The sequence below is a fragment of the Thunnus albacares genome, chromosome 8 (genome assembly GCF_914725855.1).
Source record: "Thunnus albacares chromosome 8, fThuAlb1.1, whole genome shotgun sequence".
Taxonomy (NCBI): Eukaryota; Metazoa; Chordata; class Actinopteri; order Scombriformes; family Scombridae; genus Thunnus; species Thunnus albacares.
The window spans coordinates 31,419,236-31,707,593 of record NC_058113.1 but is presented as its reverse complement, the minus strand read 5'-3'; the positions used below and the strand labels follow the sequence as shown (position 1 = coordinate 31,707,593).

General features: G+C 38.5%; 15 protein-coding genes and 1 long non-coding RNA gene across 28 annotated transcripts in view; 7 read left to right on the top strand and 9 right to left on the bottom strand.

Moving 5' to 3' along the window:
- LOC122987149 (C-type lectin domain family 4 member G-like) overlaps window positions 1-41,741 on the top strand; it is a 45,440-nt gene extending 3,699 nt beyond the window's left edge. For 2 of the 3 annotated variants that reach the window (XM_044358849.1, XM_044358850.1), the window contains 7 exons: window positions 1,902-1,979; window positions 5,095-5,172; window positions 7,552-7,677; window positions 8,504-8,908; window positions 9,003-9,166; window positions 41,367-41,479; window positions 41,556-41,741. In XM_044358849.1, the coding sequence (XP_044214784.1) occupies window positions 1,902-1,979; window positions 5,095-5,172; window positions 7,552-7,677; window positions 8,504-8,908; window positions 9,003-9,166; window positions 41,367-41,479; window positions 41,556-41,679 (1,088 nt within the window). In that variant the 3' untranslated portion in view covers window positions 41,680-41,741. The remainder of the gene's footprint in view (window positions 1-1,901; window positions 1,980-5,094; window positions 5,173-7,551; window positions 7,678-8,503; window positions 8,909-9,002; window positions 9,167-41,366; window positions 41,480-41,555) is intronic. The other variant, XM_044358851.1, reaches the window with a different exon arrangement.
- nes (nestin) overlaps window positions 1-78,844 on the bottom strand; it is a 94,253-nt gene extending 15,409 nt beyond the window's left edge. For both annotated transcript variants that reach the window (XM_044358845.1, XM_044358846.1), the window contains exons 1-2: window positions 78,739-78,844; window positions 78,492-78,601 (exon numbers count right to left, since the gene is read on the bottom strand). The gene's annotated coding sequence lies outside the window, so the exon portion shown is untranslated. The remainder of the gene's footprint in view (window positions 1-78,491; window positions 78,602-78,738) is intronic.
- Window positions 42,214-56,033, top strand: LOC122987153 (CD209 antigen-like protein C). The gene is made up of 7 exons (XM_044358854.1): window positions 42,214-42,361; window positions 54,459-54,512; window positions 54,735-54,824; window positions 55,059-55,232; window positions 55,327-55,490; window positions 55,597-55,709; window positions 55,786-56,033. The coding sequence occupies exons 2-7, from the start codon at window positions 54,497-54,499 to the stop codon at window positions 55,907-55,909; spliced, it is 681 nt and encodes a 226-aa protein (XP_044214789.1). The 5' UTR covers window positions 42,214-42,361; window positions 54,459-54,496; the 3' UTR covers window positions 55,910-56,033.
- Window positions 44,881-51,661, top strand: LOC122987151 (asialoglycoprotein receptor 1-like). Its single transcript, XM_044358852.1, has 7 exons — window positions 44,881-45,165; window positions 46,668-46,745; window positions 49,141-49,266; window positions 50,450-50,836; window positions 50,928-51,091; window positions 51,245-51,357; window positions 51,434-51,661. Exons 1-7 carry the CDS (start codon window positions 45,099-45,101, stop codon window positions 51,555-51,557), a joined length of 1,059 nt encoding a protein of 352 aa, XP_044214787.1. The 5' UTR covers window positions 44,881-45,098; the 3' UTR covers window positions 51,558-51,661.
- On the top strand, window positions 59,165-63,253 carry LOC122988120 (CD209 antigen-like protein C). The gene is made up of 7 exons (XM_044360280.1): window positions 59,165-60,007; window positions 60,259-60,348; window positions 61,017-61,178; window positions 61,334-61,497; window positions 61,651-61,763; window positions 61,840-62,020; window positions 62,236-63,253. The coding sequence occupies exons 1-6, from the start codon at window positions 59,992-59,994 to the stop codon at window positions 61,961-61,963; spliced, it is 669 nt and encodes a 222-aa protein (XP_044216215.1). The 5' UTR covers window positions 59,165-59,991; the 3' UTR covers window positions 61,964-62,020; window positions 62,236-63,253.
- On the top strand, window positions 63,979-66,553 carry LOC122987152 (asialoglycoprotein receptor 1-like). The gene is made up of 7 exons (XM_044358853.1): window positions 63,979-64,740; window positions 64,969-65,040; window positions 65,264-65,353; window positions 65,588-65,761; window positions 65,856-66,019; window positions 66,126-66,238; window positions 66,315-66,553. The coding sequence occupies exons 1-7, from the start codon at window positions 64,677-64,679 to the stop codon at window positions 66,436-66,438; spliced, it is 801 nt and encodes a 266-aa protein (XP_044214788.1). The 5' UTR covers window positions 63,979-64,676; the 3' UTR covers window positions 66,439-66,553.
- Window positions 78,492-101,161, top strand: capn7 (calpain 7). 2 transcript variants are annotated; one of them, XM_044358848.1, is made up of 21 exons: window positions 78,492-78,615; window positions 79,838-79,946; window positions 82,767-82,924; window positions 83,017-83,084; window positions 83,466-83,699; window positions 84,613-84,699; window positions 85,123-85,249; window positions 86,386-86,471; window positions 86,980-87,073; window positions 87,413-87,559; window positions 87,966-88,072; window positions 88,257-88,377; window positions 89,057-89,201; window positions 89,418-89,517; window positions 89,668-89,803; window positions 89,935-90,010; window positions 90,308-90,453; window positions 91,992-92,054; window positions 92,750-92,880; window positions 95,087-95,179; window positions 97,168-101,161. In XM_044358848.1, the coding sequence occupies exons 1-21, from the start codon at window positions 78,553-78,555 to the stop codon at window positions 97,310-97,312; spliced, it is 2,436 nt and encodes an 811-aa protein (XP_044214783.1). In that variant the 5' UTR covers window positions 78,492-78,552; the 3' UTR covers window positions 97,313-101,161. The 2 variants fall into 2 exon arrangements, with proteins under 2 accessions (XP_044214783.1, XP_044214782.1); XM_044358847.1 differs by lacking the exon at window positions 78,492-78,615 and adding an exon at window positions 78,980-79,551.
- Window positions 101,162-107,202: 6,041 nt separating this feature from the next.
- On the bottom strand, window positions 107,203-154,520 carry sh3bp5b (SH3-domain binding protein 5b (BTK-associated)). Its single transcript, XM_044358096.1, has 9 exons — window positions 154,164-154,520; window positions 152,198-152,260; window positions 142,744-142,872; window positions 119,245-119,409; window positions 118,968-119,098; window positions 114,487-114,529; window positions 112,780-112,999; window positions 110,283-110,651; window positions 107,203-107,970 (listed from the first exon to the last, which is right to left on the bottom strand). The coding sequence occupies exons 1-9, from the start codon at window positions 154,239-154,241 to the stop codon at window positions 107,741-107,743; spliced, it is 1,428 nt and encodes a 475-aa protein (XP_044214031.1). The 5' UTR covers window positions 154,242-154,520; the 3' UTR covers window positions 107,203-107,740.
- Window positions 154,521-160,895: 6,375 nt separating this feature from the next.
- On the bottom strand, window positions 160,896-165,228 carry LOC122986754 (nuclear factor 7, ovary-like). Its single transcript, XM_044358095.1, has 2 exons — window positions 164,674-165,228; window positions 160,896-162,207 (listed from the first exon to the last, which is right to left on the bottom strand). The coding sequence occupies exons 1-2, from the start codon at window positions 164,938-164,940 to the stop codon at window positions 160,960-160,962; spliced, it is 1,515 nt and encodes a 504-aa protein (XP_044214030.1). The 5' UTR covers window positions 164,941-165,228; the 3' UTR covers window positions 160,896-160,959.
- Window positions 165,229-166,109: 881 nt separating this feature from the next.
- LOC122988119 lies at window positions 166,110-178,175 on the bottom strand. Its single transcript, XM_044360279.1, has 5 exons — window positions 177,791-178,175; window positions 173,828-174,975; window positions 172,194-172,530; window positions 168,763-169,902; window positions 166,110-167,346 (listed from the first exon to the last, which is right to left on the bottom strand). The coding sequence occupies exons 1-5, from the start codon at window positions 178,055-178,057 to the stop codon at window positions 166,669-166,671; spliced, it is 3,570 nt and encodes a 1,189-aa protein (XP_044216214.1). The 5' UTR covers window positions 178,058-178,175; the 3' UTR covers window positions 166,110-166,668.
- A 5,541-nt stretch (window positions 178,176-183,716) lies between these two features.
- On the bottom strand, window positions 183,717-187,366 carry LOC122987693. Its single transcript, XR_006404560.1, has 3 exons — window positions 186,822-187,366; window positions 186,476-186,588; window positions 183,717-184,736 (listed from the first exon to the last, which is right to left on the bottom strand). It is a non-coding gene; the product is annotated as an uncharacterized LOC122987693 (long non-coding RNA).
- Window positions 187,367-194,516: 7,150 nt separating this feature from the next.
- On the bottom strand, window positions 194,517-207,774 carry LOC122987881 (asialoglycoprotein receptor 1-like). Of its 6 annotated transcripts, none has more exons than XM_044359916.1 (6): window positions 206,535-207,774; window positions 205,760-205,849; window positions 205,134-205,364; window positions 204,723-204,874; window positions 204,429-204,529; window positions 194,517-194,753 (listed from the first exon to the last, which is right to left on the bottom strand). In XM_044359916.1, the coding sequence occupies exons 1-6, from the start codon at window positions 206,746-206,748 to the stop codon at window positions 194,618-194,620; spliced, it is 924 nt and encodes a 307-aa protein (XP_044215851.1). In that variant the 5' UTR covers window positions 206,749-207,774; the 3' UTR covers window positions 194,517-194,617. The 6 variants fall into 6 exon arrangements, with proteins under 6 accessions (XP_044215851.1, XP_044215853.1, XP_044215856.1 ...); XM_044359917.1 differs by lacking the exon at window positions 194,517-194,753 and adding an exon at window positions 202,988-203,376; XM_044359918.1 differs by lacking the exons at window positions 204,429-204,529; window positions 204,723-204,874; window positions 205,134-205,364; window positions 205,760-205,849; window positions 206,535-207,774 and adding exons at window positions 195,298-195,407; window positions 195,527-195,675; window positions 196,578-196,820; window positions 198,765-199,967.
- Window positions 207,775-214,285: 6,511 nt separating this feature from the next.
- Window positions 214,286-219,892, bottom strand: mettl6 (methyltransferase 6, methylcytidine). Its single transcript, XM_044359716.1, has 5 exons — window positions 219,284-219,892; window positions 218,147-218,281; window positions 217,825-217,995; window positions 217,474-217,615; window positions 214,286-217,083 (listed from the first exon to the last, which is right to left on the bottom strand). The coding sequence occupies exons 1-5, from the start codon at window positions 219,596-219,598 to the stop codon at window positions 216,929-216,931; spliced, it is 918 nt and encodes a 305-aa protein (XP_044215651.1). The 5' UTR covers window positions 219,599-219,892; the 3' UTR covers window positions 214,286-216,928.
- A 147-nt stretch (window positions 219,893-220,039) lies between these two features.
- On the top strand, window positions 220,040-226,822 carry eaf1 (ELL associated factor 1). Of its 3 annotated transcripts, none has more exons than XR_006404564.1 (7): window positions 220,040-220,309; window positions 222,361-222,455; window positions 223,373-223,509; window positions 224,225-224,397; window positions 224,612-224,836; window positions 225,803-226,170; window positions 226,261-226,822. XR_006404564.1 is itself a non-coding variant. In XM_044359718.1 (7 exons), the coding sequence occupies exons 1-6, from the start codon at window positions 220,207-220,209 to the stop codon at window positions 225,850-225,852; spliced, it is 783 nt and encodes a 260-aa protein (XP_044215653.1). In that variant the 5' UTR covers window positions 220,040-220,206; the 3' UTR covers window positions 225,853-225,863; window positions 226,125-226,822. The 3 variants fall into 3 exon arrangements, 2 of the variants coding, with proteins under 2 accessions (XP_044215653.1, XP_044215652.1); XM_044359718.1 differs by having other exon boundaries at window positions 225,803-225,863; window positions 226,125-226,822; XM_044359717.1 differs by having other exon boundaries at window positions 225,803-226,822.
- A 2,225-nt stretch (window positions 226,823-229,047) lies between these two features.
- Window positions 229,048-271,236, bottom strand: bmper (BMP binding endothelial regulator). Of its 2 annotated transcripts, none has more exons than XM_044358110.1 (16): window positions 268,564-271,236; window positions 260,276-260,361; window positions 249,363-249,462; window positions 247,245-247,327; window positions 245,359-245,449; window positions 244,577-244,659; window positions 243,997-244,096; window positions 243,160-243,269; window positions 242,895-243,029; window positions 242,016-242,120; window positions 237,081-237,126; window positions 236,196-236,365; window positions 235,819-236,020; window positions 234,646-234,988; window positions 233,832-233,962; window positions 229,048-232,410 (listed from the first exon to the last, which is right to left on the bottom strand). In XM_044358110.1, the coding sequence occupies exons 1-16, from the start codon at window positions 268,667-268,669 to the stop codon at window positions 232,229-232,231; spliced, it is 2,073 nt and encodes a 690-aa protein (XP_044214045.1). In that variant the 5' UTR covers window positions 268,670-271,236; the 3' UTR covers window positions 229,048-232,228. The 2 variants fall into 2 exon arrangements, with proteins under 2 accessions (XP_044214045.1, XP_044214046.1); XM_044358111.1 differs by lacking the exon at window positions 268,564-271,236 and adding an exon at window positions 264,299-265,198.
- Window positions 271,237-283,618: 12,382 nt separating this feature from the next.
- bbs9 (Bardet-Biedl syndrome 9) overlaps window positions 283,619-288,358 on the bottom strand; it is a 205,347-nt gene continuing 200,607 nt past the window's right edge. Inside the window, exon 22 of the mRNA XM_044358108.1 lies at window positions 283,619-285,366. Coding sequence (XP_044214043.1) covers window positions 285,002-285,366 — 365 coding nt within the window. The 3' untranslated portion in view covers window positions 283,619-285,001. The remainder of the gene's footprint in view (window positions 285,367-288,358) is intronic.

The window sequence follows — 288,358 nt, the reverse complement described above, 5'->3', positions numbered from 1 at the left end:
AAACTGGGGGTGTTTCAAAGATGTAGACATTTCCCCAGACATGGAGGTTCAAATTGAAATATGCTATCAAACTTATCAAACTAGGAAGTGAAGAATGCAGTGTTTTTGGAGTTTTTGTTTAGGGATGTCATATCTCTAGTTGGGTTAGTTGCTAGGTCTTTTACGAGACAAAGTGTCAGACGAGTGCTTCAACTGCAACTACAGCCACTACTACTACCAAAATACTACTGTTACTACCACCAGTACTTCTACTACTACTACTTTTACTGCTATTGCTACTATTAGCACAATGGCAAAAATCATCTGTCTTTTTACTTCAACAGTAAACTAAACACAGAACTATTTAATTGCGAATGGTTTCTAATTAAGAAAACTGTCCCATCCTTTCCAGCCTTGATTCTTTCTCAGTGCAGCAATTTCAGCCTAATAATTATAATTTACAATACATTCAGCAGACACTTTTATCCAAAGTGACGTACATCTGTAAGCTGATACAATACAAGCAGGGGTCTAGTCAGGAGAGAACATGAGCAAGTGCCATAAAGCTGAGTTTGAGTCTGATGGGACGTAGGTGCCAACAGGAAGTGCACAGAGGCAATACATAGAATGCATAGAAGTAGATTTTTTTCTTCTCTTTTTTCCTTCAGTCCATTAAGTGCAGAGGTGTTCGTGAGACCTGATGTGCCGCTGCATTTTGGATCATTTGCAGAGGTTTGAATGTATATGCGGAGAGGCCTGTCAGTAAGGAGTTGCAGTAGTCAATGTGTGATATTACAAGAGTCTGTACCAGGAGTTGTGCTGCATGCTCAGACAGGATGTTCCTGATGTTGTACAGGGCAAACTGACACGATCAAGCAATTGAGGCCACGTGAACCTTAAATAATCCAGTTGGTCAAGAAAAAATTATGGACTTCAAAGTAAGTTACTTGGTCATATTTTATCAGAAATACTAGTGAGGCAGGATTAGCCAGTAACTAATATTCAACAGGGCTGAGAAGGTTTGTGCTTTGGCACTGTTGTTACTGACTGTAGAATTGTTAGATGCTATACAAAATCAATGAATAGTTCAAAATACAAAATTATATTGACATCATAAAATAAATAAAATTGGGTTAAATGTTTCAGTACAGCTCATAATGTTCTCCTGTCAATAATGAAGATATTCAAGCAGTAAGATATAACTCACTCTGTTGCCGTAGAGTGATCACGCTGTATCTGAGGCATTCATAGCAGCCAGCATGTATAACTGCACTTCCATGAGTTCACCTATCAAACATTGTGGGTTGTTCTGTGATGTATTTTTCCTTGGATTTACTGTTAATGCAGTTTCAGTTCCTGCAGGTGTGATTCTTGTTTTTCTCTGTTTAGATATAGGGTAAATATCACTGCTCATAATAACTACCTTGTTTTTGTCTCTGGACATGGAAAATATCTCTATAAGAGCAACACCAGATTTCTTTCTCTAAGATGGAGACAAAAGGGCAATAAATTGTTTTAGCCAGGGTAGCAGCACGGCTCTATGGGTGGTAATGTTGGTCTGTCAGTCCACCAGACTGAATTAACTGTTAAATGGAACAAACATTCATGATGACCAGCAGATAAAACTGACTGGTGATCTTCTGACTTTTCCTGTTGCACCACCATGAGGTTGTTATTTTTGGCTTTTAGTAAAATCTCCATAAAACTCCTGCATGGATTCTCATGAAAGAATACAGACATCCATGGTCCCCAAAGAATGAATCCTTATGACTTTGGTGTCCTTAATTGCCACAAGCAGGTCAAAATTTTCACTTATCAAGTGTAACATCACAACATCGACTTGATAGATTTAGGTTTTTTTGTTAATCTCAATGTTGAGATTCTAAAAACAAATATATTCACTATGTCCTTCAACCTTTCAGCTCAAAAGGAGGAGGACACTGTGTATGCTGAGGTGAAGGTGCCACACAGAACACCCAAACAAGCTGCTCATTTAAATGGTAAGTTGAAAAGGAACGTACACAACATTCAGGTATTACTGCTACTGGGAACATTTCTAGTAATGCTGCTAGTACTTCTACAACTACTATCACTACTTCACCATTAGCACTGCCGTCTATAACACTGAAGGTAATCTCAGTTCAAGCTTGGAGACTACAATGTTTTTAACAAAGCCTGGCTTATAAACTGGGGGTGTTTCAAAGATGTAGACATTTCCCCAGACATGGAGGTTCAAATTGAAATATGCTATCAAACTTATCAAACTAGGAAGTGAAGAATGCAGTGTTTTTGGAGTTTTTGTTTAGGGATGTCATATCTCTAGTTGGGTTAGTTGCTAGGTCTTTTCCGAGACACAGTGTCAGACGAGTGCTTCAACTGCAACTACAGCCACTACTACTACCAAAATACTACTGTTACTACCACCAGTACTTCTACTACTACTACTTTTACTGCTATTGCTACTATTAGCACAATGGCAAAAATCTTCTTTCTTTTTACTTCAACAGTAAACTAAACACAGAACTATTTAATGGCGAATGGTTTCTAATTGAGAAAACTGTCCCATCCTTTCCAGCCGTGATTCTTTCTCAGTGCAGCAATTTCAGCATAATAATTACAATTTACAATACATTTAGCAGACGCTTTTATCCAAAGTGATGTACATCTGTAAGTTGATACAATACAAGCAGGGGTCTAGTCAGGAGAGAACATGAGCAAGTGCCATAAAGCTGAGTTTGAGTCTGATGGGACGTAGGTGCCAACAGGAAGTGCACAGAGGCAATACATAGAATGCATAGACGTAGATTTTTTTTCCTCTCTTTTTTCCTTCAGTCCATTAAGTGCAGAGGTGTTCGTGAGAGAGCTAGGTCTTTAGTCTTTAGTCTAGAGTGTAGACCTGAATGAGGGAGTTCAGGTAGGCGGGAGCTGTTTTAGTTGCTGTTTGGTAATCAAGTGTCAGGGTTTTGAATTTGATGCGGGCAGCAACTGGGAGCCAGTGGTGGGACATGAACAGCGGGGTGACGTGCTGTTTTGGGCTGGTTGAAGACCAGATGTGCCGCCGCATTTTGGATCATTTGCAGAGGTTTTGAATGTATATGCGGAGAGGCCTGTCAGTAAGGAGTTGCAGTAGTCAATGTGTGATATTACGAGAGCCTGTACCCGGAGTTGTGCTGCATGCTCAGACAGGATCTTCCTGATGTTGTACAGGGCAAACTGACACGACCAAGCAATTGAGGCCACGTGAACCTTAAATAATCCAGTTGGTAAAGAAAAAATTATGGACTTCTAAGTAAGTTACTTGGTCATATTTTATCAGAAATACTAGTGCAGCAGGATTAGCCAGTAACTAATATTCAACAGGGCTGAGAAGGTTTGTGCTTTGGCACTGTTGTTACTGACTGTAGAATTGTTAGATGCTATACAAAATCAATGAATAGTTCAAAATACAAAATTATATTGACATCATAAAATAAATAAAATTGGGTTAAATGTTTCAGTACAGCTCATAAAGTTCTCCTGTCAATAATGAAGATATTCAAGCAGTAAGATATAACTCACTCTGTTGCCGTAGAGTGATCACGCTGTATCTGAGGCATTCATAGCAGCCAGCATGTATAACTGCACTTCCATGAGTTCACCTATCAAACATTGTGGGTTGTTCTGTGATGTATTTTTCCTTGGATTTACTGTTAATGCAGTTTCAGTTCCTGCAGGTGTGATTCTTGTTTTTCTGCGTTTAGCTATAGGGTAAATATTACTGCTCATAATAACTACCTTGTTTTTGTCTCTGGACATGGAAAATATCTCTTAAAGAGCGACACCAGATTTTTTTCTCCAAGATGGAGACAAAAGGGCAATAAATTGTTTTAGCCAGGGTAGCAGCACGGCTCTATGGGTGGTAATGTTGGTCTGTCAGTCCACCAGACTAAATTAACTGTTAAATGGAACAAACATTCATGATGACCAGCAGATAAAACTGACTGGTGATCTTCTGACTTTTCCTGTTGCACCACCATGAGGTTGTTATTTTTGGCTTTTAGTAAAATCTCCATAAAACTCCTGGATGGATTCTCATGAAAGAAAACAGACATCCTTGGTCCCCAAAGAATGAATCCTTATGACTTTGGTGTCCTTAATTGCCACAAGCAGGTCAAAATTTTCACTTATCAAGTGTAACATCTCAACATCGACTTGATAGATTAGGTTTTTTTGTTAATCTCAATGTTGAGATTCTAAAAACAAATATATTCATTTAAGTCAAGGTACAATAGGCTAAATTTAAGTTAAAAATGTTACTATATGTTTGAGTTCACTTACTTATCGTCCAGAGGAACTTCGCAGCTACAGTTTCCTAAATACACACTGTGATGTCTATCGAAACACCTTCTTCCTTTCAACTGGTGACAGAAAACAATCGTAATGTGTTAATTAGAGTTTCATCCCAACATATCAGTATAAACTGTTTGTCCCCTTACACTCTAAAATGTGTTTTGCTTGTTGTTACTTCATTTGGATGTTTGAGCTTCAATGTGCAGAACGATGTATGTGCAGAGTTTAACATTTAGCTGTTTTCTCTCCCCTAAAATCTCAGTTTAAGATGTGAATACCATCAGGATGAAGAATGAAAAATACAAATAGATAATATTTGCATATTCATAGATTCTGGATTTTTCAATGAGGGAGAGGAAGTAATTTTTTAGATTTCTTAGATTGTGGAAAAAACATATCAGACAAATTATTAGTCAAAGCAGATAACTGTATGTGTTAAAACATGTATGGAGAGTCGACCCTAGCCACAACTGCCTAAACCTGTCAGAAAAATATATAATGAAAAAGTTTTTTGAAAAGTATTTCCCCATGAAAGGCAGTCTCCCCTTTTATATGTGATCCACTCACTGTGAGAGTTTGATTTCATCATCTTGGGTTTTATCAGGTAGTTTTAAAGCCCTATGAGGGTTAACAAAATACTATTCTGTATTCTATTTTGGGATACAGCAATCACAAACAAAAAGCAAAAATTGTTAATTTCTAGGAATGGAATAAGCTTTTAAAAGAGCTTGTCATTTGAACACTATACAGTAATTAATCATGAGATTATGTCCTTCAACCTTTCAGCTCAAAAGGAGGAGGACACTGTGTATGATGAGGTGAAGGTGCCACACAAAACACCCAAACAAGCTGCTGACATGAACGGTAAGTTGAAAAGGAATGTGCACAACATTCAGGTATTACTGCTACTGGGAACATTTCTAGTAAAATCATCTGTCTTTTTATTTCAACAGTAAACTAAACACAGAACTATTTAATGGCGAATGGTTTCTAATTAAGAAAACTGTCCCATCCTTTCCAGTCTTGATTCTTTCTCAGTGCAGCAATTTCAGCCTAATAATTACAATTTACAATACATTTAGCAGACGCTTTTATCCAAAGTGACGTACATCTGTAAGCTGATACAATACAAGCAGGGGTCTAGTCAGGAGAGAACATGAGCAAGTGCCATAAAGCTAAGTTTGAGTCTGATGGGACGTAGGAGCCAACAGGAAGTGCACAGAGGCAATACATAGAATGCATAGAAGTAGATTTTTTTCTTCTCTTTTTTCCTTCAGTCCATTAAGTGCAGAGGTGTTTGTTAAAGAGCTAGGTCTTTAGTCTGGAGTAAAGACCTGAATGAGGGAGTTCAGGTAGGCGGGAGCTGTTTTAGTTGCCGTTTGGTAATCAAGTGTCAGGGTTTTGAATTTGATGCGGGCAGCAACTGGGAGCCAGTGGTGGGTCATGAACAGCGGGGTGACGTGCTGTTTTGGGCTGGTTGAAGACCAGACGTGCCGCCACGTTTTGAATCATTTGCAGAGGTTTGAATGTATATGCAGGGAGGCCTGCCAATACGGAGTTGCAGTAGTCAATGTGTGATATTACGAGAGCCTGTACCAGGAGTTGTGCTGCATGCTCAGACAGGATCTTCCTGATGTTGTACAGGGCAAACTGACACGACCAAGCGATTGAGGCCACGTGAACCTTAAATAATCTAAATCGGTCAAGAAAAAATTATGGACTTCAAAGTAAGTTACTTGGTCATATTTTATCAGAAATACTAGTGCAGCAGGATTAGCCAGTAACTAATATTCAACAGGGCTGAGAAGGTTTGTGCTTTGGCACTGTTGTTACTGACTGTAGAATTGTTAGATGCTATACAAAATCAATGAATAGTTCAAAATACAAACTTGTGTTGACATTATAATTTTATATTTAAATAGACCTTCATGTGTTTGAACTATTCTGTCTAATTAAATTTGGGTTAAATGTTTCAGTACAGCTCATAATGTTCTCCTGACAATAATGAAGATATTCAAGCAGTAAGATATAACTCACTCTGTTGCGGTAGAGTGATCGCGCTGTATCTGAGGCATTCATAGCAGCCAGGATGTATAACTGCACTTCCATGAGTTCACCTATCAAACATTGTGTTCTGTGATGTATTTTTCCTTGGATTTAATGTTAATGCAGTTTCAGTTCCTGCAGGTGTGATTCTTGTTTTTCTGCGTTTAGCTATAGGGTTAATATCACTGCTCATAATAACTACCTTGTTTTTGTCTCTGGACATGGAAAATATCTCTTAAAGAGCGACACCAGATTTTTTTTCTCCAAGACGGAGACAAAAGGGCAATAAATTGTTTTAGCCAGGGTAGCAGCACGGCTCTGTGTGGTAATGTTGGTCTGTCAGTCCACCAGACTGAATTAACTGTTAAATGGAACAAACATTCATGATGACCAGCAGATAAAACTGACTGGTGATCTTATGACTTTTCCTGTTGCACCACCATGAGGTTGTTATTTTTGGCTTTCAGTAAAATCTCCATAAAACTATTGGATGGATTCTCTTGAAAGAAAACAGACATCCATGGCCCCCAAAGAATGAATCCTTATGACTTTGGTGTCCTTAATTTCCACAAGCAGGTCAAAATTTTCACTTATCAAGTGTAACATCTCAACAACGACTTGATAGATTAGCACAAAATTTTGCACAGACATTCATGGTTTCCAGAGGATAATTTGGTGATTCCCCTGATTTGTCCTCTATCATCACCATTAAGTTGACATTTGTGGTTTTGAGGAAAATATCAACTGGATGGATTTCCATCAAATTTGGTTACAGACATTTGATAGTGGTGAGCTGGTGATCTCCTGACTTTTTTCTAGCAGCATCATCAGGACAAAATGTTAATTTGTACAATACTTTGGTTTATGACCAAATACCTCAACACTAGTAACGTTCCCATCAGCCTCAGCTGTACTTTGTGCTAATGATCAAATGCTTGCATGCTAACATGCTGATTTGAAATGATGAACATGGTTAACATTCTGTGGAAACCCACATCAATCGATCTGTATAGTGTGTGCATAAAACTTGTGGGGTCTGGCCGTGCAGAAAGACCCATTAAAATGTGTCGAGTAACTGTGACAGATCTGACCTCACACCTTTGTCGCCCGTCACCCTGCATATTCCTCATCACTCTCTGTTGTAAACTAGGATATAAATCTGAACTATGGATAAAATGATTTTAATTTCTTGTTTAGTCTCAGCAGGATTCTTGTCAGACAAGAAAGCCACCAACAGACGTCACCACTATCAGCTGTTGGCTTGTTGTTTGGGGACTTTTTGTGTCATTTTGCTGTTGGGCATCATAGCACTCAGTATCTTCCGTAAGTATACACAACAGGCAGTCATGCATGAACTCAGACTTAGACACGAGACAGACATTTAAATAAATAGTACCAGTTTTCTTCTGTAACCATTATTCGTTGGTATATATGATCAGTCATATATTTGACACAGTCAGAAGCTCCAATCATCTATTGGCAGTTTGTTTTACCAAATATAAGTGTATGCCTCTAATTGTTTTCTAAATCTGTGACAAACAAAGAACAAATTAATTTCTGGACACAACAAGTAATGTATGTTCTTCTCCAGCCACACAGTCACACTGGGTGACATTTTCTCTCATAACAATGAACATGAACGCTTCAGTTTCTGGATCTATGAAGGGTTGCTAGTGCATAAAATCCATGACTGTCACTAACAAATACACCATTAAACTTCTGTTTGAGTGATGTTTACTTTAAACTACAGTGCCCACCTGTTTAAGAAAATTAAGATTTACAACTTCAATAGGAACCAGTGGGCTTGGATTAAGTGCCACAGACAGGCAGGACTGACATGTTGTTGGATTTGTTAACAACAATAACAACAAAAAATACAGAATATCATCACAGTAAAGTTACACAGTCACACAGTAAAGTGTCCTAATATCAAAATACATTAGATGCTACTCAACAGCTACTCAACACATCAGACAAGCAGCTCCATGTCTGTCAGCAGCTTTAAAAATTTAGAAACACAGCCTATAACTTCCAAAAGACTGGAAAACATGAAGTAAAACAGACAGGAAGTAGCTTCCAACTGTGGCAACATGACAAAATCAAAACTGCATCATTACTATCAATTAAAAGGCAATTTTTCCTTTTGCAGTTCTTATGAATAATGATGAGCTGAAACAGTTAAAAAACAACCAAACGACTCTGCTGCTGATCAAGCACAATCTGACAGAGGACAACAACAAACTCAGATCAGAAAATGAAAACTTGAGGAGAAACAACAATAATCTGACAGTCACCATTGGAAACTTGGGTAGAAACAACAGTAATCTGATAGTCATCAATGGAAACCTGACAGAGGCCTATGCTGTCATAGCAAGCAAGATCACAAACCTGACTGCAGAAAACCAGAAGCTGACAGCAGAAAACAACAAGCTGAACACACAAAACCAGGAACTGGAGGCACAGAACAACAAGTTAACAGAACAGATAGGAAGAGAGAGAGAGAACAGTGTCCAGAAGATCATTGATGCCTACTGCCCCATAGACAATAATAACAGTAAGTTCAGATCTTATAACTCAAGTCCAAAAATAACCAATAAAAATGTCACAATGCAGTAATGTTGTTTATTTGTTGGTCTCTGTTATTTCAGACAGACAGTGTAAAGCTTGTGAGAGGGGCTGGCTGCACTACCAGCCCAGCTGCTATGCCATCAATAATGCTGAACCTCCTGGTCAGAAAACCTGGGAGGAAGCTCAACACGACTGCAGAGAAAAGATTTCATTTTTGGCTGTAATAGTTAATGAAGATGAAAAGGTAATGAGAAAACTGTGTTATTTAATTTCAGTGTTTATTTAATTTCAGTGTTTAAATATCTCACATAACTGTCTTTCTGTTGTCCTCAGAAATTCATCAATGAAAAGAGTTGGGACAGTAAAGGAGTCAAAGGCTACTGGATTGGGCTGAGAGTTGAAGACGGGAAATGGAAGTGGACCGATGGAAGTAATCTGACTGAAAGGTAAAAGACACATTCCTAAATATTTTGAATCATAAAATCTATCTGCTTTGTTCTGAACATTATGTTCTTCCATCAGCTCCTGGACATATCCTCCTACCAACGGTCAATGTGCAATTTCTGTCCAAAATGAAGTATGGAAATCAGTGAACTGTGGTGACAAAAACCGATGGATCTGCAAAAAGAAGGCTTTATCTGTTTAAACACTGAGAGGCCACACTTGAGAAGGTTACTGGATACTCTGTAAAGATTAATAACATGTAAAATCATATCAACAGGCTTATAAATATCAATACAAAGACTTTTAATACAGTTTGGGATTTTTCCCAAAACTATTCATGTATGTGCTCTGTGTGTGTGTGTGTGTGTGTGTGTGTGTGTGTGTGAGCATGCTAAAGTGAGCTAACTAATACTTTGAATATGCTGTTCTTCTACTTTGTTAGATATGAGATGTTGTTTCCTGTTTCCTGTAACGGTTGAATTATTACTGCTGATTATTATTACTACTACTGAGTTGTTTTGTTAAGTATTGTATTCTGATGAAAAGAATATATGTAGTGTTATTCTATTTATTTAGAAGCAAATTCATATTTCAGTCTTGTATCTCCAGTGAATAAATGTGCTGCAACACCTTGTTGTTATTGTCTTTTTCTTACAAATTGCTCCCTGAAAATGTCAGAAGGCTTTCATCAAGTCAGAGAGAATGACATTATTCAGGATGCTGTAACATGTTTAATCAAGATTAGACAGAAGCAGACCTGATCTCACTGTGTCTTGTCATGTTGGCTCCATTTCAGCCTCATTAATCAGTTACATACACCGACAACATCAGCACCAACAGAGCTCCAGAGAGGGTCAAGAAGTCTTATATTAGGGAAGTATCATATTGTGTGGTTTTCCTGCCTTTCAACCAGTGCATGCTGGGATAACCTCCACTTCCACCAGGACTCTACAGACTTACAGCAAGTACACAATGTGACACAATTGCTGGCAGTGTTGTTAACCATCAGACATCATTCATTTTGTAAAATACAAACATAAACAATCTACTGCTACACAAAACCATGAGAAAGCATCTTACCTGCATATAAAGAAACAGTCAGCCTCTGTGTATTTCTGTTCTGTTCAAAGCATAAAGTTCACCAGCATCCTATATGAAGGCTGTAGGGGAAAGTTAAAAGTGTACAAACTTTCATAGAGAGGTTGATGGTTTTAGTTCTGCTTTGAAGTTGTGAAAGGTGTTTGTTTAGTAGTTAAAGCTAAGTTCTTCTGTTACGAAATCTCCTTTAATGGTTTTAACCCACTGTGTCTGCAGCATATTCTCACACTATTGCAGTTTGCCTTTAATCAGCAACTTTTATCATTATCAAATACATTTGACTATTTCTTTTCTGCAGAGACTGAAAACTCATCTGACAAACATGACATTCTACCTTCAAATACACACAACTTCCTATTTCATTAAGTTGAAACTTGAGCAATGACATGATTGTTGTTTTGTGACATAAGATGAAAAAAGATTTTCTCAAACACAAAATGACCGAATGTAGGAGAGATCCAAGAAAAATGTGGAAATCCAGCAAAGAGCTATATGGTGTAGTCATAAAGTGAAAGCAAAATCAAACAACACTTCTCTGGATATTAATGGGGATGTCACAAATAAGCAATTAACAGTTGCCCACTATTTTAATTCTTATTTTACATCGGTTGCTAGCAGTGTGCGAAATTCTGGGGGTCTGGGACCCCTTAATTGACCACTATGACCCCATGAAAATCTCAAAATAAAATTTTAGGGGGGTCTCAACAATGGGCCTGATTGTTTTCTCTTAATATACACTGTAAGGTTTATTTTTCTGAAACTAATGAAATATTTAATCATTTTTATAATAACACAATATATTGCAGTCAAAGCAGTTACAGCATTTTCATGCAATTTGCTCCATGTTTGCATGTTTAAAATGTACAATAAAAAATGTGAAATTTGAATATGAACTAATTCATACTGTATATAAATTCCTTTATTTATCTTGAAGAAAAACGTTAAGTCTTTCAACAGTCCTTCTATCACAGAACACACAAATTAATAGACCAATAAAAAAACACAACTGCGCTTGTGCTCGTGTAGCTATTTGGATCTATTGGCTGATATCTGCCTAGTCTGTTTTGGAAGTACCGCTCCCAGTACCGAGACCCCCCCAGTTATCTCACAGTATTTTGCACACTGGTTGATTGGACTCTGGTTAATAAACTTCCTCAGTACTCAGGGAGATACAGTGAAAGCCACATTCAAAATGTACTTAAAAGAAGGAATCAAATCTTTTATGTTCTCTCATGTTAAGGTGTAAGCAGTTTTACAGAAACTTCATCTCTTAAACCCACAAAAGCAACTGGACCTGATGGGTTACCAGCTAGATTCATAAGGGATGCTGCAGAAGTTATACAGTAGATTCACATGTCAGGCATATAATGAATCTTCATATTATATCAGGTAACATTCCAGATGGGCTTTAGTTAGGTAGAGTTATTCCAGTACACAAGAGGGGAAGTAAGCTAGACCCAGAGAATTATAAACTGGTCTCTACCTTGAGGTCAACAAAAGGATTCAATTTTAGCTAGAAAAACCAGACTGTGAAATAGATCAACTCTACATATCCAGGCAGGAACTCTGGTTCAGGGTTACTTTGATTATGCTGCCACCTGTTGGTACAAAGGATTATTGCAGCTTCTGAAAAACAAACTCCAGAAGACACAAAACAAACTAGTTAGGGTAATTTTAAAACTTCATCCTTAACACATGTTGAGTCAGATCACTTAAAACTACAACTACAACTAACTTGCCTGTGTATTTATGTAATTACATTCATTCATTAAAGACACTCATAACTATCTAAAAAGGGACATTTCAACTAATTTGATTTTGTTTTGCTTTCAGACTTTAATGGGTAAAAATATTTATTCTGCAGCTGTACTATAGAACAACCTTCCTTTCAGTCTAAATCTCATCGCATCAGAGCACATATTCAAAGTGGCCTTGAAAAGATGGTTTCTCATTTATAACCTGATATACATAATGAAGGCAGCTTAGAGCATGCAGACTATGATACCTCACCATTTAATGTTGCTATGCTGTCATTGTCATGCTGTGTGTTATACTGTATGTAGAGGACAACAAAGGAAATAAGCCTTTTTGGCCTTTTTGTGATTTAATTCATGATTGTAACAATTTTAAATCTGCATGTTTTAGGGGATCAAATGAATTCAATCAATCAATCATCTCTAAAAACAACATCAAACTGACTGCAGAAAATCGGCAGATGAAGACGGCAAATCAGTAACCACACGACTCTACTGATGGTCAGTTGCAACCTGACAAACCACAACAACAAACACTTAGAAAGCAAGATCACAAAGCTGCCTATGAAAAACCAGAACCTGACAACACAAAACAAGCAGCTCAACACTGGAAATCAGGAGCTGGACACACAGAGAAACAACTAAACACAGCAAATATGAAGTGAGCTCAGTGGAGCATTGATACCTACTGCCTCAAAGAAAACAAGGACCAAAAATAACCAATAATAATAATATTATTATTACTGCTGATTGGTTCTTTTTTATGTATTTGTATTCTCATGTAAAGGATATTTATATGTAGACGTGACTGGTTATGTGTATGTTATGTGCTGTATGTCTATGCAGAAGCAAATGTTTAAGTTAATTATGTATCACCAGTAAGAATGTTTTTTTTTATTGATGTTTCCTGTGTAAATGACCTTGCCGCACATCACCTCCTAGGTACTTCCTGTTTACTGCTTCCGTAGTCACACCTTACACCCCCCCACCTCGACCCTCCACCCTCACACACACACACACACACACACGCACACACACCATCCCTTCACAGTGCCGTTTTGCATTGATGATGGTAAGTTGTTGTTGCACTATTTTACTGTTTTCTTTGGAAACTGAACTGTTTATGTTGTAACCTTGGATGCACATTGTCTACTGATAATATTATTACATTCCTCAGGTGTTTTCTGTTGTTTTGACTGTTAATATAAGTTTTGTAGATGTTTTCATTTCACTTTTTTTAAGTTCGCAAAGTGCCATTTGCAGTATGACAATTCAGGTTAAATGTTTTTTATGCAAATTTTTATTAGCTCTCGACTGGTAATATGTCCACTGAGCTGTGTACATATACCAGCGGCGCCGGAATAAGTTTTGAAGTGGGGGGACATCCAGCTTTGGAGGACGTAGGCTAATAGTCATGATCGGACCGATCAGCCATAACTCTAATGTAGCCTATATCACCTCGTTAACGTTCACATAGTTTAGCAGATGTTACGCAACAATTTGCAGCACAATGTGGCTCAAGAATAAAACATGCTAAAAAGAAAGTTGGAAAAGAGGCTGATGAGCCCTGAACACGACGTCTCCTTCATAAAAAGCAGAATATCGCAGAATAACTGACCAAGTCTGATGTGTGTAGAAGTGTGTGTGTTTATACTGTAGCAGCTTGGTGTCGTTTTCAGGTGGTTTAATGAAGGTAACGCTCTGACGCAACACTTCTGAGTCTGCGGATTTATCAACATTTTAGTCCTGCTGCCTTCAGATTCAGCTGCAGATTCAATGAACTGAAGGAGAAGTTTCTCATACAGTATAAACAGCTGTGGACAGCAGATAGTGTAAGTATCACACACATTCATTTCCAAATCAATACAGATGCTTGGTTGGATAAATAACTTATTTATATTTCAAGCATTAATTCTTTATTGCAGCACATTTTCAGCAAGTATTTAGTTTGCTCTTGTTGATAAAATCACCAAGTGGCAGCGGAGTTACTTTGCTCCAGAAACAGACTTGGTTCTGAGACGTACAAGACCCATTTTCCACAAAAACACCAACAATTCGCTTTGCGCTGCCCATTTGCGTGTCTCCTCCTGGCAGTTCACCGCATGCAGTCAAGAAAATACGAAGTTGTCCATGTGCTGCTTGTGCTGGTCGTTGCACTATCATGAAAAATAGCGCCCAATGTTGTATTGGGTGGTCAAATTATTTAAACTAGTCTGAACTGGAAGCCATAATACTCACTGTCCTCTGTGTTCTGATTATGATGATCATGTTAGAGTAGGGTTAGACATCATCTCTGTGATCTTAATGCCTGGCTACCACTTTATTATCATAAAGTTACTCATTGTACCCCCTATTCTTTTAAGAGAAAAGATTAAAATCTACACTGCACCCTACCCACATCCGTTACAGTGTTCTTACCCTTCCCTCTCCCCTCTGTTATCTCCTTTCTGCTAACTTTATGATTAAACATGCTCTAAGTGTAATATGTTTAACAGGCTTTTCAGACTGCTCATCAGCTACTGTTGGCTTAAAACGTAAAATGTCAAGTGTTATGTTCATTAAAGTATATAACCTGCTGCTACACCCTGAATATGCAATCTGAGCAGCAGAAAATATGAAATACTTTTGACATGAGGGGTGCTCATATTTTAGAAAACCTCACCGCATGTTTTACTGCATTTGACAATAATCACTTGCAATGCTGTTTTGTGTGAATTGTAACTTTGCAGCCCTATCACTACACAAGACTGTTGGTATCAGATGATTGTTCAAAACCTAATGCTAATATAAATGTTCAGCGCCAAGATTTTAAAAATTCTTTATTTTCCCCAACATCTGTAAGCCACATGTACGGTTAACGTTAGAGAGATAAAAAGTTGTGATGGGACTTTAACTCTACAATTTACAAAGAATGAAAATGTGACATAATCATGATAGTTGATTTTAAAAAATGGACCTGCTTTCACTCGTTACTATAAACCGCTGCCTCTGCAGTTACATACACCTGAACTGTGAGACTCGTCTTCGACTTCATCTCATCATTGCTGTGAGTAAGACTTTCATCTGTACAAGCTTTTAATTAATTTTAGTTTTTATATTTTTAACCTATATCTGGTTCTTTCTTGCTGCTTCTTCAGTTTACTAAATATTCAAATTGTTCACTGAAAACATGATTCCAGCAGTGGAAAGTAACTAGTACATTTATTCAAGTTCAGGTTCAAGTTTCTTTTATTATCACACGTCTAAGCTGGTGGAATTTATTTCAGTACAGCTGAAATAGCTATAACAATACATCACATACAACACCAGTGTAAACATAAAGGACATAAGTGCAAAAGAAAAGACAGAGTAGCCTACACAGCTCTACATACCATACAATACAACTTTTGTGTATTCATCAACTATACAGATTTGGGGAAGAAGCTCTGGTTAAGGCGTTCTGTCCTGCCTACTGGTGACCTGTACCTTCTGCCAGAAGGGAGACACTGAAAACAAAGGTGAGCTGGGTGGAGAGGGTCGTCTGTAATTGCTCGTGAGATGGTACGTAGTGTGTGTATGGAGTCCAGTGTGGGGAGATTACAGCCTAGGATCTTTGATGCTCTGGTGATAATTCTGTCCATTTTCTTTATGTGTGCTTAGATGTGTTTCAGTACCAGACACTAATTGATAGTGACAGGAGGAAGTAGAGCCTCTTTTGGGCTTTTTGCATTTGATGATTAGCGTTGAGGTGCCATTTCAGGTAATTGCTGATGTGTGTGCCAAGGAACTTGTTGAAGGAGTTATTGTAATTGGTTGGCTGTTGATGAGGATAGGTGCTTTTATTGATTGTTTTGTTCTGAAGTTGATGATCATTTCAGTGGTCTTTTTGCCATTCAGGACCAGGTCATTTTCCCTGCACCAGTTAACTGACTTCTCGACCTTCTGCCTGCAAGCGTCTTCATTGTCTTTAGAGATCAGTCCTACGATTGTGGCGTCGTCCCATAGACTGTAAAAAAAATAATGGACATAGTCATTGTGACATCACCTTTTGGTTTGTGGACTCTCATTCCCGAAGCCTCAAGTTGGTATTTTGACTGTCGCCATCTTAGATTTTTGGAGCCAGAAGTGTAGAACGTGTGAACGGGTAGAGCTGACCCTAACGCTAGCTGCTAGCATGGTTAGCACAGTGCATTAACAGTCTATGGCTAACAGTGATAATGCTAATGCTAATTTCTGCTAGCGAAAAACAGGCTTAAAACCATTAAAACAAAATGTACTTACTGGTAAAACTGAACATCTGACTCCTTAGAGTGTCTTTTAGTTCAACCAAATGCTTATCACTACTTTTTTAAGTCAACAAAGTGTTACAATTAACTTTCATCAACTGAAAACACACTGAAATAGCTACAGCTATGGCTACACCTATACTCTGTGAAGCTGGGGTTATGCCATGGTTACGTTACCTAACCAACATTGTGGCCATGATAACTACTTGTCAATCACAAGGTATCAACACCCTAAAGCATACACTGCTTCATCATCTATTTTACTCTAAAAAGGGACCATAACTTACAAATCAAACATCATGCTGTGAAATAAGGCCATAAACTCATTAGGAAAGTGTTTACTGAGGTAATAAATCAAGTGAGAAGTAGGGTCATTTTCTCATAGACTTCTATACAATCTGACTTCTTTGGAACCAGTGGAGTGTCCCCCTGCTGGCCATTAGAGAGAATGCAGGTTTAAGTCACTTCCACATTGGAGCTTCAGACTCGGAGCTAACTGTTTCAACTGTACACACATTTCAGAATCCTGATGGAGTTTGATGTTGACCTGAAATCATTGGTGAGGAGGAAGAAGAGTAATGGTGATAGAATGCATCCCTGTGGCACCCCATTTTGGTGGTCAGGGGGAGGGAAGTGATGTTGTTGACTTTGACAACTTGGCTCCTGTCCTTTTAAAATTCCAGGATCCAGAGGCACAGTGAGGTGTTAATATTCATGTTCTGGAGTTTTCTGAATAGCTCGAGAGAATTGATATTATTGAAAGCAGAACTGAAATCGATGAACAGAATTCTTGCATAAGTATTTTTGGACTCCAGATGTTGGAGGGTGAAGTGCAGTGCCAGGTTGAATGCATCATCTGTGGACTGGTTTTGGCGATATGCAAATTGTAGCTGGTCCATCAGCTCCATCCTCCAAATTAAACTCCAGATACGTGGTTTGACCATGTGACTCCAGAACGACACATAAGAGCGTTTTCTAATCTGGCGCACTATCGGCAGTGATTGGTGGGACAACATTATTTGTCTGTGCTTTCCAAAACCGTTACACATCACTGTTAAAAAAAAAAAAAGATGTTTTATGATATGACAACGCTGTGGTTAAGGTCTGGTTAGGTTTAGGCATAAAAACCACTCAGTTATATTTAGGGAAAGGTCATGGTTTGGGTTAAAATGATCACTTTGTTAAGGTTAGAGTAATACAGACAATTGGGTTGAGATCTGGTGACCGCGAAGGCCAAAGCATTCATCATTTTCATACTCATCAAAGCATTCAGTGACCGCTCATGCCCTGTGAATTGGGGCATTATCATGGAAGAGACCACTCCCATAAAGCTGATCACTCAGAACAACTTTGTATTGATTTGCAGTGACCCTTCCCTTTAAGGGGACAAGTGGACCCAAACCATGCCAGCAAAATGCCCCCCACAGCATAACAGAGCCCCCAGATCCCCTCACTGTAGGGGTCAAGCATTCAGACCTGTACCAGTTTTTCCTCTAACTTGTCTGGTCTGTATGTGCTGTAGGTTAATGTTACTAGGTAACACTTTATTTTACAAGTCCTTTAATTTTATGCTAATTTTCTGAGTAATTTGCAGGTATTTAATGGTTAATTTTTTAGGACATTTTACAGAAAATGTGGTACGATTTGGTACAAATTATAAGAAACAACTCAAAAAACTGTTGATTTAATTGGAAATTTTCCTTCAACTGACAGAAAATGCTTAATTTTCAGTGTGTAGTTTTGTGTGTCAAACTACATATTAGCATATTAGGTTTCTTCTTAAAAACTCTATAACAAGCACATTTCCCCTTATACCAAATGACATAACCCTTTCAAAGAAATGTCGTAAGAATGAACCATTACAGAGCAGCTACTTGGGGAAATAATAGACAAAAATTAATATGCTAATATACTGTTTATCACTCACAACTACACACTGAAAACTAAGCACTGTGTCAGTTAAAGAAGTCAAGTCTACTTTATTAAGAAATTTCGCATCTACATATGAACCCAAATAGCCTACAATAAGTTCTTACCACCTAAACCAACTTAACACTTTTTTTCAGTTTTTCTTATAGTTTGTACCAAATGTCCTAAAAATCTGCCATTATATACATGCAAATTACTCCAAACATTTCCAGGAAATCAATATAAAATTAGAAGATATGTTTTGGGACATTTTTTGTCTTCAACAGAGAGCTGACAGGGAACAAGGGGAGAGAGAGAGGGATATGACATCAAACAAGGGTCCCAAGCCATAACATTGTGGTTATGTGGCATGTGCTGTGACCATTCAGCTACCAGGGCACTCCATGAAATCAATATAAAATTAGGGGACCTGTAAAATAAATCATTACTAGTTACTGCTTCCTAAAAGTTAGGCCACCTTCGTTATCATGCCTAAAATAATAACCATGGGGTTAAGGTTAGGGGGCGATCATAGTTATGCTATGTTATCCATAGTGCTTTATAATTGACCTCATTCATCCATTCACACACACTGACTGACTCAGTCTGGTGAATCCTCACATTAGCTTCAGCTAAGGTTTATTTTTGCAGACAACAAGGTTTGTGGATCTCTTACATGTCTTACATTGGAAGTTCATCAGGAAGGAATATTTCATTGACCAGTATGAACAACAGGAATATTTACAGGATGCAAAACATGTTGTAATGTTTGTATAGACACCAGTGTTGTTTTAATACAGACTTTTAAAAAATGTTAACCTATCATTTGTGTTTTTTATGACATTAATGTAATGTTTTAAAATTCTGTTTTGTACAAAATTGCTAAATAAATAAACTTGCCTTGCAACAAATTCTCACAGCTCAACCCCTTCCTCTGTCTGTCGCTGTAGTTACATCTGTCATCTCTGGAAACAATGCCAAGCTGACTGCAGAAAACCAAAACCTGACTGCAGAAAACCAAAACCTGACTGCAGAAAACAACAAGCTGAACACACTAAACCAGGAACTGGAGGCACAGAACAACAACTTAGCAGAACAGAAACGAAAGTGGGGTGAGAACAGTGTTGCTCGAGTCCAGCAGATCATTAATGCCTACTGCCCCATAGACAAAAATAACATAATGTCACAATGCAGTAATGTTGTTTATTTGTTGGTCTCTGTTATTTCAGACAGACAGTGTAAAGCTTGTGAGGATGGCTGGCTGCATGACCAGTCCAGCTGCTATGCCATCAATAACGCTAAATCTCCTGATCAGAAAACCTGGGAGGAAGCTCAAGACAACTGCAGAGGAAAGATTTCAGATTTGGCTGCAATAGTTAATAAAGATGAAAAGGTAATGATAAAACTGTGGGAATTTTATGATAGCCTATATGAAATGAAACTGTATTTTCTGTAGGTCTGAACACACTGAGTCTGTGGGCCACAGTGTGTTTATTTAAGTTCAGTGTTTAAATATCTCACATAACTGTCTTTCTGTTGTCCTCAGAAATTCATCAATTACATCAGTTGGCGCAGTAAAGGAGTCAAAGGCTACTGGATTGGGCTGAGAGTTGAAGATGGGAGATGGAAATGGATCGATGGAAGTAATTTGACTGAAAGGTAAAAGACACATTCCTAAATATTTAGAATCATAAAATCTATCTGCTTTGTTCTGAACATTATGTTCTTCCATCAGCTCCTGGACACAACCTCCTACCAACAGTCACTGTGCAATTTCTGTCCATAATGAAGGATGGAAATCAGTGAACTGTGGTGACAAAAACAGATGGATCTGCAAAAAGAAGGCTTTATCTGTTTAAACACTGAGAGGCCACACTTGAGAAGGTTACTGGATAATCTGTAAAGATTAATAACATGTAAAATCATATTAACTGGCTTATAAATATCAATACAAAGACTTTTAATACAGAGTTTGGATTTCTTCCCAAAGCTATTCATGTATGTGTTGTGTGTGCGTTTGTGTGTGTGTGTGTGTGAGGGCGCGAAAGTGAGTACTAACCAGATATCTAATACTTTGAATGTGCTGTTCTTCTACTTTGTAAGAGATGAGATGTTGTTTCCTGTTTTATTGTCATGAAATAGTTGAATTATTACTGCTGATTGGCCAACAGGGGAGCTGTTTTCTTCTCAACAAAATGTTCACACAGTTGTTTTCTTAAGTAATGTATTCTGATGAAAAGAATATATGTAAAGGTGACTGGTTGTTATTCTGTTTATTTAGAAGCAAATTTATATTTCAGTCTTGTATCTCCAGTGAATAAATGTGCTTCCACACCTTGTTGTTATTGTCTTTTTCTTACAAATTGCTCCCTGAAAAAGTCAGAAAGCTTTCATCAAGTCAGAGAGAATGGCATTATTCAGGATGCTGTAACATGTTTAATCAAGATAAGACAGAAGCAGACCTGACCTCACTGTGTCTTGTCATGTTGCATTTGATTTCTCCAGTCTGCTCAATATAGTGGAGGTCCAGATGTTTAAACTGTGTTTGATCTGTGCTGTTTCAGAGGGACTTGAAAAAGAAGGTGACAACTTTAATGCCGCATTATGCACCGAGAACGAGATGTCAGCCACCTCAGGTATGTTATGAACACAATTTACCTCGCAAAATAATTCTAATAATTATCATTATTACTGCTGATTGGCCAACATGGGGAGCTGCGTTACTGGTTCCTTTTTTAAGTATTTGTATTCTCATGTAAAGGATATTTATATATAGATGTGACTGGTTATGTGTATGTTATGTGTTGTATGTCTATGCAGAAGCAAATCCATGTTTAAGTGTATTATGTATCACCAGTGAATAAATGTGCTGCAATGCACTGTTGTTATTATCTTTTTCTTACATGTTGCTCATTCAAAATGTCAGTAAGCTTTCATCAATTGAAAAGAACAACATCATTCAGGATGCTGTAACATGTTTTATCAAGACAGAAGCAGATCTGGCCTCAGTATGTTTGCTCCATTTGGGCCTCATGCAGTTACACAAACTGTCAACATCAGCACAAACAGAGCTCCAGAGAGGAACAGAAAGTCTTATTTATTACTGTGTTTTCCATGCATATTTACACCATCTTAGGTCACAAAAGAAAATACAGCACAATCATATTATTTTTAAAGTTATGACTGAATGAAATTGTGCATTTTAAAATGGTAGATTTTGTGGTCGTCACACGGGTCATTCAGTCTCAGCAGCAGCTTTGACAGTAGCTAAAACTGGCTGCGCCTGTAGTTGGTTAATCTTGAAGTTGAGTCTGAGATGAGAGGCGAGAAGAGCAGAGCGTACAGGAAACCAGAGGCAGGGAGGGAGGGAGGAAGTGGACAAACACCTACATACATACTGCAACCACAAATTATATTTTTGATGCGATAGGAGTTTTAAAAAGATTAAAAAGAACTTAAATAGGAATGTAGATAGAGAGAGAAATATCAAGAAGACAAAACATAGAGTACAGCTGTAGCCTGTAGTGTATTTCTGGAGTAAGTATCTGGATGTCAAGTTCAAATTCAAGTTTATCAAAACTACCGCTCTCTGTTAAATACTTTATTCATTTTCAGTTAACACTGAGCTCTCTGGATGTGTGCGGTGCACTCACTTTATGTCTGATGTAATTAAGATTTCTATATATTGGGAGATATTTGAGGAAAAATGTGATGCTTCTGCAGTTTGGCATCTAGAAGTATCATATTTAAAGATACTGAATATAAAAACTATAAGCTTATATGAAGTTTAAGTACCAACATATTGGATGCATTTACATTTACATTTTTCATTTAGCAGATGCTTTTATCCAAAGCGACGTACATATGAGACTGATACAACACAAGCAGGGATCTAGTCAGGAGACAACAACACCAGTAAGTGCCATAAAGCTTAAGTTTGGGCCCGATAGGACGTAGATGCCAACAAGAAGTGCAACAAGGCAATGATTAGAGTCCACAGAGTGCATAGAAGGTTTTTTTTTTTCTCTCCCTACAGTTCATCAAGTGCAGAGGTGTTCACGAAAGAGCTTGGTCTTTAGTCTTTTCTTGAAGATTGAGAGGGACTCTGCGGATCGAACAGAGTTTGGTAACTCATTCCACCACCGGAGAACTACAGAGGAGAAGAGTCTAGATAGTGACTTAGGGCCTTGTTGTGGTGGTGGTACCAGGCACCTTTCGTTGGCAGAGCGTAGTGGGCGGGAGGGAGTGTAGACCTGAATGAGGGAGTTCAGGTAGGCAGGAGCTACTTAAGTTGCTATTTTGTAAGCAAGTGTCAGGGTTCTGAATTTGATGCGGGCAGCAACTGGGAGCCAATGGAGGGATATGAACAGCGGGGTGACGTGTTGTTTTGGGCTGATTGAAGACCAGATTCTATATATAGAATAGCAGATTCTATTAAATATATATATATATACACACATATACTGGTGGTTCTGTGCTTCAGTGAAAACTCATAAAAATTAGTGATTAAAACCCATCTGATGGTCTGCACTGGGTCAAATAGCATGATTGAACTGTGTAAATGTGATGAGTGTGAATATTTCATTTTCAGTTTGGTTGGAGTAACAATAGAGCAGATTCTATTAAATGAATACAAAGATAAGATGTATTCAGTGCTAGAGTAGTTATCAGAGTGCAGTATGTCATTGCATAGATTGTACTGCAAGTAGATAAAGTAAAGTTCAGAGGAGTGTTACCATAACATTAGAATTCATAAATCCAAACTGAAAATACAGCCAAGAGGTTTTGAGATATGTTTTCATTATTGGTACATTTTGAACTAAAAGTGGTGCAATAGATGAAAATCAACAAGGTCACCAAAATCATCAGGAATCATTACCTGGAGACCGTGACTATTCATTTTAAAAGTGCAGTGCATTGCCAAGATGTCTTGCTCTTTATTCTTATTCATTTTGATTCAAGCTTTAATTAGAAAAGTCAAACTAACTAAATCTCTCTCACAGAGTACTTACAGAAATATTGCCAAAGTCCAAAGTTAAATCCTCTTCCTGCACATAGTGTTTGTAATATTGCCTTTTTTAAAAAAAAGATTATCTTTCCATAATGCAAGAACACGGTCATGCATGCAAATTACTTACAACTAAAAGCAGAAGTTCATTTTAAAACTGTGGGTGATGAATAGAGGAAACAGACACTTCTGCTATTAGGTTGCTCTATGGTTTAATTACAGCGGCAGTCTTCTGTCTACAAGTCAGACCGAACTCAACAGACAGACTGTAGCGATGGCGGAGGAGGAGATAAACTACGCTTCAGTTGAATTTAAAACTAAGACACAGCCCCGACCTGAAGGTAGGCTTCAATTTTCTTTTTGTTTAATACATAACATCAAGAATAAATATTACATTAAATGGATCGGACCCTTTATTTTTGTTTCTGTGATCATCCTTGTATGCATTGTTGATTTAAATACCGTATTTTGTTCAGTAATACTGGAAGGAAAATTAAGTTGGAATTTCTACAGATTAAAAGGTTACAATCAAGTCAGTTTAAATCTTTATTGTCCTGTAAGTGAAATTTGCAACCAGGACTCAACATAAAAAATTCATTTCTCATGTGGCTTGAGTACAGAGGAAGAAAGCAGCACAACACTGTGGAATCGTTGTTTTAAAATCTAGAGGTGAAAATTATTAGTTTTTTTTTTAAATCTCAATGTTGAGATTCTAAAAACAAATATATTCATTTAAATCAAGGTACAATAGGCTAAATTTAAGTTAGAAATGTTACTAAACTCAGCACATAAAGTAAGATTTGGCAAATTTTTCATAGGTGCAACCCACATACTCAGCTCTGCTGCTCATCCCACAAATGCATGTTCCTTACAAATGTTGCACCATTTAAAAGGAAAATAAACAGGCTTTCCAACGGTATAAGATTTATTGCCAAGAAGCATTGTTACAACAAAGAAATAATCTACCAAACACAAATTCCCTTAATTTTTGTGTTTATATGTTTGAGTTCATTTACTTATCGTCCAGAGGAACTGTCAAACTTCATGTTTACCTGCAGCTACAGTTTCCTAAATACATGCTGTGATGTCTATCGAAACACCTTCCCTTCAACTGGTGACAGAAAACGGAAAACAATCGTAATGTGTTAATTAGAGTTTCATCCCAACATATCAGTATAAACAGTTTGTCCCCTTACACTCTAAAATGTGTTTTGCTTGTTGTTACTTCATTTGGATGTTTGAGCTTCAATGTGCAGAACGATGTATGTGCAGAGTTTGACATTTAGCTGTTTTCTCTCCCCTAAAATCACAGTTTAAGATGTGAATACCAGCAGGATGAAGAATGAAAAATACAAATAGATAATATTTGCATATTCATAGATTCTGGATTTTTCAATGAGGGAGAGGAAGTAATTTTTTAGATTTCTTAGATTGTGGAAAAAACATATCGGACAAATTACTAGTCAAAGCAGATAACTGTATGTGTTAAAACATGTATGGAGAGTCGACCCTAGCCACAACTGCCTAAACCTGTCAGAAAAATATATAATGAAAAAGTTTTTTGAAAAGTATTTCCCCATGAAAGGCAGTCTCCCCTTTTATATGTGATCCACTCACTGTGAGAGTTTGATTTCATCATCTTGGGTTTTAGCAGGTAGTTTTAAAGCCCTATGAGGGTTAACAAAATACTATTCTGTATTCTATTTTGGGATACAGCAATCACAAACAAAAAGGCAAAATTGTTAATTTCTAGGAATGGAATAAGCTTTTAAAAGAGCTTGTCATTTGAACACTATACAGTAAATAATCATGAGATTATGTCCTTCAACCTTTCAGCTCAAAAGAAGGAGGACACTGTGTATGATGAGGTGAAGGTGCCACACAAAACACCCAAACAAGCTGCTGACATGAACGGTAAGTTGAAAAGGAATGTACACAACATTCAGTTATTACTGCTACTGGGAACATTTCTAGTAAAATCATCTGTCTTTTTATTTCAACAGTAAACTAAACACAGAAATATTTAATGGCGAATGGTTTCTAATTGAGAAAACTGTCCCATCCTTTCCAGCCGTGATTCTTTCTCAGCGCAGCAATTTCAGCCTAATAATTACAATTTACAATACATTCAGCAGACGCTTTTATCCAAAGTGACGTACATCTGTAAGCTGATACAATACAAGCAGGGGTCTAGTCAGGAGAGAACATGAGCAAGTGCCATAAAGCTAAGTTTGAGTCTGATGGGACGTAGGTGCCAACAGGAAGTGCACAGAGGCAATACATAGAATGCATAGACGTAGATTTTTTTCTTCTCTTTTTTCCTTCAGTCCATTAAGTGCAGAGGTGTTTGTTAAAGAGCTAGGTCTTTAGTCTGGAGTAAAGACCTGAATGAGGGAGTTCAGGTAGGCGGGAGCTGTTTTAGTTGCTGTTTGGTAGTCAAGTGTCAGAGTTTTGAATTTGATGCGGGCAGCAACTGGGAGCCAGTGGTGGGACATGAACAGCGGGGTGACATGTGCTGTTTTGGGCTGGTTGAAGACCAGACGTGCCGCCACGTTTTGAATCATTTGCAGAGGTTTGAATGTATATGCAGGGAGGCCTGCCAATACGGAGTTGCAATAGTCAATGCGTGATATTACGAGAGCCTGTACCCGGAGTTGTGCTGCATGCTCAGACAGGATGTTCCTGATGTTGTACAGGGCAAACTGACACGACCAAGCAATTGAGGCCACGTGAACCTTAAATAATCTAAATCGGTCATGAAAAAATAATGGACTTCAAAGTAAGTTACTTGGTCGTATTTTATCAGAAATACTAGTGCAGCAGGATTAGCCAGTAACTAATATTCAACAGGGCTGAGAAGGTTTGTGCTTTGGCACTGTTGTTACTGACTGTAGAATTGTTAGATGCTATACAAAATCAATGAATAGGTCAAAATACAAACTTGTGTCGACTTTATAATTTTATATTTAAATAGACCTTCATGTGTTTGAACTATTCTGTCTAATTAAATTTGGGTTAAATGTTTCAGTACAGCTCATAATGTTCTCCTGTCAATAATGAAGATATTCAAGCAGTAAGATATAACTCACTCTGTTGCAGTAGAGTGATCACGCTGTATCTGAGGCATTCATAGCAGTGAGGATGTATAACTGCACTTCCATGAGTTCACCTATCAAACATTGTGGGTTGTTCTGTGATGTATTTTTCCTTGGATTTACTGTTAATGCAGTTTCAGTTCCTGCAGGTGTGATTCTTGTTTTTCTGCGTTTAGCTATAGGGTTAATATCACTGCTCATAATAACTACCTTGTTTTTGTCTCTGGACATGGAAAATATCTCTTAAAGAGCGACACCAGATTTTTTTTCTCCAAGACGCAGACAAAAGGGCAATAAATTGTTTTAGGCAGGGTAGCAGCACGACTCTATGGGTGGTAATGTTGGTCTGTCAGTCCACCAGACTGAATTAACTGTTAAATGGAACAAACATTCGTGATGACCAGCAGAAAAAACTGACTGGTGATCTTCTGACTTTTCCTGTTGCACCACCATGAGGTTGTTATTTTTGGCTTTTAGTATAATCTCCATAAAACTATTGGATGGATTCTCTTGAAAGAAAACAGACATCCATGGCCCCCAAAGAATGAATCCTTATGACTTTGGTGTCCTTAATTTCCACAAGCAGGTCAAAATTTTCACTTATCAAGTGTAACATCTCAACATCGACTTGATAGATTAGCACAAAATTTTGCACAGACATTCATGGTTTCCAGAGGATAATTTGGTGATTCCCCTGGTTTGTCCTCTATCATCACCATTAAGTTGACATTTGTGGTTTTGAGGAAAATATCAACTGGATGGATTTCCATCAAATTTGATTACAGACATTTTATAGTGGTGAGCTGGTGATCTCCGGACTTTTTTCTAGCAGCATCATCAGGACAAAATGTTAATTTGTACAATACTTTGGTTTATGACCAAATACCTCAACACTAGTAACGTTCCCATCAGCCTCAGCTGTACTTTGTGCTAATGATCAAATGCTCACATGCTAACATGCTGATTTGAAATGATGAACATGGTTAACATTCTGTGGAAACCCACATCAATCGATCTGTATAGTGTGTGCATAAAACTTGCAGGGTCTGGCCGTGCAGAAAGACCCATTAAAATGTGTCGAGTAACTGTGACAGATCTGACCTCACACCTTTGTCGCCCGTCACCCTGCATCATCCTCATCACTCTCTGTTGTAAACCGGGATATAAATCTGAACTATGAATAAAATGATTTTAATTTCTTGTTTAGTCTCAGCAGGATTCTTGTCAGACAAGAAAGCCACCAACAGACGTCACCACTATCAGCTGTTGGCTTGTTGTTTGGGGACTTTTTGTGTCATTTTGCTGTTGGGCATCATAGCACTCAGTGTCTTCCATAAGTATACAAAAACAAGCAGTCATGCATGAACTCAGACTTAGACACGAGACAGACATTTAAATAAATAGTACCAGTTTTCTTCTGTAACCATTATTCGTTGGTATATATGATCAGTCATATATTTGACACAGTCAGAAGCTCCAATCATCTATTGGCAGTTTGTTTTACCAAATATAAGTGTATGCCTCTAATTGTTTTCTAAATCTGTGACAAACAAAGAACAAATTAATTTCTGGACACAACAAGTAATGTATGCTCTTCTCCAGCCACACAGTCACACTGGGTGACATTTTCTCTCATAACAATGAACATGAACGCTTCAGTTTCTGGATCTATGAAGGGTTGCTAGTGCACCAAATCCATGACTGTCACTAACAAGTACACCATTAAACTTCTGTTTGAGTGATGTTTACTTTAAACTACAGTGCCCACCTGTTTAAGAAAATTAAGATTTACAACTTCAAAAGGAACCAGTGGGCTTGGATTAAGTGCCACAGACAGGCAGGGGAAGTCAGAAAATGATGACAGAGGGACTGACATGTTGTTGGATTTGTTAACAACAATAACAACAAAAAATACAGAATATCATCACAGTAAAGTTACACAGTCACACAGTAAAGTGTCCTAATATCAAAATACATTAGATGCTACTCAACATGTCAGACAAGCAGCTCTATGTCTGTCAGCAGCTTTAAAAATTTAGAAACACAGCCTATAACTTCCAAAAGACTGGAAAACATGAAGTAAAACAGACAGGAAGTAGCTTCCAACTGTGGCAACATGACAAAACCAAAACTGCATCATTACTATCAATTAAAAGGCAATTTTTCCTTTTGCAGTTCTTATGAATAATGATGAGCTGAAACAGTTAAAAAACAACCAAACGACTCTGCTGCTGATCAAGCACAACCTGACAGAGGACAACAACAAACTCAGATCAGAAAATGAAAACTTGAGGAGAAACAACAATAATCTGACAGTCACCATTGGAAACTTGGGTAGAAACAACAGTAATCTGATAGTCATCAATGGAAACCTGACAGAGGCCTATGCTGTCGTAGCAAGCAAGATCAGAAACCTGACTGCAGAAAACAACAAGCTGAACACACAAAACCAGGAACTGGAGGCACAGAACAACAAGTTAACAGAACAGATACAAAGAGAGAGAGAGAACAGTGTCCAGCAGATCATTGATGCCTACTGCCCCATAGACAATAATAACAGTAGGTTCAGATCTTATAATTGAATTTCAAAAATAATCAATAATAATTTCACAATGCAGTAATGTTGTTAATTTGTTGGTCTCTGTTATTTCAGACAGACAGTGTAAACGTTGTATGAAAGACTGGCTGGACTACCAGTCCAGCTGCTATGTAATCCATAACTCTAAACCTCCTGATCAGAAAACCTGGGAGGAAGCTCGACACGACTGCAGAGGAAAGATTTCAGATTTGGCTGTAATAGTTAATGAAGATGAAAAGGTAATGAGAAAACTGTGTTATTTAATTTCAGTGTTTATTTAATTTCAGTGTTTAAATATCTCACATAACTGTCTTTCTGTTGTCCTCAGACATTCATCAATGACAACAGTTGGCGCAGCCCAGGAGTCAATGGCTACTGGATTGGGCTGAGAGTTGAAGACGGGAAATGGAAGTGGACCGACGGAAGTAATCTGACTGAAAGGTAAAAGACACATTCCTAAATATTTTGAATCATAAAATCTATCAGGCTGGTTCTAAACATTATGTTCTTCCATCAGCTCCTGGATACAACCTCCTATCAACGGTCAATGTGCAATTTCTGTCCAAAATGAAGGATGGAAATCAGTGAACTGTGGTGAGAAAAACGGATGGATCTGCGAAAACAAGGCTTTATCTGTTTAAACACTGAGAAGCCACACTTGAGAAGGTTACTGGATCCTCTGTAAAGATTAATAACATGTAAAATCATATTAACTGGCTTATAAATATCAATACAAAGATTTTTAATACAGAGTTTGGATTTCTTCCCAAAACTATTCATGTATGTGCTCTGTGTGTGTGTGTGTGTGTGTGTGTGTGTGTGTGTGTGTGTGTGTGTGTGTGTGTGTGTGTGTGTGAGCATGCTAAAGTGAGCTAACTAGTACTTTGAATATGCTGTTCTTCTACTTTGTTAGATATGAGATGTTTTTTCCTGTTTCCTGTAACAGTTGAATTATTACTGCTGATTATTATTACTACTACTGAGTTGTTTTGTTAAATATTGTATTATGATGAAAAGAATATATGTAGTGTTATTCTATTTATTTAGAAGCAAATTTATATTTCAGTCTTGTATCTCCAGTGAATAAATATGCTGCCACACCTTGTTGTTATTGTCTTTTTCTTACAAATTGCTCCCTGAAAATGTCAGAAAGCTTTCATCAAGTCAGAGAGAATGACATTATTCAGGATGCTGTAACATGTTTAATCAAGATAAGACAGAAGCAGACCTGACCTCACTGTGTCTTGTCATGTTGGCTCCATTTCAGCCTCATTAATCAGTTACATACACTGACAACATCAGCACCAATAGAGCTCCAGAGAGGGTCAAGAAGTCTTATGTTAAGAAAGTATCATATTGTGTGGTTTTCCTGCCTTTCAACCAGTGCATTCTGGGATAACCTCCACTTCCACCAGGACTCTACAGACATACAGCAAGTGCGTAATGTGGCGCAATTGCTGGCAGTGTTGTTAACCATCAGACATCATTCATTTTGTAAAATACAAACATAAACAATCTACTGCTACACAAAACCATGAGAAAGCATCTTACTTGCATATAAAGAAACATTTGAGTTTTTAAAAGTAACAGTCAGCCTCTGTGTATTTCTGTTAATCAAAGCATAAAGTTCACCAGCATCCTATATGAAGGCTGTAGGGGAAAGTTAAAAGTGTACAAACTTTCATAGAGAGGTTTATGGTTTTAGTTCTGCTTTGAAGTTGTGAAAGGTGTTTGTTTAGTAGTTAAAGCTAGGTTCTTCTGTTACGAAATCTCCTTTAATGGTTTTAACCCGCTGTGTCTGCAGCATATTCTCACATTATTGCAGTTTGCCTTTAATCAGCAACTTTTATCATTATCAAATACATTTGACTATTTCTTTTCTGCAGAGACCGAAAACTCATCTGACAAACACGACATTCTACCTTCAAATACACACAACTTCCTATTTCATTAAGTTGAAACTTGAGCAATGACATGATTGTTGTTTTGTGACATAAGATGAAAAAAGATTTTCTCAAACACAAAATGACCGAATGTAGGAGAGATCCAAGAAAAATGTGGAAATCCAGCAAAGAGCTATATGGTGTAGTCATAAAGTGAAAGCAATATCAAACAACACTTCTCTGGATATTAATGGGGACATCACAAATAAGCAATTAACAGTTGCCCACTATTTTAATTTTTATTTTACATCGGTTGCTAGCAGTGTGCGAAATTCTGGGGGTCTGGGACCCCTTAATTTACCACTTTGACCCCCTGAAAATCTCATAATAAAATTTTAGGGGGGTCTCAACAATGGGCCTGATTGTTTTCTCTTAATATACACTGTAAGGTTTATTTTTCTGAAACTAATGAAATATTTAATCATTTTTATAATAACACAATATATTGCAGTCAAAGCAGTTGTGGCATTTTCATGCAATTTGCTCCATGTTTGCATGTTTAAAATGTACAATAAAAAATGTGAAATTTGAATATGAACTAATTCATACTGTATATAAATTCCTTTATTTATCTTGAAGAAAAACGTTAAGTCTTTCAACAGTCCTTCTATCACAGAACACACAAATTAATAGACCAATAAAAAAACACAACTGCGCTTGTGCTTGTGTAGCTATTTGGATCTATTGGCTGATATCTGCCTAGTCTGTTTTGGAAGTACCGCTCCCAGTACCGAGACCCCCCCCCCCCCAGTTATCTCACAGTATTTTGCACACTGGTTGATTGGACTCTGGTTAATAAACTCCCTCAGTACCCAGGGAGATGCAGTGAAAGCCACATTCAAAATGTACTTAAAAGAAGGAATCAAATCTTTTATGTTCTCTCATGTTAAGGTGGAAGCAGTTTTACAGAAACTTCATCTCTTAAACCCACAAAAGCAACTGGACCTGATGGGTTACCAGCTAGATTCATAAGGGATGCTGCAGAAGTTATACAGTAGATTCACATGTCAGGCATATAATGAATCTTCATATTATATCAGGTAACATTCCAGATGGGCTTCAGTTAGGTAGAGTTATTCCAGTACACAAGAGGGGAAGTAAGCTAGACCCAGAGAATTATAAACTGGTCTCTACCTTGAGGTCAACAAAAGGATTCAATTTTAGCTAGAAAAACCAGACTGTGAAATAGATCAACTCTACATATCCAGGCAGGAACTCTGGTTCAGGGTTACCTTGATTATGCTGCCACCTGTTGGTACAAAGGATTATTGCAGCTTCTGAAAAACAAACTCCAGAAGACACAAAACAAACTAGTTAGGGTCATTTTAAAACTTCATCCTTAACACATGTTGAGTCAGATCACTTAAAACTACAACTACAACTAACTTGCCTGTGTATTTATGTAATTACATTCATTCATTAAAGACACTCATAACTATCCAAAAAGGGACATTTCAACTAATTTGATTTTGTTTTGCTTTCAGACTTTAATGGGTAAAAATATATTCCTTTATTCTGCAGCTGTACTATAGAACAACCTTCCTTTCAGTCTAAAACTCATCACATCAGAGCACATATTCACAGTGGCCTTGAAAAGATGGTTTCTCATTTATAACCTGATATACATGATGAAGGCAGCTTAGAGCATGCAGACTATGATACCTCACCATTTAATGTTGCTATGCTGTCATTGTCATGCTGTGTGTTATACTGTATGTAGAGGACAACAAAGGAAATAAGCCTTTTTGGCCTTTTTGTGATTTAATTCATGATTGTAACAATTTTAAATCTGCATGTTTTAGGGGATCAAATGAATTCAATCAATCAATCATCTCTAAAAACAACATCAAACTGACTGCAGAAAATCAGCAGATGAAGACGGCAAATCAGTAACTACACGACTCTACTGATGGTCAGTTGCAACCTGACAAACCACAACAACAAACACTTAGAAAGCAAGATCACAAAGCTGCCTATGAAAAACCAGAACCTGACAACACAAAACAAGCAGCTCAACACTGGAAATCAGGAGCTGGACACACAGAGAAACAACTAAACACAGCAAATATGAAGTGAGCTCAGTGGAGCATTGATACCTACTGCCTCAAAGAAAACAAGGACCAAAAATAACCAATAATAATAATATTATTATTACTGCTGATTGGTTCTTTTTTATGTATTTGTATTCTCATGTAAAGGATATTTATATGTAGACGTGACTGGTTATGTGTATGTTATGTGCTGTATGTCTATGCAGAAGCAAATGTTTAAGTTAATTATGTATCACCAGTAAGAATGTTTTTTTTTATTGATGTTTCCTGTGTAAATGACCTTGCCGCACATCACCTCCTAGGTACTTCCTGTTTACTGCTTCCGTAGTCACACCTTACACCCCCCCACCTCGACCCTCCACCCTCACACACACACACACACACACACACGCACACACACCATCCCTTCACAGTGCCGTTTTGCATTGATGATGGTAAGTTGTTGTTGCACTATTTTACTGTTTTCTTTGGAAACTGAACTGTTTATGTTGTAACCTTGGATGCACATTGTCTACTGATAATATTATTACATTCCTCAGCTGTTTTGTTGTTTTGACTGTTAATATAAGTTTTGTAGATGTTTTCATTTCACTTTTTTTAAGTTTGCAAAGTGCCATTTGCAGTATGACAATTCAGGTTAAATGTTTTTTATGCAAATTTTTATTAGCTCTCGACTGGTAATATGTCCACTGAGCTGTGTACATATACCAGCGGCACCGGAATAAGTTTTGAAGTGGGGGGACATCCAGCTTTGGATGACGTAGGCTAATAGTCATGATCGGACCGATCAGCCATAACTCTAATGTAGCCTATATCACCTCGTTAATGTTCACATAGTTTAGCAGATGTTACGCAACAATTTGCAGCACAATGTGGCTCAAGAATAAAACATGCTAAAAAGAAAGTTGGAAAAGAGGCTGATGAGCCCTGAACACGACGTCTCCTTCATAAAAAGCAGAATATCGCAGAATAACTGACCAAGTCTGATGTGTGTAGAAGTGTGTGTGTTTATACTGTAGCAGCTTGGTGTCGTTTTCAGGTGGTTTAATGAAGGTAACGCTCTGACGCAACACTTCTGAGTCTGCGGATTTATCAACATTTTAGTCCTGCTGCCTTCAGATTCAGATTCAGCTGCAGATTCAATGAACTGAAGGAGAAGTTTCTCATACAGTATAAACAGCTGTGGACAGCAGATAGTGTAAGTATCACACACATTCATTTCCAAATCAATACAGATGCTTGGTTGGATAAATAACTTATTTATATTTCAAGCATTAATTCTTTATTGCAGCACATTTTCAGCAAGTATTTAGTTTGCTCTTGTTGATAAAATCACCAAGTGGCAGCGGAGTTACTTTGCTCCAGAAACAGACTTGGTTCTGAGACGTACAAGACCCATTTTCCACAAAAACACCAACAATTCGCTTTGCGCTGCCCATTTGCGTGTCTCCTCCTGGCAGTTCACCGCATGCAGTCAAGAAAATACGAAGTTGTCCATGTGCTGCTTGTGCTGGTCGTTGCACTATCATGAAAAATAGCGCCCAATGTTGTATTGGGTGGTCAAATTATTTAAACTAGTCTGAACTGGAAGCCATAATACTCACTGTCCTCTGTGTTCTGATTATGATGATCATGTTAGTGTAGGGTTAGACATCATCTCTGTGATCTTAATGCCTGGCTACCACTTTATTATCATAAAGTTACTCATTGTACCCCCTATTCTTTTAAGAGAAAAGATTAAAATCTACACTGCACCCTACCCACATCCGTTACAGTGTTCTTACCCTTCCCTCTCCCCTCTGTTATCTCCTTTCTGCTAACTTTATGATTAAACATGCTCTAAGTGTAATATGTTTAACAGGCTTTTCAGACTGCTCATCAGCTACTGTTGGCTTAAAACGTAAAATGTCAAGTGTTATGTTCATTAAAGTATATAACCTGCTGCTACACCCTGAATATGCAATCTGAGCAGCAGAAAATATGAAATACTTTTGACATGAGGGGTGCTCATATTTTAGAAAACCTCACCGCATGTTTTACTGCATTTGACAATAATCACTTGCAATGCTGTTTTGTGTGAATTGTAACTTTGCGGCCCTATCACTACACAAGACTGTTGGGATCAGATGATTGTTCAAAACCTAATGCTAATATAAATGTTCAGCGCCAAGATTTTAAAAATTCTTTATTTTCCCCAACATCTGTAAGCCACATGTATGGTTAACGTTAGAGGGATAAAAAGTTGTGATGGGACTTTAACTCTACAATTTACAAAGAATGAAAATGTGACATAATCATGATAGTTGATTTTAAAAAATGGACCTGCTTTCACTCTCGTTACTATAAACCGCTGCCTCTGCAGTTACATACACCTGAACTGTGAGACTCGTCTTCGACTTCATCTCATCATTGCTGTGAGTAAGACTTTCATCTGTACATGCTTTTAATTAATTTTAGTTTTTATATTTTTAACCTATATCTGGTTCTTTCTTGCTGCTTCTTCAGTTTACTAAATATTCAAATTGTTCACTGAAAACATGATTCCAGCAGTGGAAAGTAACTAGTACATTTATTCAAGTTCAGGTTCAAGTTTCTTTTATTATCACACGTCTAAGCTGGTGGAATTTATTTCAGTACAGCTGAAATAGCTGTAACAATACATCACATACAACACCAGTGTAAACATAAAGGAAGTGCAAAAGAAAAGACAGAGTAGCCTACACAGCTCTACATACCATACAATACAACTTTTGTGTATTCATCAACTATACAAATTTGGGGAAGAAGCTCTGGTTAAGGCGTTCTGTCCTGCCTACTGGTGACCTGTACCTTCTGCCAGAAGGGAGACACTGAAAACAAAGGTGAGCTGGGTGGAAAGGGTCCTCTGTAATTGCTCATGAGATGGTACGTAGTGTGTGTATGGAGTCCAGTGTGGGGAGATTACAGCCTAGGATCTTTGATGTTCTGGTGATAATTCTGTCCATTTTCTTTATGTGTGCTTAGATGTGTTTCAGTACCAGACACTAATTGATAGTGACAGGAGGAAGTAGAGCCTGTTTTGGGCTTTTTGCATTTGATGATTAGCGTTGAGGTGCCATTTCAGGTTATTGCTGATGTGTGTGCCAAGGAACTTGTTGACGGAGTTATTGTAATTTTTTGGCTGTTGATGAGGATAGGTGCTTTTATTGATTGTTTTGTTCTGAAGTTGATGATCATTTCAGTGGTCTTTTTGCCATTCAGGACCAGGTAATTTTCCCTGCACCAGTTAACTGACTTCTCGACCTTCTGCCTGCAAGCGTCTTCATTGTCTTTAGAGATCAGTCCTACGATTGTGGCGTCGTCCCATAGACTGTAAAAAAAAAAAAATGGATATAGTCATTGTGACGTCACCTTTTGGTTTGCGGACTCTCATTCCCAAAGCCTCAAGTTGGCATTTTGACTGTCGCCATCTTAGATTTTTGGAGCCAAAAGTGTAGAACGTGTGAACGGGTAGAGCTGACCCTAACGCTAGCTGCTAGCATGGTTAGCACAGTGCATTAACAGTCTATGGCTAACAGTGATAATGCTAATGCTAATTTCTGCTAGCGAAAAACAGGCTTAAAACCATTAAAACAAAATGTACTTACTGGTAAAACTGAACATCTGACTCCTTAGAGTGTCTTTTAGTTCAACCAAATGCTTATCACTACTTTTTTAGGTCAACAAAGTGTTACAATTAACTTTCATCAACTGAAAACACACTGAAATAGCTACAGCTATGGCTACACCTATACTCTGTGAAGCTGGGGTTATGCCATGGTTACGTTACCTAACCAACATTGTGGCCATGATAACTACTTGTCAATCACAAGGTATCAACACCCTAAAGCATACACTGCTTCATCATCTATTTTACTCTAAAAAGGGACCATAACTTACAAATCAAACATCATGCTGTGAAATAAGGCCATAAACTCATTAGGAAAGTGTTTACTGAGGTAATAAATCAAGTGAGAAGTAGGGTCATTTTCTCATAGACTTCTATACAATCTGACTTCATTGGAACCAGTGGAGTGTCCCCCTGCTGGCCATTAAAGAGAATGCAGGTTTAAGTCACTTCCACATTGGAGCTTCAGACTCGGAGCTAACTGTTTCAACTGTACACACATTTCAGAATCCTGATGGAGTTTGATGTTGATCTGAAATCATTGGTGAGGAGGAAGAAGAGTAATGGTGATAGAATGCATCCCTGTGGCACCCCATTTTGGTGGTCAGGGGGAGGGAGGTGATGTTGTTGACTTTGACAACTTGGCTCCTGTCCTTTTAAAATTCCAGGATCCAGAGGCACAGTGAGGTGTTAATATTCATGTTCTGGAGTTTTCTGAATAGCTCGAGAGAATTGATATTATTGAAAGCAGAACTGAAATCGATGAACAGAATTCTTGCATAAGTATTTTTGGACTCCAGATGTTGGAGGGTGAAGTGCAGTGCCAGGTTGAATGCATCATCTGTGGACTGGTTTTGGCGATATGCAAATTGTAGCTGGTCCATCAGCTCCATCCTCCAAATTAAACTCCAGATACGTGGTTTGACCATGTGACTCCAGAACGACACATAAGAGCGTTTTCTAATCTGGCACACTATCGGCAGTGATTGGTGGGACAACATTATTTGTCTGTGCTTTCCAAAACCGTTACACATCACTGTTAAAAAAAAAAAAGATGTTTTATGATATGACAACGCTGTGGTTAAGGTCTGGTTAGGTTTAGGCATAAAAACCACTCAGTTATATTTAGGGAAAGGTCATGGTTAAAATGATCACTTTGTTAAGGTTAGAGTAATACAGACAATTGGGTTGAGATCTGGTGACTGCGAAGGCCAAAGCATTCATCATTTTCATACTCATCAAAGCATTCAGTGACCGCTCATGCCCTGTGAATTGGGGCATTATCATGGAGGAGACCACTCCCATAAAGCTGATCACTCAGAACAACTTTGTATTGATTTGCAGTGACCCTTCCCTTTAAGGGGACAAGTGGACCCAAACCATGCCAGCAAAATGCCCCCCACAGCATAACAGAGCCCCCAGATCCCCTCACTGTAGGGGTCAAGCATTCAGACCTGTACCGGTTTTTCCTCTAACTTGTCTGGTCTGTATGTGCTGTAGGTTAATGTTACTAGATAACACTTTATTTTACAAGTCCTTTAATTTTATGCTAATTTTCTGAGTAATTTGCAGGTATTTAATGGTTAATTTTTTAGGACATTTTACAGAAAATGTGGTACGATTTGGTACAAATTATAAGAAACAACTCAAAAAACTGTTGATTTAATTGGAAATTTTCCTTCAACTGACAGAAAATGCTTAATTTTCAGTGTGTAGTTTTGTGTGTCAAACTACATATTAGCATATTAGGTTTCTTCTTAAAAACTCTATAACAAGCACATTTCCCCTTATACCAAATGACATAACCCTTTCAAAGAAATGTCGTAAGAATGAACCATTACAGAGCAGCTACTTGGGGAAATAATAGACAAAAATTAATATGCTAATATACTGTTTATCACACAACTACACACTGAAAACTAAGCACTGTGTCAGTTAAAGAAGTCAAGTCTACTTTATTAAGAAATTTCGCATCTACATATGAACCCAAATAGCCTACAATAAGTTCTTACCACCTAAACCAACTTAACACTTTTTTTCAGTTTTTCTTATAGTTTGTACCAAATGTCCTAAAAATCTGCCATTATATACATGCAAATTACTCCAAACATTTCCAGGAAATCAATATAAAATTAGAAGATATGTTTTGGGACATTTTTTGTCTTCAACAGAGAGCTGACAGGGAACAAGGGGAGAGAGAGGGATAGGACATCAAACAAGGGTCCCAAGCCAGGGACCCTTGTTGGGTCCAGGGAATGTCAAACCAGGGACATTGTGGTTATGTGGCATGTGCTGTGACCATTCAGCTACCAGGGCACTCCATGAAATCAATATAAAATTAGGGGACCTGTAAAATAAAATTACTAGTTACTGCTTCCTAAAGGTTAGGCCACCTTCGTTATCATGCCTAAAATAATAACCATGGGGTTAAGGTTAGGGGGCGATCATAGTTATGCTTTTTAAAAAACTGTCTGGACTCACTGTTGGAAACAGGAAGAAAACAGTGGTCTCCGGTGGCAAAATCCACTGTTGCATTAATGCTTCCATCCACCCTGTCACTACTCTTGTCTGTATATGTATCTTTCCCTATAGGACTGCTGACTGTCTCTTTTGTTCAGGATGAACAGAAAGACAAAGAAACTTACTGTTGCTTCTGAAAATCCAAATGTCTCTTTTTCTGGAGGTAAGATACTTTCTAATACATAAAAACTTCATCTGATTCTAGTCTTTTTATGAAGCAGTATGTTACTTTATTCTTTTTTCATAATGCATGGTGCTTTGGATACATGAGAATGCTTTGGCAGCAAAAGCTTTTGAAATGTCAACTTGTATTTGATTTCTCCAGTCTGCTCAACATATTGGATGTCATTCTGCAAATAAAGGCCAATTTACTGCTGATATTTAACCATTAGTGTTTGATCTGTACTGTTTCAGGGAAAATTGAGGAAGAAAGTGTCTATGTTAATGTAGCAGCATTTACTGCGGACAAAATGTCAGCCACCTCAGGTATGTTATTAACACAATTTACTTGACAAAATTTCATTTTGTTAACATTCAATTTTTTTTTATTAAAATGTTGAATAAACTAGTAATTATGATGACTGAAAGTGTGAAAATGAGAGCTGAAGACTGTATATGTGGTGTTATTAAATAAAGGTGTGTTCATTTTTTCAATATCAAAAGTCTATAAAAAGACAGTTTGAGTTGAAGCAAATTGTTGACATAACTCTGCTGAATCCTTATTTTTCCTTAGATAAGAAGTCTCCTTCCTTCCTCCTTCCTCAGTGTTTTCTACCAATAGCAGTGTGCTGGGTGATACTGTTGGTAATCATGGCCCTTTGTATCTACTGTGAGTATCTTCTATATGAATATCACATCAAATGAAATGTTTTTCTTTTTCTGTAGCTTGTTCTTGTTGTTGTTAGTTCTTATTTAAAGGACAGGTTGACATTTTTTAAGTCTGTCTTAAAACAATATGTCAGATGACCAAATGTACATTGTTACAGTTTTTTCTTGGTGCAATCATTCCTCCTGTTCATAATGGCCTTCAAATGGAGAAGATCCTCATTCTGTGCAAAAGTGCTAAATGGCTACATTTATGTAGCACTTTTATCCATAGTGCTTTATAATTGACCTCATTCATCCATTCACACACACACTGACTGACTCAGTCTGCTGAATCCTCACATTAGCTTCAGCTAAGGTTTATTTTTGCAGACAACAAGGTTTGTGGATCTCTTACATATCTTACATTGGAAGTTCATTAGGAAGGAATCGTTTATTGACCAGTATGAACAACAGGAATATTTACAGGATGCAAAACATGTTGTAATGTTTGTATAGACACCAGTGTTGTTTTAATACAGACTTTTAAAAAATGTTAACCTATCATTTGTGTTTTTATGACATTCATGTAATGTTTTAAAATTCTGTTTTGTACAAAATTGCTAAATAAATAAACTTGCCTTGCAACAAATTCTCACAGCTCAACCCCTTCCTCTGTCTGTCGCTGTAGTTACATCTGTCATCTCTGGAAACAATGCCAAGCTGACTGCAGAAAACCAAAACCTGACTGCAGAAAACCAAAACCTGACTGCAGAAAACAACAAGCTGAACACACTAAACCAGGAACTGGAGACACAGAACAACAACTTAGCAGAACAGAAACGAAAGTGGAGTGAGAACAGTGTTGCTCGAGTCCAGCAGATCATTAATGCCTACTGCCCCATAGACAAAAATAACAGTACGTTCATATCTTATAACTCAGGTCCAAAAATAACCAATAATAATGTCACAATGCAGTAATGTTGTTTATTTGTTGGTCTCTGTTATTTCAGACAGACAGTGTAAAGCTTGTGAGGATGGCTGGCTGCATGACCAGTCCAGCTGCTATGCCATCAATAACGCTAAATCTCCTGATCAGAAAACCTGGGAGGAAGCTCGAGACAACTGCACAGGAAAGATTTCAGATTTGGCTGCAATAGTTAATGAAGATGAAAAGGTAATGAGAAAACTGTGGGAATTTTATGATAGCCTATATGAAATGAAACTGTATTTTCTGTAGGTCTGAACACACTGAGTCTGTGGGCCACAGTGTGTTTATTTAAGTTCAGTGTTTAAATATCTCACATAACTGTCTTTCTGTTGTCCTCAGAAATTCATCAATGACAACAGTTGGCGCAGTAAAGGAGTCAAAGGCTACTGGATTGGGCTGAGAGTTGAAGATGGGAGATGGAAATGGATCGATGGAAGTAATCTGACTGAAAGGTAAAAGATACATTCCTAAATATTTAGAATCATAAAATCTATCTGCTTTGTTCTGAACATTATGTTCTTCCATCAGCTCCTGGACACAACCTCCTACCAACGGTCACTGTGCAATTTCTGTCCATAATGAAGGATGGAAATCAGTGAACTGTGGTGAGAAAAACGGATGGATCTGCAAAAAGAAGGCTTTATCTGTTTAAACACTGAGAGGCCACACTTGAGAAGGTTACTGGATAATCTGTAGAGATTAATAACATGTAAAATCATATCAATATCAATACAAAGATTTTTAATACAGAGTTTGGATTTCTTCCCAAAGCTATTCATGTATGTGTTGTGTGTGCGTTTGTGTGTGTGTGTGTGAGGGCGCGAAAGTGAGTACTAACCAGATATCTAATACTTTGAATGTGCTGTTCTTCTACTTTGTAAGAGATGAGATGTTGTTTCCTGTTTTATTGTCATGTAATAGTTGAATTATTACTGCTGATTGGCCAACAGGGGAGCTGTTTTCTTCTCAACAAAATGTTCACACAGTTGTTTTCTTAAGTAATGTATTCTGATGAAAAGAATATATGTAGAGGTGACTGGTTGTTATTCTGTTTATTTAGAAGCAAATCTATATTTCAGTCTTGTATCTCCAGTGAATAAATGTGCTGCCACACCTTGTTGTTATTGTCTTTTTCTTACAAATTGCTCCCTGAAAAAGTCAAAGCTTTCATCAAGTCAGAGAGAATGGCATTATTCAGGATGCTGTAACATGTTTAATCAAGATAAGACAGAAGCAGACCTGACCTCACTGTGTCTTGTCATGTTGCATTTGATTTCTCCAGTCTGCTCAATATAGTGGAGGTCCAGATGTTTAAACTGTGTTTGATCTGTGCTGTTTCAGAGGGACTTGAAAAAGAAGGTGACAACTTTAATGCCGCATTATGCACCGAGAACGAGATGTCAGCCACCTCAGGTATGTTATGAACACAATTTACCTCGCAAAATAATTCTAATAATTATCATTATTACTGCTGATTGGCCAACATGGGGAGCTGCGTTACTGGTTCCTTTTTTAAGTATTTGTATTCTCATGTAAAGGATATCTATATATAGATGTGACTGGTTATGTGTATGTTATGTGTTGTATGTCTATGCAGAAGCAAATCCATGTTTAAGTGTATTATGTATCACCAGTGAATAAATGTGCTGCAATGCACTGTTGTTATTATCTTTTTCTTACATGTTGCTCATTCAAAATGTCAGTAAGCTTTCATCAATTGAAAAGAACAACATCATTCAGGATGCTGTAACATGTTTTATCAAGACATAAGCAGATCTGGCCTCAGTATGTTTGCTCCATTTGGGCCTCATGCAGTTACACAAACTGTCAACATCAGCACAAACAGAGCTCCAGAGAGGAACAGAAAGTCTTATTTATTACTGTGTTTTCCATGTTTGAATGCATATTTACACCATCTTAGGTCACAAAAGAAAATACAGCACAATCATATTATTTTTAAAGTTATGACTGAATGAAATTGTGCATTTTAAAATGGTAGATTTTGTGGTCGTCACACGGGTCATTCAGTCTCAGCAGCAGCTTTGACAGTAGCTAAAACTGGCTGCGCCTGTAGTTGGTTAATCTTGAAGTTGAGTCTGAGATGAGAGGCGAGAAGAGCAGAGCGTACAGGAAACCAGAGGCAGGGAGGGAGGGAGGAAGTGGACAAACACCTACATACATACTGCAACCACAAATTATATTTTTGATGCGATAGGAGTTTTAAAAAGATTAAAAAGAACTTAAATAGGAATGTAGATAGAGAGAGAAATATCAAGAAGACAAAACATAGAGTACAGCTGTAGCCTGTAGTGTTTTTCTGGAGTAAGTATCTGGATGTCAAGTTCAAATTCAAGTTTATCAAAACTACCGCTCTCTGTTAAATACTTTATTCATTTTCAGTTAACACTGAGCTCTCTGGATGTGTGCGGTGCACTCACTTTATGTCTGATGTAATTAAGATTTCTATATATTGGGAGATATTTGAGGAAAAATGTGATGCTTCTGCAGTTTGGCATCTAGAAGTATCATATTTAAAGATACTGAATATAAAAACTATAAGCTTATATGAAGTTTAAGTACCAACATATTGGATGCATTTACATTTACATTTTTCATTTAGCAGATGCTTTTATCCAAAGCGACGTACATATGAGACTGATACAACACAAGCAGGGATCTAGTCAGGAGACAACAACACCAGTAAGTGCCATAAAGCTTAAGTTTGGGCCCGATAGGACGTAGATGCCAACAAGAAGTGCAACAAGGCAATGATTAGAGTCCACAGAGTGCATAGAAGTTTTTTTTTTTTCTCTCCCTACAGTTCATCAAGTGCAGAGGTGTTCACGAAAGAGCTTGGTCTTTAGTCTTTTCTTGAAGATTGAGAGGGACTCTGCGGATCGAACAGTTTGAGTTTGGTAACTCATTCCACCACCGGAGAACTACAGAGGAGAAGAGTCTAGATAGTGACTTAGGGCCTTGTTGTGGTGGTGGTACCAGGCACCTTTCGTTGGCAGAGCGTAGTGGGCGGGAGGGAGTGTAGACCTGAATGAGGGAGTTCAGGTAGGCAGGAGCTACTTAAGTTGCTATTTTGTAAGCAAGTGTCAGGGTTCTGAATTTGATGCGGGCAGCAACTGGGAGCCAATGGAGGGATATGAACAGCGGGGTGACGTGTTGTTTTGGGCTGATTGAAGACCAGATTCTATATATAGAATAGCAGATTCTATTAAATATATATATATATATACACATATACTGGTGGTTCTGTGCTTCAGTGAAAACTCATAAAAATTAGTGATTAAAACCCATCTGATGGTCTGCACTGGGTCAAATAGCATGATTGAACTGTGTAAATGTGATGAGTGTGAATATTTCATTTTCAGTTTGGTTGGAGTAACAATAGAGCAGATTCTATTAAATGAATACAAAGATAAGATGTATTCAGTGCTAGAGTAGTTATCAGAGTGCAGTATGTCATTGCATAGATTGTACTGCAAGTAGATAAAGTAAAGTTCAGAGGAGTGTTACCATAACATTAGAATTCATAAATCCAAACTGGAAATACAGCCAAGAGGTTTTGAGATATGTTTTCATTATTGGTACATTTTGAACTAAAAGTGGTGCAATAGATGAAAATCAACAAGGTCACCAAAATCATCAGGAATCATTACCTGGAGACTGTGACTATTCATTTTAAAAGTGCAGTGCATTGCCAAGATGTCTTGCTCTTTATTCTTATTCATTTTGATTCAAGCTTTAATTAGAAAAGTCAAACTAACTAAATCTCTCTCACAGAGTACTTACAGAAATATTGCCAAAGTCCGAAGTTAAATCCTCTTCCTGCACATAGTGTTTGTAATATTGCCTTTTTTAAAAAAAAGATTATCTTTCCATAATGCAAGAACACGGTCATGCATGCAAATTACTTACAACTAAAAGCAGAAGTTCATTTTAAAACTGTGGGTGATGAATAGAGGAAACAGACACTTCTGCTATTAGGTTGCTCTATGGTTTAATTACAGCGGCAGTCTTCTGTCTACAAGTCAGACCGAACTCAACAGACAGACTGTAGCGATGGCGGAGGAGGAGATAAACTACGCTTCAGTTGTATTTAAAACTAAGACACAGCCCCAAACTGAAGGTAGGCTTCAATTTTCTTTTTGTTTAATACATAACATCAAGAATAAATATTACATTAAATGGATCGGACCCTTTATTTTTGTTTCTGTGATCATCCTTGTATGCATTGTTGATTTAAATACCGTATTTTGTTCAGTAATACTGGAAGGAAAATTAAGTTGGAATTTCTACAGATTAAAAGGTTACAATCAAGTCAGTTTAAATCTTTATTGTCCTGTAAGTGAAATTTGCAACCAGGACTCAAAAAACATAAAAAATTCATTTCTCATGTGGCTTGAGTACAGAGGAAGAAAGCAGCACAACACTGTGGAATCGTTGTTTTAAAATCTAGAGGTGAAAATTATTAGTTTTTTTTTTTAAATCTCAATGTTGAGATTCTAAAAACAAATATATTCATTTAAATCAAGGTACAATAGGCTAAATTTAAGTTAGAAATGTTACTAAACTCAGCACATAAAGTAAGATTTGGCAAATTTTTCATAGGCGCAACCCACATACTCAGCTCTGCTGCTCATCCCACAAATGCATGTTCCTTACAAATGTTGCACCATTTAAAAGGAAAATAAACAGGCTTTCCAACGGTATAAGATTTATTGCGAAGAAGCATTGTTACAACAAAGAAATAATCTACCAAACACAAATTCCCTTAATTTTTGTGTTTATATGTTTGAGTTCATTTACTTATCGTCCAGAGGAACTGTCAAATTTCATGTTTACCTGCAGCTACAGTTTCCTAAATACATGCTGTGATGTCTATCGAAACACCTTCTTCCCTTCAGCTGGTGACAGAAAACGGAAAACAATCGTAATGTGTTAATTAGAGTTTCATCCCAACATATCAGTATAAACTGTTTGTCCCCTTACACTCTAAAATGTGTTTTGCTTGTTGTTACTTCATTTGGATGTTTGAGCTTCAATGTGCAGAACGATGTATGTGCAGAGTTTGACATTTAGCTGTTTTCTCTCCCCTAAAATCACAGTTTAAGATGTGAATACCAGCAGGATGAAGAATGAAAAATACAAATAGATAATATTTGCATATTCATAGATTCTGGATTTTTCAATGAGGGAGAGGAAGTAATTTTTAGATTTCTTAGATTGTGGAAAAAACATATCGGACAAATTACTAGTCAAAGCAGATAACTGTATGTGTTAAAACATGTATGGAGAGTCGACCCTAGCCACAACTGCCTAAACCTGTCAGAAAAATATATAATGAAAAAAATTTTTGAAAAGTATTTCCCCATGAAAGGCAGTCTCCCCTTTTATATGTGATCCACTCACTGTGAGAGTTTGATTTCATCATCTTGGGTTTTAGCAGGTAGTTTTAAAGCCCTATGAGGGTTAACAAAATACTATTCTGTATTCTATTTTGGGATACAGCAATCACAAACAAAAAGCAAAAATTGTTAATTTCTAGGAATGGAATAAGCTTTTAAAAGAGCTTGTCATTTGAACATTATACAGTAAATAATCATGCGATTATGTCCTTCAACCTTTCAGCTCAAAAGAAGGAGGACACTGTGTATGATGAGGTGAAGGTGCCACACAAAACACCCAAACAAGCTGCTGACATGAACGGTAAGTTGAAAAGGAATGTGCACAACATTCAGGTATTACTGCTACTGGGAACATTTCTAGTAAAATCATCTGTCTTTTTATTTCAACAGTAAACTAAACACAGAACTATTTCATGGCGAATGGTTTCTAATTAAGAAAACTGTCCCATCCTTTCCAGCCTTGATTCTTTCTCAGCGCAGCAATTTCAGCCTAATAATTACAATTTACAATACATTTAGCAGACGCTTTTATCCAAAGTGACGTACATCTGTAAGCTGATACAACACAAGCAGGGGTCTAGTCAGGAGAGAACATGAGCAAGTGCCATAAAGCTAAGTTTGAGTCTGATGGGACGTAGGTGCCAACAGGAAGTGCAAAGAGGCAATACATAGAGTGCATAGAAGTAGATTTTTTTCTTCTCTTTTTTCCTTCAGTCCATTAAGTGCAGAGGTGTTTGTTAAAGAGCAAGGTCTTTAGTCTTTAGTCTGGAGTTTAGACCTGAATGAGGGAGTTCAGGTAGGTGGGAGTTGTTTTAGTTGCTGTTTGGTAGTCAAGTGTCAGGGTTTTGAATTTGATGCGGGCAGCAACTGGGAGCCAGTGGTGGGACATGAACAGCGGGGTGACATGTGCTGTTTTGGGCTGGTTGAAGACCAGACGTGCCGCCACGTTTTGAATCATTTGCAGATGTTTGAATGTATATGCGGGGAGGCCTGCCAATAAGGAGTTGCAATAGTCAATGCGTGATATTACGAGAGCCTGTACCCGGAGTTGTGCTGCATGCTCAGACAGGATCTTCCTGATGTTGTACAGGGAAAACTGACACGACCAAGCAATTGAGGCCACGTGAACCTTAAATAATCTAAATCGGTCAAGAAAAAATAATGGACTTCAAAGTAAGTTACTTGGTCGTATTTTATCAGAAATACTAGTGCAGCAGGATTAGCCAGTAACTAATATTCAACAGGGCTGAGAATGTTTGTGCTTTGGCACTGTTGTTACTGACTGTAGAATTGTTAGATGCTATACAAAATCAATGGATAGGTCAAAATACAAACTTGTGTCGACTTTATAATTTTATATTTAAATAGACCTTCATGTGTTTGAACTATTCTGTCTAATTAAATTTGGGTTAAATGTTTCAGTACAGCTCATAATGTTCTCCTGACAATAATGAAGATATTCAAGCAGTAAGATATAACTCACTCTGTTGCGGTAGAGTGATCACGCTGTATCTGAGGCATTCATAGCAGCCAGCATGTATAACTGCACTTCCATGAGTTCACCTATCAAACATTGTGGGTTGTTCTGTGATGTATTTTTCCTTGGATTTACTGTTAATGCAGTTTCAGTTCCTGCAGGTGTGATTCTTGTTTTTCTGCGTTTAGCTATAGGGTTAATATCACTGCTCATAATAACTACCTTGTTTTTGTCTCTGGACATGGAAAATATCTCTTAAAGAGCGACACCAGATTTTTTTTCTCCAAGACGGAGACAAAAGGGCAATAAATTGTTTTAGCCAGGGTAGCAGCACGGCTCTATGGGTGGTAATGTTGGTCTGTCAGTCCACCAGACTGAATTAACTGTTAAATGGAACAAACATTCATGATGACCAGCAGATAAAACTGACTGGTGATCTTCTGACTTTTCCTGTTGCACCACCATGAGGTTGTTATTTTTGGCTTTTAGTAAAATCTCCATAAAACTCCTGCATGGATTCTCTTGAAAGAAAACAGACATCCATGGTCCCCAAAGAATGAATCCTTATGACTTTGGTGTCCTTAATTTCCACAAGCAGGTCAAAATTTTCACTTATCAAGTGTAACATCACAACATCGACTTGATAGATTAGCACAAAATTTTGCACAGACATTCATGGTTCCCAGAGGATAATTTGGTGATTCCCCTGATTTGTCCTCTATCATCACCATTAAGTTGACATTTGTGGTTTTGAGGAAAATATCAACTGGATGGATTTCCATCAAATTTGGTTACAGACATTTGATAGTGGTGAGCTGGTGATCTCCTGACTTTTTTGTAGCAGCATCATCAGGACAAAATGTTAATTTGTACAATACTTTGGTTTATGACCAAATACCTCAACACTAGTAACGTTCCCATCAGCCTCAGCTGTACTTTGTGCTAATGATCAAATGCTCGCATGCTAACATGCTGATTTGAAATGATGAACATGGTTAACATTCTGTGGAAACCCACATCAATCGATCTGTATAGTGTGTGCATAAAACTTGCAGGGTCTGGCCGTGCAGAAAGACCCATTAAAATGTGTCGAGTAACTGTGACAGATCTGACCTAACACCTTTGTCGCCCGTCACCCTGCATCATCCTCATCACTCTCTGTTGTAAACTAGGATATAAATCTGAACTCTGGATAAAATGATTTTAATTTCTTGTTTAGTCTCAGCAGGATTCTTGTCAGACAAGAAAGCCACCAACAGACGTCACCACTATCAGCTGTTGGCTTGTTGTTTGGGGACTTTTTGTGTCATTTTGCTGTTGGGCATCATAGCACTCAGTGTCTTCCGTAAGTATACAAAAACAAGCAGTCATGCATGAACTCAGACTTAGACACGAGACAGACATTTAAATAAATAGTACCAGTTTTCTTCTGTAACCATTATTCGTTGGTATATATGATCAGTCATATATTTGACACAGTCAGAAGCTCCAATCATCTATTGGCAGTTTGTTTTACCAAATTTAAGTGTATGCCTCTAATTGTTTTCTAAATCTGTAACAAACGAATTAATTTCTGGACACAACAAGTAATGTATGTTCTTCTCCAGTTTAATTTTATTTCAGAAAAAAAAACCCTCGAATGGTAGTCGAATTAATATTTCAGTTCATAGGGGACTTGCATATACAAAACATAAGCCACAACAGAGCAGAGGTTGGCAACCAAATAAGTGGAAAACAAAGACATGTATGCTTAGAGAGGATTTAAAGGATAAGGATGAGAAGATATTCTATATTTTTTTTGTTGTCAGCTAATCTCATGAAAAGACCAAAACCAACAATGAATTGATCCTACCAACAAGTATTACCTTTGTATTTATACCTATATATTTAAGTCTGTCAAATACGATTAAAAACAGATAATTGAGCCACACAGTCACACTGGGTGACATTTTCTCTCATAAAAATGAACATGGACATTTCAGTTTCTGGTTCTATGAAGGGTTGCTAGTGCACCAAATCCATGATTGAAAAAAGTCACTGACAAATACACCATTTACTTCTGTTTGAGTAATGTTTACTTGAAACTACAGTGCCCACCTGTTTAAGGAAATTAAGATTTACAACTATAATAGGAACCAGTGGGCCTGGATTAAGTGCCACAGACAGGCAGGGGAAGTCAGAAAATGATGACAGATAGACTAACACGTTGTTAGATTTGTTAACAACAATAACAACAACAACAACAACAACAGAAAATAGAGAATATCATCACAGTAAAGTTACACAGTCACACAGTAAAGTGTCCTAATATCAAAATACATTAGATGCTACTCAACAGCTACTCAACATCAGACAAGCAGCTCCATGTCTGTCAGCAGCTTTAAAAATTTAGAAACATAGCCTATAACTTCCAAAAGGCTGGAAAACCTAAAGTAAAACAGACAGGAAGTAGCTTCCAACAGTGGCAACATGACAAAACCAAAACTGCATCATTACTATCAATTAAGAGGCATTTTTTTCTTTTGCAGTTTCTATGTATACTGGTAAGAGTCATGTAAGTGAGCTGAATCAGTTAAAAGACAACCAAACGACTCTACTGCTGATCAGTCGCAACCTGACAGACAACAACAACAAACTCAGATCAGAAAATGAAAACATGAGGAGAGACAACAATAATCTGACAGTCATGAATGGAAACCTGACACAGGCCTGTACTGTCTCAGAGAGCAGGATCACAACCCTGACTGCAGAAATCCAGAACCTGACTGCAAAAAACAACGAGCTGAACACACAAAACCAGGAACTGAAGACACAGAAGAACAACTTAACAGAACAAATAAGAAAGATGAGTGAGAACAGCGTTGATCAAGAACACCAGAAGATTGATGCCTACTGCCCCAAAGACAATAATAACAGTAGGTTCAGATCTTATAATTGAAGTTCAAAAATAATCAATAATTTCACAATGCAGTAATGTTGTTAATTTGTTGGTCTCTGTTATTTCAGAGAGACAGTGTAAAGCTTGTATGAAAGGCTGGCTGCAGCACCAGTCCAGCTGCTATGCCATCAATAACGCTGAATCTCCTGATCAGAAAACCTGGGAGGAAGCTCGAGACAACTGCACAGGAAAGTTTTCAGATTTGGCTGTAATAGTTAATAAAGATGAAAAGGTAATGACAAAACTGTAGGAATTTTATAACAGCCTATATGAAATGAAACTGTATTTTCTGTAGGTCTGAACACACTGAGTCTGTGGGCCACAGTGTGTTTATTTAAGTTCAGTGTTTAAATATCTCACATAACTGTCTTTCTGTTGTCCTCAGAAATTCATCAATGAAAAGAGTTGGCGCAGTAAAGAAGTCAAAGGCTACTGGATTGGCCTGAGAGTTGAAGATGGGAGATGGAAGTGGATCGATGGAAGTGATCTGACTGAAAGGTAAAAGACACATTCCTAAATATTTAGAATCATAAAATCTATCTGCCTTGTTCTGAACATTATATTCTTCCATCAGCTCCTGGACACAACCTCCTACCAACAGTCACTGTGCAATTTCTGTCCAAAATGAAGTATGGAAATCAGTGAACTGTGGTGAGAAAAATGGATGGATCTGCAAAAACAAGGCTTTATCTGTTTAAACACTGAGAGGCCACACTTGAGAAGGTTACTGGATACTCTGTAAAGATTAATAACATGTAAGATCATATTAACTGGCTTATAAATATCAATACAAAGACTTTTAATACAGAGTTTGAGATTTTCCCCAAAGCTATTCATGTATGTGCTCTGTGTGTGTGTGTATGTGCTGTGTGTGTGTGTGTGTGTGTGTGTGTGTGTGTGTGTGTGTGTGTGTGTGTGTGTGTGTGTGTGTGTGTGTGTGTGTGTGTGAGCATGCTAAAGTGAGCTAACTAATACTTTGAATATGCTGTTCTTCTACTTTGTTAGAGATGAGATGTTGTTTCCTGTTTTATTGTCATGTAACATTTGAATTATTATTGCTGATTGGCCAACAGGGGGAGCTGTTTTCTTCTCAACAAAATGTTCACACAGTTGTTTTCTTAAGTAATGTATTCTGATAAAAAGAATATATGCAGAGGTGTCTGGTTAAGTGTTATTCTGTTCATTTAGAAGCAAATTCATATTTCAGTCTTGTATCTCCAGTGAATAAATGTGCTGCCACACCTTGTTGTTATTGTCTTTTTCTTACAAATTGCTCCATGAAAATGTCAGAAAGCTTTCATCAAGTCAGAGAGAATGGCATTATTCAGGATGCTGTAACATGTTTAATCAAGATAAGACAGAAGCAGACCTGACCTCACTGTGTTTTGTCATGTTGGCTCCATTTCAGCCTCATTAATCAGTTACATACACCGACAACATCAGCACCAACAAAGCTCCAGAGAGGGTCAAGAAGTCTTATATTAGGGAAGTATCATATTGTGTGGTTTTCCTGCCTTTCAACCAGTGCATTCTGGGATAACCTTCACTTCCACCAGGACTCTACAGACTTACAGCAAGTACACAATGTGATAAAATTGCTGGCAGTCTTGTTAACCATCAGACATCATTCATTTTGTAAAATACAAATATAAACAATCTACTGCTACACAAAACCATGAGAAAGCATCTTACCTGCATATAAAGAAACATTTAAGTTTTTAAAAGTAACAGTCAGCCTCTGTGTATTTCTGTTCATCAAAGCATAAAGTTCACCAGCATCCTATATGAAGGCTGTAGGGGAAAGTTAAAAGTATACAAACTTTCATAGAGAGGTTGATGGTTTTAGTTCTGCTTTGAAGTTGTGAAAGGTGTTTGGTTAGCGGCTAATGCTAAGTTCTTGTATTAGAAAATCTCCTTTAATGGTTTTAACCCGCTGTGTCTGCAGCATATTCTCACACTATTGCAGTTTGCCTTTAATCAGCAACTTTTATCATTATCAAATACATTTGCCTATTTCTTTTCTGCAGAGACCGAAAACTCATCTGACAAACACAACATTCTACCTTTAAATACACACAACTTCCTATTTCATTAAGTCGAAACTTGAGTAACATGATTGTGGTTAAATGTTGTTTTGTGACCTGAGATGGTGAAAATAAATATCTGCATTCAGACAGACTGAGCAACATTAATGGACAGACAGATGGATGGATGGATGAGCTCTCAAACATTCATATTTCAACATTCTCAATTATCACATATGCCTCATTAAAAGCTGTATGATTTATGAACAAACCAACACATAATAAGTTCATTGTTTATTAGTCATACTGGGAACAAAACTCTATCCACTCATCCATCCTTCCATTCATTCATCACCCATCCCCTACACTCTACCTGCTCACTGTATGTAAGTTTAGAGTCCTGGTGGAAGTGGAGGTTATCCCAGCATGCACTGGGTGAAAGGTAGGAAAAGAGTCTGGAGAAATATCCAGTCTAAAACAGGGCTAACACACAGATTAACACACACACACCTGACATGCATGTGTTTGCACTGCGGGAGGAGACTGATGACCCAGAGGAAGGTCATGTGACCACGAGGGAACATGTAAACTCCACACAGAAAGGCTAAAAAGCAGGACCTTCATCATGTGAAGTGGCAGTGTAATCACTGAGCCTCTTTGCTGCCCAGGAACAAAATTCGGCACAATAAGTAACAACACCATTAAAGACTAAAGCCCCATCTGACAAACATGGAGTTCCTCTTTATAAAACACTCTAATAAGCAAGACTTCCTGTTACAATCTAAATGTTTCTTTATCTGCACACAAGACACTTAATAATTACACTTTGGCACCAAATGCTTTCAAAATGTTGAAATTTTTTAAACTTCATCTTTTGCATTCAATTTCTCCACTTTGCTCAACTTATTTCTGCAAATAAAGGCTAATTTACTGCAGATATCGACACCTTTGTGTTTGATCTGTTCTGTTTCAGAGGAACATGAGAAAGAAGGTGACAATGTTAATGCAGCTGCATGCACTGAGCAAAATTTCAGCCACCTCATCTTTGGTCACAAAATAACATATACCACAAATAATGTTATTGATCAATTTTTGAATTAATGAAAAAGAGATTTCATAACACAAGAACTCAAGAAGCATTGGCCGCTGACCAAACAACTGTCGCGGTTACAAAGCAGAACTAAACCATAAACTTCTCCAAACTTTACCATTTCCCTATAACCTTCATATAGAACTGCTGACTAACTGCCTCTTTTGTTCAGGATGAACAGAAAAACACAGAAGCTTATCTTTACTCCTAAGAATCCAAATGTCTCTTTTTCTAGAGGTAAGATACTTTCTGATGCATAATACAGGTTCTCATCTTTTTCTGAGGCAGTATGTTATTTTATTCTTTTTATAATGCATGATGCTTTTGATACATGACAACACATTGGCAGCAAATGCTTCCGAAATGTCAAAATTGATTTCAGACTTCATCTTTTGCATTTGATTTCTCCAGTTTGCTTAATATAGAGGTCCAGATGTTTAAACAGTGTTTGATCTGTGCCGTTTCAGAGGAACTCGAGAAAGAAGGTGACTACGTTAATGCCGCATTATGCACCGAGAACAAGATGTCAGCCACCTCAGGTATGTTATGAACACGATTTACCTCACAAAATTTTAGAATTAAAATGTTGAATAAACTAGTAATTATAATGACGGAAAGTGTGAATATGAGAGCTGAAGACTGTATATGTGGTGTTATTAAATAAGGGTGTGTTCATTTTTCAATATCAAAAGTCTATAAAAAGCCAATTTGAGCTAAAGCAAATTGTTAACATAATTCTGCTGAATCCATATTTTTCTCAGATAAGAAGTCTCCCTCCTTCACTCAGTCTTTTCTACCAATAGCAGTGATTTGGGTGATTCTGTTAGTAATCATGGCCCTTCGTATCCACTGTGAGTATTTACTCATCAGTCACTCTGTGCCTTCTGTAAGCAATATTTGTATTTGTCTCTATTAATACTCAGCTGCAATGATTCCTGTCCCAGGTTTGTTCTATGAAAATTAATGAAGGGTGACTGAAAATATGATTTATGTGACTGTTAGCTTAAGTCAAACTTTTATCTTGTTAACTTGTAACACAATGACTAAACTGCTCACAGCCCCACACCCTTACTGTTTGACTGTAGTTACCTCCGTCCTGACTGCTGGACACGAAAACCTGATGAAACAAACTAAGCAGCTGGAGACACAAAGGAACAACTTAAGAGAACAAATACAAAACATGGAGACAAAGTGGAGTGAGAAAAGCGTTGCTCAAGCCCAGTGGAGCATTGATGCCTACTGCCCCAAAGAAAATAACAGTACATTCAGATCTCATAAATGAAGTCCAAACATAATGAATAATAATGCCACAATGTAGTAATGCTGTTTATTTGTTGGTCTCTGTTATTTCAGACAGACAGTGTAAAGCTTGTGAGAGGGGCTGGCTGCATGGCCAGTCCAGCTGCTATTTAATCAATAACCCTCCTCCTCCTGAGCAGAGAACCTGGGAGGAAGCTCAGGACAACTGCAGAGGAAGGAATTCAGATTTGGCTGTAATAGTTAATGAAGATGAAAAGGTAATGAGAAAACTGTGGGAATTTTATAACAGCCTATATAAAATGAAACTGTATTTACTGTAGGTCTGAACACACTGAGTCATAACTGTCTTTCTGTTGTCCTCAGAGATTCATCAATGATTACAGTTTTGGCAATTCAGGAGTCAATGGCTACTGGATTGGCCTGAGAGTTGAAGATGGGAGATGGAAGTGGATCAATGGAAGTGATCTGACTGAAAGGTAAAAGACACATTCCCAAATATTTTGAATCATAAAATCTATCAGGCTTGATCTAAACATTATGTTCTTCCATCAGTTCCTCAACAGATACTCCTACCAACGGTCACTGTGCAAGTTTTGTCCATAATGAAGAGTGGAAATCAGTGAACTGTGGTGACAAAAAACAATGGATCTGCAAAAAGAAGGCTTTAACTGTTTAAACACTGAGAAGCCACACTTGAGAAGGTTACTGGGTACTCTGTAAAGAATAACAACATGTAAGATCAATTGGCTTATAACTATCAGTACAAAGATTTTTACTTCAGCATTTACAGTTTGTTTCACTCCATATACTATATATATATATATATATATATATATATAGATATAGATATAGATATAGATACATAATGTGTGTATATATATATGTGTGTGTGTATGTATATGTAAAAATAACGGAGGAGCTGTTTTGTTTTCAACAGAATGTTCACAGAGTTGTTTTCTTAATGGGAAACTTTGGGATTTTTCAGGTGAAGTCTTGTTCTGAAATCTCATGGGAGTTGAGCTATTGTTGAAATCAGCTAAATATTCAGCCATGACAGAGTTGGAGAGAGGAGTGACGGGAAGAGTTTGTTGTGTTGGGAGTACAGAAAGCATAGATTTTCAAAATCATGACAGAATATTTAGCTGATTTTGATAACAACTTAATTCTCGTGGGATTTCAGAAAAAGATTTCTCCTTGAGATCGAGACTTGCTTAGGGTCCAGGTTGAAAAATACCAAAGTTTCCTTTTAAGTATTGTATTCTGATGAAAAGAATATTTATATGTAGAGGTGACTGGTTAAGTGTTATTCTACTTATTTAGAAGCAAATTCATATTTCAGTCTTGTATCTCCAGTGAATAAATATGCTGCAACACCTTGTTGTTATTGTCTTTTTCTTACAAATTGCTCCCTGAAAAAGTCAGAAAGCTTTCATCAAGTCAGAGAGAATAGCATTATTCAGGATGCTGTAACATGTTTAATCGAGATGAGACAGAAGCAGACCTGACCTCAGTATAGTTGCACCCGAGTATTGCTTTAAGAAATATTTTAAAATGTCAATATTTTCAAATCACAGTTCTTAGGGGTCCTGGATAAATTAGTTCCAATTAAAACATCAGAACATAGTTTTCAGAAGTTTAAGATATTGACAAATTGGGTAAATAGACTGCTCTCTAAAACTAAGAAAGATTTTCTCAAATACAAAATGACTGAATGCAGGAAGAGCCAAGAAAATTGTGGAAATCCAGCAAAGAACTATATGTGAAGTTAAAGGTCAACTATGACTGTTTTAAATTTTTATTTTACATCGGTTGCTAAGGATCTGGCTAATAACTCCCTCAGCACTCAAACTTAACTTTTTAAACCACACAAAAGCGACTAGACCTGATGGGTTACCAGCTAGATTCACAAGGGATGCTGCAGAAGTTACACAGTAGTTCCATATGTCAGGCATATAATAAATCTTTCTATTATGTCAGGTAACATTCCAGATGGGCTTCAGTTAGGTAGAGTTATTCCAGTACACAAGAAGGGAAGTCATCTTGACCCAGGGAATGAGGCCGGTCTCAACTTTATCTGTATGGTCAAAAATTCTGGAAACAAATGGTGCAAGATCAAATATATGACTACATCTCTAGAAAAACTCCTCTGTATGAAATTCAATCTGGATTTAGGAAATCATATTCAACAGATACCTGACTGATCATATTAAGAAACAAGTAGATGAAGGTTATGTTGTATGGTTGGATACACAGAATACATTTGACACTGTGGACCATAGCATTTTATTGATTAAGCTCAAGGCTATGGGATCTAATAAGCAGGCTGTTGACAGGCTGTGTCAGTCCTTTTTAATAAAGCAAACAAAAGTTGTGGCTGTTAATGGGACATTATCTGATTTTAGAACTATTGAATGTGGAGTTCTACAAGGCAGTGTTTTAGGTCCACTTCTTTTTGTTGTACGTTAATGATATGAAGTCAGCCGGTTTTAGGAATGTTTTTAAACACTGATGAGTCTACTCTACTAGTGGCTCAAAGATAAAGTTGAGCAGTCTCTCAATACAGCTCTTCAGAATGTGAGCATCAGGTTATCTGTTAACATGTTATCCCTCTATCTTGAAAAGACTAAAGTAATTTAGATCTAAAATATCACTTAAACACACCCAAGAGTTTAAAGTTAAAGTGGGAGAAACTCCAATTATTAGAAATTGTGTTACATATTCAGGATGTGAACTATCAGGTGAATCAATGGTTTTAAAAGTTATGTTTAAGTCAACCAAAGGATTAAATTTTAGCTAGAAAAACCAGACTGTGAAATAAATCAACTCTACATATCCAGGCAGGAGCTCTGGTTCAGGGTCAGTTTGACTATACTACCACCTGTTGGTACAAAGGATTATTGCAGCTTCTGAAAAACAAACTCCTGATGACACAAAACAAACTAGTTAGGGTCATTTTAAAACTTCTACGTTGAGTCAGATCATTTTAAAAAACTAAACGGGCTAACAGTTGAGAAAATGGTTAACTTTATTAAGTTATATCTTACTTATAGAATTATTTTTAAACATTAATATAAGTGTTTAAAGACACCCATAACCATCTAAAGAGGGGCAATTCAATTTATTTTATTTAGTTTTGCTTTAAGACTTTAATGGGTAAAAATATATTCCTTTATTCTGCAGCTGTACTATAGAACAACCTTCCTTTCAGTCTAAAACTCATCACATCAGAGCACATATTCACAGTGGCCTTGAAAAGATGGTTTCTCAGTCATTTATAACCTGATATACATGATGAAGGGAGCTTAGAGCATGCAGACTGTGATACCTCACCATTGTATGTATTGTATATAATTGTTGGCATACATGTATTTGTCCTATGTTGTAATTGTCATGCTGTTTGTTATACTGTGTGTAGAGGACAACAAAGGAAATAAGCCTTTTTGTGATTTAATTCATGATCGTAACAATTTTAAATCTGTACGTTTTAGGGGATCAAATGAATTCAATCAGTCAATCATCTCTAAAAACAACATCAAACTGACTGCAGTAAACCAGCAGATGAAGACGGCAAATTAACAACCACACGACTCTACTGATGGTCAGTTGCAACCTGACAAACCTCAACAACAAACACTTAGAAAGCAAGATCACAAACCTGCCTGTGGAAAACCAGAACCTGACAACACAAAACAAGCAGCTCAACACTGGAAACCAGGAGCTGGACACACAGAGGAACAACTAAACACAGCAAATACGAAGTGAGCTCAGTGGGGCATTGATATCTACTGCCTCAAAGAAAATGACACTATGTTCAGATATCATTAACCCTGTAACATCCACCCTTTTTGTAGAATTTTCACCTATTTGGCACACCCACATGGAAAAGCTTATAACAGGAGAACTGTAAGGCCAAGATGCATGTATGCACTCAGTCTTTTCCACCAATAGCAGTGAGTTGGGTTATCCTGTTTTAATCACAACCTTTCATATTTACTGTGAGTATTAACTCAGACACTCTAAAAAGTAACATATACCACAAATAATGTTATTGATAAAGTTTTGAATTCATGAAAAAGCAAGATGAGTGTATTAAAAGGTAGAATTTCATTTTATCAGATAGGTCTTCAGTCTCAGCAGAAAGAAATGGACGAATGTGTTTATGATAAAAGTCACTTCCTGTTCATGAAATGCAAATTGCAACAGCGTGACAATATGTTGCAGACACACTGAATTACAAGCATTACAGGAGAAGATTTCATAATATTCATGAGAACTCATCATTAATCAAACAACTGTTCAAAGCAGAACTAAAAACCATAAACTTCTATGCACTTTATCATTTCTCTGTAGCCTTCATATAGAACTGCTGACTGTCTCTTTTGTTCAGGATGAACAGAAAAACACAAAAACTTACTGTTACTTCTAAGAATCCAAATGTCTCTTTTTCTGGAGGTAAGATACTTTCTGATACATAAAAACTTCATCTGATTCTAGTCTTTTATGAAGCAGTATGTTACTTTATTCTTTTTTCATAATGCATGGTGCTTTGGATACATGAAAATGCTTTGGCAGCAAATAGTTTTGAAATGTCATATTGTATTTGATTTCTCCAGTCTGCTCAACATATCGGATGTCATTCTGCAAATAAAGGCCAATTTACTGCTGATATTTAAACATTAGTGTTTGATCTGTACTGTTTCAGAGAAAATTGAGGAAGAAAGTGACTATGTTAATACAGCAGCATTTCCTGTCGACAACATGTCAGCCACCTCAGGTATGTTATTAGCACAATTTACCTGACAAAATTTCATTTTGTTAAGCATTCATTTTGTTTTTTAATTAAAATGTTGAATAAACTAGTAATTATGATGACTGGAAGTGTGAATATGAGAGCTGAAGACTGTATATGTGGTATTGTTAAATAAAGGTGTGTTCATTTTTTCAACATCAAAAGTCTATAAAAAGACAGTTTGAGTTGAAGCAAATTGTTGACATAACTCTGCTGAATCCTTATTTTTTCCTTAGATAAGAAGTCTCCTTCCTTCACTCAGTCTTTTCTACCAATAGCAGTGTGCTGGGTGATACTGTTGGTAATCATGGCCCATCGTATCTACTGTGAGTATCTTCTATGTGAATATCACATCAAATTAAATGTTTTTCTTTTTCTGTAGCTTGTTATTGTTGTTGTTAGTTCTTAGTTAAAGGATGTTGACATTTTTTAAGTCTGTCTTAAAACAATAGTCAGATACCCAAATGTACATTGTTACAGTTTTTTCTTGGTGCAATCATTCCTCCTGTTCATAATGGCCTTCAAATGGAGAAGATCCTTGTTCTGTGCAAAAGTGCTAAATGGCTGCATTTATGTAGTGCTTTTATCCATAGTGCTTTATAATTGACCTCTCATTCATCCATTCACACACACACTGACTGACTCAGTCTGCTGAATCCTCACATTAGCTTTAGCTACGGTTTGGGATCTATTTTTGCAGACAACAAGGTTTGTGGATTTTGTCCACCATCTCTTACACTGGAAGTTCATTAGGAAGGAATCTTTTATTGACCAGTATGAACAACAGGAATATTTACAGGACGCAAAACCTGTTGTAATGTTTGTATAGACACCAGTGTTATTTTATTAAAAAAATGTTAACCTATCATTTGTGTTTTTTATGAATGTAAAACATTTTTTTTAAATTGTGTTTTTGTACAAAATTGCTAAATAAATAAACTGGCCTTGCAACAAATTCTCACAGCTCAACCCCTTCCTCTGTCTGTCGCTGTAGTTACATCTGTCATCTCTGGAAACAATGCCAAGCTGACTGCAGAAAACCAAAACCTGACTGCAGAAAACCAGATCCTGAATGCAGAAAACAACAAGCTGAACACACGAAACCAGGAACTGGAGGCACAGAACAACAACTTAACAGAACAGAAACGAAGAGAGAGTGAGAACAGTGTTGCTCGAGTCCAGCAGATCATTAATGCCTACTGACCCAAAGACAATAATAACGTTCAGATCTTATAATCGAAGTTCAAAAATAATCAATAAAAATGTCACAATGCAGTAGTGTTGTTTATTTGTTGGTCTCTGTTATTTCAGACAGACAGTGTAAAGCTTGTGAGGATGGCTGGCTGCAGCACCAGTCCAGCTGCTATGAGATCAATAACGCTAAACCTCCTGATCAGAAAACCTGGGAGGAAGCTCGAGACAACTGCAGAGGAAAGTTTTCAGATTTGGCTGTAATAGTTAATGAAGATGAAAAGGTAATGAGAAAACTGTAGGAATTTTATGACAGCCTATATGAAATGAAACTGTATTTTCTGTGGGTCTGAACACACTGAGTCTGTGGGCCACAGTGTGTTTATTTAAGTTCAGTGTTTAAATATCTCACATAACTGTCTTTCTGTTGTCCTCAGAAATTCATCAATGACAACAGTTGGCGCAGTAAAGAAGTCAAAGGCTACTGGATTGGGCTGAGAGTTGAAGATGGGAGATGGAAGTGGATCGATGGAAGTAATCTGACTGAAAGGTAAAAGACACATTCCTAAATATTTTGAATCATAAAATCTATCAGGCTTGTTCTGAACATTATGTTCTTCCATCAGCTCCTGGACACAACCTCCTACCAACGGTCACTGTGCAATTTCTGTCCAAAAGGAAGGATGGAAATCAGTGAGCTGCGGTGAGAAAAACGGATGGATCTGCAAAAACAAGGCTTTATCTGTTTAAACACTGAGAGGCCACACTTGAGAAGGTTACTGGATACTCTGTAAAGATTAATAACATGTAAGATCATATCAACAGGCCTATATAAATATAAATATATATATATATATATATATATATATATATATATATATATCAATACAAAGATTTTTAATACAGAGTTTGGGATTTTTCCCAAAGCTATTCATGTATGTGCTCTGTGTCTGTCTGTGTGTGTGAGCATGCTAAAGTGAGCTAACTAATACTTTGAATGTGCTGTTCTTCTATTTTCTTAGAGATGAGATGTTGTTTCCTGTTACAGTTGAATTATTACTGCTGATTGGCCAACAGGAGAGCTGTTTTCTTCTCAACAAAATGTTCACACAGTTGTTTTCTTAAGTATTGTATTCTGATGAAAAGAATATACGTAGAGGTGACTGGTTAAGTGTTATTCTGTTTATTTAGAAGCAAATTTATATTTCAGTCTTGTATCTCCAGTGAATAAATGTGCTACCACACCTTGTTGTTATTGTCTTTTTCTTACAAATTGCTCCCTGAAAATGTCAGAAAGCTTTCATCAAGTCAGAGAGAATGGCATTATTCAGGATGCTGTAACATGTTTAATCAAGATGAGACAGAAGCAGACCTGACCTCACTGTGTCTTGTCATGTTGGCTCCATTTCAGCCTTATTAATCAGTTACATACACCGACAACATCAGCACCAACAGAGCTCCAGAGAGGGTCAAGAAGTCTTATATTAGGAAAGTATCATATTGTGTGGTTTTCCTGCCTTTCAACCAGTGCATTCTGGGATAACCTCCACTTCCACCAGGACTCTACAGACTTACAGCAAGTATGTAATGTGACACAATTGTTGGCAGTGTTGTTAACCATCAGACATCATTCATTTTGTAAAATACAAACATAAACAATCTACTGCTACACAAAACCATGAGAAAGCATCTTACCTGCATATAAAGAAACATTTAACTTTTTAAAAGTATTTCTGTATATTTCTGTTCATCAAAGCATAAAGTTCACCAGCATCCTATATGAAGGCTGTAGGGGAAAGTTAAAAGTGTACAAACTTTCATAGAGAGGTTGATGGTTTTAATTCTGCTTTGAAGTTGTGAAAGGTGTTTGGTTAGCGGCTAATGCTAAGTTCTTGTGTTAGAAAATCTCCTTTAATGGTTTTAACCCGCTGTGTCTGCAGCATATTCTCACACTATTGCAGTTTGCCTTTAATCAGCAACTTTTATCATTATCAAATACATTTGCCTATTTCTTTTCTGCAGAGACCGAAAACTCATCTGACAAACATGACATTCTACCTTTAAATACACACAACTTCCTATTTCATTAAGTCGAAACTTGAGTAATACGATTGTGGTTAAATGTTGTTTTGTGACCTGAGATGGTGAAAATAAATATCTGCATTCAGACAGACTGAACAACATTAATGGACAGACAGATAGATGGATGCATGAGCTCTCAAACATTCATATTTCAACATTCCTGATTATCATATATGCCTCATTAAAAATTGTATGATTTATGAACAAACCAACACATAAGTTCATTGTTTATTAGTCATACTGGGAGCAAAACTCTATCCACTCATCCATCCTTCCATTCATTCATCACCCATCCCCTACACTCTACCTGCTCACTGTATGTAAGTTTAGAGTCCTGGTGGAAGTGGAGGTTATCCCAGCATGCACTGGGTGAAAGGTAGGAAAAGAGTCTGTGTTAGCCCTGTTTTAGACTGGATATTTCTCCACAGATTAGCACACACACACACACACCTGACATGCATGTGTTTGCACTGCGGGAGGAGACTGATGACCCAGAGGAAGGTCATGTGACCACGAGGGAACATGTAAACTCCACACAGAAAGGCTAAAAACCAGGACCTTCATCATGTGAAGTGGCAGTGTAATCACTGAGCCTCTTTGCTGCCCAGGAACAAAATTCAGCACAATAAGTAACAACACCATTAAAGAGTAAAGCCCCATCTGACAAACATGGAGTTCCTCTTTATAAAACACTCTAATAAGCAAGACTTCCTATTACAATCTAAATGTTTCTTTATCTGCACACAAGATACTTAATAATTACACTTTGGCACCAAATGCTTTCAAAATGTTGACATTTTTTAAACTTCATCTTTTGCATTCGATTTCTCCACTTTGCTCAACTTATTTCTGCAAATAAAGGCTAATTTACTGCAGATATGGAAACCTTTGTGTTTGATCTGTTCTGTTTCAGAGGAACATGAGAAAGAAAGTGACAATGTTAATGCAGCTGCATGCACTGAGCAAAATTTCAGCCACCTCATCTTTGGTCACAAAATAACATATACCACAAATAATGTTATTGATCAATTTTTGAATTCATGAAAAAGCAAGATGAGTGTACTAAAAGGTAGAATTTAATTTGATCAGATAGGTCTTCAGTCTCAGCAGAAAGAAATGGACAAACATTTTTGATTATGATCAAAGTTATTTTCTGTTCATGAAAGGTGAACTGCACTGACATGACAATATGTTGCAAACACACCCTGTTAAAACCAGTAAAGGAGGAGATTTCATAACACAAGAACTCAAGAAGCATTGGCCGCTGACCAAACAACTGTCGCGGTTACAAAGCAGAACTAAACCATAAACTTCTTTGAACTTTACCATTTCCCTATAACCTTCATATAGAACTGCTGACTAACTGCCTCTTTTGTTCAGGATGAACAGAAAAACACAGAAGCTTACCTTTACTTCTAAGAATCCAAATGTCTCTTTTTCTGGAGGTAAGATACTTTCTGATACATAATACAAGTTCTCATCTTTTTGTGAAGCAGTATTTTATTCTTTTTATAATGCATGATGCTTTTGATACATGACAACACATTGGCAGCAAATGCTTCCGAAATGTCAAAATTGATTTCAGACTTCATCTTTTGCATTTGATTTCTCCAGTTTGCTTAATATAGTGGAGGTCCAGATGTTTAAACAGTGTTTGATCTGTGCCGTTTCAGAGGAACTCGAGAAAGAAGGTGACTACGTTAATGCCGCATTATGCACCGAGAACAAGATGTCAGCCACCTCAGGTATGTTATGAACACAATTTACCTCACAAAATTTTAGAATTAAAATGTTGAATATACTAGTAATTATGATGACGGAAAGTGTGAATATGAGAGCTGAAGACTGTATATGTGGTGTTATTAAATAAGGGTGTGTTCATTTTTCAATATCAAAAGTCTATAAAAAGCCAATTTGAGCTAAAGCAAATTGTTAACATAATTCTGCTGAATCCATATTTTTTCTCAGATAAGAAGTCTCCCTCCTTCACTCAGTCTTTTCTACCAATAGCAGTGATTTGGGTGATTCTGTTAGTAATCATGGCCCTTCGTATCCACTGTGAGTATTTACTCATCAGTCACTCTGTGCCTTCTGTAAGCAATATTTGTATTTGTCTCTATTAATACTCAGCTGCAATGATTCCTGTCCCAGGTTTGTTCTATGAAAAGTAATGAAGGGTGACTGAAAATATGATTTATGTGACTATTACCTTAAGTCAAACTTTTATCTTGTTAACTTGTAACACAATGACTAAACTGCTCACAGCCCCACACCCTTACTGTTTGACTGTAGTTACCTCCGTCCTGACTGCTGGACACGAAAACCTGATGAAACAAACTAAGCAGCTGGAGACACAAAGGAACAACTTAACAGAACAAATACAAAACATGGAGACAAAGTGGAGTGAGAAAAGCGTTGCTCAAGCCCAGTGGAGCATTGATGCCTACTGCCCCAAAGAAAATAACAGTACGTTCAGATCTCATAAATGAAGTCCATAAATAATGAATAATAATGCCACAATGTAGTAATGCTGTTTATTTGTTGGTCTCTGTTATTTCAGACAGACAGTGTAAAGCTTGTGAGAGGGGCTGGCTGGATTACCAGTCCAGCTGCTATTTAATCAATAACCCTCCTCCTCCTGAGCAGAGAACCTGGGAGGAAGCTCAGGACAACTGCAGAGGAAGGAATTCAGATTTGGCTGTAATAGTTAATGAAGATGAAAAGGTAATGAGAAAACTGTGGGAATTTTATAACAGCCTATATAAAATGAAACTGTATTTACTGTAGGTCTGAACACACTGAGTCATAACTGTCTTTCTGTTGTCCTCAGAGATTCATCAATGATTACAGTTTTGGCAATTCAGGAGTCAATGGCTACTGGATTGGCCTGAGAGTTGAAGATGGGAGATGGAAGTGGATCAATGGAAGTGATCTGACTGAAAGGTAAAAGACACAATCCCAAATATTTTGAATCATAAAATCTATCAGGCTTGATCTAAACATTATGTTCTTCCATCAGTTCCTCAATAGATACTCCTACCAACGGTCACTGTGCATGTTTTGTCCATAATGAAGAGTGGAAATCAGTGAACTGTGGTGACAAAAAACAATGGATCTGCAAAAAGAAGGCTTTAACTGTTTAAACACTGAGAAGCCACACTTGAGAAGGTTACTGGGTACTCTGTAAAGATTAATAACATGTAAGATCAATTGGCTTATAACTATCAGTACAAAGATTTTTACTTCAACATTTCCAGTTTGTTTCACTCCATATACATATATATATATATATATTATTATTATTATTATATAGTATATACGGGGAGCTGTTTTGTTCTCAACAAAATGTTCACAGAGTTGTTTTCTTAACAGGAAACTTTGGGATTTTTAAACCTGGACCCTGTTTTCCCGTCATGTCTAAGTGACTAATGGGGACAACAATTTTTGCAATTGGTCCAGTATTGAGCAATACTGAGTAGTTGAGTGTTCTTGAAATCAGCAAAATATTCAGCCATGACACAGTTGGAGAGAGGAGTGATGGGAAGAGTTTGTTGTGTTGGAGTACAGGAAGCATAGATTTTCAAAATCATTGCTGAATATTTAGCTGGTTTCGACAATTAAACTGTCGCGGGATATCAGAACAAGACTTCTCCTTGAGTGAGACTTGGTTAGGGTCCATGCAAAATACCCAAGTTTCCTTTTACGTATTGTTTTCTGATGAAAAGAATATTTATATGTAGAGGTGACTGGTTAAGTTTCATCTGTTTATCTAGAAGCAAATTCATATTTCAGTCTTGTATCTCCATTTATTTGTGTGTGTGTGTGTGTATGCGCTAAAGGGAGTTTGAAACTGAATATGCTGTTCTTCTACTTTGTTAGAGATGAGATGTTGTTTCCTGTTTTATTGTCATGTAACATTTGAATTATTACTGCTGATTGGCCAACAGGGGAGCTGTTTTCTTCTCAACAAAATGTTCACAGTTTTTTTCTTAAGTAATGTATTCTGATGAAAAGAATATATGTAGAGGCGACTTGTTAAGTGTTATTCTGTTTATCTAGAAGCAAATTTATATTTCAGTCTTGTATCTCCAGTGAATAAATATGCTGCCACACTTTGTTGTTATTGTCTTTTTCTTACAAATTGCTCCCTGAAAAAGTTGAGCAGTCTCTCAATACAGCTCTTCAGAATGTAAACATCTGGTTATCTGTTAACAGGTTATCCCTCTATCTTGGAAAGATTGAAGTAATTTAGATCTCAAATATCACTCAAACAGACCCAGAGTTTAAAGTTAAAGTGGGAGAAACTCCAATTACCGGTAGAAATTGTGTTACATATTCAGGATGTGAACTATCAGGTGAATCAATGGTTTTAAAAGTTATTTTTTAGTCAACCAAAGGATTAAATTTTAGTTAGAAAAGCCAAACTGTGAAATAAATCAACTCTACATATCCAGGCAGGAACTCTGGTTCAGGGTCAGTTTGACTATACTTCCACCTGTTGGTACAAAGGATTATTGCAGCTTCTGAAAAACAAACTCCTACAGACACAAAACAAACTAGTTAGGGTCATTTTAAAACTTCTACGTTGAGTCAGATCACTTTAAAAAACTAAACTGGCTAACAGTTGAGAAAATGGTTAACTTTATCAGGTTCTTTGTTACTTATAAAATTAGTTTTAAACACTAGTATAAGTGTTTAAAAATACCCATAACCATCTAAAAAGGGGCAATTCAATTAATTTTATCTAGTTTTGCTTGAAGACTTTAATGGGTAAAAATATATTCCTTTATTCTGCAGCTGTACCATAGAACAACCTTCCTTTCAGTCTAAAACTCATCACATCAGAGCACATATTCACAGTGGCCTTGAAAAGATGGTTTCTCAGTCATTTATAACCTGACATACATGATAAAGGGAGCTTAGAGCATGCAGACCATGATACCTCACCATTGTATGTATTGTAAATAATTGTTGGCATACATGTATTTGTCCTATGTTGTCATTGACATGCTGTTTGTTATACTGTGTGTAGAGGACAACAAAGGAAATAAGCTTTTTTGTGATTTAATTCATGATTGTAACAATTTTAAATTTGCATGTTTTAGGGGATCAAATGAATTCACTCAGTCAATCATCTCTAAAAACAACATCAAACTGACTGCAGTAAACCAGCAGATGAAGACGGCAAATCAACAACCACACGATTCTACTGATGGTCAGTTGCAACCTGACAAACCTCAACAACAAACACTTAGAAAGCAAGATCACAAACCTGCCTGTGGAAAACCAGAACCTGACAACACAAAACAAGCAGCTCAACACTGGAAACCAGGAGCTGGACACACAGAGGAACAACTAAACACAGCAAATATGAAGTGAGCTCAGTGGAGCATTGATACCTACTGCCTCAAAGAAAATGACACTATGTTCAGATATCATTAACCCTTTAACATCTACCCTTTTTATAGAATTTTCACCTATTTGGCACACCCACATGGAAAACCTTATAACAGGAGAACTGTAAGGCCAAGATGCATGTATTAGGCTTCAAGTGACATCGTCTGGTTTCTGGAAATGTGCTTGTTTAGCATCTGGCTAAAACACAAACAAAACTACATCAGTTCAAATGAGACTCAAAAAAGTGTTTTTGGTCCTCGTTTATAATGAGTCATATTTGAATAACAATAATTAGGGCACGCTTTATGCCAGAACCATGCAAATGCAGCTGCATACTGGTTGTTTGTGTAAGTATTTGTATTCTCATGTAAAGGATATTTATATGTAGATGTGACTGGTTATGTGTATGTTATGTGTTGTATGTCTATGCAGAAGAAAATCCATGTTTAAGTGTATTCTGTATCACCAGTGAGTAAATGCGCTGCAATGCTTTGACAGTAGCTAAAACTGGCTGTGCTTGTAGTTGGTTAATCTTGAAGATGAGTCTGAAATGAGAGGCGAGAAGAGCAGAGCTTACAGGAAATCAGAGGCAGGGAAGGAGGAAGTGGACAAACACCCACACACATACTGCAACCACTAATATTATTAATGCAATAGGGGTCATTATAAAAGCTTAACTAGGAATGTAGATATATACATACACAGAGAGAGAAATATCAAAAAGACAAAACGTAAAAAGAGTACAGCTGTAGCCTGTAGTGTTTTTACAAGTATCTGAATGTCAGGTTCAAATTCAAGTTTATCATCACAGCACAAACCAAAACTCCCGCCCCCTGTTTAATTCATTACTTTATTCATTTTCAGTTAACACTGAGCTCTCTGGATGTGTGTGGTGCACTCACTTTATGGCTGATGTTATTGGGATTTCTGTATATTGGGTCTTGTGAAAATCACATCTGTATCATATTTACAGCAGCTCCTTTATTTGATTCAAACACTGCATGTGTCTGTGGCAGAATGCATCATATCTGCACCTGAAGAACGGACAGTCTGATCTATTGTCACTTCTTGTGTGTTTCTTGTTGAAGATTATAATTTGATCCATTCTTGCATTTCTCACGATGGAATAATCTTGTTACCAGTACATCTCCTCTGAGATCAGTTGTGTGGTTTATTAACACTCATGTCAACAGGACAACAGTCTGGTACAACAAATGTCTTATTATTTGAGCAGCACAGCAGCTCTCAGATATTCATAGTCTTGTAATCTGCATGTGGCTTAATCATACAACTCTGTCACACCTTAAAGCAGAACTAAAACATACACATTCACTCTGTGAATGGTACACTGCATAGCCCTCATATATGACTGCTTGTCAACTTCATGCTTTGTTCAGAATGAACAGAAAAACAGACACTTACTGTAACATCTCAAAGTCCAAATGTTTCTTTGTCTGAACACAAGATACTTTCTAATACATTAAAACATAACAAGGTTACCACCTTTTAGTGCAGCAATATATTACTTTATTATTTTTCAGAATAGATGATGGTTTTGCTGCCTGACAACACAACAAAAATATCAAACTTTGTTTCAAACTTCAGCTTTTGCATTAAATTTCTCCAGTCTGCTCAATATAGTGGAGGTCCAGATGTTTAAACAGTGTTTGATCTCTGCTGTGACTACGTTAATGCTGCATTATGCATTAAGAACATGTCAGCCACCTCAGGTATGTTATGAGCACAATTTACCTCATAAAATTTTAGAATTGAAATGTTGAATAAACATGTAATAATGATGATGGAAAGTATGAATGCTTGAAAGCTGTATATGTGGTATTTCAAAAAGAAGGGTGTGTTGATTTTGTTGATAAAAAAGCACATCTGACTGTGTTAAAACAGATTGTTGAATCCGTATTTCTTGTTGAAGCACTTTGTTGATATAATTCACCTAAATTCTTATTTTTCCTCTAAGATGTCTCTCTCCTTCACTCATTTTTTTCCACCAATAGCAGTGAGTTGGGTTATCCTGTTTTAATCACAACCTTTCATATTTACTGTGAGTATTAACTCAGACACTCTATCATCTGTAAGCATCTCTATTATGTGATTCTTGTTCCAGACTTGTGTAAAAATCACACTGAAACCTTTCAGTCTAATTTATTTCTTGTCTTGTTAATTTATGACTAAACTACTCAGAAATTAGTGTGAAGCCACTCTTTTATCATTATGTCTTATGAATATGTGATAATTGTTGAGTGTGGAAATTGAAAATTGTTGCTGCCCAGTTTGTCAGACTGCAGTCATTTATTTACATTATCTTAGGTCACAGAATAACATACATCCCAAATAATGTTATTGATAAAGTTTTGAATTCATGAAAAAGCAAGATGAGTGTATTAAAAGGTAGAATTTCATTTTATCAGATAGGTCTTTACTCTCAGCAGAAAGAAATAGGGAAATGTGTTTATGATAAAAATGACTTCCTGTTCATGAATGGAAAACTACACAGTAGCGTGACAATATGTTGTGAACACATCCTGTTAAGACCATTAAAGGAGAAGATTTTTAAAACACAAGAACTCAAGAAGCTTTAGCCGCCAACCAAACAATTGTCACAGCTTTAAAGCAGAACTGAAACATTATCATTTCCCAGTAGCCTTCATATAGAACTGTTGACTGACTGTCTCTTTTGTTCAGGATGAACAGAAAAACACAAAAACTTACTGTTACTTCTAAGAATCCAAATGTCTCTTTTTCTGGAGGTAAGATACTTTCTGATACATAAAAACCATATCAGATTCTAGTCTTTTTATGACACAGTATGTTACTTTATTCTTTTTTCATAATGCATGGTGCTTTTGATACATGAGAATGCATTGGCAGCAAAAAGTTTGAAATGCGTGCATATTGGATGTGATTCTGCAAATAAAGACCAATTTACTACTGATATTTAAACATTAGTGTTTGATCTGTACTGTTTCAGAGAAAACTGAAGAAGAAAGTGGCTATGTTAATGTAGCAGCATTTACTGTGGACAAAATGTCAGCCACCTCAGGTATGTTATTAGCACAATTTACTTGACAAAATTTCATTTTGTTAAGCATTCAATGTATTAAAATGTTGAATATACTAGTAATTATGATGACTGAAATTGAGATGAAATGAAAATGAGAGCTGAAGACTGTATATGTGGTGTTCATTCATTTTTTTCATTTTTCATTTTTTCGGTATCAAAAGTCTATTAAAAGACAGTTTGAGTTGAAGCAAATTGTTGACATAACTCTGCTGAATCCTTATTTTTTCCTTAGATAAGAAGTCTCCTTCCTTCACTCAGTCTTTTCTACCAATAGCAGTGTGCTGGGTGATACTGTTGGTAATCATGGCACTTCGTATCTACTGTGAGTATCTTCTATGTGAATATCACATCAAATCAAACATTTTTCTTTTTCTGTAGCTTGTTATTGTTGTTGTTAGTTCTTATTTAAAGGACAGGTTGACATTTTTTAAGTCTGTCTTAAAACAATAGTCAGATGACCAAATGTACATTGTTAAGTTTTTTCTTGGTACCATCATTCCTCCTGTTCATAATGGCCTTCAAATGGAGAAGATCCTCATTCTGTGCAAAAATGGTAAATGGCTGCATTTATGTAGTGCTTTTATCCATAGTGCTTTATAATTGACCTCTCATTATCCATTCACAAACACACTGACTGACTCAGTCTGCTGAATCCTCACATTAGCTTCAGCTAAGGTTTGGCATTTATATCTGCAGACAACAAGGTTTGTGGATTTTGTCCACCATCTCTTACACTGGAAGTTCATTGGGAAGGGATCTTTTATTGACCAGTATGAACAACAGGAATATTTACAGGACGCAAAATGTGTTGTAATGTTTGTATAGACACCAGTGTTGTTTTAAGACAAGACTTAAAAAACATGTTAACCTATCATTTGTGTTTTTTATGAATGTAAAACATTTTTTAAAATTGTTTTTGTACAAAATTCCTAAATAAATAAACTTGCCTTGCAACAAATTCTCACAGCTCAATCCCTTCCTCTGTCTGTTGCTGTAGTTACATATGTCATCTCTGAAAACAATGCTAAGCTGACTGCAGAAAACCGGAACCTGACTGCAGAAAACAACAAGCTGAACACACGAAGCCAGGAACTGGAGGCACAGAAGAACAACTTAGAGCAAATAAGAAAGTGGAGTGAGAAAAGTACGTATGTACCAGCAAGTTCAGATGTTATAACTCAGGTCCAAAAATAACCAAAAATAATGTCACAATGCAGTTATGTTGTTTATTTGTGGGCGTCTGTTATTTCAGATAGACAGTGTAAAGCTTGTGAGGATGGCTGGCTGCACTACCAGTCCGACTGCTATTTAATCTATAACGCTAAACCTCCTGGTCAGAGAACCTGGGAGGAAGCTCAAGACAACTGCAGAGGAAGGAATTCAGATTTGGCTGTAATAGTTAATGAAGATGAAAAGGTAATGACAAAACTGTGGGAATTTTATGACAGTCTTTATGAAATGAAACTGTATTTTCCGTAGGTCTGAACACACTGAGTCTGTGGGCCACAGTGTGTTTATTTAAGTTCAGTGTTTAAATATCTCTCATAACTGTCTTTCTGTTGTCCTCAGAAATTCATCAATGAAAAGAGTTGGCACAGCTCAGGAATCAATGGCTACTGGATTGGGCTGAGAGTTGAAGATGGGAGATGGAAGTGGATCAATGGAAGTGATCTGACTGAAAGGTAAAAGACACATTCCTAAATATTTTGAACCATAAAATCCATCAGCCTTGATCTAAACATTATGTTCTTCCATCAGCTCCTGGACACAACCTCCTACCAACCATCACTGTGGAATTTCTGTCCAAAATAAAGGGTGGAAATCAGTGAGCTGTGGTAACAAAAACGCATGGATCTGCAAAAAGAAAGATTTATCTGTTTACACATTGAGAAGCCACACTTGAGAAGGTTACTGGATACTCTGTAAAGATCAACAACATGTAAGATGAAAGCAAATGGCTTATAAATACAAATACAAAAGGAGAGACTTAATATAGAGTTTGGGATTTTTTCCCAGAGCTATTCATGTATGTGCTCTGTGTGTGTGTGTGTGTGTGTGTGTGTGTGTGTGTGTGTGTGTGTGTGTGTGTGTGTGTGTGTGTGTGTGCGTGCCAGTGCGCTAAAGTGAGCACTAAACAGATATCTAAGACTTTGAATGTGCTGTCCTTCCACTTTGTTAGAGATGAGATGTTTCCTGTTTCTGATGGTCATGTAACAGTTGAATTAATTCTGCTGATTGGCCAACAGGGGGAGCTGTTTTCTTCTCAACAAAATGTTAACACAGTTGTTTTCTTAAGTAATGTATTCTGATAAAAAGAATATATGTAGAGGTGTCTGGTTAAGTGTTATTCTATTTATTTAGAAGCAAATTTATATTTCAGTCTTGTATCTCCAGTGAATAAATATGCTGCCACACCTTTTTGTTATTGTCTTTTTCTTACAAATTGCTCCCTGAAAATGTCAGAAAGCTTTCATCAAGTCAGAGAGAATGGCATTATTCAGGATGCTGTAACATGTTTAATCAAGATGAGACAGAGGCAGAACTGACCTCAGTATAGTTGCTCCATTTGGGCCTCTTTAATGAGTTACACTCACTGTCAATATCAGCACCAACAGGGCGAGGGACAAGAGTCTTGTATTAAGGAAATATATTATGTGATTTAAAAAGAGGGATTTCATGTGTGTCTGTTTGGCTTCAGCTGTGTGAGTTAGAGAGACGAGGTGGGTATCATCAAGAGTTTCTGCCTTTAATAACACAAAGATGAAATTTTCTACTAAAAAGACAGTAACATAAGAATCTTACCACTTGATTTGATTAACTCAGACTGCTGAATCCTCATATTAGCTTCAGCTACGGCATGAAATGAATTTTTGCCCAAAACAAGGTTTGTGGATTTTGTCACCCATCTCTTACATTAGAAGTTCATTAGAAAGGGAACCTTTAATTGCCAGTGAGAACAGGAGGAACAGGAGAAATCAAATCAGTTTTTAGGGGTCTTAGGTGTCCTGGATAAATTTGTTCCAATTTAAACATCAGAACATCAGTTTTCAGAAGTTTAAGATATTGAGGAATTATGTAAGAATACTGCTCTCTAAAGCTAAGAAAGATGTTCTCAAAGACAAAATGACCGGATGTAGGACGATCCACGAAAATTGTGGAAATCCCTCAAAGAGCTATGTGGTGTAGTCATGAAGTTAAAGGTTGCCTATCACTATTTTAAATTCTTATTTTACATCTGGTTAATAACTCCCTCAGCACTCAGGGAGATACAGTGAAAGCAGACACAAGTTGTGAGTGTTAGTGGGATATTATCTGATGTTAGAACAGTTAAATGTAGAGTTCTACAAGGCAGTGTTTCAGGTCCACTTCTTTTTGTTGTATGTTAATGATATAAAGTCAGCCGGTGAAAGGGATGTGTTTTACATGCTGATGATTCTGCTCTACTAGTGGTTCAAAGATAAAGCGGTAGTTGAGCAGGCTGTCAGTACAGCTCTTCAGAATGTGAGCATCTGCTTATCTGATAACATGTTATCCCTCTATCTTGGAAAGATTGTTATTCTGCTCATATCTAAAATATCACTTAAACAGACACACGTTTAAAGTTTAAGTGGAAGAAACTCCAATTACCAGTAAAATCAGTGTTACAACTATGGGATGTGAACTATCAGGTGAATCAATGGTTTTAAAAATTATTTTTATGGTCAACCAAAGGATTAAATTTTAGCTAGAAAAGCCAGACTGTGAACTAGATCAACTCTACATATCTCGGCAGGAACTCTAGTTCAGGGTCACTTTGATTATGTTGCCACCTGTTGGTATGAAGGCTTATCGCAGCTTCTGAAAAACCAGCTCCAGAAGACACAAAACATAACACAAAACATTTTGACATAAAAAGGGTTAATTGACCATCCAAAATTATATAAAGATATCCATAACAGCATTTCTCCGAGTCAAAATGATATTCTTATTAGTCAGAATGGCAGTTAGAGATATCTGCAATGACATTCTTATTAGTAGAAATTTTATTTCAAGATACCTAAAGCTTTATTTCTCCTTCAACAACTACCTCAGCCAATCAACGTTTGTGATGTCATCAGAGAGCGCCTTGCTGCCAGTGCCTGTAAAATTTAAAAAAAAAATTAGAGGGTAAAACAGCTGTGTTTTCAAATTTACTTATTAGTTTACACTCATCTGCTACTACAACTTTATTATTATGATATTAAAATGTATATTTGCTTTTTAAATTAGCATTTTTCCACCATGGATGTAAGGTAACATTAGCTTGCATAGGTGAGCTAACGGACAGGTTGCTACCAACCAAAACTTATGAGCACTGCTATCTTTCTGGCTCAAACTTAAACGATCTGAAAGTAATATTTAGATGTTGATACTTTTATAGCGTGCCTAGCTAAAAAAGCTCAAATTTAGCTAGCTAGCAAACATGAGCAAGCTAGCAAGCCACAAAGCCAACACTCACCAGACTTTTAATGTGCACTGTAAATATTGATAATATTGAACTCAAAAAGACATTTGATTTATTTTCATATTTAAAGAGCACTAGCAAAATATCTAGCTTTAGCTAACAAAGCATTCACTTCCTTTTGTTATTGATGTTGGTGGGGCTTAGGGTAGTGATACATTCAGCAATTTTATGGGCAGTGCTGCAGGCAAAAAGCAGCAAGGGTGAAAAATCTATCCAATATGCTGAGGCAACTCCGAAGGTACTGTTAAACATCAGAAGTTGCCCATTGCTTTGTCTATCGCTGTCCTTGGGTAAAATACACTCCAGCTGGTAGTATACCAGCTCAAGTATACTATCAGAAAAACAATGGCATCAATCATTAGGTCAGTACTTACCTATATTTATGTTCTCCTCACAAGACTTTACATCCCCTTAACTTGAATGTGAGTGATGACTGTCCTGTCAGAGCAAAAGCTGCAGAACCTTGTAGGATGTTGTGTGGATGTTTTAGGACACAAATGTCTGACTTTGGCACCACACCCCCTACAGTCAACGCTGGTTTCTTTTAAACATAATTACCATTTTTTCCAGACTTAACCGAGTCTTTTTATTTTTTTTATTCATGACTACGATCTTTCCCTGCTGTAACCTTAACCAAGTTGTTGGGTCATTTTGGAAGGCAACGACATATAACCTTGTCTATGTATGAGGGCCTATAAATCATTTTTGGTTACACATGAGAGAACATTGTTTCTTTCATGCTAGATTAAGAAACATCTGCGTTAGGCTACACGTTAGAGATGTGGTGACACAATCCCGGTATTAAGCCACCAAAAAGAAAACATGAAGACAAAGAGAAAAAAGAAGAGAAAGTTCACGGAAGTTGGCGTTTTTGCGAGAGGTGGCATCTGTACGATGCAGGAGCCCCGAGATCCCAGCTAAAATATGAAGCTCAAAACCAAAGTATGTCCTGAGGTGTCAGCAAGTCGGGACACATAATTTTAAGGGTCGCAGAGAGCAGGGTTTAGAGAACAGGGGTGACACAGACAAGTCTGATGATGAGGTGTAGGAACATAGTATATGAGTTAGGTAAAGACAAAGTTTGTACTCAGTATGTACTGTGCGCTCCTGCATTCATATTTCTGTAATAGCATGTGGCACTGGAAAAGTATGAGTTAAAGTGCAACAAAGTAATGCATTGATAATGTTGATTTTTTTAATTGAAAAAGTTTAAAATCCAATGTTATCTATATTAAAGTCATTTCTAGTCAACTATCCTAAAGTTTGAACAACTTAATTTTGGTTACAGAGTTTAAACTGTTGATGTTATTTCTTTTGCAGTCCAATAAAGCTGCAACATATACTTACAGACCACTGTTCAGAGAATAAAATCCAAGGTGATCGTGCTGTGAAGTTAACGATATTTTAGCACTAATAAATGGATTTCAGGAAATTTGATTATCGTGATAATGACGTTACTGTTTACAGTGATATTTTTACCTACAATAATCGCAGCGGGAAAATTTTGATTCAGGCACATCCCTAATTGTCAGTGCCACTGTTACTTACCTCAAGTAGATGAAGTCCAGTCAGGTCGGCATCTGGCTGTTGTATAAGATTATTATTCATCATGTAGAAATTTAGCAAATCTTCTGTTGTCGACGGGAAGACAGCGGGACCTGTTCTCACACACGTGAGTGCGCACCATCTTAATTAACAGCTAGCTAAATGGCTACCATAGCTAGCTGTCAGTTGAGCATTGAAGCAACTAACAAGCACTAGCAGGACGTTGCAATAGCCAAGTCAAGACAAAACAATTAGCTCAAACGAACTCAGACCAAAGTGAAGACTTAACTGAAGTTTCATGGCGGTTTGTCTTGAAACTGTCACGCATACGCAATTTCTATAAAATGCAGCTTCGTTCCTTTGATATATGAGGAAAAATCATTCAAATCTAATAGTTACAAAATTATTTTATGTCCTATGATAGGTTTTTTATTATTCATTGTGAAGGATTGATTTGGGTACAAAATTCTGATGATTAAAAAGTTAAACCTTTGGATCACAAATCATGCCTTTTTTACATTACCACGAAAGACGCTGTATTATAAAGATGACTAAATTATGAATGGTGAAAATAACGGGAAAGATCGCGCTAACAACGTTACCGTTTACAGTGATATTTTTACCTACAATAATCGCAGCGGGAAAATTTTGATTCAGACACATCCCTAATTGTCAGTGCCACTGTTACTTACCTCAAGTAGATGGAGTCCAGTCAGGTGGGCGTCTGGCTGTTGTGTAGGATTGTTATTCATCATGCAGAAATTTGGCACATCTCCTGTTGTCGACGAGAAGACAGCGGGACCTGTACACACACAGGTGAGGGGCACCATCTTAATTAACATCTAACGTTAACTAAATGGCTGCCATAGCTAGCTGTCAGCTGAACATTGAAGCAGCTAATAAGGAACAGATTGGTAAGTTTCTGAAACATGACGGTACCTTAAAATAAGCACTAGCAGGACGTTACAATAGCCAAGTCGAGACAAAACAGTTAGCTCGAACGAACTCAGACCAAAGTGGAGACTTGACTGAAGTTTCGTGGCGGTTTGTCTTCAAACTGTAGCGCACGCGCAGGTGTGGCTTCATTCCTTTGATATATTAGGAAGAATCATTCAAATCTAATGGTTACAAAATTATCTTATGTCCTGTGATAGGTTCTTTATTGTTCATTGCGAGGGATTGATTTGGGTACAAAATTCTAATTATAAATGGTTAAACCTTTAGATCATAAATCATGCTTTTTAAAGTTACCCCGACAGATGCTGTATTGTAAAGACGACTAAATTATGAATGGTGAAAATAACGGGAAAGAATGTAAATTTACCGTTTCTTACTGCATTTGAATGCAGCACATGGGATTGCCTGCGCTCCCTACTGCGACTGCGCGAGTTGTGTCTCCCGGAAACAACATGGTTGTTTTGGTATCCGCAAGTACAGCAGTCATCTGTCAAAAGGTAAAAGGTTGACGTCAACTGGCCGGTTTTGGCCACTGGATTAAGGACGCTCTTCAGAATTATCTTCACTATGCTTTTTCCGAGTTGATGAAACGAACTGTGTTGCCAGTGAAAGACAGATATTTTGTTAATTTGGCGAATACGGTGGCTAACGGTTAGCTTCGCTGGCTAACTCTGTCAACAAGTTGTGTTAAGCATGGACTGTACGGCTCTGGAGCTCGATGCTGTCAAATTTGCCAAAACAGCTGTCACCTATGACCAGAATGGCAAATATAATGAGGCTGTGTTTTATTATAAGGTAAGTGGTTATACATTTCAACATGACATGTAAACACCTTCTACTGTCAACGTTAGCATTTTGCTTTAAAGAATTCACTTTCACTTGCACATTGTAATGTGCCTCTGGATTTTAGCTAATTGGACACATAATCACATTAAAGAGTAGGCGAAGATTTTTTTTTTTTTTTTACTTTTCTATGAATCAGATAACAGTAACAAGTGGGTTACATTTTGGGGCCAGTGTGTGACAGCTGACTGCAGTATCTTTTTATAACCACTGCTTGCTGTGGGATTGTTTGCTACAGGAGGCAGCCCAGGCCCTGATATATGCTGGCATGGCAGGGTCCAAACTGGAAGGAATCCAGGACAAAGTGAATGAATACTTGGATCGGGTCCAAGCCCTCCACAATGCCTGTAAGTTCAACTGACTGACAGACATAAAAATGATCCACTGTTTCATTTTACTTTTTCTACTTTTAGCTGATGCTCATTACCAAATTGACAAGAACTCTGACTAAGACACTGGAAGTTTAGTGTTCGGTTACAGGATGCTTACACAGGACCCACTGTAAAAACAAAACCTGAACAGATTCTAATCTTTACAGTACTTTTTGGCCAACTTACTAAATTGCATACATGGTGTTTTGTTAAACCTTTGCTCAGCAATGCACATTGTCTTTTTTTTGCATTATAAAATATTTTGCCACAATAGCTTTACACCCCTATTCTCTACAAGGTTGACAATATTTCAAGTCTTTCTTAAAGGTATACTATGCAGGATATGTCTGTTAGTTTTTGTAAACACACAGCATTCAAAGTTGGCCCCTCCTCCCCAAGCGAGCTAGAGGGTGAGTGAAGAGAGCGAGCAGCGCTGGCGAGAACAAAGCTGTGAATCAGATATATAAAACATTGTTTTCTGATAGTTTCATGGTGGTTACAAATAAACACACCGACACCTCCGCACCCCACCACACAACCCTGCGGGAAGGTGCCGTATTGCCTGATTTTGTGTGAATGCAGAGCTTCATCCTGTCCACTGTGGCCTCTCTGCTCTGCCTGTGTGGAGCTCAGCTCCGCCCTGCAGCTCTTTGTACATCCATGACACAGAAACAGAGAGCAGAGCGGAGCAGAGGACAAAGATGGAGACAGTGATGTAACCTGGTCGCTATGTTTTTATAGAGTCCCGACCTCACTTCGTGCATGCTGTTATTGTCTAGGGGCTACACTCCAACTGCCCAGAGGTTGACGCCCAGAAATGTCTTGAACACAGCAAAATAATAAGAAAATACAGGCAAAGGGCAGAGTCTCTGCAGATAAATACACCATCACACACTTCTAGTGGGTCATAAGTGATGATTGAGAGGGATTACTTTTGTATGAGCCCATACATTGTTTTTTATGAAAATCCTGCATAGTATACCTGTAAAACAAGGCTCAGGTGCCCACATGAAATATGTTTTTGTTGCTGTAATACAGACTACAGAAGATCCCTTCATAATGCGCTTACAATGGAAGTGACGGGGGACAAAATCCACAGTCCTCCTTCTGTGCAAAAATGTATTTAAAAGTTTATCTGAAGTTAATATGAAGCTTCAGCATCCAAATGAGTCAAATCAAGTAGATATCTTTCAACGTTACAGTCTTTTTAGTGCCAAAGTCCCTCTTTTTGTTACTATAATTCCACCTGCAGCTCAACAGGGAAACACTGTCCGAGGAAACACAAAGAGGGAATTTGATGATAAAAAGACTGTAAATGTGTCAGATATCCACTTGATATGACTAACTCAGACTGCTGAAGCTGAATATAAGCTTCACAGAGACTTTTAAATGACTGTGTGGAAACACTGTGGATTTTGGCCTCCATCATTTCCAATGAAAACATGTTTGAAGGGGATCTTTTAATAGCCAGACTTCAAAAATTGTGAACCTGTCCTTTAAGTTAACTTTATTTCAGTGTTAAAAAATGAACTGCCCCTTTTAATTTTTGTTAGATCTACATTAACACAGTGTCAACAATACATATTGATTTGCATACTGCAAAACAGTATTTGCTGTTGGAAACTCAAACATAGAAGACAAACAAAAAGTCAACATGGACATCATGAAAATGGTGTTGTGCTCTTGGTGGCATGATTGGCATCTTTGGCATGATTGGCATGATTTAAAAGGTTTCTGACAGTCATGAACAGCAGGAGGTTTTAATGACTTCACTGTGTTTCCAGTGCTTTAAATGTTGAGGAGTAAACCTGCAATTATTCATCCCTCATTACTGTTCTTTTACATATTAATCTAATCTGATCTAAAATCCTAGAGAGGTGAAGTGGTAGTAATTAGCAATAAAGCTCACAGAAATAGTACTAAACTAAGGACATACTTTCTCAGTTTCTCTCTGACTACTTTTTTCCATGACTCTGCTCACATGATGGGTGTGTGTGCACACAAGGGTGTGACTACAGTGACAGTGGGAGTGTCCTGTCTTGTTGGACGGCCAGTGGATGACGTCTGGTACTGTGTAGTACAGTGTGTAGCTGTTGACTGTAACAGCTGCTTAAATAGAGGAGTGTGGTTGTCGTTTTTTAATTCTCATAACCTATTTCATGATAGTTCAGTATTTTTTCACCCATCCAGAAAAAATACACGTTCAACCATTTGCTCATTATACTTTTAATATCTTAACTCATTCTGAAGTTGCAAGGCTCTCTGTATCTAAACCAGGAATAACCCCGGCCTGAACCTGACGTTTAACCGAATGAGTCCATCCTCATTGATAAAAATGGGGTGGACAAAATATTAGAAACAAAAAACAGCTTCCAAAATTATCTTTAAATTGAGTTAACACCTCTCTAACAGTTCCAACAAAAACTGAACATTATAACCCTCATAAAGGTTATTATATGTATTTTCTATATGTATTTTGTACTAGTAAAACAAGGAGAAACACACTGAGACTATAACTGGGCTCCAGTCCAACCAGCCATGGTTGGCTAAATTAGTTCAAACATGGACATAAAAAAACTTCTGTGGAAAAGATGCAACAAAGCCGCCCAAATTGAAAAGATTTTCCCGTTTGTAGTTGTAACAACACTAACTAATGGAGAAATATTAGCAGTGTGAATGAGCAATCTGCTGATGCACATGAGGGACGTCGTCTTTTGTTTACTCAGCCGCCTGGATACTCTATTAACAAAGTGTCTATTTTGTGTCCCAACCATTTCTTCCTCCTTTTGACCCCAGTCCAGGCACAGAAGAGCGACCCGCTGAAGTCTCGGCAGCAGGTGGACCTGGAACGTGCCCACTTCCTGGTCACCCAGGCCTTCGAGGAAGACGAGAAGGGGAACGGTGATGAAGCCATTGAACTGTACACTCAGGCTGTGGAGCTGTGCATTAAAACAGTAGGTCTCTCACTCTCTGTCCGTCTTTCTGTCTTTACTCTGTCAGTCACAGAGACCCAACTTGTTTGTTTCTCCTTCTGTGTTTGCAACAGTCCAACGAGACGTCGGACCAGGCACTGCAGACCAAGCTGAAGCAGCTAGCACGTCAGGCTTTAGACAGGTAAATGTTCCTCAACTGTAGTTATAAATGTCTACTGGACAAAGCTGTATTGTATTATGTATTATTATATTCCATAACATCTCCACTACGTCTCCACTACAGCTCCGGAAGCATCTTAGAAGTAGCTTGTCTTCAAGCAGCTCATTCCTAAACCTCCAGATTTTGTGTTCTTGTGTTTCTTGCTCTTTCTTCCCTTTTGTTGCTTCTACACCTGGAAAATATACATTCTAAGCAATAAATTATCCCTAAAAGAGATTCCTCACCATAAATAAAGATCTGTGTCCTATATTTTTACATTGTTGTGGTGTAATCAAGTATTTTCTGAAACAAAGTGAATGGATTTTCCAGACTGAACTAAAAAAAAAAACTATGTTCTGTCAGGGCGGAGGGTCTTAAAGAATCCCAGTCCAAATCAATTCCAGCTCAGGACAGGACGGGACCATCTGTGACCAAGCCTAACAGTAGTGGCACTCCTGGGGGACCGGTCCGCCAGTTTTTTCCCCTCGGACCAGACTTCACCGTCCACGACCGACCGCAGCCCCAGCCGGTCCGGGCGGTCCAGTCCAGCGAGCCCCATGGTCAGCGCTACACGTCTGATGAGATCGAGGTGCTCAGGTGAGTCAGCTGCTGCTCAGTGATGCTACTTCACACAGATCCCGGTGGATCTGAGGAACTTTTTGATACTACTCTCCAGTCAGGAGAAAGTCCTGGAAAAAGACAAAGTTGACTAAAAAATCTTCCAAGAAATGTTTTTAATCTGCAGTGAAATAACGATTGTTATGTGAACAGTCACAGGGGTCTGAATATGTGACTCTTAAAGGCTTTTAAATGCAGTGAACACAAACAATTCAGACTCATATTTGACTTCTGTGATTCAAATTGGACTTAGAGAAAAAATCTGAGATCAGAGTTAAAGTTTTGATTAGGATATCTTCAGCCAATTTCATAGAATACTGATACTCCACTTGCAGCATCTTTAGCATAGACTAACCTGTTTGCACCAAAAAAAAAAAAAAGTACACAAGTCACTGAAAATATCTTGGAAAAAATGTGGAAATCCAACAATTGATCAGTTTGACCCAAAACTTGTCTGGAAAAAGGTTATAAAATTATTTACTTTAGCACCATCTGCTGGTGGTCTGCAGGCTACACACCCAGAGATCAGGTCAGGTCACACAGACTGAACCAATTTTATCTGTTTCATTTTTCTACAAACAAACATTTACCATATGTAATCAGCATGATTTGCATGTCGCTATCACAGAATAATACAAATAATAATAATCACAGATAAATTCTACATCTAGCCAGTTAAAATTGTTATTGATTTACTAGCAATATCATTAATTTTTTCCTTTTTTTACTACTGGATTGCTATCTTGTTTTCCTAATTCATTTTAGGTCAAATAAATACAACGGCATTCATATATTGCTGACTAATCATGTTTTAATTGTCACTACCCACAGTATTGACTCGAATCAACACCTGATCAAGCTGTTCTGATCCGTTAATCATTTTCATTTTCAGGACTACGTCTACGATCAATGGCATAGCCTACGTGCCGTTCATGAGCGTGGACCTGAAGGAGCGCTTTGCCTTTCCTGTCCCTTTCTCGTGAGTCTGCTTTCTGTTATTTTTTGACAGCGTTATTTATAGCAGCACAGCGTCAAAGCTAATATATGCCATTCAAGCTATTACACAAGTTAATGGATCAGCCTCACATGCAGTACTTCTACTAACATATCTGCTATGTGACAGTTGAAGTTTTTTGCCAAGATTCAAATAATTGGTAAAGAATACTTACATCTTATTATCTGCACCTTCAGTCCAGAAGTATCAGCTGTTAAAAGCTACCGCATATCGTTGGAACTGCAGTATTTACAGTTGGTGAGATTTTTTTAGATGAGGTTTGGTGTGATGAACAAACAAAAAAAAAAGAGCAGCTACAGTCGGTGTCAGTTGGATCCGAATCTGTGAGGCGAACGCACTTTAACTCTTTATGTTTCCTGTAATTTCTTTTAATTCTTTCAATCACAGGGACAAAACAGGGAAACTGGCACTGTCACCCAAACAGAAAGCCATCTTCTCCCGCTGGGTCCGGCCAGATGAGATCTGCAATAACCCCACCATGATCATGTCTGTGTCCAGCTTCAGCATCAAACAGGTCAGATAAGCAGCCGGAGTCAGTGGATCCAGCTATAGCCTACAGTATTACAGCCCGACTGATGCCGATACAGAAATCAATATTTGAGAGTAAAAAAAATCTGCTACTGATTGATTTGCCAAATATTTTACAGAAACTCATAAGATAAACAAACAGCCTTGATTCAGATCCCTTAATTTGTCTTTTTTTAATTTTTAAGAGTTGTGATAATCTGAACTCTCTTTGTAAATGACCTGAAACCTGGTTTGACGTTTCTGTCCTGCAGTTTCACTTATCAGCCCACATATACGCTGATAATATTATATCTGACATAAGCCAGTATCAGCCTGGATGATTTATGCGTCTAGCTCTTTACTGTATGTTGTATATTAGGGCTGCAACTAACAATTGTTTTCATTATTGATCAATCTGTCAGTCATTCTCTCAGTTTATGGATTAGTTGTTTGCCACATAAAATGTCTGAAAATGGTAGAAAATGTCGATCAATGTCTCCCAAGATGACGTCCTTAAATGTCATGTTTTGTCCACAACTTAAAGATATTCAGTTTACTGTCACACAGGACTAAAGAAACCAGACTGTTCACATTTGAGAAGCTGGAATCAGACTCCATGACTCCAAACAAATAATCGATTATCAAAATAGTTGGCAACTAATTGATTTATCGTCTAATCATCGCAGCTCTATTGTATACTGACAGTTACTCATTTGGCTTTTTGTCAACTGTAGTGTGAGAGACTTCATCTGCCTCTGTGGCACATTTAAGCTCGTTAAGTGTTTGTATTTGATTATTAAATGGAGAATAGTATTATCATCTAATTGTAATCATTTGCTTTGTGCCTACCTGTGTATCTTTGAGGACAACTGGTTTACTCCATATTTAAAATATTTGTTAATTCTACTTCTCTCAGTTCTCAGCTGTGTTGTATGTTTCTTTCCTGTGTGGAAATGTTTAAATTCAGCCAGTAGATGGAGTCACATCATCATAGATAAGGATCTTCATAGCAGACATAACACACGTCAGGGGTGTCCATGCATTGTCCAAAGCTCTTTCTGTGCTTTGTGTTTTGTATTTGTACGAAGACTCAAACAGCACTCGATTTGTTTGTTCATCGTAATCTGATCTGCTGTTGTCCAGACGGTGGTGTCTGACTGTTCGTTCGTGGCGTCGCTCGCCATCAGCGCGGCCTACGAGAGGCGCTACAACAAGAAACTTATCACCAGGTACTGTGTTGCTTTAAGGGTTTGACCCATATTTGTTGTCCAAGGCTTATGAAACGCATCTGAAACAGCTTTTAATTCAATAAGAAACTCATGAAAAATTCCAGGGTAGTAAAGTCAAAGTCATCCTTTATACTGTGGCGTGATTACCAGTTGTGATTAAATCAGATTTGTTTGAGTTTTTCTTTTTAAAGAAACTCACCACATTGTTTGTAGTATGTAAGAAGCCTGAAATAAACTAAATATTTAATTTAATTTAATTTAATCTGATAAAAAGCAACTTTTTACTTCATACAGCATCAAAGCCAAACACTTACCTGCACTTATCTGCTCCTTTGAGCTTCAATCTCTGAGCAGTAAAGTAAAGGAAAACATGGTCTTAGCATTACGCAGACTGGAAAATTGAGATAGGAGTCAACCCTGAGACTGTGTGTGTGTGTGTGTGTGTGTGTGTGTGTGTGTGTGTGTGTGTGTGTGTGTGTGTGTGTCTATGTGTGTGTGTGTCTTACAGCATCATCTACCCTCAGAACAGACGAGGAGAGCCGGAGTATAACCCCTGTGGGAAGTACATGGTCAAGCTTCACATCAACGGAGTCCCCAGGAAGGTAAAAGACAAATCACCACAGTCAGCACATCTGTGGAGACACAAAAACACAAAAGGGGGCCAGAAAAAGACACCAGATATACAGTAGAATAGAAGAGCACTTAAAAAATGCAATACAAGTAGTGTGATGTTGCAAATATTCTTCATTTCCTGTTTCTGAATGGAAAAGGTTATTGTAAAATAGTAACACAAATTTTCTCCAAGTGCCCTTAAAATATACGCACACATTCAGTTATAAAATTAAAAGTATTCATCTATTTATCATCATCTACTCTTTCATACAACATCCGTCAAGCAGCCAGTACTCCGCACTGACAGCGTGTCTCTGTCCCCGCCGCAGGTGATCATAGACGACTACCTGCCGGTGGATCGTAACGGAGAGCTGCTGTGTTCCTACTCCAGCAACAGGAACGAGCTCTGGGTCTCTCTTATAGAGAAGGCCTACATGAAGGTGATGGGAGGCTACGACTTCCCCGGATCCAACTCGGTAGGTGAAGGTGGAGAAACCGGGAGATGCAACTATTTTTAAACTAATTATTTTAGCTGCTACAGTGAAGCTGCTCAGAGTTCAACACTAGAAGGCTGGTTGTGTTTGACAGCCCCCAGATATAAAATGATTAAAGAACATTTAGCAAATGAGGAACAAAGAAAATCTGTCATTTAAATATAGCTTAAAGGTCTTTTGTTTTACTTGGCAAGTCTGGAAGTTTGGGGGGGACAAAAAACCCATCTGATCACTTCCAGACCTTGAAAGGTTTTTAAATTGCACAAAATCTGCATAAATATTTGCTGCTGTATTCCTGATCCATTCTCAGCAGACATCATACTGAATATAAACCAAAGTTAGTTGTGGAAAAAGTAAGAATTCATGTATTTGCTCTGTTTTTTTACAGAACATTGATCTACATGCGCTCACTGGCTGGATCCCTGAACGCATCGCTATGCACTCTGACAATCAGTCATTCAGCAAGGACGACACCTTCCGCATGCTCTTCCAGAGGTCAGTAACACTCATTTTCAAGTTTAAAGAGACATTTTCACCGTATTTGTGTTTTTATGTCTTCACTTCTGTCTGTCTCTTGTTTTTTGTCTTTCTTCGCCTTTTTTTGTCCTTCGGACATCTGATCTCTGTTTTTACTCTCCCTCTGTGTTTTCTTCCTCTTCTTCTCTCCCTCCGTATCCAGGTTTCACAGGGGTGACGTCCTCATCACCACGGCAACGGGGGTGATGACAGAGGCAGAAGGGGAGAAATGGGGTTTAGTGCCAACACATGCCTATGCTGTACTTGACATCAGGGATTACAAGGTTAGCATAATTAAAGTAATATTTGCATGTCATTATAAGCACTTATATTTAGAGTCAGGTGGTAAAAACTTCAGCTTTAATGATTCATTAGGAACAACTGTACAAAGCTAACGACTTGAACATTATAAAAGTCAATGGCAAATTTGGTTTCTTAATTAGCTTAGTTGGCTTCATGTGCTACTTTAGTCTAAATTAAGTGGTTTAAATTCAACACTACTCTTCAAGTAGCATAAAGTTAGCCTAGCCTCATCACTACAACATTCTGTTAGCATCCCATTCACATATTTATCATCTAAGAGTTTGTGAGTTCATTTAAATGAAGTAAGGATTGCACATCATGTCATTTGTGACTGATGTCTTGTTTAATAGGCAGCTCATGTCAGTAGAAACCTACAAAGGGTGAGAAAATGAGATGTTTTCACCAAATCAAACACTCTCAGTTGAAAGCAGATAAATGATCCTTTTAAAATTTTCCACTTGATATTCTGTAGGAAATCCAAATTAAAGCACATATACAATTTGATTCTTAAAATCCCGCTCCTCGCTGCATTAATAAAGGTTCCTGGTAAATGATGGAACTCACGAGTCTCTATGGCCGGTAGATAAATGAGTAGGAATTCTGCCCTTTCAGCCATTTCTTGTAATTAACCCCGTATCTGCCGGCGTGTTGCCGTCTTAGGGAATGCGTTTCCTGCAGCTGAAGAATCCGTGGAGCCATCTACGGTGGAAGGGGCGCTACAGCGAGCGAGACGAGAAGAACTGGACACCTGAACTCCTCAAATACCTCAACTTTGACCCCAAGACAGCACAGAAGTTCGATAACGGTATTCTCATTCTTTCATTCTACCTGCTGGTTCCCTTTTCTCTTAAATATCTACATTTGAACATAAATGAACCAGATCACAGCAGAAGTTGGGGTGAAGTGACTATCAGCTTAAATCTACTGAAGGATTATTTGAGGATCTTTCCTGAACTAAAATGATTTATTGCTTGAATCAGTGAAGGTATACTGACATTTTGCACCATTTTTTGCTCTCCAGGTGTTTTCTGGATCGCATGGGAGGACCTGTGTCAATACTATGATGTCATTTACCTGAGCTGGAACCCCGCCCTGTTCAAAGACTCCACCTGTATTCACAGGTGTGTTTGTAGATATTTGATTATACAATAGATACCAGATATCCAGTATATAACTGTGGTGTAAAAATCAAAATGTTTTTTTACATACAACACTACTACTTACTATTCTGAAGTCTGACGTGTGTGTTCTGGTTTGTGTGCCGTCTGCAGTAGCTGGGATGGGAGACAGGGTCCAGTGAAGGACGTCTACAGTCTGGCCAACAACCCCCAGTACAAGCTGGAGGTCCAGTGTCCAACAGGAGGAGCTGCTGTGTGGGTGCTGCTCACCAGACACATCACTGACAAGGTAGAGATACGGAGCCGGGAGATTATAATATCATCTCATGATGTATTTGTATGTTGTTCAAACCTCAGTACCAGTAATGAGATCATGTAAGGCCTCACTTTTATCTGATGACTGTTTGTTTGTTCTTCTAGGAGGACTTTGCACAAAACAGGGAGTTTATCACCCTGGTCGTTTACAAGACAGATGGGAAGAAGGTTTACTATCCAGGTAAGGTTTCTCTGCGGCACTGAACTGTGAGATTTGTTGATGGCAGCACTTTTTTTATCATGTCTTTCTATTTGTCACACAGTCACAACAAGGTCAGGTGTCTTGAGAAGAAAGATTAGTCCTTTTCTGATACATTACTCCATTTACAAAGACAGATGTGTTACAAACACCACCAAATAAACCTCCTGACTTCCATAAAATGCAGATAGTTCCAGTAAAGGTTGAGTTTTTTCCTTAACTGTCAGCTGCAGTCTTTTATTCTCTATAAACGACTCTCCTCCTGTCTTCCCTCCGCAGCGGACCCTCCTCCTTACATCGATGGCATCCGCATCAACAGTCCCCACTACCTGACAAAGATGAGGCTGACCAGCGCAGGGAGTCACACCTTCACGCTGGTGGTTTCTCAGTATGAGAAACAGAACACCATCAACTACACTCTGCGGGTGAGAAAAACTTCTTTTATTTGTGTCGATGCTCATGATTTGAATCATCTGTCTCAGAGCTCAACTCGTCACTCTGTGTCACAGAACAATACAGAACAAGAGATTAAAGCTGAAGCCTTTTAGTCTTCAAATAGGCTCTTACTGTCTCAAAATTTTCAAAATCTGTTTGAATGAACTTTACTGAGGTGGGTTGTCTGTATGGATCGGTTGATATGGAACAACCTGATACAGTAAAATGTGTTGTTTAACTTTATTTTAGAAGAAAGAACTAACACTGACTGTTTCATAAAGCAGATAGTAGGTTTTTACATTGATATGTCTTCCAGGCAGCCATTTGTTTTTTGTGCATTTGTGCAGTAAAAAAGTCTTGCGAAGACTTGAAACTTGCTTGAAATGGTGCAGCGAGCAGCGTGTCTGCTTTAGTTTTTGTCAAACGTGTGTCTTGTGGGTAATGCAGTTGGAGAACGGGGACTGTTTTGAACAAAATTGTGTTGGTTCATACAGGTAGTGGAGGTAAGACCTCAGTCCTCAGTCTAAATACGTCCTCCTCATCTGCTTTCCTTGTAAATTAAAATTCACCTCACATATTGTTTTCTATTACAGCCGCTGCTGCACTTCTGGAAAACGTCAGCTCCTTGAGAGTGGCTAAGGGAGTCAGGGACTTTAGTGTGTGTGTGTGTGTGTGTGTGTGTGTGTGTGTGTGTGTGTGTGTGTGTGTGTGTGTGTGACCCAAATATATTTTTTGTCATTTATAATTTATGGTCTCCTCTTGCGAACTGCAGCGAGGACCGTGGAGAAGTGTTTATACTGAATCACTCATTAAAGAAAAGCATGTCCTCTGTACACGTGTCTGCTGTGAGGTGTGTGTGTGTGTGTGTGTGTGTGTGTGTGTGTGTGTAGTCTTGAGCAACACAACTGTCATATCCAATGCTCTCTCTCTCTCTCTCTCTCTCTCTCTGTCTCTCTCCACTGAGCCGTCCGTGGGAGCGATCTCCCCTCAGCTCAGATCAGCGTTTCTCTTTGAAAATCGTCCAGAGAACGACTCTCTTGTTCACTGAGTTTTCACCAGAGATCAAAGCAAGAAGCAGGAAACGTGATTTCTGTTCTGATGTCGCATTTATCGAAACAGCGCTCGAATTAAAAACTCTATTTTGTGTGCAGATATTCATACATTAATTAACAACCTTGCTCCAAAGTGAGATATCCACCATTTGGAAACATTTTACATTTTGTCGAATTAAATGGCTTTTAACGAAAATGAAAAGCAATATTAAGTAATCTTTTTGTGTTGTTTGCTTTGTAGATTTCTACATATGTTCTTTTATTCATCAGCTTTTGCGCCAGAGCATTAACATATTTATATTTCTTCACGTGTCCTGTTGGCTTTCTGGTTTATATAACTCACTCACGTTGGAATAACACCCAACATCTCTCTTTTCTTTGTTTTAAACCCTCGTCTGCCAACTTGATTTTTTTTTTTTTTTTGTGAGACGCAGTCATGGTCGTTGTTAAATAACAGGTTTTGTTTCTTTCCGTAGGTGTACTCCGGATGCAAATTCACCTTCTCCAAGATCCCAAATCCCTTCTCTCACACCAAAAGGGTATGTTATCTACACATCGACAGGCAGTATGTGTTTTATTGTTCAGTCTGCGTCTGGGACGCACAATCAGACATCACTGGGATGTTCATGTTGACTTTTGTTCAGTTTTAAGACACATTTTCATGATAAATTTAGGTGGTTTTTAACTATATCTTTTAGCCAGAAGAAGGATTTTAGTCATTGGACGTCTGGATCATAAGTTATCAGAGAAATAAACTGGACAAACGTTAGCAGCAGCTCGGCTAACAGCCCCTCCAGGAAGTCCGGTGGTCACCAAACATCTTCGCAGAAATATTGATTTTTTTTTTTAGGTGAAACAGCTTTATTCAGTGTTTTTACCTGTAATCTCCGGGTCCGTTTGTTCTGGAGAGGAGGAGACCTCTGCGGGTAAAAACATCCGAACGATTAACACTGGAGTAATCCTATCCCGGTGAAGCTGGTTATTTAACAACGAAGACAACAACTCCCATGATCCCTTGCTACTTCACACCGTCATCACACCCCGTCTTTTGTTATTGTTTTGATTGCGGGTCTGAAATTACATATTGTGCGTTTAAGTTGACCTGACGCTTTCTTTTATGCAACACATTCAGTGGAATTTGAAGGTTTAGGATCACTGAGTTGTATCTAATGTTTTGGTGCTGGTGGACTATTTGATCCGAAAAAGTGAATGTTGTTCTGTCTTCTGTCTTCAGATTAATGGTCAGTGGAAGGGACCCACTGCTGGTGGTTGTGGGAACTATAAGGACTCGTACAAACACAACCCGATCTATCAGGTGAACCTGGAGCGGTCAGGACCCCTGCTCATCGAACTGCGAGGATCCAGGTCAGGATAAAACCAGATCGACTTTTCTGTTAATATCTGACAATGACTAGTCGATGTAGCTTCAACTCTTATGGTTTTAAGTCTGTAAAAACAACCTTAAAACAAACTTCAACTCTGCTACTGAGGATGTATTTAACATTTCTGGCACATGCTACCAGATGGTAACGTCATTCAGTCAGTCCACCACTTTGGGCCACACTGACAAGTCTTAACATCTATTGGATAGATGTAACTTTGTACAGATATTCATGGTCCTCAGAGGATGAATCCTAATTACTTTGATGACAGGGCCACCAGCAGGACAGTTTTCACTTATCCAGCGTATCTCAACAACTATCGGATGGATTGGCACAGCGTTTTTTTTGTTCCCAGATCCCATTTATCTCAACCATCTGTGCTTAAGTACAGTCTCACAGAGCCACTAGCGTAGCTGCAGACTCTTAGTCGTGTTAGACTTTTCTTCTTCCTGTGGATAACTGACCGTAAGTTACCAGTGTTACATCATGTCCAGATATTTCTAGCAGCTCTAATAGATTTTGATAACAGACAATGTTTCAGTGTTTAGTCTTGGCTCCTCCATGTAGTCAACAAGCTACATTGTCAACATGCTGACGAAGGGGAAAAAATTAAACTTCTGACTCCTGTTACAAGGAATGTCATCATAATATTGTGTGTGTGTGTATCAGAATGACAACATTTTGACAGATTTTGTCACATTCCCTTTGTGTTATTTAGATGGATGCGAAATCTGAGTAGTTACAAATGTTATAAATGTTATAAATCTGTAGAAATTTAGAAATGACGGCACCCATTTGGTCTCACTTAACTTTAAAAGACTTATTAAACAAACGACCAATGAGATGACTCTGTGACTTTACACACTTTGGCCTCTGGATCCTTCTGTCTGACTGTCGCATTCTGCCTCACTAACACACACACACACACACACACACACACACACACACACCAGGATGACTCAGCGACTCAGCATTGTTTAATTCTCTCTCCAAACTCCAAACTTGTGACATGACAAATATTCTGTTACTTATGTTACTTTATACAAAATAACATAATCTAACATAATAACTTAATTGTTTTTAACTGTATTTTCTACAGTCAATTAGAAATAAGTGTGACTGTACACTTATATTCTTATATCACCAGTATGTACAAACAGTAAAGAGATCAGGAACGAATGTGTGAATGATTTTGACGGTAAAAATGTTATTATTGTACTCAGACTGCAGCCAGACTGCATTACAGGGTTCACTTGGTGGCCAGACAGCATCACAAGATATTTACGACTGTATTTACTGTATTTCTCCCATAACAAATTAAATAGGCCAGAAATATTGTATGTCACTAGTTTTTTACAGCACAGAGCTCCTCATCATCCTGGATGATGCTCCAGATAGATATCTGAGAGACAAATTAGCCAATAATGATACATCAGTCAGTATTCATTTTGTACATGACATAAACAAACCAATATATGTACTGAGCTGGACATTTTACAGTTGTCTCTGGTGGACAAATTATGCAATCGAGACACTGTTTCTAAACTACGTCAAACATATCTTTGACATTTCGGCACTGCAGCTTCTCGCTACTTGTTACGATGTGACGATACAAATGTATCTGTGATAAACTAAAGCCATGAATCAAATGTCTGACTGACATCAGCCAGCAGATTGAATATACAGGGTTTTTCCATTAGTCCGTGTCACTACAGGATCTGCAGATATTTGGTTATATTTGGTTATTTAGTCAGTGAAACAGTTATAAATACTGCAGAGAGGAGTAGAAGCCACAGTGAGATGTCCGATGAAGAGCTGTAGACAACAGCAAACCTCCAACAGGTAAACAACTTGACGTGCTTTACTGGTGAAAAACACTTGCAGCATGTCAGCACGGCTTCACTGCTCACAGCACGTCACCCCCCCCCCCCCCCCAAAAAAGCACAGAAAAACCTTAATAGTCCATTAAAACTTTATTAAAGATGAACATAAAAACAGCAGAATTTACCAACTCAAAGTCAGTCATTTAAAAATATAGTATAATATATATATAAAATAAATAAAAGTGAGAAACAAAAGAAGACTGAATGACTTTTTATTTAAAGGAGGCCGACTGTTTCTCTGCTGCTGGAACAATAAAATATCAGTAATTACTCTCTGCCTTTTGTTTTCTGTCTGTGCGTCCGCAGGCAGTACAGTGTCGGTTTTGAGATGGTGACGGTGTCGAATGTCGGGGATCCGGGACCGGCTGCCTTCCAGAAGAAGAGCAGTGGAGATTACAGGTACATCAGGCCTAACAGCTAACAGAAACAAACTGAGGACCAGGCATCAGTAGAGAAAAACCACCATCCCATCACCTTCTCTAACCGGTTTCCTGCTTGGAAGTCGGGACTTCACAGTCATTTACCATCATTACACAACGATAACGTGAAATTATTATCCAACCTCGCTGTGCGGACACAGCAGCGGACAAGAAATAAAGCAAATAACAGTCAATAATTTAATTCGTTACAAGTAATAATAGATTTGAATGCTTGTAGAGAAACACGGAACATTCGAAATGTTACATAACTCGGTAATTTATGTTACGATATTATGAAACACAAGCACATTTCATGCTCTCATAAAGTAGACTGTCAACATGTCTACTGGTCAGTGTTGCTCTGTTAAAGTTATTCAAGGGGAAACTGTGTCATGATAGAAACTCTTAACGATCACACATAACTATAAGTTAATGACGGAGACGTTTCCACGTTGTATTTTACTGGTTGGTCTCATTTCTACAAGACTGACTCATATGTAATCAGACAACGAATCCATGTTTCCCACAGTTTCATGTGTTGCATGTAAAGATACGATCACATTACACTTCTATCCCATGAATATTCGCTCCGTGTCCCATTAGTTTCTTTAGGAGCTCGCTCGGTGGACAAATTCTAGCGAGCGTTTCCTGTTTCAGTGCGATAGGCTGGAGAGGCGAAGGTCAGAGTTCACCTCAGTTCACCTTTGACCGAGCGGATGTGCTTGATCGGCCAATAGAAACACTGCTGCACCGTGTCGAATGGAAAATGGAAAATATTATATTCTAGTGTGTTTTGTCACCAGTTTTAGTACACACTCACACACTGCTTACAGTTTGTGATCGCTCTGATCAATCATTACTCACATCAGAAACGTGACATCACGTCCTTTCGCGAGGCCGAGCGCGGAGAAGTTTTGTTGAACAGAAACATAAGTAAAGATTTATTTATCTAGCAAAACAACAAAAGTTACAAAGTGCTTCACATTAAAAACATCAAACAAACTATAATATAATAACACGATTTATATTCACAAAATAGGAAATTAAAGAGAGTTTACGAAACAGAGACAATAAAAGAAGAAAGTAGACTGTATATCATGAGCGTACATGTGTTAGTAGAGCACAACTTATAAACCAAACCTGCTCATGCAAACATGGTTCAATAGCTCTACTAGAAGTCAAAGACTCCACCATTGACCAGCTCGACACTGAAGGCTCTTGGTTAGTAATTCATGTCCAATGAGGATCAATTTATTACTTTTCCTGAATTCAACAGTCATTATTTGCCTTATTATTAGTGTGTTAACCAGGCTCATTATTTTATCTGTTTTATTGTGTTCTCTTCTTCTACAGAGTTGTGGAAGAAATTGCTTCACTTCTAAGTAAAACTAAAATCTAAATGTAGAAACATAACAGAGCCACGTGCTGTCAAAAGGCAGTCTACCCAAAGACCACCTGCATGTTTTAAACAGTATTAGTCACACGTTCATGCATAACGTGAGCGTTAAAGCACCACATTGTCCTCCGAAGAATTAAAGACAAATCTGATTTCATGAGATCAAACACTCAGTTGGGAATTAATTAAAAACGAACAAAGAACTTCATCAGCGAGTGTTTCAGTGTGTTTGTAACATCGCATACAGTGTGAAAGTGAGTTTGCAGAAGCGCATCAGCAACAGTCGCTGACCGAGTCAAGCAGACAAGAACTCATTGTGACCGTCTCCACAGGAATTTCCAACACAAATGAGCGTAACGAGGATGTCACATAGGTCGGCCACGTGTCCCTGGAGATAACATGTCTTTATATACATGCTGCTGTAAACTCATCTGTTCTGTGTAACGCTACATTAAGTCAATAGCGTTCTGCAAATTAGTCTGTAACTGATTTTTTTTTTTTTTATCTGGATTGAAACTGTGATGCTGTGTCGCCTCCCGCTCTGAACTGATTCTCTTTTTTTTTTTTCCCAGATGCGGCTTCTGCTACATGGAAGCCGAACACGTCCCAGCAGGCATCTACAACGTCATTCCCACCACCTTCCTCCCCAAACAGGAAGGACCCTTCTTCTTGGACTTTGCCAGCACCGCACCCCTCAAAGTCTCTCAGCTGCAGTGAAGACGGAGCTGGAAAGAGGACGGGGGGCAGGGATTTGGAGAGAGAGAGAGAGATTTGCAAGGATATAGAATATCATTGGGTATTTCTGAAACTGTACTTTGGATGTGATGAGGTAAACAAGGCCTCAGTAAAAACCCAAAGAGCCCAGAATGTGACTGGTACAATCTTTTCCCCGTCTTCTCTCACTTAAAACCTTCGCAGAGCTAAATGGACACATCCTTGGCTTCAACAGCGGCTTGAGGATATCACAGAGTTATAGTAAAGGAATAAATTATTACCAAGAGGAACTTCTGAGTGGAATAAAAAGTCAAGACGTTTGGGGACAGAAAACAGATAAGTCTCACCAAAATTTCACCAAACAGAGAGCGATGATTAGAGCGGCAACATAGACACAGTATGTCTATTTATCTCCAATGAACTGAGCTTACAACCACCAGATGGAATATTTAAAATAAATACAGCAGTTTTGGTCTGAGGGATCTCACCAACCCACATCCTGGATTCAACTGGTTGTGGAGGAGTTACAGGTTGAAATAAACACCAGCTGTCAGCCACGAGCTGCAAAATTAGGCTTCTTTTCAGGTTCTCTTTTGCCGCAATGAGCACCTCAACAGTCTAGAAGTGTATTCTTAGTACCTAGTTTTGAGTTTCTGGAATATTATGAAGTTTCTGAGATTCCACACAGGGAAAGTAACTTCCTCAGAGAGGTAGGAGGACACCTGTGGACATCCCTGTCCACGTATTTTAGTTTACTTTTGGTTTGGGGATGTTTATCCTGGTTTGGTCTCCTTGATTCCAGTGAAGGAAAATGTTAATCTCCTACAGCAGAGTGCTTCTAACTATGTCAACAGTTTGTGTTTGTCCCTTTCCTGTTTCAACATGACGATGCCCCCGTGCACAAAGCTAGCTCTGTAAAGAAATGGTTTTCCCAGTTTGGTGTGGAAGAATGTGGCCTCAACCCCATCCAACACCTTCTGGGATGAACTGGAACACTGACTCCGAGCCAGACCTTATCACCCAGTATCAGTGATGCTCTTGTGGCTGAATGGGAGCAAATCCCTGCAGCCTGGTGGGAAAACCTGAAACCAGAGTGGAGGATTTATAGCAGCAGATTAACAGCCATGGTTTTGGATTTAGATGTTTAACTTTCACATGTAGGTGTGATGATGATAGCTGAGATTTGGGATGAAATTTGCCGTTGTCTCTAGAACAACCGCCTTTTCATTTTCAAAAATCAGGCGAGTTACAGCGAGTGAAACATCCATCCAGTCAGATATAAGAAGGGATGATGATGATATCTCGGTAAGAGAGACCCATCAATCGTCTAGTGTACAGACAACTTGATCTGACAGCTGTCTAGTAAATTCATCCAAGCTCTGACAAATAATAAGGAGCAAAGAAAAAGCTTTGTCGGGCTATATGCTTCAGCTGCTTCTATATATCACGCTGTCGCTTCTCCACTGAAAATAGAAAGACCACCTGGAGTAGAAACCAGGCTGTTCTGAGCTATAAATACAATAAAATAATAAAGCAGAAAGGAATAATATTTAGGGTCATTATAACCTCTGATAAATCAGCACAAGATGCTTGAGATGCTCACTGCTGCAAAACTACTTGAATAAGAAGAAGTTGCTTGATGATGAAACTGTTCAATAGCCTGAAGAGTCTCTGACAAAATAATAAAAAGCTGTTTCAGAGTCTGTCAGAGCCTCTGTGGCCGGTGGAAAAAAAAAAAAAAAGGAAAGTTAGTTTACTTAAATGAACCGTGAAGGTTTTTTTGTTTTGTTTTTTTTAAATTCTCAGGAGCAGTGCAGCAGAGCAGCACCACAGGGAATCCAGTACGGCAGCGGTAGAATGATGTCTCTTCATGTTGTCTGTGGATGTGACGGCGGAGTGAGAAATATCAGCCTGATTTCACTGACAGGCCTCATGTCAGCACTCAGCACTGCTGGAGACAGTTATCACACAGTGTATGTGTTATAAAGTACCTGTATGTATGTATGTGTGTGTGTGTGTGTGTAAATGTATGACTGTTGCTATCAACCTTTTACAGGTAAAAAAACTGTAACGTGTTGCCAAGTACACATCCTCTATTTACTTTTATGTTGACATATTTCTAATTATTTTTACAGTACATGGGAATGAATCTGTCACTTTGTTTCTTCACATAGAACCATCCGACTGTGTGCACCTTGTTTCCTCAGTTTGCAGTATGGAAACTTTCCACACCGCAAACACCCATCAGCAGTCTGTTATGTAATAATGTAGTCGCTATATTCTACGCTGCTTAACTCTACGACACTAGCAAAGCTTTGTAGTTGAGTCACAAATTCCTTGGCAACCGAGTCTTGTTTAGTGAACTGGTGTATTAGATTCAGTTCTTCCTCAGATGTGCTGTGAACACATCGGCAACGCTGAGAATGAAAATACACGTAGAGATTACGTTGCGTCATGTGGAAGCAGTCAGCAGATTTCACACTCAGAGTTGTGTTTCAGACAAAAAATGTGTGCATGAACAGTTACTAACTGTGAGTCAAAGTAACAAATGTCATTGACTCTCGGTTGGACTTCCTTTGAATTGCGTCGCGACTTGCCGAAAGGAAACAGAACCGTGGACCTTTTTTCTCTCTGTCGCGTTGCATCGATTCGACTTTTTATCTAGAAGCCAATTTGAAAAGTAAATGAATGAAAGTCTATTTATGACCTTTATGAACAGTATTTGGACAGATATTCTTAACTAAAGGTCCACTTTCTAGCTTTTTTTTGGTACTTTCAACCACGTCTTCATTAGCAATGATGAGTTTACTCAGTTGTCATGGAGCTGGTGATGGTCACATGATGACAACTGAGCAAACTCAGTTTGTTGATGAAGGCCGTTGACCTCGGTTAAAAACTCGACTGTCCTCGCTCAGTGCACAGCGCCCTGTTGCCACAGCAACGGTCTGCAAGAAATGATCATTAAATCTCAAATAAGTGATTAGTTTATAACCTCAAAAACCCCCCCAGAGATCTCAAGGTGACTCTTTCAAATTGTTTTGTCTGATCAACTATCCGAAACCTAAAAATATTAATTTTACTCTCATATAAAACAAAAAAAAGCAGCAAATTCTCACATTCGAGAAGAAGAACGAGCAAATTTTTTGTCTTCTGCTCGTCAAATCACTGATCAACTCATTAGCTGAGTTTTCTATCCTCTTAATAAGCTGCTGTGCATTTAGAGGCTTCAAACAGGATCACTTTCTTGCACATAAACCTTTTTAAATGATGTTCATTATGTCGACCAGACGCTGTGGCTGAGAGAGCAGCCTTGTAGCGTAGAGTCATCTGTCTTATTTGTCTCAGTAAACATACAAAGTCTCCATTATTTCATGTGCAAATTATGTAATTTAGCTGCAACAGTGATAAACTGCGACCTGGTTCACAGTAAAGCTATTCTTTCTGCAGGAGCATTGTGACAATTTTCACCCATAATTGCTGTTAAAATAATTCAAAATAACACCAGTGCTGACAGGTTGACGACTGTAACTGAGATAATTATGTCTGTAGGGTGAAAGGTTGAAATGTTCTGCCAGAGTGAAATATAGCTTTAACGATACATTGCCAAGCACTTCTGTCAAATGTCTACTTGTTTAATAGTGATGAATGATTACTGTCATGAATACCATAATCTTATTTCACCATATTCGGTTACGTCTTTTTAATTGGGCAACAAGCCGACACATTGAAAGATGCAGCAGGACAATCTTGCAGGAACCTGCTGAATGAGTGATGATGTAATGTTTGCAGAACTTGCACTAAATGTTGGGTAGAGTGACGTGTTCAAACTTTGAATACAGAAAATCAAACCTGCTCCCGTCTGTGCTTTTTTTATTCATCGATTTATTTGGGAGGGAAATGGGGCTTTTATTTTGATAGGAAGAAAATTCAGACAGTTTTTGTACTTCTGAATCATGAAGGGATGTTTGTTTTGTTTTTGTTTTTAACCTTTTATTTGTGAAGATTTTCAAATTAAGTTACATTAAGTAAGTGACAAGGAGACATTGACAAGTAAATAAACAATAATGAGGAAATAAAGGACAAGAACCGCCAGTCCACTGTACAGCTGTCCATATTATCAAAGAGGTACATGAGCAAGATAGGAGGCTAAAGAGAGTATCATTGGTCCTTCATGTGCTTTAGCACTGGACTCCATATCCTGGAGAACTTCAGAGTGTTACCAGAAAGTTCATGTCTCAGTCTTTCCACATGCAGGATGCTTATGAGTTCCTTCAGCCGGGTCTCAAACGTGGGAACTAGATCAGACTTCCACAGTTTCAGGATACATCTCTTGGCAAATCATCATACCATGAATCAAAGCAATACGTATGTTACAATCCAAATTTTTCAAAGTGTTGGAGTCTCCTAACAGAGCAGTTTCAGGGTCGGGTGTTATAATGATGGAAAATGAGAGACCAGAAGTTGTGTAGTTTGGGGCAAGTCCAGAAGAGATGTGCAAGAGTATCTTCTGCGGCGTTACATCTATTGCATAGTGGAGAGAGGTTAGTGTAATCTATGAACTACCTTAAACTGGATCAGTTGGAGCCTAGCGTTTATCGAGCAAGACTTAATGTTAGTTAATATTTCATCCTCGATCTCAATACCAGGCTCATCTTCCCAGGCTTGTTTAATTTTAGTAGTAGACGAATCCAGAGTACTTGAGAAGTAACAAACCAGCTCTATGAAGGGATGTTATTCACGTGATTTTGTCAGATGATGTTGATGATGGGATACTTTATGTTTAACAAAGACTGATATATATCTTGGGATGCAGGCCCAAAAATCAGAAAGTGTCCAGTATTTCACCAGAACAACACAACAATGATGTGATTTCAATCATGTGCTAACCCCTCAGATTCATTTTGGGACTGTAGGACTAATATATGAATATGTAAACATTGTTCATTTTCACTGTAAAGTCCATTCTCAGTGTTTGTGCACTGGAGGCTTCAAGTTTCCACATCACACTTGTGTAAGTTACATACTGGACCAGGATGGTCTCCAAACTAGTTGTGATGTCACAAATCCTGCTCATAGCTACACGTGTTTAACTGAGATTTAAAGTGAACTCAGAGAAACTTTCCTCCTTCAGCAGTTGAAGAAGAACAACATCACACTGAAGGAACAAGAAGAAGAACATGTTGTTGAGTGGAGGGGTTAAAATCCGGTTAATGTGTCAGTCACAGCTCCTCAGACTGAAGACATTAACATTTATATTTATAGATTTATACAGTTTATGCTGTCATCAGCTACTAGCAGTACAGAGGTCACAGTACCCCGATAATCGACAGCAGCAAAGCTGTTTTCTAATTTACAGAGTAAATTCATACAGGAAGAGAAACATTTGTTCAGCCGCAGAGTCCAAACACCAACACCCTCCTCCCAAAGTTATGTACACAGAATTTTATCTTTAAATAACTGATTAAAATAATGAACGAGAATAATGTGCTTATTTTGGGACAGGATAGGGTTGGGGTCGCTGCCTGCCAGAGGCGACGCACTGACGAGACATGAGCTTTATCTGATGTTATCGTCCCTACGTGTCAACAACACTGACAAGTAAACAGGCTGAAAGGTTGATTTAAGTGTGTAAAGGGGAAGACGGTCATGGGAAAAAAAAAAGAAGAAAGAAATGGTTATGTAAGCGAGTCGACTGAGCTGTTAGAAGCACGTGTGTAAGAAACAACATGCAGCCACTGTCACATCACGTCATGTTGCCACGGTGACAACTTGGAAATTAAGCACATAAAGTTTTTTTTAATAACCACGTTGTCTCTGCAAGACAATAACTGTGAGACTGAAATATACTTTAATAACTTTGGAAACATAATTACTTGCTTCTATGGCAAGGCGTATTTAATCACATGTGATAGAAATCTCATATTTTTCCTTAATTGCAAATGAATTTAAAGTTGAGAGGGTGTGAAGATAACATTTAGCTCTTTGAGCTGCATTTTTTTTTGTATTAAAGGTGCTATGCAAATAAAGTTATTAGTTTGTCTTATAAATGCAGCACAACTGCAGCCCTTTGAATTTAATACATATTTGCTTGTCATAGCAGAGCGTTCATGGGGTATCTGATCAGGTTGAGTTGGTACCAGCTGTGAATCTCAGCTCACCAGTTTCTACACAGAACCAAGAGTTTAGGGTTAAACTCCAGTACATGTAATGTTGAATATAACCTTTACTCAGATCTGTGACCCTTTTCATGTCTGGTTTAGCTTTCCTAAATAATTCCTAATTTAGATATGTTTTTTTAAAAAAGGCTCAGTAGTTTACTAAACAGCTGGGCTCTGTGATGTTTAGCTAACATAACTCAAAAAGGAGGGAATAGAGCATTTGTTAGGGACTATTTTCAGCGGCGGATGAATCCACATTTGATGTTCTGGCAAGTATTTCCAGCAGCAGGAGGTTGCATGTGGTGTTTGTAATGTGATAATTTGGATTTTTTTACAGCTTCACTTAAGATGTGCCAGATGCTGGTTGATGTTAATGAAATTCCAACTGGTTGTTGATTGAAGTCAAATTGCTTAATAACCCTTTTACTTACCCAAATCACTGAGCAAACCATCATGCAGTTACTTTTAGGAAACTTAACTGTTTATTAGAGTGTGTGTGCTGCCCTTCTGTGTCACACTGGAGGTCAAAAATCAAAATCATGACCAAGTCTATGAGGATAAAAGACGTCCAGTTCAAGCTGAACCAGTGAACTTCAAATGAACCAGGATGACAATGAAGTGAACATCCTTTTATTTTATTCTTTATCTGAAAAACAGGCACATAAGCTGCTGAGAGACGCTGCAGAGGACCGGACACCCTCTGCACACATACAGTACAGCTACAAGAAGAGAGGAGGCTGGTCATGTTTTTATATCCTTAATTCCACATGAAAAAGTGACACAGATGTACAGAAATATACAGATATCACATTTCGTTCACACACATAATTCACATTTAAGATAACAGTAGGAAAAAGGCCAGCACATATTTACCACCTTCCTTACTTACATTTCTTAAAAGCATTACAACGGTGATGACGCAGATGTTTACCATTTGTAAAATCTTACCCTTCTGTTTTTTTTCTCATAGCCAAGCATTTCTCTACTTGGCAGGTATTTGGGTGAAGAGTTTTATGATAATTCATGTCCAAAAATTATTAAATTATGCTCTCAAATTACTTAATTTACCCCCCGGCTTCTCTCTTGTGGAGGGTAGGAAAATGTCACTGATCTATTAACCTTGAATCTGAATTTTAACACAATATTGTGTTCACAGTAACAACCAAAAACATGCTGAGTTTATCTACATGTATCTCAGTCTGAGATGAAAATAAAACTGTAATTAAACCAAGTCGAGGAGGAAAAGAACAAAAGGAAAGAAAAGGATAATGCAACACTGTGAAAGGATAAGGAAATTGTCTGAAAATCACAATTCACTGGAGTCCCAAATGTGTATTAATCCACCACTAAAAGTAGTTCTCAACAACATTTTTAAAAAATGAAACCATTATTTTGTGACACATTTTTAAAAAATTACATCTCCAGTAGGAATGAATGGGCTTGGGCTGAATGCCACCAACCGGGTAGAGAAGTCAGAGTATTGATTCGGTAAGGTTGGAGAGACTGATATATTGTTGGTTTTGGGTCTTTTCATGGGTTTTTGTTGAATACAAAAATAAATATCACTAGCTTTATCCTTAAATCTGAAGGAACAAATTAAATATTTTTGAGGGCACAAGTGAGGAAATTATTTCCAACGTGAGTGCACTAATTATTAAATTACCCTTATTGGTTGTAAACTGCAGATAAAACATTTGAAAAACAATCCTTTGGCTGACAGTATTCATCACTAAACCTCTCAATGAAATAAACTCAGGCTAGCACTGGCAGTTAATCTGGGTTTCATTTAAGGTATGCTAATGCTAACGCTAAAGGGGGCTGAAGGAACCAGTTACATAGCCTGATACTTCACTCATATGGCATCTGCACAGGGAAAATTGTAAAAGTTATGAGAAGTCAAACTATTGTGACAACGTCTCAAACATTCAACACAAAACTGTCCTCAATGTTATGAATCATTCTGTCAGCCTGTAAAATTCTTCAACAACATAATCCACCATTGGTTTCAAAAGCAGTATGCTTTTTTCTCCAAATTCATTCAATGTTCTCCTTTTTTATGTTCAAATTCCTGTTTTTACTGTGAGAATATTAAGCATAGAGGTCCTGATATTGCTTTGTTTTTCAACATAAGCTGCTGGTGTTTACATAGATGGGGATTGTGGGAAATGATAGGGACTCCAGTACGGAGCCCTGAGGGACACACCATGACCGGGAGAGGGCGAAGGCTCATTTCTCTGACGCCACATAAAAGCAGCACTGATAAATTAGAAATTGGAGTGTATAGTGGACAAATTAAATCGTCAGTCATCCAGTTTAACACCTCAGTTCTCAGTTTGTGAGCCACCACCCTCTAAAGTTAGATCTAGAGTTGAAACATGGAGCTGTGAGTGATACATTTAAGGGTAATTTCAGTTACTTTCAACCTTGGACTTCTTTTCCATGTTTCTGCCAAAAATATGTTTGTTTTCAAATTTTCAACAATTACTTGATTATAAACACAGAACAGATGGAACCCTTTACAAGCCAAAAAAATTAAATAATTAAATCAAACCCATTAGATGTTATTTTAACTCAGAATTTTTGGGTTGTTTCTGTATCCATTGTTTCTCTGCCCTTTTCCAGCTACATCTTGTTTTTGAATTTTCCTAGACCATCAGAGGCCCATTTACACAACATTAGTTGCCAAAATAATGTTTTCATATGAGCAGATTTTCTGTAGATATAAACTGCCAGGAAAACTGTTAATTTGCTGCATAATGCTACCTAATAATAATAATCGTACCTGTGATGAACTGATGTACATGTATTTAGGAAATCAGTCAAACCATGTCGGAAAAGCAAAATATTACATATAAAAATATTATATTAACAATAATACAATCAACAGTACATAAGAACTACAATTCCAGTTTAACTTCCTGAAACATTTTTTTTTTTAAATGTGTTCCAATGAGGAAAACATTTTAATTACCTAAATTTTACCATCAGAACTTAAAGAGCAACTTAACAGCAGCTGAAAATCTTTTGATGACCTCCAGTGATGTACGAGTGTACTCAAGGGGTGTGTCAGTACACTGTGACATCACTGTTGGGTGTGGTTAAAGGTGCGACAAACTCAAAACTGTAAGCTGAACGGTGGTCACAAGTGGAAATTACAGGTTAACGGAGATTCAAATTCCCTGTTTTGTTACTTCCTCTTTAAATTTTGTGATAAAACCATTGAAATGTTTACCTGTGACAAGCTAAAACATGCAACAGTGGCATAGAGTGTGATAGTCAGTGTACTAAAGTCAGCTACAGAGCAATATCTAACTGCTAACTTTGCTAACTTTAGCCAGAATTTGCTACCATTAGCTACTGTTCATACCAGACACGGTGAGGCAGTGGCAGCAAAAGCAGTGTATTGAATTGTGCAAAGGTGTGTTTGACTTTATTTTGTCAAAGGAAAATTCTGTTATTTCTTCTTTCAAAAGTTGCATCATCTTAAACCAGAAAGGGCAGTGAAACACTGTTTCAGCTTGGTATAAGTTACTGTTTAAATATTGTTTTAAGCAACAACATGCAGCTTTTTTATACGTTTACCTGCAATGTGACTTTTCTTGTATTGAGAAGACATTTTGTGCTTAAATATCAGCAACTTTGTTTTTTTTTTTTTAAATGTATGCCTTTCTAGTAGAGAGCAATCATCAAGAAAACAGAAGTCACATATCAAATACAGGAGCGTATAGCAGGAGGTTAAGAGACCAGTTATTTATTGAACATCTCCACATGTGACTTAAATTCCTTTAACTGTTGAACTAAACACAAATCACCTCTGCATGGTTTAAAGCATGCCAAGTGCCATTGAAACAGTAATAAATTCTCAATTTCAACAACAGTTATACCAGTTATTTAATCAATAAGGATACAACAGTTTTAAGATGTTCCCCAAGTCAAAAGGTCGTACGCAGGCAGCTAGTGTACGTTTGCTTTTGTGACAGAAGCGTTTTCACCCTTCACCAACACATTGTCAACATAACAGTGCTCTTTATTTCTCAGGCTCGAGAGTCCAAAGGTGCAAAGTCCTTCATAAAAGGGAAATGGGGGGGGTAACAACGCTGCCAAGATGTACAGGAAACTTTACATACACCGACTAAGACATTCAAAGTCTGTCTTTGACCATGGAGTTTGGAAATGGAGTGCAGTTGTGGCAGGTAGCTTATAAACAGCTCATAATAGTTTATCAGAGAATTTAGGTCAGAGCGAGTCGAGGCAGAGTCAAAATCTAAATTCTTCAGACTCCTTTGACCAAGACCACGCCGCTCTGCCCGGCCTCAGCCTTCTGGGAACAGTTGTCCGTGTTTTTGGCGCTGGCGGCGCGCGGGCGTCGCAGGTTCAGAAAGCTGAAGCGTGCCTCCAGGCTGAAGCTCTTCTTGGTGCTGGATGTGGAGCTGATGTTGTTGTTGGTGGCGGCGGCGGTGGGAGCGTTGTCCAAATCCCCCTCTGCACCTTCCGCCCGTTCACCTGCAGCACAGGAGAAGGTCAGTCAATAAGTAATGCTGCTTTTTTTTCATGAGCGTGACGGCCATAAATTATACAAGAGGAAGGTTTTTAAGCTCTAATGGGTGGAGAAACATTTTGAATTCCTCGGAGGATAAAAAAAAAATCCCACTAAGCATCGATGCAAGATGTCAAGATGAAAACTAAGCTAATGTTGGTTGCATGTTGTTAGACATCTGCATGACATATAACTGCTGTTTCAGCATTTAAATGAGTATTTAATACAACCTACACGTCTAAAAACTTTCACTTGCAAGTACAGAAATGCCAAAGCTATGTCTGAGTTAATTTAGGTAAAACATTACCCATAATTATACAGCAACAAGAATGTTTTTTTAAATGTAAAATGTCCCACTGAGTTTATATCTTGGTCACAACTTTTTAATAGCTAAGTTTAAAGAATGGTTACCAAATATATTTGCTAGTTTTCATTAAACCACATTAAAGGTTAATATTTTACACTGCACTGTTACTTTTATTCTCTTGTTTTATCTGTCTTATTCCCTTTTTAGCTTCTTTTTTATTTCCAAATTTAACACTTTTTAATTGTTTTTATATGTCTTTTTACTTGTGTTGCTTTTATATATTCTGTTTTGATGCCTTTTATGCTCTATGTAAAGCACTTTGAATTGCCTTGTTGTTGAAATGTGCTATACAAATAAACTTGTCTTGCCTTAAAGGCTCATTATCAAGAATTTTTAAAATCCTGCTCAAATCTAAATCTGCTAAAAACTAAGTTTAGACATAATCTCAACTTAGTTTTTAGCAGATGTACCCAGATCTTCATTGATAGTGGCAGCTGCTGCGCCCACACATGTTCAACAACCAGTGAAACTATTTAGAAACACTGATCTAGCTTTTGAAAAAGTAAAATAATGTTCTTCCCCATAAAAGTGAAACAACACCAGCAAAGGAAAACACATCATAGAAATACCGTATTGGCCCAAATCTCATTCATGTGAATAACAGTTGGACACACACAAACACAGCTAGTTATTTATTAAGACTGACTGAGGTGTAGTGAACTCATTTCCTCTATCATGGAGGATCTGCAGATGTGTTTGTCTGTGCAGGTGAAGCACTCGGCTCGCTGTCACTTTGACTAATAGGCTCCTGCAGCGGAGCGGGTGCGAGCCGAGCAGGTAGAGCAGGACATCGTACGTCTTACCCAGAATAGATTCACAAACATCATCCATCTCACTTCCCCTGTTTTCTTCTTCTCTGCCCCCGTGTAACGGCACGTGCCGTACACAAACAGACCTATTTTACTGCTGATGGAGGCTTTCACGTGCAGTTAGATTCGTGCACCAACCAAGTCAGTTTTCCCACAAAGTTTGTTTTATATTTTGTTTATTTCATCTTTGTTTTAGCTGTTATCATTCTGTACAAACACACCCGTTAACTACATATGCAATTACTTTCTATTAAAGCCCGACTGCTACTACAGCAATATCAATATTTGAGAGGCTTTAGGATATATTGACCAATATGAAATTTATGATATTAACAAATATAAACTAACATTCTTGATGACCCGATTTAGTTATTTAAGAGTTTTAATTATAATAATAATAAAAATAATTTTGATTTATATAGCGCCTTTCAAAAACACCCAAGGATGCTTTACAGAGAAAATGATTTTATTTCCTGTAGGCAGATTAGAGACCGGGGGGGGGTACTGAGATAGAGCTGAGTGTCGTCAGTGTAGCAGTGGAAATTTTTGACCAAGATACAACATTTTGACATTTTACAGTTGAAAAATAAACTTATCAGTGCTCTCTGGTGGAAAACATATCTTCAGGCATTTCTGTGCTGTAATTTCTTGTTACTTATCGGTCGTCAGTGATGAGCAAATATCAGCAAATATGTCTGAGAGGCTGATTTATGGTTGTTCAGGTTCTTCTGTGTCTTACTGTTGAATTAACTTATCACGACTACATGTGCTGTTGGAGGCTGAATTCAACACTAAAATAAGGGCAACTGTGTTTATTTTATTGTTGAGTTCTTTTTAGGGACAATTTATTTGTTATAATCATCATTTGGTTTGAGGAAAAATTGCATCTAAACTGGATTTTAATTTATAAAATGTACGAAAGTCCAGGCATAAAAAAACACTTCTGCAACTACACTAAAAACTACTAATCCCCCAACATCCAGCTGATAAATGCATCTATGTTTTTGCGTCTGAGTTTTATTATTATTCATAAAACTTCATCTGGATTTATTATGCTGAAACACACAGAATCTGACACACCAAGTTTTTCCCCATCTCTCACCTCTCTCCAGGTCGCATTCAGGCGACGACGCTCCGCTGCACTCGCTGCGAGGCCCGAGCACCGGCGAGATGAGGCCGAAGTCGGACAGCGACACGGTGCTGGGGAGGTCAAGACTGCAGGGTCTGGACAGAGGAGCCGGGGAGGACGAGGAGGAGGAGGGAGTGGGCGACGGAGAGGCGGAGGACGAGGATGTGCAGGAGGAGGAGGAGGAGGAGGAAGAAGAGCTGGCGAAGGGGCAGGGCGACAGGAGCTCCTGAGGGCTGCTGGGAGACGAACCCAGGCTGCAGGTGGAGTGAGTCTCCGAGTCTTCCTCCGACATGATGCTGCCGCCGCCGCCACACGCCTCGTCTTCGAAACACACGGACGTCACTGCAGGGGGGAGGAGGGAGAGAGGAGGGAGGAAGAGGAGTATAAAAGGAGACAAAGGGAGCAAGATGATGAGGATGAGGTGATGAAGGAGGGAACGAGACAGACAGAGGGGAAAGAAGGATGGAAATGGATTAGAGGAGGAAGAGATGTGAGGAAGGGAGGATGAAAGTGGTGAGAAGAGAAAAAGGAGAGATGAAGGAGGTGAAGATGTGGAGGAGAGAGAGAAAAAAAAAAGAGTGTGAGTAAACAGCGATATAAATAGAACTGAGACGACTCTAAACTGTCAGCGGAGGTGTTTCATTTTCCCAGACATAAATCAGAGAACACAAAAGCACCGTCAGCGCTCGCTGCAGCTGCATTCATTCTCTCTCTCTTCTTTTTTTTTTTTTTTTTTTAACGGGTTTATCTTGTAACTTATAATCACGCCGTCTGCCTTGAATTGGACACCTCTACTGCTCTGCGGTTACCATGGTAACGCCACCCTATTTATTCCATAGTCAAGGCCGATAGGATGCAGCGGGTAGATTTCCATTCTGCAGACTTATAACCTTCAGCTTCAGTTTCTGCATATTCTGCCACCGATCTGGACGGTTTACTGACAAACAACTGAAGCAATGCGTTTAAATTTAAAGGGTCAGTTCACTCAAATGACAACAGTTTTTCTATAGGGAATATTTATTATCAGAGTTGTGGCTGGAAGGTCATTGTTGCCTGTCTGGGCGGCAACCCGAGAACCCGCTAGTTGAGACAAGTGTTGAAGGGGGACTTTTGGGTTTGGCTGGTTCAGGGGTCTCCTGAAGCAGCAGAAGGGCCAAAAGGGCAGCAGCTCAGGTGGTGCTGAAGGAACAAATGCCTTAAAAAATAGACATTAAAATCCTCCCATGGGGGGTGGTGGTGTGTCTTCCTCAAGATCGGGTCCTCTACCAGAGTTCTGGGAGTTTAAGGGTATCTCTTCTGGACAGAGACCTCAGATGTTGTACCTGGAATCTGCTGGAGCCACTCTCCCAGTTTGTGGGTTACAGCCCCCAGTGCTCTGATTACCACTGGCACCACTGTTGCCTTCACTCCCCACATCTTTTCTAGCTCCTCTTTCAGCCCCCCAAGATGTCTTTTATATTTTGGGTGAACTGACCCTTTAATATATTGCTGGTTAATTCCTGGACAGCAGAAGTCAGTCAGTTAACAGCCTGAACTGTTAATTAGAAACATCTTCATGCATACAGTGACTGGTATGTTAATTAGCTGAACATGTGCAGCTGCTAATTCACATTAGCGACTGAGGATATTATGAAATCAGTCGTGGTGCGTTCATGTCTGTAGAAAACTGTGAGTATATATTTGTTATACTCTTTACACAGTAGAGGTGAAGGCTTTTTTTGTGATCATTTAAACAGTAATTGAATAAACAACATATTTTAGGCTTGAGAAGTGAGGACATATTTTATTTTCTGGTTCTTTCATCTTCAAAGGGCTGTTTGAGGGTAAAGACTTAGTTTAGGATAATGAATGCGATATTTCACATGTTCATGTGTGACTGCGAGCCCGTCAGACAGACTCTTAAACTCATATCAACTTGAACTGTTTCTGTCAACAATCCTCTGAATCCGCTGTTCTTGTTTTTCTCTGAAACACTTTTAACCTTATCAGACTTTCCAAGAATCACAACCAGGAATTCATAGAAAACACACAAGAGCTCGTTCTGTGAGATAATGACGTCAGCGTCGCTCCTTAAGAGTCGGTCTCCACTTCACAAGTGACTCCAGGTGGAAAAGCAGCTTTACAAGAGCCAGTTTATCTTTTCATTATCACGGAGGCATGAAATCTGTTTCTTTCTCTATATTTCTATTCTAAAAGTTACTGCCCTGATTTAACACCAATGGAGGCTAAATGACAACCGAACGGAGACTAAATCTCATTACAGCTGACATTTACAGTCACCAGGTGAGCAGCTGCTGTGGAGGTCAACAGAGGAGTGACAACATGAGACGGTTTGACCTTTACTAATTGGCCTTTTATCTCGTCAGGACAACTGTCTGAGTCACGCTGAAGAGCGAGCAGCTTACAGCGGTTCATGTCAATATTTGCCATAAATAGAGCAGTTTATGTAGACAGCGGTTCCTGTACTTACTGGAAATCCCGTCAGATTCCATCTTAAAGCTGGAGATATCGTCCCCGGAGACGCTGTCGCCCTCGGCGCCCACGCCTCGCCCCCGCGGGCCCATGGCGGAGCTGCGGCGTCGCTCGTGGATCTCGTCGGAGATCATCTCCAGGTTCCTGAGAGCCGTCTTGTACTCGCCTTTAGCCTGAGACAGTTTGGCCTGTCGCTCGTCCACATTCTTCTTCAGGTTCTGGAGGAAAGAAAAGAGAGAGAGAGGGAGAGAGAGGCGGGTCATCATGACGGATGGACAACGACATCACCAAAAACCATGTTGGTCTGCCACAAGATTCTCAAAGACTGTTTTAAGTCCACACGAGAGATGAACAACAGTCTTCCAGATCATCTTCCTTCATTCGGTGTTTTGATGATGGTGGTTTGTTTGTCTCGTGATCTGGTGACCTTTGATTTACTCATCGAACCGCTCAGTAAGACCCTCGTGTCCTGTATGGAAACATCTGCATTCATGATGTTCCTCTACTCATTTATTCAGGTTTTTCTTGTAACTTTTCATCCATCTCTATCATTAAGTTTGGCCCCACATTAAGGGAAAACTGCATCAAACATTCACCACCTGCAGTCTGTAGTTTGCTCCTTCATGCTGTAGTCAACTCGGATGACTGGCGACTGCAGCTTAATCCACTTCTCCACTGTTGATCCATATAGTTATATGACAGTTTTACAAACAATTGTTGCTTTGACTCTACTTTTCGTCACTTTTCGTCACTGCACTTTGTCAATTTAGCAGGTATTTATTAAGACTACAGATTTACTTTACCAGAGCTCTGGTGAAGTCACTTCCTCATGCATCTTTTGCATATTTGAATTTGTGTCTCTCTCTCTTTGTGTTTGTCTCTCTCTTTGCTTTAGTCTCTCTTTGCTTTAGTCTCTCTTCCTCTTTGTGTTTTCTGGTAAAACATAGCTGCAGATTTTACACCTGCTTTTTTTCCTTCCAGGTGCAGTTTTCTCAGTAGTCTGTGGTGATAAATCAGGCTATTTATATGAATTTCCATTCCCTCCTAACATATTTTTAACTTCTGAATAAAAACGCTTAAAATACAGACTGAATGAGACCAAACACACAGTTTTTATTGGTGATGCTTTTCTTCCATTTCACCTCAAAACCTTAATGTGAAAATGCAATTTTAGCGCCTAAAAAAAGGGGCCAAAAATCTGAAACCTACTGAATAGATGGATCAACAGAAGCCTGTGTAGATATTTTGATATAGTGACTCTTATAACTGCAGTGAATCCAACCAGCCTGCAGCTACAGTCCTCTGCGAAGGAGCAAAGTTCTAACTTTTCAAAGCCGCCTTTGAGAGTTTTATACTCAAAAAAAAAAGATTTTCAGTGCAGCGTTCCTTTCAAGTCTGTATGAAAGTGAAAGCAGCCGCAATCAAAGCAATTTCTCTGCCACTTATTAACAAGTGCTAATTAGATAACGTGCATGTTATTGTTAAACACTGTGTTGGCAGACTGATATGTTGCTCTTTGTTCATAACAATGTTCACAGCTGGCACACGGTTATCTACAGCACGTGAGGAGAAAATCAACACCGCAGCCCTGAAACGGAGAGTCAATAGTCTGAACGTCTGGAGTGTTTGGTGAAAGGTGTTTAGAACAGCATCCTCATAACCTTTACAGGGGATCAGCAAGGAAGTAAATGATTATATCACGTACCTCCAGCTGCAGATAGTACTTGGCCTTCATCTCAAAGTACGGCCTGCGAGGGGAGGAGAGGTCAGGAGAGACAGAGGAGAGAGAGAGAGGGAAAAGATTAGATCAGAGGGGAAAAATACAGAATAACCCAGAAAAAGAGCAGTACCCACATCATCACCATGGTAACCTGGGGCTGGGGGGGTGGAGGAGGGAGGGAGATAAAGGAGGGAGGGGGGGGGGTGTGTGATGCTGGATGATGCAGAACGGATTAACACCCCTGCTGAGGCAACACACAGCAAGGCGGCAGCTGACGGCTCAGTTAGTCCGGATCCTGAGAGAAAAATCGATACGCTGAAGACGTCGCTTCTGATTACAAGAGCAGGAAGTGAAGTGCAGCCGGAAAAATTCACCCACCGAAGGTTATAAAAGTTACTTATACTTTATTTTCCCCTCATAAGATTATGTCACCGTTTCATGAGCAGAACGAGGAAGCAGCTGAAACATTTGATACAGACGATATAACAAAATAGTTTCATCCCTCATGAACGTTGTGATTCATGTGGAGTCGTCGTACTGTATATTTATTTATAGGCTGCTATTTTTACCTCGCTGTGATAATAGAGCAGTCTAGCATTGATCCTTCACACGTGCTGCTGCTGTGTAGGTGTGCAGTGGAAGGTTTCAGAGTCTCACATTTACCTTTTTATTCCATCGAGATTTGATTTCTGACTTCTAGCAGAGAAGCTCAGAAAATAGAAGTGAAAACAACGGGAAGAACGCCAGGAAATGAATTTTTAAGAGATAATATATGGAATTCTGTTCAGTAGTCCGCAGTCTTTTAGAGCTGCAACGATTAGTCGATCGACAGAAAATTAGTTTATTCTTAAACTAATTTGATAATTGAACAATTGAGCCAAATATTTGATGGTTGCAGCTTCTCAAATGTAAAGATTAGAGGTTTTTTTCTGCATCATATGTGACAGTAAGCTCGGAAAATAGAAGTGAACACAACTGGAAGAATGTTAGGAAATGAATTTTTAATGGATGATATATGTAACTCTGTTTAGTAGTCCACAGTCTTTAAGAGCTGCAGAAAATATGTCTATTTTTAATCTGGTTTGATAATCAAATAATCGTTTTAGTCATTTTTTTTAAGCAAAGGAGTCAAATATTTGCTGGTTGCAGCTTCTCAAATGTGAAGATTGGAGGTTTTTCTGCATCATATGTGACAGTAAACTGAATATCTTTGGATTTTGGACAAAACAAGACATTTGAAAATGTCACCATGACCTTTAAGAAATTATAATAACGGGTATTTTCCACTATTTTCTGACCCTTTTTAGACAAGCCGTTAACCATTAATGGAAATAGTTCTGTTCTGCATTAATATACAAGGAAACATACAACTAATAGAAAACTCAGTTGTCATTTAAATACTTTTTCAGGCTTCTTAATAACTACAGAGCTGCTTCACAACATCGTAACACAAACTGTTCGTGTATCACTGTCGTCTTTACGTTTACTGTTCTCGGCCAAAGACGCGTTTCCCGCCTCTGGAAAGCATCAGTAACAGAAGGAGGCTGACGATTCGTCCGCAGGCTCTGAGACGATGAGGTATAGACGAGGGAATTGAAGGAGGGTCTTATGTAACTTCTCAGTACTTGAACTAAAGTTTAGTTGAAGGTTAAGTCCAGAAACAAAACCCCCCTGAGCTCCAAACATAGTTTTACTCTACAGGGAAAAGAGTTTCGAAGGTCCTGACAGCATAATAATGAAGAAAGGAGAAAGAAATGCATTAAAGATGACATCATCTCAGCTTCCATCTGTGTGCAGAGTGTTTTCATGCCTTATATTCTCTCTTTTCTACAGTCAGTCTCCGTTTTTATTTTTCAGTGAAGTAAGAAATGAGAAAAAAAACACAAAATCCATGAAAAGGTTGGATTTTAAAATACAATTTGCAGTGAAAACATTTAACATTTCTTCTTTTTTAACTTACTCAGTGAGATTCTAGCAGCTCATTCAGCTTTTTCTCCCACATTTTTTATAACTGGAAGCATTTTCTGAGCTACATTTACTCTGAACTGTGTCTTTTATGCAAGTAAAACTGTGACATTTTCTTATAAATAAATGCCAATAAATGCCAATTCTGCTTCTCTCAGTCAGGCACTGACAGTTCTTGTTGTCTTTAGGACACCAGACCTGATATATGTATTTATTTGGATTACAGTTAAGAACTTGGTCGTTAGCATTAGCAGCAGCTGCCACCATGGTTTCACTAAAGTATCAGTATCTATAAAAACTCCAGAGTTCAACAGAAAACCCATAAAATGGTTGAATGACAGGTGAGAAGTTCAGAGCAAAAATACATCAGAAATTTATAAAAAAAAATGTGTATGAAATGAGCTCAGACGTCTACAGAGATACTGAGATTAAAAACATAATGAGGGGGAATTTTGCATCCTGGAATTTTTATGCATCTCTATTTCATTTCAAAGTTTCTGAGGTGCAGCACAGCAGTCATATCATTCTTATAAACTTGTGATATTGCAGACGGGCATCAACTCGTGACTTCCCCTTTAACACCTGACTATTTAAAATAAACAGATGTGGTCACGACGGATAAGTTTCAGTCGTCAGAGAGTCGTTCAGTTGAATAGAGAAGTGCAATCTGATCACGCTGCTTTGAAAAAAAAAACCCTGATCTGAAGCAATCTGAATAAAAATCCAGCTGTTAAACCCGCGATGTGGTCTGATGAATTCCAAAGACCAAAACATCTGGCGCTCAAACAGTTTCACTTGTCTGGACAGTTTTTTTTGTCTGGTAGAAGACACATTTCACATTCTGGTGATTGCCGGAGAGACAGAAGAGAGAAGATTCTGGATCTTAAGTGTCTAACAATCAATCCCTCAAGTGTCTGTAAAGGAGACTTGAGGGCAACAACAGATGACGTTGCTGCTGATCTCCGTCTGCAGCTTACGTCACCCAGGCTGGGTGAGGCTGCTTCAGAGTCTGTTCACAGTGAGATCTGACTCAGCTGCATCACGTCAGTCTGACAAAGAACACAATTAATGTCTAAATATAAAACCAGGACAGAAGCTAATGCTAACGGAAAACACACTACTGCTATGATTTGACTGTAGATTCATTTAATCATGTTAATTTGTTTCCAAATACTGTGAAAACACAAAACGTGTGTTAAACTCACAGATCTATAAAATCTATTCAGTTCACTTCAACTGTGTTTTGTTTTTTGGGGCTTTTTGGGGCTTTGGGGCATCATTAGCTACACAGTTAGCCAACAGGCTAGCAAGGCTAACAGTCACTGTAATTAGAAATGTATGAAACTAATAAAACACTTGACACTAAACACTAGTTTCTATTCAATATGTTACTTAGTTTGTTGATTAGATGCCAAAAGCATCAAATTTGCTAATTAGAATAAATGCATGAATGCATTTACCATGCATGAATTATGAGTCAGGTCAAGTGTTTTTATTCCTCTTTAGGCATGAAAAAAATATTTAAACTTATATTATATATATTTCTTTAAACACGCATTTTTCAAGGACTTTGTCCAACTTAGTGGACAGATGATTAATCGTCATTTTCTCCCAACATAAAATCAATACTCGGAAATTTTAACAATTGTATTACTCCTTAGTTGTTACTTGATGTTACAAATTTTTTATTTAACTGCAAGGGTCTGTTACTATAGAAGGATTGGCAAGATATCCCGGCGGCCATCTTGGTTTTGAGTAATTTGTGTTGCATTTACAAAGGCTGGCCAATGGATGGCAGCGTCTGGGACGACACACTAGAGTCAACTGTGTTGGCTGATGTGCAACTACACCATTAAAAACCCCCATGCATATATACTGTCCACTGTAGTGACCACTATGCATGAAAGGGTTAATTATCGATTAATTTGTTGATTATTTTTCTGATTAATCGATCAGTTGTTTGGTAAACGGTCGACGTCAGAATATAGTGAAAAATGTCTCACAGGCCACAGCTGGATTTTATCTTCAGAAATGACAATTAGTCAATTATCAAAACAGTTTGTTGATTGATTAACTGATTGATCGACTAACTTTGTGCAGCTTTCCATGATTTCCTACATGTGATGATTAAATGAGCACAAAAGCACTTCAGTAAAGATATTTCAAAGTGAAATAACGGCCAGATAATCAGACTGAATTGTTATTATTACGTTGTGTTCATGTTACTTTAACAAATCAGTAGTGATGTCATTTTCAGTCGATACAGGATGTGGTGGCAGCTGCTGGGACCAGTTAAAGTCCCAGGTGGGCCTTAAACTGGAAGAAACACGTTGATGTCAGAGTTTCTGGAAGTCGACTGACAACAACCTCTACTGCGTCAGTCTCATCTACGCTTGTTGCCTTTTTTCTGTTGTTATTTTTTTGGCACAGGAAGATGACGTCAGCGTTATCAATCCCGGCAGCGGAGAGCTCTGATTGGTTGGGTTATTCTAAGCTCTTACTTGGACTTGTTGATGGTGCGTTTGAGTTTCTTCTCCAGCTGCTTCATGCGGCCGATCGCCGCTGTGTATTTGGCCGCCGTCTCCTTATGCAGCAGTTCGCTTCTCGTCTTTGTGTGCTCCGCCTCCATCACCTGCAACAGCCAATCAGAACTCAACATCATCATTTCTGAGTGTTCATCTGTGGTATTTTCAATCTACTGAATATAAGAATATCAGCTAAATACGACACCTAACAGACTGGTTTTTAACCAGAAACCTCCCTCTCCCCCCTCCTCACCCGCTGGGTCGCGTGGTTCAGCATCTCCTGCCAGGCGGAGTCGAACTGCCGGTTGTCCTCCTCCAGGAGCCTCTGCTCGGCCAGGGAGATGGTCTCCTTCGCCGCCCGGAGAACCTCGGTGGCTCTCTGGAAGTCCTGCGTGGCTTTCTGGGCCTCCAGCTGAGCCTGAGGGAGGAGACGCAGAGAGGAAGATCGTCCATCATCAAAATGAGTTATCAAGCGAATCATTGACGAATCATTTTGGTATATTTCATCTTGATTTATAGAGCACTGGAGAAGTTATTTTCTACATGTTACATATTGTCTTTAGGGAGCAGTGACTTCATAATAATAATAATAATAATAATAAAGAAGAATTTATTTGTGAAACCAGGTTAAATCTTCACATCTCAGCTGTAAATGTATGTAGCCTCTTCTACTGTAATATAATACACACTTGTCATCCACAGAGCTGATTTGTGGGATATATGACTTGGTTTTTTTGTGTTGATGTGCATTCTATCCTCATATTTCCTCATATTTTCCCTTCTGCAGAAACCATTTTCATTCCCCAAACCCTTCAGGAAAAGAGAAACAGTTCTGAAATGAACTATTCAGCAAGTTTAAAATCTGAGGAATCTAGTTTATAAAAGTTATTCTCCTGTAAAAGCCTAAATGAACCTTTAGTACTTAAGAAACCTGAATAATTATTGTAATTTTTGCATTTTGTTATTTCACCTGAATATTTTAGGGCTGCAAATAACTAACAACTGTTTTCATTATCTGTTAATGTTCATTATTTTTAAGATATTCAGTTTATAATGACATAAAACAGAAAAGCAGAAAAATCTTCACATTTAAGAAACTGGAACCTGCAAAAGTTTAGTATTTTTAACTTGAATAGTTAATGAAACTGATCAAAACTGTCCATCAACTGATCAATTGATTAATAAGGTGATGCATCATTTAATAACAGGAACAGATCAACTCAACCACAGTTCTTTAGTTCATGTTGTTGAGTCCAGACAACCTGCATCTATGACACACACACACACACACACACACACACACACACACACTGATGCAGACAACAGGCCAAAAATAACACAAATCAGACTTTAAAGTGTAAAAAATAGAAACTTTACAGCAAAGCTCTTTGTTGCCTCTTACAGAAGACGTCGCTGACATCACTGATCTGACTGAAAGGAAGCCGAGGCGTCACACACCGCGACTACTAACACAAGACGAGACTGGTGTGTGTGTGTTTTTTCTTGTAGAGGTTTGATCTGATGTGTAAAATCAAATGACTGAAAGCAGAAAGTTCGAGATTTGTTTCGAGGAAATTTGATCCGTTTATGAGGAAAAACTCAAGTTTTTGCTGAGTACTTACTTAGAACATATTAAAACATGCAACTGAATGAATGGCTTGATGAAAAGACCCAAAACCTCCACTGTCTTCTGTAAGACCCATAAAAAGTCAACTATACATTCCCCTTTAGCAGCCTGGACTTGTTTTCACCACTATAGAGGCTGTTAGTAATATAGTTACAGTATATTTATGAGTAATCTGGTACATTTTTTGCCACTTGTCTGTTACATTTTGATGTTAAACATCAGGAATCTCTTCAAAAAGTCTGACTTGTAATGTCCTCACTCCCTCATCCACTGTTCCCTAAACAACAGACACTCAGTAGTTTACTCAATAATCAGCAGCAAACACAAATTTCATCACCAAAACTGCTGAAACCCTCATCCATGCTTTCATCACCTCCAGACTCAACTACTGCAATAGCGTTCTTTACAGTCCATCGCCCAGAGTCCTCAATAAACTCCAGTACATCCAAAAAAAAAAAAAACTCTGCTGTTTGCCTGCTCGCTCAGCCTCAACAGATCCGATTCAAACTCATTCTCTCTTCACTCACACGCTCCTTCCCGCCGCCTCCGTTCATCTCACGCCAACCTCTAAATCCCCAACCATCCAGGACCGAGCACCAGACCCGGGGTGACTGCACCAACCTGTCCACCTTCCAGAAACTACTCACTCAGCTTTTTAGAGCTGCTTTTAGAGTTTGATTTTATGTCTCTCGCTACTTAATGTGCTTTAAAAGGACAGGCTCACAATTTGTCAAGTCTATCTAGTATCATTCCTCCTCTTCATGCTGGATATTAAAAGATCCTTCAAATGTGCTTTCAGTGGAAGTGATGGAGGCTAAAATCCACAGTGTGTCCACACAGTCATTTAAAAGATTATCTGACGCTTTAGCATCAAATTCCCTGTTGAGCGGCCAGTAAATAAGATAAATAAGGATTTTTTTTTTAGAACTATAAATAATGCAAAGATATTCCATTAAAGACGCAGAATATAAATATGCACATGACCTGGAAATGTGCAGAATATGTCTCCTTTAACATTTGTTGATTAATTAATTAATTTTGCACGTTTTCATATGACTATGTGTAGGTGTTCTCTAGCAAGAGACTTCCTGGTTAAGAGTTAATAAATATTTAAGGTCGTCATATTATTCCAATGTTTGATTTGACTTTGATTTCAAAAGTTGGATTATTTTGACATAAAAGTTCAGCCTTACAGTGATGTATGTTAATGACATATGAGTCAATGCAGAAAGCACAAAGGACTGAATGAAATGAACAAATGTGGTTTAAAGTAAGACAAAGTTAAAGGGAAACTGCACTGTTGTAAATATGATGATTTTTTTTAAAACTACGTCACTTATATATTAGAAATGTGCAATTATTTTTTAAATTGGTGCTTTATGACTAGAGAAACCTGACTGTAGTGCTCTTAAAGGGTAATCCTACAACAACCAGAATGCATTGCTACTGACGGTGCGTTTATGGACCGCAGATGATGAGAACGTTTCAAAGCAAAGCGGCCGGTTAGCAGAGACAAAAGTTAGTGAGCAGCGTTTTATCTCTTTGCTGAGGATTATTTTCATTTACAAAACATTTTTCCTCATCGAGTCTGGAGAAATCGTACCGGCGTGTAAAGATTATAACACAAACAGAGCTGGAGTTAGTTATGTGGATCAATGCAAACTTTGCTGCTGGTAATTTTGTCTATAAAGTGTCAGAAATGAATGAAAAAGTGCCCAAAGTGATGTGTTTTTTTCACATTATCCTGATGCAATCAATGCAACATTAATCTGCTGCATCTTTTTAAAAAAACGTGTCAGTCATCAGCAGTTTCATCAGCTCTCTCAGTCGAGCTCCAGTCTGCAGACGCTCTGACATCACCGCATGCTCGCTGTAATTCTATTATCGACGGTCATCAACATGCCGGCGCAGCACGATCCAAACAGCCTCGGCCTTGTTGCCGTCATGTGCTCGGCTTTGTTTTTTTTCCACGCTGCCTGGACGCACATGCTGACTGGATCCTACAGAGCGCCACGTGTCGCCTACAGTACCGTCTCTGCTTTCCTGTGTTAAGGTCGTCTGTGTCACGTCAGCCATCGTTCAGACGGAAATCTATTCGTTTCCTGTCGTCTAACAGGAAGGTTTCTGCAAAAGATAACGTGTTGATTGATATCTGCTTGTCCTCTGAAAGTGTTCCTGAGCGACAAAAACTCATCGCCTGCTTCTGTTCTCAGTAGGGGTGTAAGGGTACGTGTATTCATGCCGAGCCGTTCGGTTGGCAACTTCCTCGGTTTGGTGTGCTCCGTGACCCAAAATAGTTAAAATAGTTTTATAATCCACTTACTCAGACATGCGGAACAATAATTCTAGAGCACGGGTTCCACCCAGAATGTTTTGGCAGGGCACCGCTTAGCTGTAGCATGTCTTAAAAAAGGAGAGACTGTCTTAAAATATGCTCCATTATCTCCTTATTTAAACAATTTCACGTCTCTCCGTCCCTCTCCCTCTCTCTCTCCTCTCTCTCTCTCTGTGTGACGGCCGCCTGTGAGTGACGCCGTTCAGAAACAACCATAAACACGTTTGATGTCGTAACATGTTGTAAGAAGCAGTTCTGAGTGACCATAAATCAGCAGAAAACAGCTGTCAGCAGGTGTCCTCACAAGAGACAAAGGTTGTTTTCCTTCTACTGCAGCAGCACAACTAAACGGCTTTAGCCACGGTTGTTTCTTGTGTTATTTTCTATCTTTCTTGTTTTCTCTGCTGTACCGAAGTCGTACTGAACCTTGACCCCAAAACCGAGGTACATGCCAAACCGTGAACACCCCTAGTTCTCAAACAAAACCGAGTAGCTTAAGTTATAAGCTGCATACTGGACTACGATTGGATCCAAACCAGTTGTGATGTCACGAATCCTGCTCGTAGATACACGAGTTAAAGTCTGCTCCTTAAAGAAAAGCAATGGTTTTCCCAGTTTGGTGTGGGTGAACTGGACTGGTCTGCACAGAGCTCTGATCTCAAGCCCATCCAACACTTTTAGGGATGAAGTGGAACTGGAGCCAGACCTCATCACCCAACATCACTGCTGGACCTCATTAATGCTCTTGTGGCTGAATGAGAGTAAATCCCTGCAGCCAGGTTCCAGCATCTGCTGGAAAGCCTGAAACTAGATGAGTGGAAGCTGTTAACGTTTGCATCTTTTCTCCTCCGAGTCACTATCAGCCTCTCTTTACGACCCCTTCTCTCTTTCTTCAGGGTGTTGGTTTTGAACGCCAGCTGGAGGACGACAGCGTTGATGTTTTACTTGCCTTTAGTTGAAGAAAAATAACTAGGACAAAGACGGGGAGAAGAAAAATAAAGCTGCAGGGAATGAAACAACAGATCCCTTATTTTCATGCTGTATTTAGTTGTTTGTCTGTTGTTGTGCTTCATTCGTCCTGTGGAGTGTCTGAAAATCTGACACACTTCCATTCAAATGTGCTTTATTTTCTGCATTTTGGATACGTTTGTAACACTCAGCAGGCATGAAAAACCTAAACTAATTGATGCCTTGAATAGAATATGTAGTACAGAGCAGTGTATTATTTAGATAAATTAGTCAATAAGTTGATTAGTCAAAGTCCAGAGTGGAAAAGCTTGATTTTCTCTAACACACCTTAACCTTTAACTCATGATAGAATCTTATTATGAGAATAAAAAAAGACTCTTTGATATGTTTTTCCCTCTGAAGAAGGCCGAGCAGACTGCTTCATGTTTGTGCTGACAGAGTGAAGGAGGCGGGAGGCGGGAGGCGGGGGGGTGGGACTGATGGAGAGGGAGTGAGCACATGTTGGATGGGTTTCTCGTGGGCAACGTGACAGCCGAGGAGGAGGAGGAGGAGGAGGAGGAGGAGGAGGAGGAGGAGGAGGAGGAGGTGGAGAGGGAGAATTAGACTGAAACTCTTCAGCACAAGTGGTCCTGTGAGGCTGTAATTATTAGATGAATAGAAGAAGAAGAAGAAAAAAAACAGGGACAACTTTGCAGTTCTGGCTTTATTGGCTTTGCAAAGCCAAAAAAAAAAAAAAAGGTCATGTTATCAAGATCTGAAGGGTTCATCCTCTGTACGGTGGACATTCTCAACATGTCGCGATCAGCTTTACGTTGTCAGAGACAAACAAGGCTGTTTGGTTGAGGTTGAACCTTTTTTATTTCAGTGGCAACCACACAAACCACAGAGGAAAGTGATACAGGAGCCATGAATTATACACCAGCAGTGAACAAACATGAATCAGGGCAGCAATCTGGGCCAGTAAACAATGTTGATGATTACGATATTTGTTAGTTAAACATTCTGTATTAATGGCGCCATGTAGATAACCGCTTCCACTATTCTAGCTGATTGGTGATGAAATTAAATTAGCAGCCTGTAGTGAACGGTACAGTTTGTTTAGTAGGAACAGATGCAGCTGTTAGCAGCAGCGGTGAAGTTTTATCCTGCTGCCACTTCATCAAAATACAAAACGCTGGCGTTGCCGTGGCGACATGCCTACTAACATCAGATGTTCCAACACATCCTAATAATTAAACAACAGTATAGGTCTAAAATTCAGCCGGCAAAAAACCATCTATAGTTACATTTACGCTTTTACCCTCGGGAAGACGATACAGAGTCCCCTCACTACAAACTCAACCGTTTTAAGAATCAATTTGTTCCAACCTCCATTACATTTCTTAACGATGCTGTTTGAGGCCGAAGTTTGTGCAATTATTTTTTAATCATTTTTAATCATTTTTACAGTGCTTTCACTATGGTGATCTTTTAGCATGATTTTTTTTATGAGGTGTATGTATGTATTATGTTATGGGTTATGTGCAATATTGTCATGTTATGTAATTGTTGGTGTTGGTATGGCTGAGGTTGTATAGCTACAGAGTCCAAGACAATTTTCCCTGAGTGGGACAATAAAGTTTATCATATCGTAATGTAGCAGCTGCAGTAATAAACTCCTGAACAACCCACAGGACCGTAATTTAACACCAAAACCTTTACGAACGACCATTAAAAACTTGATATGATGTTATGATGATACATGATGTTTTCTGATGTGGCCACGCTGTGGTAAGTACTGTTTAGGTTTAGGTACAAAAACCACTTGGTTAGGGTTAAAATGATCACATGAAATGTGGTTTATACTTCCCAAAAAGTTAAAGCTCTAAAGTTATGCAACCTTTGTTGTCATGGCAACAGTAAACACCTTGATGTGATGGTTTTAAAAAAAAAAAAAAAAAAAGTCCTGACTCACAGTTGAAAACAGGAAGTGAACGGTGGTGCAGTAAAGTCCATATTTTGCCATCTAACTATTTAGCCATCCACCCAACCCCAACAAAGTCACCTTATACTGACATCATCTGAACTCATAATCACTACGGTCACTAGATGGTGAAATTACCTATAAGTGGTTTTTGTCGGCCTGAAGTTTAGACCTATACTGTTGTTTTTCTTGTGATGACGAGGTGAGTGTTCACTAGTTGATGCAGATCATGTGGATATTTAGCATTGCACGAACACTATAGTCTTAAAATATCATGGTACGTTGAAGGATTAAGATTTTCCTTCATTGGAATGAAGCGCTCTAGATACGGAAAAAAACAGCCACAGAACTAAAGTAGAGAAGTGTGCGGACATGAGCGTCCAAGCTGATCGACAAAACGATTTCTCAAAATGTTGGCGTGTCCCTTTAATCTCAGTGCATCACCACAGATCACACTTCGTGTCGCCGCAGCTTCCCTCTGTGTTGAGTTTAGCGTAGAAAGGTGTCGGTGCCACAACAGATCAGTTCTGCTTTTAACGGTGTGTAAATGTGTGTGTGTGCTGCGTCAAACTGTGACCGAGCATTTCTTATCTTTTAGTTTCTCAAGACTCCATCTCTTCCGTGTCCATCTTCCCTCCTTCAATCTCCGTATTTTAGACCCCTGTCTTCATCTTTCTTTGCATCACTTTTTCTTCCTTTCTCCCTCTCCCTCTTTTCTTATCACCCTGTCTCTTCCACTTTGTCTTTCTTCTTCCTCTGTTTCTATATTTATCCATCTATCTGCTTCCATCACTTTCTCCCATCTCTTCCTCCATCCACTCTTTTTCCTTTCTCCCCCCGACTGTCACTTTCTATATCCTATTTAATCTCTCCTACCTGCCAAATTTCTGCCTCTCTCTCTCACTTTCTTTCTGCCGTCTTTACATCTCAATCCATTTCTCGATTAATTTTTTCCTTTCTCCCTTCTCTCTCTCTCTGTGCATCCCGGTCTTCCTCAGCATCTTCATTTATCTCTCGCTCCCTCTTTCATCCTCTCATTTTGCCTCTACTTCATATTTTAATCACTCTGCATGCAGCATATGAAATTTTCAGAGAGATGAGCCACCGGAGGGAAAGCGATGTGTAAGTAATGCAGAACTTCAGAAACCTACAAGCTGCGATTCCTTCTCTGGCAGAAAAGGCATTTTGGCTCCATAGATGTTTTAATTATTTAAGGGGTCTTTAAACAGAGAAAAACATGCTTCAACTTGTTAACTGAAAGAGAAAGATCCACAAAGAAGGATGATGAGATTCTTGTAAAATGCTGTTTTTGATTACAAAGAGAAATCAAAGTAAACAGCACAAAAAGTAAGGAAATTTGTGTGGAAAAACGAGGCTTGTCATCATTGGAAGCAATCTCAATGCAGAGAGATATCGAGATGAGATTCTGCAACCAGTGGCAATCCCATATCTCCACAGTCTGGGACCGAACTCTATCCTCCAAGATGACGACACTCGCCCCCACAGAGCGGGGTTTATCAGAGACTAGAGAGGATGGAACGGCCTGCCAGCAGTCCTGACCTCAACCCCATTGAACACTTGTGGGATCAGCTTGGGCGTGCTGTTCGTGCCAGAGTGACCAACACAACCACGTTGGCTGACTTGCGACAAATGCTGGGTGAAGAATAGGATGCCATCCCACAGCCGTGTGTGACCAGGCTGGTGACCAGCATGAGGAGGAGGTGCCAGGCTGTTGTCTTGTTTCTTCAAACTTCAATCATCCAATCCACCAAACACCAAACAAGAGTCAATGGCAGAATAAGCTGTTTGGCATTGGCAGAGAAGATTTGGCAAATTTTTCATAGGCGCAACCCACATACTCAGCTCTGCTGCCCATCCCACAGATGCATGTTCCTTACAAATGTGGCACCATTTAAAAGGGAAATAAACAGGCTTTCCAACAATATAAGATTTATTGCCAAGAAGCATTGTTACAACAAAGAAATAATCTACCAAACACAAATTTCCTTACTTTATGTGCTAAGTTTATGTTGAGAGCAGAAAGCATCTTTTCATACATGCAACTGTATAAATGAGATGGCAAATTAATACGTCAGTCTTATTATGTCTGAATAAATAAACAAGTCACTTTTACATAAATGTCACAACGGCAATCTTATGAGGTTTATCCTTGAACGTTTCTGCAACACTTCGAACACAGTCCACATACTAAGAGCAATATATAGTTTCATAACAGTTTCATAAACCAGGAAACTCTGAGTGAGCCAGTTTTAAGCTGTTGAGGAGATTCTCTTCATTTCAGATCAGTCTATAAAATGATTTTCCCCGTCGTGATGTGGGGCAAAAGAAAAGAAAAACCTGCACACAACAGGCTGTAATAAGACCGGGAGTCACCCTCCTTTTATTTTCAGTTTTCATTATTGGATGAAATTATGAATATCCATTGTCATTTTGTGAATGTTGGACACTTGTTCAATGTAGGTGTACATAGTAGAATGTAATAAATGTTATTAAATAAGTCTTCCTCGTGTTCACAGTGGCATTAATTAAGGTCTCAACAGCAAGTTTTAAAATCGCTCTTCTTCTTCACATCATGAGTTTTAAACCCATCGCTGTTTTCCAGCGGTGCCATCACTCTCTCTTATTAGTTATAATTATTATGCAAGCATGTTGAGCAGTCTGGGATATATTAAATGAAAATAAAGGTTAAAATATGTTTATATTCCCTTGGTATCAGTATTAAAACTTAAGCATCTCGTTGGCAATGACATCGAAAACGTAACCGGTTGAATTTGTACCTATTCAGTATATATTATCTGTAACTACACACCTATAATGGCCTTTAAAACCTTTTTATTGGTCAAACTCCAGCAGAGGGACGAAGACATAAAGAAGAGGGATGTGAGGACAGACAGGAAGGACATTAGACGTCTCATCATCAGTCAGAGCTGTCGAAGAACAACGTTGTGGGGAAATGAGCCTTTTAGATCATAAAAGACTTTTCTTCAGATCGTCCCTGTGACGATGAAAAACAAGACACGCTCAGACTTCAAAGTCTGTTCGTATCTCGCACGTTCTCTCGTGTTAAATGCGCTTCCATGCACACGTGTTTCTCCTTCATTCATTCATGCAGGGAGGAATGGCTTGAATACGCTTCTTCACATTCATTATAAGCAGTTAACAGGGGTATCGAGACTGATCTAAAGAAGAGGAGACTATGTGTCTCCAGGGATTCAGACAAATCCCCAATCTGTTTGTCTACCACAATGAACACAAGAGGAAGAGGAGGAGGAGATAAAGTGGGGCCCTAGGAGACAGTATCTGCTTTCAAAGTGACCTGCTTTGGCTAATTCTCCAGGAAATTTGATTATTTTTCACCTCTATTCCTCCATCAAGTCTGGAAATTAATTTCCTCTACAGATGAAGTTCTTGGATCTTGGACAATGACGTCTATGAGACAGCGGCTGAAGGGCTCAGTGAGCGCTATAAACACATCCTTTCTGTCCCTTTCTGAAAAAAAAACCCCAAATTTGATGTCGCTGTTTATTCCAGGAGAGAGATAAACGAACCACGGCTGGCCTAGATATGTGAGCGAGCTTTCAAGGTTGAACGAACCGCGGATGATTTCAACAGCAGGGAGGAAGCCTCCGCCTCTGATGTCCGCTTCACGGACTTTAACAGGCAAATTAACCCAGATACGTCCAGGCGTACAAGTAGGACTGCTGCTGTTGTGTGTTCAGAGGGAAAGTTATAGCAAGGACTCACTTTTCAAACTGTCTAGTAATGATGTTTTAACTAAACATTGGATTATTTTAAATGCTGACACAACACAGCTTTTTAATACCCTTAAGTACAGTTTACTTTTGCAGCTCTTACAGAAGGACTGTTGGTGAATTTTACTGACTGAAACACTTCTATTATCAAGAAAAACTCACTAGCATCAGTGAACATTCACTAAACGAGGTCCATCTGCTGAACCAAAGAGTTGAAGGACTGTGTTACTCAATACAGCAACACAAATGTGGTTTCCTTTGTGAGTTACAAACATGTTTGATCTTCAACTGACATAATTTTACTGCAAGGTAGAGGACTATAAAGCCATGTGACTACTTTACTAATACCATATTGATATTTGAGAGTTAAAGACGGACGATATTCATTTTTGACAGTGATCCTTTAACCCTTTCATGCATAGCGGTCACTACAGTGGACAGCTATTCAAAAGCCGTTTTCTTATATATGCATGGGGTTTTATTGGTATAGTTGCACATCAGCCAACACAGTGGACTCTAGTGTGTCGTCCCAGACGCTGTCATCCATTGGCCAGCCTTTGTAAGTGCAACACAAATTTCTCAAAACCAAGATGGCCGCCTGCAGGCCGGAAATGCTCAACAGCTCAGGAATATCTTGCCAATCCTTCTATAGTAACAGACCCTTGCAGGTAAATAAAAATTTGTAACATCAAGTAACAACTAAGGAGTAATACAATTGTTAAAATTTCCAAGTATTGATTTTATGTTGGGAGACAATGAAAATTAATCATCTGTCCACTAGGTTTTCGTAATTCATGCATGAAAGGTTTAAATGTGGATAATAAAGAGTTGTGACCAAGATATGAGCAGGATATTTTACAGTATTAATTAAGTTGTCAGTGCTTTCTGGTTGATTAGCTATGAAATGGAGACACCTTTCCTAAATCAGCAAAAACATCTACTCTGCATTTTAGTTCTGATTTTTGTTAATTATTAGTCGACATATATATGCAGATACCAACAAAGCAAAGCACCTTTAATAATTTAATTTAATGTCAGCTACCAAGTCAACAACATTACAGTCAACGGACGCACATGATTCACAGTGAAACTTGATGATGATGTCATTATGTGGCAGAAACCAGTCTACAATCCACTGGTATTTTTCTATCCATTAAAACACAAACAGCAGTGTTTGATGATGGGAAACCAGTGAGGGATTAAGTCCAGTGCTAGTGAGGCACTGGGGTGGGATCTGGGAAGAGAACACGAATCTCCGACACGCTTTCCTGGAAAATACAATAACCACACACACACACACACACACACACACACACACACACACACACACACACACACACACACACACACACACACACACACACACACACACACACACATACATACAGTGCCCCAGGTGGTCAAAGCAAAACCACGATAGCTTTGACCTTGCAGCAGCTTCCTTCCTCTCCCTTCCCCGAATCCTCAAATCCCTCCAGCTTTCCATCCATCCATCCATTTCACTCCATCCATCAGCACCATTCCCTGTGGCTAATGTCTGATGTGATGTGCACTGCATGCCAAAAACACTTTCCTCCAGCGGGGGGAGGGAGGGAGGGAGATGAACAAAGAGAAAGAGGTTGAGAGAAAGAAGAACCCAGAAAGAGAAGTGAAAATAAATAAAGGAGACTAAAAGCACAAGAAGCTTCATTCATAAAGGAGGGAAAACACAGAATGTAAATGTCATGATTAATGGATTATTCCTGAAACTCTGTGTTTTGTTTAACAAATTTATATTCTAAGAAAAATAATGACATAACCACTTCCCCTTATCCACATGTTTAAACCTTTATAGGAATTTCCCGGTAGCGGTTATATTTCATTTACATTTAATGTAATTTCAGTGTTGAATGAAACCAGTTTTCTGTTAAACCATCTTACCAAAGATTAGTTAATACTTATAATTCATAACTGTGATCTCAATATTGAGCATTAGAATTGTTATTATCCTCAAATGAGCCTCAAACAGGATCTTTTCATACTAAACTGTATATTTTGTGGTGTTATTGTTTGTAAGAACCCAGCAAAAACTCTCATGCTGATTAAATTCATGTATGGAAATCTTGTTTTGTTATTAAACGCAAACAATCTGGTTGGAGACACAAGAGATATATTGTTCAAATCAATATTGTGGTCTGAAAAGTGAAGATCCAGTCACACCAGTGTAAAACAGCTACATTTTGCAGCAAAACCATCTCAATCTGAGCCTATTTTTCAGGTCAAGTTCAAGTTTAAATGCTGTTCTTCAGTATCAAACAGTCGTCAGAGTGCTGACTACTGAGGGAATGGCTTTAGGCTAAAACAGAGGAAGCTATCGTAGTATTTTATCTCCTCTGTCAAACAAAAGAGGAATTGTTTTAGACGGTTAACAGACAGGAGTCAATGGTACAAATACGTCTTTGTGTGAGCTTATTGTCTTGTTAGCAGACGATGTAGCAAGCTGTCGGTTAGCAAGCTAGCTGGAGAGCTTTTCCTCCTCTTCAATAACTCTTCATTGACTGAAATGATGTACAATCCTGACAAAACAATGCCAGAGGGGAGTAAACTGCACATTACAGAAGAAAAATAGAAAGAAGCTCAGACAATTATTGTGATTTACTACCACTAGCATATTCCCAGCTGGCTAGCATGCTAGCTGTTAGCACTCCAGCTACAGTAGACAGCTCAGTGAGTCACCAAACCTCTTGCACCACCTATTTTTGTGAAGAGATGTGAATGACTTTCACTTTCTGGTGTGACTGAGCCTTTACCCAACAAGCTGGAAACGTATTTTTTCATTGTACTGTTATGTTTTAATTTAAACTATTAAGGGAAATACTGTATGTTTGCCTTGTATTGATTTTGTTGGCACAGCACTCCTCACCAGCTTATCAAGTGGCCCCCAACCTCACCCCTCCACTCAACCACAGCCTCTCCCAGCATCCCATCTGTCTGATGAGAGAGGAAAGGAAACACACAGGTTTTGACTATTGACACAGAGCCAAAACATACACACATCCATTAAGCAAAGTGTCTTTGTCGATCTCTCTCAGTCAGATTTTCTCGACATCTATCACTCCATCCTCCATCTCCCTGCTCGCATCTTCCTCTCCGTAGCGTATCATTGTCTCAACGGCCTAACCTGACGCGCCAGATGGTTTATTACAACAGAAGCATCTGAAAGCATCGTCCTTGGCGACTGAGTGGAAAAGGGCAGGTGCTTTCAAAAAATACTTGGCAGGTGATTGGATGCACCATCTGTCTATCACCGTCAATCACTGTCTTACATTGTGAGGCAGCTGGATTCACAAGAATCCTCACAGGACGCTTGATTGCTGGTTCGGACACAAGTGCATAACTTGAAGCCTGAAAAGCGCAATCTCTCCAATCCAGCTACCTCACAAGGTAATCTACAGCCGAGATTTGCTCATAGTTTCTCCCTCATTCCCTCCCTAAACCCTTGACGTCTGTTCATACTCAGGCCAGGGTCTTGGTCACTGAAGACGACCCCACATACAATCATCTGAGGATGATTAACAGGAGGAAGACCAGTTTACTGATAAAACCTAAAAGATCAAAATTAATTTTCAGGGGCTTGGGGGAGTGTTTGATCTGCATTAATCTGCAGCTATTTTGATAATTGATTAATCGTTTCAATCATTTTCCGAGCAAAAATGCCAAAACTAATATAAATATTTTTAGGTTTTTGGACTGTTGGTCCGACAAAACAAGCAATTTAAGGACACCAGTTTGGGCTCTGGGTAGTTTTGATGGACGTTTTCCACTTCTTTTTGACTGTTTATACACTAAACAATGAATCAATTAATCAAGAAAATAATTGTTATTTGGGGCAAATACACTGGTAGGAGACAGATGGAGACATATGGAGTGAAATGATTAGCGCTACAAAGACCAGAACCATTTTGCTATCGCTGCACCAGATATCACTAATCTCTTAAAACTCATCCTCCCATCTGTGAATTTATTGCACGTTTCCTTCAATCCTCCATCCAAATACTCCAAATGCATTCCCAATCTGCCTTCCCATATTTCAAAGTGCGACTGCCTCTCTCTCTCACCAGTAGAAACCTGCAGACTCACAGTGTGATGCTGCAGGCTGAGCGGACTGCTGAATTCAATCAGCTCCTGCAAGCACCACACTGATGAGGAGGGACTGACTCATCCACTTTCAGACCCTTTTATGTTCCATCGCAACACAAAACCAGTAGATTGAGAGTATTCACTTGACTCTTATACAGAATAACCAGCAAAGAGAAGTGTTCTGGCTCCAAAATATGAAATCCACACAAGAGAAAAGGGACCGGCGACGCATAACGAAATTACACCACTTTCACCAACTGGATTCAAGGAACGTCTTTACATGTTTGTGGCTTTTTAAACACGATACTACCACAAATATGAGGAAAACAAACATTCACGTTTCCTGACTGCCTTGGTTTCCATCTCCAGCAGAGTCTTGAGAGGTGAAGTGGAATAAGAAGTAAGCCCGATGCATATTTCATGACGTTTAAAGTTTAACTTCAGATACGGCAGCTCTGCTCCATCCCAACGGAGTCAGCACTTAAAAAAAAACTAAAAAAAAACGTGCATCTCTTTGAAGCACTCATGCAAACTTTTTAGCTTTGTCACCCTGACCCACTTCCACAATTAGAGTACGGGTCATCAGTAGGTTTTTTTCCTTACCTGACAAACCTTCAGGATCAAAGTGGAAAAAGAGGAGCTTTAAGCTATTTAACTTAATGGTTGGAGACACTTTTCCCCTCAGTGAAAGGTGAAAAGTTTGATTCATGCAAGTTTTAGTGCGTTCGCCCCAAAGTATCCTTGAAGTTCCTGCTGTTGACCAACTGTAAACCGTTTTAACAGTGCTGACCTTTGACCCACAGAGTCCAAAATTGAGGAAGTTATCATGAAGTCTCATGAGTCACTACATCACGCTTCCAAGCAACACTTCAAAACTCCAGAGAACATTTTCCCGTGTAACCCATTTACCCTTAATTTGAATAAGAAAACAGCGAAGGAACAATGGCTGACCGATAAGCGGTTGTTGCCCGGATCTTGTTAACGCCGGCACACGTGAGGAACAAGGAGACAATGTGTGTTCAGTAACAATACACTTTGATAATACTTTCTTTTAAACATGAATCCATTTAGATAAGAATATAGGTCATAAACTGTAAATGGACACATTTGGAGATTTCAAATCTAATCGATAAAGAACGTGAGAACAATTATAGTTGAAAGGTGTTCCAACTTGTGCCTGTAAACAAACTGCTTGTGGAGCTGTGACTGAACCATTCATTCATTTATTTATTTTTTACAAGGCCTAAAAAGTTATATTCAAGACATGTATGGACGTTTCCTTGTGTTTCTTCTAATTACTAGGTCATGGGGAATACGCTTGAAACTCAGACACATTAAGGCCTCATTTACAGCTGGTATTAACATGTGATCTGTATCTGAATACAAACCAGGAGAGACCCAAAAATCCCCAAAAAAACTGTCTTCAATTTTTCAGTTCTAATCCCCTTCAGAGTACTCTCTCCTCGAGATGTGATACACTCGTCCCGATGCGTCTCCTGTTCCTGGAAACATTTACGGTTGTCATCTTTTGTCACCGTGTCCAGATTTCTTCCACGGTGAGCGAATCTTCTTCCTTCCAGTAACAGTTTTAGTTTCACCAAGATGTAAACATACGCTATACCTACATGAAAATCTGATAACTATACCCTAACTCCTGTGACATTCATGGCTTCCGGGAATTTTCAGGTCCTCCCGCCTCGTACATCAGGATAATAACATTCGATTGACTGGTCTTTGCATTTATGCTTAATATTAATATCTTATCTATATTCTGCTATGAGATTCAATGATTCAACGTGAGCCAGACCAACTCCGGAGATGGTGTGGCCGATTGGATGTGTTCTACCTGCTTTGTTTTTCCTTATCTACACAGGATATCCTGATATAGATAATATGATAATGACAGGTGGAAATGGGGACTAAGTTTGTGCATTTAAGGTCACTTCACAATCTCTATTGTAGGTCTCGTCTGAGCATCGTCTCGTCTCACTCGGACATCAAATATAAGAATTCTGCTTTATAATGACTGTCCAGATATTACTTGTTGGCACTACAGACCATTCTTGCAGGGGTAAAGCTGAGCCAATCCATTTAATTATTATTGTTTTCAAACTTTCAAGGATTTTCAATGCCCTGGAGAGCTCAGTGGGGAAACCCTATGATTGTACTCATGTGCTGTGAATCACTCATGAACCCTTCGCTGCCAGCGAGATGCCTGATACGCAAATGTCAATTATCCGATGCTTTTAGAGCTATAGGTCTGTGTTTTATCTTCCATCTGGAGTCAAGGTCGAACCGAGTCGTTTGTCTCCTTCTGTCGCTGCCGCCGCCGCCGCCGCTCCCTGGGCGCTGCCGGCTCCTTATCTGCAGCTGCAAATAATGTGTTTCTTATCAAACGGAGTGGTAGAGCGAGTGACGGAGGCAGCGCAGAGAGAAAGGGAGAGATTTCCCAAAGGGGGCAAATAAACAATGAGTCAAGGTAAATATTGTGTGCATGCTGTGACGAGGAGGAGAAACTGAAGTGAGATGAAGAAATAAAAGGAAGAGAAGAAAAAAAAAAAGGGAGGAGGAGTGAGGCAGAAACAAATAATACACACCGATGAAAGATAAAATAAAGCAGAAAGGAGGAGTGCAAATAGGGAAAGAAAAATAAAAAGGAAAGATTGAGGAAAGAGGGTAAAAAAAAGGAGTAAAAAACAAGATAAGGGAGAAAAGAAATGAAAGGAAAAAGGGAGAAAGAGGCATAAAAGGAAGGAAAAGGCAACAAATGTCCTGAAACGGTGCAACAAAGGAAGGAAATTAGAAAAGGACAATAAGATGCAACAAAGAAAGAGATTTGAGTTCCTACGATCGTCCTCAGCTTCTTTCCAGACGGATTAAACAGTCAATAACAAAACCAGATGAAATGAAAACAACAAATTACATAATCAAACGTCGGATGAAGCGAAGCGAAGCAGTGCTGCAGTGTTGTAAACTTGGTTTCCGGTGCGGGTGATGAAGGGCTACGTGAGGACAGTGACAAAGAGACGGCAGTGTGTCTCCCAGATGCAGGGTCACGTCGGGATAAAGCTGCTTTGATGTTCATGAAATTCAGCGGGATCATCACTCTTATCGTTCTCTAGTCAGACATTTTGGATTTCGTGTGTCAATTTCCATTTTTATGAACATGTTTGAGGCCTTTAGGATGCACAAAAACTCACAAAACTTGTTTGAACTAGTAGAATATTTTGATTTGACATAAAAGTTGGGCATCGGCACGTCAGCTCGATTAGTTTTAGCATTTTTGAGGTGCTGGGGTTGCTCAAAACCTCACAAAATATAACCGTATTACCACAAATTTTTGTGCTGGTGAAAGTTACAGGAGGTGGTGAGGTCCGTGAACGCACCAACGCACCATCGCCGGCTGTGTGTGTGATATTCACGGCGGCTGGCTTCGCATCTCAGCGTTTGTCCTCGCTCACCTCCCGAGAAAGAACGAGACAGACACACACACCCCTTCTCTCCAGTGTGTGTGTGTGTGTGTGTGTGTGTTTAGCGTAATCGTCACCACAGATGAGAGAATATCGCTGGACAAACACACACGTCTCTCAACCAGAGATTTGACCTGTATGAGGACAGAGGCGGTCAGTCACTGTTCTCATAGTCGTTATATCAGGTGATATGTGTCTTCTCACAGCATTTCTTCCTTTGTGGAGAAAGAGGAGGGAGAGGAGACACACACACACACACACGCCCCTATCTTGTGTGTTTAGCCTTCATCATAGATAAGTGATTAACGCCAGACACACCTCTCTTCAGTGGATGTTTGAACAGTACGAGCCGGCCTGTATGTACACTAAACGGCTCCGGTGATCGCAGTCGGGGGTCGGATGAGATGTGTTTCCTGACAACAGTTCGACGGGCACAGCAACATCGAGCTGAGCTGAATTGACTGCTGCAGTGTGGAGGAGGAGAGGAGGGAAGTCGGTCGCTCTTTCATGGAGAATGTATGGATGTATGGCGTTTTGATCAAAACAGATGTGCAAGAAGCAACATCATCACACACAGACATCTCAGGGATACAAATAATTGCTAGTAATGATACGACTACATGATTAATCAATTAGCCGTTAAACTCTTATCAAGCAAAAATGACATCATCTGCATCTGAAAAGTGGATTTCAGACTGCTGGGCGGATAAAAGATGATCTTATTAAGCCTCTCTTATTAACCAACAAATAATTAAGTGAGTAACGAACATATAAAACATTCTTTGTAACTCTATATGAAACAATGAGCTCCTAAAAATCTCATCCAGAATGTTCTTTTGCAGGTTTACTGTAGCGAAGCTTTAAATGAAGTGCTGGACCAGTGGAGTGAATTACTGCAGAGATCTGATAATGCAGCCTGTAGCCATCAGAGAGGACAGACAAAGAGCGACTACAGAGGAGGGACGCAGAGAGACAAGTGATGAAAAGATCCGAGAGAGCAGGACACAAGCCGGGTCTACCAGAGCTGACGTTTATCCCTCGCTGTTGATATAAAGCATAACAAAAGGCTCAATCTTCCCTCGGAGGCATTTGGAGAGCGAGCACGGATAGAGTACATACACCAGATGGAAAAAAAATGTTTATATAGGCCAGTGGATTCAGCTGCGGTGAGGTTAGAAACAAGCTGGCTGTGATTTCAAACATCAGACCTGCTGAGAAAACCTGGACGGAGGAGATAAATGAGTAAAGTGTCCTCGAACAAGATGCTTCGACCGATAAAACACGTTCGCCAAGTTCATTCCGATGAATTATCAACTAGCCTGGGTCTTATGGTTCTGCTTCATAGAGTCTTGATCTGTGACAACAGTGGAGTGAACACTGCAGCAGCGTGAAGATGAGATGTGTGTTTCTGAACCCTGAGTTTCTGTTTTTTTAATACACAGATGCAACAAATCCGTCCTTCATCTGGCTGCTCTCATCGTTATATGGGCAACATATCAGGGCAACAGCAGCCCAGATGTTGTAGATGATGTAGAGATGAGGGAGAACCTGCAACGTACCCCGATGTCCCCATGTGTTGGGTCAGAAGCAACTAACTAACTATTTTCATTATCAGTTAATCTGCCAGTTATTCTCCTGCTTCCTGATATTCATTTAGTCTATAAAACGTCAGAAAAACAGTGAAAATGTGATGTTAAAATGTGCTGATGACTGCTTAAAGTGATGTCTTCAGATGTTTTATCCAAGATAATCAGTTTATTATCATGTATGACAAAGAAAAAAAGATAAAATCTGTACATTTGAGAAGCTGAAAAGCTGCAAATTTGGTGCATTTCTGCTAAAAAAAAAAGGACTAAAACGATTATTCAATGATCAAAATTGTTGCAGATGAGTTTTCTGATTCACACATGAATCCATTTGAGTCTCATGTAGCAGATTTAAACTCTTTTACTTCATAAAGTGGCAGATTTCTGTCAACTCTCAACAAAATCTAGACATCTCATCAACGTTGACATTAATCTCATGTGCTCTTTTCTTTCAGCACATGTTCGACTAATACTGGTTGTTTTCTAGTTTTAATAACTTCACTTGCATCCATTCTGACAGATAAGAGATGCATCAATTAATAAATAAAATAAAACCCCATACAGATACAACTGGAGGACAGGAAGTGAAGAGTCTGACACATTCCAAACATGTTTTATGAATAACTTCTGGGCTTAAAATCAAAGCTTCTGTCAGATTTAAGACTTGATCACAAAATTCAAGAGTTAAAAGGAGGAACGGGAGTAAAGTAGAGCTCCATGAAGAACACTTCAGGTGAGAAGATCCTTAAACACGACACCCAAGTTACATGACAAGTTTCTTTATCTACTTATTAGTGCTGGCAGAAGTGGGTCATCTGCATGATGATGATGACGATGATGATGACGATGATGAGATGAGGTTTAATCTTATCCTGTAACTGTAACCGATTATTTTGTCAGACGGATGTCAAGCTAAATTAGTGTGACTGGTCATGCAGGGAAGGAGCGTGCGGTTGAAAGGTTTCCCCTTAACACACCAAAAGAAAAGTTCCTCCTTGGAGGAAGATAGATCTTCACCTCACCTCTACATATTTCTGCTCTTTCTCTATGAGACATGACCTTCCTCAGGACACAGAAACATCCATAATAGATGCAATATATCTGCTAACTGGACGCTGTAACCGACTCTAAATTTTCTCTCTTGGGTTTAAAGCGTATTTTACGGTTGACCTTACGGTTTTTTTACGGTTGAAACAAAACTTAAACTACACTTAAAAAGGTGAAAGTTGACGTTGAGAGGAGACAGAAATAAAAATCAGCCAGCAGGTGAGCAGACAAGTGGAAGAAACGAGAACAATCACGTGCTGTACATCCTCATCTCAGTTCCCCTGAGGACACTCGGTGCACTCAAAACAACAGGAGACAATTCTGTATTATTATAGATATATATAAGATTTATGTCTCAATTTCTAATTTATTTGTAGATTCATCCTCTGAAGCACTTTGGGCATCCTGAAAGCTTTGACAAAGAACGGAGGGATGAATTAATGGATTGTCTGATGACCTTGACAACCAAAAGAATTAATGCTAATAAACCCCAAAGCTACAAACGGTAGCCAAATACGTAAAATAAAAAAATCAAAATAAAAATGTTGGGCTCTGTGACAAAACTCAGATTAAAGACACAGCTATACAGTTGAAGGCCAAAGACGAAGGCCAAACCAAATTATATGACATTGATTTCTTCAAGGATTTAGTTTCGTTGGACACAAATGTGATTAATCTCCACTTGAACATTTCCATGTGACCCTTCATCATAATAATAGTAGCAGTGGCCTTAGAGGACTTTGTTTAAATGGCTTAAAAAAAAAAAAAAAAAAGGGCGTAGAGAAAGAACAAAGGGGGAAGTTATGTTGCAACGTCACTTCACAGTAACTCTTTCAACATTCACTGTATTTCAGCACTGAAAATCATCCAGCATATCTCTGCCAATAACTGTCTAGTAAAGGCAAAAAAAAAATAAAAATTATCCAGCATGCTTATAGCAATTATTCATCTCCTTGTGAAAACCTTAAAGCCACTACAGCTCGGAGGCTGGAGACTGCACAATGAAGCCTTTTAGAGTCTTAGTCACTTCCTGGCTGAGAGCTTACAGCTGTGCGGGCTTTTATCGAGACGTGCAGGTGGCTGCTTCCCTCTTTATGTGTACACACACACACACACACACACACACACACACACACACACACACACACACACACACTTTACTGAAGCTGAGCTGAAAAGGGAACTGAGATCATGTTCTGAAATGATCGTGTATTTCCCCCCATCATGAACATTTTTAAACTGTGGTTAATTTCTGCATTTTACTGATCGACTCTACTGAGAGTGATCAGCTTTCATGCATGAAAATTCTCGTTTCTTCTGAAGAAGAAACTGTTGCCAAATGTTAGCAGACAGGAAACAAATTCATCAAAATGTGATTTTTAGAGTAGTGAAAGATGAAAAACACCTGCAGGGAAACTAAAACTTATTTATACGTAATATATTTGACCACATAATCAACATGTTGTAGTTCAACACCACCAATGAACCATCATTCATTTATACAGGAGTTTACCTTGATGAAAAGTCTCTAACCTTTTGCCATCTTGCTGCTATTGCACCCATCTTCCACCCAAGTCTTCCCACTTTCTGTTAGAATGATTCATACTTAAAAAGGTTCCCTGTGGAGTTTTTTACCTCTAGTAACAGTATGTAGTTTTACTGGAGCTGTAACGGTACGTGTATTCGCCCTAAACTGTTTGCTACACGACTTTCCTCGGTTCGGTTTGCTCCCTGACCCAAACAATTAATGTCAAAATAGTTTCATAATCCACTTACTCACAAAACAATAATTATAGAGTTTGAGTTCCACCTGAAATGTTTTGGCAGTGCAGCACTGCAGCTGTAGCATGCAGGTAGCATGTTCATGGATGTATGCTTGTATGCTTAGCTAAGTTACCCTGGTTTCCCTGGTTACCCATGCTCATGTAGTGTTGTTGCCATCATTATTATTAAAATATGCACCATTGCCTCCATATTTAAACAATATTGCGTGTCCCCCTCTCCGCTCTTCTCTGCTCTGTGAAGGTCACCTCTGAGTGAAGCCGTTCGGAACAACTATAAACACATTTGATTTCCGACGTGGTTGAACGACACGTAAGAACCAGTTCTGATTGAACATAAATCATCATGTCAGCAGGTGTCCTGCAAAGAGTCCCTGCAGGAAACAGACGGGCTGTTTTCCTTTTGCACTGCAGCACAACTAAACTGTTTCAGTGATAGCTTTGACCGATGAGCCGATGTGTACGTTTTTCAAAATTAAGGACCGAAATATTATTTTCTATCTTTCTTTTTTTCCTGCTGTACCAAAAACGTACCGAACCGTGACCCCAAAACCGAAGTACATACCGAACCGCCAATATTGTGTACGGTTATACCCCTATTGAATACAAGTAGGTCTCGGTTCTGTTGGTCTCGTACATGTGATACATGTTGGTTTCACACTGTTTCACTGAGTTACAGGTGGCAGTAATACACCAAAAGGCAAAGAAGAAGAACTGCCCTGAAGAAGTGAACATGGATGTAAACAACGCAGGTTTCAACATCTTTAAAAAAAAAAGTTTGCAAATGTTTTGAGGAAGGAAATGCATTCAACACTTCTGTTAGACCTCAAGGAAACACACAATGCAATTCAGTGAGCAACACTGTATGTAAACATGACTTCTGTACAGCTGCAATCGATAGAAATATAATCAGCAACTATTTCAATAATCAATTAATTGTTAAAGTCATTTTTAAAGCAAAACTGCCAACGTTTTCCCAGACTTGAGACTAGACTTGGACCTTCACCAAACACAAAAATCACATCTCTGAATGTTTCTACCCTCCGTCCCTCCCTCCCTCCCTCCATGCAGTGTTGACTGACCTGTCTGGCCAGCCGGCGAGCTTCCCAGTAAGGCTTCGACTCCTCCACAGCCTTGCCGATCTTCTTTACCAGTTCATCCAGCTTCACTGTGGCCTCCACCAGAACAGAGCGGAACTTCTGTCTCGCATCCTGACAGAGAGAGAGAGAGAGAGAGAAGATTTTAAAACTCAGGTCAAAACAAACATTCGAGCGTTCTGCATTTCAAGAAGTCAGAACAGTCCAGTTCAAAAGAAGCAACCTGCTGACAACTCAGGTGATCCGCATGATTGGAGGGTGTGAAGGTTCACTTATCTTAAAAAATGTGCATGTCAATGTGTTATTAAGATATTCAGTCACTGACTCATACTTCACTACATACACATTTCCTGTATGCAGGGATGGCTTTTCCTCAGCTTGAACCCAAACACTGAATAATGTCAACCACTTAAGCTCTGCAACAGACATACCAAATAAAAGCTTAACCTGAATTAGGCAACTTTAGACCTCTGCCGAATCCCACTTAGTGAAAAATCCTATTAGTGTTTCATTGAGTTAAAAGGAAGCAGTTATGTGAAGGGATTCGGATAAGAAAATGATCGACTAAGGACAAATCAGAGCAGCTCTCAGTTTCACTGTCGGATAAATCAGAGTTGTATAAATCATTGTTTTATACTGTAAAGAAATGTCCTTTCCTGCCTTTAAATGTTCACCTTCCACTTCTGAATCAACACTTATGAGTCACAACCGGTAAGAACTTGAGAGCACCGAAAACCCCAAGAACTCCAAGATAAAAACACTAAATAAGAAAGTCTGAACACTGGATAAGAAACATTAGCTCCAAGCCATTAACCTTAATCTAAACTGGGGAAAATATTCACACCATGTGCCAAATAAAGATGACACAGTGCTCCTGAGAACAAGTCCCAATAAACACAGAAAAAACAGACCTGAGCTTATTCCGATGACGTCTGTGAAAAATGAATGTCCGAATAATAATTTGGTTAACTGGTACAAAGCAAACTATTTGTTCCATCCTTGAGAGCTTTGTTCGTTCATTGGTACTCATCAAGGGTAATTTCTCAGACCGATAAGCTTTCAGCTCTGAAATTTCATCACGGTCCTCTAACTTGCATGAAGGGCACAGAACTTTCTAAGAACAAGAACAAAAAAAGGAGAAGAAGAAGAAGAAAAACAAGTGGAAAATTGTACAGATCACTGCAGGGGAATTCTGGGAAAACTCCAATAACTTTCTGTCCCCAGAGTTACCCTTCAGTTTAAGACAAGAAACCTTTGTAGGGTTTATAGTACAGTATATGACTACTCTCAGTTATCCAAGTAGTAGGATATCTAGAGGTAATATGTAAAAGGAAAATTGAATTTGCTGATTTATTCGTTTCTCATCCAAGAGGCTTCTTTAGTAGTGCTGACTGGTAAAGAGTCTCAGACATTTTGACCTCTTGGGTCAAAGATTTAAGAGGATAACCATCATCTCATGACAGGATGAGTTCAAAGTCTCTCCTACCCATAAAATCTCTAATCTGGAGGCTTTTAAGGTTAACAAGACACTGTCCAGGAAACAAGCTAAAAAGCCTGCAAAGAAAAATCTAACCCTAACCCTAACATGGTTAGTTTTGCCACCATGGATCAGATCAAAGACAACAAACTTTCTCCTTGTTCTCAAAAGCTCAATAAGTAAGAACTGATGGTGTTTCAAATGGGTCAGGAGTTGTTCCTATTGACGGCTGTTTTCTCCTGGTTGGAGAAACCAATTGAGACAGAAAATAGAAAGAAAGGATGGTTGAAATCGAACTTTTAGTCCATAGTACTGCCTTGGAAACACACATGTCTTTAAAATTCCACATCACAGTTTGTGAAACCCCCGATGACACTCTGACATCATCAGGGTCATTCCTCTCAGACTTGACAAAGCTTTTCCAGAGAGTCACAGAGGACGTTATTCAATCGTTTTTACAAGCTGAGCAGTTCTCATGGAGATCAGTGGTGCATTTCCATCCACCTGCTTTTATTCTCATTCTCAACTTGCACATAAAAAAAAAACCTGAGTGGAAATTTGAAATATCAGAAAAAAAGCTTTTTATGCTTGGCTGAGGTGTATTGATAAAAGCAACATGTAACAAGCGATGGAGCGATGAGGAGACTGTAACGTTCCTCAGATTAATACATGAAACAAACAGAAACAATACCTCCATCATGTTTTCTACATTATTTTTTCACTGTTTAAGGTTTGAAAGGTGCTTTTTTAATTACATCATCTTGTTGTGCTCTCTACTTCTGTCATGGTTTAATGGCAACTGACTGGAAATTTTCATAAAATTATAAAATTTCTGAAAATTCAGCAAAAATTTGTGCCACATTTGGATGTAAACCTAGCTCCTGATGACATCATCTTCCTACAAAGCCACATGGCTGCATCAGAGAACAAAGAAGCGACAGAAAAACGGCAACACGCATATGAGTAAGTTGACTTAAATAACTACTCTTACACATTATGTTAACGGTCTTCCCTGTCAACTAAAAATGACATTAGTGGGACAAGCTACGTCACTCACTACTGATTGTTTAGAGCTAAAACATAAAATAACTCCCAATAAGAAACCTGCTAACATGAACATGATGTCAGACTTAATGAATCAAGTGAAACAAAACAGTAATTCAGTCTGATTGTCATTCACATAAAGAGCTCATGACAGCTAAACAACATTTAGGTTATTATTATGTCTTTCTAATGTTGTTGTTTCTGGATGAACTCTTGTATAATTCTTGTAATTAATTAATACATTTTTACAGACAGTTAATTTATGTGATGAATGCCAACTAAAAAAAGCTTGCTGCCTGCTTCCCATGTGTTCTGTTTTGAACTATGTTATGACAGATTCCCCTTAACTAATTAAGATATATGCTACTGTTGTTAGAATTGCAATAACTTCAGCCACTCTTAATCATTATTATGATATTTTCAGTGTCTTATGTGTAACGAGGGTTCTGCAAGTTCATAGTTTGGTTATTTTTAGCCACAGCAGTCAACTAAATCACACATATGGTGAACTTCCCCAAAATGTACTCAACTTTTTTATATTTCTAGCTCATCTGTCACATGAATCTCAACCGACTTATAAATAAAGCAGAACAAAGTTCAGATACTTAGTCGAAGATGTTCTCACAAAATGTTCTCAAAACAGACCCGTATATGAGAGTCATGCATAATGTAAAAGTGTTGGGTAAATAAATACAAAGCACAGAGAGAAGGTGCAGTTCTGAACAACATGATCAGGAGAGAGAATAAGCAGGCTGCAGTATTTCATATTCATCCAGAGCGCAAGATGTTTGTTTACTGTACCACGTTTATAAGGAATTCTATGCACATTAGATGTGGCTGAGAGATAGACGCTTTCGCAACCTTTCGGTGAACTCCAGAACTGAGAAACACTTTGAGAACAGTGAAGGGAAATCTCATTATTTCAGTTTAAAGAGTAACACACTGTGGTGAAACCTGTACTCGCTTGGGGAAGGTGAACGCTGTTGTCTTGTGGGCAATAATTAATGATGTGGTCAACAATGGAGCACATGACAATCGAGTAAATAAGATTCACTGCAGCTTATGATAGATGCTAATGTGTCTGTTTATTTAAGGCTCATTTTCACGAGTCAGCTGGAAACTGAGAAGTCAGCTGAAGTCACAGAGCTAATGTTTATTAGCTAGCTAGCTAGCAACATCTGTTAAAGTCTCGGTGTGACTGTCAACGGACAAAACTGAAAGTTGGTGCTTTTCTCTACTTCTGTCTGATGTCAAGAACCTCCTGTTTCAAAACTTAACACTTCCATCATTATCATTGTAAACTACAGAGCTGGACAGGTGTAGCAACCGTAGCTAAAGGTCCACTGGGTGAAGATTAGATTACTGTGACATGTACATGCTAATGTTTGCATTGCCAAACATTTGGTTTGGATCATTTGGATTCAATTTTAACTGCTCAAAATTAAATTTGTTGAACTTTAATAGACTCTATAATAAAAAAAAGGGACCTTATGACACTTGCAAGAGTGCGGTGCTAAAGTTCCAAGCTCGACCTCTGCCAAAAACCCACTTACTGAAAAATCATATTAGTGTTTCATTACAGTAACAAGAAGCTGCAAACAGATGCTGAACAAAAACTCACTACTGAGTTTCAGTATCGGCTGCGTCAACCAGTTCTATCAGATAAGCTGTTATTTTTTGCCACTTCAGTGTTGAGAATCCTCCGAAATATAGAAACCAGGTCAGAAAAATACACACCGGACGTGACAGAGACGCAGTCAGTCCAAACCTGTGAATAAAATGTGTTAGAGGAAGGCTGTTTTTATCCCAGTACAGCATCAAACAGAACACCATCACCCTGGTTAGATTACCCAGAAGGCCTCAGGCTGTGAGGGGGGGGAGCAGCAGTCCGAGGTGTTAAATCCGTACAGGCAGCTGAAACCAGCGTTACTGTACTGATGTCTGGATTTTTTTGATCTTGACTTCACTGTATCCTGCCCTCCAGGCTCACAGTTATCAGTCTCTTTTCTTTTCCTGTTGGACTTTTAGCCTCCGGCTCTTCTGTCAAACTGTTGTTTCAATCCTTCATCCAAACGTTTCATGTCCCTCTGGTCCAGCCGTTCATCTTCTCTTGACGTTCATATCGCTCACTGGGGGCGACTGACACCGACTTAAGCATTAAAACTCCAGAGATATTTGTTCTTTCATCACACTGATTCACTGTCATTCAGTTTTTATATATATATATATATATATATATGTATATATATATATATATATAAATATTAGTGACCCTGAAACTGACGCTCATTACCTACATACTTAAAATGTAAATTTACTTTATGTCCTTTGAGTTTCTTTCATTTTAAAACATCTAGAAATATCCAAATTTATGATAAAATACAAGTTGAGTACAAGTTACAAAGTGATTTCAAAGTTTTATCCCTTATTGTTGCATTCTGCTGTATTTACTGCTGTTTTTATCCTTTTACCACTCTATCACTGTCTCTTATTTGCATTTTAAATGTATAATTTTGTCTTTATGTTTGTTTTTTGCTTTGTGAAACTTCTTTTTATCATCCCGTGTACACACAGCGCTCATGCAAATGAGAGCGATTCTGCTCTCCCTGGACCACTCAGTATAAATAGAGGTTGAATGAATGAATCTGCTAATTACTTTATTGAACCTAAATGGATCGTTTCAGGGACGTAACAAGGCTGCATATAATTACTCTGTCAAATATTACCTGGATTCATTATTGAGTCTATAAAATGTGAACATTTTGCAGAAAAAAAACCTCTAAAAAAGTCCAAAGTGACATCTTAAAATTGCCACCAAGAGATATTCAGTTCACAATAATATGAATCTGGAACCAGCGAGTGTTGAATGATTTAAATGATTAAATAACTGACTGACTGTGTCACCACTAAAACTACTTCACAGACACAAAAGAAGAAACTCTGTACTCGAGCAAACTGGATTTCAAGTGAAACAATGACTATGGAGATTAAAAGTGCTGACTTTCAGATTTCAGGGAAGGAAGGAATCGTGACTTTTACCTTAACCCTCAGTGACTTGTATATAAACAAAACAAAAGGGCCACAGTTTCTACACAAGTGAGTCAGAGAAGGAAAAGGAAAGGAAAGTCAGCTACAGAGACACAAAACTGTTTTATAGTTTGCACTGAAATGAAATGTACAACAACAGAGGTTATAAAGCTACACAGACAACAACAACAACCTCCGTCTTCTTCTCTGTATCTGATTATACTGATGTTGGTGCAGGACTGCAGTGCGGCGTCTCCGTCCTCCCACTCGGACGCTCACACTGTGACGCACTTCACCTTGTCGACAACATCAGCACCACATTATGTCTACAACTTATCCTCTAAATTAAATATCATTTGCATCGCTGCTGTGAAAGAGACGTTAGCGTCCTCACATCGGTGAAGTTCATTTAGCTCATTATTACTCCCAGTTTCTCTCTGTTCCTCTAAGAACACTTTGAATCAAAAGCCTCTTTAAGTCAAATGACACGATGATCTCAGACTGATGAAATGTGTGAACACAGAGACAATGGTGAGCTCTGCCAAAACTCAAAGGCTCAAGTAGAAAAAGCAAAATTTGGAAAGATTTTTGGAGGGAAGAGATTAATTCTGGCAAAGAATCAGAACAAGATTAATAGGAAGTTTATGTGGGCAGCAGCTGAGCAGAGTAAACAGAGACAGCGGATCCGGGTTCACGGTCTATAATGACAACAAGCATCCGTCCTCCTTCAGCGGCCTTGAGTCAACATCTCTGACCTTCCTCTAAAAGCTGAAGGCTGCAGCTAAAGATCATTTTAATTATTGATTGGTTTCTTGATGAACTGATGACCGTTTAGTCTGTGAAATGTCAGGGAATAGTGAAAAATGCTCGTCGCAAGTCCCCAGAGTTCAAGGTGTTTTGTTCAAAACATAAAAGTTTTCAGTTAATATCATAAAACTCTACTAACAGAAGAAAATATTCACATTCAACAGAACAGGAACCAGAAAATTTTTGGTTTCATTGCTGAAAGGATGACTGTCCTTGTCGATTTACTGTTGATCAATTAATCGACTAATCGTTTGAGCACTATGGGAAGACCAACAGAAAATGTCCCAACTAACTGAACATCATATCAGAACCATTAAATCTGGTTTGTGTTGGGTTTGAACTGAAGGACACGTCCAGAACCACAAAGTCTTTCATGTGGTTCTGTATGAATGTCACATAAAGCAAACTATAAACCCAACTGTGCTAAATATTATTCGTAGAAACAGTGGTATTTGTACAAAAGTGTTAACTAAACTAATGATTATTTAGTTGATGAAAGTCAGCAAGTAGTGAAAGTGCACATGGTGATGTTTTCAAATGTCTGGTTTTGTCCAACTTCAAGTCCAGAACACAAAGATATTCAGTTTACTCTCATAGAAAACAAAGAAAACCTGAATCTTTTTACATTTGAAGAGTAAGAACCACTGATTTTTTACCTTTTTTACTTGGAAAAAAATGCCTCAAACATTTAATTGACTGTCAAAATTGTTGTTCAGCTCTAAAGAAAAGAATTTATCGACTGTATAATCCTCCAAAAATTCAAATTTTGTCACAGATTTCTTGTCACAGTTTTTTTTCCAGTGGTTTAAATTTTGGAACAAATCCTTCTTTAAAAAAGGTCAGAGCTAAGAATTGATTCAAAGCTGTTTGTTGTTATTCTTAGACTGTTTGTGATCCATTAAATCTGTATTAAGAGATCCTTAACACTTAATCATGCTGCGTCTCAAAAAGTCAAAGAAAACACTGACTGGCTGACGTTTTGTTTGACTGGTTTCTGAACAGCAGACGTCTTTGTACCACACGAAAAACATGTTGACTTGATTTTGGGGTCAGTGGAGCCATAAAAAAAAAAAAAAAAAAAAACGTAAATCAGTCAAGCTTTCAAACAGTCAGCGCAGTGTTGAGTGCAAACAGGAGAGAAGTTAAGAGTTTCAGTTGACCCATTTCATCCCTAAAAGTAAGCAGATAATGACAGAAGACTCACAACAAACCAATGATGCTGATCCAGACTTCTGGTCTCTGGTTGTTTTTTTAGAAAGCTGTTACTGAGCTGAACTACTTATGTGATGTTTATTCCAAGGTTGACAGAGATAAAGGAAGTACACAGTTTTTATTTATTCTCTAAAGTGTGCTTTTATATCAATAACACACCTGTCAGTGATATGGGGCAAACAGCTGATTGTAGAGCTGAAACTAAAAGATCATTTTCAACATTGACCAACCTGTTGATTATGTTTCGTTTAAATTTCTCAGAGCCCGAGGAGACGTCTTGTTAGATATTTTTAAATGTAGACTGGTGTTTATGTCTTATAATTATATGGTTTTATCATTTATGAATGTATGTATTTTTTATTAACATTCTACTGCTTTATTGTGTTCTATTTACTTTGCGTAGCATTTTATAATTTTATTTCGACCGTGTCTTTTATTGATTGTATTTTTATTATTTTAACTCATATGTAGTCTTGTGATACCAGACTCTGCCTACTGAAGTCTGGGGGTTTCTAAATGCTCATTGGTTGCTTGAACGGCGGCGAGAACAGCCACTAATAAACCTACATTACAACCTTACATTTTGTCAAGGACACGCCTTACTGGAGATGATGCTCTCCGCTCCCGTTCTCCTCTGTCATCACCCCAAAATATGAAGGGTCACCCTAAGACTTTGGATTGATTCTGCAATGCAGGTGTTTTGTTAAACTTTCTAATTGTTTCCACCCAGTTTTAACAAGAAACCTGGGAGATTGTCCTCAGTCTCTATGAGCAAAGCTGACCTGTGAGTCTCACTTATATGTTACTGTTGTCTTATTCAATTAACTCTTTTAAATTAAGTTTTACTGATTGATTGATTGATTCAGATCTCTTTTTTATCCACCCAACATGCTAAAACCCAACAATATTCAGGATACAACGATATAAAACTAAAAAAGCAGCAAATCATCACATTGGAGAACCTGGAACCAGCAAATCTTTAATCATTTGAGGTCATCAAGCAAAAACAGCCAATCAATTAACAAAATAATAAGATTTAGACTCTCCTTTCAGCCCAAATAGCAGATCTACACTTTTGAAACAAAACCCTGTAAAGACACAAATGATTTCACCTGTCCGGCACATACAACAAGCATCAAACTGCAGAGCATGAAAAGAGACTCTGGACTCCATCTCTGCAGAAGACTTTCACCTCTATAAAGCTGCACACACACACACACACACACACACACACACACACACACACACACACACACACACACACACACACACACACAACACTGCTGACCTACATAAATGTAAGCCATCAGCCATTACCGGATTTTAATGGCATTCAAAGATCAGTTATGCAAGTTAAATGGCCCTGACGGACCGAGTCTCGTCTCTGCAGCGCGTTTCTTCTGCTTCGGTCAAAGGTAAAAAGTCATTCAGCGAGACTCTGAACTCTGCCAGCTGCAAATTGCTCTGAATACAGCTGTCAGTAAAATTATCTTAAAAGGTCCAGATTAGTTTATTGTGATATATAATATCTCAGTATCTCACACAAAACTACCTGTAAGCTGAAACCTGCTGACTCATACAAAAATGTGAACTTTATAAACCGTTTGGCCTGGAGACGGAGCAAAGGTCCAGTAATTCAGTAAAAGAAAAACGCTGCATCTGCACACAGTGACGCCTTCAAAATAACAAGTTTCCATGGAGATTAACTGACAGTCAGTGAACACATCTGAGCAGAGGTGAGCAGTAGATGTGAAGCCTTGTTTTGTGTGTGTTTGATTACACGCTCTATCGGTCAAACGCTTAAAAACAGATACGCTGCACATTCAATACACGCATATGTGTGTGTGTGTGTGTGTGTGTCAACACACTGACCTCCAGCTCCGTCTCACATCTGTTGATGTCGTCGGTGGACTGGTTTAGTTTCTCCAGCTCCCCCTGGAAGAGAGGGAACAGCAGAGAGATGAGGTAACAAAGAGAGGATGAGGATTGGGGGGGGGGGAATGTAAAAGAATACCTCAAGGTATCAGAGAGGGAACATCTGGAATGAATTAGACAGTTTGCTCTGGTTCACGGTTTTTAAAGAATAAAACAATTGAAACTGTGATTTAAACATTTAATAGCTGTTTTCTTCTTTAACCAAATCAGCTGACCACATACTCCTTCACACTCTGACCTTTGCTTCTTCACTAAAGGCAACACCTGAACTAATCAGTCAGGTTCACAGTTTTTCCAAGTGTGTCTTAAACCAGCAGTCAGGTGTCCATATGAACGGTGAAAGAGGTTTTCCTCGCTGTAATCATTCCTCCTGTTCATACTGGATATTAAAAGATCCTTCAAATGTGCTTTCAATGGAAGTGATGGAGGATAAAATCCACAGTGTGTCCACACAGTCATTTAAAAGTTGATGTGAAGTTTATATGAGTCTTCAGCAGTCTGAGTTAGTCATATCAAGTGGATATCTGACACATTTACAGTCTTTTTAGCATCAAATTCCCTCTTTGTGTTTCCCTGTTGAGCTGCAGGTGGAAGTATAGTAACAAAAAGAGGGACTTTGGCACTAAAAAGACTGTAACGTTGAAAGATATCTACTTGATTTGACTCATTTGGACGCTGAAGCTTCATATTAGCTTCAGATAAACTTTTAAATACATTTTTGAACAGGAGGAATGATTTCAGCAAAAAAAAAAAAAAAAAAAAAGTGTCACTGTTCATTTGGGCTCCTGACTGTTGTTTTAAGACAGGCATGAAAAATTGTGAACCCGCCCTTTAATACTTGGTCGATCAATAAAATTTATTAGATGACAGATTTGCTGACCGATGAAACGAGCCAATTAAAGCTTCGCTATTTTGTGACATTTTATAGTGAAAACAAAATCTATTAATTGAGAAGATAATGGACAGATTAAGAAAATAATCATTAGTCAAGTAGTTTTAAAAACCCAGTCCATACTGAATTTAATCTAAAAGTGCCAAGTCATCATACAGAATAAGTTGGGTTTTTTTTTTTTTGTTTGTTTTGTTTTTTAACTTATGCTGCTTTGTTCTCCTATAACGCTCAAAATGAAGTTCTCTTTTCTTAAAGCATAGACGAGACTGGCTTTCTAACTTTCTGACTCATTTGCATCATAACAGATAAGCTCTTATCTTTCTCTTATTCCAAAATATTTTGGATTCATATGCAAAACTTTCTATCTAGAAAAACTGGTCAAGTGGTCGTGCTTTACTTTATGGTAGCAATATTTTAATTTGTTATGATTTTTGGCAATTTCCACAAACATAAAAATGAAACGGACCGATAGAAAACCAAACTCTGACTTATTTCTAAGTGACGTTGAGCTGTATTTCAATTCTATAGTCAAGCTGCAAAAAAAAAAAAAAAGCAGCAGAGACACAAACATTTTTTGAAACATATAAAATTATTGACTAATGTTACTCGATTACTAATCTGTAAACCTTTATTTATTAATTTTTCTTCTTCCTCTTATGTATTATTTTGTTTTTACTGCTTCCTGCCCTTTATCCTTTATTTTATGTCATAATACTAAAATTTCCTCTTTTTGTTCTCCATACTCCTCTTATAGGTTAATGTTTTTTGAGTTTGACCGATAAAGTTGAGAAAAAATAAAGAAAATGAATTACATCTAAATTATTTTAGATGTAACATGTTAACTGGACGGTTCATGTTTAGTATTTCTTATAATTAAAAAGGAGAAACAGTGAAATGGTTGAGAAAACGCAGAGGCTGCATCATGCTGGACTCGGTGCTGCTGGCTGGTCTACAATGAACCCGTATCAATGAAAACCACTAATCGATACAGTGGATGTGAAGATGAGTTACCTGAATCCTGGGATCCACCTCCTCGTCTTCATATTCAGCCTCCTCGTCCGACCTGTGCTCCTTCTCTAAATGATCCATTTTTGGAGGTGAGGGACAGATGTCACAGCCGAACAAAGACAAGACCAACCTACAGACACCGCGGACTCATCTGTCTCCTCACCACGAGCTGGATTCACGAGCCTTTTTTTTATTTTTATAACGGATGTTCCCGGACCTATTCGGTTTGTTTTAAAAGACGAGGTTTTAATTTTAGAAGAAGATCATCTTGGTTTGTATCCACCGGACCGAGCAGCAGCGTCCGTCCCCGCTCAGCTCTCCCTCCTCACTGACTCTGAGCTCGGAGCTGAAATGACCGGAGCTTTGCTTCAGACCGGGAACGCCCCCTTCTGCCTGGCTGTGCATGTATGAGAGGTGATTAGTGCCATACAGCGGCGAAGCGTCATACTGTAAAAATTTAAACTGTTTTTATGCTTTTATGCTAACAAATATGCTAATTTTAAAAGATTTTTTATATATTTTTTTTTATTTACATTTTATGAATACAACATAAGACCTAATACAGACAACCCAGATACACAACACAATATAACAGTACGCCAGAGGTTACAAACAAAATATATAAATATAATATATTTGCTTAAGACATCATTGCATTATAAATCCTTCTCAGCAGCACTTCTCTGTTCTACATACAAGATTCCAGTTTCTATTCATTGTACTGGCTTTGTATCTTATAAATTATCAAATCTATATATCATTATATAGCATTTTCAACTGTGAGCATACATGCCAACTGTCTGCTGTTAAAATGTATTGCAAACCCCAAACAAAGCATAGTTTAATTAGATTTTTAGCTGTACTAGCCGTTACACAGACTTCAATGAAATTGAGCTGAGTTGAGTTGAGAAATAGTTGATTGTTTGTTTGTTTTTCTTGTGTTCAAGTGTGTTATATTCTGTGTATGATAGCAGAGTTGGGTGATTTTATAATGTGTGACATTGTGGAGTTTTAATCAACCAGTGCTATACTGGTTTACTGAAGTGCCAATCTATGGTTAGCAAATCAATTAGCAGGACTGCTCCTCATTAATAAGACCCACACTTTTACTTAAATTAATATGTACATTTCTTTTCAGTACATTATCAAGTGCTTTAACATGTTCAAAGACATTTTATATTTAGAAATGTAGATTCAGTAAACTCATGAAAACCCTTAATTTTTTTTCTTAAATAGATTTTTTATGTGTTTATTTTTTTATTGTACCTTTTAAACTTCATTTTCTCTTATGCTGTTTATTCGCCTGTATGTATTCTTTTTGTAATTCCTGGCTTTGTGTCTCGTCAAGCTCTTGTTATCTTTTACATACTGTATACTGTACAGTCTGTCAATAAAGTTAAAAAACAAAACAGCAGAACTGCTTTATGACGATGTTGGATTTACAGGATTTACTCTCAGGTGAATTTCCAGAAAATGTACTATTTCATTTTTACTATTTCCTGATATATATTGTTATCTTATCATAAAATTATACCATAATCAGTCATGCTCTTTGCACTGAATGTGAGGTCATGTTGTCCTATGTATGTGTGTCACACACATCTCTGCTCCACTACCATAAAGATAAATTCCTCAACACTTACTGTTCTCGGAAATTAATTATTTTCTCCGACTTTGGAACAAATAAACTTTTGTTATGATCAAGTTAGACACAATACTCAGAAACATGAAATATAATTATAGACAATAATACAATTATAGGCTTTTACATGTAATTTATACATCCAGCATCAATTACTGCACACAGTTCTATGCTTTAAAGTAGCAAAAAGTTTTATTTATTGTCACTTCTGATGTAGCAAAACAAATGCTGTCTCTTTCATGTTATCAAACGGCAATACATTTCTATGAATATTAGATTAATTTGTACTCTTTTCTTAACTCTGTTCGTAGTGTCTTCAATTGAGCCCGCTGACCTGGGTGTAATTCTGTCTTCTTGTGGCAATTTTGTAAACTATTTCCTTGAATAATTTGCAGTTTAACAAAAGATTGTCTGTTGTCCTCAAAAAGCTTATGGATGTGAGAGTTGGCTTTTTCTCTGAACCCGGTTGTTTTTCCAGACAGTTGATAGGCTTGTGAAACACTCCCTGTCTATTTTTATCCTATAAAATGCTTTTTTTTTAAATCATCACTGACATCCAAGCTAAAAATATGTAATTCTGGGACCATGAAAATGTCCCAGAAATGTCCCAACAATTCAATGAAAACTTGACAGTGAGATCTGTGGGTTTAATTGGATAAACGTATTACTACAACATTTTTGCTAACTATATCTACATGACTAGATGTACCACACTTCTAGTGACCAAGTTACAGTGAGTTTACTGGCATTTGCACCCAACACTATAGTCAACAGCCTTTGGGAACATTCAAAATTCAACTTCAAACTGAATACAGCCCTTAGGAAAGCCTCTTATCTGCTGTAGAATGAGAACACAAAACATTCATATCACTCTCCAAATATGTCAGATATGTAGAAGGACACTGGGTTTAAGCATCACCCCTCGCATCTTTTGTTTTCATTCCTCCTGCTCACCAGAGGAGAAAAAAAAACTGAAAGTGCAGAGATTGAAAAGACAGAAGCCTGATGTGACATTACCCAGGTTGCATAACCAACACAATTTGCCCACTTATGTCAAGGGCGGAGGCTGATGGAGCGGCACAGACAGAAACCATTTAGATGCTTAAGCACTAAAAAAGGATGGAAGAGACAATTGGCTGAGCAAAAAAAAAAAAAAAAAGAAAAGTGACTTTCCCAGCAGCCTTGCTATCTGATTTTTCTACTACTTTCCCCAAACAACACAAATGGATAAAGATGGAGACGCCTATTTGTGTGAAGAATTGACTATTAAACATATTTATCATCATTAGGTTTTACACAAGAAAGCAGCTTTTTGCTTCCCAGGTGCTCCCTCATTCATAATGAACGGTATTGTTCATGATACTGAAAGGCACGTGAGATAAAAGCATCCCCTTTTATCTCACGTGCATTATCTCAGGTCTTTAAGGGACATTCAAAGCTGAACATGTATGTTTGTAATACACAGGAATATTACTAGGACTGATCAGCTCAAGGTTCCTTAATAACACAGTTTACATGGATCCATCTTATAATCTACAAACATATGTACGTATCAAAACTACTCCAAAATACTCCAAAATTCACATCACAGCACATGATGCTACATAAAGTAGGTATTTAATTTTATTATTCTTGGATTTTCAGACTGAATATATTTAAAACAGACTAGTATTCAGCCAATAAAACTAAATAAATTAATGAATAAATAAGTATTTATTATTAGCCCACCAGAACTCTATTCCTGGCGGTGTAGATAAGCCTTTAAAACAGCATTTATTCATTTGTGTTAGGAAATAAAATTATCAGAAAATATAAATACACAGTTGATAAATAAAATTGGAAGAATCCAAATAATTAGCAATCATAAATCATAATTATTACTTTCCTTTTCTTGTTACAGCTTTCTAAAGGGGGTTAGATGGGGGTAACATATTAGATTAAATAATCTAAATGTATCACATTAAATCCAATTTTGAAAGGAAAGCTGAAAAGTTTAAACATGCAACTAAAAAATTAAAAAATTGTGAACGTTCAAAACTAAGATTTCAATTCCTCCAATAACTGCTTTGAACTCATAATGTTTGCAGTGTTTCAAATTTGAAGTTGCAGAACAATCTCACCTCAACGTCTGTTAGTCGCTGTTCTGTTCGGTTTTCAATCACATCACATGATCTTCCTCAGCAGATGAAGTTTGATCAGTTATCATAGGATTGTTAAAATTTTTCTGAGCATCTGTCCAGAGACCACAGATTAAAAAAAAACAGCCTCTTGGCTAATTTACAGTAATGTTTATTAATGTACACTGTCCCTGTTAAATAAACCAATAAATAAACACATTTTTTCAAGGACGTTTTGGGCATTTTACACCTTTATTAGATGGAAACAGTAGAGATGACAGGAAACAAGAGGATAGAAAGAAACAGAAACAACATGCAACAAAGGTCTGCTGCCAGTATCAAACCACAGAGATTATCTGGTTTGACTTTTAACCAGTAGTATACTGGGGAAAGCCATTTCTGAGCATATTAAAGGATTCTCATACATGTCACCATTGGAGTTTCCCACCATACCTTGCGGAAACTTGACATACTAATATCAGAGATTCATATCTGCTCTTTCAGTATTGCATACTCACAACCGATCTGGATGGGAACTAATAGTGTCAACCAATCATTGGTTCTCCAATAAGATACATACAATAAACAGATTTCCTCCTTTTCTTGATTTGACCCTCATTCTACTACTCATTCTCATGATTGATTTAATATTCTGGAAGATAATATTTATCCTATTATCACATACTATTAAACTAGGTCATATATACAGTATATACAACCAGCCCCCTTTATTATACTCCTGAAGGTGAAGACACAGATATGCTGAAACAAGCGATGTCTTACACCTTAGAGACCTACTTTCTCTTCTCCCTGCAGCCTAACATGCCAACTGAAAGAGATTACCGACACCCTGCGGAGCCTGAAGGATATCCAGTGTCCTGTCAGCATGTTCTGTGTCTCTACGGGCTGCTGGTGATTTGTCTGAATAACAGGATATGTCAAACCCTTTTTTTTAAAAAGGGAAGAAACAGGTCGCACTGTCCTCTCACTGCTCTTAAACCACGGTCACAACCCTGGCTTACTGACCCCTGTGTGCATGGATGAACATCTATGTCTATTAGTTTGCTGTCAACATGATACATAGCTACTTCCAGGCAGGAAGATCAGTCTTCAGAAAGTAAATTGGCATTGATATATGGAAAATATATTTGGTGGTAGGGTCCTGGGAACATAATGAAGATTGTTTTACACAAACCTCCACTAGTGTCCAGTGGTAGAATGTACTTAACTACAGGTTTGAGGTACTTTCCATTATATGCTACTTAATACTTCTACTTCACCACAATTCAGAGGGAAATATTGTACTTTTTACTCCACAACATTTATTTGACAGCTATAGTTACTGTTCAGATCAAGATTTTACATGAAGTAAATCACACGATAAGCTTCATGCTTCATAGTTAAAGATTCATTCATAAATAGATAAGGATTAAACCAGTCGATCCCAACCCCCCTACAAAAAAACAGAGTCTAGTTGGGGCGTTTTGTCATATTACAGATGTCTGTAAGTTGTTTGCAGTTCCACATTTCCCCTCTAAACGTCTCAGATGGTTTAATTACAATAGCCATTTGATGCCTAAGAAAGGATAAAAAAAAAAAAAAAAAAAAAGGATAGGAAACACTCACTGAATGGTAATCTGACCCCCACTTGTCTTCTTTGGACTGGGCTGTAAGTACAATTGTTACACTTTATTTTACTGCAACTTTGTTTAAGTTCTAGGACTGGAGGTACTATTGCTGCACTTTGTTAAGTTATTTTGTCATGTTACAGATATCTGTAAGTTGTTTGCAGTTCCACATTTCCCCTCTAAACGTCTCACATGGTTTCATTACAATAGCCATTTGATACCTAGGAAAGGATAAAAGTTTTATACAGCTTTTGGAAATATGTACTTGTTCTCCCTTATTGATGTTTTTCCTCTTTTTTTACCCATTGACTTGCACGGGTTTTCATCTGGTTTGTTCTTCAAGTCCTTACTGGTCAGTCAGTTTATGCCTGACAGCCACCAAACACTCACTGAATGGTGATCTGACCCCCACTTGCCTTCTTGTCTGGAGGACTGGGAGGACTTTGTCTGGGCTGTAGGTACAATTGTTGCACTTGATTTTAGTGCAACTTTGTTTAAGTTCTAGGACTGGAGGTACTATTGCTGCACTTTTGTGAGTTATTTCTTGTTGTTGTCAGCACTTATTTAACTTACATATTATCTTCTTTATTAAATTCAAGTTCAACTGAAAATTAAGTAGCCATTTGATGCCCAAAGAAGGATAAAAGTGGGATTTATATAGCAGCAAATACACAAGCAAATGAAAAAAGATCTTCACCACAACACATATGGAACATTTACAAACACATGCATCAAATAAATAATGTGTTTTGTGTATTTGTTTGCATTTTCTTACTGTTAGTTTCAATGTGTTAAACACTCTCAGCCATTGTGATTTTGATAGTATCTTACTGAAATGAAGGCAATTATAGAAACAACTTTGTTTTGTTTATTTGACTTGTTTTGCAGATTGTCTTATAATAATTTCTTGCTAAAAAAGCACAATACATGATTAGAAAAGATGTAAACAACAGAGCAGCTCCAACCCCAAAAATCAAAACACTACATAGATCACTGAATCGATGCAAACATTTGCTAACATTTTTCCATATTTTAACAAAACTGCTCAGTGGAGCAACAATAAAATATAATCCAATGCATATCTTTACTTTATTGTGAATTGTGGTTTATGTTACATGGTCATATTAATTGTTAACCCCCCCCCCCCCCACCACTATCACTACTATTGCACCATACACGATATACAGTAGCTTGCTCAAACCTCAAGTAATAGCAACATAAAACAATATATTGAAACACAGATGAGTTTAAGAGAACAAAAAAAGATAAACAAGTAAAATTCTGATGAAAAATAAGTAGATAAGATGGCTATTGTTAAACAACAATCAGTATGATATTTATCTTGGCCGTTTGTTTGTTTGTTTATTCCAGGGCTCAATGATTTCCTGTTGGCTCATTATTCATCCTGCACCTCAGTACCAGCACACTGTCAGGCGGTTAGGATCTGCTGCCACATTAAAATATGCCGACACTGGCGTGGACATGAGACCAGAGCTCATAGTGTGAATATGTGACATGTTGTCTGCATCATAGAAGGAGACCTTCTTGGATGGGCAGTTTAGGTAAATCCCAATCTTTCGAGGTCTGCCTCCAAACGTTAGCTCTGTGATTATATTTGGACTACAGGTGGTATATTTTTGGCCATCATATTTTAGGAAATAATCTTTTACCCCCAGTTCCCAATAGTTCCTTTGTCCAACCTCGACTTCCCAGTAATACTGCCCTGAGATGAACTCGTTGACACTGAATACATGATCTGTGTTTACGGAATAAATGTCCTCACGCTGTCCTGAAGATGTGTGGGTGCCAAATCCTGCGCTCACGCCAAAACTGCCTGCTTGTGGGCTAAACCCAAAAGGGCCTCCACTGTGGACTGTGGGTTGGCCAAATATTGAGGTGGAGCCAAAAGAAGATCCTGCAAATGAGAAACCTGATTGAGCTTGGTTGGTAGTACATAGCAAACTTCTTCCGTAATCAGACACAGTTATATTTGCACTGTTGCTTTTGAGTGACAGCTTTTCTTCTCGGGGTTGGATCACTTGGAGCATCTCCTTCCACATGAAGAACTGCAGGTGACTTTCATAAGGCCCCAGAGAGAGAGATGTATTCACCACTTTGAGATCATCTGCTCTGGGCCTGAATAAATCTTCTGGAGTCCTGCTGTTACCCTCAGTCCAGCTCTTTAAGAACCTCTCAGGGTTGGTAATATTCAGAACCGATGTCACCTTCCTCTCCAGCTCTCTGCTCTCAGACAAAGCTGTTTCTATAGCATTTAAGTTCTTGTTCATTTTCTCAACAGTGTCTTCCTCTTTGTGTTTCAGTTCCTTCTTGATCTCATCTTCTCTCTTTCTCAGTAACTGGTGCATCTCCTCAAACTGGCTGCAGATTTGGGTCATCAACTGATGAGACTTCTTCTTGGTTTTTGTTATTTCTTCCCTCTGTGAGTTGGCTTGGCTCTCTATGGCATGGATATCAGCAGGAAGGTTCTCTATACCCTTTTCCATCTCCTGCCTCAGAGATGCAGCTGCTTCTTTGATTGGTTTGAACTTGTGTCTTTCATGCCTCTCCCCATCGCGGCATATGATACAAGTTAACTGCTGATCTGTAACGCAGAACAGTTTCAGCTTCTCATCGTGTTCAGAGCACAACCACTCAGCCACCTGTAAAAATAAATAGATAAATCAATAATTTGTTAGTAACTGCAACAGCTAATAAAAGATGATCATACTTTACAAATAGAAAAAACAAAAACTACTACTACTAGTACATACTGATACAAAGCAGTGACAGTGGCTGAGTACAGCCACACTAGTGGCTCTTTGAGGCTGTGATGCTAAGAGCTACCATCAGAATGGTAACATGCTCTCAATGACAACAGTAACATGCTGATGTTAACTTTTACCATGTTCACTATCTTAGTTTAGGGTGTTAGCAAGGCAGCATTTGCTAACACTAGTGGTAACACATCCTAGTGGTCTCTAGCAGCTGCTAGAATGTGGTAACGTCTCATTATCTCCTTTGTCCCTCTTATTGTCTCCTTCTGGTTAATTTGTGGTAGATTACAAACAATAATTTCATTTTTATCAGCCAAGCTATCGGCATGAGTCTATGGATGGCAATGTCAGTCTCTGACACTTGGTCTGTCCACAACTTTGGTCCAGACTGAAGTATCTTAAAACTATTGGATGGACTCCTATGATATTTTGTATGGATGAATTCATCCCACTTTTGATGATCCCACGACTTTTCCTTGATGAGGTTGATATTTATAGTTTTGAGTGAAATATCTTAACAACTATTTAATGGATTGCCATGAAATTTGATTCAGATATGTCCCCCTCAGGATAAACTGCAGTAACTTTGTGATCCTGACCTTTAATGTACAGTTGCACCATCATCTGGTCAAAATTTCTATGTCCAATACTTTGGTTTATACCTGCAAACTAATGACATTGTTATTACACTGAGCTAGGAATACAGTGCTTACTGGTGAAGCCAAGAGCCTTAGAACTACAACTTCCTCCTCAAAGACCACTTTAGTGAGGTTGGGGGAAATCATGCCTATCAGACTACAGCTAGTGTTGTTGATTTTCTTGCTGAGGTTCAAGACCAACATGAGTGTTTGATCATTAGTTCTGTGGTGCAGGAAAATAGAATAAGTTACCATTGCATTGTCAAAACATAAGTAACCACCACAGTTTTAGAAAGTCCATGAAATTGTGGCTTATGGGAAGCTCAGTGTGTGATCTCATCATCATATTTAATTTGGATGTTACATATTTTTCTTGTTTGATTGGTAGTGATTTTATTGTTGACAACATACATTGTATTTATTGTCTGGATTTGATGGTAGTATAATGTCATCTAGACACCTGGAACCACACGCATAAAACTCTGTAGATTCATGACTAAAACTGTGTGTATGTACAAAGGCAGAAATATGCATATGCATTATTTTCGTCAGATTTATGCAATGCATGGTTCTGTTTCAATATCTCGTCATTGTGGAATTGGGCGCACGTGCACGAGCCTCATTTCCACTCCCACAATAATCCATAAATGGATAAAGATACGCCCTTAACCCGCCGTTTTCACATCAGTTCACTGCCTGTTTCACCAGTCTGTACACCTGTCAGTAGAAACAAAGGGGAAAGAAGAAGTGCAGTTTCGCCGATTGTGTTGCAACAGCGAGATTCTCCAACAGCAGAGTAGCTGTCATTACGCACGACCATTACGCACAGCTGTGTGTCTCTTTATAGCGTCCATAATTCATCCCATGGACTGTAAACCATCGTTGGCAGTGATATCTCAGAAATGTAATCAATGATTACGCTCATATCTAAACCGACTTTACAAGATGTGTCACAAATAAAAAGAATATTAAGAGCAAAATGAATGCGCCTTTGGCATTTTACAAATCTCTGTGTAAACGTAAAAAATATCACACAATCAGAGCAGCTGGTTATCAACCTAAACGAGCAAAGATTTATTAAAATATTCCGTCTCTCACCTTATATTTCATCTCATCACATCACCCATCATCGCGTTGGAAAAAAATGTATACGGATGGTCTAAAGAATGCATGAGGTGCACACTCCCTCACCGCACATTCTGTGTTTATTAATACCAGCATATATGCAGGAAATGCATGGTGCATGGTGAATGGTTTATGTGCGTACTCATCGTTTATGCATGTGGCCTGGACTTCTGCTTCAATACTATCTATTGTGTTGTAGTTGAAATGTAGTTAAAATTCATACACAGTACCGCCTAATCAACAAAATGTTAAGTCCCATTCTATTAACTTTGAATACTTATCAGATGTTATAAATTTAAAGCACTGGAATTTCCTTTTGACGAATGACAGGCCTTTAATAATGACGCACTTTGGTCGGATGATACTGAGGGTTTTGCATTGTTTACAGTTTAGTGTAACACTGACTGCAGTCACACAAATATGAGATTAAAACACGACAAATTATATTATATATTATAACAAACGGCAACACAGGTGTGAGGTATACAGAATATAAACGATATCAAAAAGTCCCTATAAACATCTGTCTCTGTCATCGCTTGATAGGCTACAAGATAACTACGTTGCGGCATAAATACCACCAACATACCTCTGCTCTCTCACTTCTGTGCTCTTTCTCCATCTTCTCAGCTTCTTTAGCCTTTTCAGCGAGGCTTTTCAATACATGGTTTGTTTGAAGAGATTCTGTGAGAACCGATGTCTCTGTCAGACACTGTGGGCATTGATGCTTTGTGTTCAGGACTTCTGTAATACATGTTCTGCAGAAAGAGTGGCCGCAGTGAAGAATCACAGGATCAGTGAAGATAGTCAGACAAATACAGCAACTCAAATCCTCTGAGTAAAAAACAGACGCCATAGCTCGTTGTCCTCCTTTGCTCTGATTACCACTGACTCAGCAATTTTTAAGTTTCACTTTCCTCAGAAAGCCACACCCCATCATTTAAAGCTGTCACCCACTTTAGTTTTCATTCCAAATTTTAATGACCAGATAATCAGACAATTAGACAAAACAACACATTAGTGCTCCAACAGATTTAAAGTTCACTTCTGCAAACTGAGGGTAAATATGAATGTTTCCAATTTCTTAACTTGCACTTTCTAGGACCAATGAGATTCAGAAGCACACAGAGAAGTGTAATATAACATCCCAGCTTTATATTACAACAAAATATGTTACCACAGTTATGCAGATGACACACACATTTACATGACCACATTACCAGGGCACTACGGTCCAATACAAGCACTGAATGAATACATTGAACAAATCAACGTTTGGATGTGTCAGAATTTTCTTCAGTTAAACAAAGATAAAACTGAATTAATTGTTTTTAGAGCCAATGAAGAATGAATAAAAGTTATATCATAATAGCCATTTGCCATAGCCATGCCCAAAGAAGAATAGAAGTTTTATACAGCTTTTGGAAATATGTACTTGTTCTCCCTTATTAATGTTTTTCCTCTTTTTTTACCCATTGACTTGCATGGGTTTTCATCTACTTTGTTTTTCAAGTCCTTACTGGTCAGTCAGTTTATGCCCAACAGCCACCAAACACTCACTGAATGGTGATCTGACCCCCACTTGCCTTCTTGTCTGGAGGACTGGGAGGACTTTGTCTGGGCTGTAGGAACAATTGTTGCACTTTATTTTAGTGCAACTTTGTTTAAGTTCTAGGACTGGAGGTACTATTGCTGCACTTTTGTGAGTTATTTCTTCTTGTTGTCAGCACTTATTTAACTTACATATTATCTTCTTTAGTAAATTCAAGTTCAACTGAAAAGTAAGTAGCCATTTGATGCCCAAAGAAGGAGAAAAGTGGGATTTATATAGCAGCAAATACACAAGCAAATGAAAAAAGATCTTCACCACAACACATATGGAGCATTTATAAAAACATGCGTCAAATAAATAATGTGTTTTGTGTGTTTGTTTGCATTTTCTTACTGTTAGTTTCAATGTGTTAAACACTCTCAGCCATCATGATTCTGACAGTACCTTAGTGAAATGAAGACAATTATAGAAACAACTTTGTTTTGTTTATTTGACTTGTTTTGCAGATTGTCTTATAATAATTTCTTGCTAAAAAAGCACAATACATGATTAGAGGAGATGTAAACAACAGAGCAGCTCCAACCCCAAAAATCAAAACACTACATAGATCACTGAATTGATGCAAACATTTGCAAACATTTTTCCATATTTTAACAAAACTGCTCAGCGGAGCAACAATAAAATATAATCTAAAGCATGTCCTTCCTTTATTGAAAATTGTGGTTTATTATGTTACATGATCATATTAATTGTTAACCCCCCCACCACTATCACTACTATTGCACCATACGCGATATACAGTAGCTTGCTCAAACCTCAAGTAATAGCAACATAAAACAATATATTGAAACAGAGACGTTTAAGGGAACAAAAAAAGATAAACAAGTAAAATTCTGATGAAAAATAAGTAGATAAGATGGCTATTGTTAAACAACAATCAGTACGATATTTATCTTGGCCATTTGTTTGTTTGTTTGTTTGTTTATTCCAGGGCTCAATGATTTCCTGTTGACTCATTATTCATCCTGCACCTCAGTACCAGCACACTGTCAGGCGGTTAGGATCTGCTGCCACGTTAAAATATGCCGACACTGGCGTGGACATGAGATCAGAGCTCATAGTGTGAATATGTGACATGTTGTCTGCATCATAGAAGGAGACCTTCTTGGATGGGCAGTTTAGGTAAATCCCAATCTTTCGAGGTCTGCCTCCAAACGTTAGCTCTGTGATTATATTTCGACTACAGGTGGTATATTTTTGGCCATCATATGTTAGGAAATAATCTTTTACCCCCAGTTCCCAATAGTTCCTTTGTCCAACCTCGACTTCCCAGTAATGCTGCCCTGAGATGAACTCGTTGACACTGATTACATGATCTGTGCTTACGGGAGACTTTTTGAGATGCTGTCCAGGAGATGTGTGCCAGATCCTCCAAATACTCCAGTGGAATGAACAAGAGTGGAGGCTGTGGGTTGGCCCGATGTTGAGGTAGAGTGAGCAACAGCGAAGGCTGTGGGATGGCTCAATGTTGAGGCGGGGCGGCGAAAAAGAGTGAAGGCTGTGGGTTGGACTGATGTTGAGGTAGAGGGAGCAACAGCGAAGGCTGTGGGATGGCTCAATGTTGAGGCGGGGCGAAAAGAAGAGGTTTTGGACACTGGAAATGACAAGTGTGATTGAGCTTGGTTGGCTTGTTGGTTGGTACATAACAAACTTTTCCCATCATCAGACACAGTTATAGTCGCACTGTTGCTTTTCAGTGACAGCTTTTCTTCTCGGGGTTGGATCACCTGGAGCATCTCTTTCCACATTAAGAACTGCAGGTGACTTTCATAAGGCCCCAGAGAGAGAGATGTATTCACCACTTCTGCTCTTCTGCTTCTGACTCAGCAATTTTTAAGTTTCACTTTCCTCAGAAAGCCACACCCTATCACTTAAAGCTGTCACCCACTTTAGTTTTTATTCCAAATTTTAATGACCAGATAATCAGATAATTACCCAAAACAACACATTAGTGCTCTAACAGATTTAAAGTTCACTTCTGCAGACTGAGAAGTGTAATATAACACCCCAGCGTTATATTACAACAAAATGGGAGGACTGTCTGGGCTGTAGGTACAAGTTATTTCTTGTTGTTGTCAGCACTTATTTAACTTACATATTATCTTCTTTAGTAAATTCAAGTTCAACTGAAAAACAAGTAGCCATTTGATGCCCAAAGAAGGATAAAAGTGCCCTGACAGTGTAGCACCAAGGCAATTCAAAACTTACATAACATACATAAAACGTAAAAATGTATGAATATAAAATGTAAAAGAAACATATATGTAGAGAACTGAAAAGACACAAATATGATTTATATAACAGCAAATACACAAACAAATGAAGAAAAATCATCACAACACATATGGAGCATTTATAAAAACATGCATCAAATAAATAATGTGTTTTGTGCATATGTTTGAATTTTCTTACTGTTAGTTTCAATGTGTTAAACACTCTCAGCCATCATGATTTTGACGATACATTACTGAAATGAAGACAATTATAGAAACAACTTTGTTTTGTTTATTATTTGATTTGTTTTGCTTACAATACTTTCTTACTAAAAAGGCACAATACATGATTAGATGAAATGTAAACAACAGAGCAGATCCACCACCAAAAAATCAAAACACTACATAGATCAATGAATCAGTACAACATGAGTTTGCAAACATTTTTCCATATTTTAACAAAACTGCCCAGCTGAGGAACAATAAAATATAATCTAATGCATGTCTGTCATCTATTGTAAATTGTGGTTTATTATGTTACACGGTTATATTAATTGTTAACCCCCCCACCACTATCACTACTATTGCACCTCATACGATATACAGTAGCTTGCTCAAACCTCATGCAGGGAAGTAATAGCAACATAAAACAATATATTGAAACAAAGGTGAGTTTAAGAGAACAAAAAAGATAAACAAGCAAAATTCTGATGAAAAGTAAATAGATAAGATGGCTATTGTTACACAACAATCAGTATGATATTTATCGTGGCTGTTTGTTTGTTTGTTTATTCCAGGGCTCAATGATTTCCTGTTGGCTCATTATTCATCCTGCATCTCAGTACCAGCACACTGTCAGGCGGTTAGGATCTGCTGCCACTTTAAAATATGCCGACACTGGCATGGACATGAGATCAGAGCTCATAGTGTCAATATGTGACATGTTCTCTGCATCGTAGAAGGAGACCTTCTTGGATGGGCAGTTTAGGTAAATCCCAATCTTTCGAGGTCTGCCTCCAAACGTTAGCTCTGTGATTATATTTCGACTACAGGTGGTATATTTTTGGCCATCATATTTTAGGAAATTATCTTTTACCCCCAGTTCCCAATACTTCCTTTGTCCAACCTCGACTTCCCAGTAATGCTGCCCTGAGATGAACTCGTTGACACTGAATACATGGTCTGTGCTTAAGGGAGACTTTTTGAAACGCTGTCTTTGAGATGTGTAGAGTTGGCTGTATTCATAATCTTCATAATAGTTATATTGCTTCGTTTGTTGGTTGGTACATAACAAACTTCTCCCATCATCAGACACAGTTATAGTCGCACTGTTGCTTTTGAGTGACAGCTTTTCTTCTCGGGGTTGGATCACCTGGAGCATCTCCTTCCACATGAAGAACTGCAGGTGACTTTCATAAGGCCCCAGAGAGAGAGATGTATTCACCACTTGGAGATCATCTGCTCTGGGCCTGAATAAATCTTCTGGAGTCGTGCTGTAACTCTCAGTCCAGCTCTTTAAGAACCTCTCAGGGTCGGTAATATTCAGAACCGATGTCACCTTTCCCTCCAGCTCTCTGCTCTCAGACAAAGCTGTTTCTATAGCATTTAATCTCTTGCTCATTTTCTCAACAGCGTCTTCCTCTTTGTGTTTCAGGTCTTTCTTGATCTCATCTTCTTTCTTCCTCAGAAACTGGTGCATCTCCTCAAACTGGCTGCAGATTTGGGTCATCAGCTGATGAGACTCCTCCTTGGTTTTTGTTATTTCTTCCCTTTGTGAGTTGGCTTGGCTCTCTATGGCATGGATATCAGCAGGAAGGTTCTCTATACCCTTTTCCATCTCCTGCCTCAGAGATGCTGCTGCTTCTTTGATTGGTTTGAACTTGTGTCCTTCATGCCTCTCCCCATCGCGGCATATGATACAAGTTAACTGCTGATCTGTGACGCAGAACAGTTTCAGCTTTTCATCGTGTTCAGGGCACAACCACTCAGCCACCTGTAAAAATAAATAATATATTAGTAGAAAACTACTACTACTAGTACATGATGATGCTGATACAAAGCAGTGGCAATGGCTGAGTACAGCCTCTTTGAGGCTATGATGCTAAGTGCTACCGTCAGCATGCTAACATGCTGTTAATGACAATGGTAACATGCTGATGTTAACTTTTACCATGTTCACTATCTAAGTTTAGGGTAATAGTGAGGCAGCATTTGCTAACACCAGTGGTAACACACTCTAGCAGTCCAGCAGCTGCTAGAATGTGGTAACGTCTCATTATCTCCTTTGTCCCTCTTATTGTCTCCTTCTGGTTAATTTGTGGTAGATTACAAACAATAATTTCATTTTTATCAGCCAAGCTATCGGCATGAGTCTATGGATGGCGATGTCAGTCTCTTGGACGCTCGGTCTGTCCACCACTTTGGTCCAGACTAAAGTATCTTAAAACTACTGGATGGACTCCTATGATATTTTGTATGGATGAATTCATCCCACTTTTGTTGATCCCATGACTTTTCCTCAGTTGATACTTGTAGTTTTGAGTGAAATATCTTAACAACTATTTAATGGATTGCCATGAAATTTGATTCAGATATGTCCCCCTCAGGATAAATTGCAGTAACTTTGTGATCCTGAACTTTCATGTACAGTACCACCATAATCAGGTCAAAATTTCTATATGTCCAGTACTTTGGTTTATACCTGCAAACTAATGACATTGTTATTACACTGAGCCAGGAATGCAGCGCTTACTGGTGAAGCCAAGAGCCTTACAACTTCCTCAAAAACTTTCTCCTCAAAGACCACTTTAGTGAGGTTGGGGGAAATCATGCCTATCAGACTACAGCTAGTGTTGTTGATTTTCTTGCTGAGGTTTGATACCAACATGGGTGTTTGATCATTTTTTCTGTGGTGCAGGAAAATAGAATAAGTTACCATTGCATTGTCAAAACATAAGTAACCACCACAGTTTTAGAAAGTCCATGAAATTGTGGCTTATAGGAAACTCGGCGACATTTGGGTCAGATAGACCTCATCAGTCATTAACTACTTTTCCACTCTTTGCTTCGATAGCAGAAACAGTCTGGCATTACTTTTATGTTTCTTTTTTAATGTGACATATTCAGAATGTTTTCTTCATCATCCAACTAAATAGCAAAAAATACTCACTCTACACTTAAGTCATATATAATACTTCTTATATGTATTTTAATGTGTGTTAGCATTATATGTGAAAATTATTTCTAGTGTTTCTACATCTTTTTATTCTGTTGTATGATTACAGGCTGTCGTTTACATTTCACTTGGTTAAATATGAGTATTTTTCTGTCCCTAAAGCAGAAGTTTTCTCCAGGTACTCGGTATCACTATTTCATTTCATATCATATGAAGTACTTCATTCATGGTTCTTGTGATGTTGCTCGTAATTAACAACCCCGCCTCTTTCACATGAACACGCTTGTAGCTGGAAAATGCAGAGTTGACTGAGCTGGTTGATAACCAGCTTGGTGGTACTGGTTATCAGGACGGCCATTAGGCTCAGTGAAGCCAGATAACAAATGGATATTCTGGGTATGTTGAACTTGCTTCGAAGTACAGGCCTCAGGACTTCTGCATCAATGCTATCTTCACCATAGGAGCAAAACGAAAATAAGTCTTGGAGTTTGTTGTGTTGTAGTTGACATTTAGATGTGTGTGACATGAGGCCCTCGGTCTCACTGTGTCAAATAAACAATAAGCACCAAAACAACACCTTGCTCATAGTTTTTCATTTTGATGCATGTATATATCCAGTTGTTTTAAATATTTCTGGCGGTACTCTCATGTATTTGGAGTGAGATAAGCTGGTCTATACAAGAAAACCTAAAACCTTTTTGTTATGTTAGAAAAAATTCACACCCAGTACTGCCTAATCAACAAAATGTTAAGTCCCATTCTATTTACGTATTTACTCTGAATAGCCCATCGATACTTTTTAAAGCACTGGAATTTGCTTTTGATGAATGACAGGTCTTTAATAATGAAGGCTGGCTGATATTGACGGTCTGATGCACCTTGCACTGTTTACAGTTTAGTGTAACACTGACTGCAATCACAGAAATATAATATATGAGATTAAAACACGACATATTATATTATACATTACAACAAACGGCAACACAGGTGTGAGGTATACAGAATATACACAACATCAAAAAGGCCCAATAAACATTGGCCTCTGTCATCGCTTGATAGGCTATAACACATAACTACAGTGCGTTGCAGCATAAATACCACCAACATACCTCTGCTCTCTCACTTCTGTGCTCTTTCTCCATCTTCTCAGCTTCTTTAGCCTTTTCAGCGAGGCTTTTCAATACATGGTTTGTTTGAATGGATTCTGTGAGGACAAATGTCTCTGTCAGACACTGTGGGCACTGTGGCCTTGTGTTCAGAACATCTATAATACATGTTCTACAGAAAGAGTGGCCGCAGTGAAGAGTCACAGGATCAGTGAAGATAGTCAGACAAATACAGCAACTCAACTCCTCTAAGTAAAAAACAGACGCCATAGCTCGTTTTTCTGCCACGTTCTTCTTCTCATGTTTTCTTCTGATTGCCACTGACTCAGCAATTTTTAAGTGTCACTTTCTTCAAAAAGCCACACCCCATGTTTTAGAGCTGTCACTCACTTTAGTTTTCATTGCAAGTTTTAATAACCAGATAATCAGATAATTAGCCAAAACAACACATTAGTGCTCCAAAAGATTTAAAGTTCACTTCTGCAGACTGAGGGTAAATATGAATGTTTCCAATTTCTTAACCTGCACTTTCTAGGACCAATAAGATTCAGAAGCACTCAGAGAAGTGTAATATAACATCCCAGCGTTATATTACAACAAAATGGGAGGACTGTCTGGGCTGTAGGTACAAGTTATTTCTTGTTGTTGTCAGCACTTATTTAACTTACATATTATCTTCTTTAGTAAATTCAAGTTCAACTGAAAAGCAAGTAGCCATTTGATGCCCAAAGAAGGATAAAAGTGCCCTGACAGTGTAGCACCAAGGCAATTCAAAACTTACATAACATACATAAAACGTAAAAATGTATGAATATAAAATGTAAAAGAAACATATATGTAGGGAACTGAAAAGACACAAATATGATTTATATAACAGCAAATACACAAGCAAATGAAGAAAAATCATCACAACACATATGGAGCGTTTATAAAAACATGCATCAAATAAATAATGTGTTTTGTGCATATGTTTGAATTTTCTTACTGTTAGTTTCAATGTGTTAAACACTCTCAGCCATCATGATTTTGACGATACATTACTGAAATGAAGACAATTATAGAAACAACTTTGTTTTGTTTATTATTTGATTTGTTTTGCTTACAATACTTTCTTGCTAAAAAGGCACAAAACATGATTAGATGAAATGTAAACAACAGAGCAGATCCACCACCAAAAATCAAAACACTACATAGATCAATGAATCAGTACAACATGAGTTTGCAAACATTTTTCCATATTTTAACAAAACTGCCCAGCTGAAGAACAATAAAATATAATCTAATGCATGTCTGTCATCTATTGTAAATTGTGGTTTATTATGTTACATGGTCATATTAATTGTTAACCCCCCCCCACCCCACCACTATCACTACTATTGCACCTCATACGATATACAGTAGCTTGCTCAAACCTCATGCAGGGAAGTAACAGCAACATAAAACAATATATTGAAACAAAGATGAGTTTAAGAGAACAAAAAAGATAAACAAGCAAAATTCTGATGAAAAGTAAATAGATAAGATGGCTATTGTTACACAACAATCAGTATGATATTTATCGTGGCTGTTTGTTTGTTTGTTTATTCCAGGGCTCAATGATTTCCTGTTGCCTCATTATTCATCCTGCATCTCAGTACCAGCACACTGTCAGGCGGTTAGAATCTGCTGCCACTTTAAAATATGCCGACACCGGCATGGACATGAGATCAGAGCTCATAGTGTCAATATGTGACATGTTCTCTGCATCGTAGAAGGAGACCTTCTTGGATGGGCAGTTTAGGTAAATCCCAATCTTTCGAGGTCTGCCTCCAAACGTTAGCTCTGTGATTATATTTCGACTACAGGTGGTATATTTTTGGCCATCATATTTTAGGAAATTATCTTTTACCCCCAGTTCCCAATACTTCCTTTGTCCAACCTCGACTTCCCAGTAATGCTGCCCTGAGATGAACTCGTTGACACTGAATACATGGTCTGTGCTTAAGGGAGACTTTTTGAAACGCTGTCTTTGAGATGTGTAGAGTTGGCTGTATTCATAATCTTCATAATAGTTATATTGCTTCGTTTGTTGGTTGGTACATAACAAACTTCTCCCATCATCAGACACAGTTATAGTCGCACTGTTGCTTTTGAGTGACAGCTTTTCTTCTCGGGGTTGGATCACCTGGAGCATCTCCTTCCACATGAAGAACTGCAGGTGACTTTCATAAGGCCCCAGAGAGAGAGATGTATTCACCACTTGGAGATCATCTGCTCTGGGCCTGAATAAATCTTCTGGAGTCGTGCTGTAACTCTCAGTCCAGCTCTTTAAGAACCTCTCAGGGTCGGTAATATTCAGAACCGATGTCACCTTTCCCTCCAGCTCTCTGCTCTCAGACAAAGCTGTTTCTATAGCATTTAATCTCTTGCTCATTTTCTCAACAGCGTCTTCCTCTTTGTGTTTCAGGTCTTTCTTGATCTCATCTTCTTTCTTCCTCAGAAACTGGTGCATCTCCTCAAACTGGCTGCAGATTTGGGTCATCAGCTGATGAGACTCCTCCTTGGTTTTTGTTATTTCTTCCCTTTGTGAGTTGGCTTGGCTCTCTATGGCATGGATATCAGCAGGAAGGTTCTCTATACCCTTTTCCATCTCCTGCCTCAGAGATGCTGCTGCTTCTTTGACTGGTTTGAACTTGTGTCCTTCATGCCTCTCCCCATCGCGGCATATGATACAAGTTAACTGCTGATCTGTGACACAGAACAGTTTCAGCTTTTCATCATGTTCAGAGCACAACCACTCATCCACCTGTAAAAATACATAGATAAATAAATAATCTGTTAGTAAATGCAACAGCTATAATAAAAGATGATCATACTTTACAAATAGAAAAAACAAAAACTACTACTACTAGTACATGATGATGCTGATACAAAGCAGTGACAGTGGCTGAGTACAGCCTCTTTGAGGCTGTAATGCTAAGAGCTACCGTCAGCATGCTAACATGCTCTTAATGACAATGGTAACATGCTGATGTTTAGCTTTTACCAATGTTCACTCTTAGTTTAGGGTGTTAGTCAGGTGGCATTTGCTAACACCAGTAGTAACACACTCTAGTGGTCTGGCAGCTGCTGGAATGTGGCAACGTCTCATCATCTCATTTGTCCCTCTTATCATCTCCTTCTGGTTAATTTGTGGTAGATTACAAACAATAATTTCATTTTTATTACCCACACTATAGGATAATATTTTGATTTATACTTGTAAACTAATAACCTTCCCACCAGCCTCAAAGTTATTACACTGAGCTAGGAATACAGTGTTTACTGATGAAGCCAAGAGCCTTACAACTACAACTTCCTCCTCAAAGACCACTTTAGTGAGGTTGGGGGAAATCATGCCTATCAGACTACAGCTAGTGTTGTTGATTTTCTTGCTGAGGTTCAAGACCAACATGGGTGTTTGATCATTTTTTTCTATGGTGCAGGAAAATAGAATAAGTTACCATTGCATTGTCCAAACATAAGTAACCACCATAGTTTTAGAAAGTCCATGAAATTGTGGCATATGGGAAACTCAGTGTGTGAGCTCATCATCCTACTTAATTTAAATGTTACATATTTTTCTTGTTTGATTGGTAGTGATTTTGTTGTTGACGATATACATTGTATTTGTAATCTGGATTTGATGATTGTATAATGTCATCTAGGCACCTGGGACCACATGCATAAAACTGTGTGTATGCACAAAGACAGAAATATGCATATGCATTCTTTTCGTCAGATTTATAAAGCGGTGCATGCATGGTTCTGTTTTATACATTTAGTCATTGTGGAATTGGGTGCACGTGCACGAGCCTCATTTCCACTCCCACAATTATCCATAAATGGATGAAGACACGCCCTTAACCAGCCATTTTCATATCAATTCACTGCCTGTTTCACCAGTCTGTACACCTGTCAGTGAAACAAAGGGGAAAGAAGAAGTGCAGTTTCACAGATTGTGTTGCAACAGCCAGCTTCTCCAACAGTAGAATCGTTGTCATTGCGGCTCTTTATGGCATCCATAATTCATCCCATGGACTGTAAACCATTGTTGGCAGTGATATCTCAGAAATGTAATCAATCATTAGTATATAGCTCTCTTATCTAAACCAACTTTACAAGATGTATCACAAATAAAAAGAATATTAAGAGCAAAATAAAATGTTGACTATGTTTTTACCATAGACTGTATGAAAATATGGACGTAGTTACCGTGACGTCACCCGTTGGTTTCTGAAGAGCGGTTTTGAGGCTCAAAGTGAGCCGCTCCGGCCATCGCCATTTTGGAAGTACGTGACTCTACCTAACCTCCAGCCAATCAAAAATGGGCAAAGAGGCGGGCCGAATGGCTGAAACAAGCCACCTAGCGGCTGGCGGACCTGTCACTCAAAGCAGCCATGTCCTTCATTATGCAGAACTTTACGACTTAATAAAATTTAAACGGGTGAATTATAAACAAATACACCCCTCATACAGTTGTCATGAAAGGGGAAATTAGCTATAGAGACCAAAAACATTTTTTGTATCAGGCTGTAAACACGTTTATTTCTGCTCTAAATTTGGGCATTTTAACATGGGGGTTTATGGGGATTAACTCGCTTTTGGAGCCAGCCTCAAGTGGCCATTTTTCAGCCCCGGAGGTTGCCGTTTGGGTTCATACCTTAATAGATGGGCCTTTGATTGGCATTTTACAGATCTCTGCGTAAACGTAAAAAAATATCACACAATCAGTGTAGGTGGTTACCATCGTCTCTCACCTTATATTTCACCTCATCACATCACCCATCATCGCTTTGGAAAAAAATGCATACGCATGGTCTAGAGAATGCATGAGATGCACACTTTCTCACCGCACATTCTGTTTATAAATACCAGGTTATGTGCAGGAAATGGCGTGTGGATGGTTTATGTACGTGCGCATCGTTTATGCATGTGGCCTGGACTTCTGCATCATTACTATCTATTGTGTTGTGGTTGACGTGTGTGATATGAGGTCATCTGTCTTACTGTGTCAAATGAACAAAACTAAGAAGCGCCAAAAACAACACCCTGATCATAGTTTTTCATTTTGATGTATGTATTTATCCAATTGTTTTAAATGTTTCTTAAAGTGAATTTGGAGTGAGATAGCTTCTCTATAAAACCTTGCTTATGCAAAAAAAACAACCTATAACCTTTTCATGTAAAAAAACAAAACAAAAAAAAAAAACAATCAACAAAATATTAAGTCCCATTCTATTTACACATTTACTTTGAATACTTATCGGATGCTATAAATCTAAGGCACTGGAATTTGCTTTTGACGAATGACTAATGATGCACTCTGGCCGGCTGATAATGAGCGTTGACGCACCTTGCACCATTTACAGTTTAGAGTAACACTGACTGCAGACACACAAATATAATATATGAGATTAAAACACAACATATCATATATTACAACAAAGGGCAACAAAGGTGTGAGGTATACAGAATATAAACGACATCAAAAAGTCCTAATTAACATCTGCCTCTGTCATCGCTTGATAGGCTATAACACATAACTATAGGATGTTTCAGTATAAATATCACCAACATACCTCTGCTCTCTCACTTCTGTGCTCTTTCTCCATCTTCTCAGCTTCTTTAGCCTTTTCAGCGAGGCTTTTCAATATATGGTTTGTTTGAATGGATTCTGCGAGAATCGACGTCTCTGTCCGACACTGTGGGCATTGATGCTGTGAGTTCAGAATTTCTGTAATACATGTTCTGCAGAAAGAGTGGCCGCAGAGAAGAGTAACAGGATCAGTGAAGATAGTCAGACAAATAGAGCAACTCAAATCCTCTGAGCAAGAAACAGACGCCATAGCTCATTCTCCTCCTTTGCTCTGATTGCCACTGACTCGGCAATTTTTAAGTTTCACTTTCCCCAGAAAGCCACACCCTATCACTTAAAGCTGTCACCCACTTTAGTTGTCATTCCAAGTTTTGATGACCAGGTAATCAGATAATTACTAATTCTGCAAAGTGAGGGTAAAAATGCATGTTTCTATTACTTAACTTTCACTTTCTAGGACCAATAGGATTCAGAAGCACAAAGAGAAGTGTAATATAACACCCTAGTAGCCACATGTTGAAGCTGCTGGTTGGATCAGACATAATCCCGGGAATATCTCTGCAGCACATCAGAATATGAGTAATGTAGTTCATTATGTTTAAGTTATTAATTGGTATTGTAACGAGTGTCCTGGGTTCACCTAACTGTGTAAACTTTACAAGAAAATAATAAACGGGATGTTTTCACATGGTCCAGCAGCAACTGCTTCCCTTTTTTTGCATCATGCATGTATAATAAGAGCTGGATACCAAAAAATGGCGCCCATTCAGTCCTATCAGAATTGCTTGCCTGGCGCACACGCCACGTTGTGCGGCCCACTGAATATGTGCAATGGTGTTTCCCCTGCTGGCAACTCAGAGGGACACAATACCTCGCATACAGAAGCATGTAATAAAACCAAGCAGCAACAGCCGGGGCTGAAAAATGGAGTAAGGTCCAGCTGCAGCCTTGGAAAAATAAGGCCAACATGGAAGTGCCAAAAACTGCAGTTCCCTGAATGGCCACTGGAGGGTGGCTCCAAAAGCGAGTCAATCCCCATAGACCCCCATGTTAAAATGACATACTTTACAGCAGAAATAAACATGTTTACAGCCTGGTACAAAAAATGGTTTTGGTCTCTATAGCTAATTTCCCCATTCATGACAACTGTACGGAGGTGAATTTTTATATCCATTCAAATTTTATTAAGGCTTAAAGTTATGCATAATTAAGAGTGTGGCTGCTTTGAGTAACAGGTGGGTGCCGTCACAGGCAAGTCACTACCACGTCCACAACATCGGTTACGTGACATAACCATGGCATAACCCCAGATTCACAGAGTATAGGCTTAGGCGTAGCCATCGCTATTCTGTGTGTTTTCAGTTCATGAAAGTTAATTGCTACATTTTGGTCGCCTAAAAAAGTCTTGTTCAGCATTTGGTTTTACTAAAAGTCCCTCTAAGGAGTCGGATGTTCAGTTTTTTTCCAGTAAGTACATTTTGTTTTAATGGTTTTAGGCCTGTTTTTCGCAATTGAAAATTAGCATTAGCATTATCATTATCTCAGTTAACCATAGACTGTAAATGCACCATGCTAACCAAGCTAGCAGCTAGCGTTAGGGTCAGTTTCACTCTCTTGTCCAAATATGGCTTCTGGCCCCAAAAATCCAAGATGGCAACAGTCGAAATGCAAACTCGAGGCTTCAGAATGGGAGTCTACAAACTAATGGGTGAGGTCATCGTGGCTACGTCCATTATTTTTTACAGTCTGAGTAAAATATAAAACAGTTTGTTACAGTATTGTTTAACGTTACCTTAACAAGTGTATCTATTTAGTACTTGGGTTCTATTTGTGTGTATTTATTTAGACTTTTATTTATTTAGAGTGCAGCCTGAGTACACTCTCAACAATGCACTGCACTGCTTTGATTATCATTTACTTGTACTTGAAGTTTCAATCAGTGATGTTTTCTCTTATTATATACATCTGTTTAGTAGAGTGGCATTTTTTAGTTCAGAGATTGGTTCAAACAAATGAACAGCAGTCCGCAGTTGGATTAATACCTTCAACCAGCCAACCTCCTCCAAATTAAGATTTGTTGGCATATATATGTCATCTGAACTGCACCACTGCTCTGGGTCAGAATTACTACAGTCACTAGACAAGATGAGATCTGTCACTCAAACTTAACTATAAGTTTTTGGGTGACTGACATTATTACCTACAAACTTATAGTCACAGTTGCTGCTGCAGAGAAGAGCTTTTCAAAGCTTAAACCTATCAAGACCTACTTGAGGTCTACAATGACCAAAGAGTGTCCCAGTGGACTTGTAGTTTCAAGTATAAATCATGAGGTGTCTCAGAGTCTGTCCTTTGTTAATGCCATGGATGACTTTACCTAAAAGAAGGCCAGGTGTGTGTATTTTTAAAAGAAAAAGTAGCAAAGTTGCACCAAACCAACTTTCACATGTCCCACTTGATAATGACAGGTGTGCTTACAGTTTTATACAGCTTTATGTAGCATAGCATATGTACTTGTTCCCCCATAATGTTTTTCTTCTTTTTTTTACCCATTGACTTGCATGGGTTTTCATCTGGTTTGTTTTTCAAATCCTTACTGGTCAGTGAGTTTACGCCTGACAGCCACCAGACTTCATGTGCTACCTCAGGCCATGCCACCAAACAGTCACTGAATGGTGATCTGACCCCCACTTGCCTTCTTGTCTGGAGGACTGGGAGGACTTTGTTTGAACTGTAGGTACAATTGTTGCACTTTATTTTAGTGTGAGTTCATTTGTTTAAGTTCTAGGACTGGAGGTACTATTGCTGCACTTTTTAAAGTTATTTCTTATTCTTATAATTTTTGCAAGCACAATTGTAGTTATTTTAACTTATTTAACTTACATATTATCTTCTTTATTAAATTCAAGCTCAATTGAAAAGCATGTGGTGTTGTAGTTTTGGGGAGTGATGTGAGTTTGGGCTGGCGGCGGTAGAATGGGGCTCTAATCTAACATCTCGCTTAGGGCACCGACATAGACAGGGCCGGCCCTGATCCCTGTTAATAGCCTTTGGACCCATTTCTAATCAAACTTATTAGACAGTAATCTTTGGGACCAAGATTACACCCTGTGCATGTCACCCTGTGCAGCATCGGGGCTCATTGGCTCATTTTAAATAGTTTTTGGACAACAACTGAGGTTCACAGCACAGAGGAATAAGATATATCAGGTTTTGGATACACACACAATATCTTGGCACATTATATTTGTTGACAATAAGAAAAATATAGAAAATCACCAGATTTATTTCTTCATTATTAATTGACGCATTTATTCATGTTACAATCTTATTATAATGGGACTGACATTAAAATTAGAAAACATGATATACTGGAGATAGAGAACTGGATAAATGTTTAAATTTTGGGTGAAAAAATGTGAGACATGACATTTGTATCACAGAATAAGATCATGTCTCTGTTATGCAATTTTACAAATATTTGAAATATTCCAGCCCTCATGTGGACTTGCCAGGACAGAACGTTGTCAGCGGATTCCTGATAATCCACTGAAAACATGGAGGTTTTGTCTTGATAAAGGAAACGCTTGACCAAGCCTGAGAAAACGTTGTCTGCTGGTCTCATTATTGTACCCTGCACTCACTCTGCTATCTCCCCATTTGATTTTCCTCCGTTCACTCATGTTTGCTTTGTAATGTTGGTGATCTCAGAAATAAAACTTACTCCTGCTTTTGCTGTCATTGTGAGTAACTCAGGATAAGAGTGTCAGCTAAATGGCTAAACTGCAAATTTAACTCAATGTGGACAGACTTACAATGTGTTAAGTGTTATATGTATCAGTCAGCTTACCAGCCAAACAATGGTTGTATTCACGGCAGAAGAGAGGCAGATTGTATCTGTTTAAATGTATTTAAGCTTTCTCTCCTTGCTGTAAGTGGCTCTGGATAAGAGTGTCAGCTAAATGCCTAGATAGTCAAGAGGGAAAGGTGCCACATTTGATCGTAGAGAAGGAAAGGCACTGCAATCCCAAGCAAATGGTGTTACACAGAAAGTGGACTTTATTTGTATAGTAAAAGTCCTTCCTACACAGTCATTTACTTTCAGTTCTTAATCTATTACATATTATAGTTAGACAGTGATGGGATAATTTAGTTAATATGACAAGTAATATTTCTCTCAAATTTTTTGGTATAAATACTGATCATCATCTTTAGTTACGACCATCTGAAATTTAACAACTACTGTCTAGTTTGACATTCAATTTGCCTTTTATTCATGATTTCTAGATGATGATTCCTCATGCTTTCAATGGCACATTGACCATTTCTCTGGCATAACCATGAGGTCTATGCATGAAGTCAAAATTTCCACCTGTACACAAGAGAAGTCAAAACATAATGGGCTCATTGAACATAAGTTCAAGCAACTAAAAAGGGTAAGGCAGGCAATATTCTACATTTTTATTGTTGTCAACAAATCCCATGAAAAGACCAAAACTAACAATGAATTGGTCCAACTAACAAATATTGTCTGCGAGAAGCTGATATATCTTATTCCTCTGTGCTGTAGGCCTCCATTGTTGTCCAAAAACTATTAAAAACACATCAACGAGTAACACTGTTGCACCGGGTGACATGTTCCTTCATTTCATTTCAATGACCACACACACAGTGCCTCGCTGTTTAGGAAATTACTGAGCCTTTAAAAAAAATGAAATTATGTGTTTGTGAGCTGCTTTTAAAGATTTACATATTCAGAACCAATGGACTTGGAGCTGAGTGCCAGGGAAGTTACAAAGTATAGAAGGGTCAACAAACACAGTTTTGGATGTAGTCTTTTCATGGGATTTGGTGACAATTAGGGCTGCAACTATTATTTTCCTTATTGATTAATCTGTTGATAATTTTCTTGATTATTCATTTGGTCTATAAAATGCTAGAAAATGGTTAAATATGTCCAAGATGCAACCTAAAATGTCTTGTTTTGTCTCGACCAACAGAATACAACCCAAAGATATTCAGTCTATAATAGAGGACTTAAGAAACCTGAAAATATTCACATTTGAGAAGCTGGGACCAGAGAATTTTTGGCAATTTGACAAATCTATTAATGACTAATCATTGCAGGTCTACTGACAATAACAAAAGAATAGAATAACACCAGCTTTTAGCCTTGAAGGTTAGGGAAACATTGTGCTCATGGCTAAAATGAATCAACTGTTGGTGGGAGACAAGCTGTGAACTGCAGTGACTGTATAATCAGGGTGTATACTCCTCAGGATGTTACATAACAGCACACAGGCAGAGGTACGTGGATGATTCCTGCTGCGTGTATGAGGGAGACCTTGATGCAAGGCTGGGCACCTGACCCTTTTGTCCCTGTCTCTTTGGCTTCCTCTCTGCTTCCTCATGACAGGATGAGGAACTGGGACACGTTGTTCTTTTCAGGGACAGCTCACAAAAAGCAGCTCAGGCTGCAACGATGCACAGTACATTTACATTATACACATTAGTCATTTAGGTGTAGGTCTTATCCAGAGTGACTCACAAAGCAACAATAGACCAATGTCTTCTTATGCAAATGTATAAAAGAGACCGGACTGTAAGGGGGTAATTAGTAGATAGTGCCAATTGTTAATATTATAGACCATCAACTTTTGAGGTTTATTTCAAGCAAAGTATCACAAAGAGATATCAGTTCAGAATACATTCAATTTCAGCTTCATCTAGGACTCAAGGATATAGCAAGCTCGAGGTAAAAGAGGGGAAATGCTGCACAAGATGACTGATTTAAAGGACTCTGTAAATTTTTTCAAGTGGGTCTTAAAACAACCATCAGGTGTCTAAATGAACAGTGAAAGAGGTTTTCCTCGCTGTAATCATTCCTGTTCATACTGGCTATTAAAAGATCTCTTTCAAATGTGCTTTCAATGCAAGTGATGGAGGCCAAAATCAAAATCAACTCAGTCATTTTGTGCAATGTAATGCAATAAACATGAAGTGTACAGAGATAAGACAGGAATTCAATCTATGGTATCTTTAGATGCCAAAAATATTTTAAAAAATAGCACCACCTAGTGGTCACCAGCAGTTGGTACAACTCATTATTTACACAATGCCCTCTATGTTTTAGGGGTTTCATTCCACTTTTACTGATACTCTCAAAACATTTTGGTGATTAATACATTTTATGAATGGAAAGCACTTGAAATTGTACAGTTTGAGACAAAACTGAACTTCTTAAAGTGACAGAAACTGAATGTTGTAATACAGTGATATTGATATCAAACAAAAACACATCTCTAAATACAACTTAAAACTGTCATAAGGCTACATAAACATATCAATGGCAAGATTTTGTGGAGTGACAAGCACAAATGTTTTGTGGGCTCAGTTATAGTCACAGTCCAGCTTCTTCTAATCTGGTCTTTTAAACAGTGTCAGGTGCACATAATTGGAACAAATCAAGCGCTGTCATTGATATGGAACACATACAGTAGAAGAGATTACATGGAAACCATGCGGTCTTACATTAACACAAGAGATATTAGAGAAAAAAAGATTTTGTTTTTAACGTAATAAAAAGCACACATTAATCAATAAATCATGATGAGGTGGATTATAAGGAATTCATTACAATTGACAATGAATATGAATTAAATGTGCAAACAGCATAAATACACACAGTATATGTGTGTGTGTGTGTGCAAGAGAGAGGGACTGATTAATAAACAGAGTTTTGTTTGCAGAAAAATTTGTTTTGCAAGTCTTATTCAGGTCAGCTAGACCTATTGTTCAGCTCCTTCTCACACATCCAATAGTACTGTGTTTGACAAGCATCCAGGAACCAGTGTGACGAAGCTTGGTCAACATATGCACAGCTGTTGGACTGACTGCTCCAAGCATGAGGCTTCCAATTCTTCCAGTTACTACAAAACAACAAAAAACACTGTTTTGGTGAATTTGGTGGTTGAATATATTTGTCTGTATACTGTATGTATATATGTGTTAGCTCTGTGATAGACTGGCAACCAGTCCAGGGTGTACCCTGCATTTCACCCAATGCATGATGGAATAGGCTCTAACTGGCAGGACAGGTTCACAGTTTTTGAAGTCTGTCTTAAAACAACAGTCAGGTGTCCATATAAGCAGTGAAAGAGGTTTTCCTCCATTCCTCCTGTTCATAATGGCTGTTAAACGATCATTTTGTGCAAAAAATGCATTTAAAAGCTGATCTGAAGCTTATATTCAGCTTCAGCAGTCTGAATTAGTCATATCAAGTGGATATCTGACACATTTACAGTCTTTTTAGCATCAAATTCCCTCTTTATGTTTCCTCGGACAGTGTTTCCCTGTTGAGCTGTGGTCAAGTCAATTTAAGTCAGTTTTATTTATATAGCGCCAAATCACAACAGAAGTTATCTCAGAGCACATTTCAAATAGAGCAGGTCTGGACCGTACTCTTTAATTTACAGAGACCCAACATTCCCCCATGAGCAAGTACTTGGTGACAGCAGCAAGTCCCCTTTGACAGAAAGAAACCTTGAGCAGAACCGGGCTCCACTTGGGCAGCCATCTGCCTTGATTGCAGTGGAAGTACAGTAACAAAAAGAGGGACTTTGGAGATAGAGAGGGACTCATTTGGATGGCTGAAGCTTCATATCAGCTTCAGTTAAACTTAAATGCACAGAAGGAGGACTGCGGATTTTGCCCACATCGCTTACATTGTAAGTGCATTATGAAGGGATCCTCTAATGGTCAGTAGGAAGAATGATTATGGCAAGAAAAAACAATTTCAATGTTCATGGGCTCTTGACTATTGTTTTAAGACAGATATGAAAAATTGTGAACTTGTCCTTTAAGTCAAAATGAAACAAATAGAAACCTTGTGGCATCTAATCTGCTGGAAATTCATTACAAGGGACCCTAAAGCTATGACCCAAACATCTCCAATTATTCCTTTTTTTTTCTGAATTGTATGGGCAAGTGTTTTTACTCTGCGTCCTTTGAGGCACCCATATTCATCTGTTTATATACCTGCTTATCTTATGGACTTCCAGACCAGCAACATCCTCAGTGCCTGTCACTGATGCTATTAGAATCAACCATCAAAGCATCGATTTGGTGATTTGTAGGTCAAAAGAAGTCTAGTTAAAATCTGGGGCACATTTGGTTGAAAGATGTAAGTTTTTAGATGTCTAAGTTTCATTTAACTGTTGTTTCAATAGAATTGAAGTGTCTAAATTTCAATGTGTAGTTAGAACTAGTCTCAATTTGTGCCTGTGGGTCACAGAGATAACCATCAGTTTCTCTAAAAGATAATTAGCCAGCAATGTTGAAAAACACATGAAGGATACTTTTTTCCCAAGTTGTGACTCACTTTCCTATCTAGGTAGTTGTGCTGCCATATTTATTTTGATTTGGAAACAGAGGTGCAACTTGGGAAGTGGGCTAAGAAAGAATAACAGTAAGTACACTTGCAAACATCACCAGTTAATTATCTTGTAGAGAAACCAAAGAATACCTGTGTGACTCTTAGGTATGATAATACACTAGAAGCACAAACTGGGCCAACTTTAAAACATGCTTCACAATGTAATAAGGTGTGAGTGTGCCGAAACTTATCATTTCATCATCATTTTATACATAATTATTCAAAAAGCCTTACGGGAAAGTCAGTTGGCTGTGGTCCACCCATGTCCACGAGCGCGTCAATGTGTCTTTTCGATGGCTCAAGCCAATCCACATTTGGACAGAACCTCCAAAAATACGGACAACCTTCTGTTGGGAAGGAATTGATTTTGAAATGCTTTATGAGTTGGGGTAAGCGAGGGGTGTCGCAGTCAAATTTAGACAGAGAGGACAGGAAGAGGCAAGACAGGATGAGATGAGACAAAGGTATGGTGAAATTGGAACAATTAGAAGGGTTCTTAATCTGCTAGCTGCTTCAACAGTGCCTTGATGGCTGCAGGGAAATACAGAATATAAAGTATGTATAAGAAAATCATAAATACCTCTTCCACTTGGTCATTTAAAATCACCAAATGAGCTCCTTTTTCCATACAGTCTCGTTTGGCATACATCCAGTTTTTTCTCATGTAGGAACGCTGGTAACAGTTGGACATGTATTGCCACCATCCCTGGGGACAGCTTGAGTATTGTGCTGTTTAGGTACAGGACAGGACAAAAGAGGACAAGATGGAACAGGACGGGGCAGAAAACAAGGCACGGCAAGACAACACAGGACATAAGTCAAGGCAGGACAGGGCAGGAGAGGAAAGGAGAAGACAGGACATAAATTACAGGACAGGACAAGACATGATAGGACAGGCCAGGAGTAGAAGGACAGATGACAAGTCATGGTAGGATAGGTTAATGCAAAACAGAAGAAAAAAAGACAGAACAGAACATAGTATGACAGCACAAGACAGGACATAAGACAAGGCAGGACAAGATATGACAGCACCAAGCAGGAAATCCAACACAGAATAAAGGAATAAAAACCATTCAAAATGTCAAGATTCTTGCAAATGTGCACATTATTTTTGCTTAAATAAGCCTGGAAGAATGAAGAAGGGTTACAGGATATGGCTGGTGATTTTCTATATTTTTCTTATTGTTCGTTAGCTTGTTGTGCGACGTATCACAACCTCTTGACTCTATACTGACATTCTTTGAGAAATTAAGTACAAAGTCAAGAGGTTGGGATACGTCGCACAACAAGTTCCCAATGTTCCCACACATGCTCAGTTGTGTCTGCCATACTGGGAATACTCTCAGATGACTGAAAACATGATCCTTGTTTTTACTCTTTGGAGACATTTCTAAACACACTACTGTGCTCGAAACTCTTCGGTGGAACAGTGGAAACATCTACCCAAACTCCCTGTAAAACCACAATTTGTTGTTTTAACAGATTAAACAAATAAGACACAACAAATTAATTAGTGAGCTTCGGGGGTGTTGGTGGGAATATTTTTGCTGTATTGACAAACCCAGGCTCACTGTTTCCCTCTGTATCCAGTCTTTATACTGTGCTAAGCTAATCACCTCCTTGCTCAAGCTCTGTACTTTAAGCACATAGTATCGAATTATGCTTTTAAGGAAAGTCTTAATGTAGTCCCTTGGAATCAGTCTCAGCGCCCTGCCGTTAGGTGAAGGAGATAACCAACAAGTTTACATAGTAATGCAGCTAACGGTAGCCTAAAAGAATTAGTCACAGCTGGAATTATGGACATTAACTGTAAGAATGCAAGTCCCACTTAAGTATCAACAGAAATACTCACTGAAAAATCTCTTATGTTGGGTAACACAAATAAAAAGTGGAGATGGGAACAACATTAGTTCAACTTTAGGGAGTTATTTATTGGGATCCAGCTTTGATTAAATTAGTCTAATTTGTTCTTGAGGGAGGTAGTGATTTTGGGTTTCCATTTTGCATGTGTAATTTTGTTTTTGGATTGCCAGTTCACAAGGACTGATTACTTGGTGATAGTGAAGATAAGACTGCAATATTTGTCAGTTTATCAGGAATATTAACTGTTGATAGGTTGTCTATAATACATACATATACATACATAAATATTGAGACATTGGAGGGTAAAGTCCCTGCATGTTTCGAAGACAGACAGTACAAGCCTCAAGCAAAAGACCAGCTCTCGCAAACAGGAAGGATCAGATAAGGAATCCCTATCTCCTGCATGGTCACCAAACCAACCCATTGACCCAAACCGCCTTTGATCCTTCAAGCTACACAAACCAGCAAGAAGGGAAGACCAATTCACATTGTATGATTTGATAGTACCATTTGGGATTGGCTAGGATGCACCTTCTGGGCAGGCAGACCGAAACTTTAAAAAAGTGTCTTATCTGAGACTCTAGGCTGCTTTGGGCTGCTGCTTTTTGCTGGCTGCTGGTTTCTTCTTGCTTTTGTCTTTGTCTTCTTGCTTTCTGTCATGCCAGTGGAAAGCTTGCATTTTGCTAGTCTCAAAATGTGACTCAGAACAATAGGAGGTGAAACCTCAGAATCTAGAGTCACAAGTTGAGGGTCAAGCCTAGGAGAGTATGAGAGTATAAACCAGGAGCTCTCTTCCAATGGGAACTTTTCAAGTCTGGACTGGTCGACTCACTCATCATTACAAGATCCAGACTCCAGCTCCTCATCCCAGCACTACAGACCCCGTTCTCCACAAGAAGCCACCCGAGGGAACAAGCAAATATTCGTACAAAACCTTCATCCACTTGCTTAAACCTTGGTGCTTTCATGATTTGTAATTTCAATTGGCAATTCAGAACTAAGTTGTACCGTTGATTTGACTCATTGCTTCTCAGGTAACAGTCATCTCATCTGTTTATCAGGTCTTTCATACCAGCTACACAATAGATAACTCTGCATCATGCATTCGAATCATTCACTAGCCATAGCTTTATGTGCCAGTTTCCCTTTCCCTCTTGTTTGTAAAATGTTTCAGTGTTTACTACTTGTAGCTATAGTATTAGTAATAAATGTGTAATTGTAAATAATATGTAATTAAAGTGGACTTGTTTGTGTTTTCTTGTGCTTGCATCTCAGTAACTTAACATTAAAAGACTTATACCCTTGCAAAATCATAATTAAGATTAATAACAATGATAATTCTAATTGATCTCTCTTGTGTGGCCAACAAGAAGGACTATTTCCTTATTATTATACCTACTCTAATATGAGTTATGTCACTGGACGAATAATTTCATGTTGGAGTTGTGCACAATAATAACTCATAATTCCCCCATAAAATCATAAAGCTATTTGAGTGCACAAATTCCTACAAATATAGCAACCCAGTAACAAATGCATTTATAATATTTTGCCACAGCTAATGTACTGAAGTGTGTGCAAAACCAAGTGGCATGGAAATAGTGGTTAATTTATTGCATATACAGGAAGCATTAGATGTGTGCACCATGCTCAACATTGCCTTTGCAGACGAAAGACTGGATAGGAAATCTACCGGCTTTTAGGGTGAAGAAAATATGAAAAAATATTTTCTGTAGCATTTCAAAACAGTCAGACAGAAGATTCACTTCTGTCCGACTCTGCAACATTGCATAGCTGGACTCAAGCCGGATTCAAGTTTCACATGAAATGTCAAGTTTCACATGAAATCTGCAGTGTTACTCAACTGGTGTGTTTATGGTTTTTTGCTGTGTGATGTGGAAGGTGGGGGTTAATACTCACTGGCTTGTAGCCAAAGAGAAACATTAAGAGCTGTCTGTATGATGCACAGAAAGCCAAAGCTCACGCCAACCACCCTGTAGAGTTTCAGCTGTCCTGGAAAAAAAACAAACACACACAACCCACAATGATTTTATTACCTGTATTAGGAAGAATTGTGTACTTTTTTTTTCTTTCTTTCTCTTAATTTGGCCATTTGGGGTTAACACAACAGCTGTAAACACATCATTAATGTATTATCACTATCACACTAAGTTGCTATGGTGAACATGTTAGCAAACAGTTGCCTACTTACACATCGAGCTCATTTGAAGCAACGTTATCATTAATTTGGAGTTTCTGGCCACCCGACAAATATAAAGCCAATATTCTCACTCCTTTTAGCTTTTAGTCTTCACTATCTCAGTGAAAATGATCATTCTGTCAGTTAATCACTTTGCACGACCCCCTTTTACATTACACAGGTGATTTCATACGTTGTAAATATAAAAATACTAAGTATTAAAAATTATTTTGTTGTGTTTTTTTATGTTTACGTAACTCTATTTGTTTTCCACTTCAAATTGGTAACGGCATCTTTCATTTCTGTTTCACTTTGTGTATGTTGATTGTTGGCATGTCATTTGTTTAGTCATAACTTGCAGTATTATTTTGGACACTGGGTGGCGGTCATTAGATGCACAGGGTTGTGTATGTAGGGGCATAGGCAGGTGGAGCACATACAGTTCTTACCAGACCGGTAACAGACGCACACTACAGCTGGCCGGACAGAAACCCGGTATGTTTCATGACATGTACAAATACTTCACTAAAACAACAAACTAAACGGCAGCCAACCGACTGGGAAATCTGTTTTTGAATCTGCGTAAGATCACTCCTAACCTAACCTACCTGTGTATTATTGGCAAACTGGAAAAACAGGAAAAGAAAGGACATTGAAAAATAAAAATTGCCATTACACTTTGATTTACTTCCCTACTTTGTGTTTTATTACTGTGTATATTGATCTAAACTATGTCCTTAATCTAAACTGTGTTATTAATAAACTTAAACCGCAGACAGAGTGACACACAGAAGACCAGAGCTATGACTCTGTAAGGAGATGACATCAAAAACTAAGAGGAAGTGGTTGTATTAAAGGAACTCTAGGTAAATTCCCGAAAAATGTCACTGATGCAATATTTCTGATTACTATTACTTTCATTTGCTGCCCATCATTTACAATTTTCACATTTTAAACATTTGAAAGGAACCACTGGTGCACTTTAGACATAGTGACATCTATTATGTAATTTAAATTCAGAGTTTCAAAGCACAAGCTTTATGAAAATAACTCACCTTCTAACCAAAATGTGAGTAGTTGGAGATGGTATAATATGCACACTGACATGTCACATGTTTGTCAGACAGACAATAATATAATAATCACATCTTCTATCTTTACATACAATTTTTCATTTTAAGATTGTTTTGTTTTTAAAGTTGCGACCCACCTACATCTCTGATCTCCTCAGTCTATATTCGACACACAGACCCCTCAGATCCTTTGATCTTCTCTCTGTCATACGCTCTCTGTCCAAATGCAAAGGTGACTGAGCTTTTTCCTTTGTTACTCCCAGACACACAGTCACATAATCTCCATCTATCACCACTTTTAAATCCCAGCTAAAGATTTGAGAACAATGTATGCACAGGCTGGACTGGAAAAAAGGAAATTAACTTGAAAATCAAAAAATACAGTAATACTTTGTTTTACGGGTCCTTTAATTTTATACGGATTGCCGGAGAATTTTGCAGGTATTCAACAGTTGAAAGTAAAAGTTAGATTAGTTGGGTTTTTTTTTGTTTTTTTTAAAAGAAACAACCTAATATGCTAATATATCATTTCAAATAAAAAAAACTGATGCACTGACAATTACGTTTTTTTGTTAAAGAACTGTTAAAAATCTGATTTATGAGAATTTTTGAAAATAAGAACTACATATGAATCTAAATATATTGCATGCATGTCAACTATCTTAACTGACTTAACTATCTTTAAATTGCACCATCCTGTGTGTAAAATTAACTGTGAAATACCTGCAAATTTCAGGAAATTAGTACAATATTAAGAGACTGTAAATTAAAGCTTTACCAGAATAAAAGTGAAACATTTAAAAACAAATTTAAAAGCTACCTGTCTAAAGTAAGAAATGGGTCAAAGTTAACACCAAAGACAAAACAAAAAAAAATACAAGAACAGAAGAAGTAAATGCTCAGAAGTCAAAAACCAAAGAATACATTAACTTATAGAAGATATTCTGACCTGAATTACTTTCTTTCCTGTCCCCTCCGTTCTTCCTCTTGTCCACTGGTGAATTTACATAGTCTCCAGTCTCCATTCTTCTTACAGTGACAGTGTTGAATCAGTGGTTAGAGAAGGTACTATTTTGCTCTATGAATTGTCTCTGTAGTTGTGGTCATCAACTGCCTATCTGGTGTTTATGCCGGGGTGTATAAATACATGTTTCCGTATTTAGGCCAACGTATTATGATGCAACAAGTCACAAACTGCAGATGACAAAGAAGAAGTGTTGGTCATGACAACACAGTATACATATTGTTAATATTACCAATTATTGAGTGCAACACCTCCAGGAGACAACCTTCTACCTCCAAAACATCTAATATCAGTGATTCAAACTAAGGTATGTACATCTATGTTATTCTGAACATTCAGAGAGTATGTTAAAGCTCTTTTTTGTAAAAAAAAAAAAAAAAAGCACAGGAAGTACTATGCTATTTATGTGTCTGGTTTATTTGTAACCAAAACAATAAGAAAAAGGAACTTGACAGAGGAAGCTCAACAGACATCACTAATTGTTGATGACAATGTAGAGCTAAATCAAACACAGTTCCTCAAAAAGCCACTAAATAATGGCTCCCAAAACAACATCACACCTGAACTATGGAGCTGGGCAGGTATGAGGATTTTTGTTTTTAGCATGTTAGTGTGTTAGCATTTTAGCTCAGTGCTAACCAGCTGTACTGTTGAAAGATCACTGATGGTGCTGTTAGTATGTTTTCACAGTGCTAACTAGCTGTTGTTAGATCACTGATGATCCATTTAGCATGTTAGCACTTTAGCGTGTGAGCAAATAGTAATTTGGTTAGTGCCATTGTTAGCAGCAGTTAAACACATGTGTTTTGGTTTTGTGGTGCCAAATACTGAATACATTCCTTCACATTAACATCTCTGAGATATCACAATTAAAGTGGCTATAATTGATATTTTTTTCTAAAAACAATGTATCAAATCAATGTGTTAGCTGTGGCTGGTAGTGATGAGCCTACAGAGAATTATCAGTGACTCCCCTCAGTTTTATGGAGCTTTATAGCGAGTTTCAGCTCATTGTTTAGCTGTCCGGCTTCAACTTAACTATTTTGGTTGACTCTCAGTGCTCTTATAGTGTCGTTTTCAGCTGCAGCAGGCAGCTGATTTCAGAGAAAAAGCTCTAAAAACCAACTGTACACTACCTGCTCAGCACCAAACTGCAAAAACACACAGTTAACCTTAGACTAGCTGGTGAACATAGTGGAGCATTTAGCAGCTTAAGAGCCAGATATTTCCCTCAGGAGTTGGTAGAGAGCAAAAACAGAGCTAAAAGAGAGTTAATATTGGACTTATATTCACCAGATGGACAGAAACACAACTCTAAATGAATGATAATGTTGCTCTGTAACTGCTGGATGTGGATATAAGCAACTGTTTGCTATTGTTATGAGTTGTGTGATGGAAAAGTTTGCATTTTATTTCCAGATATTTTGAGACCCTCATTTGATTTAGGTTCTTCTACAGGCAGCATTCACACACACAGAAGTAAACACTCTCCTACTCATTACCACACTGACACACTCTTTCACTTCCCTTATGATTTCATATCCTCCATTAATGATATTTTAAGCATTTATCCTCTGCTTTCTGTTTGGGTTGTATATCTTAAATTTTAACTTCAACAACTATTTGTTACACTCCTTGTGTCTCTGGTGTTTTCTTGTTCTTTCTCACTGCAATTTAATACTTATGTAGGCAGGAATTTCATTATTTGAGTTATTATTCCTTTACAGAGAATCAAATAGCCTACTCCAGCAGCCATGCTTGGCTCTGAAAAGAACATATTGTAAAAGAGTTATCATACACTTGTTCTGTTTTGGCATTTCATCACTGTTATGCAGGGACAAAACATGAAATTTTATGGTTGTAATAAAAATTGAACTACTTGACAACACAATATGAATGCTGCAAATTCAGTGATTTTAAAGGCAAGAAAGTCTCCTTTATTGGTCAGAGTAAAACACAACATCACAGATTAAGGTTTTGTCTCTAAATATAACAGTCAAAACACAAGACATACAGTAACTAAAAGTGCACACAGACCATGAAATATATCCAGCAAAGGTATAATAAACACATTAAATCAACAATAAATAAAATATATTATGCAGTATTTTAAACTGTGTGCGTGACAATAATTAATAGGGAATGAATATAAATATAATAGTTTGCTAAAGTGGGTGTTTTTTGTGTGACTCTTCAGGTCTGGTGGAGGTGGTGTATCACTTCAGATCCCTCTCGCATACCCAGTTGTGTTGTTCTTCACAGGAGGCAGGGACCCAGTTCATTTCTGGGAATTGTTGAGCATAGACGCAGTTCAAAAGCTCACCATCTGACTGCAGCCCATTTTTCTTGTTACTGCAAAACACAACACAACAGTTTTTGTGGCATCAAACTTAACAATGTATATATTGTAGCTGACATTATTATCCATCCATCCATTCAGTTTGGGTGACTTTGGCACCTTGTGGTGACTGGTGATTATATTAGTCATATTATATTAGTTCATATGCCTGCCTACTTTTTTAATGCAGTTGCTTTTGCAGTTCATCTCTCTGAACCAAGCGGCAACCAACACAGCTTAAGGTTGAAGCCAGTTTCTTTCAATGAGTCATTGTGGTCTCAATTGCTAAATTTGGGCCCTCTAACAAGTCTGCTGGTGGTCATTTTGGAAATTATTGCTCCGTCAATAAGAATCGAATACTTATAGTAGGCTTTGATATCTCACCTGTCAACATAGATATGGCACTTTGCAAGGGAAGCCATTGGCACATATCTTAAAGATAATTCAGCAGTAGGCCTAGTAGATGATATACCAGTGGCTTATCTTTTTAAAGGACCAGTGTGTAGGACTTAGTGGCATTAATAGTGTACACCTTTGGAAACATTCAAAAAAACATACCGATAAGTCAGCTGGCTTCCGTCCACCCAAGTCCATGTCTTCAGTGGCCACTTTTGTTGACTGCTCAACCCGATCCACATAGTAGAACTTCCATAATGTTGGAAAACACCCTGTTGGGAGGGATTAGTGGCTTAGATTTGATTTCATAGATGTAGTGAACTTATGACAAGTAGCAGCATTCTTGAGAAATGATCTGCTTGAATGATGCAGGGAAAAAAATGATAAATACCTCTTCCAATTCATCATTAAAAATCACCAATTGAGCTCCTTTCCACGCACAGTCTTTTTTGGCGTAGTTCCAGCTTTTCTTCGTAGAGGAAAGCTGGTAACAGTGGGACATGTATTGCCACCATCCCCGGGGACAGCTAGGGTCTTGTCCTGTTTAGGCAAAGGCACAGGACAGGACAAAAGAGGACAAGATGGAACAGGACGGGACAGAAAACAAGGCACGGAAAGACAACACAGGACATAAGTCAAGGCAGGACAAGACATGATAGGACAGAGCAGGAAATCCAACACAGAATAAAGGAATAAAAACCATTTAAAATGTCAAGATTCTTGAAAATGTGCACATTGTTTTGCTTAAATAAGCCTGGAAGAATGAAGCAGGGTTAAAGGATATGGCTGGCGATTTTCTATATTTTTCTTATTGTTTGCTAGCTTGTTGTGCTACGTATCACAACCTATATGTAGCACAACAAGTTAGCGAGGCACTGTAAACAGAACTGTGTTCCCGCACCTGCTCAGTTGTGTCTGCCTTACAGGGAACAACTCTCAGAAGATCGAAAATGTGATCCCCGTTATTACCCTTTGGAGACATCTCTAAGCACACTACTGTGTCCGAAACTCTTCGTGGTGAAAAACATGTCACCCAGTGCAGTGATGTGGCTCACTGATGTGTTTCTGAACAACAACGGACATCTACGGCGCAGAAGAATAAGATATGTCAGGCTTTGGATACAAGTGGCAACTACCACGGCTTGAGTTTGACGATAAGCTGCAACTGCAATGCAAACAACAGGGTGATGTGACACCCTGCAACGTCCTTCTTTACATACAGTCTATGATACACACACAATACTTGTAAGTAGATCAATTCATTGTTGGTTTGGCTCTGTACATGAGATTCATTGACAGTAAGAAAAATATAGAATATCACCAGCCTTATCCATCTGGACAGCAGATTATTACACACATGATGGATATCAGGTGTAAAAGGTGCCTGCTTTGAAAAATATATGACTTATTTAAAAAAAAACAACAACAAAAAACTCACTCACCAGTTTTTTTTATTGTCCGAAGTTGCTCTATCAGAAAATGCTGTTCGTTGACCTTCTCATTCAACATCTTGTTATTGTCCTGCAACTCTTTCTTTTCCTTTGCCAGTTGATTTTTCTCCTGAAGCAATTGTTCTTTCTCTTGAAGCAGTCGGTCTCTCTCAAAAATCAGGGCATTGTTGTCACCGTCTGACATCAGGTTGAAACTGCCAGTCGAGATGGTCTTGTTCCTGTTACAAGACTCAGCTAGAGAAGGAAAAACAGAGACTAAGTTTGTGGCAGTGTGTTAACACAAAGATACTTCAGTTTGAGAAAGCAAGAAAAACTTTCAGTGATTGCATGGTCTGTCACGTGTGCACGTTGCTTGCAATGAAGTACCCTGAAGATGTTCAGTCAGCCTCCTGCCACCATAATGTGTCCCCTATGATGACTCCTGATGACACTTAAGGGACTATTTAAACATTTTGGGAAATACATGTACTTACTTTGCTGCCGAGAGTTAGATAAGAAGATTGATAACACTCTCATGACTCTGCGTTACGTACAGAACTAGAACCAGAAGGTGATTAGCTAAGTTTAGCTTAGCTTAGCTTAGCTTAGCATAAATACTGGACACAGGTGGAAACAGCTAGCTAAACTCCCGTAAAACCACAATGTTGTTCTCACATTTTGGTTTGTGTACATATTAAACAAATAAGACACAACAAATTAATTAGTGAGCTTCGGGGGTGTTGGTGGGAATATTTTTGAAGTATTGACAAACCCAGGCTTACTGTATCCTTCTGAATCCAGTCTTTATACTGTGCTAAGCTAATCACCTCCTGGCTCAAGCTCTGTACTTAAAGCAAATAATATCAAATTATTCCTTCAAGGAAAGTCTTAATATAGTCTCTTGGAATCAGTCTTGACACCTTGCCGTTAGGTGAAGGAGATAACCAACAACTTTACATAGTAATGCAGCTAACGGTAGCCTAAAAGAATTTGTCACAGCTGAATTTACGGATATTAACTGCAAGAATGAAAATTCCCACTTAAGTATCAACGGAAATAAAGATTTCTTATGTTAGGTAAAGCAAATAAAAACTGGAGATGGGAACAACATTAGTTTAACTTTAAGGAGATGTTTATTGGGGTCCAGCTTTGATTAAATTAGTCTGTTTTTTTTTTTCTTAAGGGAGGTAGTGATTTTGTTCAATTTAAAGGGTTTCCATTTTGAAAGTGTAATTGTGTTTTTTGATTTCCAGTTCACAAGGACTGATTACTTGGTGATAATGAAAGAAAAGACTGCATTATTTGTTTATATTGGTTTACCAGGAATATTAAGTGTTGATAGGTTGTCTATAATACATACATATACATACACAAATGTGGGGACATTGGAATATAGCGACCCAGTAACAAATAGGATTCATTTGTAATATTTTGCAAGAGTTGATGTACTGTTGTGTGTGCAAAACCAAGCGGCATGGAACTAGTGGTCGATTTATTGCATTCACAGGAGGCATTAGATTATTGTGGAAAATCTTCAGATGAGTCCGAGATCTTCAGGTCACTCACAACTTAGGAATTAATTCACCATTCGTTATGAAAAAGACTCAAAAGAATACACTGGAAGCTGAAAGAGTTCAATGTGAACAAGTTTACTGTGCATTAAAGTGAAATACAGAGCAAACCAAGGCTTTGACCTGGGACAAATAACCTAATGCAAAATCATAAAACATTCATCATAAAATTATATACCTCTCATAACCCCTCCACCTCGTTTAACCTTGACACTTTGGTAATAATCCAGACATGATTCATCTAAAAAAAAAAAAGGTGTCTCAAACGTCTCTAACATGTTCTCAATTGTACCTGGCATTTTCCACATTTCTCACAATACACATGGCCTAGCAGCCTTCAATCATTGCACACAGAAAATCAAAATGTGACATTACTGATCACCCCCTTCCACATTCCCCTGGGAACTGTCTCTTATTGACTCTAACGAAAATATGAAAAAATATGGCTACATTTTCTGTAGTATCTCAAATGAGTCAGACAAGAGTTTCACGTCTGTCCAGCTCAGCAACATTGCAGATTTCAAATTTCACATGAAATGTCAAGTTTCACATGAAATCTGCAGTGTTACTCAACTGGTGTGTTTCTGGGTTTTGTTGTTCAATGTGGAAGGCGGGGGTTAATACTCACTGGCTTGTAGCCGAAAAGAAACATTAAGAGCTATCTGTATGATGCACAGCAAGCCAAAGCTCACTCCAACCATCCCATAGATTTTCAACCATCCTAGAAAAAAACAAACACACAACCCACAATGATTTTATTACCTGCATTAGGAAGAACTGTGTACAACATCTGTAAACACATCATTAATATATTATCACTATCACGCTAAGTTGATATGGTGAACGTGTTAGCAAACAGTTGCCTACTTACACATCGAGCACATTTGAAGCAACGTTATCATTAATTTGGAGTTTCTGGCCACCCAACAAACCCATTTGTTTTCCACTTCAAATTGGGAACTGCATCTTTCATTTCTGTTCCACTTTGATTTACTTCCCTACTTTGTGTTTTATTACTGTGCATATTAATCTAAACCATGTCATCAATCTAAACTGTGTTCGTAATAAATTTAAACCGCAGACGGAGTGATACACACAAGACCAGAGCTATGACTCTGTCAGGAGATGACATCAAAAACTAAGAGGAAGTGAAATGAGTTTTAGCAAAATTCCTGATAATGTCACTGATGTAATATTTCTGATTATTCATCCATAATTTTCACAGTAAACATTTGGAACGAACCACTGGTACGATAAATGTGCATATTCATACACTCTAAAAACAATTTTTTTGGCTCAACAACAACAACAAGTTTAAAAATTGCTTTGCATCAAGCTTTTTGAATTATAACAACTTCTGATAAAATTATTTTGAACCAATAAACTACATTGAGTTCGGGGAATCAGCTTTTCCTCTACAATCAAAGATATATTTAATTACCACATGCTTAATAATTGTCAGTGTAAACACAAGTTTTTAAGTTCATCACCACTTTTAAATCCCAGCTAAAGACTCGCCTTTATACCATCACATTTCAGTCCCCTTAATTTTTAATATCATTATGGCAAATTGTTTGTCAGGTACAGTTACTTAAGTATTTACTAATTTTTTTGTTTTAATTATTTAACTGTATGTTAAACGTCTCTGTAAAGCACTTTGGTCAACTCCTGTTATTTTTAAATGTGCTCTATAAATAAATTTGTTTTGATTTAACTGGACTTGACAATTTGAGAACAATGTATGTTACAGGCTGGACTGGAAAAAAGGAAATCCAAAATACGGTAACACTTTGTTTTATGGGTCCTTAAATTTATTCAAATTTCTTGAAAATTTTCTTAATGAAAGAAAAAACTGTACAGTTGGTTTAGTTGTTTTTTTTTTTTAAAGAAACAACATAATATGCTAATATATCATTTGACACACAAAACGATACACTGAAAATTACGTTGTTTTTTTTTTTGTCTGTTAAAGAACTGTTAAGAATCTAATTTATAAGAATTTCTGAAAATTATGAACTACAAATGAATCTAAATATACTGGGTGCATGCCAACTAAATATCTTCACTAACTTAACTATCATAATCTTAAACAATTTTTTTTACCCATTTTTTAATATAATTTGTACCAAATTGCAACAGGTAGAAACTGGTCAAAGTTAACACCAAAGACAAAACAAAAACAAGTACAAGAACAGAAGAAGTAAACACTCAGAAGTCAAAAAACAAAGAATACATTAAACTTATAGAAGATATTCTGACCTGAATTCCTTTCTCTCCTATCTCTTCTGTTCCTCCTCTCGTTCACTGATGAATTGACATAGTCTCCAGGCTCCATTCTTCTTACACTGACAGTACTGTATCAGTGGTTACAGAAGTTAATGTTTCGCTCGATGTTTTGTCTCTATAATTGTAGTCACCAGCTGCCCATGTTAAATACATCATCATATTATACATCATCCTATTTATGCTGATGTATCATGACACAACAAGTCACCAACCGCAGATGACAAAGAAGAAGTGTTGGTCAAAATCTTGATGACAACACAAATGATAATATGACCAATTATGGAGTCCAACACCTCCAGGAAACAGCCTTCTATCTCCAAAACATCTAATATCAACGATTCAAAGTAAAGTATGTACATCTATGTTACTCTGAACATTCGGAAAGTGTGTTAAAGCTCTTTTTTGAAAAAGAAAAAGTCTGGACAGAGAAGCTAATGGCAGATTGGAGATCATTATCATCATCATGATCTTATCCTCTTCCTCACTCGACAAAAGAAGAGGAAAGCGTTATATCCATTCAATCCACACCGACTGCGACCTGCGTTCAGCGTCTCAGTCCACAGCAGAATGAGCTGATGCAAATTCTTTCACATATTCGTGTTTCTGTCACAAATTTATATCACGGCTGGTGTGAATAGTTTTGATGGTAATTATATGCAGGCAAGTATTTTGTGCTCACTACGTACCTCCACTGTCCCCAAATGGCCAACCCCAATACTCCCCAAAAAACAGTTAATGCAGTTTCAAGACTAAACTAATGACATTCCTTGCACTTTTGTGCTTGTGTTTAAGTGCTATGGCAAATGTTAGCATGCTAACGCTCTAAGATGGTGACTGTGGCAAACATTGTACCTATTTAACATCAGCATGTTAGAGGGTAAATGCTAGTTTGGATCAGTCGGAGGGACGAACTTTCGCAAGTTAGGGTTTAGGGTTAACACAATGCGTATAAATCTCGCAAGAGTTTCGTCCCTCCTGCTGATCCAATCTAGCACCAGCCATGTTAGAGCTGTCACTGCGAGCATGTTAGCATGCAGATGTTAGCGTTTAGTTTAGGGTAAAGCTTTATTTTACAGGTCCCATAACAGAAATGTTTTAAGTTGGTTTAGTTAATAAGTGCCCACTCATTATATTTGGGTTCATACAAAGTTGTTCATTTGCATTACTTAGTTTTCAGTGTGTAGTTTTGTGTGTCAATTGATATATTAGGATTTTAGGTTGTTTCTTATAGAGTTACGAAATAATCTAATACACTAATATGTAGGTTTGGCGCACAAAACCACACAATGAAAACTAAGTATTAAGATTTTTTGAGAATAAACAACTTCTTATGAACCCAAATATGAGTTTGTACTTACCCTTTCTGTAAAATGTCCTGTAAAATAATCATTAGATCTGCAAATTACTCAGAATTTTTCCAGGAAATTAGTAAAAAAAAGTATCTGTAAAAAGAAGGGTTACCACATTTAGCTAAAACTGTCACTGTCTCACAGAGCTGCTAGCATACCTGTCTTGTAGTTGACTACATCAAATGTTGTCTCAGTAATACTGGCCAGCTTTGGCTTCTATCAGTTTTGTTTTGATTTTGGCTATGAGATATGTACGGATTTCGCATGTGAAAGAACTGTATCTTTGACATCCCATGTGTCACAATAAACCATCTTGTTTTAAGCTATGTTCTGTTAATTCAAGACCTCTAATTATTGTATTTTCCCTAATATTGACTTACTGGCCTCTGTAAAATACAAACACGTATGTAAGTTCTAAAATACTAATTTTCTAATATGTGACTTGGCCTTCACAGAACTGACGTTTCATTTAGCAGGCTGCTGATTCACCACAGAGGGGAGCTGTTTGCCTGCATCACTAGTGTAGACACTGAAAATGAAATCCCTTTTAAGGAGGTAAGAGTGTCCGCTTCCTTACAACAGAAATAGATCTGCGAAATGTTGTATGTAGTAACTGACAATAGGCCTATTATTAATACTTGCTATTACTATGAGTTGTGTGATGGAAAAGTTTACATTTCACCAGATATTTTATGAACCTCATTTGATTTAGTTTTTTTCTTAAAAAAAAACAGTATCCACACACATGCACGTATACACTCTCCCACTCAATACCACACTGACTCACTCCCCTTATGATTTCACATCCTGCATTGATGATATTTTTAGCACTGAAAGGTTGTAATTCCATACTAACTTGTGTCTCTGTTGTTTTTAATCATCTCTGCCATATTTGCAGTTTTTGTGTTTTCATTATTTTGTCGTATTTGTTGTTTTATGTGGTGAGTCTTGTTGTGGCTCACTGCAATTTAATGCTTGTGTAGGCATGAATTTCATTATTTGAGTTATTATTTCTTTACAGAGAATCAAATAGCCTACACCAGCAGCCATGTTTGACTCTGAAAAGAACATATTGTAAAAGAGTAATCATACTCTTACTCTGTTTTGGCATTTCATCACTGTTATGCAGGGAAAAAACATACAAAATTTTATGGTTGTAGTAAAAATTGAACTATTTGACAACAAAATATGAATGCTGCAATTCAGTGGTAGCACTTTTAAAGGCAAGAAAGTCTCCTTTATTGGTCAGAGTAAAACACAACATCACAGATTAACTTAACATAAAACAGTCAAGACACAAGACATACAGTAACTAAAAGTGCACACAGACCATGAAATATATCCAGCACAGGTATAATAAACACATTAAATCATCACAGGATTTTTAAATGTGTGTGACATAGATTAATAGTAGGTGTTTGCTAAAATGGGTGTTTTTTGTGTGACTCTTCAGGTCTGATGGAGGTCGTGTATCACTTAGACTCCCTCTCGCATACCCAGTTGTGTTTTTCTTCACAAGGGGCGGGGACCCACTGTGCTGGAAATTGTTGAGCATAGACGCAGTTCAAAAGCCCACCATCTGACCGCAGCCCATTATTGTTGTTACTACAAAACACAACACAACAGTTTTTGTGGTATCAAACATAACAATGTATATATTGTAGACATTATTATCCATGTATCCATAATTATCCATCCATTCAGTTTGGGTGACTTTGGCACCTTGTAGTGATTGGTGACTTTATCTTTCTCTTTCTGAACCAAGCGGCAACCAACATGACTTGAGGTTGAAGCCGGTCTCTCTCAACGAGTCATTGTGGTCTCAATTGCTAAATTTGGGCCCTCTAACAAGTCTGCTGTTGGTCATCATGGTGGAAATGATTGCTCCATTAATAAGATTTGAACACTTATAGTAGGTTTTGATATCTTTCCTCTTAACACACAATTATACATCACTTTGCAGGGAAGCAAAAGGTAATCCAACAGTAGTATATGATAAACTAGTGGCTTGTCTTTTTTAAGTAGCAATAATTGATATTTTTGATAATAGTAACGTCAGTGTGTAAAGTGTTGTGTATGGCTCATTATGGTGAGCCTACAGAGAATCATCAGCGACTCTGCAGCTCTCCTCTAAAGCTTTACGGAGCTTTATAGTGAGATTCAGCTCAGTGTTGTTCTGTCCGGCTGCGAGTTCACTGTTTTGATTGACTCTCAGCGCTCTCATAATATCGTTTTTGGCTGCAGTAAGCAGCTGTTTTCAGTGAAAATGGTCTAAAAAAAACCCACTGTACACTACCTGCTCAGCACCAAATGTCAAACAGACACAGTTACAGTAGCTGTAGATTAGCTGGTGAACATAGTGAAACATTTAGCAGGTTAAGATACTTACATTCATCAGATGGACAGAAACTAAAATCCAAATGAATGACAATGACAGTGATAAATTAGTCAGGCATGGTCCTACATTTCCAGCCGAAAAAAACAGCAGAATAAGGAGAGTTTCTTCAAACCTTTTTCTCTGAATTTGGAGTCGCCAGTTCAGTGGACAAGTGTTCTTCTCTTTGACCCAGTAGCTCATGCATTTATCAATACACAATGAAATGTAAATAGTAATGCAGTAATAATGTAGACCTTGGGAAACATTCAAAAAGCCATACCGATAAGTCAGTGAGCTTCCGTCCACCCAAGTCCATGTCTTCTGTGGACCCCTCCTCAACCCGATCCACATAGTAAAACTGCTAAACATTTGGATAATATCCTGTTGGGAGAGATTTGTGGCTTAGATTTGATCTTGATTGTTTATCTAAAAGTAGTTGATGAGGTCATCTTACTTGAGTTCATAGATTTAGTGAAATTATGACAAGTTGCAGCATTCTTGAGAAACGACCTGCTTGAATGATGCCTGAATGGCTTTAGGAAAAAAAACCCCAAAACAAAACAAATATAAATACCTCTTCCACTTCATCATTTAAAATCACCAAATGAGCTCCTTTATTCACACAGTCTCTGTTGGCATATCTCCAGCCCTTTTTCTCAGAGGAAAGTAGGTAACAGTTCGACATGTATCGCCTCCACCCCACGGGACAGCTTTTGATTTTTTGTTCTGCTCAGGACAGGACAATAATTTTAACAGGACAATTCAGAATGGGACAGGACAAACTGAAACAAGGCACAAAGAGACAGGACAGGAAAGAAGAGACATGACGAGAAAGGACAGGGCAGGGCGAAATTCGATGAAGAAAATGGCAAGAATATTTGAGCTTCAAATAAAGAAACTGACGAATCAAAACAAAAATCAATTCCTGGTCTGAAACAACTGTCAACTAAATAATATTTAGAAAAAAAAAAAGAAGCTCACTTACCAGTTTCAGAAAGCCTTGTTATCAGTCTTACTCTTTCAGATTGAAGTTTTATTATCTGATTTTCTTGTTGGTCAAGCTGGTTATTTAAAATCTCCATAGCTCTGTTCAGGTAGCTGTTTTCCTCTACCATTTGGTTTTTCTTTTGAAGCAGATCCATGATGTCACGAGGTGACATCTGGGAGACATTGGTAAAGTTGATGTGGTCAAAGTCGGACTCGTTACAAGACCCAACTAGGAAGGAAAGATAATAAAGATGTTCCTCTTTGTGGATCACATCTTACTCTCAGAGACTTTGCTTTGACTGAGTAAGGAAAAAACAAAAGATTTTCGTAACATTTACAACACACTAAGGCTGCCATTGCTACATTTTGAAAACTTTTCACTTCCAGCTGTCACAAAACTTCCTTGGAGGACCAAAGAACTGCTGTGTTTGTTGACTGTTGTGACACCCAAACAACTCAAGTCATTAACTGATCGATTTCCTGTACTTTTGGTGTATTTAGCAGTGTATCAAATGGGGTTAAAATTAGCTTTGCAGGTGCTTTGGTTTATGAAATCTGTAGTTTTACTCAACGGGTTTACTTTTCTCTTGCTGCGTGATGTGGAAGGTGCAGGCTGATACTCACTTCCTCGGTGGTGAAGGGAAACATTGAGAACGAACTGTATGATGCACAGCAGGACGAAGCCGACTCCAATCACCTTGTACACTTTTGCCCCTATATAGGAAAAGATACACACATAACAACTGACAATGATTCTGTTATCTGCTACAATCCAAACCCAGTAGAGAGTCTCTCCTGTTACAATGTGACAACGTTGAATACACAATTATATAAAATGACATGTAACACAGACATTGATGAAACCTGATTTATAAACAGGGGCTTTCCGCAGTGTCACAATTCTTAAGAAGACTCTTAAAACAGTTCAAGTGTGCTTGAGAGGCCTCTCAAAGTGCTTTAACAAATTAACCCAGAAATACGCATAACTAAACAGAAACAACAGTCACAGAATGCATAAATCATAATAAAGGTCATCATCAGAGAGAGATGATTCAGTAAAACTAAAAACTTACTTTGTTACGGAAGATGTAGAAATGGTAAAAACACTTTGTAACATGGACATTTTGCTCTGTGTGAGTATTTTTAGGAATTTTTGATATAGTTTTTTTCTTCTGTGAAAAATGTTTTCCCCCAAAGTACATACAGTATGTGGTTTGCAGCAATGATGTGTGTGTGTGTGTGTGAGAGAGAGAAAAAACACTTAATCTGTTAATCTACAAAGGAATCAAAGCTGCCCACATAAAGCAAAATGTAACTATTAAAGCGTCAGAGGTCACACCAACACTTTTGGAGACATAAAATGAAAACATAACAGAAAAGATGTGGATATTATTCTGACCTGAAAAGCAATTTTCTGTCTTCTCCAAACTTTGTCTCCCTTCATCTGCTGGTGTATTGACATGGTGTCGCATCTCCATTCTCATTTCAGTGGCCATGTTGAATGAACTGTTAGAAATAGTTGTGTGTTGTCCTACAAAATGTACTATACTTCTGGTCACCAGCTGCCTTTCTGGTGTAGATGTCTGTGTTTGTATAAATGCATAATTCCCCATATAAAGCAATCGATTTCACAATTATTGTTGTGTTACCAAACCACAGATAATAAAAAGGAAGTAATTTCCTAAGAGGCAACTCCAAGATAACAACACAAGTAGGCTAACAGTAGTGATGGACATAGACATAATAATGGGCACCCTCTCTTGAAGTTAACTTCCTCATTAATTGATATAACATCAATGATAAACCTGCACCAAATATTCAGTGTCTGGAGTGACGCTCTTTCCTGTATTTACTGTATGTTTCTGGCTTATTTGTAATTAAGAGAATTAGAAAAGCCGAACTTTGTGGCTACAGACGCAGTTCTTCAAATGGCCTCTGATGCTAGCTCCAAAACCAGTGAAAAAAAAAAAAACTTAAGCGAGCTAAAAACCCATTCAGATATTTTTCTAAGTGGGAAGTCAATCCTGCTTTTCAGCTATTTAGCTGACACAGGTTAACGGTTGACAGGCTAATGTTTATGCTAGCTAGCTACCTAGCTAACTAACTAGCAGTTGCTACTAGCTAGCTAGCTAGTAGTAACTGCTAGTTAGTTCGATCATTTCTCATATTTATAGTGTTTTCTTACAACAGGCAAGAGTTTTAGTAAAGATTTGTCATGATAATGTCACAAAAAATAGGTGGGCTGTGACAGGAGCATGAACAGTTTTATTACTTTCTAGCAAATATTAGCCTGTCAACATAGCCAGGCTCTCATCATTAGCTTGTCGATGAACTCTGATTTTCAGCTGATTTTTGAGTCTGTGACTGTTAGTATTGTATTATAACTCTCCTCTTTTAGAAAAAAATGAGACTATGAATATGTTTCTATAATTTCATGTTGTATTGTGGGCAGTGAGAGCAGTAGCCTTCCCCTGTTTTTAGATTATCTGAGCAGTCAGATTCTGACACAGTAATTCCACATTTAGTCCCACCAACAAATGTTGTAATTTGCCCCTAACCTCCTAACCCGAACCGTGAGTATGACATGTGAGCAGCAAAAAGCACTGGTCTGGAAGCAGAACAGGACAAAACTGAGCTAAAAGGTAAGAGAATATTGAAATACAATCCTAGTTGGTTTGTATCTTAATGCACATACACAATCTTCAAACCATCTCTTTAAAAACCTGAAGTGGTGTCACATATGTCGCATCTGTGTGATTTCTGGAAACCGCAGAGCGGTTATGGTTTACTATAGACTTTCAAATAAAGTTTTGAAGCCCTCTGACAAAAATGGAACAACATTACAAACTCAAAATGTGCAGCAAAGCTTTGTGTAAACCCAAACAACTTTATTTTTAAGGCTCAAAACATATCCAACAAGAGTCCATTTTGGGGGAACAGGTACAAAATAATGCACAAGTTGTCTAAATATATAAAGTTGGAGTAATGGTGCCACAATAAAAAAAAACTTGCAGTCCCAAGTTTGGTTTAAGACAAATTGGTGGAAGAAGCAGATACAGGCTTACTTTATTAGACACATCTGTCTAATGCAATCAAATATAACAGCTCTGCCATGAATTCTACTTTTACAAACCTTATACATTTTCAGTTTCATTTGTAAAAGGAGTGGACAAAATACTATAAACACCTTTCAAAACCTTTAACAGTAGTAAAGGTTTCTAACAGCGTTTCTTTTTAAGTTTCATAAAAGTAGAAATCACAGCAGAGCTATTATATTGGATTGGATTAGTCTGCACAGGTGTGGATAATAAAGTGGCCAGTGTGTGCATGTGATATTTTTTTGTTTTTTTTGTGTCTTCTAACTTTTTAAATCTGAATAGCAACTTAAGGAAAACATCAGAGAGAAACAAAGAACATGCAGTTCAGTAAAATAGATTTTTAAGACAAGCTTCCCGAGACCCCCAATTATTTAGATGTTATAGATTGATGCTTACATCCTTTAAAAGCTAACAACTGCTCAAATCATGATAAAGTGATCATTGAAACAGAATGTGCACCTGAAAAGAAACAAAGCCTCTTGGTGAAAACCTCAACACTGGAAAGGATACTGCATCTTTTCAAAAGATCAAAAGAAAGTGCAAAGTGCTAGTGGTCAAAGGGAATGGAAACACTGCTGTACTGTGCACAAAAGCAACGTATCCTCCACCCACACAACAGCAGACACACTCACATAACGCAGACAGAGGTGTTAATGTATCTCCGGTGAAGTCAACAACCGAGTGTGATGACACTTTCAGCTTGACTCTGCCATTCTTAAACTCGTGCTGTGGTCCTCGTGTTCATCTTTAGTGTAACCTATCAGTTTGTGTGTTGGAGAATGACTTGGCTTACTTTACCTACGGGGCTGCTGCTGCTGCTGGTGGTGACTTTGTGTGTGTCATCCGCCAAGGAAAATGGTTAGTGAACAACTTTTGATATAAGGGCTTCTTTTCACAGATGGGACTATTAATTTTGATGATTTTCTTGGTACAAGATACTGTCATTGTTGGGAGATAACCTCGTGGGGTGTTATTAGAAAACACACGTAATCCCTCAGTCCTAATTAAACAGTAGACAACAGCATATTACTAAAATATCGATTAAATATATCTATGAGGCTGTGTCAGCTGTAAGCGTCAGCTGAACTGGTATAGCTTGTTGAAGAAAAACCAAGCTGGGAGATATGAGTACTATATGTAAAAGCCGATAAAGTAAGATGATAGTGTGACTTACATTTTTTTTGGACAGATGGACAATTTCTCTGTGTCTGTAGTAATTAATGTTTCCTTTCTGAGAGTAGAATAAGTGTATATTTTTTAATATATTTCCTCAAGACTTTGTCTAATCGCAATTGATTTTTTATTAATTGCATGTTATTGTATTGGATGGTGTTGTGTGTGTATTTTATACTGAATATAAGTGCATATAAAACCATAGTACTGAAACTGCTCTGTTACGAGTCATGAATGACATCCTGAATGCAGGCTGATAAGGGGGAACTCTCCATCTTGGTCTTACTTGACTTGAGCACTGCCTTTGACACCATTGATCACTCCATTCTCATTAATCAACTAAATACATGTGTTGGTATCTCAGGGAAAGCTCTAGAATGGTTTATGTCATATTTGTCAAATAGAAGTTTTTCTGTCTTTATGGGTAACTATGTGTCCTCATCCACTCCGCTGCTATGTGGGGTGCCCCAGGGGTCAATAATTGGTCCAATTCTTTTCTCTTTGTATATGCTGCCCTTGGGCCAGATAATCAGTCGCTTTGGTTGTATATCCTATCATTGCTATCCGTGCACCTTGGAAGAAGGTGAAGTCTGCTTTGCTCCTATTTTTAATCCCATCTAAAAAAGCTGATTGGCTTGACAGTCGTTAATAAGCGCAGCACCAGAACTACTTTTTGCAGAAACAAGTCTGAGATGCAGGAAGTGATTCAGATGCCTGGAACCGAATGTTTTTAACCCATCATAAAGCAAAAGATACATTGTAAAATAATTAATTTACATGCAATTACTGAGAATTCAGCTATCTCTGGTTTGTGTCATTTATGAAGTAATTTTTAGTCAAAACTCGGTATCTACTTACTTGCCAGTTGGATATGGTGGTGCACAGGGCAATTAGCAATACTGCATTCATTCCTATCAACTCAGTATAATGTACTTCTTTAATGGATGAAGTGACTAAATAAGCATTTAATAAGGAAGTAATGAATAGATTTCGGTTAGGTGTCATTTAACACCTGATTCAGATCAATCAGGAGGGATCCAGTAGCAAGTCACTTTCTTATTTATCAATACACATCTTGGAATGTGCCAAAAGTTGGGTGAGCATTCCTGTTGAAGCCCAGTACTAATTTCAGCTGTTTGCAGTCGTTATGCTAAGCTAAACTAAGCAGCTGCTGGTTGTAACTGTATATTTACGGAAATTAATGTATTTCTCAAAATGTTGAACTATTCCTTTAAACAATTTTAAGTACATCTGTGAGTTTATAAGAGTAAAAACAAGTTCAAAACTGCCCACTGATTCTTTTTGTTTTTCTCTCCCATTGTTTCCTTTGTGATCTAGAGACCGTACAGGTCCTTTACCCACAGAAAACCTTCACTCCTGCCAGAGGCTCATCGGTCACATTATCCTGCAAAGCATTTTATGACTTCATGAAATGCGGTCTGCTGCATGTTGCGTGGTATCATCTCACTAAGGACGACGCTGAGCTGACTGACCCCAAAAAGTACTTCACCACGGTGAATGAGACAATCTCTGATGGCATCATGAGACTTAGACAGGTCGAGACAGAGATTCTCAACCTGACATCAGACGACGACGGTCAGTTTCAATGCAAGGCTGGATGTGAGAACCAAGAGACAGCAATGGGACATTTTATCACGATCACTGTCACAGGTATTGTATGTCTGTACCTTCAAAATTGTTTTAAGTTGACTCTTGACCGATTTTCTTCATTATAATTGGAATCACCTGAGCTCCTGTTTAGCAGGTTCTCTATAAGTGTTGCATCTGAGACTGGGCAACAGTAAAAAAAACACTGAAATCAATTAGCGCATTTTTTTCTTTACTCAAGTATAATTTTAGAAAACTTAGCATTTTTATGATTTGTGGAGGATATTTTGTAGTATTTACACTGATATTGGTACAATCAATTGCAAGAGTGCTTTTTTTCTGATTGAATAGACCGTTTTTGCGGTCATTAACAATGGCTCCATTCCATTAATTGTCCCAGTAAGCCATGTTAGTGAGTGAGCACACATAATACCAGAGCTGAAACCTGAAACTAGCTCATCTAAACGCTTTTTCTGCTTTGAGAAGTCAAAATGTCTGCCGTGAAAAGGGTCTCTTTAGTGCTCTGCTATATTGACAACAACTTATGAAGTGTAGCGACACTACAAAGACCTTTTTTTGTGTGTGTCTAAAATCTAAAATATAATTTCATATCGGTATTAAGAATTTTTTTTTGTATGTTTTTGGAGTGCTGCTGTCCCAGTTCATTAATACTGGCATAATGTTTGGATTGTTTTCCCTTCATACAACTAAAACTCCCACAGTGACCTTCATTCTTTATCAAGTAATTAACCAAATCAATGACACGAACAGCTAATATAAGTAAAGACAGTTTTTCCTAAGCAGCTCCAAGTGCACATGTGTCCAAAGTGTAATACACTTGAAATTAAACTCACACTTTGATGGTTCGGTTTGATAGACATGCAGCTATAGAGACCGTCTTCCATTTCTTAAGATCTTACACAGTTTTTTTTCCATTAATTGCCTCTTAAAAGTTTAGTTTTTCCATTGGTCATTTTGACTTTTGACGTCATTCATTTAAGAGTCTTTAATCATTGCACCTGCAGAATTTATATTTGTACGCTCCTTCTTTCAGTGTTTTATCACTTCATTACAAAACAAAGCATTGTAATTGATTCTTTCAGACCCTGAATACTTAAAGGGAAAGTAGATGCACACTGATGCTTTGTTCTGCTCTGTTCTCTTGCAGATTGATCATCTGACTGACTCGACTCTGTTCACAAAGGACCCAAATACTTTTCAACAAGTTTTCCAAACTCATCCTTATTATCTTCTCTTATTTTAGGAAAATTGAATAAATTAAACAAAAATAAAGTCTCACAATGGCTTATTCCAAGGTAAAGATTTGAGGTCAGTCGGGAAAACTTAATGAATCAACATAAGTGGCTTTATTGTTTTTTTGCTTGTTTGTCTTATGATGTTTCGTAATCTGTTGTAACCGCTTTAGTGACCTTTACACAACAGTTTGAAAATCTGTGCCTCTGTCGTCATGCTTAAAGAAGTTAGCCTTTAATTTGTCACGTACAAATTCTATTCTATATTTATATCACAATAAATATCTCTCTCTATATATAAGATACAGTAGAACTACATATACAGCCCCTACTTTACATCAGGACAAAGACAGGATTGCCAAAATGATGTGGCTCTACGCCCAAAGTCAAAATAAAACCATGCAATTTGGAAATACAGTTTTCACGGCACTGGACTGGGAAACATAACACCGAGCACATTGTTTTAATGTGAAGACAGACAAGCTAAGAACCCAGTCTCTGTCAGGTCAGCTTGGAGACAACATCTGAAGCAAAGCTTCAGCGGAACAAACAAAACCTTCAGCTACACACTGACTCGCCTGTGTAGATACAGATCAGAAGCATATTGTGTCGAGCTGTAAAAAGCCAACTGCAACTGTGAAGAGCTGAAGGCTGCAACTTGTTTATAACGCTCTTCTCACCGTTATTTGAGTGTTGAATAACCCTAACCAGAGAGCACAAAGCCACATCTGGTAAAGCAACAGCAGCACAGTTATCCGAAACTACAGCGTGTGGTCATTTATCTGATTTTCCACACACACATTCAACAATTCTTATAAACCCCAAGTGTAAACCGAGATCTGGTCGGCACTCTTCCTTTCATTCTTTGCTCAAATCATTTCATTCTGCATGCATGCATTGATATCCATTGCAGAAAAGCTATTTATAGCTATTTATATTAAGTTTGAGATTGTAGTTAAATTGCTCTATTGGATAAACTTGCAGATATGATGATTCTACTTCAACCTACTGGCCCCATTTGTTTTCCATCATATGAGTTGAGGGCTGTGCAAGACAAACCGCAGGACAGGAAACTGCACCGGTGTTGTTTCGAAATCGTGTTTAAAGTAACAGAAGCAGAGTGTCAGACCAAAGGGGAAATGCCACACATTGCAAATTCTTGTGTGTTATTGCTCTGGGTCACACTACTGTGTAAAAAGACATCTGTGTTAGTTTGAACCATAGAATCTTTTGTGTGATAAAGATTTTGATGATTGGAAACTGATCTGAGGAGAATTTGCAGTTTTACAGGTAACAGCGGAGAAACAGATGCTGCATCTGTCCAGAGTGAAATACGACTATTAGATGGATTTGCGTGAAATTTTTAATCTTCATGGTCCTCAGATGATACAATCTATTAATTTCAGGTCGAGTTACTGTAATAGAGGTCAAACATTTTCATGTTTCAGTGAAATATCTCAATATCTGCTTGATGGACTGTTAACTGCAGTCATCTCCTGACTTTTCTGAGGTAGACATCTTTAGTTTTTATTGAAACAACTACTGGATGGATCGCATGATCCCTAGAAATATTGTAATAACCTTTGTGATCCTCTGACTTTTCCTCTTGTGCAATCAGTGGGTCAAAACTTCAATTTGTCAAATACGTTGCATTTAGCATTGACTGTTCTGTTTTGTTCTACATCCTCTCCTGCTAATGACGTCTTGTGAATAAAGCAACTGAAATTACAATAAAGCTTGTTTGGTTGTAACTTTGTCATAAACAGTTTAGGAAGCCTGGATGTCAGCACATGAACAACTTCACAAAGCCAATACACAGAAAACTCAAAATAGTCAGAGCATGCTGCAAAGACGACGAACAGGAGAGCGGTTCTGGAAATCCACTGAATGTTCATGTGTCTTATTGTAACTCCGTAGCATTTACTGCTTAGTTTTTTTGTTTGTTTGTTTGGTCAAACAACATTGGAGCAGTTTATTAAAGACATTTCAAAAAAACAGACATTGACACACAGATGAGATCTTTGTTTACAACCCTTTATTAGGACCACGATCTTTTGCTTTTTGTCTTTCCAAATTGATTTTCTTCACATTTCCTCCTGCATACTGAATGTCAGCTTTTATTCACATGTGAAAACCTACGAGGTACTAACACAAGACTGTTTACCAAATGCACAGTCTAATAAAACCCAACACATGTTGTTAGATTAGATTCTATTGTAAGGCACCTAATGTTTTGTAATGGTTTGCTTTGACTTTACATGTTGGGTTTTGTGTTGCTTCTTTAAATAACGGACAGCCAGCAAATGTTCAAGTTTAGAAAACATGACAAATCAACAGCTGAGGCGAGAGATTACTTCACCATGTTAGCTGATGTTTACAAGGTAAAATAGACTAATCTACATGTTTAAAATGTTGTTTAGATGTGTTGAGAAGCAACTTGAGGTTTTCACACCTTTTTTGTGCTTTTCTGCAGAACTTAATTCAGTAAGTAGACATCAGGAGAGATAACAAGCAGAGCCAATGAATAAGGCATAATTAAAGAAAACATTTAAAAACATAGCATATAAATTAAATAATGCAATTTCTTTAAAAAGTTACATAAAGAAATGTTTCTTCTGAGAGACCAGGTGGGCATCAGTGGGTGACAAACTCTCTGAACAGGAAGTTCAGTATTTAGAGCATGTTCCGAGTCTTCACAGCTTCACACCACAGCGACGTCATTTAACAGCAGCCTGTAGACTGCGTTGGCCTTCAGAAGGTTAAATATAAAAGGTTTAGAACGTTTCCAAGGTGATCAACCTTATATTCTTGTCAAATAATCTGCGTCACACTGCTAATGGCTGATTGTGGCGATATTGTAGTAATTTTTACTTTCATTCACCGTCATTTCAAAGTTTTTCTTGTGAATTTTTCTTCCAATAAATAAAATCTAACTTTATGCCAGCAGAGTTTGTGAAAAGCTCACAAAGCTACAACAGTAAAACTTTATATTAACATTCAAAGAAATGTTGAATCCAGCTGATATTTCCTCCAGTTTGTCAGTTACAGCTGATATTTATTATTGATATTTGGATCCATGAGTAATGCGATCCCAGACATACAGTATATTATAAACATTGTGAGAAGAGGAAGGATTTTATGGATTTGAATGAGTCAGTCATCAACTGAGAAGGAAAACAGAGTTACCAAATACAAAATCATTCATAAAACAGACATCAATGCATAAATCAGTACTGTAAGTATATCAGACAGATGGGACAGAAACGTCTTCATCCACAAACCACAAGGAAGCAACTAACATGGTTACTAGACTGTGTGGGTGCTGGTTTCTGATCAGCTCTCCTGTGAGCTTCTGTTTTTCCCCCAAAGACTGTACAGTAAGTTAATGAAACGTCACCATGAGTCAGATAGTGACACTTACGGCAGGACGTTTAGAAACCTGTGAGTCACTTTGGTTGCTACTGAATCACACTGAGGTTTATGTTCTGGCTCCTTTACGCTCTAACTGACCAACTGCACCCTCTACTGGACAACTTGTGTAACATCATACCAAAACAAAAAAGACATTTAGACTAAAAACACTGATCTCTTAATTAGAAAAGATTTTATAAATACATATGGGAAATACTGTCAGCTAATAATTAAATTAATAAACCAACATCCGGTCGAGGTCTGCTTGTATTAGACGTAATATCGATGTTGATTTTAAGTGTCTTTTTTGTCGGGATGCAACTAACGATTATTTTTGTCATTGTTAAATCTGATGACTATTTTCTCATCAAGTATTTTGTCTATAAAATGTCAAAAAATAGTCAATATGACCGTTATAATTTCCAAGAGTTGTCTTGATTGTCTTGTTTTGGACAGCAAAGTCTAACTTTACTTTTAACGTTATCATATGAAGAGAAATGTCCTTCCCTCATGGCAGAGTTTACTACTCTGATCAGTCTGATGTCCAGCTGTGATTGGCCACTGCAGCCTTCAGCCGCTGTGACATCAGGTTGCGTTTCAAGTTGACTCTGGATCAACTTTCCGGCTTCCGTCCGGTGCAGCGTCGCAGCGGCCAAAACGGCCGCAGACAAAACGCACTATGGGAGGCCCGACGTTTACGCTGCACTGCCTGATTTGGTGTGAATATGGCCTTGACTTGACATGAAGGGAAATAAGGGGTGCAGGAAGCCATTAAAATACCTGTTTGTTCACAGGAGAAAGAAGTTGAAGGCTGAGAAGCTAAAAAAACTCTTCTCATGGTGATGCTAAAGGTTGATCAAAGTGACAAAGTGAAATAGAGTTTAAATTGATCTAAAGCACCGAATACTGTCATCTTTTATCCAGCTCAGGGTGTTGCTGAACAACTATGTTCTTGTCGTGCTTCATATCAATACAATTCCATATATTTCCACCTGAAAGATTCCCAGTATAAGCACTGTCTTCATCTGCTGGTGAAGAAGTAGCTCCAATGTGTCTGAGTCTTCCTCAAGGGAAAAAGAAGCATTCATATCCAGCAGTGTTTCAGCCACAAGCTGCCTCCTATAAACCAGTTCCACCCCAAAGAATATAATAATCTTTTAGCCATCCAATTTGAACCAGCGTATCAGTCTTATGTTTCTCCACACCTCTGGAGATTTACTCGGCGACAGACACAGGCCAACCAATCAACATCAGGAGCTCTGTGATTGGGCAGGTTTGGTGAATTTGCTCTGCAGGAACACCCTGGGAACACAAAGCCCCTCCTTTTTATTGACCGTCTCTCTCAGGACGTAGTCGTTAGCGACCGATTGGAGGCCCGTCTCCTCAAACAGCTCAGCCAGCAACTCTAGAAGCAGACGAAAAGAGCAGGTGTGACAATATTATATGAATAATCCTCAACACAAAGATGCCTATTGGTTAGTATTGGATAACAGACTCCTGTTAGGGAATCTCTGTGCCAAAATTCTCTGGTTCCAGCTTCTTAAATGTGGATATTTTCTGGTTTCTTTAGTCCTCTGTGATAGTAAATAGAAGATCATTTGGTTGTGGACTGTTGGTCGGGACAATATAAGACATGTTAGTCTACATCTTGGGCTTTAGGAAACATTGATCCACGCTTTTCACCATTTCTGACGTTTTATAGACCAAAGATCTACAGTATCTATCTCTCTGTCAATCTAATGGTCTCAATGACAGAAACAAACATAAATCAACGTTTCTACAGTAATTTACTGACCTTTAGAGAAGAAGTAGGACCTGGTGCCGTCTTGCCGGACGTAGAAATTCTCCCCCAGTTTGCTGCCGGCTTTAAATCGGAGCATGGCGTGGTCGTACAGGCCGTAGTCCCTGAACAGAACGATGCCTCCAGGCTTCAGCACCTTAAAGCCACATGTACGTCACATAATGCCATTAGAATGAGCTTACATCAGGGCCACCAAAAACAGAATTGGAAGATATCATCAGGTACATGCTGTAAGTTACTGTCTCCCGCTGGTAAGTTAGTACAATCAAGAACTTTTTCCATGCTTTTCCAAACATTTAGTAAACGCTGCACTGAGTCTTTCCACCTGGCTGTCTCTGTTCTCACCCTGCTGATGTTCTGCAAAGCCAGCTTCATCTTGTCAGGATGGATGGCCGACAGGACGAAGATGAGAGTGACGACGTCTACACTGCCCTCCGGCACGTTCTTTGTCAGATCATCTTTAGTTAAATCACACTGGAAGGCACAGCAGCGCTCGGGGCAGTACAGAGGGTTTTGCTGTCAACAGAAAGAGAATGACAATAAAGTAGTTTTATCTGTGAATGTAAAGCAGTTTGTCACTAGAAAAAGAGCCTGGAGCTCAGCTGATCTACAAAAGTAAAAAGAGATAAAGATGATTGACAGGTCATTTGGTGGATAGATATCTTACCTTGACAAATTCAACCGCTCGTGGTGAGAAGTCACAGGCATAAGCAAAGATGTTGAGGTCGTCCTCCAGCAGAGGGAAGATGCAGTTCCCCACACCGCATCCGGCCTCCAGCAGCACCAGCCTCTGGGACTCAAACTGCAAAAAGACACAAATATCAGCTCATTATCTGACCCTGTACAGGTCCAAATGATGAAGCTACATTTAATAAGGAAGCTCAAATATTCAGTTCAAATATTTCACAATGTCTTGCAAACTGTGTTTTGATGAGAAGTCACAATGGTGAGTATAAACTGCAGATGTAAAGAACTATACTGGTGATTGATGGATTATCTACATGCCAAAATTATCAGCAGACCCAAATGATTTGTAAAAGGTCTCAATTTATGTTCTATCAAACTTTAATTCTGAAGATACGCAAAATCTCATTAAAATGACATGTTTTTGTGTTTGGTGAGATGTTCTCCTGAACATGACAAGACCTAAACTTTGAGGCTATTTTAAACCACAAGCAGTAATGATGGTTATTCAACTTACTATCTAACAATAATGTCACCAGAAGTGGAGTTTAATGGGACATAATTCAATTTTCTTGTGATGTAATATTCCTCTATTTGTCCTTCACATGCATATTTTGTTAAAGTCCCCCTTCCACTCAAAAATGTGTTTTTCTTCTTGTTCCTACAGTTGAATGTTTGAGCTTCACTGTGTACGTGCAGAGTTTGACACTAGAAGGCTGTTTTCATATTCATCTGCTGAAAGTGGAAAGTTTCTCTGAGCTTATCGAAAAGCCAATTTTAGGGGGCGGGCCTACGAGCATGATTTGTGACATCACAAATAGTTTGGAGCCAATCCTGGTCCAATATTCAACTTATACTTATAAGTGTGATGCGGAAACTTGAAGCCTCCGGTGCGCAAACACTGAGAATGGACTTTACAGTGAAGGAGGAGACATCTTGTTACCAGCAGGAAAACTCAAATTAAATATATTTACATATTTAAATATTCTGGAATTTTTAATGCGATAGAGGAAGTAGATGCCATTTTAAGGATTTTAGAGTAGAAAGTCGAGTATTTTCTATACATCTTAAACATGTCTGGAGGAGATCTTTAAGGCTGCTACTCTACTCTCTGGCTCACCTCTCTGCATGCTTTCAGCTCTTCAAATTCTCTGGTGGTCCAGTGTCTGTCCTTGAAGAAATTCGTTGTGTTTCTTTTGTAAAACAGGTCCCAGTTTTTCTGAGCTTCTTTCTCCAACTTCATCTGCTTGAAGTCGGACACCAGAGTCCGCTCACCGCCGAGTCTGTGCAGCTCCTCCTGGGTTAAAACTCTGGCGGTGGAGGTCGTGGTCTGTCCGGGGACACATGGAGACACTTCGTCCTTCGACCCCGTTTCTTCTTCACAAGATGTTATATTATTATCAGCAGGGGAACCTTCATTTTTCAGCAGTGCCATGCTGCTTATTTTGGATATGTCGGGGTTTAATGTCTTCCCGTTTATTTCGGTAACGTTATTAACCGTTAAGTTATAGGTGAGCAAATACTTTCACAAAGTTTACAACAAATTCAGTTACTCATATGATGAATAACGCTAAAACTAACTCAATGTTTAAAAAACCATGCGCCTAGCAACATCTTAAAACATTTGACGTCCATCTTGTCCGTTAATAAAATTCTTCCGGTTAGGATTTAACGGTTACAAGCCGTTTCTTAGCGTGTCACGTCAATATTTTTAATGCTCGTTATCTACTGAATAAAACTATAGTGCATATTAAATAAATATTTTTATATCACATTTATTAATTATGAGGTCTTATATTGTTTTTTTAAGAGGTAACCTGTTTTCGGTGGTGATATTTGACAGCCGGACGAAACGCGGAAGAGGAGCGGCCCGATGACGTCACGACGGATGTTTTGCTAATGGTTAGCCAGTCGGCTAACTTTGTCTTATAGTTGAGTTCTTATTCTAATCTCCGTGGATTTGTCAAATAAAAACATCGGCTCTGCGGAATATTTTAAGTAAATGTAAATTCTGGGTTTAAAACAAACAACAGAAACGGAGACATGAACGGGAGTACGAATCCGCTGCTGGACAAAGAGGAGCATGTTTTGAAGCTCGGAGAAAGCTTTGAGAAGAGGCCAAAATCTTCCTTTCACACCATCAGATGTAAGTGTGAAAAACAACCGCGTTATGTGGTTTAAAAAAGACTTTTGTTAAAGTGTTAAATTAACTGTTGTGTGGGATTAGTCAGCTCACATGGACGGGGAGGATGCCTCTTACACAACCCAGCCAGTAACGTGGATGAGTAAATAAAGTCATTTGCATAGACAAATTTTGTTACACCTGCTTTATGTTTAAATAAAACTCAAGTTATAGACAAGTTGGAGTATTACAGCTTTTTGTCAAGGACATTTTTATTGAATACTTTACTATATATTGAATACTATTATTCAAATACTGTACAGATTTGAGGTACTTGTACTTTACTTGTGAGTTTCTGTGTGATGCTACTTTATATTTCCACTCCACTACATTTCAGAGGGAAATAATGTACTTTCTACTCCACTACATTTATTTGACAGCTTTAGTTACTTTTCAGATGAAGATTTGACACAATGGATAATATAACAAGCTTTTAAAATACAACACATTGTTAAAGATGAAACCAGTGGTTTCCAACCTTTTTGTCTTTTGACGTCTTACAAAAAGCAGTGTGTAGTCAAATGATCCAATATTTCAGCAAAAATCAAAGATTAGAGAAAAAGTCCAAAAACTGAAAACAGATTTGTGTATCAGAACTTTGTTTTTCTTCTTTCCTCTCCCATTAATCATCTCACGACCCCTCAGACTTATCTGCTGACCCTTTGGGGAGGCCCGACCCCTAGGTTGGGAACCACTGGACTAAACTTGCTAACTGTATATAAAGTAGTGTAAACTAGCTCCACCTCCAGCAGCTACAACAGTAACATGCTGCTCTAACACTGATGCTTCACTATTAATAATCTAATGATGTCATATATAATAATATATCAGTCAGAGGGACCAAACCACTACTTTTACTGCAATACTTTAACTACATCAAGCTCATAATACTTATGTACTTTTACTTAAGTAAAGGATCTGAATACTTCTTCCACCACTTTTACTGAGCATTTTGGTTCATATACAGATGACAATGAGTCAGTTATTGCTCAGTTTAACAATTATAGATCCAAAGGAAGTGTTATATATACATCAACTTGACAGTACATCAGTACAAAGTAAAAAATGGCTAAAAAAAAAAAAAAGAAAGGAAAAAGTGAAACATTATGACATCCAATTCAGCTGAGAAGGAAATAAGGTGACAAAAGGCAAAAAGCTGTTTTTTTTGTTTTGTTTGTTGTTGTTTTTTGGTGTAATGAGGTTATAAGAAAGAAAAAGATTCATTGTTGATGCAGATGAGCTGAGAATGAGGATGACATGTAAAGGATCTGATTCCAGATTAGTGGCAATGACCTTTAGAGATCAAAGACTGAACAAAATTATGGCTTAAGGTTACTTTTTGTATTTTTATCAGTATGTAGCCTATTAAATTAATATTAATACCAAATTTATATGAAGGAGAACAAAGCCGACTTACTTGTAAGTTAAGGAGACATATTGTTTTCTGATATTTTTATGCCAGTCCTGCCTGTTACAGTTTAAAAGTTTGCTGATTGTGCACTTTAAGCAGGATACTGTGGTCATGTTCATGTTTTTCTCAAGAGAAAGAGGCAGGAATCAGGCTAGTTGTTTTTGTTGGAAGTAGAATAATGATTCATTGTTCTAGCTTTGTTCTTTTTATGTGAGGTGTTGTATAAGAAAAGGCTCGGTGCACTAAAAACTGAAAACGTCTTAGTATTTATTTAAACCATATCTGTAAGAAAAAGAGCAAGCAACGTGTTTAGCATGTTGCTCCATCTGCTTGTCAATCAGGTGAACAGACTGGTTTTAAGATGTGTAATGATCACATGATTTGACACACCTGTGAACTGTTCTCCTGATCAACATGCGAGCCTGATAAAACAAAAGTAAAACATGTTGCTCACTCTTCCACATACAGAAAATATTTAAATAAACACCAAGAAACTTTAGGTTGCTCCAGAGCTGAGGTTTTAGTGTGTTGCAAGACATTTCTTGACATCTGCTTTTTGTATATTCCTTACAGTTTATCTCTACCCAATGTCCTTATTTTACAGATGACTTCAAACCAGCATCTATCGACACGAGCTGTGAGGGAGAACTACAAGTTGGGAAAGGAGATGAAGTTACCATAACGTTACCTCACATTCCAGTAAGACTGTCCGCTCCCTTTTATTGATCCTTAACTAGATCAAGTCTTTGAGCAGAGAATCTTTTCTTCATAACTCACTAATACTCACATAATTCACTAATATTGCAAACTACTGTATGTTACCAGCAAATCCTTCCTAAACAATGTGATTCTTTTTTGGATAAAGAATGAATGAATGAATTTATTGTTTTGTGAGGCTGCTGTTTGGCAACAATCTCCATATTTTGGGTGTTAAAATATTCAACTGCCTGCAGGTTGATTTTCTTAGCAAAATGAAACAAATTCATGAATAAAACACGAAAGAGGATTTTTAAACCCTCAACTAGGAACATGATAACAGTACAGCATTGATTTAAAAAAAATTGATTTTCTTAGCAAACTGAAATAAAATATGCACCAATCATGCAGCCACTATAACTGCTTCAGACAGATAACAGGAAACATAAATATTTAGTTGTCCATTATTTTCCTTGTTTGTGTTCAAGACATTTTTACATTTCTCCTTCAGTTTCCCTAAAACTGTCGATGGAAAAAGTGTTTTTCAGACAAGTTTATCAGTCTCAGACAAACTCACTGACATTTAAATTAGAATCAGAATCAACTTTATTGTCTAAATATGTTGACACATACAAGGAATGTGGGTTTTCAGTTGCCAAGAACAAATGTAAGAAACTCATACAGACAAATAAACAAACATAAGCAGACAAACACAAGTTTACAGGCAAGATGTATGGAAATAATAGAACTGAAGCAACTGATTTGATAACATTCTGCAATGAAAATAAAAGACACACACACACACACATATACCTGCAGGTGAGTGTCAAGATAACTTTGTACTGCAACACCCGGTAAAGCAAACACAGACCTACAATGAAAAGCCTGCAGACATATTTAGATATGTTGTTGTCTTCCAGGGCTCCACGCCTCCCATGACAGTATTCAAAGGAAACAAGCGGCCGTACCAGAAGGACTGCGTGCTCATCATTAACCACGACACCGGAGAATTCGTACTGGAGAAGCTGAGCAGCAGCATCCAGGTCAAGAAAACCAGGTGAGAGGTCACAAGTCTGAGAACTTCTCACCAGTGGAAACATTGACTCTGAGCTTCTGTTAAGATAAATTAATGTAAAACCACTTTTAACTTGCAGGTTTGTGTTGGAAATCTTTTTTTTTTTTTTTTTTTGTCTGACTCAGTTCTCACCAGCAAAAACATATTTTTTATGTCAAGCCAATGAAAACACAAACTGTATATGTAGTTATTCCACCAAAATTCCATTTGCAGCCATTAAACACTCAGAAATAATAATAAATGTGTATTTATTATCTGTTTATTTTGTTTAGATTTTTTCATCCACTATAATTCACAAGCATTCAGTCTTTTGAGGCCTCTAAACAGCAACTCTTTGGCTCCACCCGGTGGATGTTGATCATCACTACAACAAATTCAGCATCTCAAAACGATGTCCAAAAACTAAATGTATTTTTGTGGGAAAAAAGGATTTTCCAGCAGCAAAAACAGTTTATTTTTATTGATATTTTCAGCCAAAAAGAATCAGGTTTACATGAGCAATTTAATACTTACAGAAACAGCGTCTTGCAGTGACATATGTATACATATTCCAATTTCTCCATACAGTTTATTTCATTTATAATTGTAGTCTCATCGTCCCTTGTTGAAAATTAGCCTGCAGTCATTTCTGTGCAGGAAGAACAGTTGAAGTCATGACGGAGTAAAATTTGGAGCATCTGCTGTGTTTGTGTTTTAGGGCGGAGGGCAGCAGTAAGATCCAGGCCCGGATCGAGCAGCAGTCGGTCCGGTCCAGCCAACCCAGCTCTCAGTTCCGGGCCCCCACGAAGCCGGGGGTCGGGGTAAAGACCTCCCCGTCTCCTTCTAAGGATAATCCTTCCCCGGAGCCGCAGCTGGACGACATCAAGAGAGGTGAGGAGGTCCGGCTGCAGCTGTAGCCTGAGATTGAACAGGCTAATTTAATATCTAACATAATTATAACACATGGAACATAGAGTATTACTTTTATACTGCATTTATGTTGGGTTTTCACAAATATTTGGACCAATGGATTAATAGAAATGGAAGTTAAAACTGTAAATCTGTGGATGTGATGCTGACCTCTGCTGCCCCCTGCTGTCGGCAGAGCTGCGAGCAGAGGTGGAGGTGATAGAGCAGATGAGCAGCAGCGGCAGCAGCAGCTCCTCTGACTCGGCCAGCGCCTCGGGGAGCGGCGACGACAGCAGCAGCAGCGACGGAGAGCACGACGCCCCCCCACGACCGCTCAGCCAGACCTCCCCCAACCGCCACCCCATGGCCAACGGAGGAGCCGACCGGCAGCAGGGCAACAACCAGCTCATGAACACACTCCGTTAGTATCTCCTGGTTATACTTTGTCATGTAATCCTGTTCAGGGGTTGCAGGAGAGTTGAGCTTATCCCGGAAATTAAATATTTTATTGAGAGATTCTTTCATTACCAATAAGCAGGCACTTTCAAAGCAGTGTGCTTTACAGGAGTGAGACAAGAGAAAGAAACAGAGAAAACACTGTGACAACAACAACAACATAATCCTCTTTAGCTTTCAGCTTTGACCTTGAAGCTCTGTAGATCTGGTGCTCTTCTAGTGTTCAGAGGACTGAACTATCCGTTGTAAAAATCCGCCACAATTTACAAACCGACCTCGACCACCTTACTATAGACGTTCACCTGGTTTTCCTGTGCAGTGAGGGATGATAACCAGCGTTTCAGGTACATTCACTTTCTGTTTTTACCTTCAAGTAAAGCTATAAAAATGTCTGATCATCTGACTGCTTGTTAGTTGCCCCGTTGGATCTCTCTTTACCGTGTTTTTAGATCTCAGCAGTCACATTAGTGATATAATGTTAATCACAACCGATGGAAACGACGGGCACAGCTGTGAAAATAAAACCCAGGCGAACGATAGTTTTCCTTAAATATTTGTCTAATATTTATACATATCAGAATCAAGAAAAAGTAAAAATCACATCTGTGTTCCTTTTATAACATCAGACAAAACCCATCATATGTGTGAAACAAGAGCTTCACTAACTCATTTAGTTTTTAGTCTTAACGTGCTCTTAATCATTATTTTCTATCACAGCACAAAAATCATCATCATCACATGATTCCACTATAGATAAACATTAATATTGAATTGTCATATAAACTTCTCATGCACATAAACCTCTGTTAGCTTGTGCATCTGTCTCTGAAGCACAGTATATCAGCTGGGGATCTATATCGGACGTTTTATAGCATGAAACTCATCACTAAACTACGTTCTAACCCGTTTTTTCTTCTTCTGGCGTTCACAGGAAACGACCTTCAGCTCAGCGAGTCGGGCAGTGACAGCGACGACGACTGAACTTCCTGTTGGTCAGTCTCTCTCTCTCTCTCTCTCTCTCTCTCTCTCTCTCTCTCTCTCTCTCTCTCTCTCTCTCTCTCTCTCTCTCTACACTCCTCCTCCCTTCAGCCTGGTTCACTTGTTCCTTTGCTGTGATCGCTGACCCCAGCTGTATATCTTTTGGTTTGACTGTATTTTTTCATTTTTATTTTGTAGTATTATATCCTTAAAGCTGGCCAGCCTGGAACTTTTAAGAGTGTATTTTTATTAGATGTATATTTTGTTTTGTATAGCAAAACTTTAGAAGAAGAAGAAGAAGAAGAAACTTTTACTTGAGAGGTATGGAAGATTATATATTAGAGTGCACATACATATTTTCTGTACTTAGAGCAGCTAGTTTTATCTACTTGTATCATCTCTTGTCTTTAGGAGACAAGGAAGAGATTTGTTTCGCCCTTCTTCTCCGCTCGTCTCTTCGTTTATCAGAGAAGGTCGTGGGAAGCCTCTCCTTATCGTTGTCACGTTTTTTTATCAGTTTGCTGAGAATATATAAAAAGTACAGAATTGCAAAGATAGTCTGCAACAAATCAAATAAAAAAAACACTTGTTTATCTAGTATCTGTTGAGATTATGATGCTCCGCGCCGTCCTAATCTCAACTGTAGTTTCTTAGTGATAGTTTTAAACTCTTTGCTGGTCTTTTTAGAAATTCATCTTAATAAAGGTCTCAAGCTTCTGTCAGATGACCTTCATTAAGGGATAAGGCCGGTGCTATTCTATATGTTTCCTTATTGTCAACAAAACCCATGAAAAGATCAAAACCAACAACGTGTCAGACCCACAACCACTGGTTACTACTGAAGATCTTTAAAAACATAATCATAAGCAAATGGTTTCATTTAAAAAAAAAAAAAAAAAGAAAGAAAAAGTCTCAGTAACTTTCTAAACCAGCTGCTCACTTCAGTTTTTAACAAATGTTACTGAAACAGAAGGAAATAGTGCATTAATTGGGGACTATTTTCTGCAGCGGATGAATCCACATTTGGTGCTCTAGTGAGTATTTCTGGCAGCAGGATGATGTATTCGTGTTCATGGTGATGAAGAAACATGTCACCTAATGCAGCGATGTGACTCATTGACGTGTTTTTTTAATAGTTTTTGGACAATAACAGACGTCTACAGCACAGAGGAAGAAGACACACAATACTTGTTAGTAGATCAGTTCATCGTTGGGTTTGTTGACAATTAGAGAAATATAATTTAACTAGTTTCAGGTTGCTGTTCTAAGGTTTTGTAATGATTTTAATTTTGGGTTTTAGCAGTATGAGGTATGAATTTAAGACTGCTGTTTAAGCTTATAGGACATTTGAAGTTTCTGGCGTTTTGGGGCCACGTGTATCGTTTGTCTACAGTTTGGAGCCAAGTTGCAGTTGTTTTAAGCTGAATTTAGTGAAAAAAAACACTTAAAAAAAAGACCAAACTCATAGAAACATGGACCTGATATATATATATATATCAGATAATCATGTTGTTAAGGCTAACATGTTAGCAAACAATGCTATATCCACTCCATATAATGTATTCACTTTATGCTAAATGTTCTTCACCAGCTAGCTGCTAATTTCTGGTCTCTGTCATGTGGTGCTGGACAGAGTACGCTCTTACTAAAAAAAGGCAGAAAAATAGCTGAAAATCAAACAAAAATTGGTTGTTCTAGCCGGTGTTACTACATGAAAGCATAGGCAGCTGTTTGAGTGTACAGAGGAGGAGGTACAGTAGGAAGTTGTTTGTAGGGTTCTCTAATGGTCGGGTGAAATGGCAAAGTGCTGCCATTACTTTCATCATTTAGCTCATATGATTGATGAATAATTATAAATGTCCCGATAAATCCTGCTGGCTCACAGTATAACCAGTTACAGTATCAAAGCTTGTGGAAGAGAATTACAGATGATATTAATCATTTAACTGGTGAGTGAATTAGTTTAGGGTCTAGATTTGAGGCATGGGCGACAACGAAATTTCACATCCAATAAAAAAAACAACCTGAAATCCAAAATATGCAGGATTGAGTGTGAAAAAAACACGTTTCCTCCAAAGAGTTTCCTGTTATTTTTTTTATCTTAATGACCACTATTTGTTTCAGGTTTGTTGTATCAGTCATGTGTTTTCAACCAGAGAAAATCTTATTTTTGCTCCACATTTGTCATATAAAGCTAAAACCATAGTACCATCCCATGCCTTACAGCGTTTCAGTCTGTAAATGAAGGTGAATGTCTTATCTTGTATAAATGCCAAAGACTTGACCTGCAGCTCATCATGTGCAGAGAGCAAACACATTCACACAGCGTGTTTCAATGTTTTCATTTTATCTGAAATGTTTGTGTTGTGGATTCGAGTAGTGATGTCAGTGATTGTTCCCTTTTTAATCTGTTTAAGCCACCGGTGTTAATGAATATCATTATTAATGCAACACAACAGCCAAAAAACACACAACGAAGGAGTTTCATCACAAAATGACTAAACTGACAAGACAGTTCAGAGTTGATAATGTGTTTTTCTGAGAGGATTTTTGTTTTTTTTCATCCTGACAAATGTTAAGTGCAAGAGTAAAACACTGAATAATGATTATTTTTTGCAGATTTGTCAACATTTAGAATTTCGAAATAGTCAAATAGACGACTATTATTGTCTCGATCGACTAAGAAATCTTTAGTTTTGTTTTTCTATGCAGAAGGAAAAGCACTTAGTCATGTTAGTTATGCAGGAAATTAAATTAGGTCACTTTTCTCAATCTACCAATAGTTTAAGTTTGTTCCACCTGTTGTAGGTGCAACAGGAGATTGATGGTGCAGTCAGACCGGATTTCACATTTGCTTTTGCTTCATGCAGAGTTGAATCTGATCAAACTTTAACTCACAACGTTCCGGCGGTTTGAGAGACGAGTGGGCCTGACCTGTCAGTCAGGAAATATTGATTGTTTATTTGCTTCGTTTATAACTAAACGGTGAAATATTACAAGCAGCAGAAGAAGAAGAGGGATGCTGCTCGGCTACAGTTAAATTGATAAATGACATTAAAATATTTGATAAAACACTGTATAATTTTACAACTTTGTGGACTATTGTTGTTAGTCTGCAGGTAATGCTAGCTACCGCAGTTTGTGTGCAACTACCTGCACTATTTCCTGTCTCCTCTTGCTGCTTTTATGTACTTCATACATGAATTTTTCCAGAGAAATCCAGTCTGACTTCAGCTTCAGTCAGACGTCACTCAAGCACAGACTGTACATGAAAACACCTGTGAGAGTTTACAGTCGGTGTGTTGTAGCGGCTTCAAGAAACTCAACAAAGTCAAAGACTGTGTCCAAAATCATTCCTTACTTACTGAATAGTATAGTGCATTATATTAACTGTCTGCCATTTAATGAGTTCTAACTGTGAAATATAAACACTAACAATATTTATTTATAATTTTTTTCTCAGCAGACATTTTTATATGTCAAAGCAGCAAAAGCACAAGTGAAATTAAAACATTGATGATGATGAATCCCATTTAGTTTTCATGACCTTGCTATAGTGCAGGATGATTCACTGGACATCACCTGTGCTCTTCCAGCTATGACAAATCAAAATGTCTGCAGTGAAAAAGGTCTATTTAGACTTCTTCACAAGTGAAGTGTCCAGACTGTACTGGACTGACATCTTCCTCACTGTCCTGCTGCACCTGTAAACGTTGGACAAACTTCAATTAATTGGTACATTTAGGACCTTGAATGATTCAAAAATATAAGGCTTTACAAATCTGTATCATTGTTTGGACATCTACTGTAAAGAAAATAAAATTCAGTGACTAAATACTTTAAAAACTTATAAAGATTAGAGAATGTCATCTGCAAATGGTCATGTAGCATTTTGAGATGAAACCCTTTCACCACCACCAATAACACCACCGCGTTATCTTGGATGTAATTGTCGACGGCGGTGTTTTTATATCATGGCTGTGTTTCTCAAAAGCATCTTTAGATGAAGTTCGTCTTTTGCTTCATGAGCTCACAGAACAGAACAGAAGAGACGGTTGTGATCGATCAGACAAGTTACTGACGCACCACACAGTATTTAAAACAGCTGGAAGTCAAACATCCTGATTCTCAGGAGGACCAGGTACTATATATATATATATATATATATATATATATATGTATGTATTTCTTCTTTATATGGGAAATTAACCACCTGCCAAGTGTTGGTAAATTTGACCCCAGCCTACAGTTATTTACTTTTAAAATATCTCCTGTACTTGAAGACTCAAAGTGGCGAATTATTCAGTGAACCAATCACTGAGGAAGGTGGGTGCAAAAGTCACATTTTCTCCTCGTGTCCTCTGTAATAACAACACTTCTGTTGTCAGACTGACTCTGTTGTATTTGATGCTTTAGTTCTTATGTGTTTTCTTTAGTGCTACGTTTTTGTGAAATATGTTTGTACAAATTTGAAGTGTATTAAAAGTGTGCAAAAGTATTTAAAATAGATGTTTTTCCTCCTTTTTTTTAGTGAACATGGTCGTGTTTGAAGGTTTTAAGACATGGAGATTTTGCACAGGACTGGTTGTTTATTAAGTGAAGAGACAAGACAAGCAGAGCTGCAACGATAAGTTGATTAATTGATCAGCAGAAATATAATCAGCAGCTGTTGTTGATAACCGATTGTCATTTGTTAGGATTTGCTTTGGTCTTATGTTTGAATTTTGGACAGTTGGTTGAACAAAAGAGGCAATTTGATGACATTAATTGAGCTTTAGGAAACTGTGGATGACATTTTTTTCAGTTTTCTTGTATTTTATAGACCAAACAATTAATCAATTAATCAAAAAAAAATCGCTGCTATAAAGACAAGCCTTTCCAACTGTTGCTGTGTATCATAAAATGAATGAAATAATATAAACACATAACTGTGGTGAATATAATTAAAGCATGATACGGTTAGTGTTGCAGTGATGCTTCACACTGGTAAAATCCAACCATGAATTATAATCAAAACTGGACTTTCGTTAACCTCTTTCATCAACTATGAATCCGGCTTTACAACATTTTTTCAACTTTGGCTGCCGAATGTTCAACCTTTACAGCAGTGGTTTTTATTTGCAACCCTTCATCATGGTTGCAAGTTTATAAATCTGAAGGCAATTAGAGGAAAAAGACCAAAAATAAGAATAATTTAGTTTTTATGATTTAGTTTTTTTTTTTTTTTTTTTCTAGCTGGACAATCATGTCCAAGTTGGAAACCGCTGCTTCTGACCAAAAGCTTCTGCTGCCATTAACGAACACTTTCAAAAGTAAAGACAGACGTCAAAAATGGGACTTCGATAAAAGATTATATTGCTGGTCTTTAAATAATTATCGTCAAGTGAAACATATGCTTAAGATGAACACCTTCAGTTTGATACTAACCACAACAACCTGTACACGGAGAAGAACACAATACAGTACTTTTTCCCTGCGATGGTGCAACGACTGAGTCACATTTGGGCATTTCTCTTCAAACAGTAACACAAAAGTACACAACAAATACATAAATAGCTTTTTTTTCCCTTTAAATCATTTATAACGCAATTATGTTCATGATTCTGGCTCTTGCTACGACATGTCATTTGACCGATATATAAATTAACAATATCAACAACAAATAATAATAATTAGAACAATAATAATAATAATTATAATAATAATAATAATAATATAAAAGCTGTCTGTCTTTTCATATAAATCTGCTAGCTTACAGTATGAAATGATGGAATAGAGATTACAAGGGGCAGTTCGATATCATGCATCAGAGAGTTTCTCCACTTTGAAATCTCCCCCATTTCCAGATGCAGACGCTCACTTCAGAGTGTTTGTGAGAGAAATTCGGGCGCCATTTTGGCTCAAAACGGGAGTCCACTGGCCCTAAAAATTCCTGTTTCCTGAGGGTCCATGACAGCGTGCTCAAATGTTCCTCAGCTGCTGGAGATCCAAAAAAAAAAAAAAATCTCCAAATAGAGCCCCTGAGTTTTCTCTTAGGAGTGAAGTTCTACCTCTTTGAGACTGATATTAGCGCCCCCCCCCCCCCCCCTTGTGGTGGTGACTGGTATGACAGCACATGGTATTACAAGAGGCACAAGAAGCTGAATGTGGTGGTGAGCATCCGCTAAGTTTCCCTTCAGTCCATCACTGTTCTCACTGCGACACGCTTCCTTACGACGATATGGACCCTGAGTACCTTGTTGCATCTGATCTGTCGACTCGAGTAGCCTTTAGGTGTCCTCCCAAAAAAAACTCTTCTTGGCTAGTTTGGCCCCCCCAAAGTCTTGATACTGAATGACCTTCCCTAACCTAATCCCCCCTCCCACCCGGGTCACAAGGGTCACCGTCCAGGACAGGCTATGGGTTTGATGCAGCGTCCCTGGAACAGCACCAGGTTGGCGGGGCAGTGGCAGCCGGCCACGCAGGGCTTGTGGCACGGTCCGATCTCGTTCCAGTTGTCGCAGGTTTTGGTGCAGCCCGGTCCGCAGGTGTCGTACACGGCGCCGTGTTTACACTGGGTGGCTGAAGGGAGGGAAGAGGAGATTAAAAAAAAGAGGTTAGGATTCAGCCAATCAGTTGTAATAACGTACGTGGAAATAAGGTTATTGATACATTTGACGGGCTGATGATATAAAGAGTATCATTTGACTTGATACAGAAGTTTCTTGGGCTGAACTACTAGTGCTACTGCTCGTCTTCTTGTGGTCCATAAAAAGTTTTTGCTGAGCATTTAAGGTTACAAAGATTTTAAGGAAACTGTTCACCATCACAGACATTCATAAACATTCCTATCACACCACAAACATTTCAAGAAATGTCATGATACAAAGATTACATTACATACATACAATACATTTTCCAAATTCTAATCCTGTGTTAACTATTCATTGACTTATTTCTCTTGATACATGCTAAATATGTCAACAAAATTTCCCAGAGTGAGCGCCATGTTGGCTCAAACAGGAGTCCACCGACCCAAATAGTTTCCTGAGGGTCTGTGGCAGCGCGCTCGAATGTTATAACACGCTAAATATGTGTCCAAGTGTCAAATATTATATCAAAAGCCCCGTAAAATTACTCATCTTGAACTCAGGGGCGGTTACATTAATTTCTCCAATCAAATGTGGTGTAACTAGCTAGCTAGCTAACCCTGCCCATCATATAAAACCACACTGGGTAGCTAGCAGAGCGATATCTTAGTAGGAGGTGTGTTTGTCTTTGTATAAACTTCCAAAGACTGTGGTTGAGATCTAATGTATTTATTCTCCTGATCTAACAAAGCGGGCGAGGGAGGCTAAAAGACCTTTTGAGGGATCCAATCACATCTGTAGGATATGATTCTGTTTCATTCGGAAATATGTCACATGAATGAAGATAAAGACTTTAAAGGTGCTCTACTATTAGTGAGCTGAAGGTCTGGGGGATATATTAAGAAAGGGAAATTAAAGGCCACTTACTGTTGATCCTATATGAGATATTTTATTCATGTGCATCATATTTAGTTCCTATTTGTGTAATTTTATAGGATAGGTTTTTAACACAAAGGTCAAAACAAATTTTGATTTTGATTATGATGATTCACTGTCTCTTAAAATCCCTGAAACTTGTGAAAAACGCTGAATGTGATGGGCTGTGGGAGAACATTTTCTCAACATCTGCCATGTTTTTTTTTTGGTTTAAAAATGAAAAGCAGACACCAGTAGCAGCCCAGTCCACGTCTGATGATGTCTAAATTACATAATAACACGACTATAACAGAATCTATTGTACAGTCTGATCAAAATGGCATCTAACACCATGAACAAAGCAAAACACACTAGATTTAAAGTCCATCTGTGGTCTTTAAGATAACTTTTCATGATTACTATTCATGTATATCTTCTTTGTATATCTATATGTCTTTGACTATTGATCTCATGTGAGATTGTGATCAGTTCACTCACCCATACAAGCAGTGTCGGGCCTCCAGAGGACGGGTACTCCTTCCCTCTCGCAGGCGCGGCTGTAGGCGATGAAGGACTCGCAGTAGCAGTTCTTATGGACCGGACACTCACACATGTCCGTCACACACGACCTGCAGAGAGCAGGACGATCAATCAGTTATTTTACAGAACCTGTACGCCAAAACCTAACTTCTGGAAAGTGGTTGTTGTTTTGTGGGTCAGGGATTTGGATGGGATTAGTCGTTAGTTCAAGGAATAGTTTAGATGTACGTGCATCATTATACTGGTCTGTACTCTCGTAGGACAGCTTTGACACTGGCCTTTTCAATGTTCAGATATTTAAAGACAAACACTGGATGTTTTGTTTTGCTCAGTTTGACTGTTTTCCTTTCAAAGTTCAGTTTTCTTGGTTTTAACGTCCAAATTTAGTGGTTAAGTGTTACTGGTAGAGACAGATGTTTTTCTTGATATGTCTCCTAGTTCATGACTGCATCAGTTGGACAACTTCTGTTGAATAGACTTCCTACAAAATCCAGAGAACAGTGTATGTGTATACTGCGTACAAAATGTCCTTTCTTCTGTGGCAATGATATTGAGAGGACATATCAGTGAAGAAGGGTTTATGGTCAGGTTGCAGGGTAAGTCTTAGAGAGCACGGTGCTTAATTGGGTTGAGAAACCATAAAAAACAAGATTTTAAAATAATGATTCATTTCACAAGATGTATGTTTATAATAAAAGTCCTTTTTTGGACAAGAGTGGGTTGTTAACTCATCATTTGGTATCAAAAGTCTACATTCAGTTCTTGGCCTCACCGGTAGAAAGGGGCGAAGTCAACCACACGGTGGCACTTCTGAAACTCCCACGACTTAATCTTCTGACACTCCCGGTGAGCCCTGAACTTGACTTTGACGCTGCCGGGGCACAGGAAGGACGTCGGCCGGCGAGGCGGAGGCTGCTGGGCGCAAACCTCGTTGCCCTCGACTCGCCACGACTCGGCGAACTCGTCCACGTCGAACTTGAACTGGCCGTCGCCTCCCATGGTGTCGTCGCGCTTGTGGCCGTTGTAGTTGCCGCAAAGGCCGCAGAGGCGTCCGCGCAGGTGGGGAGCGGCCACGACCTCTACGAAACTGTCACCGTCCCACGTGATCTCCAGACCTGCAGGGTGTAAAGTTAGAATCAAGTTAATTCCTTTAGATATTATATTTCCCTGCCCGAGGTAAGTGCTTTTTGTGTGTTTTAAAGGTCAAAGATCATAAATTATCACTATATCAGCTTGAGAGAACAGAATTTTAAAGATATGGACGAAGGTTTGAATGAAAACAGAGCTTTTAAGTTCATTATTGGACTTGGATTTATGGTTTTGGTCTAAATTATCTTAGCTCAAGGTCCATTTACTAGCTTTTTCCAAAGCTTTCAACCACAGTCTTCATCAACAGACTGAGTCTGCTCAGTTGTCATAGAATTGGTTGAAAAAGCTTGTAAGTGGACCTTGAGTTGAGATTATTTTGAAAAAGGTAATTTTTTACCGACAGCTGTGGTTTATTGTGGAGAGTGCGATTGGAATAATTACACAAAATTTTGGTGTTTCATTACTGCACAATAAATCAATACAGTGATAAACTGGATCAATTAAATTTGCATTGAAATGATGCGTTAAGAAACTCAAAGTACAAACTCATTAGTTTGTTTCTGTTTCTTGTAATAAACCATGTAACAACTGGCCTGTGTGATGTCACGATTAGTATTCAATATATTGATTATGAGTTTTTAAATGAACATTATTCCTTTTAAGTTGCTCCTTCCAGCTTTGCATGTTGGAAGATTCAAATATCAGCAGTTTGCATCTCAGTTTGATTGTATAAAATCAATAAATTGCAACATCTTGCTCATTTACAGGTTGGTTGAGACGTGTGAGTGTTAAACTAAATCTTTAAATCGAGTGTGATGTCTCCTTAAAAAGCGTGACCTGCGTGTTGTGTGCTGACCTGCGATGGTGGTGAGTTTGAGCAGGTATCCGTCCAGGTCGATGTGCACCCCGGGGCCGTGGTAGGGGAGGGCGATACGGGTGCCGTTCCTCCGGACCGTCAGGTGCTGATGGAGGCTGAGGACCAAACCCGACAGCCTCACCTCAACAGACTGAGTCCAGGAGAAGGAGCGAGTCCGCCGGGCGTCGTTCTTCACCAACACCTGGGAGCGAGTCACGGAAAATAAAGGTCAAGCTCACTCAGTTTCCTCCTTCTTCCAGTGTTTCCAGTGCTTCCAGTGCTTAGCTAGGCTACAGGTAGGTCCATGAAACCTCATCCAACTGTCTTTAATCCTTTTAAAGGCTGTGATGTTTCTAAAAATTAAACTCTCATCCTACCGTGAAGCTCGAGTCGGGGCTGTTGATGTTGACGGTATTTCCCGGCCCTGCTGAGGGAACGCCAGCACATTCACGAGTCAGCACGTACTGACAGGTTCCCTGAAAGTTAAAGGTCCTGCCGTCGAAGGTGTTGTAATGAGGGTCTCCAAAGACCGTACATACACCCGGCTCTGCAGAGAGACGAAGAGAAATGAAGATGGAGTAAATGTTGAAATCAGAAATACATAGAAAGCAGACTTGAACTCAGCAACCTTAAAAAAAAAAAAAACCAAAATGCGAGCGTGCATGGGTGGAAGGAGACTTGTTGATGACAACCAGCAGCAAAAAGATAATTTCCAATTACATTTTGGAACCAGACGTTGTGGTCCGGTCAAACTATGTCTCTAAACTAAACTGAACTAAACACAACGTTATAAACTAGGCACATGGAGTCTTTGTAGTCTTGTAATGGTACATTTACAGTCATTTCTGGGATTTTTGCTGCAGGTTGCAGCCAAAAACCAAACTAAAGTGACCCGAGGGCAAACCGCAGTTTGGTCTGGAGTTCATGGGAAACACTCAGCTGAAGAAACAATGGCTGGACAGAGATTTGTTTTCTTTGCTTTTAAGGGGGTTAATTCATGGCTTTTACCTCACTTTGATTGATTTATCACTTAATACAGATAATCCATCTATACTGGATAATTCCACATCTGCATCAACAGAAAATGTAATAACAGAAATATTTAATACAATCGAGACCTTAACAACTGGATATTTTAAGACTTTTTAAGGCATCAAATTCGACAGTTTTCTTTGATTAATTGAGGAATGTTTGAATCCCGCAATTCACTGTGTGGAGGGATTTAAAATGTGAGGATGAGGTTTTGAGAAGAACTTACTCACTTTCAGTGCAAACCGGACAGCAGCCGGTCCTGTTCAGGATCTTATTCTGCATAAGACGAGGCACAGACACACACACACACACACACACACGTTAAACAGTGTACTCTCAGGAGGATCAGACAGATTGAGAAAAGATGGAAGAACACCTAAACATGGCAATGATTAAAAAACAGAAAAATCTTTGACAGAACACAGACTAATAGTTAGCAGCATCACAGGAAGACCAGAGACAGAACAGACCTGAAGAAACATGAACAATCAAATATATATATATATTTAATACTACTGAAAACAGCTGCACAGTTGAGAAATTACAACACTGAAATGTTTTATAACCTGTAAAGGCAACACGCTCTCAAGAGACATCAGTAATATATTTTATAACATATTTTCTTTTTTTTGTTACAGTGTCATCGCTGCTAAAAACTTTACATACTTTCGTATGACTGTGATGCAAATTAAACACCTTTAAATCAGTTTTAGATTATTTAAACTGATGTGTTTGAAAGAACAAAAGAGACAGGAGGAGATAGACAGTTCATGAGACACATTATTAATAATATAGAGATGCACACAGTTACATTATTGTTATCAGAGGTATGCACGAACCTGCAAAGCCAGACTGATGTCACGTAAACATTTTGATAATTTGTGCACATGAATCAGTAATTAATATCCTTGAATTACCTAATTTGCACTCTCAAGGTTGTTTTTTGCATCATTAAAGGTTTACAGGTTGTTGTGGCTGCGTCTAGTCAAGCAGGAGCAGCTAAAGTGTTAACGGTAAGTCGACAGCTGTGTTTTAGGGCGTTTTACAAATACTGAATTCATTACTGGATAAAAAATATTGCTACATTATTGAATCCATTCTGTGTCCTTTCGCTGCTATCACATTAATGCACATGTACCACTTTTTAACGCAGCTTAGGTTTAATATAATTTGGTTTTTATTTTGTACTGTTTACAGGATAATAAATGTTTATCTTTAGGGGCCACAAAAGACTAATTTGAGGGCATAAATTACTTATTTCCATGTATCAATAAAGAAAAAATTAAATTTCCGACATCTGCTACTTGAAAGCTCAAAAATGTTGTAACTTCCAAAGCTGCAGTCTCTGCAGTTTATGCTTATTTGCACGAGTGTTTTCCATCAAGGTTTCATTTTCTAATCGACTGAAAATGCTAACAAACAGTTAACGGACACGGATGAAAACACAACCTCCTTCCAGATTTCGTTGGCGGAGACAACAAAGGTAACAACTGCTGTCATTCACACGGATGGAACAGAAATAAAATGAAAGACAGAGACAGAGAAGAGTTCTCGTTTTGACACGTTCACAGTCAAACCAGGACGACCACAAAGTCACCGATACTCCGACTTCAACCGCTGAACTCTGTCTGTGTAACAGGACCCTCCATATATGTGTGTGTGTGTGTGTGTGTGTACAGTATGTTTCAACTTCCATCAGAAGTGCAGATCAGAGGACTCTTTCACACACCTAGTTTTTGTTGCCTCAGGGAAGCCCTTCATTGGCGCGCACGCACGCACACACACACGCACACACACACACACACACACACACACACACACACACAACACACCACTCGTCTGTCATCACATACAGACGTTTCTCCGTACACTCAATACACACTCCAGAGTCCTAACCTCTGCACAAAGGGCACTCTCTCTCTTTGAAGAGGGCTGCCTTTTGACAGACCGAGGACACACACTCTCTCTCTCTCTCCTCTCTCTCTCTCTCTCTCTCTCTCACACACACACACACACACACTCACACTGTGACAGAGATTGGTTTTCAGGGGCCTAAATATAGGGAACCTCTTCTTTGCTGTCACTCAAACGTCACACAGACAAAAGGCTGTTGGGAGACACACTGTCTCCACAGGGACGCACACACTCCGCCGACCTGCTGCTGACCGCAGGATGACGGCATGGGAGAGTGTGTGTGTATATATGAGTGTGTATATATGAGTGTGTATGTGTGTGTTTGGAGGGGTGAGACGGGCTGTGATGACCTCTGTGAGAGAGAGAGATGAGCCTAAGTCATGATAACCTGGGACAGGTGTGTTATGAGCAGGCTTGGTATGAAACTGTCCGACAGGTAAAAGTGTGTAAATGTTTCCTTCACATGGACCGGAGAAGTCCAGTACATGATATGGTGTGGAGGTTGGGGCCAGATGTCAGTCAATAAATAGTAGTTTTTAAAAATATATTTATCCATGATAACAACCTTTCCCAAACCTCAAGTGTTTCAGTTGTTTTGTATTTATCTGTATGCTTGTGTTGTCTGTTTTACTCATTTCCTTTTCTACCTTGACCCCAAAGATGAACAACATTTGTTTACTGTATTACTTGTATATGGATGAATGACAACAAAATTCAATTTTGAACTAAGCTTAATCATAAATCATAATATTTTTAATCATAAGTTGTTGTTTTTGGATAATGCCAGAAGGATAATTAATTTAAAACCATTGTCCGATGCCTTTTTTCACAACAGACATTTCGACTTGTCACAATAGGAAAAGCACAGATGTTACTAATAATATTAACGATATAAATCTATCATATCTTGAAAAAAGTCCCTGAAAATAAAATATACCACAACTTGTAGTTTTTACAGCTAGTTTTTCTGTTTGAGTACAGATTCTACAAATACAGGGATGCAAGGTATTACTAAGTGTTTTTTAAGGTTTTGCAAGGTGTATTTTGTATTTTTTGAACTTTGGACAGAGCTAAGCTAGCTGTTTGCCCTGCTTCCAGTCTTTATGCTAAGCTAAGCTAAGCTAAGCTAACCACCCCCTGACTCTGTCCTGGCCCTGTTCTTAACATGCTGATATGAGATTGATATCAATCTGCTTATATAACTTCTACGAAAGAAAGCAAATATGTGTATTTAACTAAATGTTGAATAATAATAAATACTGAGTAATAATTTCCTGAGAGGAAATTACAGAAGAAAACACCATTGTGTTTTGCTATATTTCCATCAGTCAAAAATCTCTACTTTGTATCTTTTAAGATGTTAAAAGCTAAAGGAGAGGTCACGCTGTGTTCAAATCCTAATAAATTTACTGTAAATACAAGCTGCAGACATTTTTTTTTATGCCAAACTGCTAGTTATGATTTCTAGTTTTTTTTATGAGCTACTAAGTCTCCAACCCAGGGTCATAAATTAGCAAAGATTATTAACACATGCAGCAAAACACTGCGTCCATTGTACTGATGTTGGCCTGAGGACTTTTAGAGAGAAAATAAAATAATTTAATTCTAAAATCTGACATTACGATTAATGTGCCAGTTCAAATAAAATTAAATCCAAGCTGTTGTTCTGTTCTCCCTTTTCTTCTTCTCATATGTTAATTCCATGTGATGCTTCCCACCTGTCAGTAAACATACATCTGAGGTAAACAACCTACCAGCCTGTTGATTCTTGAAATACATTATCAGTAGTTTATGCAGTAAGAGAAACTAGACCCTTTCACTAAAGACAAAACTCAGTGCAGACCACCTACATCACTCTGCAGCCGCCTGCTCTGACCACAAACAACAGGTGAGGGCTTGTCGTAACCGCTGGAAGCGTGTGAACTTGGACCACGTTGACACCGGCTTTGACTGCGTGACCGCCTAACGGCCGGCGGTATGCGAGGAATCCACTCCATCACCCACCGGCCGACAGATGACCTCCGCGACAGGTGAACGCAGCACAAAAACCTTCCTCCTGCCAGCGGTTCCCAGAGCGTTTGACAGCTAATGCGTGAAGGATTGTTAATGTGCTAAAACGATACCTTTGCATTGTAACAGGGAAACCTCACCGCTGTGTCTCGGAGAGTGAAAACCTCCAATCCTGCCTTTTAGCAACACACTGATCTTCTACGAGTGTTTTATTTGTCCAGAAAAGTGTTTTAGGTGCTATAAACCTGACATGTATTATAAAATATATTATAAAAATCTGTCATGAGTATCAAACTGATCTGAACTACACAAGGAAAGTGCAGGAAAGTCATTTAAAAAATATATTTTTCCAAATAAACCCGTCAGCAGTCAGCCAAACATATCTGATAAAGTATTTTTATAAATATCTTTGGATGACTACTGACAGGGAGATATTTTTATAAAGAAGATTATTTTTATAAATAATTTATATATTTTATATTATAAGATTGCAAGAAGAAGAAGGAACGAGTAACATTAGTAGTTTTAGATAGGAAAAGGAGGATATTATGATGAGGAATAACCACATAAAGTAAAGTATTATGAATCTGACATAAATTAATTATATTAATGTATTATATCTTTTAAAAACAAGTATTCAACTGACCTGAAAAGTCTTTAAATATATTAAATTTTTTCATCCAAGCACGTTTTTTGTAGAAATATTTATAATACAAGTTCAGAAATCTTTATAATATTCTTAAATGTATGTATAGTTATGTTTAGCTAAATGACTGAATGATCAAAAACCTGTAAATTCCTTACTGGAGGATATTATGATGAGGAATAACCATTTAAAGAAAAATAAAATAAAGTATGTGCGTCTTGTTTCTCGGTTTCTGCAGAGTTCAGTGTTTTGGTTCAGACTGATTCTCTGTTTTTCAGGTGAAATGGTTGAAATCGGGTGAATCGGTTATGGCTCGCTCTGTCGGTAAATCAGGGGAACGTCGTCATTCTGAGACGTCACGCATGTGAGGTGAAATTGATGGAGTTAGTCATGGACTGTAAAGTGTGAGTGTTGGACAGGTCGTGTCTGAGAAACAGAGAGAAGAAACCGAATCGAGTAGAGAGAGAGAGAGAGAGAGAGAGAGAGACTGATGTTGGCTGTTAAGTTACAGGTCGAACGACAACCGTGACGTCACGATGTAAACCCTGCAAACAGGATGTAAGCTGTTGATTGGCTGGCGGGGCCTGTCACTCACCGAGGGGCAGCTGGTGATTGGTACACACTGTTTGGGCCGGCACTCGACACTTCCTTTAACGCAGGCACAGAGCGTGCAGTTAACGGACGACCACATGTCGCCTTCCTGCAGGAGAGAAACACAACAAGCTCAGAACACATCTGTCCGTCATTCATTCATCCATCATTCATCATTTATCCATCCGTCATTCATCCATCCATCGATCCATCATTCATCCATCCATCATCCATCCAACTATCATTCATCCAACTATCATTCATCCATCCGTCATTCATCCATCCATCATCCATCCAACTATCATTCATCCAACTATCATTCATCCATCATTTATCCATCATTCATCCATCCATCATCCATCTAACTATCATTCATCCATCCGTCATTCATCCATCCATCCATCATTCATCCATCATCAATCCATCCAACTATCATCAATCCATCATTCATCCATCCATCCATCATTTATCCATACAACCATCATCCATTCATATATCCAACTATCATCCATCCATCCATCCATCCATCATTTATGCATCCATCCTTCATCTATACAATCATCATCTATTCATCATTCATCTATACAACCTTCATCCATCCATCATTCATTCACCCAACCACCATCAATCTAGCCATCATTTGTCCAAACATCCATCCATCCATCCCTCCAATGACATTAATTCATCCATCTGTCCATCCATCCAACCTTCATCCATCCATCCATCCATCATTAATTCACCCAACCACCATCAATCCAGCCATCATTTGTCCAAACATCCATCCATCTATCCATCCCTCCAATTACATTAATTCATCCATCTGTCCATCCATACATCATTCATCCTTCCATCCATCCTTCAGGTATTGTTTGTGTTCTCTCACCCTGTAGATCTTGTTCCGGACTCTGCAGTACTTCACCTCCTCCACCTTCACGTAGGACAGGCACTCATCACAGCACTGGTTACCCTGGCAACTCCCCGGCCGCGAGCACCGCTTTTTGCACACCACCGTGGAATCCTGGGAAGTAGTAGAAGAAGAAAAAGAAAAAGAAGAAGAAGAAGAAGAAGATGGTCATGGAGGGATAGCGGGTTGAGTTAATAATTATGGACTGGATCCTTAATTACTGATGGTGCGGGTGTGATGGTACCTTGCAGGTGCAGGTGGTGCAGTTGTCGTGTAAAAAGCACGTCCCGTTCTCGTAGACCTCGCTGTGGAACAAACAGCTTCCCAAAGACAGATCGAACACCTTCCTCTGACCTGGGAGAGGAGGAAGAGGAGGAGGAGGAAGAGGAGGAGGAGAGACACACAGAGTCAACAATGAGAAGAAGAGACACAAAAACTGGACACAAAGAGTTATTTAGTGACTTTTTCAGGTTGTGATTTAACTTTTGCTATTCAACAGATAGAAATAGAAGTAGTACAAGTTCATTTATAGCCAATAGAAAGAGCTGAAGAGAGCAGGATGGATGCAGCTGTGCTTAGTAACCAAGGAAACAATCTGCCAAGAGTCCGCAGGTTTCTCAGAAAGACGGCGATCACAGCTGGCTGACTTTTGAGTGATGTTGAACTGTTGCTGGTTCGTGTCATTTGAGCAGGGCCGGTGATATTGCCTCTGCTTTATTAGATTATAGATAGAATAGATAGAACTATTTACTAGATTAATCTCTCTGGAGATGAAAAAGCTGTAATGTTATGAGACAAAGTTATAATATTTTGAGATAAAGTGGTATTCCTACAGGAAAAGTGATTATATTATGAGAAAAAGGTTGTAATTTTAAGAATAATTAGAAAATTCGACTTAAATTTATGACATTTTTCTCATAAAGAAAGAAAGAAAATTACTACTTTTCTGCTACTCTGACTTTCTTCTCATGAATTTTTCGACTTTATTATCAAAAAATCTCTGATAGTCTTTCCTTCATGCTGCGTCATAAATCTCCACACAGGTGTCAGGTCAGGAGGATGATTTGTAGTTTTTTTTTACCGAGACATCTGGGGCAGCACTGTCCTGCAGGGGTGTGGCTGAGGTGGGCCGGGCAGGACAGGACAGGACACACCTCCCTCATACAGAGAGTCCGTCCTCCCTGAAAAACAACAAAACAACAAAACAACAAATCTTTAGCACCAACAGTCAGCATGTAGTGTCTTAACAGTCAACCTCAATTTTATGATGTTGTAATGGAAATATTTCATGGAGCCAAGTCAGAGAATAATTTTAAACCAGCAAACCTCTGCGTGTGTGTGTGTGTATATGTGTTAACAAGCCTACAGGTCGCCTCAACAAGGTGCCAACACATTAATGCTGTAATGTGTTTATGGTCGTACCTGTAGGGTTTGTTTGTGTAGAGAGGGAGGGAGGAAGAGGAGGGAGGAAGAGGAGCAAAAGGGGGGGGACTCAGAGAGGGAGGTGAGGAAAGGAGGGGAAAAAAACAAGGAAGAGGATGTTGTTCCAACCGAACGTTTGTGACTCCCAGGAGACTCCAAAACGAACTTATTTGGGAGGACAGGGTGTGTTTGTGTGTGTGTGTGTGTGTGTGTGTGTGTGTGTGTGTGTGTGTACTCACAGTGCAGGTACACTTGATGCAGGGTTTGCCTTCTGGACTGAACTCTTCCTTCTCTTTGTACAGACGACCCTCAAAGATACAACCTGCAGGAGGAGACGTTACACACTTTATCTTCTCACTACACCCGAGGCTCTTATCCAGGACAGGTTTAAGATAGATTAAACACGTCTGAAGCATTTTGGTTAAAAGAACGAATACATTGCTGAAAAATAAGACTTTTAAAAATAGCACTAAACCTGGTTAATAAAATGACAACATTAACAGACTAAATTCTCAAAATTTCAGAGGAAGTGAATGAGAAACATTTTTGTTTCTGTAGTTTCAAAAAATATTTGTTTTCCTACATAATTATGTATATTAGTCAATTATGTTAATTTTAGGAATGTTGCCTCAAAGGTTACGTAAAGGATGTTCAATACATAAAGTCACAAACTGCTAATCAAAGGTAAGCAGTAAAATCAAGGACTTAAAACTGGCATATTTTGAACTTCCACTGGAGATCTTCAAGTTAAATACAAAATAAAAAATGTTGCAGGGTTTTTCTCTTCGGGCACCTTCTTCCAAGGCCACCCAGACATTCAAAATATTAAAAACTGTCTTTTATCTTCTTAAAAATCTACAAGCTTTCAAAGATTTCCTAAGACATTACAGGAACCCTGGAGCTGAATCCTAGTTTGTCATTTTCCAGGAAGTGAACATACGGAGCTTTTTAAATAAAAATACAAACATTCTCGTCGTGTTGAGCAGGTGTATGTGACTGTACAGGCTCAGTTTGTACTCACTGGGGCAGGTGGGGCAGCACTTCTTGGGATGGATTTTGGGGTTCTTGCAGTGGACGACACACTGAACTTCCGCTTCAGTGATGACACCTTCCTGTCGCAACCAGGAAGTAAATAATTTGTTAAGTTTGTACATTTTGAAAGCTTTTCTTTTGTCTGTTATTATGTTTCTCATCCTTTCTTCCTCCACACTTTCTCCTCTTTCATTCTTGTCTTATTTTCTTTCTGTCTGTAAAAGTTGTATTTATTGTTTTCATAGTGTTTGTAATGTAAAAATACTCCATTACAAGTAAAAGTCCTGCATGAAAAAACCTACTTAAGTAAAAGTACATAAGTATTATGAGCTTGATGTAGTTAAAGTATTGCAGTAAAAGTACATAAGTATTATGAGCTTGATGTAGTTAAAGTATTGCAGTAAAAGTACATAAGTATTATGAGCTTGATGTAGTTAAAGTATTGCAGTAAAAGTACATAAGTATTATGAGCTTGATGTAGTTAAAGTATTGCAGTAAAAGTACATAAGTATTATGAGCTTGATGTAGTTAAAGTATTGCAGTAAAAGTACATAAGTATTATGAGCTTGATGTAGTTAAAGTATTGCAGTAAAAGTAGTGGTTTGGTCCCTCTGACTGATATATTATTATATATGACATCATTAGATTATTAATAGTGAAGCATCAGTGTTAGAGCAGCATGTTACTGTTGTAGCTGCTGGAGGTGGAGCTAGTTTACACTACTTTATATACAGTTAGCTAGTTTAGTCCAGTGGTTCCCAACCTAGGGGTCGGGCCCCTCCAAAGGGTCAGCAGATAAATCTGAGGGGTCGTGAGATGATTAATGGGAGAGGAAAGAAGAAAAAACAAAGTTCTGATACACAAATCTGTTTTCAGTTTTTGGACTTTTTCTCTAATCTTTGATTTTTGCTGAAATATTGGATCATTTGAACATTTATTGAAATGAAAGCATGTGAGAACTAATGTTAACAACTCATAGACATGTGAAATGTGACCCCGACTACACACTGCTTTTTGTAAGACGTCAAAAGACAAAAAGGTTGGAAACCACTGGTTTCATCTTTAACAATGTGTTGTATTTTAAAAGCTTGTTATATTATCCATTGTGTCAAATCTTCATCTGAAAAGTAACTAAAGCTGTCAAATAAATGTAGTGGAGTAGAAAGTACAATATGTGGAGTGGAAGTATAAAGTAGCATCAATTCGAGGACAAGTATCTTAAAACTGTACTTAAATACAGTACTTCAGTTAATGTACTTAGTTACTTTCCACCACTGCATGCCGGTGTGACTTTTGCCTTGTTAAATATTTGATGCCATCTTCCCTCTAACTCGTCCTCCTATCTCGTATTCATTTTCAGCCTGCCTACTTCCTTCCACTCTTCCTTTCTTTTTATCCATCGTTCCTTCTCCCATCACATCTCCTGCTTCACTGTTTCTTTCATTTCCTTTTCCTTTCTTTTCCTTCTCTTGCATCTCCCTTTCTTCCTGGGCTATTCCCTCTTTTCCCTTTTTCCTACCTTCCTTTTCTTTGTCTTTCCTTCCTTTGCTTCCTCATTTCTTTCCCTCCCTCTTTGTTTCCTCCTCTCACATTCCTGTTTCTTTTCTTCTGCCTCTTTGGTTTTATCTTTCCTCCCTACTTCCTTCCATCCTTCCTTCCTAACACCACTCATCCCTCCCTCCTCCCTGTATCTCTACCGTCGTCTCTAACAACAGCATGTTTCAGCTCTTTTCAGATCTAAGGTCAGAGGTTTCCACATGACGTCAGAGCTGAAACAACACTGTCACTTCACCTCTCATCTGCTGACAGTCAGAGCAGCCAGACGACACACACACACACACACACACACACACACACACACACACACACACACACCTGACAGCGTCTGGTTATGCAGGGTTTGGTGGAGCTGGTCCAGGATACTGAGCTGTTATAGGAGCGTCCATCCAACATGCAACCTAAGAGAGAGAAAGACAGAGAGAGGTTTAGATTCTTAATTTCAGTTTGATGGTGAAATTATGTTAAAAGCAGAAATATTAGTCTCTTTAAGTTAGAGCCAAGTTTTCATCTTAGTTCAAATCACTAAAATATTTACAAACCTTAAGGATCGTCTCCAGATATATTTTAAAACATATAAAAATACTTTTCTTAGAATAATAATTTGTGTCTGACGTGGTTTTTCACACAAAAAAAAGTTCAATTACCTCATTAAAATTCCTTAAAATTACATCTCCTCCTTCTCCCTCATTGCAAAATCCAGATTCTGTGAATATGAACATTATATTTTGGACACTAAATCTCTGCAGTCTGGCTGTTTGGATGTAACAGCTGCTCAGTAACTCCACACCCACCGACCCGTCCGCTCTGCACTAAATGAATAGCCTATTCATTTCATCCCCATTTACAGTAAGTGGTCTCAGATCAATGTTTAACTTTCCATACAATGATGTAACCCGATCGCAGTCATTGATCTGCTTTACTCTGCTGTAAACCGAACCCTCTGTTAACCGTATCACCGCAGAGGAGGACGTACAGATATCCTGTTCATACACTCTCAGTCCTCACATCCTCTTTCCTCTGGTTCATCTGCGTTTCTCAACAATCAATAACTGACCGAAAGCTCTGAAGTGATATCATTTGAAAATGCAGCTCCAGTGTGGTAGTTTGGACTCGTAAAACTTTTGTTTTTTGGGTTCCTGCTGGCTCTGGTCCTCAGGCTCGTTTGGTAAACGAGTATTATTTGGGACATTTTACGCCTTTATAAGAAACACACAGTAGGAGGATGACGGGAAATGAGGAGAGAGAGAGAGATGGAGAAACAATCACCATCCTCGGCGCAGGGGACGTGTTGGTTTATGGTCGATGATTTAAGCCCAACTTTGAAGACGGAGGAAAAGTCTCTCTCGAGTTCAAGAAGAGTCTTTAAACCCTGATTCTAAAGTTTTTTGTTTTTACAGTCTAAAAAGTTTTTTTTTATGTACTTCAAGCCAAGTATAACTCAGCTCTCTCTCTCTCTCTCGCACGTATAAACCGCTTCATTTAGGCAGTTTTAAAGCAAATTGTACCCAATAAACTGATGCAAGTCTGGCTGTGAGTCTGTGTGTTTAACTGTGTGCAATGAGTTCATGAGAAGTGAGAAAACACACATATGACAGGAAGGATTGTTTTTTTTTTCCAAAGTAAAGACACAGAGGGGTCCCTGGATTTCAGTCACAGCGCGGCTGAACCGCACAATAGAAAACTAACACGAGTCGCCGTGGCGACGAGGGGATTTCCATATCCGACTCCAGCTCGTTCCGCCTCTCCTAACGAAGTGCCGCGTCGTAAAAAAAAACGTTGAACCCGCAAAACAAAAGGACCGCACCCCTGCTGAGGTGTAGGTGTGTGTGTGTGTGTGTGTGTGTGTGTGTGTGTGTGTGTGTGTGTGTGTGTGTGTTCTTATATTTCTACATGAGAACCACATGGATTCATAAAGACCAGGAGCAGTTTTTAGTGGCTCTTCGCTTTGTTTGAGGGATTTATTGATCTACTAAGTGACACATCCAGTTGTTAAAAACAGAAAGAGGCTCATAGAAGTCACGTTAAGACGTATTTATGGAACAGTTTTAGACAGATTTATGAGGAAATCTTCAATAACATTCTTGTCCTTGTTGTATTTTTTTGGTGTGGCTCCCATGATGTGATTTTTAGATTTCAGGATTTTATTGTTCAGTTTTTTGTTGAGTTTGTCTTTTAACATCTTGGAACCATGTTAGAAATAAGTTTAACTTCAACTTTATTTATGTAATCCATAAATAAATCATATCATATTATCTCAAACTCTATTAAAGGCAATGGGAAAACACCACAACACAGAAATATAGACATATAAGTTTTATAAAAACACATTCTACAACAAGATATGGTCTAAAAATGTTCTTTTTCACTTCCTGTTTTGTGATGTAGGTGACATTTTGCTCAGAAGATATCAGTCTGTCTGAGAGTCTTTCGTACCTTTACACCTCTCGCAGCAGGCTCCCGTCTGTTTCACCACCAGAGCACAGTCTTCAGACACGAGCGGACATTTCTCCTGTTTACAGTCTGCCTTCCCCTCCTGCAGGAGAGATGAAGAGGAGGAAGAGTAAGGGAGAGAAGAGTAGACCTACTGTATGCTGTTGTTGCACACAGATTTATACAAACAGTTTTATATACAAGAATTCAGAAAACTGTGTACATTTATTATTATTTTTTATCAGTTTGGTCCATAAAAGACACAATGAAGCAGCATCTTTACCTGCTGGTTGTTGGGTTTAGACGTGACACAGTGAGTCACATGTAGCCTCATACAATACATCGTATCATACAGATAGATGCAGTTCGTCCATGCTACAGGACTTGTGTCAATTCAGGAAGCGAATGTGTCAGAAACACCGTCTGTCAGCTGTTTGATTTGATAGAAGGAGCATTTTGCAAACTGTGACGCTTTATTGGATAGATTTTATCACTAGTGTACTTTTCCATGTCTTTGCGTCGCCTCTTTAAAAAAGATGAAACCGGTGTTATTTTACCTGAATTGTATTATTATCAACAATTTCTCCGAGGAGGCTAAAACCAACAATGCGTTTATTGTACTAACAAGTATCGACCGCGTTGCCACAGCCTGTATATCTAATGTCTCACAGCTATAAAGCTCCATTGTTGTCCGATATTAAAAACACATGAAAGAGTCATTCTAGTCTATTGAGTCACATATTCTTCAATTGCAATCAACGCTGCCAGAGCCGAGAGGAATAAACTCGACTAGTTACCGCAGTTTATGAAACTACGGCAGGCCAAATTAAACACACACCATTGTACGTCTGTCCATCCTCCTCCTCCTCTGTTGCTCTTCCATTTTATTCCTCCAGTTGGGGGGAAGTTTTCTTCCTAACTGAAGATAAAGGGTGTGGTATGTTGTGCTAGATTGTAAAGCTCCTGGAGGCAAAATTGTGATGTGTGTTGATCACAATTAAGTGATATGTCACCCAATACAATGCTGTGGCTATTTAATGTTGTGTAACCTACAGTATATCAGGCAATACTTAAGGGGAAATTATTAATAAGGCCTTGAATCAAACTTAGACGACAGTTTATGTTGAGTTTTCACCTGATACGTCACCTCAGAGCTATTAGACTTAATCACAGGTTTAAAGCTCTCAGCTTCAGTTTCTACATAAAAAGTGACTTCACAGTTTAGCTGTGAATTTTCACACCCACTCAACAATCCTCCCGTCACGTTCAGAAAACACTGCACTCCGCGTCTGTCATCACCACTAACTGCACCCTGGGACCGAACCAAATCTCCGCTTGTTTAATCCGCTCAACTTTCACACCCAGCTTTTATTGCTGATTTTATCCACATGCTGTGTGTGTGTGTGTGTGTGTGTGTTTCGTTTTACACACTGTGAGGGTTTATAAAGTAGAGGCTGGCAGGTCCCGTGGCCCTGTGGCACTAGCGGCAGGCGGCTCTAACGAGGACAGATCAAAGGAAGGGCCAAAATAAATCAGGGTGGTTTAATATAGCAGCGGCGCTCCAACTAAAACCCCAACCACACGGAGGACAGATGATGTCATGATAGAGGGACAGAAAGGGAAAGAGGGGATAGAGGAAGTCAAATAAGCAAGCGAGAGGGAAAAGAAGAGAAAGAGGAAAGAAAAGAGATATATAACTAAATCTTTTTTTTTTTTTTTTGGACATTCAGCTGCACCCAGAAATCGACCAGAAACTTTTCCATATCGGGGTTCATTTGAGCCAAAGTCGATATTCTGGAAAAATTTATCTGACAATACAGTAGCGAAGTGGTAGGCTGAATGACTCTTTGTTTGTAGACAGTTTTAAGTATTATAATGGTAGATTGAATGAATGGTAGATGTGAAGACGCTGCTTCAGTGGATTAATGATTCCTCCAATCAGATTCTACACTTCTCGGCTTTACCGCCCTCTCGCCTCTGTTTATAAATCAGTCCTAAAGAGGGGAAATATCCAGACCGAGGAGAGTTTGAGCTAAAGAATAGATCATGTGAAACAGGCAAGTAGGAGAGCTGGTGAACATGCATTTTTGAGTAACAGGTGCTACAAAAAATCCAGGTGATCAGTCAAAATCATCCTTTAGAAGAAGACTTTTTCTAAAGAGGAAAGTTTCTAGCCTTAAAGGACATGTTCACAATTTTTCAAGTGTGTCTTAAAACAACAGTCAGGTACCCAGATGTGTATTGAAACCTGTTTTTCTTGCTGTAATCATTCCTCCTGTTCATACCAACTATTAGAAGATCCCTTCATAATGCACTTACAATGGAAGTGATGGAGGACAAAATCCACAGTCCTCCTTCTGTACAAAAATGTATTTCAAAGTTTATCTGAAGTTAATATGAAGCTTCAGCGTCCAAATGAGTCAAATCAAGTAGATATCTTTCAACATTACAGTCTTTTTAGTGCCAAAGGCATCACTCTGGGCTCTGAGGAATGGAATGATCAATCGAAGAAATAATCAGCAGATTAATCGATAATGAAAATAACTGTTAGTTGCAGCAAAAACACTGAAATAGACGTTTTAAAGTTTCTGGTGGTCGAAAAAATCTCCAAGGTCATGTCTCTCTCTCTCTCTCTCTCTCTCTCTCTCTCTCTCTCTCTCTCTCTCTGTTATCCATTAGCACAAAGTGGTGTTAGTACATGTGACCCTCACCCTCCTTGTCTCGGGGGTCAGAGGTCACAACGGGTCACCACGCCTTATAAACACTCGACATACCACCGCGGCACCGAGGCTGGTCGACTGGACGGCTGTCTGTCGCTGAGGGTGACGACCCCCCCCCCCCCCCCACCCCCCCACCCACCCTCCCCCCCGACACACACACACACACACACACACACACACACACACACATACACACACAGTGGGATAAAGTGTTGGTATGCTAGTAAGTGTGTGTGTGTTTGTGTGTGTGTCAGAGAAAGAGAAAGTGCCACCATATGGAGTTTTCTGCTCTAACTTCGTTAAAATAAATACATTTGTACACTTGACAAGTCGTCTTATAACCTCTTAACTCCAGCGGTTTCTTTTTAGGTATTTTACTTAAACATGAGATTAAAAACTATCCTTTCCTTACTAATCTCTTAGTTGTCTGAGCTGTAATTTGAATTTTTTTTTTTGTGGGGGAGGGGGGGGGTCGGGTTTCCCCTGATGATGACAACATCTACGCATGAAGACTCATGATTTCAGTGACGTAAAAAAGTCCAACAGTTGAATCTCCGAACGTCACACGAGACACGAGGTTTCAGAGTGAAGGCTTGAAACACAAAGAGTTTAAAACATAATCGGATTCACTTCAATTCAATCATTTACTAACTTAATTACTGAAGGTCAACTACAATCGTTTCATTATTAAAGAAAAAGACATAAATGTAACTGCTCAGCCTCTTTTTTCTGTTTTGTCTTTTTTGTTTCTTTTTTGCATGAATAATGTTAGAAATTTAAATGACTAAAGTAGAGATAATAAAAGCCATCATGTGACTTTGCTTCACTTGGTTTAAATAACCAGAGACCAGAGATAAATCTTATTTGAGCTGTAAAATGTTTCCAGATCCGGAAAGAAGAAAACACCTCTTAAATCTTTCCAAGTTTACTGTGAAGGACAATAATAAAAACTTCCACAAATTGAAAAACTGTTTCATCACAACCACAGGCAGACAGAATATTTAATTGTTATCATATTTATGGGGGGAAAAAAACCCAAAAATAATAGTTTTATTGATCAATTCTGAGACCAAACTGATCATTAACAGACTGAGAGAATCTATAATGACAGTTTTTAACATTTTATCAAACATCTGATGATTTTTTCTTCCTTTAAAAATTGATTAAAGGTCCTCGTTTGTGTGACAGTTGTGCTGCTCTGCCACTAGGAGGCGACAGTGTTCATTATTTCTCCTCATCCGTTTTTTTTTCTTCCTCACTCTTCCTCATCATCACTCATCTTCTGCTCCTCTCTTCTTTTTCTCCTCATCCATCACTCTCTCTTCCTCTTTTTCCAACCATTTTTCTTCTTCTGTAGCTTTTTTTTTTTCTTTCCAATTTCAATTTACTGGTTGAAATACCACTTCTTCTTACTCTCTCACTATCATTCTTTCATTTTACACTTATAATTAACATATTTTTCTCCTCTGTTTTTGAGTTCTTTCATCAAAAACTCAAAGCCTCTCTTCCTCCCCCTCCTCCTCCTCTTCTCTTTCTCTGTCATGGTGAAGGACAGAGAGATCAGTCAGGGTCTGTCATCACAGGAGAGGAGCTCTCAACTTAAAGGCCCACTTAAGCCCTTGGACTCAACCCCCCCCCCCCCCTCCCAAACCATGCCACTGTGACCTTTCACCTTTCACCCTTCCTCCAAAACAAACAGGTCATGACCCCCCGGCAGAGAGCAGGAGCCACAGTAGCTTAGGGACGAGACGGGTGGAGAGAGAGAGAGAGAGACGCAGATGGGAACCAGTTTCCAAAAAATGTTGGGAGAGGAGAGCTCAACGTCTGCGTACGTTTACTCTAAAGCAAAGTTGTTACGTCGCCCCCTGCTGGTCGGAGTAGAGGACAAGACAAGTAAAAAATGAGTCTAAAAAGTACGTTAGCCTCTAAAAGTCCAGTTTTAAGGTTGTTAAAGGATATTGATTTATTGTGAAACATGAGTGTTAAATGTGACGCCTCATTAAACGTTTTTTTGATTGATATTTGCTGTGTTATGTAATAAAAATACCATAAAACAGGAGAGAATGGGGCTGTGTTGGTTATCAGGTAAACCTCTCTCGCCTCTCCTCTATTGATCAGCTTCTGTTTAAGGTGAGACACTGACAGGAAACGACCTTTTACCTTTTTTATCTCAGATCGATCGCAGCTACCGAGTGTGAAACTCTTCGCCCACGACTTCTACATGTGGAATGTTTGTTTGATCGATTATATCAGGCTGCTGTGACCTCTGACCTTAGAGCTTGTAAAGTTTGGGGATGAAGGAAACGGAGGCTTGTTGTGCTGTTAAACTCGTGTTACGTCCCAGCAGGAAGAGAGCGGCAGATTACATGTATGTTTATGAGTGAAACGTGTGTTTAAAACAACTCAAAGGACGAGTATTTAACCACAGATGACTGCGTTATACTCATCTTTATTTTATTTGATTGTAATATTAACCTTCTTTGGGAAATAAAGTAAGTTGACAAGTTTGTCGCCTTTTCAGATTCCTGCATCTCTTTGTTTTCCTGCTGATCGGACTTGGTTCCCCAATTCTTCACAACTTTTTATTGAAATTATTTCCAGAATAGTTTTGCATCAATGTGTCTTTCATATTTGTCATCTTGACAATGGTTAGAGTTAAATGTCTGTGTGATTTAACTTCTCTTATGTGACTCATCAGGGACATGTGGTCCATTAGGGGCATTGGGGCATTGCCCCTCCTGCAATTCCAATTGTGAAATACATATTTTAATGAAAGATTGTTTTTGTTATTTTTGTTTTATGTGTGTTTATAAATTTCAGTTGTTGTTCTCACATAAATCATACATAATTACGGAAATGTTCGATAACTAATTAAAAAGTGTTGCCTACAGTCTTTGTCTGTGTGCCAAAGGGTGTACTTTTATCCACCCGGCGGCGGTATGTGTGTAATATGCTCAGCTTTTCCTGATGGGCCCCTGATTAGTTGACACGCAAGCCAAAAATAACTGGATCTTTTACGCCTAAGAGATGTTGCCAGATTGGGCGATTTTCCGCCTAATTGCTGCTTCCTTATTAGATAACATTTACCCCCTGAAGGCAGGCAAAAATTACACGGATGATTGTGGTGCTGTGATGATAATAGTAAAGTGAAAGCAGTTGTTAAATCACCACCAAAAGATACCTTTTTAATCTGTTAGACACTGCTAGCCTAGCCGCTAGCCACCAGCAGCTGGCTCCCTGCTACATGGTACGGTGTCTGCTCACGGCCAAAATACACAGAGCTCATGTTTTTTTTATCAGCGTGTACAGCGAAGACGTGCAGGGTCTCATTTTATTGTTCTGACTCTCATTTTATTTTGTCAAAGTTATGTTTGTCTGCTTGTCTGGTGAGTTCATGAAGTACTATAAACCGGAAAATCTATTTTCCTGCTGACGAGTGAGCCACAATAATTATTATAACTGTTTAATACAGGAAGCAATTTGCACTATCTTGTTTTTAAAAAATATGTTTTCTTAATATTGGTGTCTTGAGTTTGATTATCTGATAGAACAGCTTGTTTTTCCCATCAGCACATGAACCTTGAAAGTCTCCTCTGATTGGTTCGCTTACACTGTCGTCAGCAGGTTCTGTGTTTAACAACATCATAACTTTTTACTTGCTTGTAATGTCGCTGCTTTATTTCTCGTTTGTGTTGCGGAGGAAAATTTTTGAAAATTATGTTCAAAGTCCTACACTGACGCAATGATTGAGTGTTAAATCTCAGGTGGAGTCATCACTCACCTGCAGTATGAAGACTATCTGGGACGTCTGGATTGCTGCTAAACATTTTCTTTTTATCAGCAAACTTTAAGTTTGAGCAGAACAAGCTGAACTATCACTCTAGCAAAAGTTGCTCTTATAAAAATATGTCTGATAATTCACCTGTCCTTACACCTAAAACAGACTCTTGTTCCCACATGATGCTGAGGAGAACAAAAAAATAGCAAAAACGTTGCTATTTCTGTCTTCGAAGCAGGCGAGTTGAAAAATCTGAACTACGACGAGTGACAGAGTGAAAAACTGAGCCGATCTGAGGGTGAGTGAGGGGAGGAAGAGCCGATGAGAGAGTGGAAAAAGACACGGAGATGCGCAGACAGATAGACGAGGATGATGAAGGGGCATGACGGAGATGGACAGACTCCTTCCAAGATAACAGATCGTCATGGCGACCAGTCAGTCTGTCAGCCACATCCACTCCTGGCCCCATTACAGCGCTTGGCCTCACCCAGACACACACAATGGCTCCACTGTGTGTGTGTGTGTGTGTGTGTGTGTGTGTGTCTTCCAGCCCTTCCAGCCATTAGCAGGTACTCTGGACCAACTGGAGAGCCAACCACCCCCCGCCCTCTGTATGAGTGACAGTGGAGCCCTGATGGCTCCCCAAACCCATAAAGACAGTCAGCGACATGGGACTCTTGACATGAGTCCGTCATTTGAGGGGTGACAGAAGTAAAAATGTAGGACAGAGAAATATTGGAGTTATGTGCATGTTTTCAGTTTTTACTGATTATCACTGAGAAATTCCCATTTTTACACAAAAAGACTGGTTTAACTTGATGTTAACCTGGACGTTATGTTACCAAGCATCAAAAAGTTTCATTCCACAGCACAAGGAAACTGTTCACCAGAGTTTAGATTAAACAGAAAAAAAAGCTAATTCTGCCCATGATGCTGCAAATCAGCCAGCATTTATAAATGCAAAGTTATAATGATAATAACAATAATAATATTATCATCAAATGATGCTTCTTGTGCAAATTATTTCTTTAAAGTTTCATTTTCATTTAGATTTCTGCATTATTGATCAGATTTTCCCCTGTTTGAAGACAGTTATTGTTAGAAATAGGGTTATGGTTAGGGTTAGGGTTATGGTTAGGGGCGTTTCTCATACTTCAACAAATAAATTACTTTTAATTAATTTTCTGAAGTGCTGATTTAAATCTTGCTTTGCACCTCACTGCTACCATGAAGCCTCTAAACATCTCTGGATTTAGTGTTCTTTAAAAGAAGAAGAAAGAATATTTAAACTCAAAATTTTAAGAAACAAATGTGCTGACCAATCAGAGCTATTATCTAACTGATATGAGTTTGTGCTACGGAGCACAAAAAAAAAGAAGAAAAAAAGCCATGCATCTGGGGTTAAAAATGTTTTCCAGAGATAAACAGAAGCCAAATTCAATAAAGATTTTGCCCTGAATGTATGTAAGTTTATGAATGTGAGTATGCAGGGTGGAGGTGGTGTGTGTGTGTGTGTGTGTGTGTGTGTGTGTGTGTGTGTGTGTGTGTAGTGGGGGTTAAAGTAGAGATGAAAGGCTGGCCATTGCCTGCTGATGACTGATAGCATTCAGCAGGGCTTTGGCTGATGTCTGCCTGATAACACAGAGGACGGATCAGTCAGCCTGCAGGCCGAGGGGAGCCTTAGAGCAGCCAATCAGGAGCCAAAGGAACCTTTCAATCAGGAGCTATGGTTCAGATATAGAAAGTTCAAAAGTACTTGTCATGAACACCAGATGTATATGTTTTATGTAAGGTAAGAGGACAAAGAGCCCCATTATAAGAAAATAATGGACGAGGAGGAAGCAAATGATGGCCGTGATATTTCTTCACCAGTTCCATTATTTCCTTGCGTTATATGCGTTTTAGCTCATATATCAACAAGCGAATATTGGATGATTCTACAAAACCCTGGATGACATTCAATGAAAACAATTTTTTTTCCATGAAAAAGTTTTTAACATTCTTGTTTTCTGCAATAAGTGCCCATGAAAACTATGAAATGGTCAATGCCGGTCTGTTAGACGTACTACACATCCATCTGACCCGACCTCCGCACCCTTATTTCCCACTTCACCACATAAAGGGGACACTAATTCCTGCATTAGCACTGGACGTAAATGGTGAGGTGCAGAATCGTCCAATGGCCGATGCCAGAATCGGGAGGCTGCATCCTGTGATCTTTGTAACTTTCCGAAACAAACAATACGACAATCATGCCAACTCCACTCAGTGATTGGCCAGGCGTTTAGAGGTGAGGAAGTAGGCACCGTTTCACTCTTGATGTCTGTTTTCTCTTTTTTCAGGTTTCACACATTCATCTCCGTCACTTTTTATGTGAACAACCAAGTGCAACACTGTGAATGTCTCTGAGGACAGACTGTACAAAATGTGTGTTGTTATCCCCATTTGTACGCTTCATCCTGACAAGGCAACAAAGGCACACAACTGACACAGAAATCCTTTAAAGAGAGACCGGGGAGGCACTCTCAATATGTCATACAACCAATAGTTTGTTTCAAGCATACTGAACCTTTGAAGTAACATTTTGGGAGGTACGTTTATTCACTTTCTTGCTGAGAGTGACATGAGAAGATTGATATCACTTTCATATCAGCCAAAGGGGTCTCCACTGGCCGCCTGGCAACCTTACAGTGACAACAAGACTCCAGGAAGTCAATGCATCCCGCCAAGAAAAGGTCCGGCTAAAACCACAACATGCTGCTTTAAACGCTTAGATCTTTGTATGGATTAACCAAACTAGATATAATGTAATAACACACACACACACACACACATAAGCCCCTTTTATGCAGTGATCCTGCAATATTGCTGTAAAGAAGACGCATCATTATGCCGGCTTTGCTTTTTTACATTGAACCAAACAAAGTTGGCATAATGCCGTACCCATGTTTGATTTTAGATAGCACGCCGGCGTTCCAGAATCAGAGGTGTGAAGTTTAACACAACAGCATCACTATGTCGGCTTTTTCTTTTACACAGATGTCGATCCAGAAATGTGACTGCCTCCACTGCCTGCTTAATGGCGGAACAGCAATGCTCCACCATTCTGTGTTTGTACCTTTTATATAGAATGGCGAGGCAGAATAACAGTGCAACATTCCCACTTTGAACAGGCTGTGTAAAAGGGAACATGCAGCCCTCAAGTTCACACCCGTGTGCTTCCTGGAGTGTAAACTCTGGTCATGTGACGCCTTCTTTTAAAAACCTCTCTTTCACCAATGTCGAGGCAGTGACACGGAAAAGCCTTGTTGGTCCATTCTCATCCCCTAAAACAAAGACCTCCACAGCTGTAAGGGGGGGGCAGGGAGGGGGGGGTCAGGGGTCAAAGAGCACATGTTCCAGGAAAGAGTCGTCCCCTAACGTTTTGTAGACTGGATTTAACAGCCGGGCCGAGCCAAGACAGCATGACGACAGGCATGTCTGTTAAAACAAACAATCCTCACTTCATGTTTCACTGCAAGTTTGTTGTAAATCCTCAGAAAACAGTAAAGAGTTGGCGTTACAAAGTGCTTTCCTGAACTTGCAAATCACTTACCATCCTGACTTCATGTGCCACTTAATGTTTTCTGCATGCATCTAAAAAAAAATCCAAAATTGCGGAAAGGATTTATGTTTATTAAGAATGACTATTTGTATGAAAAATTGTGAGTTTTGCTAGTGATTCTTGAGGAATCGATTTATAATTTTGTGTGTTTGCTTTAATGTCCTGTTTAAAGGATGCCAATTTTGTTTCTCTTCTGTATATATGTGCTTGTGAATCCTATGAGATGAGCTGGTTTGGTTGTTGTGTTTATGTGGTTACAGTGTGTATGTACGACTGTATGTGTGGTGGGAACCAGGAAGAATAGCCAGTGCTTATGCTGGTGCTAATGGGGTTGTATCGTATTGACACTTGATATTGAAGCACAATGTCTACTTAATGTTTTGCTGAAAAACTTTTTGTAAATACATTAACAAAACTGCTCACAGAAGTGATTTAATGCCAAAATTTTGCCTTCAATCAAGCGATCCACAATTCTCGTCTCACCAGACATTCCTGTGTTTTTTTTTCCACAAAACCCACAAAAAACTTGCATTACAAAGTCCTGTCCTAGTCTTACAAATCTTTCACAACCTACCGATAAGAAACATCACACAAAGCTCAATAATCAGCTTTACAAATATCACTATCAGTGCTTAAAGAGGTCATTTTATCCTATCAACCTGAGGCAGCATATTACACGTCAAGGTGCTGAGAACAAACAGGGCGGGCGGTGAGTCAATTCAACTTGGCCGATAACTTAACATCACGAGACAAACGCCTGACTCTGCAACATATTTGAAGGAGAGGTGAAGAAAGAGAAGGTAGTCGTTCTTACCAGACAGACGCAGGTGATGCAGGGGTTGTCGGTGATGTTGGGGATGTGGAGGACCTCTCCTTCATTCTCACAGCTGGCCTCTGTGCCTGTGAAGGGCCGAAGGAAGGTGACAAAGGTAAGACGAAGGCTGAAAAACGGGTCTGGACTTTTGACTTTGCACTCCTGACCTATAAACACCCGTCAGGATCACATGACATCATACAGGCTCGCGTTGAATAAACTAAAGTGACTCATGAGAACGGGATCCGCCAAGGTTACTTAACTTCTCGTTTATTTGTTTTGTATTAACCCCATTTAGAAGCAACTGAATAGGAACTGTGTGTGTGTGTATCACCCATCGTTCAACTATTACATTCAACATGAAAAATGAAAAAATGGGAAAGCAATTCCTTTTCATAGGCACCATAAATGGAGATTGGGTGTGTTTTCCTACTTCTTTCTTTGTGAAGTCATCTTATTTTATGATTTAGATAAATAAAACTAACCTGACACGCCAGATGGTTTGTTACACAAACTGGAAACTGTTTGGAAAAGAGCAGGCACTTTCAAAAAAATACTTGGCAGGTGATTGGATGAAACATCTGTCCATCATTGTCTATCACTGTCTAGATTCACGAGATTGCACAAGAATCCTAATAGGATTCTTGCTATTAGGATAATGCTGTTTGGTCTGAACCACCGGTGGTTTGGACACAAGCGCATAACTTGAAGTTTGACATGATTGATGGATTCTTGCATGATCTCGTGAACCCAGCTGCATCGCAAGGTAAAAGTAAAACCTAAACCAGAGAATAACACTTAATGGTACTTCTGCTTCTCTATTTTGTCGATCTCTGTGGTTTCTGGGCACTCACACTGCAAAAAAACGATCATACATATTGACGAGTGGTCAAGTACATTATTCAACAAAAATTTCAGATTTTCTTGGGTATTACACACATTGTATTAATGTAATTGTATTTTTTAAGGAAGAGTTTAGATAGTTGTTTTGTATCCTTTAGATTGTTGTATAGAATAACTGTTTGATTTGTCTAATATGTACTGCAGCTTCATAAACAACTTGATGTCAGTATAACGCTCTTATTTTCCTAAAGCTAATTGAATCTTTGATTATAGATGAGTTAAGTAATCTAGCTTTTCATAAAACATAAATTTTTATTCTATATGTAACACCCAATATCTGTTCATTCAATCTGTTTTTCTTTCCCAAAAAAACATTTTGGCAAACATCCCTCAAATTTGGCTAATAATTAATTGCAATAAAGACTTATACAAGCTCAAATTCAGTTTTTAGTTATGAGATATGTTACAGCAGAACAATATACTTGTCTAAGGTGACCAATTATTAATAATGCCAATAAATAAAAACATCTAAAAAACAAACAACCTTCAGGTCACATATACATAAAATGAAGCCTACAAAACATGCATTGCTTTATATTATCGCAAAAAATTAGCTGTAAAAAGCCAATAACAGCCGATAACCTGTTGATATATCTGTCAGATCATGCTGGCTTTAAACGCACCCTGAAATTTCTGCTTCTGTTCAGGTAAAAGCAGTGACATTTAAACTGAGGTCTTAAACACGTGAGTCAGTCAGTTTGTTACGAGTGCAAATGTAATCCGAACCAACTACCGGAAACGACCTCAAACACAAGGGTTTATGGGTAGAAGGAGACAGATGTCAACATCTCAGCAGAGCGAGCAGTTTCTCAGGCTCGGAGAAAGAAACAAACTCCAGAATGATGCTCAGCTGTTTGTTCATGTGTCAGATTTGTTTTGACTCTCTTAAAATGAAAACTTCCTTCCCAGTAGGAACCTATTGTCATGAACCGGGGTCAACTGGAAGTGAAGGTAAATCCCCACCCCTGACCGCTCTGTATCAAACTACTTCCTGTTTCTAGTCAAGTCTCCTTCAACTGATCCTATCTCTCTGGGGAAAATAATTATTACTATTCGCACACAAAGCACCTCAAGAATTGGTTCTGACATTATAAAATTTCATGAAACACATGTAATTTTTATGAATTGAGAACGTTTCCTCTTCATCTTGTATTTCCATCCAGATCTGCTTGTTTTTCTATCCCAAAATGTTTATTTTCATCTGTCTAAAACCCTAATTCGTCCATTTTCCGCTCCATTTCATCTGCTGCTATGATGCAGTTTCTCCATCTCGTTCCAAAAGCTATAAAACTTCTTACACCACAAGCACGAAGAAGAACGAGAAGCACGAAACACCCCGACACTTCAACACATTATGTAAACATAAAATGAAAGACTAAGACATTTTTTGTTTTGTTATCAGTAAACTGTGGCCACTGACCATCTGAACTCGCTTACTGTTTGGTTTGTTGTAATGTTGATGACTCAGGAATTAATGGGCAGGCCTGTCAAGCTATTCATACATCCATGACTTCTAACTATATTGAAGCAAAGTGTAAATGGTGAAATAGTAAAAGTACTAGAAGCCACACTGATTAAAATGTGTGTTTATGTTCTCTAACATAAGCTTCAATTGTTAGCATGTCCAGCAAACTAGCTTACCACCTTGGCGCCTACAGTTAGTTACTTAAGTAATGGTATCAATACAGCAATGTAAAAATACTCCATTACAAGTAAAAGTCCTGCGTAAAAAATCTTACTGAGGTAAAAGTACATAAGTATTAGCAGCAAAATTTAGTTGAAGAAGTGCAGTAAAAGTAGTGGTTTGGTCCCTCTGGCTGATATATTATTATATATGACATCACTAGATTATTAATACTGAAGCATCAGTGTTAGAGCAGCATGTTACTGTTGTAGCTGCTGGAGGTGGAGCTAGTTTGAACTACTTTATATACAGTTAGCTATTCTCCCGATACAAGAAAATCAGAGATTTCCCCGCCTACTGATTGCAAAGTAGTTGCATTTACAACAAGCAAATCCGCTGTGTTGTATTTCTCCTTTGTGTGGAAGCTGGTCCTGGATGCTATCAGGCTAACGTTAGCAGCTCTGTCCTGCTCCATATATTTGGTGAATGAACAAAATAGCAGTTAGTCTTCATTATAAAAGCTTTTTCTATTGTAACGTTAAATGTGCAGTGTGAAGGATTTAGTGGCATCTAGTGGTGAGGCTGCAGATTGCAACCAACTGAATACCCCTCTTCTCCCCTTCCAAGTGTGTAGGAGAACCTACGATGGGTTGCAAATCTCACGGAAAACGTGAAAAGCCCTCTCTAGATCAAGTGTTTGTTGCGTCCATTCTGGGCTACTGTAGAAACATGGCGGTGCAACATGGCGGGCTCTGTGGAAGAGGACTTGCTCCCTATGTAGATATAAATGACTCATTCTAAGGTATTGAAAACATAACAATTCTTGTTTTTAGGTGATTATACACTAATTAAAACATACGTATGAATCTTATATTCCATTTCTGCGAAGTCCGTTCTGCTAGATGCCACTAAATTCTACACACTAAGAGTGAAAACATGGACAAGTAAGCTAAGCAGCCCTTAGCTAACAGGGTTATGTTTGAACAAAATAATAGTCTGATTTACATTTCTTCCTTTTAACACTTATAATAACTAACACTACTCAACATCACAACGTGTTAGCTTTTATTTAGGACCCATTTACAAAATTCCTGCTTTAAAACAAGTCAGCTGGAAACATCAAAAAGCTTTAAACCAACTAAGGGAGTTGACGTTAGCTTAATTAGCGCGCTAGCTAAAGCTTGCCTCAATTCATTTCAACTGGTAAGACTGATAGTTTAAAAGGCTGCTTTTTTAATTTTAATGTATTTTATTGGTTTTATTACATTTTTATCTTTTTTGTGTGAATTAGTCTCTGATTATTGTTACTGCTTACATTTGCTCTGCCTTATTATCAGCTTTCATTGCATGAACCCATACCAAAGAAGCTAAACATATAAAGTTTGATCGATTGATTGCAGTATCCAACATAACCATAATAATGGTCCGACTGCCTTTTAAACACAGTCTTTCCTGCCCTAGCGTCATTCATCCATCATACTCATTGTCATACTTACCGATACTTGAAAGAAATTGTCCACGAAAGAAACATTCAAAGCTACGAGAAGGAAGAGGAGCTCGGAGTGAACACGACATTACGTTCTTTCTCTCACTGTTCTATCTTAACGAGTACATTTCTGCAGATCTCTCAGCATTGTCTCAGTTCTGGAGTTTATTATCAAGGTCATCCATACTTGCTGAAATGTTATTATCATAAATTCTGTTCTCTATGTGCTCCATACTCTCTGGCTTTACTCAAAAGATGGAGAAACCTTCATTTATACACCATTCATTTACTGATATGTGCCCGCTTTTATAATTAGCATATTTGTGTAATATATCAACATTACATAATCAATAACTAAAGGAAAACAACCAAATCTAAAGGAAAATTCTCACTGTTGTGTGTATTATGTATACAATGAATAAATCACCAAAATTATTGAAAAAAAAAAGACTTATTTTCATTTTTTTGGCTGTTGGACCAGTGAAAATATACAAGGGACCAATAAAACTCTGATCTACTGGCCAAGTGGGCCAATGGGGAAAAATGTTCTGTTGGACTCTGGATTGATTTTGTTTACCACAGCGTGAAGTCAGGAAGCACTGGAGCGATAAATCAGCTACCGTTATCTCTGTAAACTGCATATGTGCTGTGTGAGAATGGAAAGCGTAGCATAGTAACATCAGCTGATGTCTATTTGAAGCGCCGAAAGTCCGACTGTCACCTACTTAAAAGATCCTAACAAAGTTTGTATCGGAGCTTTATGGAACTAGACTAAACTTAGACTCTACTTTACAACAATAGATCCTTGTAGCAGCGAGTCTGTGTTTGTCTCTCTGGGCTCAGCTGAAAAAAAACAAAAAAAAAACAGCTTGTGGATTCGAGCAGAGCAGACAAACTCCGCCGACTCCACCACCACCACTGTAAAATTTACAACCTTCGAGCGTAATTAAACTGGCAGGGCTGTAAGTGGTGGTGGTGGGGGGGGGTGAGGGTGGGGAAGGAGAGTGTAGGAGGTGGGGTGAGGTCTCTGAGGCCTCATCCTCAGTCTGACAAAATACCTAATTTACTGTTATGGTCCTGGTTTTAGTTTAGTTCAGTTTCTAAACATGTTCTTGTCATTTTATTTCTTATCTATGTCACAGAGTATTCTTCTATTGTTTCTGTTTGTTATCTATCTATCTATCTATCTAAAAAGAAGACAGAAATCCTGCAACTATTACGAGCTAAAGAGTTAAAAGCAGTTAAAGGCGATGATGATGCAGATGAAGTTGTGGAGTTCAAGGACAACAGCAAACATGTGACCTCTGTTTAGTTAGAGGTCAGTGTCTGTTGGCATTTCTGACTTAAGTTAAAACATTTTTAACCCTAAAACATTTTAAGATTCTGTTGGATGATGTTTTATATCATGAATGCTCCTGTTTTTCTTAATGTGTCTGTTTTATCCCTGTCTAATTGTACTTTGTTGGTTTTACACTTTTGTTACACTATCTATCTATCTTTATCTTTATCTATGTGAGAGTTCACCGGGTTTGGCTCTGATCGGACTGATACGTGAGACACCTGAGGCACTGTGGATTTCTAAATTGGGCACTTTAAACCCGAGCAGGTTAAATGAGGGATTAGAATCCATTGAATCCATTTTTCCGTTCTTCAAAGAAGAAGAAGGTCGGTTTGCATGATTTTCAAAAGGTTTCATCAACAGTACTTGTCAACCTGAAAACCACTTCTGCAAATAACAACAATTAGACATTTAGTTAAAAGACAGGAATGTTTAGAAATGTGGTTATTCATAAATATTAATAGATGGAAGATATTTGAGCAGCATGTGTGTTTTTTGAAAAATATTTTTGTAAAAATTAGGGTTGAAAGTGTTGATTTGCAGCTTTTTAGTGACAAATGGAGATTCGAAGAGAAAGAAAATAAGATTCTTTTGGAAAAGTTGGTTGTAACATTTATATTTGTCTCCAATTTGTAGAAATCTATTTCAAAAATAACTTGGTAATACTGTATTGTATGTTCATTATAGTAAGATCTATGTATATATAAGTCACATGACATGAATGGACTGTAGCTTATATAAGGGAACCGGAAATAAACTCAGATACCATCCTGATGAAGGCGAGACAGCTGAAAACATTTGGTGAATAAAGAAAAGTGTCCTGGAAGAGAGTTTAGATTCAATTTAGATGAAAGTAGCTGAATTTGCAAACGTCAGAGTCTAACGAATATCTTATGAAGCACAAACATGTTATCTGGGAGCCAAAATGCAAGTTTTAGTTCTTTGAAGGTTGATTTTTGATCTCAGTTCTATAAATATAGCTTTAAAAAAATAGATTTGATAAGACATCAGAGGGTTTCAGATTTGATTAGCGGCTTTGATAAAGCGCCATTCAACCAGCCAGACTCTAGTGGAGAGAAGAAGATGAGGATGACATGCAACAAGTGTCCTGGAGTAACACACACGATCCTGAAGCCAACAGGATGACCTCTGTACCCGCCGCTCCACCTGCTGCAGTGACACATTCAACTGTTGGGACTATAAGACCTCAAACAGCCCAGAACCCTCCGCTCTGTGGTCGAGCAGACAATAGACAGATGATACAGTGCATATTTGGGATGCCAGGTGGAGGAATCTGATCTGCTGGGATCAGAGTGTTGCGGCTTCCTCAGCTGATGCAGAGTTGGTTCTCAGAGGTTCTCCACACTGTTTCATGTCAAACAGATACACATGTTTGTCCACAGAGACCCATCTGGTACAGGTTTGATCCCCAGAATTCCCATCTGATTCCCATCTTTCTGTGTTTGCTCCAGGACAGTAGATACCAGCAAAGACAGAGGGGGAAACCCTTAACATGAGAAATTATTCTTATCAGCGCTGGAAGCGGATGTGCATAAAGCCATTTATGACTTTTTCCCCCTCATGTCATGTGGAGGTTCATATTAATGTTTACAGCTGAAGAGAAAGTGAAACCTCTGTTCCCAATCAGCTTTATCATAGATTTTCTCCTTTTGCTAATGAAATTATCATGAAATTCAACCACTGTCGTCATGGAAACCCGCCCTGTAGCCACCGAAACCAAATAAATAACCATAATCAAATGTATGTAATCTAATGCCCTTTCCTCAAAGTGCCAGAGGAGGCAGGTTAAGTCAGTAAAAGCAGGTCAGCCGCAGAAGTCTCGTCCCTCACGCTGCTGTTTACCCAGAGATAAGACGCATGTGGGCCGGCTGTGCTGAGCCCGGCTTGCGCACTACACCACAACCACCTTTCTCTCTCTCTCTCTCTCTCTCTCTCTCTCCCTCCCCGTTTCAACTATTCTCACTTCTCAAAGGCGCTGCGGGGCAAACAAACGATATGCTATGATGCAATGCGGCTGTCAGGCGGCTTTGAAGCAGGGGGAGAAGGCCGGGGAGAGAGAGAGAGAGAGAGAGAGAGAGAGAGAGAGAGAGAGAGGCAGGAGAGGCCTCTCAGGAGAAACTGTTAAATTAGAGCTGATTAAAAGTGATTTACAGTTAACAGCCCGCTTCTAACTTTTTTTTTTTTTAAAAAGCGGGTTAATTATAACCTCTAGTGGCACAAACAACAATTTGAGTAAAGATCATAATTTTACGCAGACTTTACCCCTTAAAATCAAATCCTTGCACGATTTTTAAAGGTTTCATCTATAATACTTGGCAGTCTGGAAACTATTTCTGCACATAAGAAGCGTGCCAGAGTTGATCCTCTATAGTCTGGAAGAAACGGACCAATTCCCTGCATGGAGATACACACACTGTCTACACTAGTATGGATGTTTTTTTTTAATATCCAACGGTGGAATGTCATCTGAACTCCCAAATTCAAGATTGAGGAGAGTTTCTGCAAGAAAATCCACCAAAAACTCAAATATACTAATGTCTCCACTTGCAGAAACATTTTAATCATATTTACTGTGAGGTAAAAGCATAAATTAAGAGTGTCGGTGATGCAAAATATAAGAGGAAAATTGTAAAAGAAAACGCATGAGTGTTTTTTTCCCACATTTTGAACATGCGCCAAACTGGAGGTTATCGATCATTTGTGACGAACCTTTCACTTCACCACCTCATTACTGCTGCTCAGATATATTAGAAGTGGTGTGACTTTGATATGGTGCGCTCCCCAGGCGGAGTAAAGACAGACTGGAAGAGCGAGGAGACGCGGCAGACTAAATAACCGGGCGTTTGGGTAGATTTTTACGCACGGTGGGTGTTATGATGTGTTATTATGAAGCCATATAATCCTTTTAATCCTACCTGTAATTAGCGGAGAGGAGGACCGGGGCGTTTGGAGCAGCAACAAAAAGCAGAAGAGAAGCCTACAGGTGGACCAGGAGGGAGGGTTCAAGCAGCAGAGCAACATCCTCGACTTCGCTCCCGGTGGGGAGAAGATATCAAAGAGTTTTGGTGAAAAACGTCGGAACCAATAAATAAAAAAATCAATCCAAAGGAAAAACGAAGATAAAGTGAAAGAGATCCACGTTCAGCGTTGCTCCTGCTACTTTCTGCTCTTTATTCCAGCCCGGAGATTTTAAAAAAAAGAAGAAGAAGAAGAAGAAGAAGAAGTCCTCAGTTTGTTCGTTTGCGCTGAAATGCAAAGCGACAATCAGTGAGACGCGCGGAGATTACAGCGACATTAAAATGACAAAGACGCGCCGACGGACAGGAGACAGCGGGGCTGCTCATGTCGCGTGAGCAGAAAACAAGAGTCCGTAGAGGAATTTAAAAAAAATAAAAAATAAAAATAAAACATTTAGAAAGAAAATCTGAATGAAAATCCCCGCGCGCGTGTTGTGAGGATCCTGAGAGGAGCGGAGGACAGTCAGAAGAGTCCAAAACCAAAAGTGCCTGAGGTGATCTGAGCGCAGATAAAAATACACAGCTGATTTATAACAGCTGGAGAGATTTAAAACGGATCTGACTTCCTGTCGACAAGTCAGTCAGTGAAGTTTTTTTTTCCAGGGAGAAGGCTCTTCTCAATCTGCGCTCCCGAATCCAAAAGTCCGTTTGGCACATGGATGCTCGATGCAGACTGTCCAGGAGGAGTGGACTGCACTCTCTCTCTCTCTCTAACCCTCTAACTCTCTCTCTCTCTCTTTGAGCAGTGTAAAGAGCCGACCTTCCTCTCCTCCTCCTCCTCTGGTATTAAAGCGGACCTCTGGTGTCGGAGCGCACCACGGAGCCAGAAAGTCCTGCCTCCTCTGTTAAACCCGGGACCTCCTCCTGCCTCCAGACCTTTTCCAAAACCTCCTTCCAGACCCTCTCCGGTCCTCTCCTCCGGCAGATCTCCTGCAGACTTCTTCAGGCCCTCCTCCTCCTCCTCCTCCTCTTCCTCCTCCAGACCTCCACTTGTTATTTTAAGTTTTTTAATCATCACAGTGTCTCTGCTCTTCTCTGCTCCTGTCTGCCTGTACCTTTGTGAACTATAAAGCTCCGCGTGCGTGTGTGCGCGTGTCTGTGTGTGTGTGTGTGTGTGAGAGAGAGAGAGAGAGAGGGAGAGAGAGAGAGAGAGAGAGAGAGACCAACCTCCTGCTTTGGGATCCAGTTTCATTACCAACAAGCCAGGGGAGCCAAATGTACTTCATGTCTCTGTGCTGTAATTTTAAGTGTTTTAGAGGAAGAAGAAAAATATTAAAAGAAGGAGGCCTGAAGTCAAGTGCACCACGTGCTTCTCCTGCAGTCTGATTCCTGCAAAAGCAGAAACAGAAGTAAAACTTTAACATACATTTATATAATTTATAATTAACAAAAAGTCCCAGAGTCGAACAAACTGGCAAAACTTGCACAAAATCTAAAAAGCTTCCTTCTCTTCAAGAGCTCATTCAAACTCTGCTGAGTTTAACTGTTACTGGTAGGAGATTATAGAAGTGACTGTCATAAAGAAAGACAAATGTTTTTATGTAAAACATTTACTTTTTTAGATCCTGCACAGATTTTTTGTTCCCTTTCTTAATGATTCTTAGTATTTCTTGCTTTATTTGGAAACAAGTTTGCACTGTTTAACATTCCTTCTCATGCGTACAAAAGTGACGAAAGTATGCAGGTATTGCTTCATACTTCAGTGCACTTACTTCCTCATAGTTCCAGTTCAAGGGAAATCTAAATGCTACAGTATACAATATGTTAGACAACTTCAACTTTGCAGCAGATGCAGGAAGATGCACAAAGACTCAACCACCCAGTTTGGTGTGAAAGAAGAACTTGACTTGGTCCTGACTTCAACCAACCTCCAACACCGTCAGACCTTATCACCCATCATCATCACTGATGCTCTTGTGGCTGAATGAGAGCAAATCTCTGCAGCTGGGTTCTAAAATTTGCTGGAAAAGCTTGAAACCAGAGAAGTGGAGGCTGTGAAATATTTAGTTGACCACATACTTTTGTCCATGTAGTCTACTTTATCTGTTGATCTGCATGTTTTTAGATCCAAACATCAGGCCAATGAAGCTTTGCTGCATGCAATATTCATGCTTTATGTTTATCATAATTTATTCCATCACTGCTGTGCAAAATAAACCTTGTGCTTGTCAAAGAGCAGTCATGGACCTATTTGGGACTCTTGAAAGGGTCAGAGGTCAATGCTTCGCAAAATGAGGTCTGGGGGACCTCAGAGAGACAGTGATGAGACCCTGACAGGGCCCTCAGTGAGCCCTGTCAGAAAAGAACAATGTGTGTTTTCATTTCATATCTAAATATGAACCAGAAGCTACAAGAAAATCTTTTAATTGACACAAAACAACATTAGTTTTGCAGCTGTGGGTGTAACGTGTTTATTTACTGTTGTGCAAACATCTTCTTGTCAAACTCAATATGCTCCTCCAACATATAAAACTGCTCTACATTTTAGCATTATGTTCTCATAAATCAGCAGTCTGGAGTCGACATTAAAGTCTTATGTGACAGATGAGGCGGGCTGCGTGACAGTATATGTGTGTGTGTGTGTGTGTGTGTGTGTGTGTGTGTGTCTGGCCTTTGCTGGCTCTTTAAAGTGAAGCTCGTCAGAAGCTCAGACGGGGAGGAAAAGCGAGTCTTCAAAGAAATAATTAGGACCCACCCAGCAGCTTTTAACTGAGAATCAGCCGCCGCTCAATCTGCTGCTGCTGCTGCTGCTGCTGGAAACACACACCAAGCATGCACAGCCCAGGTGTGTGTGTGTGTGTCAAAAAGAAGAAAAAAACAGCATATAATGTGTGTTAAAAATAGATCATATAAAAAACAAGAGTGCTTATTAGATATTTAGAGTCTATCAGTGTGTGTGAGAGGCTGAATTTCAGTAATATTAGCCACTAGATGGCAACAGAGAGAGGTAGGGAGGATGACCTGGTCTGACCGCACACACACACACACACACACACACACACACACACACACACACACACTGTATGATAATGACGCTCCACACACACACTTCACAGGAGCTGACAGGAGCAGAAAAGTCAGTGTCTCAGTCAAGGACGCTGCAGCAGCTCATCATGATGCTGCTGAGACGACACTCAAATTAAAAAAAAGCTTTAAGAATGAAAACAGGAAGTTTTAGAAATTAATTACAACTTGATAAAGATCAATTTAGATACATGTTTTTAAGTTCCTGACTTGTGTTGCATGCCTGCTGCTGGGTTATGATTAAATTCACAGAACAGAAAAAAGCATCACTAAATGTAAAGTTACGGTCAGACTGTAACTTTCATAAAGGTAAGAGGAAGTGTATATAAAAAGTAGTAAATGGTAAAAAAAAAAGCAGCTTTAATGTACATGTTTTCCTGCTTTTCTCAGTTAAATTGTAAATCTGAAACGCTTTGGCATTGAAAGTAGACAGTACATAAACTTAAACTTACGGTAAAGTTATTTAAGCTAAAAGTATTTCAATAAATCTCCTGAAAAAAAGAGAAAAGAAGGTCTGTAGAGACTTAAACCATTTTTCAAGACATTGAGCTCCTCTCATTCACCCACATAACAATTATTACATGTGCAAGTCTTTCCCCAAAGCTGCTAGAAGCAAAATTTCCTGATAGAAGATTTGGATTTGTCTGAGAAAAGCAGTTTTTGTTCAGAGCGTAGGTGGTTAAAAAAAAAGTGACAAAAAGTGCATTGCTTCTCATTTTAAATAAAAAGTGGAAGGAGGGCAGTGAAGCAGCGATACATCAAGACAGAATGGGTGAGGAGGTGATGAAAGAGGAGGTGGAGGAAGAGGAGGAGAGGATGGAGGTGGAGGAGGAAGAGGGGAATTTCAAGCCAATATAGAAAGTTATATTTAAGCATTTAGTTGAGCAACGTCCAGTGAGAAAACAAGCAGAAAAAGCTTCGTTCACATATCGTGTTTCACCCAAACATAGCAAATTTCAACACCAGAATTTGAGAGATTTTGCAAGTTTCCTGTAACCACTCAAACAAAATACAAGAGTGAAACCAAATAAAGAGCAAAAGGAGGAAATCAAAATGATTTTTTCATGAGTTCCACAGTCCACAAGGCTTAAAACATGTGGTCTGAAGACCTCAAAGCATCACTGACATGCTCCCAGACTGCAACAGTAGAAATTATCCTCGTTAGATAATGTTGTAGATCATATTTCCTCAACCACTATGAAAAAAGCAAATGTCAGAGAGCTATGAAGAGAAAGCAAACGATTTCTTTTAAAGGTTCGTTTGTAGAGTGGTGTTGAAACAAAGAGGAACAGGTGAAACTAAGTGAAGAGTTTTTCTGCTCTGTGATGAACCGTGTTGCTGCTGCAGGACCGACCTGCAGTGAATGATGCCCTCAGAGGATTTTTTTTGAACGTCCTCCTGCTTCAGACCGGCAGCAGACGAGAGGCGGGGCCCCGGCCCCGAGGTTAAAGCCCCCTGCAGCCACCAGGTCTGGCTCTGAGAGGCTGGGTAGGGGGGGAGGGGGGGTGGAGGTTAGACCCAGCTGTCTGACTCAGGCTACACCAGGAGCTTTTCTCCTCTACAAGAACTTTTCCAGGAACCCTGAACCCACACCTGGAGGAACCAGGATCTAAATATAGTTGTTGTGACGCACGCAACGTTTGTTTAGAAAAGTGATAAATGAGGTTACTTACGTCTGACGTTCAAGAGCTAAACTTCACTGAGTGGTAACAAACACACACACACACACACACACACACACACACACACACACACACACACACACACACTGCTTGCAGGCTGAATTTTGGGGAAATGTGTATAAAATCGTAAATATCAAAACATTTAAAACATCTGATGTAACCATAAGAATATGTTTTAGATTTGAATTAGAGAAGGATGATACAGTTGAAATCAAATATGAATTAAACTTTTTTTCCAATATTTATACACTTTATACCACAATATGTTACATGTGCACAAAATATGTAAACGAAAAAACTTAATTTAAGCGATGTTTGTCCCACATCAGACAAAACTGTCAATAAACTATTTTATTATTACAGTTTGCTGACTGAAACAATAACAATACGATTCTACTGAAAATCAATTAAAAAGTTAAATGATTAAATGATTAAATTATCGCCCAGTCATGGTTTGAAAATGTCACTGTAAGCATCACATACTGCAGGGTTAAAGGTTTGGAATGAGCTGTTAAAAAAATGACTGCAACAGCTACTTTAAAGCTGCTATAATCAACTTTTAAATTAAAAGACGAGAGGAAAATTATCACCTGACTCAGCTCTATGAAGAGTCTCAGCATCTTTCATCTCAATGTCTTAATTTTACAGCTGCAACTTTACTCTTCTGGTTCACTCTCAGAGCTCTCATAGCATCGTTTTCAGAGAAAAAGCTCTAAAAACCCGCTCAGCACCAAACAGCAAACACACACAGTTGGCTGTAGACTAGCTGGTGAACATAGTGGAGCGTTTAGCAGCTAAAGAGCCAGATATTCCCCTCAGGAGTTGGTAGAGAACAAAAACAGAAGCTAAAAGAGAGTGAATATTGGATTTAGATTCATCAGGTGGCTGGAAATTTATCTCCAAATGAAGACGAGTGATTCTCTGCGTCTGCTGAACGTCTAAATCAGCAACCGTTTCCTAATAAATGAAATAAAAAGGTGTCAGTTTTGTGTTTACAGCTCGTTTCTGCTGCTCTTAAGAAACAGGATAAAGCCACATATCAGAGAGTTATACATCTGAAGGATTCTTCTCCTACAGCTGTTGGATGGAGACTGAAGTCTGTAACACAAAGGGTGGAGCTACACAATAAAAAAAACACAAATTGTGACATGTAATTGTTTGTATTTTACATCCTTGTAAGTACATAAACTGCAGATATTTTATGGAGCTTTTTTATGAACTATTTGATGTCATATATATATATACACCCTGGAGACAGACATATAAAGAGTGAAAGGTTTCATTCTGTCTATATTTCCGGATGTAAAGAAGTGTTTTTTCCATGTCTCCGTCAGGGGGAGGAGAAGTATTTTGTTAGAGAGCTGCAGAATTAGTTTGGGGAGGTCTGGGATCTATCACACTCCATCCTCTCCCGGGTTTACAAGCTTCTCACAGGGAAGTCGGGCTTCGGGTTAATCTCTTGGCGTGTATCGCTGTTGTCGGACCGAAGCCACGTATATCTGCAGAAAGTCCGTTTTTTTTTTTTTTTCAGGAAGGAAGAAAGAAATGCTTTTCTTACAGGTTTCAAGGGCCCAGAGGTCATGATGCTCACTCAGCACATAATTGACTTTGTAAAACTTCAGCTCAGCTAAGAAAAAGAAAAACAGTCAAAATTGCAGTTGTGAGGTTGAGGTTTTTTTTTTTTTTTTCTCTGCATGATTGCAGCAGAGTTCAGTTTTCAGGTTCTTACCTGCTGCTGCTGCTCTGGACCACAACATGACGGTGAATTTGAAGTTAAATCATCATATTTACCTGTTTATACTGACGTGTCTGAGCATTTGACAGAGCTGGTGTGCAGATAATGAGGAAACAGGGTTGTAGCCTACCTGTGGACACTAATGCCTCGACTGCTGGGGGACTTCCCATGATGCACTGAGCTCCTCTCCTCCTCCTCCTCCTCCTCCTCTCCGTCTGTATGCAGTCATGTAACATCAATGCATATCACTAACTTGGCTTCTTCCCTGGGTTGTGGGCCGAGCCTTCGCAGTCCTGTTGGCGTCCTTCCCTGCTGCTGCTATTGCTGCTGTTATCGTCTCTCTCTCTCAACCCAACCGGTCAAAGCAGACGGCCGCCCACCAAGAGCCGGGTTCTGCTTGAGGTTTCTACCCGTTTAAGGGGAGTTTTTCCTTACATCTGTCGCCAAGTGCTTGCTCATGGGGGAATTGTTGGGTCTCTGTAAATTAAAGAGTACGGTCTAGACCTGCTCTATGTGAAAAGTGCCCTGAGATGACTTTTGTTGTGATTTGGCGCTATATAAATAAAAACTGATTGATTAATGATTGATGCCACTCACCTGTGCTAAGGCCTGGTCACACCAGAAAGTGGCACAGAGAAGTTTATCCGTGTGTCTTGTTGGAAATACAGACGGGTGACAAATTAAATGAAACACTAATATAAAGTGTTTTAGCTTCAGAGCTCCTTGGCATTGATTCTACAGTCTCTGAGCTCTACAAAAGATATTCTCTCATGTGGTGTTTTGATGATGGTGGTGAAGAGCGCTGTCTAACACGTCAGCCCAAAATCTCCCATCGGTGTTCAGTTGGGTTGAGATCTGGTGACTGTGAAGGTCATAGCATGATGATTCACATCATTTTCATCCTCATCAAACTCATTCAGTGACCCCTCGTTCCCTGTTGTCATCCTGGAAGAGAGACCACTCCCATCAGGATAGAAATGTTTCCTCACAGGATAAAGGTGATGAGTCAGAACAGCTTTGTATTGATTTGCAGTGACTCTTCCCTTTTAAATTTATTCTGCAGCATAACAACGAGCCCAAAACATCCAGCCAGAGTCAAAAACAACATCACAGAGTCAGTCTGGGATTAACATGAAGAGACAGAAGCAGCTGAGACAGCAAAACTTCTCCGAGACGCAGGAACAACCGACCTGCCGAGTACCTGAAACACTGTGAGCAGGTGAACCGAGGAGAACTGCTGCTGGTTTAAAGGCAAAGCTGCTCACAGCAAATACTGATTTAATTTAGGTATCAAGTTAAATGATAAATAAAAATGATGAATGTCATTATTTTTGAAAGCATCCTCACTTCACTTACTGCTTAAAACTTTTGCACAGTACTGAGCGTCCTCTTTCAACATTTAAAGCTTTCATAAAATGAGCATTTTCAATTTAGTTTTGTATATTTTTTCACTATTAATCTGTTTTTGTTGTGGATATTTTATCGTCTCTGACACGAGATGAGAGCGGGTTAACAAAGGTTGTGGCGGCGCTACGTCTGAATCTCCAGCAAACACAGACCAACAGTAAATACTGAGTGATCTGGTCGTGTTGTTCAGGAGATTTTCCATTATTTATATTCTTTTATAGCAAATTTATTACATTTCTATGTTCTAATAAACCCAGAATCAACCACTGACATTCATCATTAAACAGATATCATGAATATCTAAAATATATTCTCTATTATGTTTCCACACAGAACATAATATTTTAACAAAACTTGAGGGGAAGAAAAACACAATGTAGCTGCGTTTCTATGGAAACAAAATATATTTCTGGTAATTTTCCTCTGGGATCAAAACATGGGATCAGTATTGTTCACACACACACACACAAAAAAGAAATCTGAGCCACTTAAGTTCCCTGTGGCAGAGGTGAAACACTGCTGACGCTTCAAATCTGCAGCGAGAGTAAAATGATGCGGCAATTATCTAATCCAGTTTGTTTACGCCTTAAAGCCCCAGAGACAGAAATAACCCCCCCCCCCCCCCGACAGAGCCGTGTCTGCTCCGCGACGTCTAAATCCAAACTCTGCTTTTATTACATTCTGTCCAAATTGCTGCAGCCCGGTTACACTTTGATTGTTAAGACGTATTGTTGTTTGATGTTTTTTAACTGTTGGGTGTGTGTGTGTGCAGCCGTGTTCGGTGGTTCCTCACATCAGAGCTGGTTTTACTGGACTGAAGGCGTTAAAGTGGAAAGAAGAGTTACCGAAGAGAAGCTGGAAAAAGAGTTTAAAGTCAGAAATACAAAAACAAAAGGAACCAGAGAGCAGAGGAGGAGGAGGAGAGGGAGACAGCAGGGTGCAACTTCAGAAGAAAGAGTGATGAGAGACAGAGAAGTGAAAGAGGGGAAGGGATGAAGAGGAGGAGGAGAAGAAGGGGAAGAATTTGTTTTATGAGAGAAAAATGAAGTGAGACAATAGAAGAGAAATGAGCCGGCATGTCCACTGGATGTCTGTTGTGGTTCACATGTCAGCTGGAGGCTTTTCAGAAGCAGAGCGTCTCCTAAATATTTGTTCTTTAGCAAACACATTTCCTGTACTGTTTAGACTCGTTTCGGTTCCATTTTTTTCTTTTTGTGTGTTTTACAGGAATATTACATAACCTTTATTTAATCAGGTATTCAGGTAATTCAGATCAAGATTTCTTTTGCAAAGAGAGTCCTGAGTGAGTAAAGCAGAAGAGACACACAACATACAGCAGCTCTAAAACATCCAGAAATATTAAGTTAAATTCATCCAATGGAAAAAGAGTTTTTATTGACATACATGTGATTCTCATTTGTGAATCATTTGTATGTTTAACCCATAAAAACGATATTTCTCCTTAAAGGAAAATTGTGGGGAATATAAAACAGACCAAATAGACCACAAGGAACACATTTCTGATTTTTTTTTTTAAAATTCTACCTTCAGTATAAAAGATCTGTAATGTAACATATATGTCATAACGATATTTCCCTAACTTGTCTTACATCAATTTGTTCAAGAAATGTAGTCAGAACAGGTTAAATGTAATACAGGACGTCTTATTAAAGCATCAGAATTGTTAAATGGGTTGAAAGCTACCTTTAGTAACAAAAAACAAGCTTCTTTTTTTTTTAAATTGGCTAGTTCTGTCACATTTGCTGACCAGGTACACTGCCGTTTGGAAGTGATGTCATGGGTACACAGATTCACACATTGTCACATGACTGCACCAGGATGTTCAGTAGATGTCACTTAGGGACTTCATGAGTTAAAATCAAGGATAAAGCTGTATGAGGAATTTTCCAGAGCACTGAAAGGGTTGGTGGGTTCTTATGGGTTAATGTGGTAACTGACGTACTTTACTCATTTTAATAATTTTATCCTTTGTAGCTGTAATTCTTGAATATTGTAAAATCACAACATCCCTTCCCCTACTGCACAGATTTCATCAGAGAAGTGACACAAACTGACAGGAAAAACGATAACCCTAACCCTAACCCTAACCCTTAACCCTAACCTAACCCATAACTCTAACCCTTAACCCTAACCTAACCCCTAACCCTGACCCTTAACCCCTAACCCTAACCCTAACCCTACCCTAACCCATAACTCTAACCCTTAACCCTAACCCTAACCCTACCCCTAACCTAACCCCACCCCTAACCCTACCCTAACCCATAACTCTAACCCTTAACCCTAACCCTACCCCTAACCCATAACCCTAACCCCACCCCTAACCCTACCCTAACCCATAACTCTAACCCTTAACCCTAACCCTACCCCTAACCCATAACCCTAACCCTTAACCCTAACCCTACCCTAACCCATAACTCTAACCCTTAACCCTAACCCTACCCCTAACCCATAACCCTAACCCTTAACCCTAACCCTATCCTAACCCCACCCCTAACCTAACCCATAACTCTAACCCTCAACCCTAACCCTACCACTAACCCATAACCCTAACCCCTAACCTAACCCCTAACCCTTAACCCCTAACCCTAACCCTAACCCCTAACCCTAATCTAACCCTACCCTAACCTAAGTCCATAGAAGTCAACGTCAGTAACAAATAAAATGTGTCACTAGATACTAATTTCATGTCTTATTATCAAATAATACAGACAATTTATATCCACAAGGGAGGAAATTTCATGCTTTAGAGATTTGAACAAAACTAGACCTTGAACATTTAGATACCAAACCATAAAAAAAGTTAATGCAGCTGCATCCAGTGGACACTGAGGGTAAAAGAGTGACTTAGTGTTGCACTTTCATAGGGGTGAAAGACTTAAAAACAGGTTAAAGATGGTCAGATATCAAGATATCCTCACTATTAGTGCTTCGTATCAAGCGTCAAGTTCTAAAAACACTGGATCCAATACGTCCAATGATGCAACTCCGCAGTGTCGTCAATGAACGCTACGTCCCCCGTTCTCCACATGACTAGTAAATTGATTTTGACATGTAAAAATCTGCAGGGAAAGAGCCATGAACTAGAGGAATTATAAGGTTTCGGCTTGATTCTTTCCAACACAACGAAGTGTTTTGGGAGACATTTCATTTCTATGATTTATTCATTTCAGGTTGACCATTTCTCTTCGTTGGTATCCAAAAAACAGTGGTTGTGTAAGACACAAATCTTATGTTTTACCACTCAGCAAAGTTTATTATTCTAAACAAATATCCAAAACAAAAATGCCAAACAGTTTGTGGCCCTTGGATGCAAAGACTTTTTTTTTTTTAAGGATTTGAAATATGGCCAAAGAAATTAACTTGGAAGCAGTAAATTTTTTTTCTGGTGGACAAAGAAGGTAAAGTTCCTGAGTTCTTGAAAAATGTTCCAGACTTCTAGGAAAAAGTTCCTGTGGGTGGAGAAAAGGGGGCTAAAAAACTACTGAAAGAGGAAAGAAAATAACAAAGAGAGGCTGATAATTTTGTGAGAGTTGAAAGATGGAGTGGAGTGGTGGGAAAAAAAAAGGATAGAAAAAGGAAGCCAAATATGAAAATTAAAAGAGATGATGAAAGAAGGTAAATGTGAGAGAGCGGTCGGGAGAGAGTTGTTGAGAAAGGAAAGAAGGGGAAACGAACATTTGAACTGAGTTAAAAAAAAGAAACAGATGGAGAGAAAAGAAGAAAACTGATAAGGACTGATGAGAGAAGAGAGGTAATAACAGAAAAAGAAAAGATTTCAAGCTTTGAAAAGAAAGAAAAGATGAAGAGAAAATGTGATTTTTTTGTGTGAGGTGTCAACAGAAAGATAAGTTTATTGATAGATGAAGGAGAGAAAAGGAGAAATTAAAGGAGAAAGAGATGAAGGGAAAAGAACTAAAGAGAGTTTTTGTTAAAATGATGCAGGGATTAAACAGATATGAGCCGAGAGAAGTGAAATGAAAATATTTGAGTGAGTGAAAAAGGGAAATTCAGAGTGTTTTGCAGCAGTGTAACTCTATCTTCAGCGCTCCTACATGTACACAGACCGAGCGCCGCTGCCAAATTAAACAGCGGCGGCTCAGCTTTAGCACTGTTACCCAATCCGCAGACCTGCGACGTTTTACACGGAGCTCCGAAAAGAAAAGGAAGAGAAAAAAAAACAATAAAAAAACAACAAAAACAATCACTTCAAAAGCCGTCAGACAGAATCCTGTTCACCGACTTGACAGCTGTAAGGTCGGTTTTGTAAATTTGTTCCGCAACTCTCCGGGGGAAACAGAGAAATGACAGAAATCGTGCTGCGTTTGAGGGATGATGGGAAAGTTGGAAATTCAGACTTTTGTTCAAGTGTAAAGGTTCTTTATGTTCAAGATGAAAACTCAAAAAAGATATTACAACCTCTTTTTTTTTCCGAGATGTACTTGGCTGGATGAGGCTGTAAAAGCTTTATCCAGCCAAGTTAAACTCAGCATGTTTATAGAGATCTAAATACATAAATACACCTTATTTTAAAAGTACCCTTTGCAGTTTCTGACTACTAGTAGTACCTTGAAGCAGTGCTTTTAAGAACAGTTTGTATGTTGTGTTGCGCATTAGGCACCGGTCTCCTAGAAATGTAAAAGTTTAGACATTTCAAGGTCTTTATTTTTAACCTGAGGCTCTACTGGAATATCTCTGCTCTCTGATTTACAGTTCATGGGGACAAACCTTAGCAACGACCTTAGCAACCAAGGCTACAGAACAGACAGCCGTTTACGAGCCGACGAGCAAGGTCGTCAGCAAGGTAGAAAAAAAAAACAACGTTGCAAACGAAGCGTTCAGAGCAGGTTGAGGTTCTGGCTTTTGACTTGCAGGAAGCATTTCTACTAAGTTAACGTCACGTTTTGGAACTTTGACTTTAACATCCAAAACCATAACAGTATATAAATAACAGAGATCCAGGAAAAGCATAATGTGTCTCCTTTAAGGTTGGTAAAAGATCATGTGTTCAATTAAATGTTAATGATGTGCTGCCAGAGCCTCAACATTAACATAAAAAGTTTAAAACTGCTGTAGTTTGTACCAGCAGATATCGCACTGCAAGATATTTTAAAACAAGAACTAAGTTGTCACTGAACATTTTACTCATAAGTTCAGTATTTTGCAACATTTTTCAGCTTGCAAAATATGTTAATTTAACAAAATTTTCTCATTATGTTGAGGGAAAATTAAGCCAACATTACGTTTCCTGCAAAACATATGTGCTGTTTGAGTTTAGATGTTTAAAAACATATTTCTAGGAGGCAGAGTTGCATTAGGACACACATGTATGAGCATGACAATGCGTTGATGCGATACGTGTTCCCACCAAAGCAAATTATTACATCTACTTACATCTTCAGCATCGGTGCAGAAGGAAGACGACCGAGTGCAGAGCTGCTCCCAGTTCATCAGCTGACTTTCAATCTGGAAGGAACTTAAACTGGCAGACGACGTCTTTTGGTAAAAATCAGCAGGTTATTTGTCTTGCAGCTGTTTGAATTATAATCGTTTCCATCCACACAAACAGAACAAAGACAGATGAGAAAATATGAGGTACTTTTTTCCAAGTAACTGTTACAATAAACAAAATGACAATAAAACACTAACTGAAGGCTTTTGGTTACTTACAGTAGATTACTTTTATTACTAAATGTTTCATAAATAAAGTTTCATTCTCAAACGTCTCGGTCGGAGGATCTTCTTGAAGCTGCACAATAATCAATATTTTCAAAGATCTGTTGTTTTTGAAGTGCAGAACATCATATTTTTTTTGGAATGAATTGTGGCTATAAGAAGCAGACTCAGAACAGGAGCCTGGTACATGTGAACAGCTAATACAACAGTACAAAACCTACTCTATATTACAAACATTCAATGTATTCTGAGAGAACAACATGTGGTACCTTGTGTCCAATGGGAACCTTTATTACATCACCATCCTCCGTTATCACAGCTCAAACTATGACGTGATAAAAGCTCTGAATATTTAAATATTAAAAACACTCAAATACAGCCAAACTAGTTTCCCAGTGGACAGAAGGGCTGAGGCTGAACATGGAGCAGGATTGACGTGCAGTGCAGAGCTGCTGGGATTGTCAATGGTTAAACTGGCACAGCATCTATGGCTAAAGTCTATAAGCTTCATGTCTGGAATAAAAACAGCTCAAAGCTCCTAAACTTCTGTGTGTGTGTGTGTGTGTTTCTGTGTGTGTGAGCCTTACATTTCTACCCTGAAAAAAGAAAAAAAAAATCTACACCATTCAATCTTTAAAACTGTTCCAGGTGCATGTATGTGTCCAAAATGTGTCTCGATTTTGTGCCGTTAATCATTTTGTGGTGAATTCATCTCGAAAGAAAACACCTCTAATGGCTTTTTGATGAAATTGTGACATCTGGATTCTTTTAAAGCTCCTGATTAATTTTCAAGTTTACTAATAAAGTTGTTATGATATTCTGCACGGACAGTACGCTGTCTTGCAAACTTGTACACACAGTAAAATTGTTTGTCTAAGTTTTTGAGATTTCTGCCTCCAAACATAACAAAATTACATTTGATAAAAACAGTTTCTTTCCAAAAAAAACTGTGTTGCTGTTTAACTGGACAAAACACAGACTGATTTGTTTTCATTGGAGCTTTCTTTCTGCAGATGAAATGGTCTCTAACGAATCAATCGACAGGGTGGACACTGTTTCTGGAAAGAAGTGCGACCGTTCAATCATTTAACCACCACAAATACAATCCCATTCACCTCCAGTCTACTGGGATGGAGGCAGGTAAATGTCTCACAATTAGGGGGCTGAATTTTTTCAGTGCTAATGTCAATAAGACTATTTCCATACATTACTTTGTGAAATGTAAACATGTTTTTCTACAAAACCCCATTTTTCTATTGAAAAGAAGAAGATGATGAAGACGCATTTACGCTACTTTTTCACCAAATCCAGGAAACGCAATTTCATGTCTCACAGGTAACATTTAAAACTGAAAAATGTAAATATGACTGTGGTGAGATGACAATAAAGGTTCTTGAATCCTTGAAGAAGCACCCAAACCAGCCATAAAGAACTTTGCCTAAATAAAATACAGTCGACAATTGGCAAAATTTGGACTTAAATCAGTAAATATCTGAGAATATCTACAGTTTTCTATACTTTCTACTCAGAACCTGCACAAATCAACCAAAAACTATCTACATACCGATAGAAGTAGGAAAATATGTTTTTTTCTGTTGTAATTTGAGTGATCAACCCTTTAGCACCTTCTGTTTGTTTCTATTCAAACCTACACCTGTGTTTTATTGGAGACTCCTCTTGCACCAGTAACGTTCGTCTTACGGTGTCGTATCAAAACGTATCGTACGGAGCTGCTAACAGACGACATAAGAGCCTAAAGAGTGCGTGTGATGTCTAAACATCTCTACTAATGTTCTTGAAGATGAGGTGAAGTTCCCTACAGGCTCTCCTCTCCTTCCTGAAACTCCCTGATGGTTTCCACCGTACAAAAAAACAGTCTCAGGTTCGACGCCGCAGCACCAAATATGTGTCCATCAGCAGCCGCGTGTCCTTGAGTGTCCCAGATGAAAAAACAAAACTGACCGGAGGAGGTCAGAGGGGGAGGTGGTGGTGGTGGTGGTGGTGGCGGCTATAGGATGTGGCCTAGATGTACCCGGAAGCAACGGGGCAGCTGGACACGGCGTGCGGTTTATTCTTAGCGGCGAGGCGGGGGAGGGCTCTGGCGAGGCTTGGTGCCACGCGAGGGGGCGAGAGGGCAGTTTTGACGTCACATCCAGAAGCGTGCGTAGGCGAAGGGGGTGGTTTGGGGCCTGACTGGGATTAAGGAGGGCGCAGGGTTGTGGGTTCGACTGCTGCTGAGGCTGCTGAGATGAAGAAGAAGAAGATGAGGAGGAAGAAGAGGAGGAGGAGGAGGGAAGGAGAGAGTCAGCGAAAATGTCTGAGGAGAGGAGGAGGAGGAGGATTTCGCGTTTTTCCTCGCTCTCCGTGGGCTCAAACCTCACCGCAGCGCACACACTCGAAAAACTACTAGATGTGGTGTGGTTCATCAGCAGCAGCACAGAGACATAGAGAGTGTGTGTGTGTGTGTTTGTGTGTGTGTGTGTGTGTTTGTGTGGATCTGCTATTACTAGACGATGTAAATACATGTCTGAGAGGAAATTTCTTTGCTACCGAGATGTGCGGCCTTGAGTATATTTACATGTAAATATATATTTAGACTGCATATGTGAACGTGTGGTGTCGAGTTATAGGGCCTGTATATGTTTACATGTCCACTGTATATACTGTACATATATGTATATTTATATGTGCCAGCCCCCCTTGTTTGTGTATGTGTTTGTGATATTTAGACATGTATCTTGTGTTTTGTTTATACATGTGTCTGTATGCATATCATGTGAGATTATTGCTCCGTTCAGCCCTCCGCAGCCTCTGGCTCCTTCTTCTTCTCTTTCACTTTTACGGATGACTTCCTGGACACTTTTTTGTCCCCCGACTCCTTGCTGGCTTCCTTCCCTTCCTTTGTTTCTTTGTCCTTCTTCTTCTCCTTTGACGACTCCTTCTTCTCCTTGGAGGAGGAGGATTCCTTCTTGGACTCCTTCTTCGTCTCCTCTTTGGGCTCTTTGCTCGAATCCTTCTTCGACTCCTTTTTCTCCTTGGACGACTCCTTCTTCTCCTTTTTCACCTCTTTGACCGTCTCCTCTGCGCCTCCTGCTTCTTCTTTCACGGTAGCCTCTGACGGCTCCTTGGACACCTCCTTCTTCTCTTTGGAGTCTTTGTCTGAATGAGGAAAAAAGAAAGAAAGAGATGATTAATGCACACACACCGAATCTCATTTACATTCAGCATTTTTCAGTTTTTGGTGTCAGACATAAAACAGACATAAAAAGACATAAAACAGCGATTGATTCATAAATGCTAGCTGTTATCCAGGCTGCACGTTGATCAAATCACTGTTTTGTGACATAAACATGATTACAGGTATTTTCCTCTGCTGTGTGATTGTCTACATTGGCATTCATATTGTGTCTGAGCAGTCAAGTATCATCATTTTCATAAAGCTGTCTTCATGCACACTTAAATGCGACGCCAGCGGTTTCAGATTTATCCGATCTGGAGACTGTTTTAAAAAAAAACAACCTTCCATTGTCTGGCGTGAACTGGCTCTGTGTGGACAGAATGTCAAAAAAAAAGAGATAAAGTTATGCATTTTCTGATTTAGCTGACTCAGTGAGGACACATTTTCAACACCACGTCTCATGTTGAGACTTTGTTTGACAGTTTTCTGATACAATTAATTTCTTTTAACTGTACACAAGCAGGTCAGAAACACACACAAGACAAAACTATTAGTAGCCTCTATCAGAGGTATTAGTAAAAATAAAATTTGCTTACTTGCTAATATCTTAAGTATATCAGTATTAAGAGTGAGAGTCACTTAAATTTAAAAATGCATCATTTTTTCTCCGTTTTGGATCGTATTTTTCTCAACCAAATATTGAGTTTTTGGACATTCACCATGCTCGGTGGATAAATGTTAAAATGTATTTTAGTGTTTGTGGGGAAAACAGAGCTGCCTGGTTACAGTCGGGCAGTGTTGCAGTAATTTTGTCGCCTCTAATTTTCTCTTGTGATCACTCGTTTTTAATGTCAGATGCTCATCAGCTGATCATAACCTGTATTCATGTGATTCTGTCTGACAACTTTATGATCATAAATAGTGATCAGCAGCTTATGAATGACTGCTGGTTAACCTTGGTTGCCTGGCTTTGTGTGGACATTTTCTCAGACTACATCTACACTGTGTCACTTAAAATGCTGTTTTCAGTGTAAAAACGACTTGCATCCACACTGGGTCATTTTAGTAGAGACTTCTGTCCACCGTGAAACACCTGAGCAGCATCACACAGCTACATCTCTTCTTCGTTCTCTCATCAGTTGGCGAACAACAAAACTGCTGTGTATTTGGCTATACTGGCATAAAATAATTGATCACAGAGAAAGTTAGAAGCAACTAAAGGTCGTCTTCTTAAAGCAGCTTAAATCATCATTTTGCAAAGCTCTGTTTCCCCTCGTACACACTGTAACACCAAGCAGGAAAAGCTCCGTTTTTGGAGGATATTGGCTCAGTTTTATTCCGGATGGAGGGCGGAAATGAAGAGCAGCTTAGTGTGGATGTACTCTGGCTCTCTCTAAAAGACAGACTGCCCTGACAGGGGTCGCCGTTTTTAACGAGCCACTTGTTGTCTTAACAAACCACGACTTCACACGGGTCGTCACATTGTGAGTCAGTTCATCAGGAGTGAGAACGAGGATTAACTGACGTCTGCGCCGTCAGCTGCGTTTTGTTCTTCAAAGGTCTTTAGCATCAAGACAAACTGAGCGACAACAGCACCTGTTGCATGACAAAGGACCCCCACTTAACTAAAGTACGCCCCCCACCCCTGCCAAACACACACACACACACACACACCACACACACACTCTCTGCAACCCCACCTCCTCCAGATTGGACTGGCTATGTGATAAGATGATAACGGGACTGTTGTCTGCCAACAATGAGACGCACTTCTTATCTCTATGGGAACGAAGAGGGTTTAGAGACTGGAGACTACAGCCTGGTATCTCCCTCTGTGTGTGTGTGTGTGTGTGTGTGTGTGTGTGTGTGTGTGTGTGTGTGTGGAGACTGTAGACCAAGAAGAGTCCTTAAAGTGTCTGCATGTGTCTACATGTGTGAATTTGTCTGTCTATGCATGTACATGGAGACTGCAGGCTGCTCCATAAAAGTGTGTGTGTGTGTGTTCACTGACTCCAGAGAGAACTTCTAATCAGACGGCTCATCGTCTAGGGCTTAAAGAGAGAGAGAGAGAGAGTCAGGTTGAGTGTGTGTGGCAGGCAGACGGGTGCCACCGACTGAAACAATTTCATTTTTTATAATGCAGGTTGCACAATGACAAGATTTTCTATTTTATTTTGTATTTTGCTCTAGAAGTTTTGTTAATTTCCATCCTTGATGATGCACACGCCTGAAATTCATCTAGTAAATAAGACGAGTATAAAACATAAAGGAAAGTTATCGGACAACTTTCTACTTTGAGGATGCACACACAGCGAGTTTGAGCTTCAGTGCAAGTCCATCAAGATTAAAACACATTGCACAACTCTTCTCCAGTGCAACATTCTTCATTCATGCTTTATTTATGGTGAATAAAGCACGGTGGAGCGGAGAAGAGTTGTGCTGCTTCATTTGCAACAAGTGAAATGAAGCAGCAGACAGACAAGAAGTTAAAAGGCAGATAAGGGAAAATTTGTTCTGCTCTGTAGACGCAGCTTTAACGTAGCTGTCTCTCGCCACCGAACCAGACGCAAATAAATCTAAATAACCACATCACCTCAAAACTGTAACCATAAACGTGGGCAGGGGTTTCACACAGAGTCGACCGGCTGCACGTCTACCACATAAATATAAACATGAACATACTTGTTCCGTCTCAACAACAACACACACACACACACAGACTAAATGTATCTGCACGTATGGAACAAGTGAGAGCGAATCATTTGCGAGCACAAACCACACAAACAGGTGACCGCAAACTGCAAATTTACACATTGACATGCAAACGTTCTCTCTGTCACTCACACGCACCCTGCAGAAGGTTTTACAGTCAGACATGAAAGAAACGTTGGGGTTTAGGGTGTGTCTGTATCTAAGCAGTGCACTTGTAAAAAAAAATGTGCCAGAGAGAAACGTGTGTGTGTGACTGAAGAT

Excerpts from the sequence above, each read along its gene's own strand:
- LOC122987151 (XM_044358852.1), top strand. The coding sequence starts at position 45,099 with ATGGCGGAGGAGGAGATAAACTACGCTTCAGTTGTATTTAAAACTAAG. Across the intron at positions 46,746-49,140 it reads ACAAGCTGCTGACATGAACG|TCTCAGCAGGATTCTTGTCA; the intron begins GTAAGTTGAAAA and ends TTTCTTGTTTAG. Across the intron at positions 51,358-51,433 it reads GGAAGTGATCTGACTGAAAG|CTCCTGGACACAACCTCCTA; the intron begins GTAAAAGACACA and ends TTCTTCCATCAG.
- LOC122987153 (XM_044358854.1), top strand. Across the intron at positions 54,825-55,058 it reads CATGGCCCTTCGTATCCACT|TTACCTCCGTCCTGACTGCT; the intron begins GTGAGTATTTAC and ends GTTTGACTGTAG. Across the intron at positions 55,710-55,785 it reads GGAAGTGATCTGACTGAAAG|TTCCTCAACAGATACTCCTA; the intron begins GTAAAAGACACA and ends TTCTTCCATCAG.
- LOC122988120 (XM_044360280.1), top strand. Across the intron at positions 60,349-61,016 it reads CATGGCCCATCGTATCTACT|TTACATCTGTCATCTCTGGA; the intron begins GTGAGTATCTTC and ends CTGTCGCTGTAG. Across the intron at positions 61,498-61,650 it reads TAGTTAATGAAGATGAAAAG|AAATTCATCAATGACAACAG; the intron begins GTAATGAGAAAA and ends TGTTGTCCTCAG.
- LOC122987152 (XM_044358853.1), top strand. The coding sequence starts at position 64,677 with ATGAACAGAAAAACACAGAAGCTTACCTTTACTTCTAAGAATCCAAAT. Across the intron at positions 65,762-65,855 it reads CTGCCCCAAAGAAAATAACA|ACAGACAGTGTAAAGCTTGT; the intron begins GTACGTTCAGAT and ends CTGTTATTTCAG. Across the intron at positions 66,020-66,125 it reads TAGTTAATGAAGATGAAAAG|AGATTCATCAATGATTACAG; the intron begins GTAATGAGAAAA and ends TGTTGTCCTCAG.
- capn7 (XM_044358847.1), top strand. The coding sequence starts at position 79,450 with ATGGACTGTACGGCTCTGGAGCTCGATGCTGTCAAATTTGCCAAAACA. Across the intron at positions 82,925-83,016 it reads TGGAGCTGTGCATTAAAACA|TCCAACGAGACGTCGGACCA; the intron begins GTAGGTCTCTCA and ends TGTTTGCAACAG. Across the intron at positions 92,881-95,086 it reads ATCGAACTGCGAGGATCCAG|GCAGTACAGTGTCGGTTTTG; the intron begins GTCAGGATAAAA and ends GTGCGTCCGCAG.
- sh3bp5b (XM_044358096.1), bottom strand. The coding sequence starts at position 154,241 with ATGGATCATTTAGAGAAGGAGCACAGGTCGGACGAGGAGGCTGAATAT. Across the intron at positions 119,410-142,743 it reads CTCGCCGGCTGGCCAGACAG|GCTCAGCTGGAGGCCCAGAA; the intron begins GTCAGTCAACAC and ends CTCCTCCCTCAG. Across the intron at positions 113,000-114,486 it reads AGTACTATCTGCAGCTGGAG|AACCTGAAGAAGAATGTGGA; the intron begins GTACGTGATATA and ends TCTTTCCTCCAG.
- LOC122986754 (XM_044358095.1), bottom strand. The coding sequence starts at position 164,940 with ATGGCGTCTGTTTTTTACTCAGAGGATTTGAGTTGCTGTATTTGTCTG. Across the intron at positions 162,208-164,673 it reads ACAGAAGTGAGAGAGCAGAG|GTGGCTGAGTGGTTGTGCTC; the intron begins GTATGTTGGTGG and ends TTATTTTTACAG.
- LOC122988119 (XM_044360279.1), bottom strand. The coding sequence starts at position 178,057 with ATGGCGTCTGTTTCTTGCTCAGAGGATTTGAGTTGCTCTATTTGTCTG. Across the intron at positions 174,976-177,790 it reads ACAGAAGTGAGAGAGCAGAG|GTGGATGAGTGGTTGTGCTC; the intron begins GTATGTTGGTGA and ends GTATTTTTACAG. Across the intron at positions 167,347-168,762 it reads CAGATCCTAACCGCCTGACA|TTTGTTATGTACCAACCAAC; the intron begins GTGTGCTGGTAC and ends TGATGGGAAAAG.
- LOC122987881 (XM_044359916.1), bottom strand. The coding sequence starts at position 206,748 with ATGGGGAATTATGCATTTATACAAACACAGACATCTACACCAGAAAGG. Across the intron at positions 205,365-205,759 it reads TTCCCTTCACCACCGAGGAA|TTGGGTCTTGTAACGAGTCC; the intron begins GTGAGTATCAGC and ends TTTCCTTCCTAG. Across the intron at positions 194,754-204,428 it reads GGAAGCTCACTGACTTATCG|TAACAAGAAAAATGGGCTGC; the intron begins GTATGGCTTTTT and ends TGTGTTTTGCAG.
- mettl6 (XM_044359716.1), bottom strand. The coding sequence starts at position 219,598 with ATGGCACTGCTGAAAAATGAAGGTTCCCCTGCTGATAATAATATAACA. Across the intron at positions 217,996-218,146 it reads GAGCGGTTGAATTTGTCAAG|CAAAACCCTCTGTACTGCCC; the intron begins GTAAGATATCTA and ends TTCTGTTGACAG. Across the intron at positions 217,084-217,473 it reads GTCCTACTTCTTCTCTAAAG|AGTTGCTGGCTGAGCTGTTT; the intron begins GTCAGTAAATTA and ends GTCTGCTTCTAG.
- eaf1 (XM_044359718.1), top strand. The coding sequence starts at position 220,207 with ATGAACGGGAGTACGAATCCGCTGCTGGACAAAGAGGAGCATGTTTTG. Across the intron at positions 224,398-224,611 it reads GCTGGACGACATCAAGAGAG|AGCTGCGAGCAGAGGTGGAG; the intron begins GTGAGGAGGTCC and ends TGCTGTCGGCAG. Across the intron at positions 224,837-225,802 it reads CCAGCTCATGAACACACTCC|GAAACGACCTTCAGCTCAGC; the intron begins GTTAGTATCTCC and ends TGGCGTTCACAG.
- bmper (XM_044358110.1), bottom strand. The coding sequence starts at position 268,669 with ATGTTGCTCTGCTGCTTGAACCCTCCCTCCTGGTCCACCTGTAGGCTT. Across the intron at positions 237,127-242,015 it reads CAATCACCAGCTGCCCCTCG|AATAAGATCCTGAACAGGAC; the intron begins GTGAGTGACAGG and ends CGTCTTATGCAG. Across the intron at positions 232,411-233,831 it reads GCCCGACACTGCTTGTATGG|CCACCCAGTGTAAACACGGC; the intron begins GTGAGTGAACTG and ends CCCTCCCTTCAG.